The 257,018-nt window shown below is 45.9% G+C and overlaps 17 protein-coding genes, 3 long non-coding RNA genes and 1 pseudogene across 52 annotated transcripts; 10 read left to right on the forward strand and 11 right to left on the reverse strand.

Moving 5' to 3' along the window:
* Window positions 1–6,100: 6,100 nt before the first annotated feature.
* Window positions 6,101–12,510, reverse strand: LOC117234567 (cryptochrome-1-like). The gene is made up of 12 exons (XM_033495923.1): window positions 12,110–12,510; window positions 11,099–11,266; window positions 9,200–10,249; window positions 8,887–9,138; window positions 8,477–8,661; window positions 8,132–8,361; window positions 7,844–8,011; window positions 7,621–7,761; window positions 7,279–7,430; window positions 6,926–7,128; window positions 6,806–6,832; window positions 6,101–6,633 (listed from the first exon to the last, which is right to left on the reverse strand). Exons 3-12 carry the CDS (start codon window positions 9,409–9,411, stop codon window positions 6,479–6,481), a joined length of 1,725 nt encoding a protein of 574 aa, XP_033351814.1. The 5' UTR covers window positions 9,412–10,249; window positions 11,099–11,266; window positions 12,110–12,510; the 3' UTR covers window positions 6,101–6,478.
* Window positions 12,511–13,426: 916 nt separating this feature from the next.
* Window positions 13,427–18,713, reverse strand: LOC117234565. Its single transcript, XM_033495921.1, has 4 exons — window positions 18,281–18,713; window positions 17,127–17,984; window positions 16,914–17,045; window positions 13,427–16,829 (listed from the first exon to the last, which is right to left on the reverse strand). Exons 1-4 carry the CDS (start codon window positions 18,630–18,632, stop codon window positions 15,553–15,555), a joined length of 2,619 nt encoding a protein of 872 aa, XP_033351812.1. The 5' UTR covers window positions 18,633–18,713; the 3' UTR covers window positions 13,427–15,552.
* Window positions 18,714–19,416: 703 nt separating this feature from the next.
* LOC117234637 (protein argonaute-2) lies at window positions 19,417–25,229 on the forward strand. 4 transcript variants are annotated; one of them, XM_033496034.1, is made up of 17 exons: window positions 19,417–19,603; window positions 20,156–20,314; window positions 20,666–20,719; window positions 20,768–20,982; window positions 21,075–21,401; window positions 21,499–21,699; window positions 21,848–21,974; window positions 22,049–22,422; window positions 22,513–22,632; window positions 22,727–23,000; window positions 23,090–23,248; window positions 23,317–23,482; window positions 24,041–24,131; window positions 24,209–24,372; window positions 24,468–24,741; window positions 24,822–25,006; window positions 25,078–25,229. In XM_033496034.1, the coding sequence occupies exons 1-17, from the start codon at window positions 19,594–19,596 to the stop codon at window positions 25,166–25,168; spliced, it is 2,991 nt and encodes a 996-aa protein (XP_033351925.1). In that variant the 5' UTR covers window positions 19,417–19,593; the 3' UTR covers window positions 25,169–25,229. The 4 variants fall into 4 exon arrangements, with proteins under 4 accessions (XP_033351925.1, XP_033351923.1, XP_033351924.1 ...); XM_033496032.1 differs by having other exon boundaries at window positions 20,666–20,982; XM_033496033.1 differs by having other exon boundaries at window positions 20,201–20,314; window positions 20,666–20,982.
* Window positions 25,230–25,320: 91 nt separating this feature from the next.
* On the reverse strand, window positions 25,321–27,108 carry LOC117234641. Of its 3 annotated transcripts, none has more exons than XR_004493553.1 (3): window positions 26,715–27,108; window positions 26,113–26,640; window positions 25,321–25,755 (listed from the first exon to the last, which is right to left on the reverse strand). It is a non-coding gene; the product is annotated as an uncharacterized LOC117234641 (long non-coding RNA). The 3 variants fall into 3 exon arrangements; XR_004493554.1 differs by having other exon boundaries at window positions 26,113–26,441; window positions 26,566–27,108; XR_004493552.1 differs by having other exon boundaries at window positions 26,113–27,108.
* A 56-nt stretch (window positions 27,109–27,164) lies between these two features.
* Window positions 27,165–41,452, forward strand: LOC117234639 (protein FAM13B). Its single transcript, XM_033496036.1, has 13 exons — window positions 27,165–27,391; window positions 28,424–29,031; window positions 29,154–29,279; window positions 29,678–29,881; window positions 29,954–30,335; window positions 30,447–30,690; window positions 36,588–36,758; window positions 36,867–37,008; window positions 37,087–37,317; window positions 37,409–37,606; window positions 37,675–38,331; window positions 38,437–38,684; window positions 38,762–41,452. The coding sequence occupies exons 4-13, from the start codon at window positions 29,720–29,722 to the stop codon at window positions 38,973–38,975; spliced, it is 2,649 nt and encodes an 882-aa protein (XP_033351927.1). The 5' UTR covers window positions 27,165–27,391; window positions 28,424–29,031; window positions 29,154–29,279; window positions 29,678–29,719; the 3' UTR covers window positions 38,976–41,452.
* LOC117234642 lies at window positions 31,192–32,336 on the reverse strand. Its single transcript, XR_004493555.1, has 2 exons — window positions 32,147–32,336; window positions 31,192–31,461 (listed from the first exon to the last, which is right to left on the reverse strand). It is a non-coding gene; the product is annotated as an uncharacterized LOC117234642 (long non-coding RNA).
* LOC117234640 lies at window positions 34,774–46,314 on the reverse strand. 6 transcript variants are annotated; one of them, XM_033496039.1, is made up of 14 exons: window positions 46,060–46,314; window positions 45,887–45,923; window positions 45,522–45,761; window positions 45,179–45,402; window positions 44,655–45,087; window positions 44,300–44,597; window positions 43,944–44,226; window positions 43,526–43,882; window positions 43,296–43,436; window positions 43,123–43,250; window positions 42,906–43,038; window positions 42,492–42,794; window positions 35,474–35,630; window positions 34,774–35,363 (listed from the first exon to the last, which is right to left on the reverse strand). In XM_033496039.1, the coding sequence occupies exons 2-12, from the start codon at window positions 45,918–45,920 to the stop codon at window positions 42,519–42,521; spliced, it is 2,547 nt and encodes an 848-aa protein (XP_033351930.1). In that variant the 5' UTR covers window positions 45,921–45,923; window positions 46,060–46,314; the 3' UTR covers window positions 34,774–35,363; window positions 35,474–35,630; window positions 42,492–42,518. The 6 variants fall into 6 exon arrangements, with proteins under 6 accessions (XP_033351930.1, XP_033351932.1, XP_033351933.1 ...); XM_033496041.1 differs by lacking the exon at window positions 46,060–46,314 and having other exon boundaries at window positions 44,655–45,084; window positions 45,887–46,005; XM_033496042.1 differs by lacking the exon at window positions 46,060–46,314 and having other exon boundaries at window positions 43,123–43,238; window positions 45,887–46,005.
* A 332-nt stretch (window positions 46,315–46,646) lies between these two features.
* Window positions 46,647–58,969, forward strand: LOC117234544 (2-oxoglutarate dehydrogenase, mitochondrial). 8 transcript variants are annotated; one of them, XM_033495873.1, is made up of 17 exons: window positions 46,647–46,734; window positions 48,820–49,071; window positions 49,160–49,369; window positions 51,903–52,005; window positions 52,475–52,540; window positions 53,583–53,838; window positions 53,923–54,157; window positions 54,239–54,418; window positions 54,501–54,681; window positions 54,761–55,041; window positions 55,109–55,337; window positions 55,410–55,688; window positions 55,778–55,956; window positions 56,036–56,470; window positions 56,560–56,714; window positions 57,093–57,224; window positions 57,376–58,969. In XM_033495873.1, the coding sequence occupies exons 2-17, from the start codon at window positions 48,826–48,828 to the stop codon at window positions 57,473–57,475; spliced, it is 3,267 nt and encodes a 1,088-aa protein (XP_033351764.1). In that variant the 5' UTR covers window positions 46,647–46,734; window positions 48,820–48,825; the 3' UTR covers window positions 57,476–58,969. The 8 variants fall into 8 exon arrangements, with proteins under 8 accessions (XP_033351764.1, XP_033351767.1, XP_033351765.1 ...); XM_033495879.1 differs by lacking the exon at window positions 46,647–46,734 and adding an exon at window positions 50,618–50,738 and having other exon boundaries at window positions 48,828–49,071; window positions 57,376–57,475; XM_033495876.1 differs by lacking the exon at window positions 57,093–57,224.
* Window positions 58,970–59,158: 189 nt separating this feature from the next.
* On the reverse strand, window positions 59,159–71,339 carry LOC117234548 (PDZ and LIM domain protein 3). Of its 10 annotated transcripts, none has more exons than XM_033495889.1 (10): window positions 70,923–71,327; window positions 69,887–70,012; window positions 68,865–69,088; window positions 68,143–68,299; window positions 62,632–62,787; window positions 62,450–62,500; window positions 61,918–62,006; window positions 60,424–60,568; window positions 60,312–60,350; window positions 59,159–59,559 (listed from the first exon to the last, which is right to left on the reverse strand). In XM_033495889.1, the coding sequence occupies exons 2-10, from the start codon at window positions 69,998–70,000 to the stop codon at window positions 59,467–59,469; spliced, it is 1,068 nt and encodes a 355-aa protein (XP_033351780.1). In that variant the 5' UTR covers window positions 70,001–70,012; window positions 70,923–71,327; the 3' UTR covers window positions 59,159–59,466. The 10 variants fall into 10 exon arrangements, with proteins under 10 accessions (XP_033351780.1, XP_033351779.1, XP_033351782.1 ...); XM_033495888.1 differs by lacking the exon at window positions 70,923–71,327 and adding an exon at window positions 70,302–70,425; XM_033495891.1 differs by lacking the exon at window positions 69,887–70,012 and having other exon boundaries at window positions 70,923–71,326.
* LOC117234552 lies at window positions 68,980–70,091 on the forward strand. The gene is made up of 2 exons (XR_004493539.1): window positions 68,980–69,108; window positions 69,800–70,091. It is a non-coding gene; the product is annotated as an uncharacterized LOC117234552 (long non-coding RNA).
* A 159-nt stretch (window positions 71,340–71,498) lies between the features above and the next one.
* Window positions 71,499–73,584, reverse strand: LOC117234547 (isovaleryl-CoA dehydrogenase, mitochondrial). Its single transcript, XM_033495887.1, has 8 exons — window positions 73,387–73,584; window positions 73,095–73,184; window positions 72,800–73,021; window positions 72,416–72,743; window positions 72,230–72,323; window positions 72,062–72,152; window positions 71,813–71,981; window positions 71,499–71,733 (listed from the first exon to the last, which is right to left on the reverse strand). Exons 1-8 carry the CDS (start codon window positions 73,525–73,527, stop codon window positions 71,600–71,602), a joined length of 1,269 nt encoding a protein of 422 aa, XP_033351778.1. The 5' UTR covers window positions 73,528–73,584; the 3' UTR covers window positions 71,499–71,599.
* Window positions 73,585–74,191: 607 nt separating this feature from the next.
* On the forward strand, window positions 74,192–78,890 carry LOC117234543 (DNA-directed RNA polymerase III subunit RPC2). Its single transcript, XM_033495872.1, has 16 exons — window positions 74,192–74,257; window positions 74,335–74,489; window positions 74,564–74,740; window positions 74,814–75,105; window positions 75,182–75,339; window positions 75,408–75,513; window positions 75,585–75,770; window positions 75,834–75,947; window positions 76,025–76,225; window positions 76,308–76,585; window positions 76,655–76,794; window positions 76,861–77,453; window positions 77,542–77,788; window positions 77,861–78,025; window positions 78,100–78,230; window positions 78,313–78,890. The coding sequence occupies exons 1-16, from the start codon at window positions 74,192–74,194 to the stop codon at window positions 78,694–78,696; spliced, it is 3,393 nt and encodes a 1,130-aa protein (XP_033351763.1). The 3' UTR covers window positions 78,697–78,890.
* Window positions 78,891–79,167: 277 nt separating this feature from the next.
* On the reverse strand, window positions 79,168–80,916 carry LOC117234550 (pyridoxal kinase). The gene is made up of 7 exons (XM_033495899.1): window positions 80,611–80,916; window positions 80,296–80,395; window positions 80,032–80,175; window positions 79,838–79,958; window positions 79,630–79,772; window positions 79,366–79,545; window positions 79,168–79,290 (listed from the first exon to the last, which is right to left on the reverse strand). Exons 1-7 carry the CDS (start codon window positions 80,701–80,703, stop codon window positions 79,169–79,171), a joined length of 903 nt encoding a protein of 300 aa, XP_033351790.1. The 5' UTR covers window positions 80,704–80,916; the 3' UTR covers window position 79,168.
* A 431-nt stretch (window positions 80,917–81,347) lies between these two features.
* On the forward strand, window positions 81,348–86,370 carry LOC117234546 (zinc finger protein 148-like). 5 transcript variants are annotated; one of them, XM_033495883.1, is made up of 6 exons: window positions 81,348–81,518; window positions 81,733–81,973; window positions 82,481–82,701; window positions 83,263–83,545; window positions 83,778–83,964; window positions 84,037–86,370. In XM_033495883.1, the coding sequence occupies exons 1-6, from the start codon at window positions 81,512–81,514 to the stop codon at window positions 85,588–85,590; spliced, it is 2,493 nt and encodes an 830-aa protein (XP_033351774.1). In that variant the 5' UTR covers window positions 81,348–81,511; the 3' UTR covers window positions 85,591–86,370. The 5 variants fall into 5 exon arrangements, with proteins under 5 accessions (XP_033351774.1, XP_033351773.1, XP_033351777.1 ...); XM_033495882.1 differs by lacking the exon at window positions 81,348–81,518 and adding an exon at window positions 81,607–81,631; XM_033495885.1 differs by lacking the exons at window positions 81,348–81,518; window positions 81,733–81,973 and adding an exon at window positions 83,022–83,036 and having other exon boundaries at window positions 82,575–82,701; window positions 83,200–83,545.
* A 295-nt stretch (window positions 86,371–86,665) lies between these two features.
* On the reverse strand, window positions 86,666–87,751 carry LOC117234551 (ATP synthase subunit delta, mitochondrial). Its single transcript, XM_033495900.1, has 4 exons — window positions 87,637–87,751; window positions 87,287–87,415; window positions 87,007–87,204; window positions 86,666–86,901 (listed from the first exon to the last, which is right to left on the reverse strand). The coding sequence occupies exons 2-4, from the start codon at window positions 87,404–87,406 to the stop codon at window positions 86,734–86,736; spliced, it is 486 nt and encodes a 161-aa protein (XP_033351791.1). The 5' UTR covers window positions 87,407–87,415; window positions 87,637–87,751; the 3' UTR covers window positions 86,666–86,733.
* Window positions 87,752–88,969: 1,218 nt separating this feature from the next.
* Window positions 88,970–91,400, reverse strand: LOC117234631 (zinc finger protein SNAI2). The gene is made up of 5 exons (XM_033496025.1): window positions 91,329–91,400; window positions 90,501–90,674; window positions 90,154–90,403; window positions 89,371–90,040; window positions 88,970–89,204 (listed from the first exon to the last, which is right to left on the reverse strand). Exons 1-5 carry the CDS (start codon window positions 91,398–91,400, stop codon window positions 88,970–88,972), a joined length of 1,401 nt encoding a protein of 466 aa, XP_033351916.1.
* A 4,715-nt stretch (window positions 91,401–96,115) lies between these two features.
* On the reverse strand, window positions 96,116–101,354 carry LOC117234559 (radial spoke head protein 3 homolog). 2 transcript variants are annotated; one of them, XM_033495912.1, is made up of 9 exons: window positions 100,489–101,267; window positions 100,010–100,091; window positions 99,759–99,932; window positions 99,533–99,661; window positions 99,236–99,439; window positions 99,002–99,164; window positions 98,710–98,796; window positions 96,687–96,884; window positions 96,116–96,216 (listed from the first exon to the last, which is right to left on the reverse strand). In XM_033495912.1, exons 1-8 carry the CDS (start codon window positions 101,265–101,267, stop codon window positions 96,712–96,714), a joined length of 1,791 nt encoding a protein of 596 aa, XP_033351803.1. In that variant the 3' UTR covers window positions 96,116–96,216; window positions 96,687–96,711. The 2 variants fall into 2 exon arrangements, with proteins under 2 accessions (XP_033351803.1, XP_033351804.1); XM_033495913.1 differs by lacking the exons at window positions 96,116–96,216; window positions 96,687–96,884 and having other exon boundaries at window positions 98,712–98,796; window positions 98,947–99,164; window positions 100,489–101,354.
* Window positions 101,355–103,814: 2,460 nt separating this feature from the next.
* LOC117234632 lies at window positions 103,815–105,212 on the forward strand (annotated as a pseudogene).
* A 20,453-nt stretch (window positions 105,213–125,665) lies between these two features.
* On the forward strand, window positions 125,666–127,654 carry LOC117234414 (POU domain protein CF1A). Its single transcript, XM_033495577.1, has one exon. The coding sequence runs from the start codon at window positions 126,048–126,050 to the stop codon at window positions 127,425–127,427; it is 1,380 nt and encodes a 459-aa protein (XP_033351468.1). The 5' UTR covers window positions 125,666–126,047; the 3' UTR covers window positions 127,428–127,654.
* On the forward strand, window positions 127,653–128,000 carry LOC117234633 (putative uncharacterized protein DDB_G0283051; the record flags this gene model as incomplete). Its single annotated transcript, XM_033496027.1, has 1 exon — window positions 127,653–128,000. A coding segment is annotated over one exon (348 nt), but the record flags the coding sequence as incomplete, so codon positions are not given.
* Window positions 128,001–128,050: 50 nt separating this feature from the next.
* Window positions 128,051–151,392, forward strand: LOC117234415. Of its 2 annotated transcripts, none has more exons than XM_033495579.1 (3): window positions 128,051–128,928; window positions 149,156–149,349; window positions 151,209–151,392. In XM_033495579.1, exons 1-3 carry the CDS (start codon window positions 128,904–128,906, stop codon window positions 151,329–151,331), a joined length of 342 nt encoding a protein of 113 aa, XP_033351470.1. In that variant the 5' UTR covers window positions 128,051–128,903; the 3' UTR covers window positions 151,332–151,392. The 2 variants fall into 2 exon arrangements, with proteins under 2 accessions (XP_033351470.1, XP_033351469.1); XM_033495578.1 differs by lacking the exon at window positions 128,051–128,928 and adding an exon at window positions 148,089–148,736.
* Window positions 151,393–257,018: the final 105,626 nt, after the last annotated feature.

Consider the following 257,018-nt stretch of genomic DNA (forward strand, 5'->3'; position numbering starts at 1 on the left):
GTCTCTTGTTTGGAATTCTCAATCGCGAATCGATAACAACCGTCACGCCCATTCGCGATATCGCGGTGCTAATGCGCCTAACGCGCTTCCTTACGAGAAACTACTCGTTTCTCGAAACCCACGAACCTTCGCTGTCGAGCTCGTAGTCGCGGATTTCTCAACGAATCCGTCATCTTTTGTTTCAAGGGGAAATTCGTTTCTCGCGAACGTCACGCGGACGTTGCACGCGAATATTGTTTTCACCTACAAAGGGAAAATAATAAGGTGCGAATGGGTGGAAGCACGATAATATCGTTACAGAGGTAAAAGGCCTGTGCTTCGAGCTAGACCGTTCCTTTGATCTTCCACGTTTTTACGACTGTTACTGAAAATTCATTCCGACCTTTTTCACTCCCGTTTTATCGTTCCCCTCTTTCCTTCTTCTTTCGCCTTCTTTTCGTTTTGTCCGCGTCACCTCGCGAGATCGACGACGAGACGCGACAACGACCGTGGTCCCAGGAATCCGTACCCATCTGACTTAAGTTGTTCGTAAAAGAATTAAGAAATTCCCCTATCCTCGTGCGATCCTCGTAACAAATTCGTTGAAAATTTTCCTTGTCCTCTTCCAACTGTTTCTTATCGTATCCTATCGTTCGTTCGTCTTTTCCTTCGTTCCTCTCTGTCTGTCTGTCTATCTATCGTCCGTTCTAGTAAAAAGAAAAAAGGCATATCGCACGACAAGACCAAAGATCAAAACACGAGCAAAGGACAGTGAGAAAATCGCACAATGCTGACCCATGGTATCAGGATCAAGGTAAAAACACTCGTTCGATCGTCGATGAGAGACATTTATTTAGCTAATACCGCAAATTCGCTAGTTTTACAGAAATGTTTCGATCATTCGCAGCGTTGCTTCTCTTCTTTTTCTTCCTCTTCTTCTTCTTCTTCTTCTTTTTCTTCTTCTTCTTCAGCCTTCCACGCTGTTAACGCTTTAAATCAAAGAAATCGAGAATAACGCGACGTGAAAGGGCAGATGTACGCTTCGCGTAAGGGGGCTTCGCGTGTATCCGAATCGTAGAACACGAAGAAAAGGAAAAAGGAGATGGACAACAGCTGGCTATCAGCCGTCGAGAGAGAAGTTTTGGGCGAGGGCTAGTTTGAGCGGTGCTCGAGTTTCGACGAGGAGGCTAACCATGGGCACGATGATAAGATGAAAAAAGGTGAGAGAGAGAGAGAGAGAGAGGGGGGGAGGGGGGAGAGAGAGAGAGAGAGAGAGAGACTGAGAGTACTGCCACATAAAATTAGCGAGAGAAAAAGTTGAAGCAAGAGAGTGTCGAAGAAATAGGGTTGGAACGGTGAAGGGATAGAACACGTGGGTGTGTGTACGTGTGCGTGTACGTGCATACAATGTGTGCGTGACAGAGGCAGAGAGGCAAGAGGTGCAGACTACGTATTGATTTCGCAAGTCTCCCAACATAGAGCGTTTGCATAAAACAGGCCAGCAGCCTGTCGACGTCGACGTCGACGTTTACGTAGTCACAGTCGTGGTGGTTTCGTAACCGGGAACGTTTGCCCGTTTCTTCTTTTTTTCCTTTTTCTTTCTCTTTCTCTTTCTTCGATTATCGTTTCCCTTGTTATCGCGACTTATACCCACGGCCGCCTATGAAACGAAGTTTAACCGAGACGAGCCACCGGTATGAAAGTACGACGACGAATTAAACTGCCGATTTGTTCGGTAAACGTCTCGTTGCGCAACTTCCGATCCAGTCGACGTAAATTTCACGGCTGAAACAGGCACATCGGAAGCGTTTTTTCCTTTTTTTTTTGTTCCAGAACAAATCTGAACGAATTCCTTCTCGTATCGTCGAGAATCTTCCAATGATTCTTTTGGTAATTTTGTCATTCGCTGCTTCCCCCCCCCCCCCTTCCCTACCCTCTCTCTCTTTCTCGCTCGTTTGCCCACTCGACTGCTTTCTTCGCACGAAATAAGTTCGAAATGTAAGCGATTCGCAATCCACGTTCTTCGCGGATAAATCCCCCACGTCCTCCCCCTCCAGAAAAAATCCGGCCTCAGGTTTCGGTCGTTTAGCCTGGCATTTCTTTGAAAAGAACTCGATCGTTTGCGCGACCTTCGATCGACCGGAAGTCTGTCACAATTTATTGCGAAACGAACGAATTATATAAAAAATCAAGTACGTGCGTATACAAGTGTGAATGCGTGCATGCAAGAGCGAACGAAAAATATGTGTGTGTGTGAGAGAGAGAGAGAGAGAGAGAGAGAGAGGGAGAGAGAGAGAAAGTTAAAAGAGCCACTGCCTTAGCGACAGCAGGATTTGTGCTAGAAACAAGGCCTTAGAAAGTAACAAACCAGAAACATAATTAGAGTTAAGTAAGTCTGTTGTTGTTAACCAAAAAAAAAAAGAAAAAGATAACGGTACTTAGAGAAATCAGGAGGACAAAAATGTTGAACGTATTGTAAAACTAATTAGCAGTTGTATTTAAGCGCGTAACGTAAATATATACTTAACCCCTCGTGCCCGCAATTAAATAGGCGTATTAACGCATAGTTTTATGTAGGATTATTAAACGTCGCTTGTCGCATACGAAGATAGAGAATACGAAAGGGCGGGAAGCGAGATGGAAAACAGAGGAGATCGGTGATAAAAGAAAAAAAGAAAAAAAAAGAGAGGGAGAGGAAGGAGGAAAATGGAAAAGGAAGGGCGAACACGGAAAGAGAAAAGGAAAACGAGGAAACGGTGAGAAGAACGCGTCGCTTTTATTATACGAGTATCGGTACTCGCGAAATTCTTTGTCTTTCTCTTTGACTTTGTTTTCTGCTCTTGCCTTACGAAAACAACAAAATGAAACGAAACGAAATGAAATGAAATGAAATGAAATGAAACGAAGCGAAGGAAAGAGAGGAAAACAGGACGCGCGCCGATCGTGGATGCGCGTATCGGCCACGATACCAGAGGAGAGAATCGTCGAACGGACGACATGTTCGATGGAGGAAAATGAGATTTCCGATAGCGTGTCGCACTCAAAACTACCACTTTAAATCCGATGTTAGCGTAGCGTACGTATCGTAAGCTGTCGACATTTATACTATGAACTATGAGTAATTGTAGCGATCATTGTGAACATAGTTAATAGTATAGATTAGTTAACCGCACTAATTGTACCGAAAAGTGGATTACATTTAATTCCGAAAATAATTATCGAAGTCTACTTCAATAACGCGTACTTACGTTGTACGCGAATCAAGCCGAGTTAAACGAACGAAAGAGTGACTAACATACAAAAGTGAAGAAGAATGAAAATGTGAGATAAACGTGTGTGTGAGAAAGTACGTTTGAGAGCGTGTGTGTAAATGAACAAGTGGGAAAAGAAAAGAATTTGGCGAAGGGGAAAAGGAAGCAACGTGAAATTCAACGACGGATAAGAATCGAATGTATTCTCGAAGTGGAGGAAGAAATAGAAAGAATTAGACAAATTGCGGGCGCAAATGGCCGTGCATGCATGGACTTGTGCATGTATATTCGATCTGGCGTGTGTTTCTTCAAAATGCGTCGCGGAAATAAAACGAATCTACGAAATCGCGATAGTCGACATAACCTCTGAAACGACGACTCGGCGCAAACCGAGTAACAAGCATCTTTGAGTATATTTGCCTATTTTCGGTATTCGCGATCGTTGTGCGGCCACCTACGTACGATGAAAATCACGTGCAAGTACACGTACACGTACACGTACACGTATACCACGTATGCGATACGATTTAATTATCAAAAATATGGTTGTTTCGAGCCCATTCGTCAGCCTACGCGATAATTTACCCCGAGATCTCAAGATATCGGATTGCAACGTCCTTTTTCAAATATTTGCCCCACGAAACAGCGACCATTGAAATGCGATCAATTATCCGTTAACTAATTAGGTTATTGATTTGATCTAGTTTCTAGAGTCTACTACTGGTAATAGCTTCCCCGTACACGTGACCTACACACTATACATTCGTGCAGGCAAACACGTGCCACGTTGGACTGTACCATTCCAAGACGAGCACAAAAATCGAGATTCGATCAACTTTCTTCCGTCAAGTCTAATGGAATTTTTCCTAAAACTCGATCTTCTTTTCTCCGATTATTTTACGACGAAGTGTTAAAATGTATCGACGCCATTTTCCTCGCACGATAACAGCTCAAAGATCGTCGACTCATCGAATTCGGCGATACGATCAAAGCGATATCTCTAACCTCTGATTTATCGACTAACTCTCTTAAAGTTTGTTCTCTCGACGTAGAAAGAACGTTGTCGGCGAAACCTCGACGTTCGTTTACGTTTGCTAGCGCAGCGTTGCTTTATACCAGTGAGAAAATCGTGCAGATTTTTATTGCTTTCGTGAAACGAAGACAAATCTTTATCTAGGAAGGACTTTCACTTTGGTGTATAGCTCTTCCTTGGCTATAACGCACGATCTTGAGATGTACGTGCGGGTGAGTGTGCGTGCGTGTATGAGAAATAAATAGAAAGGAAGTTGCATCGAAAATACAAGTACAAAGTGCACAGGTAACGGGAAAATTAAAGCTGCCGTCTTAGTCCATGAGCGAAACGAGATCACGAAGCTTCCTTTCGTAATCTTTATCGCCTTTTCTTTCTTTCTTCGATCTCTTCGTTTACTACCTAGCAATTCTCGCAACAAATCACTGCTTGTTCGTCGGTTGCTCAAACTTCCAGAATTCGACTTTCAAACGCGAAGCTACGTTTTTAATTCTGATCGAATGTCAATAGGAAACAGAGTAAGCAGCCAAATCGCTGCTTTGTAGATCACAGGAAAGAAAAAACCGGCGTTAAGAAACGTATCTTACGATACTTACGGTATATATATATATATATATATAGTATACTATATATATACTATATATATACTATATATACACTATATATATATTATATATATATATATAGGAAAAGAACGCGTTAACCCGATAATAGCCGATCCTGGTAACGCTACGCATTTTGGAGACTTATTAACGTGGTCATAGAAATTTGCAAGTTTCTGATTCTTGTGCTGCACGGGGAATATACTACGAGACATATAAGCATTTATAAAATACACAAGAAATGCGCAACACGAAGAACTAACAGCCCTATAAGATGAATAAATCTGTAATTTAAGAGCGAACGCACGAACGAAGGAACAAAAGAAAGAAAAGAGAGGAAGATGAGGTAAATACGAATGCAAGTGAGAGAAGATCGTGCGCGTGGTATGCATATGCGTATGTATGGGCGTGCGAGCAGCAGAGAGAAAGGAACTTTGCAAAAGAGAAACATTAGAGTTCCGTCTTTGAGTGTTGAAGAATGTTCATTTGTAATTGTTTAAATCTAACGAGAAATGTACTGTAAAACTATAAGTACTATAGGCACTAAAAATATATCATTTGTTGACATGAAAAAATAAAAAAATGATCCCACTAATGTAAATTATTCCTGGCACGATGCCGTGCGAACGATCGGCGTGAGTACAAATACACATACGCGCGCATTGCATCGATGTAAACGTCTTTAGCAACGACGAAAGTTATAAGCGAAAAAGAGAACGATACGTTGTTCCGTGTTAAGGATTATTAGGTAAGAAACGCGATTCTCTACTTTCTAGACGAATCGGTCTGCGATTCGATCGAAAACAAGAAATACGTCAATTAGATACCTCGTCGAGTCTTCGTCTCATCGAGGTTCAGGCTCGGCAATACTAAACTCCTTTCTCAACACTTGTCCCTATCAAAGAACATACCTTGAGGGATAAATGTTCGAAACGAGTAAATTGTTGGTGTTCAGAGTAACGCTTGTGCATATTTTTTTAACGAATTCTCCCCATTTGATCGTATTACCGGTCGACATATCGTTTGTTTCATTTTTTACTTTCTTTTAATTTCCTTTATCACCTTTTTTCCCGCCTAGTAAGTAACGATGAAACTTTATGACGCGGTAAGTAGAGGATATCGTTCTTTTGTACGATAAATTGTGGCTAATGTATACGATGGTTTTAGTTTAATGTATAGAAAAAAAGAGTGGCAGGGATCGGTATAGCTGAATGCACAATCAGAAGCAATTATTATCAAACAAGTTTGCATGAAAAATTTTTATTTACGACGTATAATGGATGTATTATGTACAACGATTGGAATTATAAAATTCGTCTCATCGTCATTTTTCTTGCCATAACGTTCAAGTTTTACGTTTCTTGTTTCGAAACATACTTCTAAATACAAACGAACATTTGAACAGACACGATGGATGGCTTTGCTTTCGCTGCAAATAACTTTTTCAAACTATTAACGATTATACGCGTTACGATGAATTACAATTAAGATGATTCCAGCATCGACGTAATGACGGTAAATAAATAAGTGTGAATTAAGTAGAAATAGGAAATAATCAAAATTTCGTTTCTTCGGATTATCGCCTAATTGCTTCGACGACGTCAGTGTAGTCGTCGTTATTGATGTTGATGGTGCTGTTGCTGATGTTGCGTTGTCTTGGCAAGAGCTTCCATCTTGGATTGATTCTCCGGGGGAGGCGGAGATTGCTTCGTCTTCTTCTTCTCTTCCTCGTTCTCTTTTACCGATGGAGGTGGTAGTGCATTCAATAAACCTTGTCGAAAAAAAACTATTTGTTACATATTTGTTGTGTGTACATAAGGAAGGTGATATGTAGAATATACTTTCGTTTCAAGAGATATACCTTAGTTTATACCTTAAGAGTTCATACTTCTGAGTAAATTGAACGATAAAGAAGGTGAAAATGAATGGTATAAACGACTTACCAACTGTTTCTCCTTTAAGGGAGGCACCTGCAACGATAAAAAAAAAGAATAGAAGTAATATTTTCGCACTTTAAATGTCAAACGTTTAAGATTCTGCTAAAGAGCGAGTCGAGAACACACCGTTTCCACGATATTTGTTTAATTGCTGATAGACTTGCTTCATTCTCTCGATGTTGATCCTGGAGCTCTTGCTGTGATTCACCATCGGTAATGAATAGTCTTTGCCAATAATACATTTGGCTGCACGTTGCACGCTAAGTGGTGCGTTCCACGGTTCATGAATATATCTCGTAGGAAAATTTTTCAAGATCGGCAAGTATCGCCTGTATCAAAATAGAATACAAAAGAAAACAAATCACGAGACGAAGTCATCCGGTATCGTGTATAGTATAGATTACGAGATGTCGAAAGTCAAAATCACAATCGAAACTCTAATGCCGAAGAAACGTCGTTTAGAAGCGATCTAAAGTTACCTAATGTAATCGCCATTCGGATCAGCTTTTCTGCCGAATCTCACCGGGCAATAGCAGTGGAAGAATTGTTGGAAGAAAGAACTGCACGATAACCACATCCACATTCCCGCGTTCACCGACCAATCAGCATCTAGCAACAACTCGTCGAACACCTTTGACAAAAATTTCGATTAACTTTGTATCTCGCTGAACGAACTGGCAACCAATATGGCAAGAAAGATGATCGACAGAGATGAAACTAATGGGACAAACGTCAAACGAAACGCGAGACAGCAAAGTATGCTACAGTCAATCCTCTAGAATGCTAGTCGAAATGTCAATGTACAACAAGTGGCATTTTACCTTCATTCCTTCTTCCCAGGAGATCCAAAGGTCGCCTCTGGTTAAGAAACAGGCGACCGCGTGTCTAGCCAAGTGATGTATCCAACCTTCTTCTCTTAGTTGTGTCATGATCGCATCGATCCAGGGAAATCCCGTTTGGCCCTGTCCGACAAACGTCTCTTACGATTTTTTTATGAAAACTCAAGAAATAACGGACGATTTGTCTATAAACGAATTCACTCACGTTTGCCCACTTGGCAAGTGCTTCGACATTCTTGTCCCAAGGGATTTGCACGCAAATTGGATTACCCTGCATCCGATCGAAATTTGGGTTCTTCGTAGCAGCGCAGTAAAAAAATTCACGCCATAAAAGTTGCCCGTGCAACGAAAGCGGTGGTACGGCTTTCTTTATCTATAAAACATTGATACGTATAATCTTTCAATCGAATGTCGATGATTAATGTGACTAATTTATAATTTACAATCGCAGCAGTTGCGATCCACGTCGATTAAATAGATAATGTTACCTTACCTTCTTATAGAGGTCAGTGAGCTGATAATAAAATAGCCGGGTGCTCAAGCATCCGAATCGTAAATAAGGCGAAAGACCGGTTTGACTGGGCAACAATGATTGCGGGGTCATTTTCGGTCTCCCGAAACTAGCCACCCAGGCCTTCCTTTCTAGATGACGCTCCAACCGCGCCAGAGCCTCGCTTTCGCCTCCAACCCATACAGGCGGAAGAAGACCCTCCGTGTCGAAGCCTGTTAATCATTAGGATAGCTAACTCCTTACAACGAAACTCTCGATCCAGTTCCCTCTACATAGCCGAAATAATCACTCGAAATAAATACGCGATAAACGAACGCGTAAATTTACCAAGTTCTTCGAGCGTTGGAACACCGTAATGATCATCGTGGTCCTCTTTCAGAGGGGTGTAGGCCGAACCTATGCAAGCAGAAGTGACAGTCGGCACCGATGGTTCTGGAGGATCCATACTGGCAACCACATTTTGAAATTGATGATAAGTCAACGGTGGCTTCCCTCCGTTCCTCTCGATGATCCTGAAACGCGAAAGACACGATCGTCGATGCTCGCTGACATCGTCACATACACGGGGAAAGAATATTACCAGGAAATTTATAAATATTATCGGAACAGAAAAAACATTACACCACTGGAAGGACTAGTGGATAGCTCGCGACGTCTATCGACGACCAATAACCGGCTAGGGAAGAGAAGCGAATTTAAGAATGGAAGGTCGATCGAATGATAGTATTTCCACTCACTCGTCCAACTTGTAAAGAGTATGCGAGACCTTTTGGACCACCGAGATACCAAGCTCCTTGCAGAGTGCCGAGATGTTGTGGTCTCGCACGCGTCCGAATGGCTCTGGATCTTCCTCGAAGGTCAAATTCGTGGTACCCCATTCCTTGAACAATTTCGGCAGAGCGTCCGCCGGCTGACCTCTTATCACGAATAGTCTGGAGTTCAATTTTCGCAAGGAGCAGTCGAGATCTTCCAAACACTGTAGCAAGAACCTGTGGAAAAACCGAATTGTAAAGCGAACTGTATTTGTTAAACGTTAACTCGCGTACTCACCTCCACTTATTGATGCCAACGTTGGTACTTCCGGCGAACCATGGATCCAAAACGAACACGCAACGAAACGTAGTGGCTCCGGTAAGACCTTCCCTCAGCGAAGGATTATCGTGAAGCCTGAGACCTTTGCGAAACCAATGAACCGTATGCTTTCCACCCTCGCCACGCACCGTCACATCCGGATTTATTTCGCTACTACGACTACCCGTCATTTTCCCTCCTCCTGCTAGGTCGGTCGATTTTCTTCAAATTCGTCTTTTCTCCTCTCGATCTTTTCAAATTTTCGGTAATAACAGCGGTGTTCTATTAAACAAGCAGCACATTTTTAAACAACTAAACAGCTCTCCCTCTGCTCTTCGTATCTGTCCCTGCGTGTTCTTGTCACTGTTTCACAGGCACAGAGTACACACACACTCGCGCGTACATACAGATGCGGGCGCGGGCACACGCACATACATATACGCATACGAACACAGACGCAACATTCTTTAACATCTTTTTTTAATTTTCTTGCCCTCCCTTCGTTCCTTTTCCCTCCCTATGTTTTCCTTTTTCCGTCGTTCCTCTCCTACGAGAGAGATAATCCGAAGGATGCACTTCTTTGTAAATTTTTAAGTTAACCACCTCGATGGAACAGTATCTTCAGTCTTCGAGTATCATCGTCCTGACAAATCGATTCCGCCTCGTTTTTACGTCATCAAAGTCGAGAACAAGATCGATCGATTTACTATTCTCTCGATCGAGATTTTCTACCGTCTATGGAAAGGAAGAATTCCTGCCGCTCAAACGTGATCGATTTATATCGCGCGCCACTATCTATTCTCTTCGTAGTTTCTATAGGTTTGGCTTTTCCTTATCTTCTCCAATTGGTCCTTTCTTTTGTTTTTTTGCTACGTCTCTAGCGTCTTTTAATCTTATTTGTCTTTCGGCATCATTCGATCATTTAGTAGTAGCTAGAAGTAGCTATTACGTAGAAGTTCTTTAAACAGAGCGATCCCAGGAGAGAAGGTAGAGGAAGAAAGCACGGTAGGCGATATCGGGGTATATTGTCTGGAATTTTTTTTTACTTTGCATTATAATCTTATAAAACACTCTTGCAGCAGTAGGTCTCGATCATTCCGATTTAGTCCGATACGAGCTTCGCATCGGACACCCCCAAAGAACAATGAAAAAGAAAGAGAGAGCAGTGAATCAACGAACCCGTGCATCGATATATCATACATCGCCTAATTTCTACGTCTGACACATTTCCGACATTTCTACTGTGGTGCACGTTACGCGCTAACTGACGTATGACGTATCACGGTCGACTCTACTGTAGTACGCAGGGAGGGGAATCGATAGTAACAGGCGTTCGGTTTATCGTTGCCGTGTTATTATGTCACACTCGTAACATTTAGAAATGTCTGCGCGAACGTAAATACCGTCTGTTAAGTTCCGTTCACCCGTGTCAATCGTCTTCTTAAACCTTCGTACCAGAAAAGAAGAGTGACGATTAACGCGTACGCAAACACTAACGAGTTACGTGTTATTTCGATGAATGGCGACAGGTATCAAGATACAAATTGGAAATTTATCGCACTGTGGCTAGCTACCGCAACTTTTATCGATTACGATTGGAACGATCGATCAGAACCCGAACAGTCGAAATCACAGAAGTATTATATCCCTCTATTAGTTATTTCTATTTATAAACAAATCCGTAAAAACATTAGAAGTAAATATGAATAAAAATAATGAAATAAAGTCTATCAACGATACGACGTATGACAAATTATATATGTATTGTAGTATTAGGTTTTTCTTTCTGTGAATTAATTCCAGGTCGATTCACGTAACTAGCACTCCCCGTCATGCCCGAATATAGACGAGTATTATATAATTATATGATTGTAATACCTGTTTCTCGGAACGTGAAGTTTCGTGGACGGAGCTTAGCCTCTTTCGCAGCCACTGTCTATTCTCCTTGAAATTGATTTCGGTGATCGATTGATTACCGGCATCCTTCGTTCAACGTGCAAATTGTCACAGCACACATCTTCAACGATAGGTCTTCAACTTGATATACTGCGATAAGAACCAACAGCATCAGCAATATCGAATGGTATATCTACGAGGCGATCGAGCTTTCTGACTTCAAAATTACTCTCTTAAATCCAAAGTTATAATTCTTCTAAGAATAATGTTTAATTTTCTAAAGTCTTTTTATAAGATCCCTTTATAAAATCCTTGTACAATTAAAATCGTTTAAATTTAATTAATTAAGTAAAATTCATTTAGACGCTAAATAATTTCGATAATATTTTGCAATTTATATTTTTCCCTATATGCTATTGCTATAATCGCTCTCTTTCAATGGCTTGAAAAATGTGACGCAAATATTATAAATCTCTGCACATAGTCGTGAAGTCGGGGTTCTGTCGATAAAAAAGGACGCGGCATAACGATACTTGCTTCTCAATATGTACTGTTTCATTTAATGTTAAGCGATTCGATCGAAGAGAACATTTTACATTCGATAATGGCTGTATGTGTTACGTATATCCATAAAACAAAAGTGAGACAAATGCAAATAAACAAGTACAACAATTTGATAAATCGTTGCAGCAAAGATCGATTGGATAACACAAAAGCTGCATGTGCTTATCTGCGATTAATGTTTACTTGTAAATATCGATCATCCAATTATAGAATGAATATTGTATCAATCGACAAGAAATCGTTAGATGATCGATGAAAAGCAGGAAAGACACGCTATAAAACTTTAAGATGATACAAGATAAAGATAGTCGGTTAAGAATGTCACTACTAGCAACAGAAGATTGCGTTGCGATAACCGGAATTAGCAAGGGAGCGAAGGTGAAATTTGGAAGCAAAACGTCTAACGTGCATTTACGAACGAACACTTACAATCGTGTGGATGCGCGGACATTTTAATGTATCCGAATTCGCGATATCGTTGAACGTTAGTTAAACGACGCACTGGACAAACTTATCAGAACTAGAAAAAACAGCATACACATTCGGTTTAACATTCCACGCGTTTAGATGATTGAATGATCATGCAAAGATAATAGTAACTCATTGGTAAGATCGGCGGCGATTGTTGCGACCGGTGAAATTCGATACTTGTTTCGGATAATGGAATTTTTCCAGCTTTCCGGGAGAACGGACGTAAAAGTAATTTGCAACGAACGAACGAACGAACATGGATGCGAAACGCGCACAAGAAACAGTTGCTCGCATATGCCAACGTACAACGTACAACTTGTCCAGTAGACATAGAGAAGGAGAGATATGCTGTAAGAGCAAGGGGACGCGGAGCCACGCCGAATGCAACGTGACAGCGTCCCCGCGTACCTTGCAATTGGCCAACTCGATCACGTGGTTCATCGGTCACGTTGCACCCGCCGTGGTTCTATACGCCTCTTCTATGTATGTATATACCGCTTATCATTTCCTTTTTCCTTTCCTCTTACTGTTTCTTTTCTTCTTTTATTTTAGCATTCGTACATTCTGCTCATCGTTCGTTCTGTCATGCTCTGAATAGGTAGATACCGTTTTTTTTTTCATTTAATCAGTCGATATCGTTGCACTTAATTAACACTTTTCGCGGAGAAAGTGGATCGTCTTATTATTTTGTTATTTCATACAACCGATGCAAGGATTACTGGGAGATGCTGCAATTGTTCTTTTTTACTCCACTCTGTATTGACTATTATCGACTGATTTCATGCGAAAATTTCATAGACTTTAATATCAAACCTAATCAAAAATTCTTACTCTGGTCTGTAAACGCATTTACAAAATGATCTCTACTTTATAAAAACTATTGTAAAAGAATTCATCAATTTTTCTTGCTAGCCCATAGAAATCTCATGAAAGCTCATTATATAAATCTCGTAGGTTAGGATATTTACCTCTAAGATACCCTTGACCGAATTGTCACGCGCATACGCATTACCATTTTTTTCAGTACATATTACACTATAGATATACACCAGTGATGTAACGTGATGCAGCTGACTCGGCGTTGATACATCGATCACACGCTGGATTCCATAAACAAATATACTCTTTAATTCGTTTAACTGTAAATTTTAATATCGACCGGCGCGTTTAACTTAATTGTGATTTTACAGTATTGATAATTTTATTGGTTGATACAAATCTATTCAAGAAACTTAACTATTCAGACAAGTACAAGTATACGTATAAAGAAAAATGTTTCGTAGAATAATTACATCTGTTTATTTGTATTGATACATAAAAGGTATCAGGAAGAACAATAGTACAACAAGGTACTCGATGATTGATTCCTTCCCATTACTTTCGATACATTATTTCTATCTGCAAGTCGTGCAATGTATATAAAAATGACTTTTCAAAAATCCATGTTATTCACCGTTGTTACATTATTCTTGTATTCGTTTTTCTGTTTTCAAATCTGGATTATACATATCTCGCCATTCCTTATTTACTGATACATATTGTTCGACGATATCATGTAATTAATCTATATGTAAATATTTTCTTTATACATTCGTAAATCTTATAGTTTAGTTAGTTTAATCCCTTTGAATCTTCATCAATACGCACTTTTAGTACATTTGCGCGATAAGTTGTATTCGAAGCTATAATGTATTAATCTTGATTAATTTACTTCCTTCGAAATCGTACACTAGTGTATACGACATTTAATTATATCTACTAATCATATATATACATATATGATTTATGTATTGTATGAATGCATGTATGTATCTACGTGAATTGAAAGACTATCACTATTGACGGAGTAAGAAATAAATCTAACGAGATGTCTGACGCATATTACTCTATTATTGTGTAACAACATGTTACAACGCTGCTATGCAACTAGCGTTGAAGCACCTCGATATCATACTTATGCGTTCGCAAAAATTCTTTCCACTTTCTCCCTATTTTACTTCTTCCACTGCCGCCCCCACTCCGTTCACATTCCCTCAAATCCCCGTCGTTCATCGTTCATCAGAAATAACTTGTACTCTGTCGATGCTATTAATTCGTGTACAACTATAAACGCATGACGTAAATAACAATTAGTAAATCATATGTTTGAAGTCTTCTGGTCGAAACATAATTTATGTCTGCAATATTTTGTTCTGTGTACCGCGTATGAAGTTAAAAAGATACACATTTCGATCAAATTAGTCATTACTTCGTCGAAGATTTAATACTTTAGAGTACGGTAAAGATAAGAAAGAAAGAAAAAAAAACGAAAAAGGAAAAACTGTGTGGAAATGAAAAGAAAATGATCGGAAGAGAGACAGAAAACTGTTGATACGTGCAACAATTACAAATATTCCAAAATATTGCATATAACAATATGACATTAGCAATACGATTACGAAGCGTACAAAATCAAATTTCTTTCCACAGAAAGATTTCCCGGTCAAATCACTGTGTGAAAAAACAATTTGTCTAACTTACGAAGTTCGGTTAGAAACCGAAAATGCTACAAATTTCTATAAGATTAATAATAATAATATTACGCTTATATAATTTGCTACCAATCGTTAAGTGCGACGTTTTACCATTGTTAATTCAGTGAAATTCGTTAGATTAAAGGGCATTAATCAACGTTGCTGTGGTAAATGATAAGACACAAAAAAATGCTCTATAAAACAGGAGAGAAACAAGATCTTAATTTTGCTTGGCCTATAATTGCATTTAGCAGAAAACTAGAGCTCTATATTCTCTTGTTTTTATATAAAAGAAGATAATACTATTTCAGATATAAATGTGATACTAAGTTTTAATGATTACCTTCATTTTTATAAAATGAATACTTAACTGTATAATAGTACCACTACGTATTTTGTGTGTATTGTTTTTATACGTAGTAACTCTTTTTAAAGCTATAATTTTAATCTCAAGAATCCCATTTTTTATGCGTCAGTCGAATTGTGTCTCCTATTAATTATTATATAATTTGAAGACAACAAAGAATAAAAATGCTTGAGAAAAAGCTTTGCTTTTGTTTCTTTAGGATTAGTTGTTTTTCAAAATACCTTATCGCTTTGCGATTTAATACAGTACTTTTCCATTTTTAACATCAAATGTAAATAAAATATGTTACAAAACACGATCATATACGTTCATTAAACATTTTCCTGAACGCATTGTGACTTTTTGTCTCTTTTTACGGTCATAATAATATATCCAGGTACACACATCAAGCCACGCAAATAATTCGATTAAGATAGATAAATTATTGTACAATGTGTCATTCAAACCTTTCTTTTATACTTTATAGGAACATCCATGTGGAAGGTTCGCGATTTGCCGACATAATGATCCATGTTGATAGATTATTTTATACGCTTCGGAGGTCTACCACGTTTCTTAGCCTCAGTGTTTACAGTGTGGTTGATAATCGATGATTTGGCAGTATGCGAATTCATTGCTTTTTGTACATTCCTCCCGGCATCGATTTTATATAAGTCTAACTCAATCGTTTCACTCTCAATCGCCCTCCTAGATCTTCTGGTTCGAGCAGCTATTCCTTCCATCTCGTCGAACTTTGCCTGCAATCTCTGGGCCAATTCAAAATCTTCCTTTTCTTGAATAACTAATCTTTCCATTCGTTCCTGCTCTTTGATAATTTCTTCATCCGAAAGAACATTTTTCTCTACGATTATACTTGTTTCAGTAGTATTATTATTCTCTGATATACATGTTTGCATCTCGACACAAGATTCAGACAAATTACAAGTGTCCATATTGTCCATATGCTCATATGTTATATTTGTGCCACTATTTATGGAACTGTTCATGTGTCGTATCTTTCGAGTTGTTCTTTTTAAGCCAGAATTGTTATTCTGGCAATTTAATCTTATAGAAGGATCTCCTTTTTCAGAATTTTCTGTACTAGACTGTTTTTCTGGGCATGCCCTTCGCTGTTTCGATTTCGATAAAGTAGCTCTAGTAAACTTAGTTCTACTTCTGTTCTGTACTGTAACAGGAACATCATCTGTCATCTTATATTCAATCTCCTCTTTCCTACATAGTCTCTTTCTTGTGTCTCTTTTCATGATTGTTTCTAAACCTGACGAGGATACTCTATTGGAATTCTTTTTATCCGTGTTTATTTTTCTTTTCTTTATTCTTTCCGCAATATTTTCAATTGTTATTTCATTCTCGCCTCGTATTTCGGACTTCTCATTGTAAAGTGAATTTAGCTTTATAGATTCAGATGGAGAACTCAAATTTCTCATTTCGATATCACTCATATATTTCATATTTGTTGCAGCCTTAATATCTTGTTTAATCCATAAAGATTTTTGTCGTTTAGATTTACATACCATGCCGTTTCTAATATGAGATTTCCATGATTTTTGTACCTTTCTAATATCTCTATGCTCTTCTAATATTAAGTTTTTACTGATTTTAGTGCCATTAATTATATTATTCACATTCTTAGCATAATTCTTATTAGAATCAAATGATACCTCTGAAATATATTCAAGTTTATGGATACTATCGTCTGTTTGAAATTTTGTTTGTGATTGATTACAAGATGTTGATGGTTTCTGTTCAATCTCTTCTTTACACACATCCTTCTCCTTAGAGCTCTGTTTAGTTTTCCCTACGATATTTAAAAGTATGATTGTTTCTACTCGTGTGACATTATATCCTGTAAAAACTGCATTGCATTGTAAAATTAACCTACCTCGAAATGCACTCCAGGAACATCCAATAATTCGTTTCAAATGTGCCTGAGATGGTGGTTTAGGTACAACGTTAGATATTCTTTTAAGTATAGGAACAACTCTAATTAATTTTGGATCTATTTGTCTTCCATCTGTAATGCAATATTATACAAATTATTTAAAAAAGAGTTGAAATTTGAACGTAAGTGTATACAATAAAAATAAAATTCAACCTGTAGACATTTTTAATGGTGTTCTTGGCATGGCCTTGATAGGTTTAAAATGATGAATTTCTTGGTTAATGCTATCATGACTACCAGCACTTTCAGCACTTCCCGTTCTTTCGTCATCGTCTCCCGAAGACACACACACTTCCACACTTAAACTTTTCTTTTTACTGTTTACAATATCATTTGGTACATGCAACTCTTCTTTGCTCTGAGTACCATATATTTTCGAAGTAGATGTTCTAGATTCCAAGGAACATTTTGAGATACAAGGTTCAATTATTTTAGACACTGTTTGATGCTTTAAAGTTCTTGAAATAGCATTATGTACAGTTGGTTTCTGACAACAAAATTTACTTGTAGGATCGTTACATGTTCTAGGCAAGTTTGCATTGTTTTTTATACTGGACGCATATCTTTCTGCACGGATTTTAGATATTAATGCAATATTTGACCTTCTTAAACCTGGATTATCTTGAGAATCTAAAAGAGGCGGTTTTTCATACTTTGAACTTTGCGCTTCTACGTTATATGAATTTACTTCAGTCATAGTGGCAACATTCAATCTTGAAGCATGAAAACAACTATTAGATACATTAAGAGAGTCCTTATATTTAGAAACTTCTTTGTGTTTGCCCACAAGCTGTTTCTTTACTAAAGATTTAGCAAGTAACTGATCTTGAGTTAATTGAGCTAGTTGTTGTTGCTGTTCTTCTTCCTGAATTTTGCGAATTAAAGACTCGCTGGCTATCTGCTCAGCTTTCCTTTGACATCGTATTTCTTCCTCTGCCATTTGAAGTTGCACTTCATATTCCTGCCGAATTTCTCCAGCTGCACTAAGTATTTTTTTAGCACCAGTATAGTCTGTAAGAGAAAAATAGTTTATTACACATCTATTATATATAACGATCACATAATTTCAAATAACATTTAAATCGTACTTTGTTTTCAATAACAACAAATAGGAATGATAAGTAGCACAAAATAATTCCTACTATTACAAAATTGTATTTTTTTATTTTTGAGAAGATTCATTTTATACTTTCAATCATACATACGTATTTATACATGCGTATATTTCTATACATATTAATGTTATGATAATATATAACTAAAGAGGTTATGTTACATTTGTTTATCTTGTCTTATAGGAAACTTACCAGCATCCAAATCGATACTTCTGTCGTCACCGCTATATTTGCTTTCAACTTCTTTAGAAAATTTAGTTCGAATTAATTCCCAAAGACCGTTATTAACTAATGTTTCGGTCTTCGTTGCTGTACGTAGCCAAGAACCGACTCGTATTCTACAGAGAGGGCAACTCAAACTATTGTGTTCGAAAGTACCTTTCAAACATTTTAAGCAAAGATTGTGTGTGCACGGTAATGTTACTGGCTCAATCAGGATGCTGCGGCATACTGGGCATATTAAATCTCGTAGACTAATATCCACCGATGGTCGTGTCAAAGAAATATCAAATAATTTTGACGTTCGCTTCAAATATGTCGCCATCTTGCCATATTCTTTAAAGAAACATAACAACCACTATGATCATTTCGAGAACCGTGGTTCTCTTACTGAATGGAACACTCGCAAACAGCCTAATCGAAATTGCAGATCTTTTATAATTAATTGCCAGTTCAGTATACAAAATATAATTTTTTTAAATTAGAACCTATTTTGATTTTTGTGGAAATATACCTGTCTTTAATATCTTTCTCTAACAAGTTTTCTACTATATATTTTTGTCAGTATTCTAATTATTTTTGTAATTTTGCAATACATATTTTCTAAACATGCACGACAATAATAATATTTATAATTCTATTATTTAACAGTTAAACAATGATTAATATAATATACCATTTCAATAATGAAAAATTAAATACTAACTAAGAAAATAAAAAAATTGTATTCTGATTCTTTAAACTGATCTACTTTAAAATATCATATAGGTGAAAGAAGATATCAATGTATAGATTTTGAACGATATTTATATTGTTTCACGATTTATAAATCAGATTTCTTAGGGAATTTTACCACTTTATGCCAATAGATACAACAATTAATGAAAATCTCTAACATTTAACGTATTGTACATTCTCACTAATACATTACATGCATTAACATAGGAAATTGTTAAACAATTTTAAACAATTTTTTGAGGTCCTCTGTTTGACATAAATTATATACCATTGAAAAGATCTTTTTTTGTACTTTATTCCTTTTGCCTGTTTTTGTATTTAATTATAACATTTATAGGTAACAAGTTGGTAAGCCTTATAATCGATAAAAAATATGTCGTAGGTCTTCCCCAATCTCACACAGAAAGTAATAAAGGTCAGGAACGTGCTTGTTGTATGTAAGGAAGTACGTGAATTTATAATCTCACGCAAGTGAAACAAAATTTGGGTTTGAAGTAATCATTAAAAACACAAAGATCAATAAGTTGTTTTCTGGGAAAGTTGTGAAAATGACTCGGAGTAAGTTGCACGAATATTATAATATTATTGGATGCGTCCGAAAGTTACGCATGTTCAAGCGGACATGAAGTAATCTTTCATAAAAAGATAAAAATGAAATAGGATAAGATTTGGTCATTTGAAACTTAGCTTTCGAGAATATCGAATTTGAAAATCCATTTCATAATCGTAACGTATACAGTTGATGTGGCATTATAAATAAAAATCTGGTCAAGGAACATCGTGTAACAACAAGTTCTTATGTAAAAAATGTAAATAACGATTTTTTAGTTAAAGTATTCCGTAATAAATGTGGTCATGTTATATGGCTGCAGATTATTCAAGTCGCGCAGTTGTATACGAACGATATACGTCACACATTGCTCGATTTCAAATTTAATTTCCTGATATGCTGAACCTTGAATAAATATATTTGTTGTTTTATGTGTTCTCCTTACTTTGTCATGAGGAATTATCTCGTGCCCGCTTTTATGTAACTTTTACATGCATTCTATATATTACAGTAATAATATATTAAGACAGCAAGCAAATATATTTACATATGTTACACAGAAAAAACGAACAAATGTCCTAACGAACGAACACATGTCCTAACAGGTGACATTGACATGTCCAGCTCAAAGCAACAGATACATGATTCACAATACATAACACATTCTTCACGACATCGGACAAATTACTCACAACAACAAACAAATGATTTACAAAATAGTATTACATATTACATATTGCACATATTGCTACAGTAATAAGAATATGTTTCCAAGCAAAATCGCTAATTTTGAACGTCTCAGAAATTATTAAGTTTAGAAAATAATTTAATCGTAAAAATTTTAACAGTTTGTGATCTTCTACATGAGCATAATATGCTGTATTGCATTAGTTCTTTGAGTAATCAAAATCAATACTTCAACCGTAATGATCTTATAAATGAGAGCTAGTAATGGACGGTATGAAAGATTTATGATATGTATCCAAATTGGCGATTTACGCTTGAGGCTGTTCTCTTATAAGGCAAAAGATAAATGTATATATATATATATATATATATATATCGCACAGAAAAGAAGGGCAGAAAGCAAACATCCACATCTGGATCACTTGACATAGAACAAGGGCCGAGTGGTATACCACAGCAAGGGCCAAGTGGTATACCACAGCAAGGGCCAAGTGGTATACCACATCAAGGGCCAAGTGGTAGACAACAGCAAGGGTCAAATGCTAGACAACAACAAGGGCCAAGTGGTATACCACAGCAAGGGTCAAGTCAACGACAACAACAATTGGCTCATATTGGACAAAAGCAGACACCTTTCTCAACAGGGAGACAGTCACATGATGTCCAACCACAGGCATCTGGTTCAGAACAGCCACAGCAGGTATTGTTTATACTTTACTGAAGTCAAAATGAAATTGTATGTAGAAATATTAAATGGTAATTTGTATTTTACTTTTGTATATTTCTATTTAGGTAACTGCTGTAGTTCCAAAGCATAAACAGGCGTTTTCAAAAAGTTTGCAAGAAATGTACTGGAATCAGATGCCACAAAAAACTAGTGTAGGAACTATGGGCAGAAAAATTACAGTAGAAACAAACATGTTTAGACTCATCTTTCCTAGAAATTTTGAAACAAATGTTATTCATTATGATGTAGTCATTACACCAGACAAACCAAAATGTTTTTTAAGATCTGTTTTCGAAGAATTTAGAAAAATACAGTGTCCAAAGAGATATCCTGCATTTGATGGCAGAAAAAATGCATATAGTGCAAATGATCTTCCCTTTGGTGATCAAAGTGTAAGTAAATAAATAATGTGCTTTTATGATTATACATATACATAGTTTCTTAGTATCTTATATATTTTTGTTATATATATGTATATATACATTATAGAAGGAAGAATCAATAACTCTTTTTGATAATGAATTCCAAAAAGAAAGAACTTTCAAGATATATTTAAAAAAGGTTGCGTTTCTTGATTTGTCATGGATCAAAAATTTAAAGTATGATGCATTTGAGTCTGACACAAAACAGCAATGTATTCAGGCATTGGATATCATTTTGCGCCATGGACCTGCATCGCAATACGTAACGGTAATTTTCTTAAATAATTCAAATTTTATTTATGCAAATATTTGATTTATATACTATCATATTAATTGCATGTGGTAATGATATATAATATATATAGTATGTTACGATAAATTTAATATTATTAATACATTACTTAACATGTTGATAGGTCGGTAGATCACTTTTTCAAGCACCGGAACCGGGTAGAGTTGTGTCATTGACGAATGGTTTAAATTTATGGTTTGGTGTATTCCAATCTGCTATAGTTGGATCTAGAGCATATTTGAATGTAGATGGTAATATATTAACATAATAATATTATTACCTATTGCTAATTATGCATATAAACTTTAATATGTTTTATGAATAGTTGCACATAAGGGATTTCCTAAAGAACAGTCAGTTATTGATTTGATGAAAGAATTATGTCAGAATCCTAGAACTGGTACAGTGCTGGAGCATCTAACTCCAAGGGACATAAAATATAATCGAGATAAAATAACGAGATTTTTAAAGGGATTAAAAGTACAATATGAATTACAAGATCAACCTACCAGTAAAAGAGTTTATGTCATAAATGGATTAGTCGATTGTGCAAGAGAAAACAAATTTACTTTAAAAGATGGAACTACTTCTACGGTTGAACAATATTTTTTACAAACGAAAAGATATAGAATAAAATACCCTGAACTGCCTTGTATTTGGGTAGGATCTAAAAATAGCAACATTCACGTACCTGCCGAGGTAAATATAAATGAAAAAGAAATATGTTTACATGATTAAAGTTATTATACCTAAATAATAATTAACGATACCTGTATTCATATTTTACAGTTATGTACAATTATAGCTGGACAAACTATACGGAAAAAGCTGGACGATGTTCAGACTTCTAAAATGATTCGCGAAACAGCAACTAGTACCCAAATACGTAAAGAGAAAATTATGAGTGGTGTAAGAGGCTTTTAAAATAATTTTCATAATTGAAAACTGTCAAATCAATTTGTTATCATTAACAAAGTAAACTAAAATATAAATATGTTCACAGTTTGCTAAGATGGATTTGAACCATCAACCAAGTTTACTGAATGAATTTCATTTCTCTGTACATGGAGAATTTGAAAAAGTGCCAGCAAGAGTTCTTGAAGCTCCCAAGTTACAATACAATGACAGACAAGTTAATGTATTTAAGGGAACCTGGAGAGCAGACAAATTTTTAAAACCATGTGATTTGCCAGAAAATTCATGGACTATATTAAGTTTAGACGGATACGTGCGTGATTCTGATTTACATAATTTGCACGATAAACTACGACACGATGGTTAGTACGTTAAAAATAAATTTTCCAACATAATATTTAAAATATTCTTTTATAGTAACATAAAATTTTGTTGCTATATTACTTTTTAGGTTCATCTCTGAACATGACAATTAATAGGGCACTAACTCCATTCGCAAAATTAAGATTAGAAAATGATATTACGAACATTATTGCTTATTTTGAGCAAAAAAAGAAACAAAATATAAAATTAGTACTAGTAATACTTCCGAATATGGACAGTGCTTACAGTAAGTATGGTATTATTTTATACATATACGAAAGGAAAATTTTTAATAAAATGTTTTATTGACTGTAGGTGTTGTGAAACAAATTTCTGAACTTAAAATACTTGGAGGTATTGTAACTCAATGTATAAAACAGCAAACTATGAGGAAATTAAATGATTCAACGGTTGGAAATATTTTGTTAAAAATTAATTCAAAGCTTAATGGTGTTAATCACACCTTTGCTCGTTCTTATCGGTAATATTATCTCTTATGTTTTTTATAATATGCAATATCTCACGAAAGTATTTTGATACTCCTAGAAACTTTGTATGTATATTATACAAAATATTTTGAAATTTCATTAGTACTATAACGAGATACGACTACAGTGATTATATTGTTAAAATTTGATACGGATCTGAAAATGTATATAGGAGTTACAAAATATGTATTTGAAGCATACACTTCACAAAGATGACCACAGTATTTGAACATTCAATTATTCATTATATTAATAGATCACAATACATATATAATGAGACCATCTTTAGCGCTAATTGTCTACTATTTATGCTGCATATTAATTTTTCCTGTTTGCAATAAATTTCTGGTACATTTTCGTATTGGTTGCAATGCTATTATGATTACAATAATATCTCATTATAGAGTTAGTGAAATTTCAAAAAGTTCCGTAGAATGAACATTATATATTCATAAGAACTTTTTGTGATAAATGTTTCGTGAGCTACTATATGTATATTGTGCACTACTATATATTTGCGTTTTATGTACATAAAGTATTATTTTCTTTAGTCCACCTTGTTTAAGAGAACCATGCATGATCGTTGGTGCCGATGTGACTCATCCATCCCCTGATGCGACGAATATACCTTCGATTGCAGCTGTAAGAATCTTCTCTTCATTATCAAATTATCGAATCATGCAAAAAAATGTGTATATATATATAATACCGTAATTTAGGTTGCAGCAAGTCATGATCCTAATGCTTTCCAATATAACGTTGAAATAAGACTTCAGCAGCCGAGAGAGGAAATGATACGCGACATGGAAGAAATTATGATAATTCAGTTGAAGTACTTTTATGCGCAAACAGGATATAAGCCTAGAAGAATAATCTTCTATCGGTAAATGGATTAGAATATTAAGCGATATGTAAGGTTAATGGGTAAATTCAATTATATAGAATATTCTTAACAAATACTTATTTACGCGTGTATAGGGATGGTGTAAGCGATGGACAACTTTTACAAGTGATGCATTATGAATTGGAAGCAATAAAAAGAGCTATAAATCGTTTAAACAAAAGTGAAGAGCGTGACATTGCGATCACATTTTTTGTAGTTCAAAAAAGGCATCACATACGTCTTTTTCCGACTGACAAAAGAAATTCCGATGATAGAAACTTTAATGTACAAGCAGGCACTGTCGTTGATACAGAAATTACACATCCAATTTATGGAGACTTTTATCTTGTATCTCATGCTAGCATACAAGTAAGTCCTATATCTTACATTATATTATATGCCGTTAAAAGTAGTTACATTAATAATTAATAGAAAAAAAACACTTATAGGGTACTGCCAGACCTACGAAATACAGGTGCATATGTAATGAAAATCATATGCAGGAAGATGAAATTGAGCAACTTACGTATTATCTTTGTCATATGTTCGCACGATGTACACGATCTGTTAGTTATCCTGCACCTACATACTATGCTCATTTAGCTGCTTTTAGAGCAAGAGCATTAATACACAAGTAAGTTCGGTATATGCATATGTATTAATGTCTCATATATTTATTATAAAATTATTTATATGTGTTTGCAGTGTTCCCTTAAATATTGATAAGCTCGGAGAGGAGCAGAAAAGCAAAATGACTTTACAAATAAACAAAAATTCACCTATGTTTTTTGTATAAGATATATATAAAACATATGATAAAATATGATAAAAAAATGGTTAGACATTATTTTGACTTATTTCAGTTAATGCATTTTTAATTTAAGAATTTATCTTCGCATGCAACGTCTGTTCTACATGAGATGTCAGTTAATTATTTCTTTCACGGTTGCTTTGTTCGTTACTTACAATACATAAATTACGTACATAAAATTTATTACCTTATTATTAAATAATTATTCTTATAATATAAAAATATTATATATTCATCGTGTAATTAATTCTATTTGAATTTAAAGATGTAATATGCTGATATGTCTAATATGTCTATACCTGTAATATGACCTATAATGCTATCGTGCCGATATCATGGTATTGATAGTTATGTCATAAATCATAATAAAGCGTAAAAAGAAATATTGTACTTATTTATATATTTGTGTGAATCTGTTTATATCGTTTAATAGTGCAAGAAATTTTATCGATGGATTTTCTACAATTTCTGCACTCTGATAATACGTTAAGTCTTGGTAATGGAGTTTGGGTAAATTGCGATTCAACATTCGTCTCGCATTTTACAAATTTCGAAGATAACGATTATTGTCCCTGTAGAACATAGAATATGTAGTCTTTAGAAAGGTATGTTAATTTTGATTTATTTAAATATTTCACTTTAGCATATGTAATATAGTACTGTGTACATAATGCATTGGTATTTTATATATGAATGTGTATGTTTTCTTTTTCGGATAGCTTTTATATCTATCTTTTACTTTTGGTAAAAAAGTAAAGATAATAATAAATTTTTCTTTAGAAGGATTAAAATATACAAGTCGAAAGTAACACATGTATAAATTACTACACATTTATTTACTAGTAATTATAAAATAGATACAAATAAATAATCAAATATATTAAATGTTAAGTAAAGTATATTCGAAACAAAAAAAAATATATGTTTACCCTTTTCTATGATATTAATCACAATTGTTTGAAATGGAAGAACAATTAGTAGGGTGCATCGAAAATAGTTACCCTATAGTCTAGTAGTAAACAAACGCACATAGCTACAAAAGGTCATCGTACATATTTCTATTCCTGTTGATATAGTAGAAATCGATTGAAATGTTTCACTTTATCATCATCATTGTCATTATCATGAATGTATCATTATCATTAATTTTGTGGATTTAAAAATATTATGCACGTATGTTGTTTAGATGTATAAGGTAAACAATATGCTTAGGACAAAGTTTAAGTATTAGAATTGGTTCTTTCAGAACATATAAATCCTATTAAATAAATATGTATATAACAATATATATATTATATAACAGTACTTTTCATAATATCATGTAAGAAATCCAATTACTAGTCATTAACAGAGGCATAAATATGAATAATAAGAGATATTACATTTATAGGACTTGTTGACTGAATAAAGCTTTGAAAACACGTAGGGTAAATTGCAGTCGTAGTATAGGGAGAGATCTAAAATTGGAGATCGGTTATTACAGCTACAGTTTTCAAAATTATCACACATGAGACAAAAATTTATAACTTACACAAATCGATTAAAACCGGTGTAAAAATTTTATGAAATTTCATTGTTATCTTATAAAATAAATTTAACAAGCTTCCATTTCTATAAAAATTTATTAATTGAAATTTTCAAATGAGTTAATTATTTGCGAACTCCTCCGCTCTTGTTCCACTTTAATCAATCTTAGCTCTTGTTCATATCTTATTCTTCCACAGTTTCTCACCTTGTTTCTCTTTATCTCGCTTTATTCGTTTTGTTACCTTTTCTTTCGTTCACCCTTTATTCTCTATCCTTTATATTTTCTCTCTTTTCTCTCCTTTTCTCTTTCTGGTGCTTCCTCCACTATTCTCTTCCCTTTTCTGTATATAATTTTGCCTCCGTCTAAGGTAGGTCTCTGTTCTCGCGGATGCTTCACGTGACCAGAACGTCTATTGATTCTTGGAGGTGAGGTAGTGCATGCGCCCTCGTGCTCGCAATATCTGCTGCCAAGGGGGTATGTGATACGCTGAAAACGCTGCTCGAGTTCCGTTCGCCAACAGAAGAGACGTAAAGGGGCTATCGTTGTATATAGAGACGAAAGGGTGAACGAGAGAAAAGACAGAAAAGGGGAGCCACACGGTCGTAAAATCTCAGTATCGCTTCGTGGGGCGCTCGTGCACGATTCGCTGTAATCGCTATGATTACCATAGTTTTCATGAGGTATGTTTATTTCTGTCTCTCTTCACCTGAAAATCATTGATGTAGTTAGACAGCTTTTTCAGTAATTTTTTCACGGTTTGTGATTACATATAAAAATTCCTCGGAAAGTTCGATATTACTAACGGAAATATTTACTAACGGAAACCGCTGCGATAGAATATTACTTGTTGTATACGTGTCTTCAATTCTTTTATTTATTTCCTTAGTGTTATAGAGATGCTTTTCATTGCACGATGGTCGATCATGTGACGTTCTGCGCGTGTTAAAAATGTGAAAAAGCAAGTTAACGAATGGCATAAAAACCAATATTTGTCTAAATAAACGCGTGTTATCGTAATCTGAATTCTTGACCAAGATGTACGACAAGATTTCAAGATGTATTAGCCAGTTGCTATTGTTTCACTGCAGGTTCTAATGCGAAAGTAAACAATGCTTCGATGACGTGTCACATTAAACGTTCTCCTTTTACGAGTTGTATCATTTCACAGTGAATCTTTCGAACATCACAGTTATTCATATATTCCGCTAATTAAAATTTTTTCCTTTTCCCCCTCTATCTTCTTCGTACCAAGTTATTACACCATTTTCTATCCTCCTCTATATGTTTTAACGAATATTGAGTTGTTCATATTTAGAATTGAACGTATTGTAATTTTCTATTTTTTGAGCAAAGATTGTTTTCCTTGCAAGCGAGCGTCACAGAATGTTTCAAGCTCATAAATGAATTGACATTTTTTGCCCTATTCACGTAATATATCGTCGTGGAAAGTTCTGGACTAAGAAACGTTCATGTTTATACTTATCTAATAACAAGGAGAATTATTGTTCAAATCAACTAGACTCTACAAAACTTTCGGTTGAAAATAGTTTTTACGAACTTCATGATCACCGCTATCTATTTACGTGTAATGATTCATCTTCAACGGCAATGAATAGAATTGACGATTTCTGCTTCATTGTGCATCAATGAAAAACTGGCGTAACGTAAGAAAATGGACGAGATGATTGAAAGATTCTTTATTCTGATTTCAGAAGGCAACTACAATAAAAGTTTAAGGAGACACGTGGACCATGCCAGGTTAAGGGGCGAAGTGGTGACCTAAAACTCATCCTTGGTTCTGACCCTCGATGCTTACGCTACGACTGGTGTCGACTCATTTCTTGAAGCAGCCATAGGCAGTGCCCTTCGCCTTACAGAAAGGGCTCGATGCGATGTGCCGTGATAGGGACATGAACCCAAAACTAGTCAAATTAAACGATCTCTTTTTAACATCATATTGGTTGCCAACATCGATTTAAAGTTGCTCGAAGATTTCGTGCGAGTGTCGACGAAGGACTTTTCTTCGCCGGTCCCTTCTCCTTCGAAAGTTTTCATATTCACCCGTCCTTCTAATTTTCATTATTCGCTTACCCCACACATTGTTCCTTACCCTCTGTTTAACGAATCTCTTCCGTGCGGAACTGAAAATTCGTGACTTGCTGTAAACGTCAACGTCATTATCAACATCGGCACAACATCACTATCAACGTCAACGCCACCGTCAACGTTCACGCCATCGTCAACATCGAAAAATCAAGCTGTCACGGAGAATAAACATAAAATACATCGAACAAAAAGATTTCATAACGAAATAAACAAGGTGATACGCAAAGTTTATTAAAGAAAGCTTCATCGAATAAAATACTTTACTCTTCCGCTAGCTATCATTTCGCAGTCAAAAGAATAATATGCAAGATAATTTCGAAAGTACTTTCTTACCAGGTATAACATATCCACTCGGGAAATCGACTGCGAAGGAGAGCAAATAACCAAAAAGTGTAACTCGAAGTAGTATCCAGGCTGAACTCCATCTACTTCAACCTGTGGAGGGTCGCGAGGGAGTGTATTGTGAGTTTGCAGTTTTTAACAATTTCTATAGTAAATTTCGGTAAACGTGCAACGACAGACGATTCGTCATTGATACTATCCGATACACGATCTCAGATAGAGCAATCGTTGTCGTCCTGATGTACATTAAAGAAGCGCATAGCATAAAAAGTTTATCGATCAACCTACTCTTGAGAGATTGAATATCGCAAAGTCCATTGTTCGATCGGTATCGAATTCTCATCGACACAGGCATATTGTCTTCTGTCTAGATTTATCGTGAAACGCAACTTTGCAGTAGACGTTAAAGAGTTAAAAATTACACAGTTGCTAGTTCAACGCCATAAAAGTATACTTTATTCGTTTGATATTGGTAAACTAGCTTAATAGAGACAAACAAAAATTGTCAATTTAATCAGTGCGGCGGCGGTGGCGGCGGTTCGCGTTGTAGACAAAGTGGGATGAGACGTCCTCAGCAAGATCATCACCATCTCCACAGCAACCACCACCACCATCATCATCATCATCATCATCATAATCATCATTACTATCATCAGCAACACCACCACCATCATCATGGATCTTCGTCGAGTCCTACACGATCTCGACAAGTTCACGACAAGGTAATTTCCTTTAAGTACGTTTCACGTTTTTCAAATGTCAATAATTTATACTGAAATTCAACTATTTCCAAGGACGAATCCCGTTTAGCGAAAGTGAAACGCGTTCTGACAGTATCGTTATTAAGACGTAACGCAGGATCTACGAGGGTCTTTGGTACTCGACTAGATTCGATCGAGCCATACCTCGACACCGGTGTGCCTTTTGTGGTGCACCGATTGTGTAATTATATCGAAGCTCATGGATTCCAAAGCGCCGCGGTGTTCCGTTTGTCCGGTGGAAGCCCAAGACTGGCAGAAAGATTGAGGGCCGCGTTTGAGAGAAGAGGAGATGCTGACTTAGAAACAGCAGCCTGTCCCCCGACTGCGGCAACGCTTCTTCGCCAGTATCTAAAAGAATTACCACAACCTGTTGTACCATCAACCCTTGTAGCTAGGCTATTGTCCATTCATGCCCGTAAGCATCTGTTACTTTAATTATTCTAGCACGCTGCCTTTTTTCTTTTCCACTTCTTTTTATGTAACATGTTCATTTGAAAAGAAAAAATCATAAACCATTTGTTCACAGAAAATTATGCTAACGATCATGACTGTTGGATTAATTTAACGAAAGAGCTACTGTCAACTCTGCCAACCTCCCACTATCGTTTGCTTGGTTACTTGGCTCTTTATCTAAGCAAGTACGAAGCTAAACATGGACGTAGTGCCGGCGTTTGCGGAGTATTCGCCCCTGTAATTCTACCTCATGTTCCACCTGCTACCACCCTTCTTCGTGATATCTTAGCCGAAGCATCTGTGCTTTTTCCAGATTGGTAAGTTGCATATATATATACCTTTTTTCTTACCTTTTTCAAGTGCATGCATTTGCTGTAAGATGTAGTCATGTTAAATTGGTCAAATGAAAACCTGTTAAACCTGTTAAATAAATATCGCGATATCCAACTTTGTGGCTCAATGCCAGATTTGAACTATATAGGCCATTATATAGGATTATTGACCATAAATGTGCATAAACCGCATTATCGTGATTCAACAGTTATATTTTTAATTAATTCTGACCAATAAAAAGAAAAAGATAAAGACAAGATAAGTTTAAAATACACGTAATTTTAACTATAAGAGAAGCAACTATAAATCGCGTTATTATCAGTGTTATCTCATAAAGAAATCCAATCGGTAGGCTTGCAATTACATGTTAGCACGTCTTAAAACTCTTGGCTCGTGTTCGCTCACGTGTATAGCTCAACTTCCTACGGTTCTACGTACAAATAGGTATGCTATTTACATTAAGTCACTTTATGTTCTCAAAATACCATTAAGTTCCTTGTATTTTGTAAACTTATTTTTATTACATATATTCGATATCATCGTTATCGCAAATTATGCTCGCTTCCTATTAAAGCATACGTATCGATCCTTGATCTTGTTGGAATAATTCAATACCGACGAATGTTCTTGAAAACGCAGTCGATACTTCCTTCTGTCTTATACTTATTTTTCGATTAACGTTCAAGGTATACGCCACGTGCTCTTGCATATCAATATCACAGGCATGCGTTTTAGATCGATTTTAGCATTTTCAGCTGTAACTATAAAGAGAGGAAACGTCGCAAAAATTTTTTCGGCTAACATTTTTTTCTTTTCTCACATTAAATACGTAATAAAATATCGGGTGTTTTCGATCAATATGACTGCATTATTTCAGTAATGCCTCCTCGTATTAATATCTTCGTATGATAGATACGTATAATGCAACGTATCGTCTCTGTTTTCTTATGGTTTGGTCAATGATATCGTTGATATATATCGTATGACAAAGAGATAAAGTACGATTAAAATTCGAGATATATATATGTATGTATAATAAATATAATACATATATGTATATATATACATATATATATATATACATATATTGTATTATATTTAATAATGAGTAATTTATTAATGTAAGTACTTTCATCTTTTACGCAAGAAGAAAAAAAAAGAAGAAATAAAACAGTAACAAGGTTTATTTACATACATATAACGACGAGTTTGTTACATTTACGTGCAAGTCAAAAGAAATATTTTTATTTCAGACTCGAAAACTTAAAACTTTTGTCTCTTTCTCTGTCAAATTCAAACATTAATTGCAAATATATACATAAATTTTGCCTTATTTTATATGTACGAAACATCCTTAACATTGGATTTAGTGTATTCTATGTCATTTCATAGCATGGAAACTTTACCCAGATATTTTAGCTAAAATTATTTTAACTTTACCACTAAAGTGCGTAGTTCCTCAATTTAGCCTGAAGAGATCGTCCAGTCACGCGGTTCATGTTATTCAACCAACAATGTACTGTTTAGTACGACAAAAAATACGGAGAAGAACCTGTTTTTTATGCGTATCGAAATGAACGCTTAAACTCGTTAATAATCATCGACTCGTATGAAACTGCGGCAAATAACGTTTTTGCTGTTTTTTCGTAGAGTTGTAGAGCATAATTTTGCATAAGTTATCAAATCAAAGGACAGTTATCAAATAAAAAATTCTTAACTGTTATCTTCGATAATTGCTAAAAACTATAGACAGAGAAATCATCAAGTTTTCTCTTGGAAAACAGGATTACAATAAATCCTATATTAATTTTTATCAACCAAGATTCGTCCAAACCAAATCCAAGATTCGTCGGCTGCTCCCACTCGTCCCGAAGGAAGACAAATTTCATCGATAAACGAAAATTAGCTACTTTACAAAGAATTGAATTTTTACGTAGAAGAATCGAAAATATGCTTTTCGTCTAGGATACTACGGACATCTTAGTTTTGTCTAGCCTAAGTAAAAATTATTATTGACTGATTCAAAGATGCCTGAATCAATCATATGCGTTTATAAGCTCTAAAGTAATCGTGAATCACGAGTCATTGTGTTTTATAATCGATGCGTTTGCAACATATGTATATCATGCAGTCTAGTCGTTCGAGGCACTGATCCAACAATGACGTAATCCTCCTTAATAAGTTTCGTCCATCTTAAACACTATCATAACCATGCACAAATACATACATAAAATCGTTACGTAGTTACGTGTTATGTATCCGTAGTTGAAGGAAGAGCCGTTTGGCACAAGCCGGTTTCAGCAAGAAACACGCCTACCAACGAAAATAGTTCAGAAATCGAGATCCCTCTACACGAAAGTTGGCAAAGTATATATGTATTTAGCATACAAATGGAATCGTTCATACACACGCAGTTTGGCTTTACCTTCGATCTTTCGGCTATTTTCGTAAATAAGTAAACGACAAGTTTTCAAAAGAGAATGTTGACTGACAAACGTTATCGAACTAGTTTACCTAAAAATCGTTGGTATTCTATTACTAGTGATTTTACGATGTAGCTCCGTGCTAAATGTACATACATCGTCGACCAAAAATAATGTTTCGTTGACGTCAAGGTGTCAAACATGCGGTCACAGATATCCATGTTACATTTGTTATAGATCGTCATTTAATACAATTTCATACTAACGAGGAAAATGATTTTAATCTTATTTCATTTCGATAGAGACGGTTATATTATTGCACGTATGGAAGAAAGAATCGGAACTAATTCATGAATTATCTGTCATAAATTATAAATCATCGTAGGGATCGACGAAGTCATCGTTAGGGGCATCGTTGGAACCACTGGGTATCGAGCTATTATCGCTGTCGTGTAAATTACAAAGTCTCATTTATTAGATAAAAGTATTTTATATTGTCTTAAAAGAGTAGGATTCGTATCGAAACTATACTCATAAGTTAATCACGATATTGCTAGTGACAACAAGCTCCAAACCGGTTTCGGAGGGTTTGTTTCTTCCGGTGCAGCATAGGAAAGCAGACACCGTAGTGGCTTCTGTGTAGTTTAGCATGTGAAGCATTGCAACAGAGCTATGGAGTTTGGGTGAAATTCCTATGTTAATTATGGTCAATTTTACGAACGCGTAACCAGTGCCAACAAACATGAGTCAACGGGAATATGGATAGAGAAAGAGTTTCCATTCGATCGATTCTCGAGGCTGTCACGTGTATTACATGTATATTCGCTGTATATACACTCACGGTTGATAGACAGTAAGTAGTAACGCTCGGGAAGTCGCGTGCGTCACGCTCGTCACGCGCAAAGACGAACTACAAGATCGGTGTCAGTCGAAGGAACAGAATATAGAGAAGAGTCGATCGGCAACAGCCGCAGTCTAATTTCTGACTTGTTCGAAACTTTCATTTGGTCAACGCGTACCTTCAAATCGGAAGCAACGTACAACGCGCAACGCACGCGTTTGTGAACGTGAAATCGTCCGTGAATCCAACTAATTTCTTCCTCGAAAATTCTAGGTTCTGTGTTTAGACTCACGACTTCTAAACGTGTACTTTCATACGAATCAGCAGACATATATCTTGACTAATTATGCGGGAATTAAGTGTTGTCTGTTCGTTGTGAAGGACAGTAGTTCTTTGGAACTTTCGATCGAAAAGTGTTCGCATTTCTTGCGTACGAGTCGACTGAGAACGCTCTCTCGTCTAGTTCTACAAGCAGACGACTATAAATGTTCCATCGAATCACTGAGAGACTTGTGTTCGCGCCGGTGGTCCGCCATTGGAAAAGAAAGTTGGTGTTCGTGATTACATGAATAACTTCTACTGCAAAAGGGATACGCGTACAGTAAGTTTATTGCACGCATCACCAACATAACAAATGCAAATAAAGGGTCGATTCTTTTCCCGTTTTCCGTATTTATCGACGATTCCTCTTCTTATATTTATTTTCATGTTCATACTTCTTTCCAACCGAAATTCTTTTCTAAAAATACAGATAGACGAGTCGCAATTGGTCAATTCCAAGTATTGCAAAAATACAACAAGGCTAAGAAGTTGATCCATTTAATGTGACAAATTATACAACTTAATCATGCATGATATTAACGTAAGAGGTAATTCGATTTAAGAAAGTAGTCTGAAAATAGGAATATACGATGTGTTGTTATGTAATGTCAGCGCGATACGAGATCTCGCGGTTTTATTAAAATCTGCTAAAAAAGCATCCATAAAAATGCAACTTTTCTTTGCCTTCATGGTAAACATGTACTATGAAGGATATTAATTATTTCTGAGGACACGAGGATGTATTTCTTACGTACTTCGTTGCTAAATAATCCTTGCATTCCTGGAAGTTTTTTAATCGATCCCTTTTAACGGATATGCCGACAATTTGTTACTTACGATTAATCGATAAAACAGTTCACCCTGATTTAAAATACATAGCTTAAGAGGAAGCAGTTCCTTATATTAGAATTCTAGTAAAAATGTTTTCTCTTTTTAATTTAATTGTTAGCCTGTTCTCACTTTTTATCTTGTTTGTCTTTATTCGTTCGCCACTAGGATATGTGCATACAATATAAAATATCATTTGGGACGATTATAAACGTCGATGTACCTTGAATGTGCTTTTCTGTACCTGTGAAGAAAATAACGTCGTTACATTGTCAAATATGAATGTGTTTCCATGGGACAGCGAGAAAAATCTCACCAGGAAAGCACAATAAAACGCGTACTGACGTGACCTACCTCGTGGTTGGCGTTCTCAAAGGCATTTCTCTCTAACGCTGATCGATCACAGTCCACCGTACCTTTTTTCTCTTGTTGAAAGAACGACTCGACTCACTCAAGTATGTAACTTTTCAATTTCCCAACGATGCATTGGGTGCTGCCAGACAAGTCGAATCTAAACAAAGATATGAAATTTCGTAGCATGGTATTTTTTTTATTTACATCTTAATATTTTAGAATTTAAATTAAAAAAAATTATGTTTCATTTGATTTATAAAACTTTTGTATATCTATTTTTACTATAGTTTTTAATACCACTTATTTAGTATCTACATATTAATTTTTTAAACGTTATGTAAAGGTATTACGAGCTTCTCTCTTACTCTTACTCTTTCTTTCAATACACTCTTACTTTTAATTATCTTACGTTTCGATTATTTCATTCAACATGGTTAATTTTTTGTACATTCTGATCGAGGCGGTCCTCACTGGCGTGGCAATGGAATTTTCCAATCCCTCGCGTATTACGAAGGATAAAGCAGCGTGTGTAAAAATAGGAATGTTACAATGTGTATAACAAGATTGAGGACTTTGATTTCGTAAAGCACATTTTACTTCTCACTGCATTAGGTCTATTTTTGTTTCTAATATAAGTTTTGGTTTAGTAGTATCGTTCTCGTGAAAAAGAAATACATTAGCGCAAGAACCGGTGACTCACTTGCAATTTCCTCATCTTTTATTATTATTATTATTATTATTACTATTCTTACTACTACTGCTAGTAGTAGTACTACTACTACTACTACTACTACTACTACTGCTACTACTACTACTACTACTACTACTACTACTACTACTACTACTACTACTACTACTACTACTACTACTACTACTACTACTACTACTACTACTACTACTATTACTACTACTACTATTACTACTACTACTACTAAAATATCTTTAATAATATCATAACTTAAAATCTTGACTTAGTCCTTTTACTTATTGTATTTATAGAATTTTGATTTATATAGAGTATTTTTCGGATTCCTTTATCAATCATACTTCACTAGAATAGAAGGAACAGCACTTTAATAGGAGCATTTAACTCTAATGATGGGTTTGTTTTCAGCATCCGAGATAACGTGGTGAACGGCGTGATCTCTGCAAGTGATTGTAAGATTTGCAAGGATACAAAGGACGAACCAAAAGATTTTGAAGGAGCGTCGTTGCTTTGCGCGCTGAAACCGCGTAAGCGTAAAGAACGTCACGAATCCTGTTGTCAAGAACGAAAACTGATAAGGTACGATAAACAAATGGAGAAAGAAAATGCTTTAACGAAGTTATAAAGATTATATATAAGACCAGTTTGACTTCTCCTATTCTCTCTCAACGAATCGAACACTTTTAGAAGTAGTAGCGAGGAGCGTGTTCTTGAAAGTCCCGCTGAAACCACGGACACGATTAGACGTGTGAGCAGTCACGAAGATTTTAACAGTGAAAAACATTTGCATATTTTATCTCAGCTCGGACAAGACATGGGTCATGGTGTGGTGAGTTTTTTCCAATATGCAAGTAATGTTTATTACTTTTGAATTCAGCTTTACACATGTAAGGTACTTTATTTACAGAGATGCGGGAGTCTTCCCTTACATGAAAGAACAAATGTTTCACCTGTGTCCAAAAAGACTCCACCAACTTCGTCACCGTGCGAGACAGCTTTAGAAACAGAAAAATTTGAATGCGATGCCGAGAAATTGAGAAGCAGCGAACGTTTCAGTCGAAGTATTACTCCGAGAGGACGAAGGCAGGCTCGACGAAGGAGGGTGCATAAAGTTACAGACGCAGAGAATTCTAGTAAGGTAAAATTTCTATTTGTTCTTTACATGTGACATGTAACAAAACAGAATCTATAGAATTTGTATTAAATTGAAACAAAAATTCTTTCGTTAGGAAAACGAAGAAGAAACCGATAATATTTATGTCTCATCGAATCCTAATAGCTGCAATGGATCTCCAGCACAAAGTTTTTTGGAAATGTTGAGCAGTGGACCGAGCCGATCGCCATCACCGGCTCGTCCTCCAACAGTTAGTCATGAAGATCTAAATAATCCCAGCCTAACTAACTGGACTTTTCAACGACAAGAAAATGTAAACAAAACTAGGATAAGCTCAATTATATTCAATGACAATATTACATATTAATCTAATATTTGTAGGACGAAGCTGCCGATGCACGAGTAGAAGCTATGCTTTCTCCAAGAAATTCTTTATTACTACCTAGACGTTTTTATTCTGAAAATGAAATGCAACCTAATGCTCCGAATATCGCAGAACTTGGTTTAAAAAATTTAACCAAGTATATAAATGGCTTGAAAAAAAAGATAAAGAAATACGAAGACGAATTTGAAGAAAATTTTGGTTATCGTCCAAGTCATTCTGATAAGATGAGCAACAAGGACATCAAACGATTGTGTACAGAATTAAGTAAATTGCGAAAGGAGCACAAGTTATTAAAGGAAGATCCGGTGAGCGCGTTATTAGCTAATGCAAATAACAAAACAAGAACAACAACTAACGGTAGTCCGACAAACAACAATAACAGCCAAGAAAAATCTAGAACAGTTTCGATGGAAGAGATGATAAAAGAAATAGAAAAAAAACTAAGTGAAAAGAGATTGAAATATAATAGACCCGAAAATATGGAAGAACTAACTTATGAACAATTAATAGATGAAAAAACTGCTGTTCAAAAAGCTTTGCTTCATATTGAGAATACTTTTGGGAGACCAGTTTCTAAAGAAGATAGAGCTGTCGTGCGATCTTTATATGATAAATACAGAACTTTAAAAAGATTACTTATTAGAGCAGGCGTGGTAAGCGACATATTTTATAAATCTAATAATAATCTTAATTATATATATAATTGTATGTATGTACATATAAATTATCTTTAAACTTTCTTTCTGTTTTTCTTACAGAGCAAAAATAAAGATAGCATTTCAGAGTTGGCTACTATTTTGGAACATGAAGCAATGGATTTTACATCATCTAATTTACCTAACAATCCATCTGATACAGAGAGGAGAGCTAGCGAACCTGATATGTCACATAGAGGTATTTTGGATTGTATAGATTCAGTAGATCAATTACCAACTGATAGTGATAGTCAGCACAGCAGTAGCGAAGGAAGTCGTAGTAACAACGAAAGTCTTCACGCACTTCCACAGTAAGTTTTTAGTATATATAATTCACTAATATCTTATTTCCTAGAAAGGTATTAACAACTACTTAATTTGATATTAGAGAGGAATTATTGGTACAACAGAAATTAACTAGAGAAGAGAAAAAGCGTCTGCGACGTGCTTTAAAAGAATTAGAAGCACAATTCGAAGCTCGTGCCGGCCGTAGAATGCAAAGAGAAGATCGTGGCCCGCAAGTCACAACCGTTTACGAATCATATAAGCAAGCTAAAGCAAAGCTTCGACTGATCAATGCTCTAGTAGCTAAAAATGCTTGACGCAGTATTTAATGAATATCTTGAAATTTACATACATCTAACAATAAAGAAAACTTCAAACATTATAAAACATCCGAAATATATGCAGTGGTTATTATAAAATCGAAATTTCATACAACATTCATAAAAAATGCTATTGTGCAACAGGAGGCAACAAAAAACATCTATCCAAAATGAAGGATATTAAAACAAGACACTAGTATATATGTCTGATAATTTGAATTTATCCAAAAATCAAAATATTTTAAGAGAACAATGGAGAGGCTGTCTCTGGCTGTAATACTTTGACTTCGTATGTATTGATTATAATTGGCCAACGATCTATTTTAAATCAAACTATCAAACCGATATAAGAACATGTATGCAAAACTCTATTCTCAACTACTCATATACTGAAATCTCAGTTATTGAAATCAGTACATTGATAAATTAATTTACCTTTAATTCTGATAAAAATGTTTATTGCGTGTAATATGATATTTGTACGAAATATTTTCAACGACAATTTCAATTATTCTAATTAACTAGATTGTTTTGATAAGACTCTTGTTATTTTAATGACTCAGTGAAGTGCATATTATAAAACGATATCATACGATAATAAATAATAAAATTAGTACCAGGTTAGTATTCTGAACTCTAAACACTAATAGTTAGAAAGTAACAGTGGCTACCGCGTTATAAACAATCTGTCGATTTGCATTCAATTTCCTTCAAATACTCAACGTCAGATTCAATAAAGTAAGGAAATGCTTATTGCATGGTTATTGTAAACTGCCAATTTATACGAATAAGTACATCACATAAAAAAATATTAAAGAAAAACATGCCACTGACCTGCTCCATTTTACATATTTCTACTAGTGTTATTTAAAATTTTGTCACATTTTAATAGAAATTTTAAAAAATTTACTTCTTCCTATTTTATATTATTTGCATATACACGTATATTGCATCATATTTTTCCATGTTTGTGCATTTCTTTATGTTTGATTAAATGTTGAGTATGTAAAAAAACAAAGACATAAAGAAATGAATTATTGCTTGAAAAATTATTATATGTACGTATCTTGCTATATATCAATGGATGCTAACATGCAAAAGTAAACTACAAAAGAAGTATTAAGGACGAACAGTGACAAATTATGAAAATAATTTCATAATTGAAACGAATTTAACGAATACATTGTATGTTGACTTCTTTTTTTAGTAGGCATTATATATTTACATACGTCTTTGTACTCTATCGATTAATAATATTATTGCCATTTTCAAATTACTATTTTTAACAAATTTATATCTTTTTTTATATTACATGACATAGGATATCACCTTCTTTAAAAGCTAATACATCAATTGAATGAAAATAGAAAGAACAGATATTTAGATTCTAGATTATACATTATTTAAACTAAAATTGATATTTATTTCATTAGTCGAAGATTATCATATTGAATGTTGAGAGTAAAGAACGGATCTGTGGGGTTATTTGTAATGTAAGTACCTTGTAAGAAATATCACATGTTATAATTGTAGAGTACTATAAACTGTTACAGTCTTATAGCTGTATTAAACATATTCATTAAAACCTCGTTAATTTTTCCGTTTTATATTTGTGCAAGTAAAATTTTAAGGCAATTATTCTGAAATATAATGCAAGTATGACGTATATAAACAGTAGCCTTAAAATTCAACTTGATAAAGCGTCTTAAACGAAGGTGCTAAAGTTTCAGTTTTAATCTTATCAAACGAAAGAAATGCTTTGCGAATTTTAGCAACATGGAAGTGCGCCGAAGGGGTTCGCGTTTTTAATATTATGATTTTGCAGCAAACAAGAATTACAGAGCTTAACTAGTACTTATGTATTAAGAACTAAAAAATAAAACAATGTAGGAAATATTCTATAAATTATTATATATTTATACATATATGTATATGATTTTAAATCTTGACTAAAATCAACCGATGTTCAAATTTTTAAATTGATTATAAAAAATTGCTGGAATATATGCGTAGTTTCAATTGGTTCCTTGCAACATATTTTGGTTTAATCTATGTTTTTTTGTTACAAATAAACTTATGGCGGCCCCAATTCTTTAGCGCTAATCCATTTCGCACACTTGTATGAAGAATCTGATTTCTTTGAATATATTAATATTGCATTGATCCAGTCGACATTTGTTATAAAATTTACCCGCTGAATTAAAATATGCGGAATTAATGGAACAGAAAAAGATTTTTTAGACCAAAGCATTTTTTAGTCTGTGATATAATATGAGAGATATATTATTTATGTTAATATGGGAGAGTGTGTGTGAGAAGGACTTCATTTTTTTTGAGGAAACGATTTCTTGACGTGAGGAAATGTTTTCGGTCATCTCCTTCGTAGAAGGTAATCGAGATTGATGATCTGTTTAAAAGATCGTAAAATAAAAGTAGTAATTTAAGTAACGTTACATTCTTTTATACGAAAAAAAGAAAAGAATGAGAAAGAGCGACTGAAGTAGAAAAATCAAAAGTGAAAAATCCGAATAATTTAATTTAATTTAATAAAACTTACAATTTTTTGTATTTTTTAATAATCCAACAAAACTATATTTTAACGATTAATTTCCTTTCACACGATTTTCAGATTTATTATTGTATTTACGAATATATTTGCAGAAATAGGCTCATTATATTTTATTAGTCTTTTAAAAAGACTAATTTTATATTAAACATCATAGATATCATAAGATATTCAATCAATTTTGGATGTGTATTAATTTTTATGATAAAAGTAAAAAAAAGATACTGCTTCAGGAGTAAAATAACATTTTCTATTAACGTTTTCTGAAATAGATCTCGTACATAAAGTACAAGAGACATATCTGTTGATGTGTGATTTTGTATAATCGCTTACAAGATAAATATTATTGCCACTATTAGATTGAAATTTCGTTTACGAAAAATATAAATTGCTTTTTTATTTCGTAAAAATAATTCGCTCTTGATGATGTATTTAAATATTAAAGGTAAAAATAAAAAATAAATAAACAACAATTTTAATTATTCTGCAGCGTTTGAAAATATGAAATTGTGTATATACGTATAAACGGTATGTATAGATGAAAAGCAAGGGCGTATATCAATATACGAAACTAAACAAATCTATTAGTCGTTATAACAAGTAGCATGTAGAATTGAATAAAAGAAAAATATGATCTGCTAAAAATATTATTTTTGTTATACTGAATAACCTTAACAAAATCCTTGATATTTCTTTTATAGTGCATATTTTATATTTTAATATTTAGATTAATAATCTTCTAAGCATTATAGTGATAAGAAACAAATCTCTTATTGGGATCACACAATTGCTTACTTAAGAAAAAATATTACAAATTTTATTTGCATTATACTTTATATGTGTTTATCGTGTTTTATCAAATTTCAGACCACTTTTTGTGACAATACTACATAAAAAATAGTTTCAATTAATATCATGTAACAAATTTGTTAATAATTTCAGCTTACGTGATAAATATGATCCACATTGTATTGTTACCATGATGTTAGTTTCAATTGCTTCTGAAATGTTTGAATTTGCCGTAAGAGACCAGCTAGACGAAGAGAAATAGGTTCCCTTGTGACAGCACTATTTCCCCTTTTGTGAAAAAGTCTTTGCTGAAAATTTGATCCATTTGATCCATTAGATTTAGTTGATGTAAATGGCATAGCTGCATACAATTTATCTGATCCCAGTGGAATTTCAGTTGATATACAAACGTAACTGTTCTTTTTTTGTAATAATTTCATTTGATGTTTTAATGACATCACCTAGGATTAAAAACATCAAAACATTTTTTATAAATATTGGTATTGTGTATAAGCTGTAAAATATCACGATTTAGTCTAAGTATAAATAAAAAATCTGCAAAATAATCTTACCTCTTTATACAAGTTAACAACAGCATTTATCTCATCTTCTTTAATGCTTAATTCTTTTTCTAAATGTAGTATTTCTTCTTCTAAATCTTTATCACTGTATTTTTTTGCTTTTGCTTGTAATCTTTCATATTTTCTATAGTGTGTGTACATATGTTAAGAAATATTAGATTAATATAGATTATTGAGTTTTACTTTATCATTGGTTGACTTAACTTACGTGTTCATTTCCTCGAACTGATCATGAAGGTTAATGAGAACTTCCCTTATTCCTTTAGAATCTTGAGAATGATTAACTGTTGAGGTATTAGAAATGTGTTTATCACAAATATTGCCCTGTAATGTGTTCTAGATTAATATTTTTAAACAATCTATTCATCTAGATGACTTTACCTGATATATTTTGGATTGCATTTCTGGGTTTTCCATCTTTGTGTTTACATTTTGTTGGGAAGCAAATAATTTCAACATTTTATTGTCTGTTACATGTAGTATTGTATTCAGTGTATTCAATTGATTCTCTGATCTAGTATCCTGTAAATAACAAGAAATATTTTTATGTTCTGAAATGAAAGATGAACATTTTCAATGATATTACATTTAATATTGTCTACTAAGCAAACCTTTTTCTTATGAAAATTCCCATATTTATTTACACTGCCATTAATTCCTTTTTGTAAATTCTGATATTGCTCAATATTTGATTTCAAATTTACATTTAAATTACTTATTCCTTTCCTATCATATTTTAAAAACATATTTTCATTTTCTAATAAATGATCACCTTTACTCATAAACAAATTTTCTTTTTGTATATGTATATTATTCATTTGGGAATTTATATGAGACAGTTTACTCTGTTGATTGTTTATCTGTTCTACAAGAACAGATGCAGGTTTCATACCTCTGCTAATTTTACGAATAAGAAGAGGTGTCACTCCTGTTGCAGCAATTTGCCTTGTTTTCATAATGCTCAAAACCTTTTGAATAAAGAAAGATTGTAACAATAAGCATAGCTTACTTTTATATTTAATAACATACTTGCTGTATATTTAAACCTAAATTATGACTTGGGGTTACAGAAGTACCCACTACAAAGGGTATATTTTGAAAGTTAAATCTACCGAAATATGAACGATTGGCTCTCTTTAATTTAGAAGCTAAAGTTGGCATTTCATAATTATGAGTAACTATTGGGTCGCAATATGATGCTTGTATAATTGCATGTTGACACTGATGCGAATTGTACTTTTCCATGGTACATGCAGGACTGGTTGAAATTTTCAAATTATTACTTAGATCATTATTAATTGTAATCCTTCCTCTGAAAATAGAAGTTAATATTATATTTGATATTATATAATATCATTGCTATAACCACTACCATGAGTCCTTACACTGTTTTCTGATCAGTTTGATGTTGCTTTTGAGAATAATTTTTGGGACAATCTACATTAACATCACTAACATTTTGATAATTATTATCTTCATATTTTGGTTTTATGGATATGTTTTGTTGTTTATTCATAGCTGAAGATGTTAATATGTTAATATAGTTCATGTGATGTTCAAGTTTTGAATGTTTACTAGGAATAGCAGATGTGCTACCACTCTTTGCTGCTGCATTATGATAAATTTCCACTACATCATTAGATGTTTGTTGAGACTTGAATGTATGACGATTACTTACACTATCTAAAATATACATAAAAATCAATATGAAGTTTTCAAATGAACATCTTTATATGATACTTTTTTGTTTTCGTTTTTTTGTATCCTTTTTTCCTAAAAAAATTGTATCTCTTGTAGTTACAGTACTCCGTGAATTAGAACAGTGTATTTTTTTTCTTCGTCTTTTAATCTTCAATGGAACAATGTCATCTAGCTTACATAAGGAGCCTTTCTTGCTTGATAATGCTGAAGAAATAGCTTTTTCTTTTTTTTCGTTTTTTGTAGAGACTTTACTTTTATCCACGGATCCATCTTTAACATTACCAGAAATATTTAGTTTAATATCATCTTTTGCAGAAAATGATTCTTGAAGTAAATAGCTATTTTGATTATCCAGATTTAATTGTTCAAAAGATTTGGTTAAAGTTTCATTATTTCCTATTAATTCTGTAGAATATTCTGTTAGATGCTTTTGATATGGGAATTGCCAATTGTAATTGTGTTCTTCACACTGCTAATAAGATTTTTATGAATATAGTTATGAAGAACAACTTCATTTAGAATGCATATCAAATATATTCATAACTTAAACACAATATACATACTGCCATGTTATCTTTCTGAGTTGGTAGTAACGATCTTGATTCTGTGTTCTGTGAAATAGCATAACTTTGAAGTGTAATCGAAGATAATTCAGTTTCTGTTCCTTTCTGTTTATTTAAGTTCTTTTGTTTTTCTTTTTCTTCTTCTTTCTTCTGCAGATTATTTTCTGATAAAATATTGGCTAAATTTGAAGTTGTGAAAGGTTTATCTTTGTGGATCTTATCATCTGTAACATAGAGAATGCATTTGAATTTATTTTTTTATAGTTCACAATAATAAAAGAATATACAGTGAAAAAAAATATTTTATTGCATTTTATTGCATCATTTTCATTTAAAAACATACATAGCGTATCAGAATACTTTTCCAAGGAATTATTACAATTCACTTGTCTGGAAACTATAGTTTCATCATTACTAGAAGTCTTTATTTTACAATTTTGCCAATTTGGATCACACAAAGTCTTTTTAGTTTCTTGTATTTTTGGCATATCATGATATAACATTTTCATATATTTCATATGAGATTTTAACGAATCACATCTTTCTTTCGTAGAATAGAACCATTGTTTTACATTTTTCACGTCTAAATGAATAAAACTCAACATAATTAAACTAAATTATTTCTATTACTGTAGTGTAAATATAATATATAGATTGATACAAGTTATTTTGATATATTTAAATCACGTATGCAAAATATATAATTACCAGTGTAATATTTTTTCTTGTAATTAACATCCATATTCTGTTTTTAGTTAATAAATATACATAGTTTAATTACCAAACAACCATCATTAGTAAGATTAATAATAAAAGTTTTTTGATGGATAAAAGAAATTTGTAAAAGAAATCTATAAAAAATTCAAAGAATAAGAACTCACAGGTTACGTTTTTATTGTTTATCGATTACATTTTTACTTATATATCTTTTGTTTCCAACATGTTCTTCTTTCATTAAAAGAAAATCGTCTAAGGGAAATTTTTAGTTTTTAGTCAGCTTCTTACAAAAGCTCGTAAAATATTTAAACATGTATTACCCGTTCTAATATTGACTTTCATTTAACTTTTCAAACATTTTAAAAATTACATTTATTATTCCAATGTTATTATTAACTAAAGCATTTGATTTTTGTTAAATGTACCAAATTGTAAAAATATTAAATTGTTTTAAAAGTTGCCTATAGATTTCTTAATATTAAATGAAAATCAAATTTATTTCTAGACAAGTAGAATGCAAAAATGTTTGCAATAAATGTAAATAAAAATCATACTTCTTAATTATAAGACTATGTAAGTGCTACAACAATCTAAAAATACTCAGAAATAATTAAATTCAAAGATAAGTTTAAAATGAAAAAGAAAAATCTAGAATAGGGAAATCTCTGGTAAATTTTTAAATTGAATTACTGTAATACTGGTTTGTAATATTTAGCCGTTAGGTGCGCTGAAGTCTGTTTCTTGCTTATAGATATGTTGTACTTTAAGAAGACGTAGTTCGGTCTAATCCTGAGTTGTAAATGGTGGATGGCCTGTCATCGTAGTCGCGTTAACATCAGGTACGTAGATTTGTATCTCATTTATGTTTGATTTTTAATTATGACATTAACGAAAAATAATGATGATTTCTACGAAGAATTGTTGATCGCCTTATAAAGAACATCAGTTCTAATAATAAATATTATTCTTTCTTGAAATCTTGTTTCATGACACCTTTGATTACGTAAAATTATTGCACCAGACGAAAATAGTCACCTGACTTAAGAGATATAGTTATTTCTTTCGTATTTTTTTTTAGAAAAGATCCTTAATAACTTTTAACATTTATTTTACACTTTCATATTAACCCATCAATAATAAAATATTCTTAATGATTGAATTAAATAACCTACAATATGATTGTGTTCAAATGAAAAATATTATCTTTCATATATGTAGATATAAATGTAATTGTGTAGTTGCAATAGGTATTTAGAAATCTATCGTAAATTCTGCACTTTTTTTCGTAGTTTCACTTTTAATAAGATTCTTAGATTCATTTGTTCTTGCTAATCCCTATCGGTATGCCAAAAAATTGACGTTTGACCACGTTTTTCGGACAAATGTCATATGTTTCTGACATTGTCTAATTGACAAAGGATTGCGTCTTATTTGCATAACTGTTTTAAAAACTAGAAATATATTTTAATAATCCTTTGCTATTTATTTTTTATTAAAACTACTATATGAAGTAATTGTAAGTACGTATTGATATACACACCGACTACTGATGTTGTAATGATAGATAATTCGTTATCGTCTGTATAGCGTAATTAATATGAATAGTTTTTGTTAACTTCAATATGAGTTACACAATGTAATACCATAATTAGTGTTAGTGACACATTGAATTTTGATATTATAAATTATAATCTAACCTAATATTTTTGTTTTAAATGTATATCTACTTATGTTTTGTATCATGTCAATAAAGTTGAATATAAAGAGTTTATTATGAATCTCCTTAATGTGTTTTGATTTTCTTGTTAGCTTATCTGTCTTACATTAGTCATTTATTATGATAGACTATGTCATTTGTGCAGACCAGTCTGCATTATAATGCATATACATGTATGTTCTTTGTTTTACCATTAATATACTTAAATTCATATCCATATATATTAATATCTTAGTTTCAGCTTATGCAAAATTTTTGTACATTTTCTTAACAACATCTGTTACACAAAAATTATTTTAATGTTATTAAACTATAGAAATGTTAAATATCATATATATTTTATGTTTTATATGCAATGTAACATTAGCATCTTTTGGATATGTACCATTTCTCATTTTATATACCTCTAACATGCTAATGTTCAGAAGCATAAAAAGAAGTTATATTTTATACATGAAAAATATATAAGTATGTATGTACATTTCTAATCAACATAATTTGAGTAGACATGCAGATTTAGATATGCTATATCAGCAGATTACCACTTATATTATTTCAAAGAAATATTTATCAACAACAATATCTTAATTATTACTTTAAAAAATGTGTATCTTCCATAATTGTAAGTGGTATACATATACTTAGAGTTATTGATTTCATCATGTGCTAAGTTTTAAAGTTGGCACATCATACATGGTTGTGCAACTGAAATCTACAATTAAAATTAAAGAGAAATTTAAAAATATTTTTTTATAAATAGATTAAAGTCTTGCAAAAGACTTGATTACAAAATTTTTTTACAAAGCAATAGGACATATTTGTTCTTATTACACAAACATATCCTATGGTTTTGTAACAAAAGGATTGTTTAAGGAAATATGCTGTTTCCTTTAAATGCAAAATGTATTATTGGTAATTATCTATTTTTTCCAATCTTTATATGAAGTAAAGTTGATAAAATTTGATAAAAGCACTAAAGATTTACTAGTAATTTTAAATAAAAACTATCAATTTTGTGAGTAATTACAGATAAAGATCTTTGTACAATACAATCTCAAAGATAATAATGTACTTATATACTTGTAGTTTTAATCATATGAATTATATATAAATAGTTTAGTTATACCATAAAATAATGTATAAATATATGATTTATAAGTTTTGGATACCTAGTGAACAGATATATTGGTACTAATATTTGTTGCAGGTAAAAATGTATAAGGCAAGGACCCTATTTAGTACATTGGCCCCTTTAGCGCCACGAATGTGCAGGCCTGAAAGGTTTGCATCATGGTTGGTTCGAAGCCATCCTCTGACAAGGACCACACAGGTGATAGTTATCGAACCAATTAGAAAGTATAGCAAGGTAGCCACAGAACCTTTTCTCAATGGCAGTTCCAGCACTTATGTAGAAGAAATGTATAATGCATGGCTACAAGATCCTCATAGTGTACATGTGGTTAGTAGTAAATTCATGGAATATATCCTTGTTATTGAAGTAAACATTAACTGTAATTTTTTATGAATTTTATTACTTTTATTTTTAGTCTTGGGACTCATTTTTTCGCAGTAGTACTGCTGGAGCTGCACCAGGTCTTGCATATCAGGCGCCTCCTTCTCTTGCTCCAAGTCATAACCAAGTTCCATTAGGAGCATTATTACCACTTGGTGGTGGTACACAATTGAGCCAAATACCTGTTAATGAAAAGATTATTGATGACCATCTGGCTGTTCAAGCTATTATTCGTTCTTATCAGGTATGTTAATTTTATATTGGGTATTTAAAAAAACTGGGATAACAACAACTATGTTTCAACAAAATATTATGTTTCCAAGCACCAAATTTTTTATACGTGTGTATTATTATTAAATACATTACAAAAATTTAATTATATTTTTTATTTTACATAAGATATTCAATTTAAGTGAAATTATATAATGTTTTATGGCTTCATGTTAAAGCTTTTAGATGTTCTATCTTATCTTTTTGATTATTAGAAAAAGTGTCTTAATATTTTGACTATAATTCAGTCATTATTTGATCTTGAAACATTATAGCATGTGTTCTAGAAACATTGTATGTATGTTTTATGTTGAAGGGAAATTTCTACTATCATGTTGCATGTGATATCAAATAAGAGTTTTGTTTCAATTTCCACATGTCCTTTTGTCTACAATCTTTATTTCTTTTCTTAATACCATATTTATGTTCACTAATCTAGTTGATATGTTAGTTCTGCAATTGATAAGAAGAAAAAAAAAAGCAAACTTATGAAACATATAGGACATAAGAAATTGATACTGAAACTATTTCATTAAGGGCTATCATGTATTTCATGAAATAATCCATCATTGCGTCCTATCATTGAAAAAATATTTCGAGCACTGATTAAGAATGTCAGATTATATTCAAGTATTGCATAATAGCCTTATTTTATTAGATGCTTATTGCATCTATCACCTCTAGCATGTTTTACAATTAAATATTTCCCACAAATTATGTGTTAGATTTGTGATGTAAATTATAGCTCTAAATTATAACTTATTAATACATATCTAAAAAAGAGGGAAACCAATAGAGAATTAGTAAAAGCATAAAATGATATTAAAAGGCAATTGATCTTCAGAAAGTAAATTAAAGTTATATTTTTATATTATTTTATATTTTGTAAAATTATAATTATACAAATATATCAAATGAAGTTAAAATTTTACCCAAAGGTTACGGTAGCTTTAATTTTAAGAAATATTACAGATTTCGTTTAAAAAATTATGATGCATATTTTTATATGAGTTTAGAATTAAAGGTTAATTTAAAGGGGTTAATTTAAAGGTCTAAATTGAAAGTTTTAATGTGCTATAGCAATAATTAGTGAATAGTTAAGGGGTGATTACACTTTTAATAGCAATATTGTATTTCTATAATGTAGTAATGTATGGTAGTTAAAAAAATGGAAAAACTGATATACATTGGGGTCCTTTTGGAATTATTTATTGGCATATAGGCTCGAGGTCACTTAGTTGCTGATCTGGACCCACTGGGTATTATGCAAACAGACCTGATACATAACCATTATGCAGCCCGCAAGGGATCTCCTGAACAAGTTCTGCGACAATATATGCTTGGTAAGGCTTTTACCCAAACCAATTCCTTAAAGTATTACTTTAGTTTTTATATGTATAAAGTAAAGGTGTGTTTATAAATGCTATATTACAATGCTGGTTTTAGATTATATCTGTTTAGTTAATTTTGTCAAAATTTATGTGATTATTGTGACTTTTAAAGTACCAGAGCTTTTTAAAACACCTTCACCAAATATATGTCACATTTCACATCATAAAAACAAACATCATGGTTTCTATCATATGCATTAACTCCTTCTTAACCATTATCATACCTTCCTTCTTCATAAATAATTGGAGTAATTTATGTGTATGTATTTTAATAAAGAAGATTTTATGAAATACATGAAATTTATAAAATATTAGTAAAATACAAGAAAGAAGTTATTGGATCGAATATATTGAGAAGGTGTTATGTGAATGTAGATTCATGATAAGTTTTACTGATACTGAAAATGTTCTCGTCCCTCTTAAGGAAGAGTGGGATGTTTATCGGTTTATATTTTGCAATTTGTATCGATAGTATGTTACATGTGTATGAATAATGTTCTTAAGTTGCTTTTTATAATAAGTGTATTAGTATTTATGACGTATTTTCAAATATCATGCACAAATAAACTGTCTAAGGTAAGAAAATGTATTGGAAATCATTGCTATGCATGCTTGCAGATGATGTTAGCAGCTTTGCTTTTATATGTTTGCAATTATAATTTGGAATGTTTGTTTCTGGAACAAGTTATTATTTAACTATCTATATCGTATTACAACCATTAGTTTCTGTTTTGTGGAAGGATATTTGAGTTATGTTTGCTTAATTTAATCCTTAAAAAATAATAAAATAACAAATAATAAAATATTCTTGTTCTAAATACATAAACTAGGTTTAGTTATAGAAAGCATGTATATAACATGCTTTAACTGTTAACATATCAATATTAACGAATATTTATTTTATCAATAGGTATGTTTGCTTTTAATTACTGTGATGTGATGTTTTTAAAAGATAATTTTTCTCTTTTTATTCCTTGAAAACATATGAGTCAATATTTTAAGACACATTTAAGTGAACATTAGTCACAGTGATTTATTTTAATGTTTGTAATGAGTTAAGAAGTTTGAAGGACTAAAAACTACTTGGTTCGTATGAATGTGGCGTTAAATTGACAGATTCGTGGCCATCATATCGCTAAATTGGATCCACTTGGCATCAACAGCGCTGATCTTGATGATAGACACCCACAAGAATTGCTCTATAATCATTACTCATTCGGTAAGCCTAAATAAATGTGTTTCTGCATAAATCAAAGGAATGAAGGTCCAGAGTGTACTTTATGTGAGGTATTACTATGTATTAAAAAGACTATCAAAAATTTAACTGCTTGAAGTAAGCAATATTTTGCTTCATTATTTCTTTAACATTGTCCTAACTTGAAGATGTTTGTGTAATAATTTACTTATTTCACCACAATATGATACTTGTTATTATTGGAAATATCATTTTTATTATTATGATTCATATTTCATCTCATTTTCTTCCTGGACACAAAGTACAGCATAATAAACAGAAAAGATACCTTAAATCTAAACAATATTGCAAAGTTAGTTACAGTAAAAATTAATAAAATGATATTAATATTGTTTTTAGATAAATATATTTAGTGGCGAAACCTTATTGTAATACATATAAAAAGAGTTTTGCTCAATAATTTAATTATTCAGTTTAAGCATAATGTCCACAGGGAACAGAGCACATACTACTACTTACTCACAGGAACTACAGTACAGAATAGCTACACTTATGAAAAGTATGTAAGAATAATAATTAAAATGAGAGTTCAATTTAAAGCTTTTGTAAAATATTAGTATTTTTGGGATGTGATGGTTCGCTATGGGATTACATAAAAATTGGCATTAAAGGTAAATTGTAAAGGTGCTTGGGTCCTTTATATGAACATTGATTGCTATATTTTGCTGTAAAGGTATTTGTGCCAGGAATAATTTTTGAATATTTTTTTTTTTGGGAAAAATTGGAGGAAGTATAGGATAATAAATAATATTATTACCACACCTAACAGTTTATGTACGATGTAATAAAAGATGTTTGTATAAGTATTTTTATAGAGCATACTTTTCGCAAATATTTCCTCCTCAAGTTCCTATTTATTTATTAAATGATTTTTGTATAATCTATATGTTTTAATATCATTTTTCAAATTTCTACACTTTTCTGTATCTTATTTTATTTTATAAATTGTGTGGCCAATGTGTAAAAATTTTGTCATATTACTGTACTGTTATCATTTTAGTATTTTTGGTGATTGCTTTTATTAATAATGCTTCATTGAGTTTTACAGCTTTGTATTTGAATACTTTTTTCAGTTTTCCATTTATTTCTCTTCTTACAAATATTGTGGAGAGGGTTTGTTATAATCTTAACTATTTGTTTTTTTTTAAAGAAATGATGCATGTATATATCATGTGCCAAACATTTTGTATACATATATTCACATATGATATTAAAAGAACTATTTGCATATATTTATAATGCAAATATAGAAAACACTGTATTTGAGTTTCATGCCATATAAAATTCTCTTTTTTTGCTTCATAGTTTACATTTTCAGTATCAGTTACAAAAATATATACACTATATTTTAATGAAAAGAAGTGCGTACTATATATAATAAGTAGTTATAACAAAAGAGATGTCTTTTTAGATATATTTGGAATTAATTATCCTATATTGATTCTATTATAAATACATACGTGACGTGGCATTGCGTTTGCCTTTTATTATATTCATGTTTTTTTAAAATAAGCAAATATTTCATTGTTCGATTTCTACAGAGGAATCCGATATGGATCGTATTTTCAAGTTGCCATCCACCACTTTTATTGGTGGCAAAGAAAAATCATTGCCCCTTCGTGAAATCTTAAAAAGACTAGAAGCTGCTTACTGCGGCCACATCGGTGTGGAATTCATGTTTATCAATTCTTTGGAACAATGCAATTGGATTCGACAAAAAATGGAGACTCCTGGTATTATGGAAATGACGAATGATGAAAGAAGACTTATTTTGGCTAGATTAACTCGTGCAACTGGGTATATAAAATATCGAAATTAAACATTTTTACATTTACACCAACAATAAAATGTTTATTGTTATATTTTGTATTCTCACTGTAGATTTGAAGCATTCCTTGCACGCAAGTGGTCATCTGAGAAGAGATTTGGATTGGAAGGATGTGAAATTCTGATTCCTGCTATGAAGCAGGTAATTGATAAATCAACTGAGTTAGGAGTTGAATCCATTGTCATGGGTATGCCTCATCGTGGCCGTTTAAATGTCCTTGCTAACGTTTGTCGTAAACCCTTGAGTCAAATATTCACTCAATTTGCGGCTCTAGAAGCAGCTGATGATGTAAGTGTATATGATATTTACAATACGAAATTTGATCTTGTCATTTATATGGATATGTTTTACTAATTCTTAATAATCTAGGGTTCTGGTGATGTTAAATATCATTTGGGAACATACATTGAGCGTTTGAATCGAGTAACAAACAAAAACATTCGTTTAGCTGTTGTGGCAAATCCATCTCATTTAGAAGCTGTCGATCCAGTAGTACAAGGAAAGACTCGTGCAGAACAATTTTATCGCGGTGATGGCGAAGGCAAGAAGGTACACTATACGGAGTGATTTACATTGATAACAAAATTTTATTACTTCTCTGGAAGCTTCATGATTAAACTGATATTAACAGGTCATGTCTATTCTTCTGCACGGCGATGCTGCATTCTGTGGGCAGGGTATTGTTTTTGAAACAATGCACTTGTCAGACTTACCAGATTATACAACTCATGGTACTATTCATATTGTGGTGAATAATCAAATTGGATTTACTACAGATCCAAGACATTCACGATCCTCTCCATATTGTACTGGTAAGTATCTCATCATACACATAAAAGATAATCTTTTTGTGTTCTAAGGTTACTCTAATCATTAATGATTTTATGAAAGATGTTGCAAGAGTAGTGAATGCACCCATTTTCCATGTAAATTCGGATGATCCTGAGGCAGTAATGCATGTTTGTAAAGTTGCTGCAGAATGGAGAGCAACTTTCCATAAAGATGTTGTTATTGATATTGTATCATATAGACGAAATGGTCACAATGAGATTGATGAACCTATGTTTACACAGCCTTTGATGTATCGAAAAATTAGAAATACTCCACCAGTTTTAGACATATATGCCAAAAGTCTTATTGATGATAGTGTTGTTTCTGCTGAAGAAGTTAAGGTACTGAAATAAGAAATATTTTACTTATTTGAGTATATGTGACTAAGTTTTTGTAATGATATTACAGGATGTTAAAGATAAATATGAGAAAATTTGTGAAGAAGCATATGTCAATGCTAGACAAGAAACACATATTAAGTACAAAGATTGGTTGGATTCTCCATGGTCTGGTTTCTTTGAAGGAAAAGACCCTTTAAAAGTATCTCCTACCGGTATTAAAGAAGACACACTCATTCATATTGGAAAAAAATTCTCTTCACCACCACCCAACGCAGCTGAATTTGTGGTTCATAAAGGTAAATGTCTCTCTAATTATGGATGAATTAATTAATTAGATATATATTAATTTGAAACATATAAACATACAGGTATCGAGCGTATTTTAAAATCTCGTATGGAAATGATAGAAGCGCGAACAGTTGATTGGGCTCTTGGAGAAGCTATGGCCTTTGGTTCTTTACTTAAAGAGGGTATTCATGTTAGATTATCAGGTCAAGATGTAGAAAGAGGAACTTTTTCACACAGACATCATGTTCTCCATCATCAAACTGTGGATAAAGCTACTTACAGACCACTGTGTTATCTTTACCCAGATCAAGCTCCATATACTGTATGCAATAGTTCTTTATCAGAGTTTGGTGTACTTGGTAATGTTATGATATTACTTAAATTGGCTTTATATATATGTTTTAATGATATTACGAATAAAAATATTTTTTTTTTGTTAAACTTTTAGGATTTGAATTAGGTTATTCTATGACTAATCCTAATGCACTAGTGTGCTGGGAAGCACAATTTGGTGATTTCAATAACACGGCACAGTGCATAATTGATCAATTTATCAGCAGTGGTCAAGCTAAATGGGTACGTCAATCTGGTCTTGTAATGTTACAACCTCATGGGCTTGAGGGAATGGTAAGTTCTTAAATATGTGTTTAAAAAATTTGTTATATGACAGTATATAATTATCTACATGATTGTCCGTCTGTTCTAGGGACCTGAACACTCCAGTGCCCGCTTGGAACGTTTCCTACAAATGTCTGCTGATGATCCAGATTATTTCCCTCCTGAAAGCGAAGAATTCGCTGTGCGTCAGTTACACGATAGCAATTGGATTGTAGCCAATTGCAGTACCCCAGCAAATTATTTCCATATTCTAAGAAGACAGATTGCATTGCCATTTAGGAAACCTTTGATTTTAATGACACCAAAATCATTGCTTCGTCATCCAGAAGCAAAGTCTAGTTTCGATTTGATGCTGGAAAATACAGAATTTCTTAGAGTGATACCAGAAGAAGGTGTAGCTTCTCAAAATCCCAGTAATGTTAAAAGGATAATTTTCTGTTCTGGTAAAGTTTATTACGATTTAAAGAAAGCACGCGCGGAGAAGGAATTGGACGATAAAGTCGCCATTGTGAGAGTCGAACAGGTAAATATTAGTTGCTATCAAATTCGAAAACCTTTTTGTTTATTTTCATTCTATTAATTAAATTTACTCGTATTCTTTTGTTTTTATAGATTTCACCTTTCCCATACGATTTAGTTAAGAAAGAAGCCGATAAATATGCTAATGCAGAATTAATATGGGCTCAAGAAGAACACAAAAATCAGGGTGCATGGACATACATTCAACCTAGATTTCATACAGCTTTGAATGGAGCTCGTTCTGTATCGTGAGTATCGAAATTCAAACAAATATTAAGATCTGTCTTTTGCAATATGTATGTATAATTTTAGCTTACAAAAATACGTATAAATTGCTCGTGTTTTCATTATAATGAATTTGTGTTGCAAAATCACCTAATTGATACTTGTAACACAAATTATAAAATTACGATATTTTGGTTGTGCAATACGTTTGTCATATGTTTAGCTGTTCACGTGGCCCAAATTTTTTACTTTGTCACAGTTTCGTTTTCGATGTAATTTATAAAATTTTGATGTGTGTAAATATATCACTAATAAGCAATGTACTTAAGCACAAAATTTATCAATAATTTGTCTTGTACGCGTGCTTGCTAAGCAAAGCAAAAAATTGGGCCATGTTACAGCAGCGGAAGTACGTCATACGACAGTAGGGGTAGCGGAGGGTGGTTTAGTGGTTGGTTCTCATCAACTAAACCAACGAATGTGTCCGAGTCGCTGTCAATAGAATCTAATAAACCCAAACAGAGAACATTAAGGTAATGTTGGTTATAGTATTTGAATAGGATATTTATTATAGCTTTTATTATCATACTTTAATGTAAATATATGATAAGGTATAGCTGTAGAAGGATATAAATGTATAGTTTATGATTAACTTTGATCCGTAAATCTAAATTTTTGTTTCAGGTACGTTGGTCGCCCGACAGGTGCTTCACCCGCAACAGGAAGCAAAATGCAGCACCTCAAAGAACTAAAACAATTACTTGATGACTCCTTCGACGTTTAATTATCCTTCGTAGCACTATGTAGAACACATTTTATTTATTTTCTCTTATTATATTTGTTATGTTCCCTTTGCCCTGCTCTATATACATCCTTAAGAGGAGATTAACATAATTTGAAATAGTTTCTTCATTACTGATTTATTTAGATGAATTAACGTACACGCACGAATACTTTCTTGATCGTGATAAACCTAGTTAAAAACCTTTATCTAGATTCAAGACATCGACTTTCTTTTTATTTGATTCCTATTTTACAATGCTGTGGTCCAATCGTAAAAATTTTGAAACATTTCTTTGGTTTCATTAAAAGAATAATTGATTAAAATATGAACTTCACGAGAAATTTAATCTAATACAAACATATACGCAATGAGTAAGCCATGTAAATATATGCATTTCATTCTTATTTAATGCTTGAATGCGATCCTGTATATTTTTTCTTTTTAATAGGTGACATATATTTATGCTAGTATGTGAGTTGAGTGTTGAACCCGGTGTATGATTGAGTTAGCAGAAACATTTTATTTTATTATGTAAATATATCACAAGAACAAAAATTACATTAGCAAGAAACCTAACATGACTTACTCATTGTCTAAATCTGTCGTTACAATAATCGAAAATATTCGTGCGTTGACGTTTGTATTTTATTCGTTTGTTAATACATAACTTTATGAAACGGATAAGATTAAGAAAAAAGTATTATTTTTAATTTATACAACAGTTTACGCAGAGTGTAAATAATCGATTGTTACGACTGTGGAGACTTAAATGAAACTTTTCGGAGTTTGATAATGTTTATTTACGGCAATTTTTTTATTCATTTATTTATGCCGTAGCGAAAGACAGCCAATTGATTTAATTCTTTATCGTTGCTTTATTTTTATAAAGAATTAAATAATTGGTAGGTTGGTAGAAATATATAAAGGGATATGTCGTAGCATTAGACTCGATTACGTAATGTATTGCGAAAATGTAGATTATGTGAACTTAATAGGAAAGAAAAAATGTTTACGAGATCGAGTCGTAATGTTACTCTTCAAAAAGTTCCAAAGACTTCTCTAAAAAGGTGGGAATAGAAGACAATTCGCTAATGCTAGTTGGAATATTTAAAAAAAATTATTTTATTATTATTTTATCTTAGCCAATGATATACCTTGGTTGCTCCATAGTCTGCGAAGGCACAGTATTTATATTCTACATGTGAATCATTTGAAGAATGAGTTTTATGAATGGAATATCTGTTGTACCATGTCACTGATTGGAAAGTATTGTATCAAATTTAAGTTATACGTAACAATAGTACACGATATTTTGTAATCCGCTAGAATACGATAGATGCAATGTGGTCCTAAATAAATTGCGGTACTGTTATTCCACTCATCATTTCTTGTTATTACATGCATAATAACGACGATATATACATGTATGCTCTGATATTAAAGTTTAATAGGTCAAAGTTACGAATGAGAATAAACTGAAGTTTACTTACGTTAGTACACATATGTCGGTATATCGTGGTAAATATTGTAGCATCTTATGAAATTAAATTATATTAGCCATTATCAGGTATTTTTAAATAACCTTTCTCCTTTTAATAAAATCTAGTACTTTTTTTCCCTCAATTGTAATACTAACTATTATTTAACGTCATTAAAGACTGAAAGGACATAATAAAATCGTCATTTCGTCATACATAATTCACACTGAATGTTTATTTAATTGCATAATTTTTTATCAGAATGTGGATTAAGGAAAGATTTGACATGTTTTGCAGCATATAAAATTTGCACCAACTTGTAGAATTTGTAGAAGAACTACAAGTTTTATGTTTTAAATATAATTAAATATAATATCATGTTATTTTAACAATTTTTTATCGCGATTAATTCTTGATCAGTTTTAATTTAACATTTGTTGCAATGAACAATAAATAAAATATATATTTATATTTTATATTATATAAAGTACATTTATAACGTCAGTTCGCAAATTAATAATCAGTTTGTCCCAAAACACTATACATGATCCTCTTGAAGCTGTTACTCTGGTGGATTTTTTCACCGTCGTCATCAAGAATATTTACCTAGAAAAAAATTATAAATTACCATTGTAGTTGAATAAAGTGATATCGTTAACAAATTTTATAAACGCTTGGCATTCATAGTAATACAATACATATGTTTGAATCATTTGAATGAATTATAATTTTTGAATTGGTTTTAAATATTTAAGGAGAAGATTTTTCTGTCACCATAAAATATCTTATTCAGTATTTATAAACAAATGTATACGTAAAAATATGCAAGTGACATATACGAATCGACATCAGATTTATATAAATAATCGTTTGTGATTATAATGTGTTTATAAAAGGGAAAAGAATTTCTATATTCATTCAATTTATATAATTACAAAGACTGCCGTGAGTCTATTAAAATTAAAATGTTACAGTTAAATGGTGACATCGAGTGATCTAGCCGCACTCAGCCAGTAAGCATTCCTGTGGCTAGAGTTACCAGGAAATTCTTTGCACCGGCCGTCTAACTGCCCTATTTGAAGAAAAAAAGTAATTCTGTGTTGACATCGTACAGTCCCGAACAAGACTCAAGCTCTAAAGTCTCTCCTATATTATTTCAACTTTCAACCTAAGTATGTCTGTGATGTATGGCTTCAACATGTAGACTTTAACGTCGACCGATTGTACAACCTCACTATATCGTTTCTACCGACTTTACTTATGTGTCCACGTACGTATATTCTATACATGTATGTACATATAACGCGGTCAAATGACGCTGATGTAAAATCCGAATATGTATTTAAAGTTTTACTTACGTATGGTCCAGCTGGACTTTTTGGTCGAGCGTGGTATATCTGAAAATATTTATTGATCAGACAAGAGTAACGTTTAGATAGTAAGTAGAATTTAACTATTCTATATGCATACCCTATTTTGGTTAACCTTTTGCGGAGAGAAAACACCGGTGCGCGCCGGTTGTCTTACTTCCTGCACTACGTCACCAAGAGCCTCCTCTTGCAGAGCCTTGTAAGCCTCGCTCTTGCTCGGGTCGTACTTCACCGGTTTCTTCGAGCTGTACCATTGTATCGCATGTGTACACACGGACTATTTTTAATTCATTTGCCTCGATTTTGTCAGATCGGTTAGCAGCAGCCAGGGTTATATCGCCAATTGTTTGTTCGAGAGCGACTTTCGGACCGCTTCCATGCCCTTTTCATTAATCGAGTCACAAATATGTCTCAACTAAATCTTTGATGCTTTTCTCGAGAATTACATGAGGTGTCGATTCTTACATTTAAGATACTATATTTCACTAATAGGATACAAATAGCTGTTTTTAGTGATACTGATTTGTAATTTTCGAGAATTGCTTCTTGATTGTATGAGTATCAAAATTAGTAAGGCTACTAATTTGCATGAACATTTACTCTGATTAATTATTGATTACTTTCAATGGTACAGCATGCAGAAAAATATATAGTATGGTTATTCTAAGAATTTCCTTTGAAACTTGTTTTTTTCTAGCTTTTCCGTCGATTTTATCGATTTACTTGAAGTCACAACAACAAATTGCAATATGTATCTATGTAGTTATATGCATCACGACCCTATAATTACGATTTATAGATATTAAACTGTAAAGCAAAAGAGTTTGAATCAATAAATACTTTATCGAACGATTATCAAGAGCTTAATCACGGATCAGTGGCCACGCTCATTTGCCTTATTAAAAAAGAAAGAAAGAAGGAAGGACGATAAACAATTTTAAGAGAAAGAAACAATTGCGAGACAAGGAATGTGACCAATGATTCTCGTGAAAACAATAGAATTTGAAACTATGGATATACTACGACGTGCGAGAAGCATCGAAAAACGTCTCGAACTGGATATTAATTTGGTCTATTGAATTGCGGCCACACATTCTTCGAGGCGGCGGCTATGGCCTGTTCTTTCAAGATTCTCGCTTGCTCCTGTATTTCCTGTTTCTGTTTCACGAAGGAAAAGTCTATGAAAATGCTGGAAAACAAACAAACTGCACGTGAGTGTTATCCATTGTGAAAAGGAAACAACAGTGTAAGGACTGACAGCTGCGTTTTCTGTTCTACGTCCATACTCCCGTTCTGATCACGTGCCCGACAGTCTATAACCAATGAATTGATAAATCCTCGATTTGCAACTTCCGATTAATGTCCCTCGCACGTAAACTATGGGTCATTTTTTCGATGCATTATTATTCAAGTTATAATTTTAAAATATCCGTTAGTTAATGGCGCCAAGATCATAACTGCTCAGAGTTAATAGTTTGATAAGTATCAGCATCCAGCAAAAATTTAATAGTATTAATGCTAGTAACTTTATTACGCTACTGCAAGCTGTACGGCGTATTAATATTTGTTTTATGTATATCTATTTATTACTTACGGTATAGCGGTTGTTTGGCTCTTTATAGTGTCGGCAATATTTTGTTCGGAATAGAGTCCAATTGGTGAGTTAAATTGCTTGTGGACAACCTAAGAATAAAATTGTACGAGATAAAAAATAATAACTGCAGTAACTGCAAATTTATTACAATGGTATTGTTCGTTTAAATCTTTTCTTAAGTCATAAATTTACCACTAAACAAATTGAAAATATGTATTAGTTGGAATTTCATAATTTATCATAATAACGCGTCTATCAGTTATTTAATAACGTTTTAACACGTATTCAATTAGTTATTTGAAGCTTAATAATAACTTCAGTTACATTATAAAATAGACTTAAAGTTTAGTTAGAAGAGTACCTTGTAGAGATGATATATAAATTTAAATTTAAAAAATCGCTTGATAGGAACAATATACAATTTGAAACAAAAATGTAGATTACATGCCACATAATGACTGTTTTTACTAAAAGCAAAAGCATATTGTATCGCACGGAAGCAAAAGCGATTTGAGTATAAAGTAATCCAAACCTTTGGAACTTCATTCGGTCCCAAGACACGTTGAAGTACCGTTTCTGCCACCTAATCAGATGTTGTACAAAATATATATACAAATTAATATAAAAGATTGTCCTTTGTTTCAAGCAAATCGAAACATAGGACAGTTTTTCACAAATGAAGCATTTTTCAGCGCAGGATTGAATAAAGCGTACCTTTTGTTTCATAGCAACTTCAGGATGAGCTTGTTCGTAATGATGCGGTGCCGCTCTGATCATCGGATTGGGATGATGGCGCAAGTAGCATTCTCCAAGCGGAGCATCCTTTTTTATCTTTGCACCTGGCAAGACCAGAGGAGTTGTGCGGTATGGCTAAAAATCGACGCTATCAATAGTATTCAGATCATGTAATATACTCCTTTATGTTTATCGATTATGAGTGTAACTATTTCAACTGTACCTTGAAATAATGGTACAAATAATGATACGAATGGTAAAAATAAGGTACGAGTAAAGTTGTAATTAATCGATAAAAATAATTAACGAATTATGTGTAACGAAAAAAGTGTTTAATAAGCTAAGTAGGCGTGAAATATTCTGCCAGAACGGTGTCAATTACCAACCAACGAAAGCTAAAATAAGCCATTATTAAGAGGCCATGATGACCGATGACACCTCGTTAATTTTCGACACTGTTGCAATAACAACGTATGGCTTTTATCTTCAAACGTGATTAAAAATATATTTACCGATTATTTCCTCGATATTGATGTGTTATTTTTCCGTAGGTTCTCTATTTACGTTTAATTGCTTTTTACGATGACAATTCGTTAAACGACCAAATATCATTACAACGAAGATGATATTTTTGGCCAACTATAGCAACCGGAAATGAACACGCACTGTGAAATATAATGCTCGACCACCATTAGTTTCAAACGAAAGGTATAAAAAGTATCTAAAATTTTTGGTACTTGGCTCGTATCTGTACAATGAGAAAATTGCATAAAGCCGTGGCGTTACAAACAAAGCGTTTGCCAAGTATTTCCTGCGATTACGTTATTTATCGTTCTACACGGAGTTTTACGCAGAATTACGAAATTATTAAAAATACAATTGTTACATTTCCACGAAAACTCGAGAAAAGTCGAGAAGATTGAAGAACAGAAACCGTGGGCTATAAAGATGTAAGATGATTATGCTTGCTTGATGTTGTTTGATCGGCTGTCGTCATTGCTAAAAAATGACGAAAATGAGAATGTCAAGTGGAACGATGTAGAAAGAGAGTGAACAGCAGGATAAAGTTACGCGTCGTATTTATAAGACGCGCTTGCAAGAATAGAAGATCGAATTTGAATACAGTCACTATCGACTTTGTTTCGAACGAACGACGATTGAACGACCGATGCAACGATCGATGCAACGATCGATGCAATCCTGGCTTTCACGAGATCATTAATTATATCAAATAACGATTATTTCATTATAAATGGGTCAGAAACATTATCTTAGAGGGTGAGTAACGGTCTCTCTCTTTCTCTCTCTTTCTTTCTCTCTCTCTCTCTCTCTCTCTCTCTCTCGAAATAGATGAAGGACCCTAGCCGGCAAAAATAACGTGTACCCCGTCTGCTGCGAAATTTTTCTCCGCCACGATCAATGCTTGTCAACTCTTGATTAATTTTTATTATCATTGATCTTTTTAATTAAAAAGTTGAAAGCACGATTAAAGTACTTCCATCGAGTATCTACTTATGTCATATACTTATATCATTATTAACTATCCGTCGAAAATATGTCATTTCGGAGAAGGAAGTTGTTTTCACGTCGTTTTATAGAATGTCCCCGAACTAAATTCGGACGCACCGAAACAGTTGTTTCGAAAATTGTTTATCGTTTGGCTCGGTAGCGATGCACTGAAACTCGAACTACGACAATGAAAAAACTTTCTAGATTCTGCTGGCAAGGTACACAGAAAAGACAACAAGTGTTTCGATATTTTGTAAATTGAGTCACAGTATCTGATAGACCAAAGGTCTGGTAAATTAAAATGTTTCTACATAATCAACAACGATCCTTTTCCTATGTATTTCTTTCGTGTTTATTCCCTTAGCCTGCGATAACGTTTTTCAACGTTGCCGAAATAATTTTTTAACGAAGCAAGTTCTTTGGAAAGTCAAGAGGACAAGCTGTAAGAGTGTCGTTGTATGACCCTCTTGTGTTTGAGTAACCCAGATCTCATTTACGAAAATAGATTAAGATTCCAATGAATAGTCGGTAACATGCTTATATTCGTTTTATTGCATCGCGTTATTAGTCAGTCATACCCCCTGTAATCTTTTTTCAATTGAATCGCTCTTCCTTCCGTTGCATTCGTTCTTACAGTGTGCACCGTTTCGTGATAAGCCGTACGCAAGTTCGTTTGCTTGTCTTTTTCAGTGTCATTAGGGTAGAATCAAGACCTAGCCCTACTTTTACGGAGGGTGTCAAGGTTGGCACTCGGCGACGTAATTCAAAATTTAGATCATCTTATGTTACGTGTTCGTTTCTAACGAGTAATAGTCGATTTCGATCGCTAATCCATATCTTTAAATTCTTTATAGAAAAAACGATTGCTGTTAAAATATCCGTTCTGAATCAGTGTCGACAGATACGAGAAAAAAAATAATATAAAACGGATGAGAAGGAAAACGTTGCGTTAGGAACAACACGGTCTTCTTTCTCGATGCTGTGTTGTTTTATTTTCAACAATGATAAGATATTTTATCTTGTTAACTGATGCAAAATGTCAACGAGACGATAAAAATTCTTTTTTTGAATTAAGACTATTCCTGTCCGTCAAGGATCGATAATTCAACAAAAGATGAAAAGAAATTGCACCGCCGTAACAAAGTACGTACAATGTAACAAGTAACAAAGATTGGATAGATCAGCATAAAGTTCTGATTAATTAAATACTTGAATGATATCGTAACGATGATGAATTATCGATATTCGACGAAACATGGAATAGGTTTCCTTTACTTTTAATGACTGATAACTGTTTCGTACCCAAAACACGGCAGCCTCCTCCTCTTTCGGCTGGTGTTCGATGTTGTGACGATAAATGGTCGTGTAAGCCGGCATCGTTTTCTTAATCGAACCGAAGTTCGTATTCCTGCAACTGCGGTAGCACTCTTAATCGAGAATCGCTTTCTTTTTTCCCCTCTTTCCTCCCGCTTTCACCGAGAAGTTACTTCACTTTTTTCCTGTGGGTCTCTCCCTTACGAATATTCGCTAACGCACTGCCTCGTTGCGCGGGCGGCACTAACTCTGGTCTTTTCCACGCGACTCCTCTCGCGCTCTTTCTTCTCCTCTCCACGTATTACCGACGTATCTCGATCGTTCCTACGTTTTATCCTCTTGATCGGCGATATCATTTTCTTGTCGATCTCTATCAGCTACCACAATCCTCTTTGTTGCTAGCAGCATTTCCTCTCCAATATAAAAAATGCTTACCGAAACGATCCTTTCGATAGAATAATTACAACCCATTAAACGATTAATTTCTATTTCGATTGCCATTTGTATGTATTTTTGATCGATTGTGTCACATCTGGATTCGAACCAAATCCCGAGAAAACTAGAAAATAGGTATTCTTAATCATTTCAAATGTGAATTGTTCTTCGAATCAATCATTCTCGCATTCGTTTTTTCTTTTTTTTTTTCTTCTTTTTTTATTTGTACATTCCGCTTGTTACATACGTTCGTTAACCAGGCGATGTTTTCTTCGATATAATGATTGGTATATCTCGCGACCTTGGACGAATATCCGAAACATCGTGGAAAATGTTTTCCTTGGCTCAGCGTGCCTTTTCATCGCCGGTTTAGTTACTTATCATAAGCAAATACAAACGTTTTGTACCGAGTTTCGCTATTGTATTTCCCTTAAAGTAGCCATAGGACTACTTCGGAGGAAATCTAATACTCGATGAATCGTTTATTGCACGAACAGACTATAACGGTTAACACGTACCGTTCTCTTGGAATTTCTCTAAGTTGACATTTTGTTGTTGCAATCGGCAGAACAATAAGAATGTGTATTTTCAAGCGGAGACTAGGATCGAAATAGTGTTCCGAAATCGTTCTGGATCGCGTAGTATTGGATCGGAGAGGTGGTTTCGATGCAAAAGCGATATTTATAGCGTGGCAACTGCCTCTACGTGGACTTTCCGGCATCGTGGCGGGCCAACAAAAATATATTTACGCTTCGGACGTCTCGCGAATAAAGGCGTCTTCGTATCACGAAACTGTACGTACATATATAGCTATTGATTTCTCAAATCTTCCGAGACCGTGATTCCATCTGACAAAGTCAGCGGTAATCGTGTCCTCGTCGAAATCGTAAGCTTAACGAAGAGTGTAAGAGAATAATCCGCTACTTAGCTAAGAAGACAGAGCGATACGCGGGGAGTGGTAGCCGTATAAATGGATGGATTAACAACCGGACTAAAAGCTCGACTAAAAGCCAAAGACGAACGAGTAAATACTCTCGCCGTTTCGACGAAGGGATTCAAATCGATCTATGTTTAACGATCATGTACGGATAGCTTGCCCTAAATTCGTTATTAAACGACCGTAAGATCATTTTTCCACTTGAACCGAAATCGAATACATCGTACAGCTTGTTGACATCTTGAGATAGAATGCGGAAATAGCAAATTATATTCGACGGATATTCTGTCATCCCACAACTACTCGGTGATCCAACTATGAGTTATTGAGTTTCAAAGCGTTCGAACGACATATTTCGAAACGGTGTGTAACTTGCCAAATGCAATATACCGTGTACTTTGAAATACAATAATTTATATTCTAGTCGCATGATATACATATAAATTCATTACGAAGAACGATATTATGCGGAGCATGCAGAAGACGATGTCACTTTTCAACAATTATCCAAGTTTAATCCAGTTGCTCTATTTATTTCTTATTTCTTTATCTATATTTCTCTCGAGTCTTTGACGGCACGGAAGCCATAGAAAAAAATATCTAATTTCATAGATAACGATCTCTGCTCTACTTAGCGAATGATTTTGTCGTTTAGCCGGATGGGTTTGTTATTTGCTTGTCAATCTTTTTATAGAGTCTTTTAAACGATCGACTTTCCGATTTTATTTATCTGTGAATCTAGAGCAACTTATCGGACATTATGATATTCAGAATGTACAGCGGCGACGAAACGTCGTCGAAAAGAGTTACAGGGTGTTGGAAAAGAATTATAAATACATCCAACAATCGTGAAGACGTATCATTCGCTTCATCTTCATAGTATTGCATTTACGGATCAATGAACTACTCTGGTAGTATGAACTAATCAGGCGACGTTTACATTCTCAAATTTAGGAAGCGCTATAGAAAACAATTTTCTTTCTTTTTTTTTTTTTCAAGAATCGATGTTGCAATGAAATGCTCCGAGTGAATGACAATCCGTTCTTACTATTGTCTCCGAGGCCATACCGTGTGTTACGTGGATTCTATTGTTTGTTTAAAATACACTTGCTAAAATTAATTGTCGATGAGATAGAAGCGAGCAAATACTTACATTCGCTTGATCGTTGTTCAAATTCTCGGGCAGAACGTTGAACATAATATATATTGAACGAGTTTATTACAACAGGACGAATAGCGATGTAGATTGCTTGCTCCTGCGTGTGAATTCGTGTTTCAAAATCTGCTCAAAGTACCTGCGACAAATTGGCTCTCTCTTCGCGAACCTCATCGAGATGTTCGTGCGGTAAGTTAAGGTGTTCCGGTGAAGATGCAGGCGGCCTGTATTCGTCGATTAAAGGCGGCGGTACGGGGCTCTTCGGTAATTCCGACGGTATTTTCCGTTGTTTAGCTCTATAGCGGAATGGGAAAGTATCTTACTAACGAATCAATATGAAACAAATTCCTCTCACGAGAGCTTCGATGATACTTTCGACGATCACTTTCAAACATCTGAATTTACTATACAGAAAATAGATTTTATTTTAATATCGTGTACAGACGTAGCGTAACGATAATGCTTCAACGCTAGAAATTTCAAAGCGGACCAAAACTTGCTTTATCGATCCCTGAAGTTATCAGTGGTTTTCCCTGGCCCTTCTAAATATAATACGTCGATCAAAGGATACAAAGACGTGCATTTTTCGCTTTTACTTTAATTTTCGAAGATTTTCTACGAAACGAAGGATTCGAAAAATTCTATTGTAATTGCAAGAAAGAAAGTGATCGTCGAACTAACGATGATGTTTCTTGATGCGATGAGCTGTCAATCAGGCGCTGCGATTAAAGTATGTATAAAATAAGGTAGGGAGAAGTTTAATACGAAGCGTTAATAGTCGTGTTACGTAGCAGTAGTAGCGTGCCGATAGTAATGCGATAAATCGAACGCATAATAATAAAGGTGGAATTGCTTTCTGACAGACTAGTGACCGCAGCCCTGTCGCCAGTGTTCAACTGGATAATCGGAGATGACGTGGTAATGTTGATACGAGATGCATTCGACGGCTCAGACCTTTCGACCACGAGCCTTATTGATTCAGAGTTTTGAAGAAGATTCTGCGCGTCTACATGCCTCACATCTCGCGTGTCGTAATCGTCGATTTTCTTGATCACATCACCCCTCTGAAGCGTCTCGTTCTCCGACTGCAAATACAAATTCTATCGTAAGATAACCACTCATCGTTGATTTTCAAAGGCTTGCTATTTCTTAACTAACGTAAGAGAATTCTACGTTCGAGGCATCGTTTTTTAATAATTGAAATAACGTTAGTTTGACTCTCTCTCCGACTATAACAATTAAGATAACAGGCATGACATCGGACGTTGTAAAGCTGTATTAGTTACATTATCAACAAAATGTTGCTATCAAGCGAATATCAGAAACATAAATACCGCGAATATCGGTGTTTTTATATTCTAGATTATCGCGCGAAAGATGCGAAGACTTGCCGTTTAATTAGAATACGTAAAGTAATATGCAATGACGATTAAATGATAGAAGGATTTGGATAGCGTTCAAATGTGTTTACGATTTCTCTGTGCTTCATTTAATAGTCATATTGGATAAAATGCAGTCGAGGCGATCAAAAAGACGCACAAGATTAGGTCACAAGTGTCAGCTAGACGTGATTATGATTTAACGTATACGGTATAATCTACAGGCATCTTGTACTTGTTTAAAAGCGTGACGATATTAGGCGGTAGTTAATTGCTTTGCGAATAAGATAAAAATCCGTTTGTAATAAATATTCGTGTATTTTAAATTGGATAGATATCGTTGTATGGTAAGCAGCAACAGCAGCAGCTTATGTACATTAGAATATGATCTCCATTGCTTGCTGTTCTCTGTTATAGATAGATAAATAGATTTACTGCAGATCCAATAATAACCATAAGCTGTATGCATCTAACAGTAACAGTAGACATGAAAGAAGAACTCACGCGGGTGACGACGATCGGTGTACCCAAATCAGCGCCTCCAGCGATACGTATTCCCCAAGGTTTGCCGGTGCTGGATCTCTTAAGCTTCACGATCACCGTTTGTTTCCTCGTCATGCTCTACTCTGTCTATCAGAACAACGCAATCGCGTGTTTATAACGAACGGAAATCGCAGAGACCGATCGCTAATTTGAGTATTAAGAGCAAGACGATAACGAAAGAGCACGAAAAAAGGTCAAAGAAACGAAAAGCTTTTCCAATCAAATGAGAAAATCGATAAACTGCGAGATCGTTGAGAAATGTACGACGACTCGAGGCAATATCGAACCCGTGCTTACGCTCCTTACTGGCTAACGAGGACTACTGGCTGCACCGCCACTTTATTTTGACAGGCTTTACTTTTGTGAGCTTAGTTACCCAACTACCGGCTCGCCGCTTCTGCTATTCTGGCCCCATTTCGAATTGGCATACCGTGTGTATTGTTCTGGTCCGACCTGCACTCATTTCTCTGGCATTTGCGGCCTCCCTACCCTTGCTATGCCTACCGATAGGATCAATGATAGTGCATGAAATTAAATATCACAATATTATAAATTCTTAGTAATTTTAACCCGCAAACATTATTCTTCCAAAATGATCTTCTCTTTACAAAGTATGCTTTAAACGATGAATGAAAGTAAATATATACTTGTAAAAATACTTGTAAACAAATATGCTTGTGTAAAAATACTTTAATTATACGATTAATTATATGACACGTCTATAAGGAATCAGAAAAATGTCGCCGGATATTGAATGAATGTACAGAATTAAACACTGCACGTAAATCATTTATTAAACACATTCATAAATTACAATGGGTGCTTTCCTTCAAAGTTACAAAGGAAAGATATGCCTGTGGATTGCACAATATAATCTTTAAAAAAAAAAGCGATGCAGGATGAAACATAGTCCATCAGATTACATCATCGTAAATTACAGAGGAGAGAAAATGAAGAAAAATGTAGGATTTGATCAGGCTGCTACATATGTACTCACATAGGTTTCGTAAAAGTTGCCTACGGAAAATTTAAGAGACATCTTCGCCTCAAGCTCTTGAAACTCTCAACCGCACTTTCTTCTCTTTTTCACTAATTGTAAGTGATATCTACGAATACTTGAAAGGGTCTCTTCCTTATGTTGTTTCGATCTAATTGACTGCACCGTGATTAATGAGACTACATCAAGAAAGGAAGAGAAATAGTAAAAGAGAGTACATCAAATAAACCGAGAGGAAGAGATTGTACGTAAGTTTGACTTAAATTAGCAACCTATAGCGCGAAAGGTTAGTCAATCACACTTTTAAGAGTGTACCGTTCTAGTGACTCATTTATCTCGATTTACACGATACTAAGAAAGTATATACATAACAGCCGCATTCATCCGAATGATATCGCATCTAAATTAGTAATATTAATTGCCTGTTATTTGTTAATACCCCGGTAATATTGCTAACTGTTAAAAATGAACGCCGATAGGAATGGAGCTAATTGTACAAAGGAGGAAACCTTAAAAATGTTAAATGACTCTACTGTTGACGTAGATAGATTGATGATATACAAATAGATGTTAATGTTACAAACTGATATATAAATTTAATATAGAATATACGTTATTTTATACAAATTATTTAGTACAGTTCTTTCGAGAGATTCAAAGGAGTGTCATATTTTTGTCTATGAATATTCTTCACTAATCGCTCTACTAATTACCATTCGACGAATTTCACTGGTGCCAGCGCCAATTTCATATAATTTGGCGTCTCTTAAAAATCTTCCAGTCGGATAATCATTTATGTAGCCATTTCCACCTAAAAGAAGTCTATGCATTTCAAGAAACATTTTAAATTAATACATTTTTATCGGAAATTAACATTATGAATAATTTACCAAGTATCTGAATTGCATTCAACGCAGCATTAGTAGCACACTCGGCTATGTAAAGTATCACCGCGGCACAATCTTTTCGGTTTATATATCCTGCATCGCAAGATCTAGCTACAGAATACAAATAATTTCTGCAAACGCTTAAACTTGTATACATATTTGCTATTTTTTCCTGAAATATTAATGTCAATTTGAACTTTTAGAAATTTCGAGTATAGAACTTGTGAACAAGAAGAAAAACTAATTTTATACTTGGATCATTTGAAATTCTGCTATTCGTTTTCCAAATTGTGTCCTCGTATGTGCGTAATCAAATGCCACATCGCAACAAGCCTGAATAATTCTAACATGTAACATATCAAAATATAATAACTTTATAAAACTTAATACATTATCTTAATCTAAAATAAAAGATCTTACCCTAAAGGCCCCGCCGATAACGTTAGTCGTTCCAAATCTAGACCACTAAATAGTACGTAAACGCCTTTGTTTACTTCCCCGAGTATATTTGTAACTGTAATTATTCATTTATGAACAGAATATAACAAAATCATATAAGTTATTATTATATATAATTATTATATTATTTTATTATATGTAAATTACCAGGAACTTTACAATCTTCGAATACAAGTTCACCAGTGTTGGAACCTCGCATACCTAATTTATCTAACTTTTGAGCAGTACTAAAACCTTCGAAACCTCGTTCTATGATAAATGCCGTAACACCGTGTTGCGGTTTAGCCGCATTTGGATCCGTTTTCGCATAAACGACAAAAGTATCAGCATCGGGACCATTTGTGATCCAAAATTTATGACCGTTTAAAATGTAGTAGTCACCCTTTTTTTCGGCTTGCAATTTCATAGAAATTACGTCAGATCCAGATGTCGATTCTGACATGGCAAGTGCCCCGATATGCTCTCCACTACATAACTATAAAAGGTATATACGTAACAAGATTACACATTAGATATAAATTCGGACATTACCTTTGGTAAATATTTGTACTTCTGCTCTTCCGTCCCATTTCTGTGAATTTGATTAATGCACAAGTTTGAATGAGCGCCATAACTAAGACCTATAGCACCCGATGCCCTGCTCAATTCCTCTATAACGATAATATTATCTAAATACGTACCACCTGTACCACCGTATTCGGATTTTGCTGTTATTCCTAATAAACCTAATTTGCCAAGATTCTTCCAAAATTCCTGGAAATAATTTCTAAATAATTAATATAGCTGAAACAATATTTCATGCTTCCTTTAATGTTCGCTTACTTACACGGAGGTCGTCGAAATTATTTTTTTTATCGATCTCAGCCGCTTTTGGAGCAAGCTCCTTTTGTGCAAAATTAAATATTAATTGTCGAAGCTACAAAAAAACAAGCATGCTTTACTTTATTAATACTCGTATCTGTGTTAATTGAATTCAATAAATGATGTAAATGGAAAAGATCAGACTTCGGTTATAAGAGTAACGTAGATTATTAAAAAATGATTTGTTCCAAACATTTTAACAATGTTAGTATGCACGTATAATCACTCAATTCGAATTCTATTCTAATTTTACTAACCTCTTTCTGTTCTTTGTTTAATCCAAAGATATCATCATCTACTGTATAATATTTTGAAGAATATCTCACATTAAATTTATTATTTGACTTTAAAAACTTCCATAAGAGGGGTCTCATAAATTTACTGGTATAAAACTCCATGTTTTTAAAAATCTACTATGGATTTCAGAATTGTGTATATATAAAACTGAAAGGCAGCTTTAGCGGTATATATACGTATGTATGATAATTTTCTTATCTACTACTTTACATTTAATCAGTACTACTACTACTAGCAATACTACTAAATATTTACTAGTTAATATATTGAAATACATATCAGATATTTTCTTCCCAAAATTATATATATTTGTATGTATTTACATAAATAAAATTGTTATCATATTTCCGTTTTAATATTTCATGAAATATTAATATAGATTTTGTGACGATGTATCTAAAAACTAACATAAATTTGACATGTAAACTAATATGTACATACTTAGAATCTAACATGGCTTGCACACAGCGCTTACAAATAGCGCATATTATATTACGTTAAATTTGAGTGTGCTTTAAACGTGGTTCATATCTGACGTCCACATCATATCAAAATATTACAGTTTACAAATCCATTTTTTTCCTATTTTATTTTACCACATATAATTAATAATTTTTATAGATTTCTATTACGTTACAATATCGGAACAATCAGATGAATATGATTCGATGAAATATAGGTTAAGAAAGTGTAGCGGTGAAATTATTTCTCCATCAAGTTGTTTTAATTCTTACGCTATAATATATACTTTTCATAAACAGAAAGATGGGAGAAATGAAAATTAATATTAAGTCGGAAACAAAATATAATAAAGTAGTAAAACATATTCAGGTATGATGGAGGTTGGACTGTGGTTTATTTAACAAAATTTATTACAAGCAATTAATTATAAAACTACTTTTTTATAGGATAAATGGAAACTTGTGCCTGCCTTCCTCAAGGGCAAAGGTTTAGTTAAGCAACATATTGATTCTTTTAACTACTTCATAAATGTGGAGATAAAAAAAATTATAAAAGCAAATGAGAAAGTACTTAGTGATGCGGATCCTTTATTTTATGTAAAGTAAGCAATATTATCTTGCATATTAATTACACACTATTATATTGCACCACTTACTACATTATTTTCTTTTGTAGATATTTGAACGTTCATGTAGGTCTACCAGATGTTGAGGAAGGTTTTAATGTAACACGTTCTACTACTCCACATGAATGTCGTTTAAGGGATTTAAATTATTCGGCTCCAATTACAGTTGATATTGAATATATAAGAGGTCACCAACCAATAATCAAAAATAATTTACTGATTGGCAGGTATAAACTAATAAATATCTTTGAACTATTAATAATTAAACAATATGAACTGAATTACCTGTTACTTTCCTAGAATGCCTATTATGTTAAGAAGTTCAAATTGTGTATTAACTGGTAAATCGCATTTTGAATTGTCAAAGATGAATGAATGTCCACATGATCCTGGTGGTTATTTTATAGTGAATGGTCAAGAAAAAGTAATTTTGATACAAGAACAAATGCTTAGAAATAGAATTATTTTGGAGGAAGATAGTAAGGGATGTATTGTAGCATCTTGTAATAGTTCCACTCATGAAAGAAAAACCAAGACTAACATAGTAGGAAAAGCTGGAAGATATTACATGAGACATAACATTTTTCAAGATGTACGTACATTGCAGTTATGTGGTAAAACTTGTGTGAATAACGTTTAATGGAATATAAATATATTGTTGTATATAGGATATACCTGTGACAATAATATTTAAAGCAATGGGGATTGTGAGTGATCAAGAAATTATGCAACTTATTGGTACAGAAGAAGAATTTATGAAAAAGTTTGCACCCACTTTAGAAGAATGTCACGTTTTAAATGTATTTGCTCAAAATCAAGCATTAAGGTATTTCATTAAAAAGTATAAGAAATATTAATGTATATTATGAACATTGATTACAAGCATTGTTTCAGGTTTCTTAGCAATAAAAGAAAGCAAAAAAGGTATTCAGTCATAAAAGCTAGTGTTACGGATGAAATGAAGGATATATTGGCAACCAATATTTTGTCGCATGTTCCTGTTAGTAATTTAGTAATTATAATCATAATATAATATCTAAAACGGTATTACTATGATATTTGGTGTTACAGGTTATAGATTTTAATTTTAAAATGAAAGCAACCTACATTGCTTTAATGATTCGTAAAGTTATGAAAGCACAATCTGATGGAAAACTTATAGATGATAGGGATTATTATGGAAATAAACGATTAGAACTGGCTGGTTCTTTGTTGTCTTTGATGTTTGAAGATTTATTTAAAAGATTTAATTGGGAGGTATTATATATGATAATATTAAATAAGGATCATAGTTCAAATTATGATATTTAATGTTTGCAGTTAAAACAAATAGCTGATAAAAATATACCAAAAATTAAGGCTGCACAATTTGATATTGTAAAACATATGAGACAAGACCAAATTACCAATGGATTGGCTTTTGCCATATCATCTGTAAGTAAATAACTAAATTCAATATATAGATAAAAGTATGTTAATATCAAATTACACACAAAAAATATATTAAACAGGGTAATTGGACGATTAAACGATTTAAAATGGAACGACATGGAGTTACGCAAGTGTTGTCTAGACTTTCTTATATTTCTGCACTTGGTATGATGACACGTGTTAATTCTCAATTTGAAAAAACCAGGAAAGTATCTGGTCCCCGATCTTTGCAACCATCTCAATGGGGAATGCTCTGTCCTAGTGATACTCCCGAAGGGGAAGTGAGTGTTACTTCCATACATATACTTCAATCGAGATTATTAATTATGATACATAAAATTATTTATACAATACTTTTTATAGGGTTGTGGTTTAGTTAAAAACCTAGCTCTTATGACACATATCACAACAGAAATTGATGAAGAACCAATTGTTAGATTGGCCTTTAACTTAGGAGTTGAAAACGTTAATATACTTGGTGGAGAAGAAATCAATAATAAAAAAGTTTACATGGTATTTTTAAATGGCAATATCCTGGGTATAGTAAAGAATTATCAGAGACTAGTAAATGTTTTTAGATTATTACGAAGGAAAGGTCTAATTAATGGTTTCGTTTCTATACATACACAGCACCAGCATAGGTAATGTTTATCTAAAATTTATATAATATATGACATTACAATTTTGTATAATTGTTACAATGTTCATAGATGCATTCAAATTAGTTCTGATGGAGGACGATTATGTAGACCATACATTATTGTACAGAATGGCAATCCACTAATACAAGAAAAACATATAAAACTACTTGAACAAGGAATACGAAGTTTCGAAGATTTTTTACAAGAAGGTTGGTAAAAAATATAAGAAACAAAATTCTGTCATGTTTTTAATAATATTATGACATTATTATTAGGTTTAATTGAATATTTGGATGTGAACGAAGAAAATGATAGTTCTATTGCATTCAATGAATCACACATTAATGAGAAGACAACACATTTAGAAATTGAGCCATTTACATTACTTGGTGTTTGTGCTGGTCTAGTACCATATCCACATCACAATCAAAGTCCAAGAAATACTTATCAATGTGCTATGGGAAAGCAAGCAATGGGAACTATTGGTTATAATCAACGTAATCGTATCGATACATTGATGTATAATTTAGTTTATCCTCAAACACCTATGGTTAAATCCCGAACAATAGAACTAATAAACTTTGATAAACTACCTGCTGGTCAAAATGCAACAGTAGCTGTTATGTCTTATAGTGGCTACGATATTGAAGATGCTCTTATTTTAAACAAGGCTTCAATTGATAGAGGATTTGGTAGATGTTTAATATATCGAAATGCAAAATGTACATTAAAAAGATACGCAAATCAGACATACGATCGAATAATGGGTCCATTGATTGATTCCAATACAAAGAAACCTGTTTGGAAACATGACATAATCGATAGTGATGGAATTGCTGCACCTGGAGAAATGGTGGAAAATAGAAAGGTATAGTTTTAAACATTGGTAGTAACAAATAAGTTGAATTGCATATATTTACATAATTAGCAAGTTCATATATTTTTTCTTTTTGTAGGTAATGGTAAATAAATCATCGCCGGCCGCAAATATAGGTCCAGTGAATGCTGGTAATGTTCAAACGCAAACAGAATACAAAGATGTCCCAGTTGTTTTTAAAGGACCTGTTCCTGCTTATGTTGAGAAGGTTATGATTTCCAGTAATGCAGAAGATGCATTTTTAATTAAATTATTATTGCGACAAACTCGACGACCTGAGATAGGTGACAAATTTAGTAGTCGACATGGACAGAAGGGTGTAACTGGTATGTATTTACACATACTTTATCATTTAATTTTGCAAGTACATTAATATTACTATCGACCTTTATACACAGGATTAATTGTGGAACAGGAGGATATGCCATTTAATGATTATGGTATATGTCCTGATATGATAATGAATCCACATGGTTTTCCTTCACGTATGACAGTTGGGAAATTGATAGAATTACTTGCTGGTAAAGCTGGTGTTATAAAAGGAGAATTTCATTATGGCACAGGTACAATAATAAGAAATTATTGTTTTGATAATTTTTTAAACTACTAATTTATAACAATTTTCATTTTTATTTAGCATTTGGAGGTTCAAAAGTTAAAGATGTTTGTAACGAATTGGTAAAGCATGGTTATAATTACTTGGGCAAAGATATCTTCTACTCTGGTATTACAGGAGAACCATTACAAGCGTATATTTATTCTGGACCAGTAAGTCGATGATATCTTAATTTTTAATTTCAATTTAATATTGATCATGTACATTATTATAAGGATATAACTTAAAACATAGGTATATTATCAAAAATTGAAACATATGGTACAAGATAAAATGCATGCTCGAGCACGAGGACCAAGAGCTGTGTTAACGCGTCAACCAACGGAAGGTCGGGCCAAAGAAGGTGGTTTAAGATTAGGTGAAATGGAACGGGATTGTTTAATCGGATATGGTGCTAGTATGATGTTAATAGAAAGACTCATGATATCCAGTGATGCATTTGATGTTGATGTATGTAACAAATGTGGCTTGATGGCATATAGTGGTTGGTGTCACAGTTGTCGTTCTAGTTCATGTGTTTCTACGATTTCTATGCCCTATGCTTGCAAGTTACTTTTCCAAGAACTTCAATCTATGAACATTGTACCTCGTTTAACATTAAAAAATTATTGTGAGTAGTTTGAATCAAGGTTACTGATATTCATATGTAAATACAAGGTAACCCAGTTAAATGCGATCACCTAAATATCTGCCTAAATAATTAAATATTACGTCACTTTACATTATGTTCTATTGTGGAAATGTGATCCTTGAAATAGCTTAAGATATTCAGGTGATTCCATTTAACTGGGACATTCTATATATTCACAGTATCTGTGTGTGTAATTTAATTTTGCTGAAATATTGATAAAAGTATTTTTTATTCGTTAAGTTACTTATAAAAATATATAAGGTAATTATTTTTTACTGGAAGACATTAAAACATAGATTTCTTTGAATCAATTAAATCATATCATTTGTAGTGTACTATATATGTAACTTATATACACATATATATAACAAATTTAATCAACAAGTTATTTTATAATTTTAACTACTGGAAAGCTTATTACATATGTGTATAATATATTAGCAAATGGGTTTTGACCATTTAATTTGTTGATACAATTACTTCAGCAAACAAACAGATTTCTGGAGTTTCAATATAATTCTTGCTTTGTATTAATTTTAATTCAATTTTTCTTGCAAGTTGGGATTCTTTATCTTGACATGCTAGTAAAAATTTTGAAAAAAGTTATTACCATTTATTTTATATCTTTATATAAGGAAATGATGAAGAACAAATACCTTTAGAATATTCATAAGTTTTTAGTAGGACACTGTATAAAGAATTTACAGTTTTTTCAATGGCAGTTTTCATATCATTTTGCAAATATGTGTGAGCTAAAAATAGAGCAGCAAAAAGATCTCCAGAACCTGTAAAACTAGCTGGTATTTTTGGAATATTGATTTTTACTAATTTATTCTCTGAAATTAAAATAAATTTTATATGAATTTGGTATTTTCAAAAATTTTATTTAGTCTAAGTGTCAATCTTAATTACTTCATTACCTTTATTTGTACTAATTATTGCTGTTAGTTTATCATTAATTTCTGTTGATGAGACAGCTACTGTTTGGGGGCCAATTTTATGTAATACAGTTACAGCATCTTGTAATTCAGACATTGTATTGATTTTTATGTTACTTAATAATCTATAATAATTAAAATGATATTATACATTTAATTTATATTAGATTTATCAATGTTTATAACTTACTCCAATTCAAATTGATTTGGTACTACAATATCAGCCAATGGTACTATTTCTTCTCTATAAATTTCTTTCAATGCTTCAGGAACATACATTTTTCCATTATCTCCCATAACAGGATCACATACTTTTATTAAGAAGTGTATGATTAATAAAATAATATTTTTAACAAATATTACTTATTTATGTAAATTGTTTACCATATATAAGATTTGGATTTTTATGTTTTAATACACGAACTACTTCTGCTATTTTTTTTAAAAATGAAGCAGAACCAACATATCCAGTAAGTAAATGAGTATAATTATCTAAATTATTTTGTACTAAACCATTTATTAACTCCTCTGTAAAGTAATTATAGTATAAATTTAGTAAAGTATACTGTAAAGTAATTAAAGTATAAATTTAAGAAATATTTAAACTATTTTTTATTGATTACATTCTTTAAACAAATTTTATCTTACCTAAATCTTTGTCATTTAGTACTTGGCCTTTGAAGACCTTGTAGCCAGTATGATTGGAAAGCTGAACAGAATTAATTGCATCCACTTCAAAGCCCAGCAGCTAAATAGAACAGATTATGATTTTATATTTTTTATTTTGTGCCCAAGCGATTGCAACTTTATTGTTAAAAATATTATTCATGTAATTATTAAATAAACATGCAATGAAGCATGAAAATCATTTTTAAAGTACGAAAGAATGAACTTACTGATAAAACATTGGTGATAAGACGGTGATAAAAATATGGTTTCTATAATAAAGAACATATTGTTTACCTGTAAAGGAAATACTGCACTTTTATTACCAACGTAACCAGATACTACATGACTTTGTATCGAAAGAATTCGTGGTGTTTTTTTAAAACACATGCTTGATCAGCTGATATTTAAATACAATTTACAGAACGTGATGAAACTACCTATTCAATACTTTTTCTTTGGTATAATTTGTTTACACCTCACACCCTTTTAGTCCAGAGAGATGATATAAAGATACGCGAAAGAATACGCAAGTCATGTGTTACCGTGCAAGTGAATGCGATATGAGAACAGAAAGAGAACGCTACAGAGGCGTCTTCTATTCTTGTCTAATTAGGCATGACACTAACGTCGCACAGTTGATCAGTGTATTATACTTATAGATTTACTATACGAGTGTGCGTGTGTTATTAGACAAGGACGCAAGAAGTCTCTATGCAGTGTTCTTCTTCTATTCCTGTATCGCTTTTTCAACTCTTTCTCTACCTCTATCTTTATATCACTATGATTTAGTGCCACTAAATACTTTATTATACATATGTATATTTATATAATGCTTCAGAGGTACATAATATTTTTTGCTATCTTTCAGTATTTCATTATTATTGGTGCATTGAATCTTTCGTCGAGGCTGTTTTCATGTGACAAATCTTTTTTTAGATGTAATATGTAGCAAATACACGTAATATCTCGTAATTTTAGCATACGTAAAATATATAAAATATATAAGATTTAGCATCCAATGTATTTCTCTGTTACACATTCTAAAAGTTTTAGAGCCCGCCGCGCTGATGGCATTCTGACTATTTTTGTGTCAATTTCAACGTTACCGATTCGATTCCATCAGAGAGGAAATATTTGATACAAAATCAGATTATAATATGTATCGCCATAGTAATTATATTTAAAATCAAATGTAATGCAAGTTACAGTATTTTATACATCTTAGTGTATTTTTATATAACATATAAATATTACATTTTAATAATTATTGAAAGAGTAAATTTTTCTAGAGTAAATATATATTATATGGCTGATGGTAAAGAAAATATTTAATATAACGATCGAGTAACTTAAAAAAATTGTAGTATTTTTAATAACGCATCTATTTTAATGTTATTTCATGATTTGTTTGTACAGCTAAGAAAAGTATGGCGGCGTGGGAAGGCGAAAAATTTCAAGAAATCGGGAATGCCGATGATATCGAAGAGAACTTTAATAACATTCTCGTGACACATGATCTTCAAGATTGTCTGGATGATAGTTTAGATTTAACCAGTTTTGGGAAAGTGTATGAAGAAAGTGGTGTATTTGATTACGAGAAGTATTCCGATGACGATGCTCCTATAGACGAAAAACTATCAAATAATAATGTTACCGAGTAAGATCACATAAACTTTTAATATTTATTATTTTGTTTATAATACAAACTTCCTTTATATGAGCTAGATACAAATATTAGAAAATCAGTGAGTAAGATATAAATTATTAACCTCTTAATTTGTAACAGCAAACAGTGTTTTGTATGACGTCCTTATAAGGATATAAGATATATAACGTATTTTGAAATTAGATTTTTGCTTTTCAGTGTAAAATTTTGTATTTATACAGTGAACGAAAGTCCTTTATACATTATTGGAGTTTTTAATGAATATATTTAATTATACAAAATTTAATTAATTTCATTTTCTTTCAATTATAGTTCAGAATATATTTTTTCAGTTAAGTGCATTTTATATTTAATAACTTGTGTTACTATTTTAATAATTTCGTATACTTTTGTATTACTGTGTGGCAATTAATATTTTATCATTCAAAGTATTTTTATTAATAATGTAAATACAATTGTTGGCATGACATATATGTATATAAATATATATTAATATAGGTCAATACATTCAATCAATCCTCATGAAATTTATATGCGTATCCATTCTGGCCGAGATGATATTTCAACAAGTAAATCTTCACATACAACTACTGCAATTCAAAGCATAGTTCCAGATGCAAATCAGAAGCATATTGGTCGATATACCTGTGAATATGAAGGTTGTAATAGGACATATAGTACAGTTGGTAATCTACGTACCCATATGAAAACACATAAAGGTAAAAATTTTATGTATGCGTATATCTTAATTTATGAATAAAACATAGATTTTTCATAAAAGGTTAATTTTTACTAAGTTTGTATAAACAAGGAATAAAAAGATCTTTTATATTATTAATATCTAATGTGCTTTATATGTAGCAGCATGTCATGATAATTTTATTTTATACTTCCCAATTATTTAAAATATCAATGGTAATGCTTTAAAATTGTTCTTATCTTATTTGTGTAATAAAATAAAATTATTATATGCTTTGCATGTTATGCTTGTAGTATAATGTTTATATTAATTTGTCTTTCCTTCTTTTTGCCTGCTAAGTCTGAGGAAAATAAGGTAAGCTTATGAAATGTTATCAATTGGTGTGGTACTTGTTATTAATGAATAAAAAGGTATAAAGTCTGCTCATGTTTTACAAACTTTTCATGTATACTTTCTATTGGTTATAAAGTCATCAATGCTGGTATAAAGGGAACGCTTCGACCTGCATGGCTTTCAGATACTGCAAGCAATAGGTAGCCCAGCAAACTTTTTATGTGGAAGGAATTCTCAAAACTTTCAGGCGAGTATCGATTTAAATGTGCAGAACCAAGTTGTGGCAAGGCATTTCTTACGTCGTACAGCCTTAAGATTCATATTAGAGTACACACAAAAGTGAAACCATTTGAATGCAACCACAAAGGCTGTGAAAAAGCATTCAATACCCTTTACAGACTGAGAGCTCACCAAAGACTTCACAGTGGCAACACATTTAATTGCGAAGAGACTGGATGTGTTAAATTTTTCACTACTCTAAGTGATCTCAAGAAACATATACGTACTCATACTCAAGAAAGACCTTACAAGTATGTTTTTTGATACTTTTCAACTGATTTTCATCTTCAGCTATGTGCTGAATATAAACACACATTACTGAAATTTTAATATACAATTGCAACTGAAACACTAAAACTATGGATTTGGTTTTGCACTATTCAATTTGTATAATCTCTTCTATCTTATATCAAATGTGAATTACATAAAGCAGACTACATATGCATATAATATGTATAATGGATAAAAACATTATTTTTTTAGATGTAGGGAAAAAGGATGTGGTAAGGCTTTTACAGCATCACATCATTTGAAAACGCACAGAAGAACACATACGGGAGAACGACCTTATGTATGTACTGTAGGCAATTGCAAACGATCCTTCACCACACCTCATAGTTTAAAGAGTCACTTGAAGACTCATAAGAGAACGACTGATATCGACGAAACGGTACATAACAAATTTTGCAGGGTTACTATGCAGTTTTCAATGTTTCTATCGTATTGTGTTACTTTATTACAGAAACATGAAGTCAATAAAGATGATTACAGAAACCAAAGAAACAGTGAGATATTGAAAACCGAAATCGATGTTGATGAAATAACGTCGAGAAATACAAATGTGCCATGTTATGCCATTATACCGTTATCTTCTAGCAATACACAAAATAAGGAAAGTATTACTTATTTATCTATTGAAAATCCAAATGATCAGTCATCTTCTACAAATGATATGATAGATATCTTAAATCAAAACAGACTAACCAAAGAACTTGATTATAACATCACTAACAAAGATGCTGAAAATTTAAATAAATCAACAAATGTCACTGTTCTTGCGTCGGAAAATATTGTCATAGATAATTTTACCGGGCATACAATTGATAATTTTAATAATAATGAAAGTTATAACAAATTTAAAATATTCAATGACGTAAATAATTCGAATTTACAACGGGAGCAAAATCAACAATATAGTTCTAATCCTTCAACGAAAGTGCAAGATAGCAAGGCAAATAATACAAATAAGTCCAATTCACTAAATTTGGAGCAAAAAATTATACAAGACGGCCTACAAAATACTATTGTTCACATCTCAGAAGGAACGAATTTTACAAGTGATGTGCAACAATATGTAAATGACAATACTATTGCTAAGAAAGTTTATGATAATAAAACAAATGTAAGTGCGGTTGCTGAAAACAATAATGCGACTTTGTACAACACAAATTCTGTTACTAGTCATGTATCAAATATAATTAGTTCCTCTAGTGAGACTCAACTCTTTGATAGTGAGATAGGAAATTTACCATTTATTAATGATAGTTTACGAACTGGATCTCTTAATGAAGTTGAACATGTATTGAATTGTAATGTTATTACAACTACGCAGTCGGAAGCTATTGAACTAGCCATAGCATCCGAGGAGGAAATACCTTCTCCCTGGATAGATGTCATGGCATTGGCAACCCCATCTGCTTTAAGGCGGCAGTCCTGGTCGGAATTGAACGCTTTTCCAACAGCGGTTCACTCATTAGTCGACTTAGTTGAACCGGAACCGTATCCTTTACAGATAGAAAATGACTTGCAACCACTACAAGTAAATAATGTAAATTTAGTAGACGTGGAAAACATTAATACCGAATGTACCGAAGTCACATGTTGTAAGGAGAACGATAAAGATAAAGAAAGCGAAAATAGAATAAAAATAAAAAAAAGTAGAAATATCCTACAGGAGATTACAGCCGAAGCAGATATATGCAAATGTATTGATTGTAAATGTGATCATCTACAAAATTGTCAAAATTGCTCAAACAATACAATTCCTGAAATGGCTAAAAAGCACGTTTCATCGAAAATAGTAGATGATTTAGTGTCCTGTATACAAAGCGAATGTGTTTGCGACAATGAGCCCGGTGGTTGTGGGTCTTGTTGTGTTGTGATTTGTTTAAAAACATTGCAGCAATTGCAAAAAGTATTCAGTCGTAATTGCTGTAAAAGTACTAACAGTATAACGTGTTGTAGAGAAAAATTGTTATCCCCATTAATGAAGTGCCAGTTAACAAAAAACCAATGAGGCAAATACTTTAGTGTGTAACTAGTCATGTCGAAAGAAATATTTTTACATAAATATTGAATAAGAATCTGTTATTTATCGTAATATATAAGCTAATTTTTCTTATAAATGTCAATGTTTAAAAATTTTGTCTAGAACAATCGAGAGTATGGGACTGTGTGTATATATTTGTATTATGTTTCAAGATTTTGTTATATAGATGCAATATGTAAATGTTATATATTTTTAAAGTATGTCAATTTATTTGTAGATTTTTTACTTAAAAGTTTTTAAATGTACATCGCTGTTAAATAGTTTTGAATAGTTTATAGAAAAGGAAAAATTGCATTGTGTGCTGTAAAAAATAGAAAAATGTCATTGTAAGAAACGAAAATGCCAAATTTGATATTTGTATATTAAGACGAGGGTATAACATATTTTAATGTGCAATTACCATGTACATACAATTCTTATACATAATGATTGTTGTAAGATACTTAAATTCATGTAATATTGGGAATCAACAATATTTATGGATTTATGTAGTATTTAGAAAAAATAAATTATCTGTGACCATGCGAGTGTGTGATGTACTAAACATATTAATAGTTGAAAAAATAAAATATTTATTGTTTATCAACTGTTTTCTAATGTACAACGCTCAGAAGGGAAGTGATTCATCAACTTAAGGAGATTAATTATAAAAAAAAGTGTGACGAAGTATGAAAATAATGTTAATGTTGTTAAATATATGAATTTTTGAATTGCTTACAAAGTAAATCACAGAAATTTTTTAGTCTTTGTTGTATTAAAAGTACTTGTTAAATGTAACAAAAAATCAAAACTTATTTTAAAGTATGTCTTATGGAAAAAAGATTGTTTGATTAAATAAAATTTTACTAACGTGTAATAAATTATTACATAAAAGTACGTATTGTTATTTTCTTTCTGTAATAAGTTTGATTACATGTATGCATACATATATATATATATATATACACGCACAGGCGTGCTCGCGCTCGCGTATATATAATATAGCTGTATAGCTTTGATATTACTGTATTTTCATGTAGGAGTATGACAGAAACATGGAAAATATGTTGCCTAAGGATTTAATGTTATACAGTTTGATATTTTAATATATATACAATAGTTGCACAATGTTTACTGCACAGCTTGTACTAAAGCTTCTGCAACTTCAACCGCAATTGCTGCTTCAGCCTTATCTTGTTCCGACGATGCAGATGAAAGCTGTTGCTGAGCTTTACTAAGAAGTTCTCTAGCTGCAGTTCCATCAAGATTTTCCACGGGATGAGCTTCTTCCGCCAAAATCTATCAATATTTTTTAATTTGCAATATTTTAGGGTAGAATAACATTAAAAACTATTTAACAGTTTGCTGCTCTTATTTAAATAATATAATATATCAAATATATACCTGTACGCTGTTGTTTTCATTTATAGTGACCGTCCCTGAAGAAACAAAAACTTTTTTGACTGTCCCATCTTCCTCGTATACTGTGACTACGCCTGGTTTTAATACAGCCAAGGTAGGAACATGTTTTGGTAAAATACCAAAAGAACCAGAAAATGATGGTACATCTACTTGTTTAATCACACTTTCATTATAAAATACCTGTAACACAATTTCATTAGAAATTCATAAAATTGAAATTTAAAAGAATATGTACATGAAAAAACCATGTGTTCACTTATACCTGATTAGCCCCAGCCAATGTAAACTTCATTTCATTGCTAACGGGTGCATCGGCGTAAGTTCTTTTTTGATTACGAATATATTTTAAATAAGGGCGTAAATTGCGTGCGATAGTAGCCATTTTAATATACTGTAACAAAAAATTATTCGTGAAGTTTTATGTAAAGTTGTATAAAATGATAACTGAAACTGGTTACATCACAATTCGATCTACATGTATTGTTCATCTCTTACATTTAAACGAGTTAAAGAGACAAGATACATATATGGAAGGCAATTAAATTTGACTGCAAGTTCAATACATTCATCTTCTAGATTTATTTAAATATCCTCCATACTGTAAATACTTACGTTATGGCAGTTATCGAAGATGTAAGTAGAAATTGGTATCAGCCACTGCAAGGAGGCAGACGAAATCCAAACCAATTAATACATATACATAGTACCAAGTAGTACAGATGACAAGGTTTTTATTATGCTCAAACGATGGCGTTACTATCGAAATGTTTCAGTAACGTCCTCTTTATTGCCTACAGTTGCTAGATTTAAATAAAGCTGCGCGAATTCAAGTTCTCTTAACGAAAATAATTAATTTGATTGAAATAAAAGTGTTCAAGAAATTCAATCTGTGTCTCTGACATGCAAAATTAACAAAACTTTTGCATTTAGAAAAAAACTTCACACGTGAGTTACTTGTAATTATTTATTTAACCACACAGTGTTCATATATATATATATATATATATATATATATATATATGTATGTATGTATGTATGTATGTATGTATATATGTACATGGCTGTGCCGTTATTAATTCTTCATGTGTGTTAGCAGGTGCTGGTGTCATGTATGTAATACATTCAATTTGTATAATACATCTTATATCTAGATCGATTTTTACATATTTTACATACGGTTCTAATTTCTTGTTAGCTATTTAAAAACAACATCAAAGAAATTACCTTAAAGGCTTATACTTTAATCAGAGCTTTATGTATCACAACGAATAATTATCAGCATCAATGAAGCCTCGACGTTACTTTGTTGTTTCGTTCGTTCTTACCATGCATAATGCATGATATTTTCTGAAAAGTGTTGTCCTTGGTAATACAGCTGCTAGCTATAGATTTCTGCTGGGGTAACTCCGGTTTTTCTCCTAATTTAGATGCGTGGAAGAAAAATCGGAGTCCGATCGTCGGGACTTGAGAATCCGAGTCCCGAACGTTCGTAAGTTAAGGCGTTAATTTAAGTTAACCACTGCGTTGTCGTCGTCGTCTGGTACTACTTAGTATCGAGTACTTAGTATCTGGTACTACTTAGTATTTGCTCGTCGAGTGTCGTTACATATCCTATGATGCGTACTTAAATATCTTTTTTTATATCGAACATCCTGCATCCATTAAAATTTTTTGTTATAATTAAATATTTACATAATAAAATATTTACAACTACTTCGAATATTAAAAAAATAATTAATTTTTGACTATGAAATTTGTTATAAGGAAACCAGCTCTCCTATTAGTGCATCAGCTTCGACGATAACTTATAAAATAAATGACGTTCATGGGGAATTCCGTTTATAACTACATATGAGTAAATTGTTGTTTATAACTACATATGACGTCAAAGATGATTAGAGTTCTATAAGCCTATTGCGGCGTGTAATATCTCCTCTTTTTCTACTTAAACGTCAGCACCATCAGACGAAGTATCCGTACTATCGATTATGTTTTCTTGGTGTCTCGATTTTAAATGCCTCTCAAGATCTCTCCTTCTGACCAAAACTTTTCCACATAAGTCACACCTGTATGGTGTTTCGCCCTCCGAGTGTAGCCGTACGTGTTTATTCAAATTGCTAGGATCTCCGAATGGTCGCAGGCAATATTTGCATTTTAAGGGTTTGTAACCGGTATGGGTTCTGTGAATAGAAAGAATGCAAAATTTTCCACGAATATTTTTCGTGATGAACTTTTCGATAAGAAATTCGTCGAAAATAGAGAATGATTCCTTTGAGAAGAAAGTCGAAAACTTGGAGCGCGTAAGTTAGATACTAGATGAAACGAAACTCTGAACGGTATACTGACCTGATGTGGATTTTTAAACCATATTTTCTCGAGTAAACCTTTCCACAATAAATGCAGAAGTGTCCTTGCTTCGATTTACCGAGATTGCTGACTATGGTTTCCACTTGTGCTGCATGGACGTCGGTACTGATCGGTGCGACAGTCGTTTGCATATTGTAGGGCGTTAAAACAGTCTCGTTCCTTGTTAGTGGATGGATCTTCTTAAGGATGCTGCCTTGATTTGAGTATGGCTGGAAAGCAGACTGTCGATGAAGTGTATCTTTCGTTATAGACGGCTCTCTTGTCGATGGTGCTGGTTTGCTTGGTGAAATTTGCGTGGTGGATGAAGAATTAGAAGATAGCGCATTTGAAGAGGATGGAGAGGGTTGATCGGAACACTGCGATGGATTGATATTTGCAAGCTGAACGGTATTATCTATGGTTTTTATTGTGATCGGTGATACCCTGACAGGCGGAGCTTGCGGCAATTTGGTCAGTTCGAATTTGAAAGTCGGATTGGGGAACAGGTTGAGAGACAAGCTTGGTTTCGGCGACAAGTTGAATTCTTTGCTTAGCAACGTCCAGAGATGACTACTGTCCAGTCGATTGCACTTTAGGGCTAAGTGTATCTTCAAAGGATTTGGGAACTCGAACAAGTTGTTGCATATGTGACAAATATAGCGAGTCTGATCTAAAATCAATATACACGTCTTTGGGACAATTTTACAAAATGCTTATTCGCTGTTTGCGCAATTCCATTGCTTCTTACTTTTATTCTGTCCTATTTGCTGATATATGCTTTACCTTGTATGTTACATGGTGACAAGAATGGTATATTCAACATAGCGAGAATATATTCGGTAAACCACATCAGCAGTGGTTCACCGGGAGTTATGTCCCTTATCGTTTTCAGTATTACACCTTCGGCTGTAGTCATTAAGAGCACGTTACAGGCTTGACAGTCATTTGCAAATTCGATGATTTTTAACCAGCAAGGAGTGGTCACCAGCTTATTTACGCAAATCAGGCGACCTTCCGCATCGATAATTTCAACCTGCAATTCATCCATGCAGTTGAAATAATTTACACGAATTCACTTTTCTATTTCGGCAGTCTATTTCGATATCACAAACTGTATTTTTAATACATACATACTGAATTCCCGTTGCACTATTCTGAGACAGTTTTTTCACATCAATGATCTCCGTCGAAGAATCTTTTCCAATGGGCCCCGCAGCTCTGACGATAGGTTTGTTTAAATATTTTTGGAATAAAACGATCTTTTTGTACTCTTCAGCGTTCATCATCAAATTCTCCTCACTGCACTAGATACTTTATCTCGTGCAAAAACGATATGGCGAACACTGATCTTGGTTGGTATTAAAGTTTCTCGATGATGGTAACACGACGTCGATCTGTCAACTAAGTTCGAACTGCATTCCGCACGTGGCTTAAATATTCGGTGGGCTCGTACCCCGAATTGAGTATCAGGGGGTTAGACACTCGCTCCCCTCCACTGTTACACCCCATACCATTGTTAGTATACGTGTAATTGTATTTAAAGAACTAAAGGTTAAACGGCCCACGTGCTTACGACTTGCGAATCCTGATGCTTTATCAACTAGGGGAGGGGGTGTAAACGTAGATATAGGTGTGGTTAACGTTAACGAACGACGTGGGCCTTTTCAGAGATTTCGAGGAAACGTAAAGTATACCTAGCAAGATTCGCGTAATTCATTATTTCAGATAACTGTTAACTGACGATACGTTGAAAAGGGGCCTATCGGAAGAAGAACTTAAGAAGAATAACTCCACTAATTGACTACCCTTATTTTCACTAATTCCGAGACGTTTAACACGTCTAATGAATTTGTTACTACAGGTATAAGGAGAATATTATGTCCTTAACCGAGCAAAGTAAGGGTTAAGCGATGATTACAACATTCTTATTTTGTTTGTTCTAAGCTAATTGCAAATACCATAAGCGCCGTATTGTTTGACCCACAAAATCGGCTATTGTCTATGGGTGATCCATCCGTAATCTCTGACATGTATAAGGATTTTTTTGAAGATTTCGTTGAAAAATGTACATGCAGGCATTGTATCTACAACCGCGTAGATAAGAACGATTTCCATAACATTTCACTTATCGCCGTATCGTTTAATTTTCTCATGGTTTCAAAGGATTCATGCGTGTTCGATAGTTCAGCACCACGGTTACCACTATAAACTTATAGTTGGTCAAAATATCGATATTCAACGCTAGATCTCCTACATCTACTCTTCTGAACTATATACCTTTTTTCTGGATCATCGTCGATCTTGGTTCGCGTTTGGTTGTGATCACGGAGCACGTGATACGTACAGGTCATGCAGCCGTCACCAGGAGCCGGCTCTGACTGAGTGTTTCATGGGGCTATAAAAGCCTCATGTGAAAGGACATTGTTTGGCTCAGCTGCAAACCAACATAGCTCCCATGTGGAGGATGGGGGATGCTGCCGAAAGGTGCATCTGAATCAACTGTTGATTAGGAAATTAAGTGGCTCATTCTTCTCGCACGCGTGCGTACATCGTGATCGAACGATATCGCTTGGATTTACCTAATCGTTCTTCGATCTTTACGTTCTCCTCGCGAGCTAACCTATTGCAATTTGGATTTTGACTTATCTCCGATGACCGATTCTCTTCTTTTCGCAAACGTACTCTTTTTGCTTATAACGTATATGTATACAGACTTATACTATCAACGAAACGCAAAAAAGATTTTCACCTTTTAAGTTCGATGCATTTCGCAATAAGGAATCGTTCTTCCTTCGAAAAAGGCGGGATACAACCTTACAACGACAGATACAACGAAAGACAACCTGTCGTGCGTCGACCCTCTGCATTGATCTGATTTGTAAAACAATCTACGATAATTAATAAATTACGAAAAATAAGTTCGAGAAAAAGTAGTAGACGGGTCGACCTGATAAGTTACGTACACGTACGTATACGTGTCTATACGTGTACGTGACTTAACGAAAACTGTTCTCGGTGGACAGTAATTCTTCTTGATGAGTTGTTGTCTTTTCGAATTTGAACTTGGGACAGCTAAAGAAGTTGGAAAACGGTTTGGAAGCCTAATGAGCTCCTCCATCTTCGATATGACTCGTTTCCAGTTACGTAGTTACAGGTAAGTCTAGTAGAAATACCTAGTACCGACCGAGGTTACTGATACTTATCTAAATTTGCTAGAGAGACATTTCAAAAATTATTACAGCAATTTAGTTTCCGATAAGGACTCGACTGTCATTCGTGATACATTTCCGGTATTAATTACTGCTTAAACATTCTCCGATTGGTGTATTTAGGATGGGTATATTAACATTTCGAACAAACGTATCTACAGGAAAGCTGATTAAAAAAACATTTAATTTGAATTTTCGTTTCGATTTTAAGGTACAAATTGGCGCTGTCAAAATAACGTATTCGTTAAACCGAAGGAAAGCTAATCAAAGGAGGGGCATGGTATTTCCTCGATGGATTTTCTCCATTGGTAAAGTGATTCATCCCGGATGAACGGTGCCGGACCAGGGAATGACACGAGTGTTCACAAGCTGCACCATCCCTTGTACCAACCCTTGTCCTGGTCCCTCGAAACTCAAGCACAAGTGGTCTTTTGCCATCAACCACATAATATTGCGTACCGAGCTAAGTTGCGGCAAGCGTTCTTCGAATCTTTTATACTTTCTGTTTCGAGCCGGCGTTTCTTCGTAATTGATTAATTATCGTCGATTGTTTTACAAATCAGAGGGTCGACACACGACAGGTTGTCTTCCGTTACGCGCATAAGATGGTCATCGTGGAGTTTTAGTCGGTAGGAGTCCGACACTACTCTGCTGTTACGCGATTATTGCAGCAGCGGAGTGTCCATGAGGATTTCTCCACGTACAAAAAAAAAAAAAAAAAAAAGGTTATCTTCCGTTGTACCTGTCGTTGTAAGGTTGTGTCCTTTTTTAAAGGAAGAACGATTCCTTATCGCGAAATGCGTGGTACTTAAAATGTAAAAATCTCTTTTGCGTTTCGTTGATAGCATTTCCATGATGGCTTAGTCCGTCTCTTAGATAGTTTTTGACATCGTCCGAACTTGGAGTTCCACCCTCTCGTTGTCTCTTTCTAAAATCAGGGTGCATTGAAAGAACCGCAAGCCAGTCAGCGAACAAGTGTTCCTCCGTGACCAATGGACCCTTGCACGCATGTGCGCGCTTCCCAATGCGATATTAATATCGCGATTATCATCTACGTATTATTGTCAGCCCCTCGTGCGACGCTCAGAACAAGTCTGTAAGAAACACCCTGTTCAGTTTGCGCGTCCATGCTCTGTTACTTGCAACGCGTACTGTGACAGTAGTATCACCGTACGTTTACAAAGGCACTTGCAACGTCACGTGCTCTGCGATAGATCTTCAACAACGACTTTTCCGTACATTCCTTTTTCAACGCATCGTCCGTACGCTCTGTTTTATTTTACTTAGAGGCCTCTTTATATCGTTCGATCGTTAGACGACCAGTATGAATTTCAATACTCGATAGGGAAACTTAAGTGCGAATCTTTGGCTTCGAGCCTTAGGTGGCATCGAAAATCCAAGCGCGATCCCTTCGATACACAGAGACGTAACAAATCTTATTGTTCAGCGCCCTATCACGAGATTCTATAGATATAATTCAAGTTGTATGTTACAGGGTAAAGGCTGAATTATGGTTGGCTTTACGGGGAGGTGACTATAAATATGATTCGTTTTGGTTCTGCAAGTGTCGAAAATATGCTCCTGATAGCTCTTCCAACGAGACACTGGTTCGCGTGTTGTTAATATTTGCCAAGAATCTTTGCAAATACTAGTTGTTTGCTGGTCGTGGTAAAGATAAAAAATAATCTAAAGATAAAGATGACAACGAGTACATGTAAAGGCACGTTGAGATTTGTTGCAGTTAAAACTTCGTTGCTTCGGTCACGTGTCGTTGACATATTGCTCGTGTCTCTCGACGTCGAGTGTTCTGTAACGTGACACGTGCCGATCGAATACCCTATAACACCATTACTGAGAATGCTTCACCCCGCGTTCAGGTTCCTATTTAACCATTATATACCATTAGGTATTGTTTACTTGATTTTAAGGGAGTCACCTCATTCGATGATTTAACGCAGACAAATACGCGAAGTCTAATCAAGTTGCCATTTCACTCGCAGCATCGAACTTTTCGATTATCGGCTAACTGTTGTTCGAAAAATATTTCCCTCTGGTATGCTTATTCGTAGACGTTAACGATATTTCGTTTTAGTATTTAGTTTTTACTTTAAAAACGTTCCTTAAGCCGACCATCGAGTGGCAGTTGCGCAAGTGGTAGAAAAAGAGATCATTTTGAGAGGAATGTTCGCAACGAAGGTTTCCCGCGTATTGATGGATAAAAGAAACGCGCTGAAATACAGGTGGCATGGATCACATGGTGGAACAGCGTAGGAACCCCCTATGACCGATTAGACTCTATCACGGTACTCCCTTCTTGAATCTCCCTAAAAACACGATTCACTTGGCACACGAGTTTTGTGCATATAATGCAAGGTATCGGGACAATTCCTCCCTCTCCTTACTCCGCTTAATTTAATCCAATACGATATGGCTCCCCTCACCTTGTCGTGTTCATCGCCGGAAGGGGTGCGTGGTTTAAGAGGGTGGGTGGCTTTTTAAAACTGTGCCGATCTCAATTCACCGTGAAACCTCATCCTATTATCGTCTATTTAATCCTGATTGAGCCTGACAGGTTTTTTTTACTTTCGCGGTGTACCGACGAATCTTATCTCATTTCGAGAGAACGTCGTTGAATCTTCTCTTTTTAATTCTCGCATTCTGTTTCTTTCCTCTCCTTTTCGAATATGAATACGAATAAATTTCAGCGGGGAAAGCAGAGGCATATAATGGCACACGACGTAACGTAAAAAAAGAAAATTTGCAAGTGTACGTGTATATTGGTAGATACACAGGGTGGTTGGTAACTGATGGTACAAGCGGATTCTACGCGAAAAAATAAGTCGAAAATATAGAATACAAATTTTTCGTTCGAGGCTTTGTTTTCGAGAAAATCGACTTTGAATTTTCGCTCGGTACGCGTGCACTTTGTCGCGTCTCGTTATAACGGATCTCACTGTAGACCGTCGTCTCGATGGATATTATCGCAGTTTAAGTATGTTTTTGCCGTAACTGGAAAGTAGGCGCCAGGTATGCGCCTGTTTAGTATATTTTACTGCTGTCACAACTTTCATTTTTCGAAGCTATGAACCTTATTTTTTTCTTAAATTCCCAAGAATTGGTCTTTTTTATTTTTACCTATCTCTGTTAGAAACAATGTATAATTATACGAGAGAAAAATAGGATCGCACGTTGTATTCGAGTTTCTTCCGAAGTGCGCATAGTTTACCTTCGTAATCTGAAATAACAGACGAGCTGACAAGTGAAATTACGTCGGACGGTTTTAGCGACGTTCGTATTTTCGACTTAACGATCGCCTGCACAGCTGCATTTCCGTGTACAATAAGAGATAAAAAGATAAATTGACGACAAATATATGGAGCTCGATTTTTCCTAAATTATACGAAGGGAAAGTTTATCGGACAGAAGTTACACTGAAAGAATAGAGGAAAATAAAAGGAACATAAGTAATATACGATACAAGTAATATATAATATAAGTAACATAAGTAATAAACATTTCGTTTATTTGCATCGATCGAAGTATCTTTCGTGAAACTAATTATCATTGCGAATCTTTCGTTCTCCTATGAATCTCAGTCGATCGACTCGTCGTTGTTCTTCCTCGATTCGAAACGAACCTGGAAACAGTAATTAATGAATTGTCATTGTTCCACGTGTGAGAATTAATAGAAGAAGATAGAATTGTTTTTAAAAGTCCAGCACGGACGGATATATTAGAGAACGGATAATTAATTTCTGATGGATTTTCGTGGAATACGGCTGTGGTAGTTGGTGTTTGCTATGGGGATCGAAAACGCGGCGGTGACCTGTCACGGAGCGCAACCGGACGAGATGGATTTGTCTCGCAGCTGTGTACACTGCTTAATGTAGAAGCCAGTGAGATGGGGATTGCTCCGGTGCTGGTGGAGGTGTCCCTAAATCCGAAAGCTAACTATGATATGCTCGTTTTTCAGTCGCAAGATCAACGAGTATCAAAGCTTTGGCAAAGGACGATCCGAATAGTAAAAAATTCACCGACTTCGTCGATCGCTCGATGACAGTTCGTTACGTATTAGTATAGGAGGCTTATTTCGTTAACTTTACGTACGAGAATGTTTGATCGACTCGGTTGACTAAACGGCGTCTGAATTTTCGATAACGGGTGGTTCGTAATTTACGAAATTTGGGTCGTCTCCACCATCCTCGATATGATCCATCGACGGTTTCCTTCTCCTGGAGACGTCGTACTCTTCGCCAAGCTTTTTGTATGCTTCTGCACGATTTTCTAGAATTTCTCTGACGATCTCTGAAAGATTACAAGAGGACAGAAAAATTTGTTACGAATGTAGGTTAAATGGTTGCAGATTTATCATTTATGGTCTGTTTAAAGCGACGATAGATAGCGACAGTAGCGACTTTTGCGTATACGTTTCATGTGTCGATTTATAAACATACGGCGATAAGGGGCCAATGGACTTGAGCTTAGCTGATCGAGAACAGACTAGAACAGATTTTCGTGGGTATAAGATCGTAATATAGCGAACACAGTGACTTCTAAAGGTAAAAAATCACGAATGAAACGCGTATCCATTTTCGACATCTCGTGTTGTATGAATTTCGGAAAGGAAGTTCTGTAACGATTGCCACGAAAAACATATCTGCTGTTTACGGAGAAAATGCGCTTTTATCTCGCACCTGTAGGAAGTGGTTCCAACGTTTTAGATCTGGGAATTTCCGTTTAGAAGACGAGGAACGCTCCGGGCGTCCTCCTCGGACGGACGAAGATAAAATTCGGGATCTTGTTGAAAGATCACGAAGTTTGACAGTTCAAGAGATGTCGAATGTTCTGAAAATACCTAAGACAGCGATTCATAGGTGTTTAAAAAAAATAACATATGTGGCGGATCGGTATCAACAGGACGCCGACAGGTCGAGACATCAACGCGGCGCAATACCTCCCGGGCGATCCGCGGGTACCAACCGCCAACACCAGAGGGCTACGACGACAACGAGTCTGTCTATCTCGCTAGTGGTCGAATATACGGGCGCATGATACAAATACCGCACCTAGCGAGACTCCCTCTACGTCTAAGGCAGGGACTACCGGGCATAGGCTTACTGACGAGTCCACCGGTAGTCCCAGGACGAAACGCAAAACAACTCTCTTTTCATCCGCCACACATATATAACCGCTTGAAAAACGGCACGATCTTATGGAATGATCCAATAGTTTCGACTTAAATTCTTTGTTCTTCCTAAAAAATTATGAAGGACGAAATGGATGGAATGGATCTTCCACGCAATCGTGCGCTGCCTTCGTGGTTAAAAGCGTCATTAGGAGTACACAAAGAAAAGGGTAGGACGTTTATGTCGGTGTTGTCAACATCTCTGTAAATCTTGAACAAACTTCCGGCGAGGTAAAAATCGTATTTTACGAAGGGTATGCTTTCTACCGTCTTCGAGAACCGTTCGTCTTGCGAGAATGTATAATTTAAATTGAAAGCGAAATTATCTAGAACCACGGGTGTTACGCCATGCGGCTTGCCATAGGTCATATTCTTAACTGTCGATCGCGGCACTATAATGTCGCAGACGGATCGTCGCGGCTGCCCGGCAAACAAACATTGTAGTGGCAAGCGCATGGTTCATTAAGCAGGGCGACCTCCAAAAACGTCGACTCGTGGCCGTGTTATGTTACCTCGCGTAAAAGAATGTGGCGTGATCCGAAGGTAGTGGGGGTCGCCTTCCAGAAAAAACGAAAAAAATCGAAAGGCGTTCAGAACTTTTCGAGAAGTCGAACCGTCAACACATCTCATATATCGCGCATTACTTATCAACCAAAACGCAGTTACATTTTTTTTTTGTTCCATTTATGTGTTTCTAGTTAATAAGTTGTTGAAATAAACATTAATTTATTTGTGTTAATTCTGTGGAATTTCATTGAACTACCCTTATTATCATAATCGAAATAAGGGAATCGATCAGTTCGTGGCGTCGATTATTTAATCGTAACGGGAACTTACAACTCTCGTTGACGTGCTATCTCGCGATCGCGTCTCTCCGCGAACGGTCGAAACAACGGGAGTTCTCAGTATGTCGGGCCAAGTTAGTAATAAGTCAACGATATTTACCCATGAGTAATTCCCTGCTCTCGATCATGTAGCCCATTTCTTTTTTAACCTCCTTCATCAACCACGGCATGAAACCCTCTTCGACATCTGTGAAAACGAATATCGCAGCTTTTTATTAGAACGAATTGATTTGTTGCTAATCTAGTTGAAAAAAAAGGAAGTGGGAGAAATGGGCGAACGCTTCTTTCGTTATCGAATTATCGGATAAAGATTATAAATAAAGAAAAATTAATAAACCTTTCTGAACGAACTAATTCACAAAAAGTAGCAGTGTTCTTGAGTGTTCACGAACCAGCCTTGATTTCGTCCAACAGGAACCCGGACATCTTCAAACCTTCCAGAACCGCTGGTAGAAGTTCGGCTATATATCCTGTTAAAAGAGTAGCCGCTGCGATTCGTTCTTCCGTTTCCTTTCGAGCTATCATCGCGTCCTCGTGTTGCCTTAATCGTTGATCCTGTCGAACGAATTCGAACGGCGATGCTTAAGAACGAAACTTTTCGAACAATTAATCGACGATGTACAAACCTTCTCTTCTCTCAGCCTCCTTTCTTGTTCCTCCAGTCTTCGCGCTTCGGCTCTTTCCGCAGCGCGTAGTTCCAAGAACTTCCTCTGTTGCTCCCTCAAAGCGGCAATCTCCTCCTCTTCCAGAACTTCTATCAATGCCTGTTCTATCGTTTTACCAACAAGCATCTCGAGAATCGGTTGCACCTCGAAGTCGAAGTCGAACAGCTGAAAGTAAGGTCGTTTGCTCGAACGATCGATAGCCGATCAAATGTGTAACATTTCCAAGAAGAAGAATCGTCTGGATTTTCTCCAACTTACGTCACCAGGCTCGATTTGAGTACTAGCATCTTGGCCAACTTTATCCGGGCAATATTTCGGTGTCGGCGGTCTATCCAAGAAGTAGTCCGTCTGTGTCGCGACATCGGTTTCGTCTGGTTTGTCGAATAGCTGCCAAATATAACGTACACTGTCCGATTACGAGCTGTTGCAAGACACTCGAGAGGGGAGTTCGACGAATCGTCGAGGATAGGGCGACGTTGCTCACCTCTTCGAGGTAAACTTCCGTTTGCACCGGCTCGTGCTTGCGACCAGGAACCGGCGGTGGCGAACCTGCCCTAGCGACCAGAGCTTTAGTAGCTTGTGCTTGAGCTCGTTTCCTCGCCAAATTCCTCCTTCTGGCTTCCGCTTGCCTCGCCGCTATCGATTGTTCTCCATCGATCTAAGCCAAATGCGTAATTACGTATTCTTCCATATACGTGCACGAGTTGCGGATAGTTCGTTCGGTTCGTTACTTACAAGGATAGGAGGAGTGGCGAACGTGCTTCCCCGGACGACGCGACGGTCAAACATAATATTCCCAAAAGGAATCGGTTGATCGCTGTAAAGGGAGGAAACGAAGGTACCTTACATATTCCGCGAGCTAAGTTGGAAATCTTGGGCAAGCGTCGATGAATTACATATCAGGGTGTATTTTAAGTTGTACACACGTGTACGTTACAATACTATCAGTATGTATATATGTATACAAACGTATCTACGATCCAAGTGCACGCAACCACACTCGATGATCTTCAGCGTCTCCTGCTTACACGCAACGAAATTATTTACGACCTTCTCGTTTCTACCGTTCCCGACACGCTTTGTTAAACGCTTTACAAGCAAACTTTAACTACCCTTTCGTGTTACTCTCTCTCTCTCTCTCTCTCTCTCTCTTTTTCTCTAGTACGTAAGATAAAACGCAGCGAATAAGTTTCCCAAAATGTTGGCAAACTTACGTCGCGTCGTTTCTCTTCGCGGTCTTCGCTCGGTCGTCCAAGGTCGAGGCAGCCATGGTCGTCGCGTTCGTCATTCCGAGAGTAAAGTCGACGGTGGCCTTGAGAGCAACCGGACACCTGGCAATATGGCTGCTATGACGTACTTCCGGCTTTTTGGTTAACGACGCGAGTGATTTGAACTTGGAACGCAGCGGACAACTATCGAAGTCCTCGGTGTCGTTAGAGTTCGATGCGATGCCGAGAAGAGACGCAACTTCCGGCGGTGGCATCAGAAATTCGCCTGTCTTGACGGTCGTGATGAATGGTTTTCTACGGAAAATTTGATTCTTCTTTGCGCTTTTACGCTGCTCTTCCTTCTCTTGCTCCTGTTCCTGAAGTTTTTTCAGCTTCGCGTTTAGAACTTCGTTGAAGTCTTCCGTAGACAAGGTCATACTAGGCTTTATCGCTGGTATTTTATCCACCGATCGTGAGCTCTCCTGGCTTCTGCTTCGCGCTTCTCTCCTCAATGGATTCGCTTGGTTCGATTGCAAATTCGCTTGCACCAAATGATCGTTCGATCTGCTGATACGTTTTCGATCAAACAGGTTGTTTTTCACGTTTTCCAAACAATCATCGACTACCGATCGATCCATCTCACCGCAATCGTTCACACGAAGAAGAGGCAGATTGGCGTCCAAGCCATCTTTCCGAAGAATGGTAAATGCCGGAGAATTCTTTCGTTCGAGATCAAAGGGATCTCCGTTGGCTGTGGGCGCCAACGCGGAAATTCCAGCTGGCATGTTGTCGGCGTTTTCAGGAAGTTTTACGGTAACTTATACCGCGCATTTTCGAACCACACGGTACATTGATCGGGTTGCCGTTGGTTTTCTTCAGGTCTCTACGTACGTACGTTTCATCTGTCTTGCTTTTTCTGTTTTTAAACAGGCGGTGAATCGAGATCAGTGGTTTGGATCGAGGACGATAGATCGAGAAGAACGAGACGACTCGAGCGCTTGCACGATGACCACTAATAGATCCGCAATCGTGCGAGCGTGTTCACGGACTGGACAATGTCCTTAGAATCGACCGATATGTACCGCAGACATGCTACACGTATATTTTTACCCAGCGCCCACTCAATAACGCTGACCATCGCGAACTTTGCGCATGCCTAAGTCATGCTAAAGGGGCTCGAAATCGGTGGTAACTATGACCACGTATGTCCGTTGGTGTTTTGCAAAGCACCGCGACCAGAATTTCCCCTCAACTATCCGACCTCCTCCGTCAACCTCTTCTGGATGAAACGTTCGCGTTACGTTTCTACTTACTTTGTCGCTGTATTTATACTCCAACAAAGATCAACGACATCGTTTAAACTGCCTGATCGCGTGTAATCGTCAATTTAGTCTTTTGCCTACGCTCCTTCCCTTTTAATAACGTTGCTGTGTATATCGATCATAGACGTTATTGCGTTATGATCCGCTTATGATATCGCAAAAATATTCGAACGTTTGACGTACGATCAGCGGGAAATCGTCACACCTCTCTCTTGGATAAGTATATTATGGTTATTGTTGAAGAAAAACCTAGCCATCGTGTTCAACGTTGTTTACGCGTTTCTTCCTCTCTATCGCGATAAAAATTTGCAACATTTTTCTATTACAAATTAACCTTTCGTTTCTCTCGTATTATATGTATAAATCGCAGTGTCACGTTCGTCCTAAGTAAGAAACCGTGCGTGGCGATGTTTGAAATTGATTAGCGAAACGTAAGAACAGCCAGCTATAATAACGACGAACATAGGCGATCGTAGTAGCAGTTTTCCATGTCAGAAAACTGTGTAAAGATTTCATGAGTTGATATATGTACGTGGAATACGATGAAAGTTCCAGGCGATTGAGAAAGTTTTCATGAGAATATAAGAAGAAGTTTGAAAATTGGCAAATATGATGGAAAAAGATGATAAAATAGATGGAAAAATAGAAACAATTTATTTCGTTGATGCTTGCCCATATCTCTTGAAAGACTTCCTAACCAAATGCCGCGATTTTTCTATAATCTTTCGAAACGTTTCGAAAACTTACGTGGGTGGATTTCTATATTTCTTCTGAACATGCAAAATTGCCCTTGGACTCTTGACAAAAGTATAAGTTTCTTTTCTATCTGCTTCCCTGGCCGGTATATTGTAAGAGTGAATCCCACGATTACACGTTCGGCACATATCCGTTCTGGTAGCCATCTCTTTTCCTTAATATAGTTATAAATGTAAATATTAATAGATAGTTTTACTTCAGCCAATCGTTATTACGTATTAATCGCTCGTTTTGCAAAAAATTCTATGAAATGCCTGCTGTAAGGTTGACCACAAATTCGTAATGGTTTCAAAGACCATCTACTTGTGTATTTCAGTTGTCAAGGAAACGCAAAGAGGAAGAGTTTTCCTTATGTGTGTATTGATATAACTTTTACGATAGTCGACCAAGATTTTATATTAATTAACTAAATATTGTTTATTTTTCTGTAAAAGAAGGGAAAGTTTAAATATTTTTAAAAAATTGGTTGAGATTGATAACAATTATGATGATAGTTTTAATATTTTGTTTTAGAGCGTATAAAAATATACATTTATGGTTAGTACAACTGAGAACTATTTCATCGATACTATTTTTTTAGACCGAAACTACAGTCGGTATAGATGGTACTTATCAATATTTACCGTACGATATAACGAAGACATATCGATCGAAACTTCGACTGTACCGCTGTTTGACTCTTTCTGAGCGCCGCTTATAGTCGGCATCCACGAGATGGCCTGTGGATACGAGCGATACCTATAGTCGGTATCCACGAAATTGCCTGTGGAGCGCCCAGATTCGTGGTTAACGAATGGCTTTTAACAGTATGCAGATGTTCACACTGCATCTCAGTGCTGTTTCACAATAGAATTGCGTGCAATGGTCCTTGTAACTCATATTGCCGGGCATCGAATCTATAATTTCGACTTGTCGAAATGGGATTAAGAAATGAATAAAATATTTAATTATTAATAAGAACTCATACGAGAATGTATATTAAAACCTTATATTCCGTAATAAGCGATGTAAAACTGGTACAACTATTACAAATCTTATATGATAATATAATACATGATAACGCTAACAACAGGTAACGCAATGGAAACAATAACGCACGAGAGATTTCATATCGAAAAGGTAAAGGTGCGAACTCGGCTGATACAGATCTTTTATACCCTTCGTCGTAGGAGATAAGCTGGTCTAACCTACGTGGAGACGGCAACTTTCCCATTGATGTTTGCTGTTATCAGATGCAAGCCTCGGATGTCAAATATGCAGCAGCCTTTCGTAGATAAAGCAGTTCTTAGCAATCATATCGGTAAAACGGCAAACCATCGGTAGGCACAAATGTCATTACTGAAACATTGAATGGTCGCTGCACAGCCGACTGCCGGTTTTCATCGCTGCCATGGCTATGATAAACACTATGAGAGGTTTACTACAAACAGTCGAGTAAGCAATATAATTTTTTGATTTACATTGCGTGAAAAATATAAATGTACATGAACAATCTCTATTAATTGTCCATTATATGCTTTTTTTAGACGCGGCGATACTTGGTGGGGTAATTACATATATTGCAGGTTTATTGTTAATTATAAATAAATAATTTTCAAACGTTAATGTTTCAATACTAATTAACTGGAATATATAGTGGATGTCTTTAGTACTATTTAATATATGACAGAATATTTTTAACAAGCATATGTTAATTTACAAATATTTTAACGGTTAAATTAATTTAATTTCAGACCTTATTGGATTAAATCTTACCAGGAGACTTTTAGTACCTTTAAACATATGGGGCTTTGGGAATATTGTTTTGAACAGTTTAGATATCCATATTATCAGTTTGACAAAGAATTTGATAGATGTCGTCACATTTTCTCAGAAGAATATTATCTGATTATAGTATGGTTATTGCCAAGGTGGCTAATGATCGTGCAAACATTTTTTACACTTTCTCTCCTACTCTAGTTTTTAGCACAAGCTGTGATTGCATTAACATTAGTCTGTTAGCCTTTAAAATTTGTATTGAATTACGAGTAGTCGTTTTCAGCCACTGCTTTTGTGCGTTGTGTCATAGCAGGTAAATAAAAGTTTTCAATATCGTATCATGACGATATAGCAAAAAATGTTTATGACATTCAAATAACCTTCGAATTTTAGGTACCTTATTGTTTTTAGCAGCACCAATATTTGGAGGGCAATATTGGCGTAGAGACTAGTTAATGTCTCCAAACTTTAACCATTTATCGTGGTTATATGATTTGGCAGTTATTTCATTCGCGTTACATTGGTTAACTACATGTTTGTTGTATCTGGGTGCGAAAACTGGTTATAGACTGCGCAGGGAATTTCGAAATTTAGAGATGCATATGCAGCCCAATCTACACATTCATCAAGGATTATCAAGGGAAGGATATATATAATTTTTTGTTATATATAGATAATATCAAGGCAATATTTGGTTATAAAACGAGCTTCAATTCTGTTTGACAACATTAATTACAAACGAAAACTTATAGATCTGCTTTCAAAGTTTTCCTTGTTATGTGACATAGTTCTGTAATTCAGTTTTCAGTGTTCTCAGCGATAGTATTTAATTCCGTGCATTTTTTATAAAAACCTGTATCTCTGGATTAAGAGAACTATTTTTACATTTCTATATAGTCGTTTTATTTATCGTTAATATTTTAAATATATATCTAATTCTAAAACGTTTTAGATATTACGAATGTCTTGTAATTACAACAGAAATAATTGAAATTAAAAAATCACAAGAAATAATCATAAGAATTTGTAATCATTTTTTACTCCACACTTTTACGTAATAAACGTTGGTATCATAAGGTATACTTTAAAAGTAAGCTGAATATCTTACGAGAGTAAGGTACTAATAAAAAAAAAAAATATCAAAATGAAACAAGAACCTACAGAAGCATCTACGCGGACCATCCTCGAATTAGAAATAATCAATGGTTTTTCTTGTTATCAAATCAAATTTGTGATCGAAAAACATGATTTTGAGATACGTTTTAGATGAAATTTCAGACGGAATACGCGAAACTGGTTTGAAAGTGAAAGCGGGTATCGACTTATTGGTCACATCGGTACGATAGATACCAATTTTGTTAGTGATAGTTACATTGGAAACGCATCTTACCGATTCATGCCAAAGCTGCTTGAAAATGCAGTCAGAACCGTCTGATTTAACCTATTGCAATTAAATCGAGTGCAGAGGTTAGAACGTTGGAAAACACAGTTTTACGGAAAATATAAGTTTCGTAACTTTGAAACATGACACATGGTTGCATCGTACAGATCTTCGATACCAGAGAAGATAGAAATTGTCGAATTATACCAAGATAAATTTAATTTTTTCTTTGTATTTCTTGTTGTTACCCTGAGGTATTTTATGTTCCTTACGCTATGTAAACACTGGTGGGAATTTATCCTCGTGAATTAACAATAATAACGATGAAAACGCTGTTACAGGTAATTCTTAGTATTTTTTTAGAATGTCCGTGGACTTCGTCGAACCATTATGACGAAATATTTTAAATGCTTGGAAATCCCAAAATCGACATTAACGTTTGGGTGGCTTCGAGGACATCGGTTCCTGCATTAATACCATGGTATACACACACGCACGCACACATATAATATATATATATATAGATACATAGGGGAAAGGGCGTTTTCGGTTAGTTAGACGATTGAGAGGTGGGCCGAGAACGCTTGTTCTTCCTGATTCGTTCGAAAAGAGGAAGAAGAACGTATCGAGATCGATTCGAATGAAAACGAAAAGAAGAAAAAAAGAAATAGAGAAGCAAGAGGAGAAAGAGAAGGAGGGTAAGAACGGTGAGGGATGCGAAAAGGAGGATAGACAGAGGATAGAGACAGAAACGCGAGAGCAGAGGCGTAGGAGGAGATGCAACGCGAAGAAGGAGGGACGAGGAAGAGGGCAAAGATTTTGGCACCCTGCTGAGTCCCCTAATTGCCTCGCCATCCTTCCCTCGAAACGTCCAGCACGCCCTTGAACCCTCTCCTCGGTCCAGCTAACGCGGTCCTAAAAGCTTACCGAGACCCGAATCTCTTCGTTCTTCTTCCATCTCTTCGGACCACGCGATCTTTCTCTTTTTCCTCGTCTACCACACCTTTCTCCTCATCCAGAACGCTGAATAAGCAACATCATCTATCACACTGCGCGAAACGATATATTTGTTTTCGCCGGACCTGTTTAATTATTTACATCCAGCCCCCAAGTGGAACCGTCTAGTTTGCTTTGCCCCACCTGCGAGCTTTGTCCCATGTCTTCGCGGCTCGCGCTGGTACTCCTTCGCTTTTCGCTTGCCCGATCCTTTGAAAAAGATTACTCCAGTCTCATCCCTGTCGTCCGTCAGCGAGGTCAGTTCGCGGATCTTGGCGTTTTCGCACTCCCCTAGAAATCGTTGCGATTACCGCTTCGCATCGCGTGCTATCGCGTCGATTATCGATCGAGTCGCGAATCTTTCACCGGATAAATGTATTCGACGGGAAAAACGTAAAAATGGAAGAGCCGTTCGAAGGAAAGATCGTGCCGCAACCGGCGCGGACGGATGGTCGTAGGGAAGACCAATTATCGCAGTGGAATGTCCGTTCTGGAATCCGTGATGAAATTTGATCTCGCTATTGGAACAACCAGATAATGACTAGGAAGTCTAGGGGCGTGGTAATGAGGGCTGGGTCCGAGCAACTCGCTCGATTCTCTCGGCGTCTCTTCGCTATTTCGCGTTCCACGACCGGGCCCCCATGCCTGGCCCCATCCCGCCAACTTTCCTAGTCCATCTTCTCTGCTCGGTCTGTGCTCGGTGATAAATTACGCTCGAGATATCGGCACCTCCTCTTGTTCATTTGCCAAGGGTATGTATGTTCGCGTTGCTCCTCTAAAGACACCCTTTGCGGTTAATCCCGAGGCTCCGTCCAGTCTCGAAGGTCGCTACTTTGTCTTCATCGTCAGTTTCGTACGAATCTCCTAGACATAGCGCGTCGATCTCGACGATAATTGGGAAACATACCGGCCAGGAACTGTTATTCGACGAGAACCTCGTATCATCCTGCCAACTACTCGAAATAACTTGACTTTTAGGATTAACGCGGAGCAAATATCAGCTCCTACGAAATTTCTCGATAATTAGTCGTTGGAGATGTTTGACGACGCTTGAAGATATTTTATGCAGGATCGCTCGTTTCGGTGAAAAGGAACCCTTGTTTGTTTTACGCGACCCGTCGATCGTTCGGTCGACCAAACAACAAGGATAAAGGGAGGCTAAACAGGAAAGTATCTCGTAACTGGCAAGCGTTGCGTCGCCCTGGACGCGTCCGCCACCCGAGAGGCTCGTTTACACCAGTCGAGGCAGCAGCTTCTCGCCTGCTCGCCACCTTTGTCTCCATTTCCATTCTCTTTCCTTCTCCTCTCTATTCTCCTTCTGTTCTCTTCTGTTCTTCTTCCGCTTACCGAGAAGACAGTGCGTATGTGTGTGTGTGTGTGTGCGTGCGTGTGTGTGCGCGCAGGATCGAAACGTTGCATTCTTCGCAGATAGAGGAGGTCGCGCGACCGCAACTCGAATTTGGAACAAGGCCGATCTAATGTACGGACAATGTTAACTGATGAGCAGAGCTGGACCCGTTGCAAGAACAATGCAGTCCGAGGAAAACAGAGAAAAAACAATGGGTTCCTATTAGCATCTACCTGAACTTGTTGGGTCTCCCGCTCTGACAGCGGTGGCTCCCTTTTTCTCTTTTCTCTCTCGGTCCCCGAGCCCTCCTACCTTCTACCCTGTATCTTCCTTTCCACTCAGCAACTTTATTTCCGTGGAATCGCTCCACCCGCTCGTTTCACGGTTCCACCGCGCCCTAAATCGATCGTGCGTTCGACCTTTCGACGGTACGCCGCTATCGATAGAACCATGTTTCGACGTTTAGTTGGTTTACCTGCGGTGCGGTCGTCCCACTCTTCCAGTACTTTGTCCAATATTTCGTTCGAACCGCTCGGGATTCGACCGTTTCGTAAAATACCATTAGACGATAGATGGAACGTCTTTCGAACGGCTGATACGTTCTTCGAACAGTTTTATTTCATCGAAATCACGCGATCGATGGACTTTGCAGCGGCAGGATAAATTCCTGGAGAATTTTCCGCGAGAATGGAACTCGGCTTCCCCTCGAACCGGTCTATTCCTTGGAAAATCCACTTGCGATGAAAATACTTGGAAAGTTTGAAAATTTCGTCTAGACGTCTTCTCGATCGTAATGAAAGGAACGCCGGAGACGCGCGCGGAGAACGTTGCGAGACTTTCGCGCCGCGCGTCGCAATTTTTCCGCTCCGAAACGCGACGAACGACGACGTCGCGTTTCTATCTACAACGGCGAACCTAGCGTTTGGCAAACGAATGGCGAACGCTCGATCGAAGGAACTGGACGCAACGGGACGGGGGGAAAGCGATAACGGGGGTGCGTTAAAAAACCGCAAGAGCCTCGGCGGAGCGTTCCGGATCGATTAACGCGACCGTACAGCTTGTAGAACAACGGGTCTCGTAGTAAACATTTATTCGTGGCGTTACGTTGCGCAGTTGATGGAAGCGTGGAAGAAAGGCCGCAAGATCTCGGAAAGGATCGAAAGGGCGTTCGTTCGTTTTTCGGGGCGAGTAAGTATCCTCGATCGCCGCGAGATAACGAGAGCAGCGCGTAGATCATGTAGCAGGTTCGCGATCGTGCGCAGATAGGTCGCGTCGCATTTTGTTCTTTCGGCGATGAGAGCAAGGATCAGATAATCTTCCGGAGGAAAAAAAAAAAAAAAACACCCTGAATAGTCGTTCCGCACCAGTTCCTGGTACCGGAAAGCAACGGCGCAACCTGCCACCGGTCAACCTGTTGTTGCCGCTGCTGCTGCTTCTGCTGCTGTTGCTGTTACCGGTCGTAAGATTTGCCTGGTCGGTTTTCAGTTCGAGATCAGGTAAAACAAAGAGCGACCCTCGGTCTGCACGTAGCCCGTGAAAAATGGAGTTTCGCTTGGAGAGGAAAGGTGAAAAAACGTGCGTGGTCACGAACGCGAAACAGTTAGAGATCTGCTTGCGTTTTCCTCTTCCCTGTTCTCGCCTTCATCGATAATTCTTATCTGTCCGAGACTGGTTCGTCGCTGGTAGAAGGACCGAGTCTCGGACGATTCGTTGACGCTGTTTCGAACGTAGCTAGACACGTGTTCTCTCGTTTCTTCGTCTCTCACGACCGCTACCAAATCGATAAACGGACGACGCTAAGACGAACGAGAAACGCGAGAGAAACTATGATCTGTTATAAGTGGAATGGAACGATCCGTCGATCGGCCGTATCGCGATCGACGCAACGATCGATCTCGTGAAAGATCTCGGGGAATCGTGGTGACCGAACGACCGAATACGCGATGTAAATCGATGGACGGAGAAATATTTGAACGACCGGACGGGCGTGTTCGTCCGTGAATATATCGAAGAGAGCGAGTTTGAGACGGGGCGGAGGGGAGACAAGGAAACGAGCACGACACTGCGGACGATGGACGGACGTCGCGTCGCATCGTGTCGTCGGCAGGGACGGCCGCGATTTTTCGATCGAGCATCGGTAACGGTCGCGACGACCAACACGGAGACCGAAAAATGAAAAGCAAAGAAGGACCGATATCGTTTCGATCGCCGGAGATACATAAATGCATTAACGAAGACGTTGGCTGTGATTTTACTTCTGAACGTCTCACGCCCTTTGCTTTTCCTGTCGGTCTGGCGAGACCTCTCGTTATCTGAATCACGTCGCTCCAGGGATATCGACTCGCTGTTCGATATCCCGCGTCGATGGCTACCGCCGCTACATAGATAACGCCGAAATACATCCATTATTCAGCCATTTGATCGCGTATTAGTAGGTATCGAAATGCGTGCCACGGGCTTATCGGTTATGCCGCTCCGTATCGCCGCTGTTACTTTTACGTAAGGATACGACTTAACGCATGCGTCCGAAGGACGTCGAAAGCCGTCACCGCCGAGTCGTGTTTTCGTTTCTTGCTTTCCGCTCTCGTCACCTTCCGAGATACGCGTCTCTTTTCCGTATCGCCAATTGTTATTTCGCAAGTTCACGGTACGGGCGGATCAGATTTCCGTCGATTCGATCCGCTAGACGATCCAGAGGCGATCTATCGACGCGTTCGTCGACGAAATCCGGCGGATACCCGTTCGAGCGAATACTCGGAGTCGAATACGAGTCGAATACGAGTCGAATACGAGTCGAACAGATTCGATCCGTCGTCAGTCACGGAGAGAAGAAACTCGACGATCCAGTGTGCGGCACGACGAACGCGTATCGCGTGTACGTACGCTTTACGAATTCTTGTTATCGGATTTACAAGAAGGCGTTAGGTTGTCGCGCGGTAGAACAGCGGGATCGAGTCTCCCCGCGCGGGAATCTTAGAAAGTGTGTCGAAACGATAAAAGAGAACGAGTATCCCTGGAGATGAAAAGAACGCGTCAAATTTCGATGGGGGAGCGGACACGAATGGAAAGGGGGTAGTTGGACGAGCGATCGGTTGGAAAATAGGAAATAGAAAGCCGTGAGAGAGTGGTTCATCTGCGTGAATGGGACGATGCTGTTGCGTACCACCCTCGCGTCCATCGCGTCTCTCGTCTTTTCGCGGCATCGTCTTCGTGGCCGAGACAGCAGCCGAGGCCCATAAATTCTCCGCTTTAGCTATTTAAGCGATAGATCATGTTTTAAACAAAAGTCGCTGTGATCCGCGTCGGATCGAGAGAAAGAAAAAGCGACGAGACGGAGGCAGTGCGAAGGGACGAGACGACAGGGAACGCCCTGAGTTTTCCGCCAACCATACGCGCCATATACCGGACCAACCCCATAAATCCTTCATCCGCCTCGACTCTGCCATCCTCGCCGCTGTTTTCTAATATTTTGATTTATGCCGCTTTCACTCGGCTAATTTGCCGGCCTTTATCCTTTATTTGCGTGTTTAGGGGTGAAATTTGTCCCTCGAGCTCCGGGGTCTCTCGGCTACAATACAACTCCGAGGATCGCTTTCCGTCGATCATTGTCGACCAGGTTCTTCGTGTGGCGTTTTTGTTCAACCGATACCGAACGAGTCGCGCCACGCTCGAGAACGGCGATCGCTTGCCAAACGCCGATCCTCCGTAGGGATAGGGAAAATATTTTCCAAATACGTGGCTCGACTGTTTCTCGCAGGCGAGACAGGGCCCGGTCCGTCGTTAGATTACGCGAAACGATCGTACGCGTGTCGCGCGTTTTCTTTCGCACGGATCCGTAGCCTGTTCCGACTTTCGTCGATGCAGGATGAAATTGCACTTGGCGCGATTCGGTGTACGCTCGCGGAGAAAGGAACGGCGAACGGCGGCCGCCGTTTTTCGAGGGCGGATGCACGAACCATCGAGATGGAACGACGAATCGTAAATTACGCCGCGCGATTTCTCTTTCGTTCCGGGCCCGCTATCCTCGAGTTCTGTGTTTGCGTGTGCGCGCATTACGACCGTTCGAAGGAAGAGAAGAAAGAAGGGCGGGTGGAAACCGGGGGTCGATCCTCCACGCTAAACTTCCTGTGGATCCACGTGGCTCTTCTATTGTGTCGCAACGGTTCTAATGATTCGTTCTGATCCGGCCTAGCCCATTCAGGCCGAGGGGGTTAGGTTGTTTTCATGGCGCGGAATTCCGCGACCCATCGTGCTCTGGCATCGACCGTGCCACGTAACGACCGTCTAAGTGTATACTTTGGTTGCGCCGCGTGTATCGCGAAAAAAATACGACGCGACGCGATCGATCCTCGTTCGATCGCCTCTTCTTCGTAAGACGCAAATGGTCGTCGATCTTTCTGGAATCGCGTATCACGCGAAAAAAACTCGGTTGCGCAAGAAACACGAAACGAAGGGTCACTGCGAACCCCTGTATGGATCTCCCATATGGGGTATTTCCATCGATGATTGGGGTGAGTATTCCGGGGTATGGAGTCGTCCGTAGACGAGTAATGACTCGGTAATACGACGGGGATGTAACACGCGTCAACCGGAAACGATTCAATCCGGAGTCGTCTCTGCTCGTCGTTTCACCCTAACTGTTAATTCATCCGTTCGTTAAGCGACACAGCTTTTGCGCGACGGTTACCGGGATCGTTCGCCAACGATCGTTGTTTCCACGGCGGTGTCTTCGCGTCCAAGGACCATCATCCTCTCTCTCTCTCTCTCTCTCTCTCTCTCTCTCTAAAAAGATTTAAAATCTTGAAAGAAAGATTTAAATAGACTTTAGAAGTACGGGGGAGACATCTGTTCGCGGATACCTTTGTACCGATCGTACCATTCTCTTGCGACGTGTCGCTCGGAGCGTTTCTTCGAAGCTGGTTAACCGCTTCGACGTGGCAATAATAGAGCCGCGGTGACATTTTTAAGAGCATCTGGCCGATAAGCGTAAGGCAGGATGAGCGCCGGAACAGATCGAAGAATAGAGGAAGAACGAAATATTGTTTGCGTCGTACGACGCGATTCGATTAAACGTTCTCGCGGTTCTCTTGGAAGAAAGGAGCGCATGCCCCGGCACTGTGGCACGTTCGACGTGGACCGTTGGCTGAGCATTAATTTTACGGTCGATGATTTTTTTTTTTTTTTTCTCCGTTGAACGATCGCGACGCCCAAGAAGAAACTCCTATTTGGATTCGTCAGCATTCCGGGCCCGTCACGAGGAATGGGCCGTCGTTTATCAGCTGGGCGTGGGTGTGCAGCCGGCCGATAATAAATTATTTAATTAGTACGCTATTTAATCAACGTTCTGGCGGGATGTCGGGACAAGGCGCGTCGCGAGATTTCACAGCGATCGATTTCAGCCGTTCGCGGAGAGCAGACGAGGTTCTCGCATCGGTCGCACGATGATATCAGAGATATTCGGTTAGGAGAAGAGGTGGAAACGGAAAGACAGAAACGAGGGGGAGGATAGGAGTGGCGCGAGTCCCGAATCCGACGCTGAACCAGGAATATCGGGATAATGCATTGGGGTCCGGACAGGCCTTGTTTATAATGGGTTGAACAAGGGTGCTAGAAGCCAGTGGGGGCTCCGGCCCCCCTAAGGCGCGGGTCTTATGGGGCCCCATAGGGACCGGCGGTGTTAACCGGCGGGCAGTCTCACTGCGGTCGGTGTTTGCTCATGAGCCGCGCGTGGTATTTAGGGATAACAAGAGGGCCACTTCATCATCCGCAGGAACGACGACCCCACGATTCCGTTCTTTTTCTCTTCTCGGTGCCCTATCTTCTTTCTCCTCCGCTTCTCCGTCGTTTCCTTCGATTCTCGTCTCTTCTCGCCTCTCTTCCTGGCTCCGCTCGCCTCTGCTCCCGTCTTCCCGTTTCGCGAGTCTCCTCGTTGATCTTCGATTCGATCCCCAGGATCCCCCGATACCGTCTTCTCCTTCGGGATGCTTCGCAGTCGTGTTCGGACGTCGAACCATCGTGAAACACGTTACACGGTGGTTCGTCGATTTCCAAAGATTCGAAGAATGCGCGTCGATCGAAACGATTCGTACGTTGCCCACGGTATTTAGAGAGCGAGGCCGCGATAAAAAATCATGGACGCCAGAAGAGAAGCGCGAAGAGCGGTGCTTGGCTGCGAGCTGGCCCTGTTGTGTATCGATCGAGAGATCGACGAATGAAAATTCATTGGAAGGGAAGCTTCGAAACGCGGATCGATCGGTCGACGGCTGTCCGAGAAATAGATTGCCGGCACTCGGTCGACGGTTGACCATGCCAGCGTACCGGTTCGTCCCGAAAAATCGGCGTTCTCGCCTGGGATATGGATCCCCTTTATGGTAATGCCGTGTTTATGCGTTGACAGTCGCCGGCGCTTCCGAACCAGGGAAAGTATGCAAATCTGTCGTAGTCAAAGATTGAATTTCATTTCGTGTCTCTAGGAAAGGGGCGACCTCGATGTCCGACACAGCCGTGTCCGCGTCCGCGACGGAGATAACCTTTCGACACTCGAACGACCAACGACTCGACGACCTTTTGACGAGAGCCTTCCTGCTTCCATATGCATCAACCCCGTCGACACCGGCAGACGGCCCTTTTGATTTCCACCCATCGGCCACGGCTCCGTGCCTCCGCGACCGTACCCGAGGTTTTCACCCCTTTCCTCCCTATCCCTCTCGTTCCCTCTCTTTTCCTCTCCCGTCACTTATTTCGCCCTCTCGAGCGCGCCGAAATTACGCTTCGTTGTTTTTCGCTCTCCCGCTCGCATGCCAGCGAGACGCTATCGCCGTCGTCGCTGCTGTTCGCCTTTTATTTTTCGCGTTCTCTCGATCGATCGCCGCGAATCTCGCGAATCACGCGAGAAACGATATCGCGTCGGATGGCGAATTCTCCGATGACGGGGTCTCTTCGGACGGGGATAGAACGAGACAAGCAGGCGTTGGTACAAAAGATCGGAATCTCTCTGGATGTTCATGAATTTCAAGGGACGAGCTTCGAACGGGTATAATTTTTCCATTTAGAGCCGGCTGCCTGAACGAATCTGCCCAAGACTCGCTCGATCTATCGTACGATCGAGACGATACGCGTAAACAAATGCGCGCTAATGCTAACTATAATGTCGTCGGTTCGAAACTAACGACCCGTTTCTGTGTCGCGTCGCTTTCACCGATCCTTGCGCGGCCTGTCTCGTCAAAGGTAAAATATCGCTGGACAGGACGAGACGAGAGAGGTTCGGAGACGGTTCGAGATTTCCGTTTCTTTCGCATTCTTCGTGAATATCGTACGGTCTATCGGTCTGTTCGACTTCCTATCGCCTGCGTTTTTATACACCGAGATTCCTCGATCGGTCGATTTTTTCCAACGTCGATACACGCTCCGTGTCTCTCGCGAGCTGTTCGATTCGCTTCGGTGCTGGAAATCGCGCGACTATTCTCGGACGGAAAGTAGGAAAAAGAAAAAAAAAAAAAAAAAGAGAGAGGACAGCGGGCGTTCGTCGCGTTAGAGGAAGAACGTTAAACGACGAAGCGGCTCGTTCCCGGAGAAACGTTCTTCCCGGCCTTGACCAGCAGGAAATCAGAGTCAGCACGAGTTGAAATTTGTACAAGCTGAAACATCGTCGTCTCGTCGGCTCCACGATAAACTACGCGTTTGATCGGCTTGTAAACGTCGGATCTCTGGGATTCGAGCAGGCTGCTCGAGGGAACCATCGACACGGTCGCATCGACGCATATTTAACTAAGCGATGGCAGCAGGCGCAGCAACCACGAGCGGAATGTCTCGGGGCTGTGGCGCGTATCGCGGTGAACGAATCGCGGGAGGAAATATCGATAACGGAAAAACCGATTCCAGATATTGCGCGAGCTATTTTTCAGCGTTTTTATTAATACCCTAGCCCGGCTCGCATGCCCGGCCTATGCCCCGGCAAATTAGGGTGAAGCACCGCTTACTCGTGAATCTTTTCGACCCTTCGTGAAAGGAGATGACTATCGTTTTGTCCTCGAACGACTACCGTTGCTACCGACGAAAACTCATGAATTCGACGCTAATTTATCGTCGAGGACCGCTCTTCCCTTCGTCCCCTGCATCCGGGATGACGCCTTCTACCTCCTCCGGAGTAGCTTCGAAATTCTCGCTGAGTTCGAGAGATTAATCGCGCACTGCCTTGGAAACGGTCTCGCGTAGCGAATCAGCCCGCTTTGATTTTTATCCTCGTGACGCGAGACGACGCCGCGTTTCCACCAACGGGAGGTAGAGAAAGGAAAATAGGAAGCAAAGTCGTTCGTCGATCGATAGAACACGCATCGAAAAGCGAGAAAGAAAAGTTAGAAAAGAAATTCAAACGCCAAGAAGAAGAAGAAGAAGGGGGATAAGAAGAAGGAGCAGAAAAAGGAGAAGAAGAAGAAGAAGAAGAGAAAGAGATCCGTGGTGGCGAGCTCGTGATTCCCTTTAGGCTCGAGCTACGTGGATCCGCGATCCGGCACAGCATCGCATACACACACAGCCGCGTGCGCCAGGGGGATAATAACCAATTATTTTGGAGTATATAATTAGAAAATTACGGAGTCAGCTCCGACACAACGCAGGGACCCGCTCGGTCTTTCTGTCCCTCTCTTCTTCTGCCTACCGAGCGATTTCTTCTTCTTCTTCTTCTTCTTCTTCTTCTTCTTCTTCTTCCTCCTCCTCCTCTTCTCCTTTAGCCTTTCGTCCGTCCCTTTTCCTCTCGCGGTCACCTCTTCGTGTGGCGTCAGAATTGAGATACAGATACCACGTAGACCCAAAGTATAGAGCGTGTGTAAGTTGCAGAGTCGCATGTGCTCGATCTCTCGGCTTCCCTCTTCCTCTCTTTTCCGCGTGGTTGTCCGTGTTCCTTCTTCCCTTGTTCTTCTGCCATCGCTTCTTGTCCGTTTTTCGCCCTTTCCTTCTTCGGCTTCGTCTCGGTCCTTCTCTCTCTCTCTCTCTCTCTCTTCTACCGCTGCTCGTCGTCGTCTTCTCCTCCTGTTCGTTTTCCATTGCCGTTGAATGCGTGTAGGTGAGGGTGTAGAGGTGGGCCGACCTTATGGCCCTGGGCTACCGGGCTTCGTACCTAAGTTGCTCCTCCTATACGGGGTGTCTCGCGTCGAAAAATCTCGTTAACGCGTTCCCTTCGTCGAATTCTCTCGCAAGAGTATTCCGATGGCGAAGCGCACGAGAAATAACTATACCGTTTCGTTTACCGTTTTCCAGTCTTTCACAGCAGTTCGTAACGCCTATTTCGCCTTCTTTCTCGTCGGATCGTCGGACAGAGACGATCGACTGGAAAGCGAAAAAGACTCGATCGAAGTTGTCCCGTCGGTACCTGTTGCGCGATTCTTTCGAAAGATTTCACGCTGTTCCATCGGACGAGAAACGTCCGATTAACAGATCGTTTCTGGAGTCGACGACACGACGCGACGGTGGTTCGCGCGAACGAGTTCGGACGCCGCACCGTGTATAGAGAAGAGCGAACCGCTCGGCATGCAGCTCGCGACGTGCTAAATTATTAATCCTAAATTCTTTCGCCGCCATAATTCTCGTCAGGTGATTCGTCTCGAATTAGTTCCTATTAGGTGGTAGTCGGCCGGGTTAATTCTCGGTCTCTACCTGGCCAGCGCACTCGCAATTTAAAATCGAGTTGTCGTCGTTGGCGGTTTCAGTGGCACGATCGGCCGTCGTGAGCACCAAGGCAGGTTATTAAGAGGATTTCGCAACAGGGAATCGTCGCACGATTACGATTAGAGGAGAAGCGGCTCGTTACTCGAAGGTAATCGACCGAAACTCGTTGGCTGGCTTTCTTTCGTTTTTTCACGAATGAAACGAGCTTCGATCTGGTCGTCGCGTCGTTAACCTCGGCTATCTAACGGAAACTGGTAATCGACGATTCGTTCGATTCGGAGACGCGAACCAGCGTCCACTCGAGACTCGGCTAAAACGGTTCTCCGACTCGTTTCGTCGTCGTAGTCGGAGTACCCGCCGGTTCCTGCCGGCAAGCGCGACAAAGTTTCACGGTTGCGAGGTTATCGGAGTGGCGAGGAACGCGTCGCGACACCCAGGTAAACTCGATACGCAGCCAGATAGGAAATCACGGGTTTCGTCGACGATAGATTACACACCCGGTACAGAAGCTTCGCCACCCACTCGAAGGCAGGTACAGCCTCGACGGATCGTGATACCCCGCGGACAAATGCCGATAATTGCATTTTGTAGTTCGTGAATTCCTTCTTTCCGCCCTCGTCTCTCGGCCATTCGCCGCTTCTTCTCTCCGACTCTTTCTCTTCGCTTCTTTCTCATCCGTCAGCCACCGACCCTCTACGCTTTGCCAGAAATCTCGTTTTCTCCTCTCGTCGCTCGTTGCTCCCCTCCGCCGCTCGGACTAGTCACGAAATCGGCGATATTCGATCAGGCGTACGGTCGACCCGATTAAGCTCGAACCGTTTAATCGTGTGTGCTTGGCCGCGATTTCGTATTCTCATCGTAGGATTGCGTTCTCATGGTGTGTCGTGTACGCTCGCTTTGTCCCCTGTCCACCTACGCGATGCACGCACGATCCTACGAGAGTCACGGCTCGTGTAGCCACGTCGTTGCTGCCTTCTTTCGCGCGGTAACCGCCTGCCGATAGCGTCGATCGCGTCCTAGGAGTTCTTCCAGCTAGCTGGTTTTCGCGGCTACGGGATGCGAACGCGGCTGGAAGTTGGTACGACGCGACGATCGAAGGTAACGCGAGCGTACGGCAAGGGAGGAGACGACGGTGCGTCGTTTATCCAACAAGATGGTATCTGAATCATCGGGTCCGTGGTCTCGCGGACCGTACTTGGAAAAACTAACTTGACGGGCGATCGTTGGAACACGCATAGCGAGATACAGCCAGTCGGCTAGACGGATTAGAATCTAATCGTTTTTGCCATCCATTCGTATCTCGCGGGCGCAGCTTAACGCGTAACGCGGTACGTAAAACGACCGGTCGACTCGCGGAAGTCCACCGGACGATCAACGTTATTAACGTGTAATGCACGCGTACTGGTTCGGTTCGATCTACGATTGGCCTCCGTATACCTCTCTGTGTGGTGTGTGGCTCGCAGCCAACTCGTACCCGCGGCCATGCCGTCGTAAATACGTGGTTGACGGCGAGAGCGAAGGCGAAGGCGAAGGCGCACCGGTGCTCCGACTTTGTTCGCTCTTTGCGTTTTTCTGTCCGTTCGGGATCGCCTTCTCTCGCGTGTTCGGCGTGGAAAAAAAATTGCAACGAGAACATCGGCGGATTAATTTAAAAGCACGACGTAACTCACGATCGATTAATGCCTCGAGATTACTCGATCGAAACGTCGATCGTTGGAAACGCTCGCAGCGTTTCTTCCACTTCTCGGCGTCCGTATCCCTTCGCGTGGAATAGTCGATCGAACGTGTTGCGTCGTGTACGATTCGACGCCAGAATACACGCGTACGCGTTCACGCTGGAACGCCGATGCCTAGGGGATGCGTAACGCCAACTCCTTCGTTCTTCGCGTTCGTCCTTCGTATTTTCCGTCGCGCCACGACGACGAGCCCGACGACCGCAAGAAAATCTCGTAGAAGCAGAGCGGCTAATCGGACGGCGATAAACTTTGGCCAAAGGATCGAACGATAACGACGACTCGCGATCGTTCAATTTATCGTTGCAACGGCTACGATTTTAGTCGCCGCGATCGCGATCGTCCTTCTTTTTCCACGCGATCAAGGACGTTCCGTGGATCGAGCGTGCTCATAGGTACGCGGCCAAGGGGTGGGAAAAGACGAGGTTCGCCGCCTCGTCTCGATAAATCGTTCAATTAGCCGAGCGTAATATACCGGGGCGAGTGTATGCTAGCGCGCGCGCGCGCGCGCGTTATCACCGACGACAGGTTCAACGATATCGCGACTAAGGATAACCGATGGGCAGAACTGGTCGCCGTATCCAGGAGGGATGAACGCGCGCGACCACGGATGCCCGATGGCCGTCGGCCAGCGGGTTTCGAATCGAACGCGAGGCCGTTTGCCGTTTCACCCCCGACAGGGACGTACGACGAACGAGCGTTGCGAGGAACGAGGTAGGAGGATATCCTCCTTCGTGTACGTGCGTGACGTCAATATGTCCAGGGTAATAAGATGGCCGGCGATAAAGTGGTGGGTGTAGATACAAGATAACAATCAGCTGCAGTAGCTCCTGGCAATCTCGTGATTACAGGCTTAGCCTGCAGTCTCTCGGTCTCTGTTTCGCTTTACAGCGCGCGCGCGCCTCTTCTCTCCCTTCTTCCTCGGTGCTCCTTGGTTTCTCCCCTTTCCGCGGGCATCCGTCTTTCCTCGCTGCATCCCCTTTTTTCTCCTTTCGACTTTCTTCCAAGGTTTACGATACGTTCGACGAGGGATACGCGGATAGAAGACGAGACTCTAGCGACTGTCTCGCTCTTCCGCCCGCACCCGACTGGGACGACGTCGCGCGATGTCCGATACCGCCGTATTTACCTTTTATCGCGTTGCCTGTCCGGTTTTTTCGATTTTCGCGCGTCGAATATTACGAGCCGACGGTGCAAAAGGAGAAGGAGCCGCCGCGCCAGTTCGGTACGACGGCGACGGTGGTAGGGCGTTCCATCTCCCCGACCTCTCGCCGGCCCCTTCGCCAGAGGTACCTCTTAATAATAATTTTGATCGGCAAATTGGCGTGGTGCATATTTCAGGCTTCGATCGTTATCTCGCGAAACTTTCGGCCCTTCCTGCGGTTCCGCCGTGCGACGGTAGAGCGACGAGGAGGCTGAAACCGGGCAACCAGCCCGCGGGCTCGCCTCGCACGAAACAACGCTTCGCGTTTTCGTCCCGACTCCCTTGGCCGAGATCCTTTCTCGTCCACGTCGAATCGCGCGTCGTCCTTTCGCTTGTCTTTCCGACGATTTCCCATCGCGTCGTTGCACTCGCGTTTCTCACAGGACGCGCTCCGGTGTCGCAGCGAAATCTCGTAACGTGGCCGACAGTCGCGTCGCGTCAGCCGGTCCTCGGAGTTATCGCGATTGGCGTGCAAGCTCGAACGCGTCCGTCAGTGGAATCGACGTAGGACGAAAAATCGCGGTTTCCGTGCCGGGTGTCAACCGCGCCTCGGTCGACGATCGCCGACGGTAGTTGGCTCGATGGAAGTCAGATCGGCGCGATCTCATCTTAATTCGGTTGCGCCGCGAGAACCGACGAGGGACAGCGTTTTCGTACCAGCGTTCCCCACATCGAAGGACGCGAACGGTCTGCCGAATTCCTCGAGAACGAATCGTCGCTCGAATCATCGGAATTCGGCTCACGAATCTCTGGTTGTAAGTAAAACCATTGTCTTTCTCTCCCCTCTATCGTTGACACATTTCCTCGCGTTGGTCGCATCGTTCCACGCGCGTGCCATCGATTTCCACCTCGTCCGACGTTTAAACGAGCAGCCTACGTGAATTTTTTCCATCTTCTTTTCCTCCGTACCGTCACGGACGCGGACGTCGTTACGATCGGAAAGAAGGTTCTGACGGATCTTCGAATCGCGCGTGCGATTATCTCCGACGAAAACGTTCGCCGCGTTCGTCGCGCGTTGCGTTACCGTCGGTTCGTCGCCGCGGCAAAAGTACTTTCTCGCGCTACCACGCGATGGCAGCACGGTTACCGCCTGGTGTTCGTGGATTCTTCGGGAAACGTGCTCGCAAAGGGGTTGCCCTGGCTCGTTTTTCTACCCTCTTCGAACGAAAAGCCCGTGCACTGCTGCCACCTATCGAACGATTTTTCTCACCCACCATCCCCTACCCTCTCTCTTCGAAGAAACACATCCTCCCTTTCCAGCGACGTTTGCGTTTCATCGCCGCTAAAAATTCCTGCTTTTCTCCTCGTTCGCTCATCGTCCTACGTTTTCCCTCTCTTTGATTCCTTTCCCTTCGCGGACCACGCAGTTGACGGTCGCCGGAGGTACAGCTCGACGATGACGTTGGACTCGCGAGGAGACGCTGCGATGCACCGTAGAATCCGTCGACGTATTTCGTATTAAAATATTAAAATATTAAAATATTCGTTCGAGGCATAGAGCCGTCCAAATTACGCCGGTTACACACGGTCGTCCGTTCACGCGCAGGGCTGGTCGAGTATCCGTTCAGTTTTCGCGATTCCTACGACCTACCGCACGTTCGTAGACGCTTCGCTCGCAGAACGTCACAGCGCGGCGCGTCGATCTTTCCACGGCGAAACACCGAACCGTGCGTGCGCGCGTGGACGATTTTTTGTTCGCGTCATCGGCCATCCGGCTCTTCTTCTCCGACGTAAGAAACGAACCTTTGCTCTTTTCCCCTTCCATCGTGCGGCGAGCCGGTGAAATTTCATCGCGCTCGATCGCGAGCGTACGATCGACGGACCGATTTTGTCGACAGGATCGGCTTTGCCACAGGATCGGCGCGAAACACGCGGACCGTTTCGTGTCCTGGTGTTTTTCACGAATGTTTTCGCACCCCACGGAGACGGAGACGGTGCGGGACAAGGTGCAGTCGGGGCACGCTCCCTAGGGTCGTTGGGTCGGAAAAGAGCGGCTAAATTATGCGAGCGAACGTTCGGGTAGCGTGGAGTTTTCGCGTAGTCGTGGTCGGGCCGTTCCCCTGCCGCGTCTCTGTTTCTCCGCGGAAGGGCATCGACTGTTTCGCGGAGTGTTCGCCTCGCTTCGCCCTTCGCGTCACGCAGCCACGTAGCTCGCGCTAGCTGGCTACCCGTTCCGTCGGGTCCTAAGCAAATATTTCGGGGCCGCGTTCGATCCAATTTGCCGGAACGGTGGTACGCGAGATCGAATTAACAGCGGCCGACGGTCGGTTCGAAAAGGGTGGACGCGAGGGGCGGAAGGTGGCGACGGAACGCCAGGACGAAGGAGGAATCGCGAGAAGGTGGACAAAATCGGGAACGATCGCGCGTGTAATAAAGTTGGCAAAGAAGCGATAATGGCGGGCCTGCGTTAAAACGCTCGTAATTCCAGCGAAAGAGGCCTCGGCGGCGTATAATAACGGGCCGCGTAAATGACAGAGCCGAGGATAATTGGCATCGGTGGTGCGCTCGAAATTCCTAGGTTCGGTAGGAGCTCGGCTATACTTAGCGAGGGAATCACGACAGGCATCCCCGCGTGTCGGTGGTTGCCGCTCGCGCTCTTCCGCGATGTCAGTCGATATTACGACGCGCCGTTAGCCCGAGGACGTGTGCGTGCTTACGGTGGACGCGAGTTACAGCCTGTGCGCGGCGATCCGCGCGTTCGTTCCGCGTGCCAACTATCGGCGAGGTGAAACGAAAAGGGCGAAAGCCGGAGAAAGGTCCGTTCGGTGCCCTCGTACGACCAGGGCCACAGGTGCGAAGGCGCGAAGCCAGCTGGGTAGTCGAAACGGTACGACACAGGCGGATCTCGGGCACACGATCATCTAACTCACCCCTCCCGAGGGGTGGCTGGCACGTACCGCATAATGCTGCTACCTGTGGCTCTCATTTAAATGTACTAAACCACCTTCCCCCTCTCTTTCTCTCTTTCGCCCTGTAGCACGGTCGCTCGACGTACGCCGTCGATTCGCAGCCGGCGAAACAGCCTTTTTTTATCCCAACGTTTCTATCGATACGTCGCAGCCCCTTTGGGGCCCTAATTAATTACGCCCCTCTGCCGCCGTCCGCCGGGGACCTGTTGCGTACGACGTTGCGTTTTCGTCGGACGCGATTTCGTTAGACGTGCGGCTTCTCGTCGCGTCTAGGAGGACACCGCGTCCAGAAGGAGAGGTGCCGTCGTGAGAGCGATCGCTGCCGACGTTCGTCCACTGCACCTGTTGCACCGTGTGTTTCGCGAACGCGAGAAACGAGCTCGTGCGTGCGGTTCCACCGTCGCCCCAAGACTCCGACGACGAGTGGAAACGGTGTTCGCCGTGCTATCGATATCGAAATTAGAACCTGTTGCGTTTCGTTGCGTTTCGTTCTTGGACTTTGGCGAATCGTGTTCGCAGAGACGGCAAGCGGAGAAAAAAGAAAGTAGAAAGAAAGAAAGAAAGAAAGAAAGAAAGAAAGAAAGAAAGAAAGAAAGAAAGAAAAGAGGAAAGGAGAAAGCGAACGAGAGAAGAAGAGTTCGCCGTGGAGAATGCGAGCAGAGACGGTTTTAAATCGCTTGGAAAAGGAAAAGTCTGGCGGTTCGGTGCTCGTAGGTCGGTAGATGTTGAACGGTTGTGTAGCGGCAGCGGCGTCGGCGGTGTCGTCGGCGGTGGCGTCGGCGGTTGCTGCGTGAACGTCAGCTAGCGAAGGTAGTCGAGCGGTGGCTCTTGAAACTCGGCGGCGGCGGCGGTGGCGGCAGCGGCGGCGGCGGCAGCGGCGGCGGCAACGGCGGCGCTGGTCGTAGGAAGGCTGATAGTATGGATGGAGGGGCGAGGGGTGAGCCGGGGTGAGAGCAGTGGCGCCTGGGGTGCGTAGGCTGCCTCGGAGGCGCGGTCGGTTCAGGTTCCGCCCGACGGTGACGTTCGTCGACGGCCACCTTGCGACCAGGGCCAATGGTAGAGCGAGCGACAGGCTTCGGTGGGGATGTGCAGGACGGTGGCGCGCATGACTCGGTTCCACCGAGCGCTCCGGGAGCCTCGGGAACCTCGAGCGAGCTGCGAGGCGAGGCAGTCAGTCGCTCTCAGCTACGACATGCATAACGCATGAGAGAGCCCGAGCGAGATCTTTCCGAGCCGTTGTCGTCTCTCCTCTGGCGCGCGCGCGCTCGCACACACACACACACACACACACACACCGACGCAGATAGAGAGACATCGCGCGAGGAAAACACACGCGCGCGCAACCCAAGACACCGCGCCGTGCATCGACTTTAATTCTCCTACCGTGATCGTGCTCCGTTCGCGACATACACCACTCGTCCTCCCGTCTTCGCGAATCAACGGGCCACCGCGAGTTCACGGAGCGAGTATATCGCCCCATCGACTTCTGTCGCGAGTGTCGTCGGTCCGTGCCGTTTAGTCGCCGTCGTTCGACCGATCGCGATGATAACGCGTCACGGCGTTCCCAAGTGATCGCAAGCACAACGCGAGTGATATTTCTGCGTGTCGCCTCGAGTCGCCTGTCGGAGTACCGCTACGTACTCGACGAAAGGACGCGACGCTGAACGACACGACGCGACACGACGGTGTGCCTTTCTTCGGTTTTGTGCAGTTGCGAACGAAGAGTCGCCGAGCGGAGCTGTGCAGAGAGCCTTCGCACACGGTGGTGAAAGCAACAACGTCTCCGTTGCGCGGGGTTCCTCCCCGGACGGATCGACATTGTCCGCGCGAACATCGGATCTCGATCGTTTCGAGCGCGTATCCATATCGCGGAAAACTATGGACGAATCGTTCGTGAGTTCGACGATGCCTGTTATTCGGGATTTGGTGCGTAGTCGCGAACCATGGACTGTGCGCTAGCTGCGTGTGATAGGTGATCGTCGATCGAATCGGACGAGAGGAAACGATCTTGCCTCGAGGCAGGAATTCGCGATCTGTGTGCCGCGTTCTGTTCCAGCATCTACGTCCAACGAGCATTTGTGCGAGATTTTGCGCGAGACTTTGCGCGATCGTACCGCACGTCAACGGCGAACGGAGGATATCGCGGCGTGGCGAATCTTACGGCGACAGATACCCGTGGAGCTGGTGAGCTAAGAACGGCGGGGACAGCAGCAGGAACGACGGAACGCGAGTTGCATGGGTGAAAACGGAAGAAAGAGGAGAAACAGAGGGAAGAAAGAACGACGAGGTACGTCGACGGAAGCGAGAGAAAAGGAAGGAGGAAAGGGTGCCCTGTAAGGGCAGCCCGAAGGCTGACAGCGAGCGAAGGCGGGCGACAGGATAACAGGAAGGACGGGAAAGACAGGAAGGAAGAACGGCGACGGAAAAATCGGGAAGACAGAAAGGAAAGAAGGAAGAAGATAGGAGAGGCGAAACCTCTACACGAGGGGAAGTAGATGGCCGCTACCACGTACATGCCTATTAGTAGCGCAGTGTCGTCCGAGCTGGATGGTGGTTCGGGTACCGCGATCGGGATGAACATCGCCGTAGGTGGCTACTCCTCGGGCTCGCCTCGTAGCGCCGCCGATGCCGGGGAGATGAAGTACATGCCGGCGCCGCAGCATCATCACCACCATCATCACCATCATCAGGTGACATCGTCGCCGTCGCCGAACGGATTGTCGCATCCGACGGCCAGTCTCTCGTCGGCGAATCCCTGGGTGAGCCTGCAACCGAGCAGCGATCACTGGGCGGCCTCGATGGGCATGCACCACACCAGTCATCATCCGCACCATCATCCGCACCAGGCGAACGCCGCTGGACTCGACGTGAAGCCGCTCGCGGCAGCGGCCGCTACCGCGGCAGCGGCCGCCGCGGCCGCCAACGACCAGTCGATGCATCCGCATCGCGGCGGTCCTCACCAGTCGCCCGGAATGGCCTCGCCGCATTCCTGGCACGCGCCCGTCGTCCCGTCGGCCCATTACAATCCGAGCGGTGGCGCGGCCTCGCCCACTACCCTTCAACAGTACCACGCAGCGATGAACGGCATGCTGCATCCGCATCCGCATCAACACCATCCGCAGCTTCACAATCACCAGACCGCCGGTTTACATCCGAACTTGAGGGATCCCGGGTCGCCGGTCGGCCACGCGATGCATCCCGGCCATCCGCACGACAGGGATCAGAGCGCCGGAGAAGAGGACACGCCGACTTCGGACGACCTCGAGGCGTTCGCCAGACAGTTCAAACAGCGGCGCATCAAGCTGGGCTTCACCCAGGCGGACGTCGGTCTCGCGCTCGGTACTCTCTACGGCAACGTCTTCTCGCAGACGACGATATGCAGGTTCGAGGCTCTTCAGCTGAGCTTCAAGAACATGTGCAAGTTGAAGCCGCTGCTGCAGAAGTGGCTCGAGGAGGCGGACTCGACGACCGGCTCGCCGACGAGCATCGACAAAATCGCCGCCCAGGGCAGGAAACGAAAGAAGCGAACGTCGATCGAGGTGTCGGTGAAGGGCGCGCTCGAGCAACATTTCCACAAACAGCCGAAACCGTCCGCGCAGGAGATCACCTCGCTCGCGGACAGCCTTCAACTGGAGAAAGAAGTGGTCAGGGTGTGGTTCTGTAACCGACGGCAAAAGGAGAAGAGGATGACACCGCCGAACACGCTCGGCGACGGAATCATAGAGGGCGTGCCGCCCGGACACCAGAGTCAGCCTAGTCTTCACCAGGCATATCATCCGCAGGATCATCTTCACGGATCGCCGATGGGCCACAGCCACAGTCCGCCGATGCTCAGCCCTCAGGGTCTGACGGCGCACTCGTTGGCGGCTCACTAGCGTTCGCCCGGGCCTCCCCCGTTGGGCCTTTCGATAACTTCTCAAAACTCGGCGAACAATCCGGCTTCCTCGCCGCCGGAGACGCTCCCTCCGTTCTATCATCATTACCTGCAGGCGCGCACCGGCAGCTACTCCACCACCTCGTAGTAGCTGTGGCCAGTCGACCATCTTCTTCGCGTGCCACGGCCGCGATACGTTTTCGCTCCTAGTCGAGCTCGCTAGTAGCGTCGCCGTCGTAATCGCGCCACCCCTGCCAGGCTCTCCTCCGTCTCATCGACGAGGTTCAACGGGGTACAACGAGGCCGAGTCAGAAGCCAGCCAACGGGGAGGCTTTCTTTTTGGCGCGATTCGAATCGCGCCCACCGAAACGCTCTCGATAATCGCCGATCGGCTAAGAATCTCAGGGATAACGCCAATGTCGTCTTCGCCGTCGCCGTAGCCGCACCATCAACAGCAACATCAACCGACAACTACAACCAGAACAACAACAACAACAACAACAACAACAATAACAACTACAACAACAACGACAACAACAACACCATCAACAACAACAACAACACCATCAACAACAACAACAACAACAGCAGCAGCAGCAGCAGCAGCAGCAGCAGTAGCAGCAGCAGTAGCGACCATCGTCGTCACGAGCCTTCGCTACAGGAAAATTCATCGATCGAATTGACTCTCTCTACTCTGTTCGTTTCGATCTGGAAGGAACGAAGGTCTCGCGGCCGCGATCGTCCTCTTGTTTTTCTCGGCGTTATTTAACCGCGCGATATCCCGGTGTCGAAAGTGCGCAGTATTTCTCGTCTACGGTTGGTTCGATCCGTCCGTCTGTTTGCTCGTTCGTTCGTTCCAAGGATAAAGGACGTTTGTTGTCCTCATCGTGACCGTTGTTGTTATTCTCGTTGCGATTGTTTGCGACGTTTCCGAGACGTGAAAACAGATAATAGAAAGTGCGAGAAACGCTTTTGTGCATCGACGAACGACGAACGCGCGCTATTCCTCGCGACTTGTCCCGAATGGGGACCGACGGACGGATGACCATACCGAGGAAAACGAAAGAAACGCAGCCAGAGGCGAAGAGCGGTGTATTCGCGCGGGATTTGTTCCAAGCAAACCCGCCGGATGATGTAACATAAGTAAATATGGACTGTAAATAATGTACTAGATAAAGCTAGTAAGTTAAGTAAGATCGCACATCGCCGTCTTCTTCGTTGCCGTCGTCATCGTCCTCCTCTTCGAAATCCCCGTTGCCGTTAACGCTGGACGAGAAGCAGGTTTCGATAGTGGAAACGAAAGAGCATGGAAGAAACAAAGTCTCGGAGGGAACGATACGGCGCGACAAAGTAAACGAAACAAAAAAAAAAAAAAAACGAGCAGATTGTTAAGAGGGACAAGACACGCGTGAAACGGGGAAAATACGCGTGTCGGAAAACGTGTGCCGAATCCTAGCGACAGCAGAACTCCCTCGCAATGAAATACCCCTTCTGTATAAAGAGTAAGTATATATACACACGTATAAATAAATAAATAAATAAATAGATAAATATATATATGTATGTGTGTACACACGCAACACACACATACACACACACACACATATATATATATATATATATATAGAAGCTCTAAAAGTCGATGTATATAAGAGAGAAACATATGGCAATGTGGAGAGGTTGTAGTTACATTATGTTATTGAGACTTTTATCGTGAAAAAATCGTTTCGCGGGAAAAGAACTATTGTAAAGGACAATAGACCTGTCATTATAATTTATCATTAATAGGATGATTTTATTATTATCGTTATTATATTATTCGTCGTCTTTATTGTCATTTATTATTATTCTTTATTATTACGATTATTATTATTATCATTAACATCGCTATTATTAATGTTATCATTAGCATTCTGTTGCCCGGAGGCTAATCGCACAGAGCGAGTATTTTGCGTTTTTCGTCGCCGCCGGGCATCGGTCGCTCTTCTTTCCTCTCTCTTCTCTTTTGCTTCTCGCGTTATTCCGTTTTTCGCACTTTCTCGTTTCTCTTCCTCTCTTCTTTCTGTCATTCTCCCGTCTCTCTCTGATCCTTGCCTGCTCGTCTTCAACGGTGCCCCGTTGCTTCCGATCGTACCTCGCAACGAACGCCTCCGTAATCGAAAAAGTCGCCTAGTTCGCGGTCCTTCTTAATTCGAACGATCAAAGTTCGAGGTGAATCCGACGCGCGTCCCGTCGAACCGATATTCGTTTCACTGCGGGCTCAGTCACGCGCAAATCGGTGTTTTCGCCGTACGATCGGCCAAGAGACTCGTTCATCGGCATTAGAAGCTGCTGCGACGAAGACGTTTCGCGTGGTTTTCACACGGTTCGACGGGTCTCGACGTCGCGGTCGCGAACTCGTTACATTTCGAGGTTGAGACGTCGTTGTCGCGATACGCGGAAGAAACTAGACGTACGTCCGATGACATCGGCTTTCGCAAACCGTTCGGAAAATTCGCCAGAGTATTTACAAAACGTAATCGCCGTCTGTTCGATCCTCGTTTTTCGTTTTCGCTCGGTCGTACATACGTCTCTCTCTCTCTCTCTCTCTCTCTCTCTCTCTTGGTTTCCCGGTTTTTGCCGAGTATCGAACGAAAGCTGCGTGTCTTTTCGCCGGCTTGTTCGAACGTGTTCCCATCGTCGTAACGCGTTCGTTACGATCCAACACTCGATAAAATTTTTTATACGTTGAATTTTCTCGCCGCGTAATTGACGCACCTACGTCTCCGAATGCTCGTGTAAAAGGACAAAATATAACGGCCGGTCGAACGGCCAGCGTAACAACGTAGGATTTGTGCCAGGAATGTCTGACTTGTCGCGATCAAGGGTCGGACCACCCCCTCGATATTTCTCAACGGCTCGAATTCGTCCGGTGGACAACCGGTGCGTCCTCGTTCCACCTTGTTTCCCGATCTACCCTTCGAATCGACGTTTCTACTAATACCGGAACATCGACCAACGACGTTTAAAAAATCATAAAGCCGACCGTTAAACCGTCCCGGTACCTATTACGAATCGTTCGGCGGATCCGACTACGAACAACCTGGAATAGGTAACGCGCTCGTCCAGACGACTCTATTTAGGGGCGGCGGGTTTCGAAAGCAGAGTGGCCGGAGTATGTATAGGAGACAGATTCAAATCGCGGCGATGATCACGGCGCGAGCTGCTCGTTAGAAGGCGTTTAACGTTTGGGACGCGGCTAGTTTCCCTGATCCGTCGTCCCGTTTCCGCTAATGATACGTTCGTACAGGCGGGCGAATCTTTCGGGCTCGTTAAGACGTTGCTTTTTCTCCGGGCGGCGGTTTCTCTCACGAAAATCGTCGATCGGAGAGAGAAAGAGAGAGAGAGAGAGAGAGAGTAAGAGAGAGAGTAAGAGAGAGAGAGAGTAAGAGAGAGTGAGAGAGAGAGAGAGAGAGAGAGAGAGAGAAAGGAAGAAGACTGTCTCGAGCCGGGAGTCGTTTCTTCGATTTCTCCGCGCGATTAATACGACTTCATTAGGCGACAATTCACGGAGTCGACGTTTCGTGTCGGGATTACTCGCGTTATCGGTGACACGGTTTCTGTGATTATTTGCTCAACTGGCTCGAGTGTCGGCGCTTTATCCGAGTCCGGCCTCGGCTATCATCGCGAGGCCGCGATTTCGATACGAAGCGGCCTGACGCGAGGACGAACGGAAGCGAAAGAAAACGCACCCCGACCAACGATTTCGCGTTTCAAAGTCCAGCGAAATCGTTTGTACGGTTGTTCTGTTGATCGTTGTCTGTATAGCGGCGCGTATCCTTTCGCGTTCGGTCGCGTTTGCCTCTTGTTGTTCGATCGTTTGTTTCACCGAAGACGGCAAAGGATAGAGATCACGGATCGTTGTATCGTACGGACACCGTGTCTAAACGTACGCGATTTTATTGGTGCAACGAATCGGCGTTGTTTTCCGGCTCGACACGCCGCGCTACGACAAACTGCGACAGGATACGCGAGGCGTTGCGTTCAATCGCCGTTTTGTAAATAGAGAGAAACGATGTGTGCGAAGAAACGATAGAACAAAGTGTCTTGCTAACACGACGCTAAAGGGAAACGGACGGAATCGAAGAGCGTGACACGCGACGAAGATTATTCTTCGGAGAAAATCGCAGACTAACCCGCGTCTCGTCCGCTTCCGCCAGCCATCGCAACGATTCCGAATTTCGGCGACTGTCGCTCGTTAGCGTGATCGAGCTCTTCGATTTCCGGCTGGTTTTCAGCGATATGCGTGAAATTTTATGCCAAGGACACAAGGATGCGCGCGTGAAAAGTGCAACAGAGAGCGTGAAAGAGCGAGTGTGTGTGCGTGTGTGTGTGTGTGTGCGCGCGCGGATGCGTGTCCGAGAGAAAGGAGAGAAAGAGAACGAGTGGCAGAAGCACGAGAGAAGAGGAAAGAAAGGTAGAGAGGCCGACGACGAAAAGCATGTAAAGATCGTACGCAAATCACGCGTAATACGCATAGGATGAATCGAATCGAAACGAAACGTAAAAACGATCACGAATGCGCGCAAACTGTAAACAGCTCCTCCTTCTCCCTGTATATTATTATAATTAAACATTAATTATTATTAACGTAAAATAAAGATCTGGCGAATGGTGGTGACGTTTTGTTAGAATGGCAGAAACTAAATTACTACTGAATTTTAATTAATAAACAACATGAAAGTAATACAACAACGTACTTCACGTCTTATGCTTCTTTTGTCAAGAATCATTTTACCCGAAGAAAGCGTACGACCCACGATGGCGGACGATCAACGCTAGGGCGTCGTTCACTGAGCCATCGGTGATCGAGTAATCGGTAAAGATCATCCGTGGTTACTCGATGGTTCGCAAAGTCGCGCGACTCGCGCGTTAGAACGTGGACGAATCGATCAGAAACTTTCGAAAAAGGTTGCTAGCTGATTTCGAAGCGCGACTAAGCGCCTCGCGAGCATCCTTCTCGTAACGATTATTAACCGGGATAATGAAACGAGCACGCGTAACCGTTAATCATGCCGATAGGCGAAGCGACAAGCGGATAATTAATATTCAGAAAAAAAAAAGGAAGAAAAGCACGTTCGATCGACGCGGAATGAACAGGGAAACGGCGATTCTATTCGATCGGCGATTTCGTTTCTTCCATCGACGTAACACGCGGACGAAGAGAAACGCGAAGAAATTGATTTTCAGCGTGCGATCGCTCGGTTCTCGTTCGTCGTTTCCCAAAGAATCCTCTCCTCGTACGACGATTCTTGGACGCGCGTGTGGACGATCGTCGATGTCTCCACGTTGATCGTTTTTTCCTGGCGAAAAATACCCGGCTGTAGATCGATTCGGTTTCTTTCTCTCGAGTGTCGCGCGTCGGATTAGATTCTACTTTTTATATCGGCGAAATTTTGATTGCCGCGCGACGAAACGAGATTGCACGGTCGCACGCACGGCTCGTCCCTAACGACGGAGTAGTTAGCGCGTTTCCAATCGCGTAGTCATGATTCCAATCGGCCGCGAAATAATTGGAGGTAGATTCTGGCTGGTCCAATTTTTGCTCGCGGAAGCGAGACGCTCGATTGGAATCGGCGGTGGAAAGACGAGGCAGCTCGCTGCGTTGCGCAACGTCTTTTGGCAAAGCAAACGTCACGCTAGATTCGCGTCGATCGACTACGAAACTTTGTACAGCTGGGATTTCGGGATACGCTGGAAACTTCGTGGAACGCCGAGAGGCCGTCGATAAGAAAAGATATGGACGAGTGAAACGCAAAGAGCCACGTCGTACGCTGGTTTAGGGAAACGCGCGTGACTCGCGGCGTCGTTGACGCGGGCGTTCGGATCATCATGATTCGGAAGCCGATCAAGCGTCTCGTAAATCTCCGTGCGGTTATCGTTTCGCAGTTCGGTCGAATCCGTTTGATTTCGCGTTTCGCAACCGAGCGACGGAGTCTCCTCTTTATTCGCGAGTTTATACCGCGTGTCATGGAATAAATCTCGCGCCGTGTCCGAGAGGCGTTGCTAGAAGGTGTCGCGTTACGATCTTCCAGCTACTCGAGCGGCGTTCGCGCGGTCGGACGGTGATATTAATAATCGGACAGACGATGGTCGATAGCGCCGACAAGTAGTAATCCAGCGTTCTCGCGTAGACAAACCAGTCGGTCGTTCGGCAGATTTACCGACGCTCTCTGCTCGAGAGCTATAACGATCCTCCTAACGCTTCGGAGCGAACGCGCGCGCGAGCTAGAAACGACAGATCGATCTCGGGCGAAACCGATAGTCGATACGAGCGACGAGTCACGAGTGACGGGCAACAGGTTCGTTGGGAAATCCGCGGATGAAGACGCGTAAGACGGTCCGATGGGAAAGAGAAAAGAGGTTGGACGATGAGAGTCGGTTGGACGTTCCGTCGGACACGCGCTTCCGGTTTCTGCGTGAAAGACGAGGCGAGACGTTCGGCTCGTGCTGCTTCGGAGCGCATCCACGCGAGTCCGATTATTACGTGGAAGCGCGAATTGCCTTTAATTATGCATGGCAAGGAGCGTACGATTAACCGGCGAGATACCGCGCAGGGGTGATTATTCCTTTCCTCGGGTGAGGAATTCTTTGTTCGGTTCGTGTTTCGAGGGAAATCGACGAGCCAGCCTGGAACGGACAACCGTTAAATCAATTTTAAGAACAGGTTTCGATCCGGCGAGCGCGCTTCTCTATCGATTCTAGGATCTCTCGAGACGCTGTGGCGTAAAACGAGGCGACAGAATTTTTGCGCCGCGGAGTGACATAACCAACAGAGTCGACCAACCGGTCCCCCGTTGCCGTCATTGTCGTCGTCGTCGTCGTCGTCGTCGTCGTCGTCGTCGTCGTCGTCGAGGATCTTTGAATTCGTCCTCCTAACGAGATCGCAGCGCGATTAGTCGGTCTTTCTTTAACCCGCGAATCCATCGGCTTGCGTAATATCCGTGTGTATCGGACGACGGCGAGCGGAGAAGGAGAAAAAGGGATGGGAACGCGCGCGGCGGTGGAAAAGGCGCGAAACCAGGTGTCGAGTAGGAAATCGTCGTCGGATGGTTTCACCTCGTCGGTGCGTGACACGCGCGAATAATGAGTGCCACTTGGAAAGGGGGTGAAACCATCGGCGTCGGTGAGGTGGGAGCCGATTCGCAACGACACGGTACAGACACGGTGAGCAGCGGTGCGGCGTGGCACGGCGGAGGGGAACGGAGAGAGAGAGGCGATGGAGGCAGAAAGACGATAAACAGAGCCGAAGAAGGAACGACGAGAGATCGCGATGAACGAGGAGACAGAGAGAGAGAGAGACAGAGAGAGAGAGAGAGAGAAAAAGCAGCTGGAAGGGAAATAGAAAGCAAGGCGGAGGACGGTGATGGAAGAGGAACGCGACTTCGGGAGGCGGAAAGTGTGGCGTACTGAAACCAGAATGGAAGATGGGAGCTGCTGGGAGCGGGAAAGAAGAAAGACTCGAAAGAGCGAGAGCGAGACGAGGGCAGGGAAATTGAAGAGTGGCGGAGCGAAGCGCAGGCGCCGGCTTCTACCCCCTTCGAAGCCGACAAGACATGCGCTCTCGGAAGCGTTCTTGTTTCCTCCTCGTTCCTCCTTCGGTCGGCACGTCGGCGGCTCGCAACCCTTCGCTCGCCACGGTCGTTTCGTTCACACCTACCGAAATTATCGTTATAGGCGTACCGTGACGTCTGCGTATAACACCGCAGATTCGCGGTTACCGTTCGTCCCCCGACGCTCTCGTCGTTAAAAGGGCTCGTCGATACGTCGGAAATATCGTCTCGCGAATTACGCGTTCGATCGGGACTGCCGTTAGACGTTGAATCGTCGTCATCGCACGATCCAGCTTTCCGATCCGCGTTCGAACAGCTTCGGCGTCCTTCCTGACAGGTTTTTTCGCCTGGATGACTTACGGCGCCAGACCAATCGGCCGGTTGACATTCCACGACTCGCGCGCATTGGCAAAGCGCGCACGGCGTTGCGTCGGTTTAAACAGTCGGTCGAGATAAAAGTATAGAGAGGCAACCTGGTAGCCTTTCGAGGCGTGCGGCGCGTAACGCGCGACCTTAACCGGAACACCGTAATTACAGAAACACCTTTCACGAGGTCCTCGAATCTTTCTCGTCCGTAGTCGGGCGTCGTCGTCGCGGCCGTCGCTGCGTTCGTTCGTTCGCGACGACGGTGGCGGAAAACAGCCGGCCATCCGTCCCGTGTCGTTCTTAACGTATCCGCGAAACTGGAAGCGCGTTTAATTCACGACGCGTCGTCGCGTAATCGGCGAGTGACTCTCCGGGATCTCGAGAGTTTCCGCGAGCGCAACGCTCGACTCGTTGACATTCCACGAACGCATTAGCGAGGCGTGAACAGATCGTGACAGCGGCGCATTGATTTAATAGCCGATGCCCACACTAGGAACGTACGGCGGTCGTCGTTGTTGGCCGTCGATGCGCCTTCGGTGGCGACGCGGTCGCCGTCGGTCGGTCGTCGTTGGTCGTCGTTGGTCGGTCGGCGTGGTCGCGTACCGATCGTCGCGATCGCTGTCGCCGATTCTGCCGTTTCTGTTCTGTCGTTCACGAACGGACGTAGGTATACGTACTTACGTCCATCCGTGGTCGAACGTGCACGGCCGAGAAGGAACGAGCGACGTCGACGACACGCGGCACTCGCGGCACGCGTGTGCGGAGGAAACAATTGAACCTCGTCCTTCTCTCTCTTTCTCTCGCGCTGTTGGCCGTGCTAGTTCGCTTCGCCTCTTCCTTTTCGTCTCTCTTTCTCTTTCTCCGCTCGTACCCGCGGCTCGTCTCTTCCTCTCCGGCCTGGCAGCGAAGCTTAATAAGCACAGCTACCTACATTCCATTTCCGGTGCGCTGACGTCACTTGACAATCCGGCTACGGACAGCTCGTCGAGCCACGTACGAGCCTCGTCCATCCTTTAGGTATACCCACACCTCTCGCGACCGACGTTTCACCGGCTACGATTTCCTCTCGTGGCCTCCGATCGACGCCCAACGCGTTTCACTCCTCTTCGTCTCTTCTCCCCTCCGCGATCCACCGTCTTCCTCGTCCAGCGAGGACGCGGCTCGACTCGTCGTCGGTTCGATCGCGTCTCGCGCGTTTTTCCGACCCGTTTCGAATCCGTTTGGACCTCGCGTTTCGATTTTCAACGCGAACATCGATTTCGCGCGGTTCCCGCGTCCATCTCCGCCATCCGACAATCGCCACAACCGAGTTTCGACACTCGGGGACAGTCTCTCGTTTCGCCTCTCCGGCTTTCCGACGGTTTTTCTCACGACGCGTGTCACGATATTGCGTAGCGGCTAGAACAGCAGGGACGGAGGGAAAGAGAGAAAGAGAGAGGCAGAGAAGCGATCGCGCGTCGAAGCAAAGCAAGCAGGTAGGCCTTGAACAACTCCGGACCCACGCGCATAGCTCGCTAGGAGTGTTGGCTCGTATATAGAGGCATTCTCGGTTGGCGCTGCCGGGCAAAAGACAGATAAATAACTCAGGTATGGCATTGGCTAAGTAAACGAGCCTACGCGCGCATTCGCGAAACGTACACCTGTACGACTCGCGCGTACAGCTTCGTTCTCCGTGCGCACGAGTACACGTTTAGCCACACGTAAACGCGCTTCTCTTCGCCTCGCCTTACCTCGTTTCCCCCTTGTCTTTCGCCTTTCTTCGTCGCACCTCCGCTGCGCTCGCTTTCTCTCCCTTGTATTCGTTGCTCGCGAGCGGCAAACACGCGCGTAGGCGTGACTCGCGAGAGTGCCTCGCTGATTCTACGGACGACGCCGTTTTTATACGCGTCGAAACAGCGGCCCCGTCGTCCGTGTGCGCCAGCGTACACGCGTGCGGCCGGCTACGCGAGAGCCGATCGAGGCCGTAGGACAACGCCGATCGAAAACCGCTCGTACGTCGCTCGTTTAGGTAGCGGATGATCGTGACGGGATCTGCCAACGCTCGCCGCGGTCTCGGCGTCGAACGACCTGCCCGGTTCTCCAGGAAAATTTCCGTTCGTTTCGTCGCCGATCCGCGACAGAGCGAAGCTTCGCGACGACGGATCTCGTTGCTACGATATTCCGTTCGTTTTCCAGTCGTTCGGCATGGTGAGATCGCGTCGAATTCACGCGAGTACGCGTAAAATACGGGCGAACCGGCGTGGCGGTCGGTCGGCTGGCCGCACGCCTTCTTACTCACTTATGAAGTTAATTGAGGGCAAACGTCCACCACCGATCTACTGACTAAGCCAAAAACATATGCAACCGCGAAGCCGCGCGACGCGCGACGCCCGCGTAATTGCTCGCTCGATCCGCTCGCGCGACCGGTCGATCGCGTGGAAACTTTTTCACGGGAAACCCGACGATCGGTGCCCTCTGACACTCTGGCACCGTTAGTACGTTACGTTACGGCCGCCTATGACGCGTGGGGTGCTATGTTGCGCTTTCAAGGCCAGTTTCTTCGTTTTTCTCTCCTTCGTTCTTCTTCCTTCTCGTTCGATAGGTGCTGTTTTTGCTCGCGTGCACTCGCAAAGATTTATCGCTCAGCCGATCTTTGACGCTTGAATTCTCGCCGTCGACCAATCAGTTTCCGGAGGACTGTGTTTTCTGCGCAGCTCTCGTTGCTTCGACGAGTATTTTTGCATCAGCCGTAGAAAATATCGAATCGGGTCTCCCTCCCTTGGCGCTTCCACTTTGTCTAGCGGCTCTACGGACAGCCGAATAAACCGTACCCTACCGGTTGGATGAATTTTGCTAATGACGTGACAAGTTACAAGTATTGAGTTTAATTATGATAATGCGTCACCGGTGATCTATTTGCATTGCTAAATAACGAAAACACAGGTGTCGCGGAAATATCCCATCCCAGGATAGGATACTCGTGCCAATGGGAAAGAAATTCGACCGATCTTCGTTCCTCTTCTTCGCTCTTCGCCTCGATTCGCGCGAATCGACGTCTGGGTTTAGGTTTGCCCGACGAACGATCGAACAACCGCCACGACTCTTTGCCTAACCGGATGGACGTTTAAAAAGGAGGCGAAACGCTTCGCTGGAAATTCCCGTATTCGTCGATTCGTTCGTAATAACACGCCTTCGTTCGTCCTTTTCGCGAATCGGCGATCGTTTCGCTCGCTGGATTTTTCGGGTGTCGTTCGACCGTCGATTCGACGTGTTTCTCGAGCTTTTACAGTTTTTTACGTTTCTCGTCGACCGTGTCGTTTCCTCGCAGGGTCTGGCTGTCGGCGACAAGAACGCGAACGCTTAATTCCATTATACGTCACACGGATCGGCGTTGACTGGAATTCGTGCCGTCACGCTTTCAGTTGGTACGCGCGGCTCGATCGGTGACTTTTTTCCACGGGTCCACGGCCCTTTTCCGCTTACGTGACGCAACGTGCTCGTGCTACGTGCATTTCCACTCTGTCGTCGAGGCGATCGTTTCGTGCGTGTGCCGCTTTGTGCCCGGCAAACAGAGCCAAGCCGACCCTCGAGACCGATATTAACCATCGGATTACGGCGTTTCGTGCGAAAGCTTCCTGCCCGACCCAGCACCCTCCCCTAGCGTTTTATCGCGCGTCACGCTCTTTTTCTTTCTTCGCTTCTTTTTTTCTTTTTTGACGCAATCGGCTTTGAAGGTCTAGCCGTGCACGATCCGACGGCGAGGTTTCGAGGTGTTTTCCGAACAGACGGACAGAGTGCTCGTCGACGGTAATTGGATCGACGAGTATATTTATCGGTGGCGTTGCCGCGCGCGAGCAACATTTGCAGACAATCGAATCCACGGTGCAGTCGCCGACGAGTAATTCGATCGAGCTTTCGGGCAGAAGAGAAATTTGCAGCTGTACCGGGTCGACTCTCGATCGGAAACGAGCGGATCCCGGATGGATTTATAATGGCGCGACGCGTCGAAGATCGGGGAAGGACGCCGGTATGCGAAAAGTTTAAAAGGACGAAAGGCTGCTGGTCTAGTCCGGAGGGTTGGAGGGAGGGAGCAGTCGGGCGAGCGCGTGTCTGGTCCGCATGGAACGCGTGTCTCGTGCCGTTGGCACATTCCGCATGACCGCGGGAGGCCGATAAAACGTATGCAGATTAAAACATTTTATTTGAATGATAATATAACACTTGTTGATGCAAGCGCGTTGGCCTAGGTTAGCATAATAAACATTATGTAGATCTGTACGGACGCGGCGAGCTATCCGTTCCGGCTACGTCCCGCCGTTATACAAACGCCTGTTAACTCTCCTCTATGGCAGAGGCGTGCGCGCCGCGTTCCAGTGTTGTTTCTCCGCGTACCAACGTCCCCCCTCCCCCTTCCAGTGGCTCGTTCTTCTCCGTCCGCACCCCTCCCCACTGCTGCCTGCCCCTTACCGCATCCACGAGACGTTCATTCATTAAAACCGGGAGACCGCGTGCATTCTCAATTTTATCGATGCCCCGATCGAGCCGACGCGCGCTCTTTTCGTACTTTCGCCTCGCCGCATCCTCCGTTTCTTCCTTCTTCGCTGCCCATTGATCGACCGCCGTCGAACGCGGTTCCTCGCGCCGCTATCAACCCCACGACCATATCTACCTCGTTGCTCGCCGTCACTTCGTTCGACTCTGTGGCTCGTCCTCGCGTCCGTCGCTCGGCGACCGGATTCCGCGAACCAACCTCGCCTGTCCGTAGGTGTCGGGGGAAAATGTCAAGGAGAAGGTGTCGACTCGGCGATAGGAAGCGATACGAATCGATACGAGGCGATAGAAATCGCGAGTTTGTTCCTCGGTCGAATCCGCGTCTCGTATGCCGTGCGTGTCGTTTTGCCAGCTTCTCGACGTTCGGACGCATTCGTCGCACGTAAGATCCAGTTACTCGATGTACGTACGCGTCGATCGCGGTTAAATCTGGTCCGGAAATCTGGCAGGTGAAATCAGTCAGCGGTCGCCCACTTCCACGTTCTTCGTGGCCGCGTGGAAACGTAATATACGCGTCCTTCGATACGGGCCCATCGTCGACGAACTCGTTGGAGCAGACGCGGAAGGAAATTCTATCGCGCGAGCAAAGGTCGAGAAGGAACGAGGGTGCTCGAGGGTTCTCGCTAACGAGAAATCGGAAACCGCGAACGGTCGCAGCGCGAGTTAATCGGAATTCGATTCGATCGAAGGGACTGCTAGCCGGTTCGTTTAAAGAGTCCTGCCGTTGTCGCGCGATTCCGGCCGATCGACCGACTCTACGAGCCGAGAGACAAGAACGCGGCCGACGCGATTTTCGTCGCGAAGCTCGTTCCAGGCTTATCCGGTGGAAGACGAAATGGGTCGAACGGTTGCGGCGCGAACTTTAGCTGGCAGACTCGTACAGTCGGTCCGTCCGGCACCGAGTGACCGCGATAATAGGACCTATGACACGCACGTACGCGCACACACGCGGTCGCCCAAGTTAAGTGGCCGGCACTCGCTGAAAATAATGTTCAATTCCGACGTAACAGCACCTATGACCCTGACTCTTCTCGGTTTACCTTGAGCGCTCATTCGGAAATCCAGAGGAATGCTCGATCGTCGAGTAGGCGGTGAGTCGACGGTACCACTCGACGTTTCGTCGAATTCTACCGCTTCCGTGTCGGTCGTCTAATCGTCGTGTCTCCGCGATTCGCGATCATCGTGCCGTCTCTTCGCGAACGCGATCCACCGAGCTAGCCAGTTAGCCGAAATGGCAACGGTCGATTCATAGACGCGACCGTGGCGTCCCTGACCCTCGAAGGGCAGAAATGGGAGAGAGAGAGAGAGAGAGTAGAATCTCTCGGGCCACTTTCAGCCCGCGTTGCGCCGCAATCGGATGTAAATGCGATGCAAATTTCGGGGAGCGAGGGACGAAGAGTCGGAAGCGCGGAGCGGCGCTATCGAGCTAGCGAATGTATCGGGTGGCGCGATAAACTAGAGCGCCGTGAAGCGGAGCGAAGCCGGTTCGATACCGGCCCGAAGGGATTGCGGAGCACGAATTCCGGCCACGGGCCCGCTGACAAATTTAACGACCGTTCTCCCCGTCAGTCGAACCACGCCACGCCGACGAAATATTTACCTGCGGGAAACTCCAGCTCGATAGCCTGCATTTAGTGTACCGACACGCTCGATGCGACGATACGCTCTCTCTTCCCGCCGCCGCGTTACGTATTCAGAGGACGTCGGTTCTGGCCCCGTCGGGATCCTATCCATGTCGCGCGTCCCCTCTTTAATTGCTCGATCGAGCAACGGTTTCCCGAACGTTTCACCGATTACCGCCTTTCCCGATATTCCAACCGATGCTCCACGCCTTCCCAACGAGACCTCCTCGCGCTTTCTTCGTCGCAGCAGCGATCGATCCGCTCGGCAATCGCCCTGGCTACCGGGTTCGTCACCGAGAACTCGAGCCGATGGCGTTCGGACCAACGACAAACCCGAATTAGATCGTTATCGTTCCGCGGCCGTGGAATTCGCGGGGAAAAAGCGCGTACGAGCGACCGTCCTCCGGTACCGGTGATCGTGGAAACCGCTGTCGAGAAACCGGTACGACCGTTTCTACCCTATCGTCCATCGAACGTAATTCGACGGTTGGATCCGCCGGAGACCGTTTCGTGGCGGTCTCGTCACCGATGGAAAGTTGTCCGAAAATCGAGTTACGTTCGCTGGAATCGGCGTTCGATGGCGGAGAACGTGCCGTGCGATTCGCGCGTCTCAGGTGTAGCGTCGGTACGATTTAGGCTCGTCGATTCGAGACACGGATCAGCCTTCCATTCGGATCAGCCGCGTGGGATTTTCATCCAGGCGGTGTACGATCGAAGACGAATCTCGTTTTTTCCACTTCCTTTCTCGAGCCGTAGCTCTCGTCGTATTTGGTAAACGCGACACACGGAAGCGTGCCAAGCAGATGGGACGGAGGTGGCAAAAAGTCCTTCCTGAAATCCAATTCCAGGCTCGGCCACTGGGACGGTTGGTCGAGATCTTGTGTCGAAGGGTGAGCGCCTCGAAGAACGGGAAAAAGATGGGGCGGGGATGAGAGGAGAAGGGAAGCTAGGCGCGTAGAGACAGAAGCGAGGAGGCGAGGGCAGGGTGTGACTCGGTAAGAGCAACACGGACTGGGGGCGAAAAAAAGAAACGCGTGGAATTAGCGGTCGGACGCGTGCAATGCGGACGGGTCCGCATTGTTGTCCGGTCGTATTAGCGGCGGCTACGGTAGGCGAGAAAAGAGACGCGGTGTTTGCAGGAAGGCGGAACAGGGAGAGAAACGAGAGCAAGAGATTCCAGAGCGCAGCGTCTCCGCTGCTGGTTTTTCGCTTTTGTTCGCAGCTCGTGTTACAGCTCTCGAAAAAGAGACGCTGTGTTCGCGGGATTTTCGCGTTTTCCGTTCGCTTTCCTGTCCGTCGAGTCATCGCGTCGTCGTTATTATGGCCATGTTTGTCGCATAAACGTTCGGCCGGGTTCGCAATCCCGCTTTTTTCACTCTTCTTTTTTCGCATCGAGCTTTATTGCGTCACACGTTTTTTTCCGCTGAACGTCTTTGTTCGAGTTATTGGAAGTTTGCCTTGAACTTTACCATCGGTACGCGGCGAGAACATGCATCGTTACACGCTAACCGCGACTAGGTATTGTAGAGTTAACCGTTTCAAACACACACACACACACACACACACAGTTAATCACGCGTTTAAATTGCCGTGTTCGTCGCGATTATAAAATTTGTCACGTCGATGGTTTCTCGATTTTTGATACGCACCGGGCTGCGACTGTTCTCGGTGCATGGTAGATCGCCAGCGTCGAGTAAAAGTTTCGCCCGGACAATGCGATATCTTGAAAACTTTGCGCAGAGACACGAGCACCGGCGGAACGATGTTAAAAGCGACGACAATTTATTCCACGGCTCGCATCGGTGATAAATACGAGGCGACATTGTTGCGTCGAATCGGAAGACCGGTGGCGCGACATGTGTCCAGTGACGCATTCCTTTCTCCGTTTTATGGACCGAGCATAAATTCCGCGGGAGCGGCGCATCCGTGGGCACGATTTCAATCTCGGGCCCTTTCATAAAAGAACTCGCGCGCGCCCGTAAGCGAGCAATAATTCTCCCTATTCTACACGGTGTTCATTAATTACGGATGGTACGCGCGTTGGGAAAAGAGAAAGAGGAATTATGGATCCGCGTTTATCCGTGCATCGGCCAGCCATGCTCCAAAGCGAAAGATACGCCAGTTGGCAGTATTTTTTTCGCGGTGTCGCGCGATAAGCCTTAGCAGCCGCGCGATTATTTATTATTCTCGAAATTGCTTCGGCTACCTGGCGAGCGAAACGCGAAGCGGTGCGGAGCTGCGACGCGTAGGAGGCTGCGACGGCCGCGGATGACGTTGCAAACGCGAATCCCGGCGTTTCCGAACGGAAGGACGCGTGAACGTTCACGTTCGTCGACGCGATCGTTTCCAGCGAGCGACAGTCGAGGGTTTCGTGCGCGATCTGCGAAACGGGAGCGAGGCCACGCGCAGCGGGAGACCGGACTCGCGACAGCCAAGCCGACAGGAGCTGGATGGAAAACTCGCAACAAAAACGTTAATGCCCGGCAGGAAACAGTTTATAATCCGTAGAAGTTAAGATGAAACGACAATGGGCCGCGCGAAGCGTAATAAGGGGCGCTTACAGGATTACACGCAGCCAACGGCCAGGTAAACGCGTTTCCCGCGCGTCGCCTCGTTCAGGCGGCATCTTTCACGGGACGACGACGAAGCGGAGTGTCGCTGCAGCCGACGTACGCGTTTTCGATCAACGAGCAAAAACGAAAGTACGGAGAAAAGCTCGAACGACGACGTACGACGAGATTTGAGCTGGAAGCGGGTGCAAAGAGAGAGAGAGAGAGAGAGAGAGAGAGAGAGAGAGACGAAGGATTCGTACAAAGCGGGATATCAATTCCAATCGATCAATGGGGCTTCTCCGGACGATTAGCAGGCGAACGGCGTTTAGCCGTTAAATACGACGTTTCAGACCGTAATAGCGGCAATTATCGTGTTAGTAGCTATATTCCGAAGGCATCTGTCGCTTCGTACCTTTCGCCGTGTAATTACGTCTCGTTAAGATCTCGGGAATGTAATCCGGCTGGCGGACGAAACTGGAAAACCGGCGAACACGCTAGCCAACCCAACTATCCGATCCCGATACGCGTCCTTCTTTTTCTCTGCTGTTTGCTCTCTCTCTCTCTCTCTCTCTCTCTCTCTTTCTCTCTTTCTCCCCTCTCCTCCCTTCGTTCCCCTCGTTGGCTTTTTCTCCGTTTCTCCGGCCCTCTTCCGCCATCGATCAACGATCGAGTGCCGTTTCTATCCGAAACGGGAAATCTGCTTTTCGCGCCTTGGTCGACCTTGGTCGTCGAACGCGCAAAATCGAGGACCGAGGCTCGAGAACCCTTCGTAGCGAAGATCGAACAGGAAAGGTTGATAGGGCGCGGTCGAGACGCGGGACGAGAGAAGGAACGAGGCTTCGTGGCGCGTTTAGAAACGGCACGTGAACTTTCACGCACGAGTCTCGGCTGTCTGTGCCGGTGACGAAGCCCACGGACGAGAGTAGGAAGAAGTCGGGTCCAGAATGCCGAAGGTGAGCTCCGAGGGATACGTAATCCTTCGAGCATGTTCGTTGGGCACGATCCTTTTCGGATCTCGGTCGTATCGAAGCGCGGTACGTGCCGCCGAACGATCCCGCCGTTTATCCTGTTCTCGGGCTCTTCCTCGACGACGACGAACCGTCGACGATCGTCGCGACGATCGCAGAGCACCAGGATGCCGTTTTCGCACGGCGAACTGGATACGTGCCAGTTATCGATTCGCGGGCCGTGATCAACGCCGTAAAGTCGGCGAAGTTATTAAGACACCGTGATAAACGTCGACGCGAACGAGAGGCGAATGGAATGGTTGGCCGGGTCGGGATCCGCGTGCGCTGTACGCGTTTCTCCGCTAACGGGAAGCGATAACGCGCGATCGCTTGTCGCGAAACGGAGCGTCGCTGTAAAGCGATACGCGTAACGACCGTTCTCGAGACCGGGCATCGGCAAAGTTTTACAGCGACGTCGCGCTCGCGATTATCGTAAAACCGAGCGTATACGATTTCCGCTGCGTTTACGCTGGAAAGAACGATGCTCGGTGTAGGATTTCCGAGAGAGAGAGAGAGAGAGAGAGAGAGAGCCGCGGGATGCGAGAAACCAACAATGGGAGATGACAACGGGAGCGAACGATCGCACCGAAACCAGGGGCTCCACGTGCGCGCCACGCTACGCACCTTTCCGTGATAGAATTTAATGGTGACGGATCGACGAGGTGGATCGATGTTGGAAGGGTCGTGGGTCAACGCGAAACCCGGTGGCCGCGTAGTCTTTGTCGCCGCGTCGACAGCCACCGGTTCGTACCGGTCTCTCGAGTAAGACGAATCAAGAGCGAGAAAAAGTGAGAGAGAAAGAGAGAGAGAGAGAGAGACAGGGCAGGTGTCCTTAGGTGGTTCGCGCGGTGACTCGTCATAGGCGTGACCCAACAACGCTGGCTGCTACGACGACGACGAACGACAACAACGACAACGACAACGACGACGACGACGACGACGTTCCATCCTGATCGCGTCATCGTCGTCCACGACGCTCGACTTTTTCTCCTCGCGTAGATAATATCTCGCGACGTCGTTACCGCATGCCGTTCGATACAGGACGGCGGAGCGTAGAGAGACCTTCGATTCGAAGCGGAGTCCGCTCGCGGCCGCGCGCGGCTGACTCGCTTCTGGCCTCTCTCGATCGATTCTCCGCGACGAAATCTCTGGTTCGGTGTGTGGATCGCGCGCCCGTACAAGAATCGAGCCGTGTATTTACGCAGTTTCGCGGCCGAGAATTTTTCGAGAAGAGATCGGACACAGAGAGAAGGAAGGTTCTCCTAGAGAGTAGAGACGTGTTCTCTCGCGAGAGCGACAGAGAAGCTAGAGACCAGGTAGTAGAGTGGATAGTAGGCAGCCTGGACTGACCAGCGGGTGCCCCGGATCCGACTGGACCGGTTTTGCTTGAATTCCCTAGGAGTTCTAGCCTTCGGGACTCGCGAGAGTGCTCGGAGGATTCTCACTGGCCACTGGTCCGCGCTGCTTGTTGTTGCTGCCGTTGCTGCTGGTCACCGGTCGCTACTGCGACGCACAAGACCGGACGAGGACCACTCTTTGGCCAGTTCTGCTCTCTCGCTCGGCTTTTTTCTCCCGCGCGATCGCTCTTTCCTCCGTCTTCGTTTCTTTGGCCGTTTCCCCGGCTGGCTGTTACCCCAGCGGGGAGGAAGTTTCGCGCCGTATCGGCGGACTCGTTCCTCGGTGCTACCTACTACGTTTCAGCGTATCATTTATCATCGGACGAGAACGCGCCTCGTCGCGATCGTTCTCCGCCTCTTTTCGCTGCTCGCTCTCCACCGGCCGGCTGCCTCGCCGATCACTCGATACCAGGCCCGTGAACCAGCTTCGCGACACCGATACGACCGTCGCGTACCCACTATCCGCCGATCCGTTCTCGGAAAAAGCCAAACGGTCGAAAGACAGGCCGAGTGGACGAGTGGATGCACCGTTCGTTGCTCGTCCAGCGATCGCGACAACGAGACGCGACGCGACACGACGCGACCACGGACGCGGATACACGGCTCTCGGATTCTGCGCGATCCAAGATATCGCCGGTCCGTTGCCTACCGCCGCTGGATACCGCATCTACTGCAACTTTAATTATAGCAGTAGCCGCGTAATTTGTCTTGTTATCGATTCGAGATTTCGCGACCAGACGGCCCCCTGCTTGCACGTCTGCACGCCAAGCTCGGCTGCGCTGCTTTATCGCGTTTACTTTCCGTCGCGGAATCCCTCGCCGCGCCTCTTCTTCCTTTTCTCGTACCTCGTTTCGCTGGCTCTGCTGCGCTCGCACGACCGTCACCGTTCTAGTTTCTAGCTGGCTATTATGTTTCCCTCCGGAAGGGAATCGCGCCGGTTTTTAGCTCGGCCTCGGCCTCTTTCAGGCCGCATTGGAATCCAGTTTTCGAATCGAGTTCATCCTCCTTGAACGGTCCAGGATGACCGTTGCCCGCAGAGGAGAAGTCGCTGGACACGCTACCGGCCATCCTAACCGTCGCTTTGCATCGCGTCGCCACGGTTTTGTCTCTAACGGCAGCTCGCACGTACGCACGCACGCACGCACGCACTCGTTCACGCACGCGAACGAGGATTACGTTCGCTCGGAGGGTTGACGAATTCGCTCGTCGATTAACGTCGTCCAACCGGCGACACTCGTCGTCGACTCGAACGAGTCGAGCCGCCTGCTTCGATCGCTCTGGGCTGTGGGAGAGTAGATTTTTCATCCTCCGGTGGTAGAGGCGCTGCTGATTCTTTTATTTACGACGGGTTCTTCGTCGCGGCCATTTAAATTAATAACGTCGCGTTTCCCTCGACCGCGAAGATTAATACGGGCTCCCGTGGCCCGTAACGGAAATACGAGCGAATTGCGGAGTGCCGATTTCCCGAGTCGGCAAGGACCGGAGAACGAGTCCTTGTTTACGCTGCGGGCAGCTAACGCGCGAAAATTCCGAACGACACCGTGAAATGCGGTTTCGGCTCGCTTTTATCTCGCGTCTTCCGTTCGTTCGTTCGTCGCTTGCGCTCGCGTTCCGTTCGTTTGTCCGTTTGCATAACGTCCTCGAGATTGTTCGAACGCGATCGAAAGTTCCGGAATATTATTATGAAAATGAGCTGGCAGTTACGCTCTCGAACGTCTTTCTCGCGCAGCACGGATGCAGATTAATGCAGGCGAGCGTTCATTATCGGGTCGGCCACTTAGCGTCGCTAATGTCCTAATAATTCCGATCGCGGCTATTATCCAACCACGGGAAACCTAACGTGTAATCGATCGGATTACGTTAATTGCACGTCGGTTGTGTCGCGACGGTGGGAGGGCCGTGACCGTGTGGTTGCAGCGGCTGCTTCGGGGAAAACTGGTAATCGAGTCAAGACGGATCAGAGCAGCTGACTCTTTCCGTAATTTCGCGGGGGAGGGGCGCACGGCGCTACTCGTTACCGTTCGATAGTGATACGATAGAAATCATCAGTCACGGCAAGAAACGTCGTTAGCGCGGCATTAAACGCGGCCTCGTATCGAACCACGTATCTCCAGAGAAATACAATCGCGTACGACCCTGAGATCCCCTCGGATGCGAATAAATTGAAGGAAAAAATGCGCGCAACTGATTCGTTAATCCGTATCGCGTCATCGAGGAGACGCGGCGCGAGTTGGTCCGTGGTTGGTTGGAAATTTTTGTGGCCGAGGTTCTCCGGATCCGGGAATTTCATCGAGGCCCAACTATGTAACGAGTGAACACGCATAATGATATTAATCAAGGCGGCGCGTTCGGCTTCCTTAAAATTGCCGGCAGGCTCAATTTCTCACTTAAAATCTAATTAGAGCTCGGCGGAGTTCTCGGGCTGCCGTGGGCCAGCCCAGAGAGAAGAAGAGAGGGAGAGAGAGAGAGAGAGAGATCGTCGGCAGGATGGGCATGCCGAAGGGTGACCGGTCGGGAAAGGGGTGGGCTGCATTCGAGCGGGAAGAGGGGGGGCGGGGGGAGGGAGCACGGGCCGAAAGTGGCCCCGCGACTTCAACCTCGACAAGCCACAACACCGACAGCCCACGGAGCCCAAGCTAAGGCACCACTTTACCAAATTGCAGTTTCCTGCCTCGTGGATCGTCGTCGATCGTCGATCGTCCCGTGGATCCCTCCTGTGGACCGAGTATCATCGCGGTCGTCCTCCGGGATTCGATTTTCGACGGCCCTCGCGGCGCTTGGAACGTGCGGAACGAGCGGTCCGCCGATTGCCCGCGATCCAGACCCTCGGACCGCCCTCATTCTCTTCGGATTCGAGGTAAGACAGCTGTTTCTCTTATTCTATGCGCGGTTCGGTCGGCCATCGGCTTTTCGAGAATGACCGTATCGCGGAAAAAGGAAGCGGGATCGTGGACGCGAAGAATGTCGTACACGGGGGATGCGGATGAAAGCGAGCGTTCGCGGAGCCGCGCCGCGGGGGAATTTACGATTGGAAGGCGAAGGGTAATCGGCAGTCGCGGGATCGTGGATCAACCCGTTGCGATTCGTTAATTATTACCATCGAGTCGACTAGAACGAGTCCGTGTATAGCGGATCCGGCACAGGGATGGGGGTGGGTGTACGCGGAGAGGACAGGTCGGCCGCGAGGGGGGCCGCGATGCAGAGGAGCAAAAAAGACGGTCGATCGTTAGCAAGGTACAAATTTCGCCATTTGCCGCAATAAACCTTCGAACCCGCTTGTAACTTCTTCTTATGGGAGGCATGAGTAATCGCCTTGTTAGCCCTTATGGCCTATAGCGCTCATACGCTCGCTCCCTTGTCCATGGGAGGGGACAACAGCAACGGCAACAACAACAACGACGACGACGACAACAACATCAGCATCAACATCAACAACAACGATGGCAAACGGCAACAACGGTCGACATGCACGCACAACGATTGTAAAAAAACGAACAGACGGGAGGGTGGGGGGGGGGGGGGGGAGAAGAAACTGCGACGTACCGCCGAGAGAGAAAGCGAGACGAGAGGAAACGATAGGGGTATGAAACGCGAAACACACGCGATATATATACCCCATCGACACCGGAGACTGTGTAACGAGCGACGCAAAGGATCCGCCGATCCTCAGGTAGTAGAGAAATCGAGAAGGAGCGAACCGGAGAATCAGGGGAGACCGGAGGAAGCAAGTCCAAGGCATTTGCGTTGTAACCGAGAAACGAGCAAAAAACGAACGCGCGCCAACCATGCGGACAGGAACCGGGAAAGAGAGAAAGAGAGAAAGAGAGAGAGAGAGAGAAAGACAGAATAGAGAAACAGAGCTGGCAGGGGTGGTAGCGAACCGAGGAATCCTTTCGTATTTTCGCGTTTCTTTCCTCCTCTCGCTCGTTCTGCGCCAAATTTAATTACCTCGCGCGCCACTCCACTCTCTACCACTTAATTAGCGACCTATAAATTAAAATATTCTCTCGACGTCGGAGAAATTCTCGCGATCTACGACAAGCAACGACGCGGTAAGAATCGATCGCGTCGCATCGTAGCAAAGATCCTTTTACCGAGCGCCGATCGCGTTTTATCCACGCGAACCGTTTGTCTTCTCGTCGGATGTCTCGTCGTCGAGGTACGTCGGTATCTCGCGAAATTTCGATCGGACGGAGGAAAACGCGCCACACCGATGCCCAAAAGTGGCCGACGTTCTTCTTCCTCGAACGTCTGCCACACCCGGGACCTCCGACACGAAGATACGCGGCGGAGGCGCGGATACGTGGACACGCGTGTGCGTATCCTTGCCTCCAAGTCGCGTGGCCCCATATCTTCAGAAGTAGCCAGGGGGGGTCCGGCGAAGGACAGCGAATGGGGACTAACACTGTTTTATCGTGTAGCCAATTAATAACGTTTCCCTGGCCTGCTCCTCCGTCCCTTTCCTCCTCGCCTGCTTTCGCTGGGAAGAAGAGATCTCTGCTTAAAGATACCCGGGGACCGTTCGGGACCCCCGGAAGGCGATCTCAGACTCGTAGCTGGCCAACTCCGTGCCCTGCACGCGCTTGTTCTTTACCTACTATTCGTGTATCGTCTACCTGGAAGCCCCGTATCCTTGGACGCGAGCGACGACGGCCAAATTTCGGAAAAATGTTTGCGGATGATGACATTAAGAGGATTTTGCTTGTGATGTTGCAGCTTACAGATTTGTCTCGTAGCGTGCTGCTGCAAGCGATCGTTCCAGAGTCCTGTCGCAGCCAGGCGCATCGTGTCAGTGTGGAAATGCATAATTATATAGAATTACGGTATAAGTTGTGTTAAATCAATGTTAATCGCTGTAGCGAAGTGGGGTATTACAATAAATACATTATTTTATGTAAAATGTCTTTTGTTCGTTTAACCATCCAGGATGCGAGTGCGCGAACGTACGGTTAGTCTACGCGTTCTCGGCCAGCTGCCGGTCTTGCAATTAATCGTCTTGAGTCTTTAAAGTATGCACGAGACGGACAGTGATCGATTATCGTAAAAAATTGCTAAAAAACCAGTATTACTTGAAAGTTTGTTTTATCGATAAATAATAGAATATTCTCTTATTCCTTGTAGTAGGGTCCGTCATTTTTGTCAAGTAATCATTTAACGTCACCGTAGATCACGATGCCTATTTTCAATGAAAAATCTCACGTCAATATATTATGAAACAGTTCTTTCGTATTTCCATTCCTTTTCGTCTTATTTTCTCGAAATCTTTCAATATCCTCGTGCCTTGCTTCGTCGATCAGTTCGATAGGAAATAAGAACGATCTTACAATTTTTCCCATCGTCGATTACAATACTTTACGTACAGTTTGAGATCACGAAATACCACGCATAACGTTCTACGTGTAATTCGGCCGTATCGTAAGTACATTTTTCAAATTCTTCCGCATTTACTCTGTGGACACTCGATACATCGCTCTTCGAAAAATAGCAGAACTGTGATTTAAATTTTTCTCGACGAGCATGTTTACGACTATCTAATCCACAGAACTGAGCAACTCGACCACCATACCAACAAAGTACTACGTATGCAACGGAAAAAGGCTCGTCGCATAATTTGCACCTGCCATCTAAATAATTCATCCATCGTTGATGCAACGCTTAAGGCCAGATTTTCTGTTCTTTAAACGATTCGACTTGGAAATTAATTCACGAATTATAAGATTCATTTTAATTAATTCTCCTGTCCGTTCTTGTCCCATTTGTTACGAATATCGGTCACTGGGCGACGAGACGCAAACGCGTTACGATTACGAGGCGACGTGGCAGTCGTAATCGACGGAAAGAGAGCCACTTTCGGAGCTTACGACGCGGACTTACGCTCCGCACGAAGAAGCTCGATCATTTCGTATTTTTTCTAGGGTCGTTCGGCGCGTACCGAGGGAAAGAATAGCTCGTAAAGAGCGGCTGCAAAGGTCGGCATCTGCGATGCGCAATTAACGAAAGGGTTTTCGCCTGGCGTCCGCCTCGTTCCTCCGGCGCGCGCGAGATACCTTCTCCGGCACAGCCGCCGCGCTCGTTGACAAGCCGTTTGATTTACAACGAGCTTTTATTTTTTAATCTCGGCCCAACTGTCACCCTTCCCTCGCTTTTGTTCGTTTCGCGCTTCTTCCACCGCTGTCGCAGCTTTCCGCCCATGGCGGATTATCGAGTTCGATTCCCCGCTCGAAAGCGAACCCGCTCGGATGACAGAAAAGTCGCGAAGAAACCGCACGACGAACGATCGCGTCGCGAAGCTCGAAACACGCCGGGTTCTCGCTTAACTCGGGATTTGGGACTCGAGGGTACTTAACCCTCGGGATGGGTTACGAAATGACTTTATGGCAGATCAGAGGCACGGCTCGGATTGCATAAGGGGGTGCGCGTTGCGGTTGCTCCGCGTCCAAGGATCGTTTCGACCGTCTGACAACGAGCAGACGGACCCTCGAGAATTTCGCAAATGGAATCCTGATTGCGCGTACGCGCGACGTCGGTTATCCTTTCGTTCGGTCGGTCGATCGTCGTTTTAACAAACGCGGCCGCGTACCCTCCTTCTCGCGTGTCCAATTCACGGACACGAGGGAAAACGGTTAGCGGGCGAGAGGGAGAGGGCGAAAGTGCGAGCTCGGTGGATTCCAAAGACGACGGTTAAAGGAGCATCCGGGTAGGCGACGAAACTCGTTCGGCCGTTCGACGAGGCAATTTCGCGTGACGATCGGCTCGCGCGAGAAACCCCGAGTTTGAGCACCTCTTTGTAATTTTACGTTGCCGTGGGGTGGCTAAAGCTGACGCAGTGGGGTAGGTGGTCGAGGTATGCCCAGTAGCCAATTCCCGACTCTGGCCTCGACTCGCCGGGTCCATTCATCGCCGAGCACTACGTGACCGGTTTACCAATCCAGCTCTTCCTACACCAACACCGACGCCCCTGTCCCGTCTCTACCTTTCGCCTGCCACCGCGTCGTCGTCGGCCCGCGCTACCTTCGCACACGTCTACGTGTATCTGCCAGACAACCCTCCGAGTCGTATCGACCGACCAGCTCGCCGTGCTTCGAATTCCCCTCGCGCGCGATACCGAACTCGTCTCGTCCACCGTATCCCGTAGCTTTCCTTCGACTTTTCGATTCTTCGGCCGAGCTTGGTTCGCGAACACGCGGTTACGAGGTTCCTCGCGAAACCTCGAAACGCGTTCGAAGATCGACGCCTACGCGAACCTTCGTTAGAAGTTGGATGAGCGCGCGTGTGCTCGCAGGGGGCGTCGCTCGTCGCGCGTACACGATCACGACCACGGTACCAGAAGGAAAAGGAATAGAAGAAGAAGGTGGAGAAGCAGGAGGGCAGGCCCGATCGTCTCGGTTTCCACGCGATGATGACATGTTAATGTATGGATACGTAGTACGTAAGAGCGTGTCTGGATGGACGGAGGGCAGGCGAGGCGAGGAGGAGCGGAGGCGAGAAGGGCACGGTGGTGGCAAGCACGAGCCAAAGGAGGACCCCCTTTCCTGCCGGATGAGTTTCTTTCGGTTCAAAACGAACGGGTCCTCGGCCCCGACATCCCGAGTCATTGTCGCCCTGCCTTCTTCATCTGCATACAATGCCGGAGACATCCGCGGCTCGAACCATCCCCCCTGCCGGCCCCCGCGCCCCGGACCGCCCTCCGTCTCCCCCGACGTCTCGACGACCCAACGTATCATCGGAATATCGTTAATATGCCCGCCCATCGAAATTACCGAACGCGCGACCGAACCGAGAGCCAAGGAGAGGCGTCGAAGCCTCGTAGCACGCGCCGAGACCTACGACCGGTTGTTTGCTTACGAATACTTTCGGCCAAAGTTTTTGCCCGCGCCGGGCCTTTCCACCGACAACTCCAACGATCGCGTTCCTTCGTCACGAACGCGGAATGAGGAGCGGCGCGCGCCAACTGTTTGGGAAATTGGAAAATCCGGACGTCGAACAGAGGGGAAAGAAGAATCCTCGATTAAGAGCAGAAGGTCGAGCTCGTAACAGTTAGTCGTGTGCCCCCTTTCGAACCGAATAGCGGTAACAGTTGCGGTTTATGAAATTACATCCACCCTGATGCTCGAGACACCGCGTCGCTACGTCACGCGTTTCTCCGTCGCGAGCTTCCAGCGAGTTCTCGCGCGACGAGACTGCTCTTTCTCGTGCAACGCGTGAATCGTGGTCGCGCTGGCCGATATTCGCGCGGCAACGAGGTAAAGCGGCGCTGGAAATTAAGTAGAACGACAGTTTTTGCAAACGTGAGATTTCGGAAGGGTGTCCCTCGTCGTATTTGTCGCGAGCACCGCGCGGCACAGGGACGATTTATATTTGGGGTGGAGCGTGGAACGCGTTTCTCGGCCACGCTCTATAATATCCAGCACGAGCATAGCCATCTTTATCTCTGCTATTAACCCCCGGCAAGTAATTAAATTAAATGATCCACGGTCCCTCGATCATCCGGCTCCTAAGTGCCTATTTATTCCGACACCCTTCGAACGTTGCGCGATCTTCCATCGCCGCGAACGTTGCGTGAATTCCGAATCGCGTCCCTTCGAATTTCTCCAGCTCGCCCCTGTCGATGACGATCGACGCCGAAACGCGTAATTGCCGTTCGTACGTACTTGCCCCGAAGAGGTTCGGTGGCCGAAGACGAGCGAAGAGGAAAACGCGTTCCGTGAAAGCCGGCGTCTCGGTGCAGCTGGTTCGAGATTGTCGAAGGATGTTGTATGCGAATAGCGAGGCGAAGGGGGGCCCCATCCGGGGCCGATCGAGCTTTCTCGAGTACCGACGCGCAGAAAGAAATCGGAGGGAGGGAGGGGTTGGCAACGAGGGGCCTGCCGCGCTACGAACCTCGCACGCGTTATAGCGTAGAGCGTAGAGGGTCGAACGGCGTTGCCGGCTAGCTCCCGAGGGAGCTGCGTTCCATTTTGCATAAATCGCGAGACACCCCGCCGTAGCGAAACCTCGGGGAGTTGGCGGAATAGCTCGAATCCGCCGGCACAGCGATCACGAAGGGATGAAAGTGCCTGAGCCAACCGACTCGTCCGATATTTCGCTCCCTTTTTCTCCGCAGTCGCAGAGACGCGAAGCTACTACTCGACCTCGGTGAGATTTCCTCGACGATTCACCGAATGCCAAAATAGTGGACGCCGAGGTTCGACCGAGCGGACACGACAGGGACGCGTCGAGTGGCTCGCGTCCCTCGGAAATCTAACCCTCTGTCGCGGGTCAGCTTAATTCAACGTTAACGGCAATATGCCTCCTCTGGCGGCCACGGAGCAGCATCGTTTTATAGTCGGCGCGCGGTAACTCAGAGACAGCAGGATGGCACAGGGGATGCGGGATCCCTCGTATTCGCGATATGCGACGAATCTCGTTCGATGGCTCGAGACGAAACGAAACGAAACGAAACGAAAGGATGGTTGTGGATGCGGTTAACGATTCGAGTTTCGCGGTTCGTCACACGGAGACGTTCGACCTTCGAATCGCAGATTCGCGACAGCATGGAATACACGGCAACTGGTAAGCGTGGAAAAAAGTGAAACGCATTTGGCTGCGTCGCGTTCCTACTGTCTGGCGTTCGTTAGTCGCAAATCCCCGAGCCGGGAGGTAGGTTTTTTTCGAAAGGATCCGCACAGTCATTAGCGGGAACAGTCGTTCGGCGACGCGATCCAACGATCGATCGATCGAAGGCGATCACGATTGATCGCCCGATAAGGCTCGTCCCGTGGAACCGGTAACGCGCGGTATCCTTAGACGTACTTTGGGTAAAACGGTAATCGAGCAGCTGCGACCGGTTGCATCACTTTCGCATCGGGTTTAAGTCGAGTCTTAAACCTTGGCTTAGCGTCTCGATACGTCGCCTCGTTCGACGGGAAAGTTTGGCCGGGTTTGAATATCGGGAACGCTTCCCCCGACCGGCGCGTTTTCGCCTGCTTATGCCGCTTTTGTCGCGTGATTGTCTAAGCGCGAGTCGCGACATCGTCGTCGTCGTCGTCGTCGTCGTCGAGCGTACGCGAGCAAAAAGGTCGAAGCGATCGGTCGAATCGAAGACTCGAGAGAAACAGAAAGGTCGAAGAGAAGCGGTCGGATGGCAGAACAAGACAGGCTTACGCAAGTCCCATACCTGTAAGTTAAGATTAACCTTGCTTAGCGGCATGGAGCGTGGAGAGAAGTACGGGGACTGTCGGGACCCGGGCCGGTTAACGAACGAGGACGTTTGACGGGATTAATTTATGTCCAGTTTGGTAACCGAACGAACAGATACGAGCGCCCATATCAGGAGAGAAGACGCAGGAGAAAGGGGAGGGACTGTTTTCAAGTCGCGCGTACGATTATCGTCGTTCGATCGGAGACTTTGGTTTTAGGAAATAACGTTGGTCTCTTGCCACACATCTTTTCCTCCGATCTTGCGCGTTTCTTTAACCCGTAAACCTATCTCGAGGGTTATACGATGTGTAGACGACGAACGCCTTGCCAAACCGACCACACGTCCATTTACTTTCAACTTTCGCTCGAGGTGACGAGAAAATTCGCATCTCGTCGTTGGACGGTCTATCGTCGACGTAAGATTCGCCTCGTGCCAGTCGACTGAGATACCACCGCGAGTTCCAGTGTCTCGCGACTAATCCGCCACAGCTTCGGCCCTCGTCGGCGAAGAGGAGAGTCCTAGGGGAGACCGGCGACGCTTCGAACGCTCGTTCGGCGGTTACGCAGAGTCGGCGGAATTCGGCTGGAGCAGCTATCCCTCGCGTAAAGCTGCCAACCCTGTTCTCGAGCGTTACGACTGTTCTCGAGCGACACACGCCCAGCGAAGGAACGGCAACGATTCGAAGGAAAGTTGACGCACCGTTTAGTCGGAATCGCGCGTACAACGTAGGTCGATGCAATGTCCGAGAATAGAACGGTTTTTTCAGCGGGATGTCAAACGATCGAACGATTTAATCGAGAGGGGGCAAGACACGCGCATTTGTCCAGCGTATGGTTCGCCTAACGGTAACCGTGCTATTGGCAAGGGTTTGCTCCTGTCGCGCGGCGCTTATACTTAGATGGTTTATAAATCGCGTGGCGATAGTATCGGCGCGACGATAATAAAGGCCCGGTCTCGGGCCATTGCGCACCGGTTGCCCGCTACAACGATCTCTCGTGCTACGTAGCACGCTGACAGCGGCTCGCTCCCGAATCGAGCAGCCGCGTCCTCGATCGCTCGTCTCGCCTCGCCTCGCCTCGCCTCGCCTCGCCTCGCCGCCGAACGAGAATCGCGGCGAGTCGGCCCGATGAAAAATTTCTTTTAAATCGTCCGTCTAATTGCGATTTGACGAGCTCGGTCTGGTTAGCCGGAGGCTTCCGTGTCAGCGATATGGTCGCGCGTTGTTTCAAGGCCCATCAGCGGCATGATCGATGATCCACGAGCAGCGAGCAACTTGCCAAATTTCACGGTGAAGCTTAACGAGAGTTCGCGGAGCGGCCGAACCAGTCCCGAGCTGGGCGTACAGGCAACGCCGAGCGAGCAAACAAAATTTCGACGGTTATCGAGCAAGTCGTGATCCTTTTTATTTGCGCGCGTTTGATCCTCCACTACCATTCTCCTTGAATCGAGCTTGTCCCCCGGAAGAAAAGAGAAAGGAAGAGAGACGGCTCGTTAAAGTCGCTAGTCCGATTTATTTATCGCGAGAGGAAAGGTGGCTTAGCGGGGATCGGTTCGAAGGTTGGTTCATTGAGCGGCGGCCGGTGTCTGGATCGGCGAGTGATTGATAGTGATTTGGCAGATAGCGATCGGAGAACGCAGAGAGGTGTGCACCTGACGGTGCGTGCGAGACGAAAAGAGAGAAGGAAGATCGGGTCGGATCGACTGGATCGGCCGGATCGGTACGGCGTGGCTCGGCCCGGCTCGGTTCGACTCGCCTCGGTTCGAACGCGGCTCGAGAGACTAACTAAAAAAGAGAGAGACAGAGAGGGAGGGAGAGAGAGAGAGAAAGAGAGAGCGAGGGGGGGGGGAGGGAGGAGGCAGGAGCTAAGACGATCCAACAGACGAAGGTGGCTTCTGCGTGCTTCGAAAACCCATGGAACCTATTATCCGAGGTAGGCAGCGGCTATCGGCGAGGAGCATCTTTCCGTGTGGGTGTCCGAATACCCTTAAGACCCCATAAGTCGAGTGCCACCCTGCCGAGAAAACCGCCCCCGCGAACTGTTCGCTAGACACCTCCTTAGACACCCTTTCAATTTCCTATATGCCCGATAATCATCTATTCGTCCGGATCTCACCGCGGGTGGAACCTCCTCTATCTCTTCCTGCCTTTCTTTCTTTCTTTCTTTTTACGTTTCTCCCCGTCCTCCTCCTCCTCCTCCTCTTTTCTTTCGTTCTTCTTTCGTTCGTTCTTCCTTTTCGATCGCTCGACGTCTTTCGCTCTCGAGGTTCGCCTATCCTGGCTTTTCTCCAGGGTATCGAGGACATCTTCGCCGGACATAATTGGAAGTATCGAGATTAAGGCGGTCGATAGCCGAAACGAGAATATTAGAGGCACTCCGAGCTCGATAAATTACAAAGGTGACGTCGGAGAAGCGGTCCGGCCGGAAATCGACGGTGAAATCACGCCACCCCGGAAATCGTCTCGAAAATTTCTCGCAACGCTCCTCCCGGTGGTCACCCCTGCTGCTGGCGTCGAAGGAAGCCAGCTCGACGTCCGTGACAAAGCATTGTTTCCCTCGCGCGGTTCGTAATCTATAGCCTTTAAATTTTCTAAAGTACTCAATCACCCGGCGTATTTTTATGCAAACGCCGTCTCACGAGGATCCCCGGACCTTAGCGAGGCGTCACAATAAAGCCATGACGTATGAATCTACCGGCGACATAAACTCGACGCGCATATTATTAACCGCTATTTCACGAGACTCGTGTCAGGACCGCTTACCTGAGACCCGTCAACCTACCGTCCCGACGCGTTTGCCACCACCACACGGAACGAACACCGCCGTTGCCCTCTTCTGCTCGGGCCCAGTCGTTCCTAGCTGTTTTTCGCGCAATCAAGTTCACCGCGATTTTTCTCGAAAATTAGACGACCGATTGGCATTCATCGCCGGAACGAGGCTAGATACGCGCCGCGTGTCCCTGAAACGGTGGTGTTCGTCGATATACGAATATTGGCGAGGGAAGAGAGACGCGAGCTCGTATAATTGGAAGTGCGCCGGGGGCCACGAAAACGCACGGCGTGTAAACTGTCGAATAAGTAAGGGACCGAACACGAGGGCCGCCCGTACCCGTTCGCTTCTTGTAGTTTGCGCCGTGTGCTGCTGCCTGCGCTTCATAACGTACGGCATACGTATCGAGGAGGGAGGGCCGAGGGCCTAGGGATGCCACCGCCGCTATAAAGAATATCCGAGAGACCGAGAATAAAAGCGGCTTGACTTATTTGAACCACCACGACGGAAGGAGAAAGAAACGGAGACGGGGCCCTGGACGTCGAGGGGCAGAGAGACGCAATTGGGTAAAGACAGAGGAGAGGGTCAGGGACCGAGATGGAAGACGGGAAGGAAGAATCGAGGGGGAGTGAGGCCCCGGTCTAACCGGCCGCGAGACCTCGTGCAGCAACGAGGACCAACAGCCGCAGAAGCGGTTGCCGAATGCCGCTATATCGTTCGACCTTTGCGATCCGAGCACGCGTGCCCACACACGTCGGTGTTCGCCTATCGACCGACCGATTCGCGAATCTCCGTCCGCGACGTCTCCATATCAGATCGAGTAAGTAAGTCGAAAGCGTAAGTCGGTTGGCGATAAGACTCGTCGTATCTAGCGTTTCGACTTTTATACGCCGGTATGTCGCTGCCGGTATCCAGCGAGCGGAACAAAAGGTCGGGCGCGTTAATTGCAGAGAGCGGATAGAGTAGCTACGATAGAGGCGTATGTTGGCCGACGTTGGAGAACGCGATGCAGGGAACCGGATAGGCGGCAACGCGCGTGGACGTACGGTGAGACGCGATGAAAGGAGCAGGGCCACTAAGTGACGGTAATTATCGTAAAAACAGTGATTTTTCGCAGCACAGCGGTCGACTATTTATAGAGGCCGACTCACGTCGATCGTCGCCTATGCGACGTTCGTATTCGCAACCTCGTAGCTCGTACACGCATTCGCGCACACCGCCGAGTCGAAAGATCGCCGAACAGGAATTCCTTCTATCGGCGAAAAAGTAATCCTCGTCGTTGGCTGTTTGGACGTTTTCTTTCGGTCGACGATCGTTCGACGTCTATTTCGACCGGCTTTCTCCGACCTCGTCGCGTTCGCGATCTTTCATTACCGACGCAATGTCACCGCGTCGCGCTACGTACTTACACACTTTGGTCTTTAACGAGTTGCGCAACGTCTGTTTGGAAGGTGTCAAGACGCTCGTATCGTTCGCCGCAGCGCTAAATCTTCTCGCGGATACGGAAAGTCGGAAAGTACGGCGCGATAAGGATACGGTCGCGTTGCTTAGATCCGATAATTTTCTGTTCGCAGGACATCTGGAGTCCCGGCGATGGACCGCAGGGAGAGGGACGAAGGAAAAGAGAGAGAGAGAGATAGAGAGAGAGAGAGAGAGAGAGATAGAGAGAGAGATAGAGAGAGTTAGCGGAGGCTGAAGAGCGACCTTAGGCGACGTTACGAGACACAGCGAATCCTTTCAGAAGCGGCTATGTTTATCGACGTAATATTTGCTCGTACGTCCGCGTGGAATGAAGCGTACACGCAGCGGTGAAATTTGTTTAATTTGTCGAGTGATAATTTAATATAATTTTTTGCGCAAACGTCGCGCAACCGCGCCGCCTGTTCAGAACACGGTCCAAACGACCACGACGAATCGCGATACGAGATTTCGCGGCGATCGGCTGATCGATGCGACGCGTCCTTTTCACCCTTTCGACCCTTCACTCTCGCGCGTCATTTTATTTTCGCCACGTTTATCGTAACGACGATTGTATGGAAAACAACGTGTACTGTAAGGTGTCTGTGTAAAATTGTTTCTTTCAAATATATACTTGTAACAACGTTGCTTCGTGTTTGTTTTATCTTTCAATTACAACGACCAACCGACCCGTCATTTTTCGAACAAACGATGGATCGACCAAAGATCGATTCACCGTCGACTTTGCCTCTCGAACAGATTAACCTCGGATCGTAAATACTGGTTGTCAGAGTCCGGAGTCCTGGCGGAATGCTCGATGTTCCAGCCTCGTTATCCGCGCAACGTTTCACGGCCCGTCAAACCGTGGAAAGACGTCGACGACGCCTTGGTACGTCACCGTGTAAAAATCGGCAGCTCGTTTTCGAGATCGAGTTCGATGTACGACGAGGTCGCTGAATCGCTCGCTCGTTCGTCGTCGAATCGAAGCGTTTGCGGAGTGAACGCGTTTCGATTAATTTCGTCTATCAAGGGACGATCGGAGCGAACGATTATAGCTCGGTGGTGGGAAACGGGAAGAACGGAAACGCGTAGCGTTCCAATAATTTCATTAGACCTGGCAAAGGCCCGCTGGCTAGTTGTGGCTGGATTTTTTTCTCCAACGACGTCGCCACCTCCCGGAACAAACAAATTCAATTTCCCACGTACAAAGAATCGCTCGTTAAAATCGGAATCGCGGATAGCCCCGATCGTAATTGTTTTCATTTAATAAACCGGCCGGACTTTCGTTCCGATATCGGGAAGTAATAAAGAGATTTCGTTAAAATTCATGACGGGCCGATCGAGCCGCGCCACGGCTTACCACGGAGGTAAGTAGAGAGCGAAATGCATCAACAACGACTCGATCGATTCGGTTTTTAATAACGGGGAGCCCCCTTCCTTTCGTAATGCGACGCGAGACCGAGTTCGGTCGAGTCACGGGGTGTGCCGTGTCGATTAAAATTTCCGCCGAATATCTGCTTGCCGGCGAACGACGCGACTTTTCCAGCAGCGTAAACTCCGTTAGTTGGAAAGGAGTGTCGCGCCTTCTGACCCATACGCGTCAGAATTCCATCCAGCTGACCTAACTTCGCAGTTGCAGTCGCACCCACATGGTCGCCTTACCCGAACGAACGCGCGCGTTGACAAGTTTTCTGCTTTTAGCGTACATAACGGCTCGCCGTTGTCGTACGTCGAGGAGGAATTTTTCGACGAACCGCGCGTCAACCGTGCAACGTCCGATAGACGCGCAACGGACAGCGGACAGCGGACAGCGTGCGATAAGTGGCGGAAACCAGTAAAACGAAGAAGAAATCTGACGGGACAGAGCGAGGAAGGGGGGATCCGCGGTAATGGCAAGTGGAATCGCGAAAATGACGTATAGCCGAACGGTGAACGCGCGCGAAACAATTTTCGCTGGAGGACGCATAAATCGCGTCGCTAGCAGGAAATTTATTAAGCGCGCCTAACGACAAACACGCGCATACGTTACATCGTTCGATGGCGATGTGGCGTGGCGTGGCGTGGCGTGGCTTGGGTTTTGCCGCCGCGGCGTATCGCGAGCTCAGTAAGACGTCAACTCGCATTCTTCTATGAAACCGCGCGTCTCGTTTTGTCACGGTTAATGAAGTTACCAGGCTCTGTGCGAGCAGCAGCGTGTAACGGGCTTTCGTATTCATCGGTCAATTCGCATTAGCATTATACGTCCGCCGATCTGGTAGTCGCGGTTATAGTCGCCATTAATCCTTCACCTTCCACGAGGTACCATTAATCACCCGCTTTATCATTTTCCTATCGTTTTAATAGAATACACCAACACGTGGCGGACGTGTGCCCGTGTTCGGCAACGCGTTTGACCTACATATATCGGCGAACGACTTTGAACGACGCGACGCGACATAACGCAACGGTCTCGATCGCAACGCAATTGCGCAACGATTCGGCCGCTAATTAGAAAGCGTTTCTTCGGTAAAAGCGGACGCACGCGATCCAACGAAATCGCGATATGCAACTTGCGGTTACGCTATAGCAGGTGGTCAGTGGGGATTGCGGCAACCGGCGCAATATCCACGGTTGTCGCTAGACAGATCGATGGACGGCGAATTTTCCGCGGTGGTGCGCGCTACTTTTCGTCGAATCGCCACGGCCTTGGACTCGAACGGATAGATGGAAAAGCGTCCGCGGCTTCTTGGCACGAGAGCGCGTTGCACGTGTGCGAAGGTGCGAAAAAGAGGGAGGCGTGGAAGGTGGCGGCAGCGGCGGCGGCGGCGGCGGCGGCGGCGTGGCGGCGAGAAAAAAAGAAACGCGAGTCGGAGAGCGAGAAGGGAAGGAAGGACGAACGGTGCATACGCGGCATACATTAGCATAGGTTTGCTCGGCACGGGCTGTTTCATAGGTGGTTAGTTGGCACGCGACCGTCAGAGGTTCGACGTAGCCAGTCGATGGAGAGAAGGGATTTCGAGCAACACGCAACGCTTTTTGCCGGCTTCGAAACAAAAGCCTCGACCCGGCGCGGTCGCCGATTAGCCGAGGAAACCGAGACGCGTGTCGCGTACACGCGCGCTACCTTCGAGGAAACCTCGAAGAAACGGTCTGGTACCGCGATGAGATGGAAAGATGAAAAGAGAGAAGACGCGCGCTCGCGCGCGCGAGCGCGCACTCAGCCACGCAGGACCGACTCTGCTCGACGGCCTTAGAGGTTTTAATGTTATGCGGGATTCCCTTACCCCGTGAATGAGACGAGAGAAAGAGAGGACTGAACGGCAGAGGGTGGGGGGAGCGGGGAGAAGGTCTGGGGCCCGAGTCTCTCCTGCTCGTAGGAAGCCGTTAACCCACTTGTTCGTCGTATACTAATGAGGATGAAAATGAGATGACTGCGTTTATTTTAATTTCATCAGGTGCAAAGGACGTCGGCCGTGCGCCTCGACTGCACCTGCCTGGCTCGTGCCGACCTGGCCGTTCGTGCTCGATGGACCGCGTAGCGCCGCGAATTATCATTCTCGATGACTCTCCTTCTGTTTTTTCTCCGTTTCGACGTTTCCGTCAACGGGTGCGAGACAAACGCCTCGAACGAATCGAACGGCCGAGGCGGTTGAAGGGCGGTGGGGGTTGGGGGAAAGTGGAGACGGCTTCGATCGGATCTGGGTTAGGAAAAGATATCGTTGTCGTTCCTTCGGCGGTTACTTCTTCCACCAACAATAGGAAGCTTTCATCTTCTGCTGCTTCTTCTTTCTTCGTCTCTCGTTTTCTCTCTGTCGTCCCCTCTGTCCGTTACGTTTTCGCGCCGATTGATCCCGATTCGAGGAGGCAGCAGCAGCAGCAGCAGCAGCGGCAGCAGCAGCATCGACGCGAGAATACACCGTGCGTTCGAGACGAAAGCTATTTACGTATGCACGATTGTCTCGTCGAGAAGGAGAGGAAAAAGAGAGAGCGTCGAATGGCAGAAGGGTTTGCGAAGGGGTGCGGGCGAGAGAAAGGAAGGAAGGAAGGAAGGAAGGAAAGAAGGAAAGACGGAAGGAAAGGATTTCGGTTCGCACACGGTTCGACGACGATGCCACGGAGACGATCGTCTATCTCAGGGGTGTGATCTTCCCAACCCCTCGCTCACCCCCTTCTCCCCGGTTGAGCAGGAACGAACGCGGGGGTCACAATGGTTTGCATACACTTTCCCATAGGGATGACACCGTTCGAACGTATACCTGGACCTTTAAACGTCGGTCGAAGAGAGAAAAGGGATACGTAACGTATGGAGATCTATGCAAAATCGCGCGTACCTGAGCGGAGGATATATCCGTCCGATAGCACGGGGTCACCCTTTCCACGGTGTTTATTGTTCCAGATCGGTAGGAGAAGGGTTGCGCGCTGGCCCGTACCCTCTCCACCCGTACACCCCTTTTCTACGGCCGTCCGCGTTGCCTTCTTCCACGCACAGTTTCTCTTTCCCGGCAGAGCAGCAACCCTTGAATTTTAAATTATGCAACGACCGGGCCACTGCCACTGGCAACGAGAAGCCGAGAGACAGAGGGGTAGAGGAAGAGGCTGAACCAGGTATATTCAAATGGGCATATTACCTGGGCTCTTCCTATTCAAACAGCCAAGCTACCTCGTAAACCCCCTTCCTCCTCCTACCGATCATCGGAGATTTATAATAAAAGCAACACGGTCTGCCACCAGCGAAGACTCTCGCAAAGATTCTCACGGTGTCTCCTCTCGACTTCCGCTCCTCTTGTTCCCGACCATCGCTACTTTGCCTATCGAACCGATGTCGGCGGGAGAGGGGGAATCATCGACGGCGAGGACACCACGGCACCGATGCGTTTGCATCTTCCGAACGATCCGCAGTCGTTTACAAGGGGTTCGATCGGTCGACCACTCTCACGAGAAACCGTTAACGTCGCGTTATTCCGAGCGACCGTTTCACGCTTTCCAACGGACTTTCTCCGATCCGTCGACTGTTCGATGCGTTCGTTTTCGACTCGGCGTCGCGTTACGTTACGTTCCGTTACGTTACGTCTTGTTTCCAGTTGCCACGGTCGATCGTGCCACGGTATCGCGAAAAAAAAATCGTTTGCCGGAAGCGCGAGGAACGATCGAGGCAGCGCGTGGCGATGTTTCCGCGGCACGGCGATCAGACGCGTCTGGTCCTACGGTGGGTTAAGGTCATCCCCCTTGTCGCGGAATCGGAAATTAATGCAACGCATCGCCGGGACTGGCTACCTAACGCCAGGCGTAATATGCAAATGTCGAGGCCGGCTCGCGCCTCGTCGAAACGAGGAAGAGAATGGAAGATCCCCACTTTCTTCCTTTCGCTCTCTCTCCCTCTCTCTCTCTCTCTCTCTCTCTCTCTCTCTTTTCGGCTCGCACTATCTCGCCTGGCTCGCGTCGCCTTCCGTTTCGTTCTGTCTCGTATCTCGCGAGCCGGACCAGCATCCGTAGCAGCCCGTGGAAGAAGCGAAGAACAGCGACCGTGGAGAAACGAGACGAAGAAGGAAGAATCGATGAGCCGCTATAACGCTACCCCGTACGTGTTCCTTCTCCTTTTCGACTTTTTCTCTCTCCCCGTATCTCCGTCGTACACACCGACTCTTCCGACAGATAAATAATTCATCGAGGCTGCATGCTTTATGACGATTATGCTAATCCACGTGAACCTGTTACCACCGCTTACCCGTGCGCATGCAGCCTGAATGGACGATGCAGGGAATCGTAGGCGATACTTCGCACGCGTCCATCGAAACGTCCAACCTACGACACGAGCCCGAGAGGATGCAACTCCTTCTCTCCTCTCTTCCTTTCTTCCCGCTCCAATTCGCCCGATTCATCGTACATCGAATAATATCCTTGGAACGCTCGTCTCGTGCCGTCGGTAGTATACGTGAACGAGAAAAGAGGCGGACAGGTGGCCTAGGGAAGCTTCGACAAAATGTGGGAAACCGATGACCGACTCTCCTTGTCCCTCGTTCACGCTCTTTTCCCCTCTCACTCTCTCGCTCTCTCTCTCTCTCTCTCTCTCTCTCTCTCCCTGACCGTCCATCTACGCGCACGAGCTCGCCGGCCCTTTTCTCCGTCCTTGGCACAATGACCCCACGAGATTCCTTTTTCGTTCCATTAAAGTTGCATCACTCTGCCGTACCTCCTCGTAGTCGATATTTATCGCGCGCGATGGAAAAAGCCTGTCAGCTTATCGTCAAACGACGCGAACGACAACGACAGCCACCGCGTAAAGAACGCTCGACCGACGGTTCGTTTGATTTACGCGCGAAACCGGCCGGGGATTTCGAGGAGGAAAAGATTTTCGGACGCACGACCGGTCGCACGCGTGCAAGCTAAGTAGAACGCGTTCCACTTGATCGGTCGTTTTCGTGGCTGCCGTCGTCAGTCGATGCGTATCGTAAAGAGATCCGCGCTCGAACGAAACACCGCGATTTACGGGTCGCCGAGGAGGCGTTGCTCAACGCTTTTCGAGCGACAACGTGCGGAACGTAACGTCGTGCGTACCACGCTCGATGGACGCGTAAATCCAACCACTTTTACCACCGCCTCGTCCACCGAGCGCTCCTTTCTCTCTTCTTTCCTCTTTCTCGTTCTTTTCGCCTGCACTCCGACGCGCTTTTCTCACGCGAACGAACGCCTTTCCCGTTTTTCCACGGTAACTCGTTCGCGAGCGTCGCCGCCACCGGTTAATTACGTCGAACGACGCGGAAAATGTCGCGTTGCCGGACCGATCTATCGATCGATCGATCGATCATTCGCCGTCAGTTTCAACGGTCGCTTCGTCGACGTAGTCGGCGGCGAGGAACGATGTTTGCCAATTACTGGAGCAGAACTACGCAATCAGCGGTGGTTTCTTTCGCGCGCGGCTGAACCAGTTGCAAGGAATCGGAGAGCGTATCTTTCTCTTTCGGCCAGCAAAGACGAAACGCCGCGCGGTCGAGAGCGTGGGAGGATAGTCGTCCGCGCGGCGCTCTAAAGTCGAGTAGACCCGGAAACCGAGTCGAAGCCTGGACTCTCTTATCGCGTTTCAGCTTCCCCAAGCCGGCCTTTTATTAGCGTTGCTAGTTATCCGGGACTATCTAATAAATTGTTCGCGATGGGGCGCGAGTGCGTGTGTGCGTTTACGATTAGATTCGTCGTCGCGGTTTCCAGCTGCCAGGCGTTCGCGTGGCTTCTGTGGACTTTGCAGTTTCTCGCGGCGCAACGGTGCGCGTTCGTCTACTAGAAATTCAGTTAGGAACGTCGACTGGAAATTCCGACGGTCTATGGCAAAGTACACGGTTCGCAGAGGCAGCACCTCGTTCGTCGCGTTCGAGTCGCGAGCGAACGCGACGCGACTGCTTTTTCGGTGGAAAGCGGGCCTCTCGCGACACGCGAGACCGTGCACCGGAGGGACAGAAAAAAGGACGATTCAGGTTGCACCGAGCGTATACGTTCACCTGAAAAACCACGACTTCCTCCAGGTGCGCGCGACCTGTTCCAAAGGCGTCTCTCTCCCTTTTGCCATTACAGGCCTGTCAATGGGAGATAGGCTCGATTCCCCGTAAGCGGCAGACATCCGATCGTTCCATTTCTCCTCGATCAAAATCGTGGAGCGCCTACGATGCCTACTAGCGTTTTTCTAACGACTTGCCACGGAATCGATTCGATGCCGGCGTCGCGTTCCAACGACCCGTTCGTGCCGATCGTGGCAACGAAATCGGCCGAATCGATTTCTCGTGAGCGGTACGCGAAAATGCAAATTTCCTTTCGATCGAAGGGCCGGAAAGGGGTCGGTTGGAAATTCGAATCGAACCCAGAGCTGGTCGCACCCCGTGCCACGTCAATGGGGAGCAGGTAGCAGAAGGAGCATTACGATCGACAGGCAAACACCGTGCGCCGCTCTTCTCTCGATCGGCAAGTGGTGGTGGCTGGGACGACGAGCGACACCGCGACTCGACCGAAGAGGTAAGCGTATCCGGCGATGGCTGCGGGCCGAGTTAACGCGTTTCTTTTATTATGACACGCAACTGGAGCCAAGCCGACCCTGCGCAACCGTTTAGGGAAATTTCCTTCCACTGTTATTCAAACGAGGGTCCAACCGAAAACGCGACCCGTTCGCGCTGCCCCGTCAACCTATGCATATCGATCATTCTTCGATCCGATGAATGCGCCAACCAACCGAACCAACCCTTCTGCCTCTGTCGAAAAGGCATCAACGGTTTTTTCTCGTTCGCGTCCTTGGTCCTCGTTGCGAAACGGCGACGATTCGTTCCGCAAGCATTCGCCGAACATCGCCGATGGTACTCGGTCAGCGACGCATCCTTTTGCCGCCGCGAGTTGGTCCGAGTGTTTCGTCGGTGTAAACTCGTTTCGCCGCGACCTTCGGTGGCGTTAAACGAACGCTATTCATCGAACTCCGTGCGCGTTCGTTCGGACGCGTGTAAACACACGGAACGACGGCGAAAGGGAAGCAAACGGCAGACAAGGTGGAATCGGGGGAGAAGGCTCCGCGGACCGCGTTCGCGAATTTTCCAAACGGGACGCGTGTGCGCCGCGTAGAATCCAGAGACGAGGTTCGCTGCTGTTTGTGTTTGAGAAGTAAATTACAATAATCGAATAGACGCGGGCTAATTGCCCCTTTGGTTTCCCGTCTCCAGCTTAACCCCCGTGTTAACCTCGTGTTATTCGCGCGAACAGCCTCGCGCGCGATCGGCGCAGCCAAAACCAGGTTTTCGTGGAGGAAACGGTTCGGCGAGAAACGCGGGAAATAAGCGTATCGCGTCCAACGAGATTTTTTTCTTCGCTAAACGAGCAAAGTGGAACGAGCGAACGGCGGAGTCCACCGGTGTTTCGAAATACCAGCTAGGATTTCCGAAGGATTTATTTCAAGAAGCCGTGTTCGCGACACTCGGTGACCGGTGCTTATAACCGGACGCACTGGCGTGGCATTAGATATACGAGTTAACGACTTAGAAAAAAACGCAGGCAGGAATGTCACCTGTTTGTGCAAGTATCGACATTATCCCATTGCGACGCGATAAAATCGAGCTTAAAAGCAAAACAGGATATTACTTAAGCGCGAAAACATTTTGTCTTGAGAAACACAGCCGTCGTCCGATTGATTTATTATGTCGACCGGTGTTCCTCGCCGAGATACGCACGGGAATACCGCTGAATCGTCGGCGATGCGAAGCGCGAGAAAGAAATTCTGCCGATGCGTTGTCCCGCTGTTTTTCGAATTCCTGCACCGTAGAGACGGCCAATGGTGCACTTGGTCGACAGCTATTATCGTTTTACGAGCTCGTAAAGGAATTAATAGGCATCGACGTCGTAACGCTTAAAATACGTCTCTTTGATTGGACAAGCGCGATCATGGTGACCGATAGCACGGCTATCTCGATAGTAATCGTGGTAGTAGTCGCGGTAGTAATCGCGGTAGTAATCGCGGTAATAATCGCGATGCGATCGATCGGAAACGGTTTGACGCGACGGAAAATTTGCGATCGAAACGGCCAGAAAATAAAGCGACGTGGAAGAAAACAAAGAAGACCGTTGCGTACCGTCGTCGACCTCTGGTTCCTGCGTAGTTCTGAGCTGTTCTCTCGCGCGCATTGTACACACTGCGCGATCAGTGAGCAAAGGTAAGCGCGAACGCTCGCCGCCACGGCGAACCGAGAGACGTATTTGTAGAGGCAGCAAAACTAAAAGAAGAGAAGCACAGAGAGAGAGAGAGAGAGAGAGAGAGAGAGAGAGAGAGGCAGAAACAGACAGAGAGAAGAAGAGATACGTTGGCCGAGGAGGATAAAGTTGAGTCGACGCTCGCCATTACCTGCGAGATTCGTTCTAGCTTCCAAGTATTCCGTAGTTCGTTTGCTCCTCTCGGCGGACACCAAGAACCGCTCGACTATTTCGCCGGTGCGACGACGCGCCGGTCCCATCTTCGCACCGGAGGGGACTCGTCTCGCTCCGAATACCGAGAATTTCGGCATAGAGAAGCCCGCGTTCGTGCGCGTCGCGAAGGAGCGTCGCGACCCTCTCGAATCAAGGTCAGACTGTCGGTACCACCGACGCGACCGTTCCGTGCCGTTTCGTCGACTCGATAGTGGGGGTTAGATTGGGGGCAGAAAAGCGGAGTGAAGAATGGAAGAAATGGTTCGCTGGTGGAGCACGGTCGTGGTGAAAAGTTGGTCGAAAGAAGGTCGAGAATCGAGTTTAGCAGGATTTTGGCGGCGAGGTGTGTAGGGCGACGGAGCCGAAATAGCAGCGGGGAATGCTCGCGGCTAGAGGCGAGAGAGGCCAGCCTTTCGGGACCCGGTCCCCGGTCCCCGGAGTACTGGCGACTGGCGATTATAAAGAACAGTAAAAAAGAAACGAGACGGGAGACACCGACGGCGAAAGAGAGACGGGACGTGAGCGAAGAGAGGAGCGGCACGGCGCGTATAGGCATCGTTGTTGGCTGCGTTTAAAAAACCAGTTGTGCGAGCCGAGCCGACAGCGACGGCACTCGCCGGGCCATCGAGAAAACCGGCGAGAAGGTGCGCGTGGGCCGCACGACTCCTATAAGGACCACGCTTTCGAGCCCTTTGCCGCATTCAGACGCTTCCACGGTTTGTTTTCTGCCGGATAGGTGACTCGACTCTCGGCTCAGCTCGGCCCCAACCCTTCGACCGACTTTCGCTCGGTTCGATCGTTTCGCTACCTCGGTACTCTACTACCTTCCTCTTTCCTTTTCCCGTTTTCTTGGATGGCGCGCGATTATCCACGCGCCGTGCGTATTCCGTAACGACGACTCGTTCGCCGAGTTCTCGAATCGCGGCATCGACGACGACGTCGCTGTTTCTCGAAAGATTACTCGAGAGAGCGCCGGCATGCAACGAAAATTATGCAAATACGATGCAAATCCCGGAGCCGCGTGACGCTAATCCGCGTCACAATATTGAAGGTAATTGGTCGATCTGGGATTGCTTGGCCCGCCTTTCTCTCGCGGTCTTTCTCCGTTCCGCTTTCACCCTCGCTGCCCGATAGCGCCGCAAAGTACTCGGTAGCCCGGAAGTCTTCGTCGCGGAATAGATTTTACGACGTCGAGATCGTACGGGTAACAACGGCGCGAACCGAATCCGAGGCTCGACGCTTTCGTAAAACCGGGATAAGTCGGTGCCAGATCTCTCTCGGTCTCGTTTACGACTAGCTCGTGAAACCTTTCGTAGACGCGAGACGCGCGATGTGTTCGATCGGATCGGCCGAATCCGGAGGCAACGCGCGAGAGAGCCCGCGCTCGATTATGCCTGAAAAGATCGTCCTTCGGTGTTCGCCTCTTATCGATCCTCGTACGGATCTCGTGTTACGGTAGACGAGGGGGAGGCAAAGGGGCGGACTCGAGGTTCATTCATGCCGGCCGGTGGAAGAAGAATTATCTCGGTCGGGCCCGTTATCTGCGCGACGTACGTGCGTGTAAGTACGTAGCCAGCTCGAAGGTAGTCACGAACCCGAAAGAGATACCGCGCGATTCCGAGCGGAAAGCACCGGAGAGTGGCGCTCGGCGGAGAAAGAGGCGCGTCTAGCCCGAGGCAAACGAAGAGAGAGAGAGAGAGAGAGAGAGAGAGAGAGAGCGACGGTCCGTTCTCGTGGGGGTTGATGAATGACGGGCGGTTAGCCACGACCACGCTAAAGTTATCTCGGTAATCTGAGGAGGCGAGGTCCCACTGTCTTACGAGGAGTTTTATTATGGTGTTTCTACTTGGCAAGGGCGAGGTCAGCGCGGGCGTGCGCTACGCCGAGGCCTGAAAACGAGACTGGGTCAGTCCCGGTTGCATCAGAGACGCATGGAAACGGCGAAGAGCTTCCCGTCGTCGTCCCTCTCGAAACTCGAATCGTTTCGCAGCTACGAGCTGGCAGTTTCCATCGTTCGACCTTTCTCGAGGCCTTGACCCACTCTCTATTATAGACTCCTTGCTGGCCAACACGATCGTCGCTCGGTATCACCTGTCGTCGCGTTGCTTCGCCCGAACTAATCCGATGCCCGACTTACGGCCGCGATTCGCTGGCCGATTTTCATCGGAGAAACGGGTCCTCGCTCGTTTCCGCGAAACTCGCGTCATAGCGACATCTACGAGCGCAGGAATCGGAGCAAAAGTCGACGGCTGCCCTTCGACATCGGTAACCTTGAGTCGGATAGAGAAGGGTCTGAGAGAAAACGGCAGCATCCCCGTTCGCCTGGCCGCTCCATCTGTTGCCTCTCGTCGGTAAGGGATTTCGTCGCGGAAACAGTCCCAAAAAGACGAGGAGAAAGGGTGGGCCCCCTTTCGAGTCCACCGTCCCTGCCGAGGTGCCTTACCGGTCGTGATTCTTATCCCTCGTTCGTTTGCAGCGATCGCGTTGCAGCTGGAAAGGGTTGGAAACTTCGGCGTCGCAAGATGCCGCCGGGTCGGCCTCGAAAGTAGGCCATCGGCGCGCAGTTTTCGTTAGGTCGTCCGCCGAACGATCCTACGTCGATCCGGGCGTCGTCGTAATTTCTTGGTCCGCAGATAATTCCAATTATCGTTTAGACGAGCGCCGGTAACGTTCCTAATAACCATAATCAGGGTGGCGATCTACGTCGTGCGGTTATTTTCGTTCCGGTGTTTTTCTCCGTCGTCGGTCGCCGTGACCGGCGCGTAGATCCTCGAGCCATCCGGCTTCGACGTTTGCGGCGAATCGACGAAGCGTTACCGGGAACCGACAACAAACTCCGATAGGCTACAATTATCTGCGGCGAAACATCGTCGTTTCTCGGAGTAACGCCTCCAGTCTTTTCGAGAATCCACGGTTTCCTTCGCGGCGATTCTGTTTCTATCGTCGCGTGATCGGGCACGCGCCACACCGTGTCTATCAACTTCCTATCTCGTTGCAACGAGTTTTCGGTAGGGAGTTTTCGGAACGAGACCTTCTAACGAGCCGATCGAGCCTGCGGCTCCGACCTTCCGAGATTCGGGGATCGTGGGGTCCGTCTGTAGCGACCTTTTCAACCAACTCGTCCCCGAATACTCGGAGGCAGCACGCAACGAAACGGATCGCGATGCATCGGGTCACGCGCGTCCCTCGAACCGCCACGAAGGAACACCGACGTCGGCGGAGACCGGCGGTGCGCGAGCTCGGTTTTTGCTCGCAAAACTGCCTCCTTCGCCGTGACACGTCGGCGAAGCCGATGACCCAGCATCCCGTGGATTTGTTCGCGATCGTTGGCTGCGAACGAGACAGAGCGAGAAAGCAACGCTTCGCAGCGGGTGGATACGTTAGCGCGGAGATACGCGCGTTCGCTGGTAGCGAAGGCCGATGGAAAACCACGGCGAGAAGGAAAATCCGTGCGTACACGCGTTCGTCGCGTTGTTTTCTCTCGAGTCTGAACGGTCCGCAGAGGCGAGAAAAGCGCCTCGAACGCGAGGAGAAGACGGATCGACGAACGATCGTCGTGGAAAGCTGAAAGATATCGAAGAAACCACGGGAAGGCGTTCTCTCTCTCTCTCTCTCTCTCTCTTTCTCTCTGGAGCGCAAACGCAAACGCAACCGTGTATACCACGATGCGTTTACTACACGCTTACCGACGCGCCATTCACTGGACCCCTATGAATGAACACGGACGAACGCGCGATGGCAACTTTATACGCTGTAACGCGACCAGGCAGAGTGGTTGCCGGACCAAAAGAAGGAGAAAGAGGGGCCCGTGCACCGTTGGATAGAGCGAACGGCTCGTCAGATGAGAGAGGGAGAAAGAGAAAGATTTCTGGAGGAGGGAGAGAATGGACGGAGAAGGGAAGCTTGCGTGGACGCGAAACGTATGCACGCACACGCCGATCGATCGAGAGGTTGCGCATTGTATTATTATTCAATAGCGATAGAGTAATTGATCTCGCAGTGTCTTTCTCTCCCTGCCGCGAGGCTGTACGCATTCGTGTAACGTTGCGCGCGTGCGTGCGTGGACAGCTCGGTGGAAGAATCGCGTGCAAAGGAGCCGCGAATAGACGGGAGCGAGGAAGAAGGCGAATCCGGTCGTTTAATGAGTTTGATATGGAAGGGCCGTCTCTGCTCGCGATCTTCGTTATTCACGGGACGTCTCGGCTCGGCGGCTCGTCACGGTCCGATCGATCGCCGCGCGTCGTTAAATCGCCCCTCGATATCGATCTAGAGGACGACGTCGATGATAAACCGCGTCTCGTTCGCGATTCGTTTCGCCCCCGTGGATCGCCCCCCCCCCTCCTCCTCGATTTAACTTTCAGAACGATTCGCGTCCGAATTCACCTGCTTTCGCTGCGCGACCGATCGACGCTGCATCGGTTCCTAGCTCGATCCGCTCGAGGAACGTTTCTGCCAAATTAACGCGCGTGGAGAAATTCACCAAACGAGGTGTTAACTTGTTCGTGGCCGGTCATGGGGATCGAAGAAACGTCGCGTCGCTCGGTTTTTATCGCGTCTCGAGCGGCACGATCGGCATTTCGAGTTTCAAAAGTTCTCTTCCCGATGATTTACCGCTAGATTTCTGACCTTTAAATACAACCGGCGGCCCGTGTTCCGTTCTCGACCTCTCCGAGACTACTTATCACGTAATCGGGAGTAGTTATACGGCATCCACTTTCGTCGATGCGAAATTGTCCATTGGAAGCGAAAGGTACGAGGCGAGATACGGGTCGAGCATGTATATTATTGTGTATTTGTCAGGCTGCGGCAACGGGCCCTCCCATACCGAGTTCTCGCTCCTCCGTCGCCTTCTCCTCCACCTTTTCCATCTCCTTTCCACCCCTGTCTCCGTGTGTCGTACGTACAACCTGCATTCCCGTAAGTATAATTCCCGCCGCGTTGTTTGTATGCACATGTAAATGCACGGGTATTGTGTTTGCCGATGCCACACCACTACCGCTACCGCACCGACGACGTTCCACCGTGTCCCTACACGAAAGCGTTAAACGCCGAGCGCTGTCTCGAATTCGAAACTAAACGCTCCACGTCTTCGTCCTAACGCGATCTCTCGATCGCCCCTCTCTCTCTCTCTCTCTCTCTCTCGTCGACGATTCACCGGTTTTTCATCGTATCGTCGCGATCGGCGATCGGCGATCGCGTCATCGCGAGATGACGGAAAGTTCGATCGGCGCGCGCGACCAGCGATCGCGCGCCGTGAAAGCAACGCGAAAGATTCGCGAATGGCTCGTCCGCGCGAGCTGCGCCGCGTCCAACGCGTTTCTACGCCGTGGGACGCGATCGTACTCCGTTAGCCGTGTGTAAACCGATGCGAATATCGCGTTGCATCGAATTCCCCGTAACGATAACGCTCGGTCGCCACGAGGCACCGCGCGGCTCTCTTGTGAAGCAGACTTTAACACCAGCCACGTTGCCAGCTGAACCATCCCGGGGCAGCCCGACAACAGGAATGCCGTGTGTTAAAATGCCTTCTGCGGTTGTGTGTTGGAATCGTGTGCGTCCCGTGCGTCGCGTTACTGTGTGCGTGCCTGAGTAGGATGCGTAAAACGTGCGTCTGCGTTCTCCCCGTGCCCAGCCTCGGGCCCAGCATCACCTGTCTTCCCTCTCCCGACCCTCCCCTCCTCGCCCTTCTACAACCACCTAACTCTCTTCTCTTTCCTGCCTTTCCTTTCCCTTCCTTCCCTTCCCCTTTTCTCTTGCCTCTCCGAACCCTACGCGCATCCCGCTCCTCTCCTTCTATCTTCGTCTTCGCTGCTTTCTCCTGCGATCTCCGCCTCTACCGCAGAAACAGCAGATCCCCAAAGAGAGCCTGCAACTAGTTCGATCTCGCATCTTCGATTTCACTTTCGCGTGGCCGTTCGATTTACGAATTACGCCGTTCGCAAGTTACAGCTGCAAGAGCGCGAAACGCGAAGCGAAGCCAACGAGCGAAAGGCAATTTTTCCGAGATGGCAATTTCGAACGTCGCGGGTCTCGGGTCGATCAGCGGCTAACCATCGGCGATCGAAAATTGGAAATGGTCGTTCGCTCGGAAGGGATTACGAACGAGCCGAGATTTCCACGTGGCCCCGACAGGCGCGTGCTTGCGTTTACGGTGGTTGCGGTTTTGCGGTTTGTACGACAGGCATCGTCGTTCCTCGGCATCGTTGTTGCCTACCGTGCGCGCGCTTCCGAATCGTCTTCAACGCGTATCCGCGTAACGTTGCCGCGAACGTGGCTACCGAACCGGAGACCGTTGGCAGCGGTTACAGTTGACGGCTGGAAGGAAGTTTCTCCTGGAGGATCGTGCACGAATCGTCGCGAAGCGAGCACGAGCGAGCGTGCGAAATCCTGTAATTTCGAGTAAATTCGAAGGCGAGCGTTTCACGTTATCCCGTGGCGTCGGTGCCGTGTTCAGCTATTCTCGGCAATGTTAAAAGCCGACTCGTTTAATTTCCTTTTTTTCGTCTGCGCACGGCACATCCCACCCTTTTGTGCGCTGCACCTTCAGAGGTCTGCACCTACTCCTTCGGGCCCGTTTGAGCGTGCTACGAGCTAAACGTGCCCCGCGGGGGCCCACGGTCCGGCAGACCCTCGCTTTTACCCTTGACCGATCTCCCTTCGGACGCGTCTTCTTCGACAGTGCTGCATCTACTTGGTTTCTCGCCCTGCACACCGTGTCGTCGTCGGTTCTTCTACGGGCACCGCGTCAGACACGTTTGCCCGGCTCGTGCACGCGTACGCGCAGCGGATAATCGAGCCTCGAAGTAGCCAACGATTAAGTCGAGTTGTTGTCATCGCGGTAGCGTAACTCCAATCTATTAAGGTTATTATTCTAACGGCGTGTACAGGTAATCGGAGGATTATGATTTCGCGCACAGCAGTGGAACTACCGTGCCTTTCACTTACCACCAGGAGACACGGATAATAGCTCCGATCGGCGGTGTAGTCGGTGACGCGTGCATACGTAACTCGTAAGTTGGTGCTTCGGAGGGATCTGTACGGTGCGTTTCTACGCTTACGTCGCCACGAGGCGGCACGGAGAGGGAGAGAGGGAGAGAGTAATGGAGAGAGAAAGAGAGAGAGAGGCCCTCGACCTCGGAACAGTGTTACGTGTCAGGTACCATAGCCATACGCGTGAATAAGTTATGGTCGGTCTGCCATATCCACGAGGCAGCACGCGTGCATCAGCTCCGGTCCACGCTTCTCTCGGTCTCTTGCCGACAAGACCGAGAGAACGTCGTCGCGTTTCCTAGTATCGAAGACGTTAACCTTGTACAACCGGTGACCGACGGCAGCAGCATCATCGAACCGACATATCGGTGTGTACATCGTTGTTCCGATGGCGTCGCGTCGTATCGCCGATTACGAAATCCTCGTGAAACGCACCCAACGATACGTCCAAGCGTCGCGACCGCGCTACACGCCCGAACATTACGGAAAAAGGGGAAAAAAAAAAAGAAGAAAAAGAAAGACGGTGTCCGGTCGGAGAGCAGGATGGGCGGAGCGGAGAGACGTCGTCGACGGATCGCGTAGAAATCACGAGGACGAGACGAGAAAGGGTGGGCGGAGGGTGGAGGCCCAAGGACTCCCCATCGCGAACGGTGGCGCGAGTTATTTTCTGCGGAACGTAATTCACGTCGGAGGGTTGGTGTGGGTTCTGGTGGCCCCCTCGGGCTCCCGTCGCTCGCTGGCATTGTCCTCCTCCCGAGTCGCATCTTTGAGCTGCCGCATTCTGCGTAGCGTCACTTTATAATATTTACAGCCCTCCGCCAAATTCCTTCCGCACCGTTTTATCCTGGTGACCGGCGCGGTGGCTGGAACAGAGGGAGGAAGCAGGGCTGGCCCCGCCGGTGTGCCGCTTCCTCCGGTCCCCGATTCGAGCAGAGGGTCCTATCGAGAGACCAGCGGCGGCTTTTGCTCGATTTTCTCCTCTTCTATCCAGCTCTCGGCCCTCTCGGAACAAGCGGAGAAACGAATTTCGGGAACGGTCCAGCAACTTGGTCCAGCTAGTAGGAAGGAAAGGGGAACAGGCGGAGGTTATATCGGTGCCTCGGGGACGGAAGAGAGACGACGGAGAGAGAAGAAACGAGGGAAGCGATCGTGCATGCGTCTTCTATTTGTTAGGAGTTAGGAGGCAGAGGCTTCGTCGGCTCGTAACCGCGGCCTCTTATAAGCCCCCGATGGGGGCCCCCAATCGGACACATGAAAGCCAAAAAGCCGAAACTTGTCGTTGATCTAGTGCTCCAGCGGCCGCTTAACTAGGGCCCGATACCTTCGGATAAGGGCCCCCGTACCCGAAACCATCGACGTTTCGACTGCGAGGACCCGCCGTCATCTATTATATCCGCCAACCACCCTTTATCGGGATTCTCCCGCCGACTATCGGCTACCATGATTCTTTTCGATCCGTTTCGCCACGACCCAACACGGGGGTGGATGCACGCTCGCGTCCCTTTGTTGCGAAATCGGCCAGACGAACGAACCTCTGCTCGGTCGCGTTCGTTTTTCCTGGCCTGGAGCGCGGCACGGCGTTTCCACGTTTCTCGATACCGGCGATCCGCGTTACGCTCTATCGGGCCGGCGCTACTCTCTCGATTGGCAATTAACGGAATCGAGATAACGATCGGCGATCTCGTCTCGTAACTTCCAATCAACCCGGTGTCGTCGATCGACGATACTTCGCGCAAACTTCCAAGCGGAGATCGTTTTTCAAGTATCTGAAAAAAGTGCGGAAGCGTAGTCGAGCCCGTTGCTTCTTAGTAGCAGCGGGACGGACGCGTAAATTCTCTTTCGAACTCGCGACACGACGGTTACGGACGAAGAAAGAATCGTAGCGGCACTCGACGACAAAACTTTCCAACTGTTTCGAGTAACATCGCCGAAGCGTAAGTGACGACAGACCTAACGCGTCATCGATATATTCCTACGGTCCTTCCGCCGAATACTTGAAAGGACGAACGCGCGCGTAGCGGTGATATCGAGGGGCGACGAAGGAAACGAATCGGACCGGGAAAACGATTGAGTCGTAATCGAGTTAGTGAGAATCGAGAGTCGTACGAAAAGAGTCGATAGCGAGAATCGTCGATAAATACGCCGTTAAACATCGCGGGAGTATTTCATTGCCATGCTGCGGGTCCTACGCCAAAATCACCTGAGAATTTTTCCAGGGTACGTCGGATTTTGCGAACGGGCAGAGAACGGGCGTCTGTAAGTCGGCAGTCAGCCGAGATTCAAAGGATCGTCGTGTTGCAACGACTCGCCGTTCGTCAAGGCTCTTGGCGCGGCTGTACAGGCGTCCCGTAGGCGTCGAGCGTTAAACGCATTCCAACTTAGAGGTTACGCGTTGCGAAATCGCAGCGCGTGAGCGTTGCGTCTCGTTAGCCGCGATTCGCGCGACCTTGCCTCAAGTTCAGCCGAGTCACGGTGCATCGCGACCGATAAGGAAAAGGCTTCGTGACTTCCTCGGCGAGACGCGGCCGGTTCGCTTCGAAATCTTAATGCGCGACCGGAGAAATCGATCGCCAGCCTTAACGCCGACCGTGTGTCGTTCGTTGACGAAAGCCGACGTGTTTTTTTCCCCAACTTGGCTCTATGCAAATGTCGCGGGTCCGATAAAAAGTGATCGGTCGAGCGAGGTGACAGAAGCGGTTGTTTTCGAGTGGCGCAATTTCCGTCACTAGCGTCGCTCCTCGTGTCCAAGTACGAACACGGGTTTCCCCTCGTTCGACAGAAAAAATCCGACATTGAAGCATGGATAGCGTGGACCGTGCTTATCTACGGCTCTAGCCGAACTATAATTTTAGTCACGATTCATTATTTCGGCGTGCTAGCTTTTCGAAGACGCTCGGAGAATTTATATTCACGATTTGCGGCTGTCTCGCGCGCCACCTTCTACGAGAGAAGGAACGCGAGAACGAAAGAACGGTATAAGCGGAATTTCAACGTGTTGCCATCAAGGTTGGCCTAGTCGGTCGAAATGTCACCCGGCGTGCTAAAAACAAAAGACATCGATAGCCTGTAAGTGCCTCGGGATACGTGTACGCGCCTTAACGCCTCTGCTCGTCCTGCGGAAGACGAGGCGCGTCGCGTCGCGTCGCTTCGAACACCGGGCCGTCTCGAACGAGGTCGACTGTGCGCGCCAGCTCCGGGGGAAAGTTCGATTTATGACTACTCGGTTTGGGAAGAACGACGCTCGTGTGTGCCTCGAAATCCCACCGATAATGTTTGTTAACGAAAGGTCGCCTCCGGAGACGGGGAATATCGTGGCCGGGCCTACTTGTAGCGAATAGCCAATTTTAGGCGGCAACTCGTCGCCGCGATTTCTATCTCGATTCTTCCATCTACCGACGTCCGACGTATCTATCTAACGTATCCCGTAATCCGAACGTTACGAATCGTTTCGTGGACGTTGGACGGCGCTTACGATCGAACGCCGACTTCGTCGCTGACTTTGGACTCTTTCGCGACTTCCGTCTAACTGGAATGATCTAGCGATTCTCACGATCGACTCGGGAAGCACCGGCGTATTAATCGCGGTCGTACGAATCGCGAAACGACTCGCGATATCGATGTTGTGCGCAGCACCGAGTCGTTTCTGTCTTCGCGAGGTTGTCCAGCTCCGTGGAAACGGCCAACCAGCAGTCGAAGCCAACCAAACGACTTCTACTTATTGCGTAATTCCGCGGTGACGAAGGCGAGCGGGATCGCGACTCTAGACCATTTATAAACGTTTGTACATTATATATGTATATATATATATATATATATATATATATATATATATATATCTATATATGTATAATATATATAGTATGCATATACATATAGACACGTATACATGCGCTATACGCAGCTACGTATACTCGTAAAAACGATGCGCGCGCACTCTCGTAGCTCGGTACGACCGATGTTCGGTCGCGTGGCAGTACATAGGAGAGGACAGGTACACGTACATGTGCAAACAACCGAGGCTTTTTTTCCTAGTAGCCGCTCGTTTTCCTTTTGCCGTTCGAACGAGACCGCTCGATCCACGATCGCTGTTCTTTTTCGCAAATTCCACGAGACCGCGACGAAGCGATTCGCGGCGTTGGAAATTTCCTACGAGGTCGGTTGCAGCGTCGTATGCAACGAGCTTCGAGATATCGAAGGAAAATCATCCGGCGAAGGCGATCGCAGGTACGCGCTTCGGGGTGAAGACGGCACGGCGTCGCGCTAATTCAAGGACCGTGTCGCGGAACGAGCGTGAAGCGAAACGAAGCGACACGTGGAGGCATCGAGGCATTTTCTCGCGCGAACGGCACCGTATCACTGGGACGGGCACCGTGCTGAGCGTAAATTATCGTCGACTGACACGACCTCGAGGCTCGAGTATGGACGAGAGTAGGCAGTAGCTGGACGATCGAGTGCCACACGATCGAGATAACGGGGCTTAAACGTACCTAAGGCGTTTCGTCCACCGCGAGAGACGGCAAAGTGGGGCTCTCGTGGTTCGCTCTCTCCTTGCACAGGGCTTTTACCACTTTAACCTCGGATTCTCGATACTTGGCCGCGATAGAATTTCTTTGGAAAATAGGCAAGCGCGATCGCCGATTTTTCGCGATAAACGCGCGCTATTGATCGCAACTCGGACAAAATCGGCCGAGATCGTACGTCAGCCGTGGCAGATTCTTGGTTTCGCAAGAGGAAGAAATCTCGTGGAATCGGTGCCGCTGCCACCGCCGCCGCCCTGCCGCCGCCGCCGCCGCCGCCGCGTGGTCTGTCGCAATAACGTCCCTTTTACCGCGAAGAAGGTGAACTACATATTATTCCAGCGTGGACGCAGAAACCGGGAAAAATAGAGGAGACAAAAAAGAGGCGAGAGTCACGGATTCGAAGGTATCTCGGAGTGTCTAAAACCGGTACGGGCAGCGGTACGGTATCGCGTATCGGGGCGGAGGGGGCAAAAACGAAGGAGAAAAATGAAACCTGAATTTTCGATCGGCGATCGTCGTAGATCGAGATAAAGAGCGGAGGTAAACGGAAGCCAGGCGACACTGGTTCGTGGTCAGGCTTTCGGCCGGGGAGCTGTTAAAGAGTTGGGAGCGGCTCCGTGACAGAACTGGTCTTAGAGAACGCTCGGACCTCCGAGACCTTCCTCGAGGTGTATACGAGGGAACGTTTAACGTTGCGTTTCGTCGCGGACGATGCTGTCGCTGATGCGGCCGGTACGATTCGCCTTGCGCGAAATTAGTCCCCGGTGCCACCACCCACTCTCTCTTTCTCTCTTTCTCTCCTTCTCTCCTTCTATCCTTCTATCCTTCTATCCTTCTATCCTTCTATCCTGCCTCCGACCACGACGATAATAAACGTTTCTTTCGGCCGACGTTGGTGCAAATTATGCAAGAGTTAACGCGTCGCGGCGAGTTCTAGGTTGACCGCTTCGTTACAAAACTTCGTTATAAGCGCGTTAAAGGCTCGCGCTCGTATCGGCCGAGAGGAAAATCGAGGGAACGCGTACGAATTAATTAATTAGGTGCGCGTGCGAACTCGATCGGACGTCGTTTCGTTCGTTATTATTTAGCCGCGGAAGAAACATAAAAACAAAGAGTAGGAAATTACGTAAAGCGTTAACCGGTTAATTTATCCGATTCCCACGTTGGACGTTGAGCGTGGTTGCGCGTTTTTATCGAAATACGTTTATCTAAGCTCGAACGAGTTTCGAACGGTTGACGGGAGGATTCGCGCGGAAGCCGAGCGATTGCTCGTAATCGATGGTCGGAACGGAACGGAACCGATACCGCCCGGATTCCTCGAATCAATTTTCGCCGATGATATCCCGATCGATCTATCTATGGATCGATCGATCGGTCGGTCGGTCGGTCGGTCGGTCGGTTGGTCGGTTTAAATGAACTCGTCCGGAGGAAAGGGTGACGGAGGTATTTATGCGCGGCGGTGTGCGCCGCACGAAAGCCACAAGGTCGAGCCGCATTAATAAAACAAACACAATGTACGACGCAATTCTGCATTCAAGTAGGCTGTCCGTCCCCGAGGCGACGGTTTCCACGTACGATCGACAGCTACTATCTCGAGAGTGCCGGACACCGTTCGTGCCTCGCCGTTGTCTCTCTATCCCTTGCCCCGTCATTTCACTCTCTACCTTACACTACCTCGTATCGTGTAGTTTCTCCTTTCCGGATGCCACGATCTTTCCCTCTTTCGAATTGGGTTTCGCACGAACCTCGTAAAATCTAGGTAACGGTAAACCGCTGAAACGACGTCCGCGTTTCGCCTACTAAATTATCATTAACCTCCGGGGAATCGAATCGCAAATTAACATTTCGCGTAACGCGCGCGTCTCGTCGCGTCGGGTTACCGGTTCTAATTAGCGCGGCGATTTTTGTCTGCGAGCAAAGTAGCGAGCGTCGTTGTAGCCGCGGTCGTCGTCGTCACCGCCGCGGCACATCCGGTACCACGAGTCGTTTCGAGATCCTTTTATAGGAGATGCCACACCGCGTTATTATCCAATGCATTCGTAATTAGCTCCTTCGCTCCTCTTCTCTCGTCGACCAACCTCTCGGCGATCTCCCTTCTCCCTTTCTCTTCGCCCTTTTTTCCCCCGTTTTTTACGAAAAGAGGAAACGATCGCGGCCGATCGTTACCGCAAAAGTTCCGATTTATCCGGTAAAACGGCGAACGGCGAAGTTTAGTCACGGCTGATTTTCTCTGGTATCTACGACGATCTGGTTCTGTCGATGATGTAACGACGACTCGAAATGTCGTCGGCCTTCCAGGCATTCGTTCCCTCTAGACTCCGGCGGAATCCGAAGATCGAGTCTTTCCCTTCGCTCTTTCGTCCCTGGCACGTTTCCTCATCAACGTTTCGTAAGCTCGAATTCCGAGGTACCCTCTTTTTTTTCTCTCTTACTTCTGCTTCTTCTTCTTCTTCTTTTTCTTCTTCTTCTTCTCATTTCGTCTTCATTCTCCTCGTCGTGTTTCGCGTGATTTCACGTCGTTTTCGGCGACCGATTGCGAATCGATGAATAACCCGACTCGTAATCTCTTGGGAGATCCATGGGCAACCAGTGCCACGAAAATCGTGGCGGCAATTGGGTCGCGATCGCCGATCGAACGCGATAAAAGTCGCGGTATCCGGCTGGAGTTTTCGTCTCGCTTCGCCGTCGCATCTTTCCGTTCGATCGTACTATGCCCATTTACGCAATCGAGCGCGTTAAGTACGAGTTTTGCCGGCCGTTCGAGCGAACCTGAACGAGCGCTCGTTAAGGTGTCTCTCGTGGACACAGATGACGTCGTCGAATGAACATTGCGACACGTAGCGACAACTTGCACCGTGCTGGACATCCTTGACTACTCGCGCATACCGTAGGGAAAAAACCTTCGTCCGAGAATACGTTGCGACGTTTCGTCTCGCAAAATCGTGCAACTTCGATTCTACGACCAAAGCGAAAAACAATCGAAGAATCGGAGTTACGTGGTTCGATTGGAAACGCGGCCGCGTCTGTATTCAGAAATTATTCAGGTTGACGATAAAAGCAACGACGCTAGCCGCCGATTTTTATCTCGGACGTTCTAGACGAGAGACGAGCGCGCAACGTAGTTTTTTAAAGTACAAGGTGTGCACATCGATGATGTAGTCGGATGGAAGTTGCGACACGAGCTGCGTAGCTCGCATGGATGGCGGCCATCCTTGACAGCTCTTGGCTCGTTCCAACCACGGTAAGACTCTCCGTATGAGACCGCACACGCCCGACCGACCGACCGACCGACCGACTGACTAACTCGTCTGGATCGCCGTGTGGGTCGTCCGGCTGCCAACAACCGCCTGATCCAGCCGTTCGTTCCGAACGTCCGCGGAAAAACCATAATCGTCATCTAGCAGTCGCGGCCGTTCCGCCACGCTGATTCTTCGCGTTCGTTCGTATCGTCGATTTCGTCCGAGATACCGTTCGAAAGGTTTCCAACTAGGCGACCGCTCCCAACGATTCCAGACGGCACGTGATCGTTCGCCAACCAGGCCAACCTCCGTTTTCGATCTTTCCACGCTCGACACTCGGCTAAAAGTTCGTCCGTCTTTCCGCCGGGAAATTCTCCCCTCTGTTCTCGATTCGATGGCCGTTTAAACCCGGCCACGGGTTCGAAACTTCGACGATTTTAGCCGAACAGCGGCTAGTCTCGATTTCGAACTTGATCCGACGGCGGACGCTCGATCGAGCTACGTTTTCGACCAACGACGGCGTAACGTTAGTGGAATCTTACCACAGGCAGTAAATCTGGCAAGAAAGCCGATCTCGCTGACCCTGATTGGACCATCGGACGCGGACGAACAAGCTCGATATCGAGGTTCGCTTAATTTCCTCTCAACGGAACACGACGACAGGAATTATTGGCTACGCGCGGCAGTTAACTATCAAAAATCTGAAGCGATAGCCTGCCGCGACCGTCGTTTCTCCGGGGAACGACGTTGACCTTTTAGTTGGTCGCGCTCGGTTCGTCCAAGCTGTTTCACGCTGCCCGACGAAAATTAACCTGCGATGTCGCGCCAGGTGCCGCTCGACCAGCGAAGAGGGGAGCGAGTAGCCGTGTAAAAAAACGCCTCTGTAACCGTTGTAACGTGCCGAGGAATATGCGTGTCCGATACATATTTCGGGGTGAGGGCTAATTAGTCGACACGGTGTAGGAAAAACTGGCCACGTAGAGGAAGATCGGATGGTAGATAGAAAATATTCGAGCAGGTGAAGTTGACGCGTCGACCTTGCGTTTCGTTAACGCGTCTGCGTAAGTTACAGTTTCATTGGAAAGGATTCGGCCGACGTAACGTACGAAAGTTTCGCAGCGGCGACGGTAACGGTACGGCACGTCGAATCGAAGATCACGCGGAACCAAGGTTGTTTTTCCAGATATGTGAAAGACGTCGCGGCGTTTGCACGCGCTTTGCGTATCGCCAACCGGTTACAGTTTTTCCTCTCTGCTGATTTCATCGTTTTTTTTTTCTTTTTTTTTCTTTTTTTTTTTCTTTTTTTTTCTTTTGGATACCGACGCGCGAGCGGTACGCCGAGAGAAACGAAATTCGAGGCGTCGGTACTGGAGCGGCGAGAACGGGCCAACGATCGGATCGTCGCAAGAAGAAAGAACGGGATGGAAATTACGGCGATGCCGGTGTGGACAAGCCGTTCTCGGTTCTATACGCGGATGACCTTTGACCAGAGCGTGCAAAATAACGCATAAATTTAAACGGGGGCCTTTTATCGCGTCTAAACGAGTTCAGCTCGAAGGAGGCCTCGGTGACATAGCGAGCGTTGGGCGTGCTCTGTGTGTACACGCGTGCGTACGAGCCTCGTGACACCTGTGTTCTCCGTTAACTCGCCTATCGCGGACACGAACACGCACGTCGAATATCGCGCGACACCGTTCACTTTGCCGCTGAACGTGCAGCAACCCGAAGCCACCGTAAACCAGTATTCGTCAAATCGGGAGGTGTGTCTGACGTAGAAGTGGGAGGTACGAGAAAGTTTGAAAGAGGCGCGAAATCGTCGAATCTTGGTCGAATTCGACGGCAGTGTCGAACGACGAAAATCCGGAAAGACGAGAGAGCGGTCGAACGGGACGCGCGTTACGTTCCAGCGCGGAATCCAGCCGTTTCTTCTGGTAGCGCGCAAGCGATCTAACCTTGACATACGTGACCAGGATCGATCGGTATCGTTGCACGGAGGCGCGTACCTGCCGTAATTTCGAATCGCAGACATCAACGGGTTACGCATTATAGCATTGCTAATGTCTACCTTTGACTTTCAACAGCCGTATCTTTGTACGTGTAATTGGTAGCGCTAGATGTAACGTTAGCAGCTACATAATTGCAACGTTCGAGCTTCGAGTATCGCCAACTCGTAACTAACTATTACAGCATCGTTCGGAATATCATTAACGCCCCGTTAAATAGCCACGACTTTATCTGCTCGCCGTTGAAATGGTTGCGTCTCTGTCGAACGAGGGGCGTCGCTCGTCGCTCGCGAAAGCGCCGTTGTATATCTCTTGGAAGGCGAGAGATATTTCAGAAGTCGGCGAGAGATCGTTCGACGAGGCAGGAGAGAACGCGCGAAACCGTGATCGCGTTACATATTTAAATACGACCCGTCGAGTTCTCGCACAATTTTACGTGGCGATCGGCGAGCGCCGCGCGGGACTATTTACAGCTACGGGAAGTGGTCGACGGGAGGAGAAGAGGAGGATATGCAGATCGTATGGTAATCGTGCCGCAAGACAAGCGCAACCTGTGTCTCGAAAAAAAAAAGAAGAGGAGAAAAAAAGGAAAAGAAAGAGAAGAATGGACAAGGAGGAAAAATGCGGGAAAAGAGAAGAAAACGCGGAGGGATCGTGACGCGCGATCTAAAGTCAACGACGGAAATTTTCGAGATCGACGACTCGTACGCGTCGACGCGCCGACGAATGGGAAAACGATGCGCCGTAAAAACCGCATTTGCACACCGGCATCGACCGTTTTCGATCGTCGTCGCGTCGTTGATTCGCCAGCCGACTACCACGGATCGTAATCTTGTTATCCGGCAACGAAACACGATTTCCGACTTCTCTTCTCGCGCTCGGTGTTTATCACGCTCGCGCTGTTTTTTTCGATCGCGTCTCTCCGTTCGTCGTCCGTTTGTCCGGTGAAACGCAAATCGCGGAATAGGCGCGCGCGACGCTATCGCGCATTCGAGACGCGTGTAAGACGGCACAAGGTAAACCGCGATCGGACGGCTCCACGGCCTTTCGAATTCAGATCGAAGAAACGATCGGCGATACGATTTTTGCGCGATTCTTTCGTCGCCGTCACCGTCGCGGCGGTACGTTACGCGGACAAACTGGTTTGCTTACGTTGGCGTTTCTCGCGGTTGAAAGGACGAGCAGAACGAAAAAAAGGTACTTTACGAAACGGGAAGGGCAGGTCGTGTCACATACCGGATTTTCCGGTATATCTAGACGTAACTAAGCGTGGCGGAGCGAACCGGCATGGGGGAACAGGTACGACGCAGGAAGCCGGTATAGCTACGTACGTACGTACGTACCTACGTACATACGTGCTCGTGACTTTTCGCGATACGCGTTTTGAATTAAGCGGCTCTTGTCCTCGCGCGATTTTGCACGCGGTAGCGGCCCCCGGGGCAAGTGTCAACGGGCACTGTACAGCGTCGACCCCGCGCAAGACCGGCTCTTTTCCGCGCGAAATCGCTGCCAACGAGTCGTTGGCCGCTCTTAATAGCTGAGAGAAGCCGAGAGAGAGAGAGAGAGAGAGAGAGAGAGAGAAAGAGGTACACGTTGCATCGTGACTCTGAAACTTCACCGATGGCGAACGACGCGGTCGATTAATCTCCGACGAAATCGTCGATAGGCGATAAGCGATGACCGCGGCGATGGCCGTGCAACTGTTGGCATGGGATCAATTGAAAATACGGTAGCTGGTACACGCAACGATTCGGTTGCAATCGGTTTGATTAACGAACGGCCATAGCAGACCATAAATAAAGTTCTCCTCGCGCGCCGCTCCGCGTTACGTGACCGCGTCACGTGCAAATTGCGCATCGAGATACAAGCGCGGTTTAATAATGAATTTCTCGGAAGCGACAAAAAAAGACCGAGCAACGTTTATTAATCGATCTCTAGTTCTCGGCTCGTGTACGCGATAATCTCGTTGGTCGGCTGTTGGCCGGTATCGCCGCAGCGTTACGGGTCAGCCGCGCTTTCGTTCTTAGCCGAGCGAGCGCGGCTCGTGCTTTCTCGCTTTATGGGTCGACCACGCGAACCGAAATCGCCATCTCGTTCGTTACCGGTCCCTTCGTCCATCTCGGCGATCTCCGAATCTCGCGAACGAGAATAACGTAACAGGCCCGGGTGGTGAACAAACGCGTGCTCGTTCTACTCGCGTAGAGTAGTTCGATTCGCGGTTACTTGCGAGTACTCGCGCGAACGATGGGCTCGCGACGACTGCACGGTCCTCCGTTGTTTTCGCCTCCTTAGTGACCGGCGCGCACGGCCACTGGCTAGAGCTTGATCCGTGGATTAATTATTTATGAGGCGTGTTTCATTCATTCGTTAAAGCTCGGTCTCGAGATCATTATGACGTGATAATGTCTTAATTAACGATGGTTAACGAAGCCCTATCGCTAGAATCATTTTGCTTTATAATGCAAGCGACCGACGGCCTCTAAACGGCGAATTAACCCACCACTGATAAACGAACCGAAGAAGCACGTGCTCGCAGGATCGCTCGCTACATAGGTTACGACCAAGGCCCGCATATTTCCCGAACGAGCTCTTCGTGGTTAACGCGTTTAGCTCCGGGTACCAATCGCGCAATCTCTCGCAACCTGTCTGCCTCCCCTGCTACTCTTCTCTTATTTTCTGACCTGCCGTTTCGTTCCCGCTTCTCTCGGCCCGCACGATTCTTCGTGTCCACGGTTCCAGCTCTTCCACGACCGACGTTTCCTTTCCTTTCCCCCTTCCCCCCTTTCCCCCTTTACCGCTTCTTCGCTTCAGGTTTCCGTTTCCAGTTTGTAGTGCGCGTCAAATACCTGGAGATTTGGCGAAACGTCGATCGATTATCGTCGAAACGCAGGGGGACAACGACGACGACGACGAGTTGACGATCGACGTAATAACAGACGGAGGATGACTCTGTGATTCTGGTTGTTTAAACGGCAGCGTACCGCGATCTCCGTGGTACGTACGCGCGATCGAAAGAAGCAGTCGTTCGTACGCGCTCGTCTAAAATGGTATCGCGAATCGCTTCATTAATTATTTCAGCTTCTTTGCCAGCCAGCGATGGTATTAGTTATTTCGACGTGCTAGATCCGTGTTTGTACGAAGCTTGAGGCCTACTCGAGCGATAATTAATAGCGCCAGACGCGAATGAAATCATCGTAACGTGCCGTGACTGATTGCGTTAGGGTTACCGGGTATCGAGCGTACTCGCTACTCGAACCCGCGCTACGGGAATATAAGATTAATATTAGTTGCTCACGATTCACGAGACCGCGTCAGCAACGACGTTCGTTACCCTCGGCCTCGCGTACCTGCTAATTACCACGTCGAACGATCATCGAACGATCAACGGCGAACGATTATCCAGGCGGGATCGTTTCGACGGACGTTTCGCGGAAAGCAGAAATCGGATGGACGTGGCGCGGAAACCACGAAAGCGATACGACGCGCTCCTATCGAAATTCGCCGTACGATTTCTTAATTGGCAACGAATTCGAGTTACAAGTTGGTGGATCGTAAACGAGCGGAGCCGCGAAATCAATAACAACTTTATCGAGCAAGTGGAAGGTAATCGGTGGATTGCGTAAGCCGTTCGCGCGTTCGAAACGGACGAAAAAAGAAACGGGGCAAACCGTGTAATCCGCTGATGGAGGTGTCTATAAATAGAGAGGGATTCGCGGATTCGATTTTCACTCTCGTAACGGAATCTCGCCCGGGCTCTCGGCCACGCTCTTTCTCGCCTCCGTTCCCCTTCGTCGATAATTCTATTATGTACGGTTTAATGTACAATTAACCGATCACTTAGGGCCTGACGTTACGCCGAGTCACGATGTCTTATTAAGTCTCTACCACCGTGAGCAGTCTCGACCACGCACGGTGGCAACCGGCGCGGCACGCCTCGATCCGGAGCGAGCCTCCGTTCGACTCGTCCCCCCTCCTCCCCCACCCCTCCATCATCACGCTTAACGATCCTCGTCTCTCGTTCGACTCGCGATTTTCGCGGATAAACTCGCGCTCGCCGTTTATACGATTCGTCGCGTCGTACGATCGACTCGTCGCCGTTCCACGATGACGCGCGACTGTCGATCTCGTTCGGCCTTCTATCGGGATAAATTCCGGATCGACGCAGTGTCTTTTATCGTCACGTTGGAAATTAATTCGAAACTCGCGAGAAAACACGTCGTTAGATGGAGAGATAGATAGATAGATAGAGAGGGAGAGAGAATGAGAGAGAGAGAGAGAGAGAGAGAGTGAGAGAGAGAAAGAGGGAGGGGGAGGCGATCCGAGTCGATCGTCGCAGTGCTCGCCCGCAGGATGCAAGTTCCCGCGTAACGAGTAGCTTGACGGGGAGTTGGCGCGAATCGGCGAGCGGGGATCGGCTAATTTAGGAGTCCATAAAATTGGCCGGTCCTTTGGTCCCTTGTCTCGAGCTCCGATCCCTCTTTCTCCTTGGAAGCCCCACCTGAGACACACCGTGTACCGTCCCTAACGGACCCACACCGATGATATTTCAGTGTTAATTGCGCCCAGTATCTACCGTTCGAACCCGGGGCTGACTTCTAATCTCGGGTTCATTAGGGGCCCCGACGAGCACCGAACTATTTTCAGATCGGGACACACGAATGGTAAGCTCGGAGTCCGCGGCTGCTCGGCCGGCCGAGACGGAACAGGAGGACGAGCAAGAGGAGAACGAACGAGTCGATAGGGTCTCTGACGACGATGCCCGCAACGAAAAGCGCAGGAGGGAGCAGCGGCCTGTGCAAGGATGAGACGCTACGAGCGAAAACAACCGACTGTTTCGTACGTGTGGGATTCGAGGTGGTCGAGGGGCGAAAACGAAGACGGGACAGCAAGAGCAACGAAGAGCGGATGCCATCGCCGATTTCCATTTTAATTGAACTCAACGCAACATCATACTTAATGCCAGGAACGCGTCAGAAGCTCAAATTAAACGGCCACGCTGTCCCGCTTTATCTCTCCGTACATTCGTCTCGATTGGCCGTCCGATCGTCCGCGGATGCCCATCGATTATCCGTTCTGGAATTCACGCGGGAAACCCGTTCGTACGTCAGCCAAACCGCGCAACGCGCTTATTCATCTTTCCTCGACAGGGATCGTTGTCGGTTTGCTCGAACGCGCGCCTATAATATAAATCGCAAGTAGAAATTCCTCGTCTTTCCGGCGAACGATCGAACTTTCGCCCGCTAACGATTCCGCGGAACTCCGACGCGCGCTCCGACCGTCGAAACCCACTTTCCACGAGCAACGATTCGCTCGGTTAAGAGGAGAAACATCGGGACCGTCGTTGGTGGTTACGCTTTTTCCGTCAGGGGGTCGTCGCTTCTTGCGATCGCCACGATCCGTCTCGATCGCTCGATAACCCGGCGAAAGCAAACTCTGCTCGAGATTCAGTCGGTTGGCGCGAGGAAGGGTAACCGTGGAGTTGCACGCGTCGAGATTACGCGTTCCACGGTGGAGTTTCTGTTTTTCTGGTTGTTACCGAGCAGCGACGTAGGAACCAGACGTGCAACGACGTACGCCAGTCGTTCGAGACGAGGAAGAAGAGAGTGGCGAGCGGTAGGAACGTCGAGATTGCCTGGCGCACCGCTGCAGGCTTGATTTATTGACAGGAAAATCTAGTCGTCGTGTTCGTCGGCGTCGTCGACTCGGTTTCGCTTACCTCGGGCCGACTTCTGCTCGTCTCTCGACGAACGACGACAGAAATTTTGCCGAATCAAAAATGACGATGACGAATCGATAGCGAACGGGCAAATAGCGTCGCTCAGGCAAGAATCTCCACAAGTTCGATCGCTTGTTTATTTATTTATTTATTTCATTTATTTATTTATTTATTTATCGAGCGAAAATACTTCGACGTACCGAGAAAAAGGTACGGAATGATAGCGAACCGTTGTAACCCGATAAAAATGAGTGATACGTTCGGTCTGGAAATAGCGTGCGAACGGATCGAGTTGAGAAATATGCAGAATTTATCGACGTTAATCGATACCCGATCGAGGCAGCTAAACTGGCCATAAAGGGTACTTTATTTAGAGCGTCCGATGTAACAGGTATCAGCGCGTTAACGTCGACAACGATGCGATCAGTTCGAAGAAAGATACCGTTTCGGGACGAGTAACAGCACCGTGGAAGAACCGTCGTGGGCGAACGATAGGTCAAACGTAAGACGACGACGCTCGAGAGACGCTAAACTCAAGACGAGAGAGTACCGCTGTATATAGCCCATAGCGGAGGTCGTAAATAGACGAACGCGTAGGACAGCTCGTATTACGAACACGGTCCGAGACCGAAGAAAGCGTTGCACCAGCGAATTAACGTTTGCAGGCGTTTCGGAATCCGATGAAACGATACAGCGGGTTACACGGTATCGGTTTTTACGGCGAGGGAGAGCACCGCGGCTGGGCTTTGCATCGTTCGTCCCTCAACGACGGACGAGCGTGTCCGACTGGATCGAAAACAAGTACGATCGCCGCCGCTGCCACCCCCTCCCCTAATTTGATTCCTTATAATCCGATTAAACTGGCTATTAGCGGAATCGACGCGTCGACTCTGCCGCGATCGTAGCTCGTTCGGCACGAGCGGATACGCCGCTAATGGATTTTTCAGATTGAGATATCGTAGCTGGTACGCGACCGTCCGATAGCGGTCGTGGATCGTGAAAGGCCGCGAACGGTTACGGTAGCTACGCGCGCGGTTTCTCCCCTTGTTGTCCCTCGGTCGAGGCAACGAGAGACAGGCGTGCGTGGATTTCGCTTCTCCGACAAAGTCGCTGGATCGAAATGGAGCGGACCGAAATCGCAAGAAAGTCGAAGGGAGAGGAGAAGGGAGGAGAAGAAAGGAGGATCTTTGCGGTTGATCGCACCAGGACGAGGGAGCAGGTCGGCGCGAGAGGAGGATGCCGCTGGTGGAGGATGCATCGGGCCGGATCAGAGAAGAACGCCGCCGTAGGCTACCGGTGTTGGGCAGCTGCAGGGCCGGGCGCAGGACGTGGCCAGCTTTTTCTTTCGGACGTCGATTCTTCGAGGCGAGAGACGCGGTAAACTGCGCACCGATCGCCGAGCGCGGAACGACGCTTCGCGGTGGAAGGCGCGACGAGCGGAGGCGAGGACCGAAAAATCGGTTACGTTCGGCCCTCGTCTCTCGCGTTCGGCTAGGGGCGAAAGCATTGAGATGCAGAGAGCGTTGGTGCTACCGTGCGATGGTCCCGATACCGCCTAATGGACCGACCCCGCCCTCTTTTCCCTTCGCCCTCGTCCTCGATCTTTCTTCTCCGCCTTCCAGCACCTTCCACCTTATCTCCCTCCCGCCGGCCCTCCATCCCTTTTCCTCTTTACCTACAACTGCATTCTAACGCCACTTTTAACTTCCACCTCCGTCGCGCTTCTCCTCCTGCCGCTGCCCCTCGACCACCTCCGCTCCCGCCCTCGCTCGCTCGCTCTTTCGCCTCTACCCTCGTCTCGTCTCGTCTCGTCTCGTCTCGTCTCGTTCGCCCTTTTCCATCGAGTTTCTTCCTCGAAGCGCGGCAAAGAACCGATCGGCCGCACTTCGCTGGCTGCCCGAGGTCTCTCCTTCTCTCCGTGCCTTTATTCCCCGCTTTCGAGTGATAACGACCCGTCTTCCGACCTGACCTCGTGACTTCCATCACGGTGAGTCGCCCACGAGTTGCCGTTCACGTGCACGACTCGTCCATTACCCTTCGCGGTCGGACAACGATCGCGAAGTTTTCAAGCGGCGATCCGTGGCGGTGGCAGAGAGAATCGAAGAGGCGCGGGAAAGGCGGGAAAAGGTGGAAAGAGGAGAAAAGAAGACGGGAAAGACGGAAAGCGAGAGATCAGCTCGTCCACGCACCGTGCGTTTTATGCGCGTACGCGTATCCGCGCGGAGGGCCGCACACGGTAGCACGGCTATAACCGCGTCGCGGCATCATTTATATTTACGAGACACCGCGAAGCCGAGCCCAAGCCGCATTGTTACCGCCCAAGGGCCTTATAGCCGCTGTCTGGCCCTTATAGGGCCGCCACGATCTCCGGCTTCTTTCTTTCTTCGGCTACCTTCGTGAGTTCGGACAAGAAGGAGGACGGTTCCTTCGCGGTGTACCGGTCGTATCGCGTTGTCTCTCGCGATCCTTCGATCGACGCCGCTTCGATTTATACCCCTCGTCGTTCGTATACCTCGTGGTTCCCTGGCAATTTACTCCGCGCGGTGGAGACCACGCGATTCGAACGCGATTTTCTAACGCCGAAACGTTTAAAACGGTTTGGCGAGAGCAAAGATACGCGAGACATCGACCCGTGCCGAGACGACGAAGCAGGGTCGGCCGAGAAGAAGAGATTTACCGCGATGCAACGACTCGCGCCAATCAGCCACGACACGGCGCGTCGCCGGTGTAGATATTTCACGGTTATTGCCAGATAAACCACAACCTTAGCGCCGGATGTAGCACCGCCGTTTGGGGAATAGACCGCATCAATGATGCAACGTTCGACCTCGCAGCATCGGCCGCGCGTTTGTCTTCCTTTGGGAAGTTTATAGTCGTGCCTATCAGGCGGGACTTTGCTTCCGTGATGCGCATCATTCTTCTCGCCGCGCTCGCCGCGATCGAGATCCCTTCCACCGATATTTTACCATCCTTCCGAACGACCGTGTAATTGCTTTTAATCGAAAGACGAATGGCCAGGACGCAGCGAATCGTCGGAACGAGCAAAAGTGGCGCGAGGAGAAAGTTTACCTTGAAAGAGCTTAGCGTTGCGAAGATACCTCGAATCGATCGCTTTGACCGAGGAACAGACGCCGGAGGTAATCGAACGATATAATTCACCGCCAGCGACTCGTTCCGTTCGTTGGAAAAATTCCCAAACCGGAAGCCCGTACTTTTTTGCTTCTTGTTTCCTATATATTTTTGTCGTTTGTTCGCCTTGACCCTGCGAGACGATAATCGTCCTTCCGCATCGTCGAGCCGCGACGAGATACGTCGAGAACGACGGCGATACGTAGCAGTGCGAGAAGGCGAATTCTAGTTTCCGCTGTCATCGTTCTCTCCCTTCCTTCCTTCCTTTCCCGTTCGCGGAACAAGAGGGGTAGTCATCGACTGTAAAGACATCGACTCGTACTCGAGGGTAGCTCTCGTGAGTGCAAGTGAAGGCAAGGGCTGTGCGCGTTTCTGCTGATCAGCTTGCTGAATCCCGAGTTCCTGATGGGGTCGTCGCCGATCGGGAAGAGACAGGGAAGGGAGAAACGACGAGTTTTAAACCGCAACTCTATATCTACACGTTCCTGGATCCTAACCAACCCCGCGTTTCCCTCGGGGATTTCGGTGGAAACGACATGTCGCGACAGGGGTAGCGCACGAAACGCGCGCGGATACACAAAAATTTGCAAAATCAAAGTCGCTCCCGTACGAGAAATTGCACCGATTAAAACCTTTGTCGTTGGAACCTACTTTGCTCCGAGAGAGAGAGAGAGAGAGAGAGAGAGAGAGAGAGAGAAAGAGAGAGAACGAGGGCGGAGGAAAGAGAAACGGAGAAACGTAATAAAGCGATCGACTTATTTTTATAAAAGAGACGAATCTTCGGGGAATAGCGTTGTTCGACGATAAGTTCAAAATCGTGTCGCGATGCTCGTCGTCATAAATCGCGCGAGCGGAAAGTCACTCTCCGGTAAAGCAAGTGCCGAGGAAAACCGAAAACGTGACGGTCCGTGGAAACGGGGATAAGAAATCACGCTGGAAAGATATAAAATTCCATCAATTCGCGGCAGCACGAAACAGTTGCCGATACATTTTTCTCGTGGGTTGCGCCGGAGAGCGCGCGACGAGCCGGCACCGTGGCCAAGAGCGACAGAGACGAGATGCTCCGCCTTATGTATTTGGGGTTTCAGGCCTTATTAATGATTGATCGAGGGATATCGACGTCTCCCCTCTGACGCGACTGATATATAGACGCGGAGGGGCTGCTTGGCATGGCTTCGCACGTGACACAATAAAACGACGTTGCCGCCGTATCGATAGCTTATTGCCAGACTTTTTATCGATCCTGATAACTTTCCGTCGCTCTTATTCCGGCCTGACGCGTCCGATCGATCGGTCCAACTTTTATATAAATCGCACGTGTTTCTTCCATCGGGGTCCCGACGTTGTTTTGCCAACAGATTAGCCGAAAGCAAACCCCGCGGGGCTACGCTCGTGTAAATCGTGCGCGCATCGATCTACGGATGGTCCATGTTGCTATCGATTTATCGTTATTTTCCCAAGATCGATCGATCGTCCGGCATCGACGATACCATACGCTCGTACGGAAACGTCGATTGCGGAGAAACGCGTCGCGGCTTACGTCCCCTCCCCCGCCTCCACCCGTCGCCCCTGTCGAGTCCAAGAGCCGAAGAGAGGAAACGGTAAGAACCGAGGGCAATTTAATTCGCAGGAAGAAGGACTAATCTTCGTAAGAGGCGTGCGCGCGAGTCTTAAAGCTACGAGGCATAAAACTGCGAAGACGAGACGCGCGGGTACGAGAGCGAACGCGGCGAAGGTGGAAAAGCCACGTGAATCCCCGAGGGTGGCATTAATCCCAGTCTCGTCCTCCCCGATGCTTACCCATCTAGACAACGGAGACGAAGCAATCATATTTTCTGCCCCAGAGGCACGATACGTGTCAATGCGAATCAAGCTAACCGATCTAACGCGAATTCCGATAGCGTCTGATTTACTTCCGACGTCTCTTCGCGCGCCAATCCTGCCCTTTCCCATCCTCGCCAAGATTACGTCGTTCGTCCGAGATTCCAGCGAATCTTTTTTTCCGCTACGTTTCGCGTCGTTTCGCTCGCCGGGACAGCGTGATTAAACAACGACGGCGGCCGAAGGAATTGGCACGCGAGTTCGCTAGTCCGAACGCGATCCCGCCGTCGCGGTGCCCGCGGAAATTCGCTGGCGACCATTTTCCCTCCGGTTCTGCGCTCTTCTACCGTCGCTCCTCCTCTCTCCAGTCGTTTCCACTCTCGTCACGTATGTAGCGAGAAAAATTGCAGCCGAGCGCTTTACTCGGTTCGCGTTCTTCACGCTCCACTCCCTCGTCGCCTCCGCTACTCTCCTTAACTCTCTTCCCGAATACGTTCAGCGGCTACGGAGGGAAGAAACCCCGCGTTAGTTCCCCGCTGCTTCGTCGCTCGATAAGAGGGCTTAACAAATGAGAACTGGTTCGCAGCGTACATAGAGTCTTCCCCGCGTGGCAGATTTTCCTTCGACCGGGAAAGGACTCGACCTTGCGATCGTACCGGGCGTCCATTCAAATTTCGGGCAACGCGCGACTCGATCCCCTAGGAAATCGAGCGTAACCGGTTACGACGTTTCGATGGGATCGGAACACAACACCCTCTACCGCTCGGTTCTCCCGCCGGGCTACTTGCGTGCTCCGCGTTATTAGACGCTCTGCCGGGAGTACGAAAAGCTTCGAAGTTCAATCGTACTCGATGACCCGCGACGTCTTCGGTCGTCAAAGGGCGGATTTCGCGCGCGTCAGCGCTTTCGAAACGCTCGCCACCAATCGCGCGACCTATAGAACGAATTCCACCCTTCTCTCTCGCCGCGTTTCAAATCCTTTTATACTTTTCAGCGTCGTTGTCGACTTAACCGTTTCCCGTCAGACTCCCGTCCACCCCCCTCAAGTGGAACGAACAGCGAATTGCGGGTACAAGCTCGCTGGCGAAACGATCGCTTTACGATCGCGCGCGTACAATTTGCACGTATCCAGTGCGATTTGTAACGTGCGACGGATACCGCGGAGTGGCAGCGGCGTCGCGAAATGCTGTTATTTCCTCGGCGATACAATTACGTCGTAACGCGGTTCGAGCAACGTGCACGACCCGAGGTCGCGTCGTCGATCTTTCGTCTTTGCTCCGTGCGCTGCTCTTAATTAACTTCTACTTGCCGAGACACTTGACCCGCTAACGCGCTAATTCGAACGCGACGCGACCGCAAGGCCGACACACTGCCTCGCGACTAGCGCCACTGCGACGATTTCTCTGGCGCGCGCGTTCTCGAACTCGTTGGCAAAATTTGTTGGCGATAGGCGCGTGACACCGGCGAGTAACGCGCGATCCGCTCGTTCTCACGCACTCTATTCGTACGTTCGACGAGATGTTTTCTTAATCGTGTCGGAGGAAGCGGCGGTTCCGCTATCGGTCGATCTCGGAACAAATCCAGGGTATCTCATTGCCAGGTACATGGCGTAAGCGACAGACCGGTCGCACGAAGCTTTATGTAACCGACGGTACGTGTTTTTTCCTTGGGCGATTTCCATCGGGATGGACAAGAGCTGGCAAGGGAAGACACGCGCATCCTGGGTAATCCGTGACGACGCGCGCCTCTGCCCGGCTTCCTCCCTACCCTCTCTACCATAAACCGTCTTCTTCTTCGCCGCTTCGTGTTGTTCGCTTTCGCCCATGCTCGTCGTGCCGCGAGCATCGCTGTTCCTCGTAAATTCATACGAATTCGCTATAAGCTTCTATTACCGTCGATTAACGGGTCTGTAATTACCACGGTATACGACCGAGTCCCGTCATTTCGGTTCTCGTGAGAAACGTCGGATACGGTAAAGTGATTATTTTTGTGCGCGCGTCGAGACATCCGAGGGGAGAGTTTAAGCGCGACGCGATCCGTGTTAAGCTACGTAGAACGTTGGAAAATCCAGCTACGACGAATCGACCGCCAGACTGCCGGTAAGGATCGGACGCGATCGATAAATTCGCGAAACGAAACGATCCTGTCGTTTCGAAATGCCGCCGAGAGAACGACTCGATGCTCGGCGAACGCGTCGATCGGGTCAAGAGTCGGAAGACGATGTGACGCGCGTTGGCGAGGATCGTCGGACGCGTCGCGTGTTTATGTCACAGCGGTGGAAAGGCAAAGAGGAGAAATCGACGGGTACGACGAATGGGTACGAGGATACGGGAAGACATCCGGAGCGCGCTATAATCGCGCGATATACGCCGTCGTACCTGTCGATGGAAGCTCGCGCGCGTGCATCGTCGAGTATGCAAATGACGACTCGCCTGTCCGTCACCTTAAGACCGACCGGTGTTGGCAACCGAGACGATTGCGAGGCGTAAAACGCGCCTTTGTCACGGCTTCGGTTACTCGCTTCACTCGCGACCATCGCTCGGTTAATATCGTGGTCGGACGAACCAACGATTATCCGGAACGGCGAAACGAACGTAAAAAAACAGTGAAACGGCAAAGTCGTCGACGCCGTCAGGGCCGCTGTCGAAAGGATGGAAGGCTGGGCGAACGGTTCCGCTATGGCAAAGAAATCGGTCGCTTTTAGTCTATCCGACTGCTTTGAAAAACGTTTCGCGTTTAACGCGCGGCGCGTAGCGAAAGTTTGGGTAACCGTGAAAGGTCGGATAGCGCGAGAACAACCCGGAAACGTTCCACTTTCGCGAGGAATCCTCACGCTTTCGTCTCACGTGGCATCCTCGTGGTGATTTTCAACGGCAACGTGGAAACGGCGCGTGCTCGGGATGCGCACCTTCGCGTCCTGATTAGCAACCCAGACCGAGCGAAGGCCAATGGCACCCTGGCTGTGCCTGGTGGATGGCTGGCTGGCTGGCTGGCTGGTTGCCTTCTGCTTTCCTGCCTGGTCCTCCGTACTGCCACGCCGGCATAAGGGGTGGTAGCACGAGTCGAGTGCGAAACGCTAGCGAAGAACAGAGAAAGAGAAAAGGAAGCGAAACGAAGCGAGAGTGAGAGTGTTCGAACGAGCGAGTATGAGAGAGAGAGAGAGAGAGAGAGAGAGAGAGAGAAAGAGAGAGAGAGGAAAAGGGGGTTGGTTGGTAGTACGGTGGAGGCGCCGTCGGTGGTGGTGCCGGTGGTGGTGGTACGCGGTGCACGACATAAATATGTATGTATCATCCGCTGCGACCTGCCCCACTACCCGACTAGGTCAGACTCATGCTTCATCACAATGAGCACCTTGCCTTGCCTCGTCCTGTTCCTTTCCTCTTCCCTCTATTCAAGTGGATGGTACGAAACTATCCGATCGAAAACCGAGACCAGCTGATCGATTTCTCGTCCGACCGGACGAGTTCCAGAGGGAAAACGGAAGAAGGTGTGCGAGCGATCGGCGGTACCGACGTCGCTCAACGAGTTCGTTGCTATGCGTGGCCATCGATTCGCGGGAAAATCGGTGGAACGGCGACGGCGAATACGCGCGAGCCAACGATCGAACGAAAGAAGCGAGCAAAGTTCGAGCGTCTGCGGCTTGGTCACTGGCACACGGTCCTTTCAGCTGTGTTCGATCACTGACGTTGCACGCAGCCAGTGACGTGGGCTCTCTGACGTCACCCACGCTTCTCTCACGGGGGTTGCGCAAGGTCTGGGGAAGACGAGGGACGCGGCGAGAGGGCGGAGGGGCGAGCAAGCGAAACAGGAAGAGGAGGCGGAGGGACGGGGTACCGAAGGGGGCTAACGGCTCGAAGGGGGGTAGCTCTTACATATTTATGCCGCGTTCTACGCGCAACACCCATCCCGGGGGCGGTTGGAACCAACCCCCTCTGCGTTTCCTATGCCGGTGGCTAGGTATGTCGACCTTGTGCGCGCTTTCACGAGGTGCCTGCCTGCCTGCCTGCTTGCCAACCAGCCTGCCTGCCTGCCTGCCTACCTGCCTGCCTGACTGCTTGCCCGCCCGCCTGCCTGCTTGCCTGCCGATGCTAATCAGCTTGCTTGATAGTGCGTTGTTACCGAGACTACATGGATGCGCCTCTATTTGGGATTCTACGTAATTCTTGGGATAATGCGGTAGTTGGCTGGTAACCTCGTTGAGAACGACGTCGGTGCTTTGCCAAGGAAAGCATTAACGCTTTTGTATCCGGTGGATTTCGCCGCCTCGGTATCGTTCCGACTTCTCGCCGGAATCGAATATCCGCTTTAAACGCTCGCCAACGTTTATCCGTTCGTCATACTTTTTTTCCTCTATCGTTAATAGAGGCGCCCGCGGCGGTGTTTGGCCTGCGTCGTTTCGTCGTCCACGGCGAATCTCTCGGACGGAGGAGATTCCTTCGGGTCCTGGACGAAACAACGACGCGACGGTTACGGCGGCGGAACAGAGGCGTGGTTGGTCCCCCGAGGGTTATCAATCAACGGCACCGAGTTTTACGTTACTCGGAAGGTTCGCGAGAAACTGTCGTCCTATTAATCGTGGCCGCTAATGACGACCGGATCGCGGGAACGGCGCTCCGCTACCGGAGCAACAGCCAGCAGCATCGAAGGCACCTTTCGCGTCGTCGACGCTACCATGCGAACAGTCACGCGATCCAGATCGCGTTTCAACTGGCCGACGTGCAATTATAACGAGAATGCGCCGAGAGCACGCACTTTCAGCTCCGGGAAGAGCGCGTGTCCCGTGCCGGAGGACGATTTTATTCTGTGGACGGGAGCCGCCTGATCGCCTCGCGGAGAAATCGATCTCGCCTACGGACTTTTGCACGACATCGAAAACGGGAGATTCGAACGCGCCTGACGTTTCGCGTTGCCCGAGGATGCGCCTCCTGAAACACCGTTGCAATCCTGTTGCGATAATGACGACAGGAGGCCGCGATCTCCACCACGTACATACGTATTCCAACTGCCGTGCGTCGGGGATGGATTAAATGCAAATTAAAACGTATCCAGACCGAAACACACCGACCAGATTCCCCGATAAAATTGCACTTTACTCTTCTCCTCGGGTCCGTAGCCGTTCGTCTTCGGACAGGGTCGAGCAGACTCGTCGTCCATCGTTAACGTCCCTTTCTTCCTTTTGAATACGAATCCGCCAAGGATTGGCGCGCGATCCCAGAAAATCGTCGACTCGAGCGAACAGCTCGGTTCGATCGATCGAAAGGTACGACACTACGCGAAGAAAGGTGTTGTTAGCGGTGGCGAAACGAACCGCCGTTTCCGAGAGGCTCGATGATCGACGATGGGTGGATCCATAGGACGGATACGACCGGATAAGAAAAGACAGCGCGTGTAGGCTACGATTTATCGATCGATAATATCTTTGCGTAAAACGTTTACGTCGCGAACAAACCCGCCGATAAAACTGTGTAACGCGTAGCGAGTCTTTTGGTCGCGTCAGCTTCGTTCGCGATAACAGCCTGCAACAGCCGTGCTCTCTCTCGGTTGTTTCTATTCTTTTGGCGTCACCCTTAACCGGTCTCTTATCCGGTGCTTCGCGACGATCCCGCTAACAGAGATTTTTACGACTCGGCAGGCGAATCGTGGAACGCGGCGGCTACGCTCGACAAAATTACTCGAAAGATCTCTTAATTCTCCGAGGATCGATGCATCGATGCGTCGATGCACGATGCATGCAATGGAAACGAGGTTGATCGAGGAGAGACGGTTTACAAACAAACTCGTAGACGCCCACGCTTGTACACGAGCGCACTTGGCGCAGAGGTGCACGCGATCGTTGGACAACAAGGTGGACGTCCCGTAATCCGTGGGTTAGCGCGTCGGGTATCGGGACATCATTTCCCAGGAAGTTATTGGCAATCGCAGCTCTTCCACTCTGCACCGCACTCAGCTATTCCCGTTCGACATCGACATCGACATCGACACCGAACCACTTTCTCGACGCGTAATTTCGTTCGTTAAATCCCAACGATCGATTTCTACGCACGCGAGGTAGCGTTAAACCGATATACGCGTACACGTGGTATGCGTGTGTGTATTACTTGTATATATGATATCGAGTCGTAGGTTATTACGAAAAAGTTAATAAGCGGGAACGAAGGACACGGGTCCGTTCGAAAGCGGAGTGACAAACCTCGGACAAAAAAGTGAGAAAAGTGGGACAAGTAGGTCCCGGGCGCGAGTTAAAACAGGGCAAATGAGCGGTTGCCGGTTCGAGCGATCGGCGTCGATAACTGCGATTAACGCGATTACGTTGTTCGATCCTTAATCAAGAAGGATTTCGACGGCCAGCGATTCGAGCCGGGGAACGACGTTTTTTCGCGAGTAATGGCGCGTAATGAACGCGCGGTGGTTCGTACGCTTCTCGCCACGGTCTCTCGTCTTTCCTTCGTTTTGCCTACGTTCCTCCGTTGACTTTTCCGTCTCGTTTCAACCTTACGGTTCGATTACGTGGACGAGGACACATCTCGCCACTTTGCGACCGGACTGCAAACCGAGCAGGACTCGACTAGATGTCCTTGTGCTTTAAATAAATGCGAAAACAGTGCCTGAACGACGTCGATACCGCGTAGCGCTCCTCTTACGTTTACTTCGAGAGAGGCGAGTCTCCTACGCCTACGCGCGTTCTCTAACGTGTCGTCGTCGTTGCCCGCTCTCCCGTTGCACTAGTCTAACTATCCGCGTTCGTTTAACCGCATCCCGTTTCCTCTAACTCTCCTTTTCCCTTTCCCGCCTATCGGCTCCGTTGTCGTGTCATTCGCTTCGTTACGCGGAGAATCGATGTTTCTGGCATTTCTTTAGAGTAGCGCTCATGCAAAACGCGTGTAACAGGATGCGGTTATCTCTCCTATCCACCCTTCCGTCGTGTAGCGCTCGATTCGCCGATAACTAGAAAGGGAACTTCCGTTGCCAATCAAATGAATCATGCCAGAGATCCGATCGCCGATCGGCCGTTGTTGCGCGGCTACCGCCGCGAACGCCAGCCAACGACAGCGAATTCCTCGCTCGACGAGCGAACGTACAAACTTGTACAGGAATCGCGTATACAAGGTATAAACGGTGCAACGACGATTAAGATAAACGGGGAGGAGGGCACGAACGACAACGTTAGAGGGCCGATAAACGAGCGAATCGAAGGACCAACTACCACGGCGACTGTCGCGCTTCCACCAATTGTACGCGTGTAACTTCGAAAGAGAAGCGAGAAACGAGAAGCGAGGAGGCTACTACGGCGGAAGACGATGGAAAAAGGAGAAAAAGCGAGCGAGCGAGCGGGCGAGTCGAGTAGGAACGAGGCTCGGGGCAAACCGATCGCTTCTCTCCCACCGCACCCCAATTTTAATCAGGACCCGAAATATGCAAGCAGGATGAATGCCTGCGAGCTCTCCCGCCGGTACTACCGGGCGTTACGATGCATGTAATTTATTTTTATTGCCACCAATTTTTTTTCTACCCCTCGATCAGCTCCTACTAATTTCGAGGAGGTGGTGCCTCCGCGAGAGCCGGAGAAAATACTGCCAGCCGAGAGGAGACCGTGCAACGCGTCAACGCCGTTTCCCGATCGTCTCCGTTTGCGAAAGTTCGTCCGTTCGATTGGTCGACGTCGATTACGTCGCGAAGAATATTCAGCGATACGAATCGATCGTCGAACGATCTCCGAACGACGATACTCCGTTCCGTAGAGCCTAACGAGCCGCGATTAAATTCGAGAACCGATCTTTGCTTGGTTCTGCCCTGCACCGAATTACAGAGGGTACGTGGCAAAATTATAACATTAGACCGGACTCGAAGGTAGTACTAGTTGGTAGATCAGGTTAGATAGCGCATAGACGAGGTAGCACCCGGTAAACTCGTTATCAGATCGATGTAGCGAGATACATATCGTATGTACGGAGATAAACGACGAGACGATGGTTATGAAATTCAACGACGTAGGGCTGGCAACCGCGAATCGCTCCAGCTAACTCATTCGTTCGACTTTTTACGTGTACGCGTATAAACGCGACGATATACAGGAACGCGGTTATTCTCGGCGATCGCCGTTTACCTTCAATTTCCTCGAAGCCACCGGTGTTACTTTCCATCTTGATATTTCCCATCTCCCTCGACTCGATACGAAGCGCAAACATCGCCGCGACAATTACGTTCAACGATATCGCGCGCACGACGATAATTAGTCGGCGACGAGGCGACGACGACTCGGAAATATCGACGGTTTCTTTTTAACCGCGAGAAGTTTTCGTCGAAATCCTTCGAATCAGCGTTTCGGTCTCGGGTTAGGTTTGGTAAACGGCACGGTTGATCCGCTATCGGGAAACCGACGACGAGCGCTCACGGTAGTTTTTCCGATTGGAGGATGATGCCGCGTGTCCCGGTTGCTCGCTTTAAAGGTGGCTAAGATTTATAGGAAGCCGGGGACGCGTCGGGGGTGGAGCAGCCGGGGAAAGGAAAGTGGGAGGAGACATAGAGGGTAAAAGAGATACACAGAGTGGAACGGTGGGTTTTGAGTTTGAGCCGCGGGGGTTATTGCAGTAAGCCTTCTCTTGGGGGTTCAAGAATATTACTATCCGCGCCAAGCCTACCCTACGCCTTCGTCTAAACTACCCATCCTCCCCCGACCCTCTCGAGAACCCGACTCGGATCCTATACGAACGCTGTTCCGTGGCGCTTACAGTCACCCCGCTTTCGCTCCGTCTCGCTAACGCGAGAAGGAAAAGCACGCCGAGCGAATCGAGAGCAACGGAGAAAAAGGGAAAGCCTTCCCTCAAAACCCGACCGCTCATACATGCTTTGCCGATCTTTTTAAACGCGGCTCGCTTAAAAGAACACGGTTTACGTTTATAGCCGTTCATTCGGCGAGAGATCGCAAGGGAGAAAAAGAGAAGGAAACGGGACGCGACTGTACGCAATTCGGCACGAAGCAAGGGCGGAAATGCCGAAGCCTGGGGTGTGCTCTGATAAGCAATAATGGTTCGAGAGGAAAACGAACCGGTCCGATACCGTTTTCTCCATTCGTTCGTAATTTTCAATTTATCGATAGCCCTGGAAATTAACTAATTTTCTGCTACGCCAGAGGAAAGCGTCTCTCGCTTTCGAATCGCGATCGTTACGAAAACGAACGTTGCCAGGGAGCGAGAGAGAGAGAGAGAGAGAGAGGGGGTTGGGAGAAGGAAGAAAGCACGCGAGAAACGCGAGGAATCCGATTTGCATGAAAAGATATCAAGCGACCGATTGTTCCTGGTGTTCGCGAGACTTACCAGACGACTCGATGCGGTTTGCTTCGTTTTCGTCGAATGGCCGCCGACCGATTCTCTCGGCAGAAACGAGCGCCGTTTCTTCTTCTCCGATTCGTCGACCCGCGACACGGTCGAATTAGTTAGAAAATGAATTAAAAGTGTAATCCACGGCCTGATTGAGAGGGTCCACGTGCCATCGAAGCAAGAGGAGACTTTGCCGAGATGGAGAGCAGCTCGGTCTCGCCTCGTGATTTCTTTCGCTCTCCTGGGGACCACCTCGGAAAAGAAGCCGCCTAATTAAACGCGGGGTCGATTCGCTACGAATGAGCTACCTCCTTCCGGAAAGAGTATTCTTTTTCTTCGGGAAAAGGCTCATTTTCTTCTGAATCACGATCTCCCCTGAACGACGCGCCATTAACTTCTCTTGTTCCCTTCGTTCGCGAGAACTTGTATTATCGAGAGAAATATTACGGCTTCGAGTCGGACCATCCTACACGTACACGTAGGTCAGGTACGTAGTGGATCTACGCGGCAAATCGACCCGGTTGATGCAACGAAAGAGAGAGGAGAGGAGGAGATATCTGGCCGATATAATTTTCAAAGTGGCTAGTATCTTCCGATTTACCTACAATTTACTAGGCAGTTTCCCCGTTTCCAGAGCTCACGGAAATCTTGCGTTTTCGACGAAATCCCTCCGAACGGAAAAGGGATTCGACGAGGGTCTCGCCCTTGCTACGGTTCGTCCTAAAGAACGTTTACGTCACTAAACCACGGCCCGATCTTACGGCCGGCTTAGTCCCGTTTTATTTAACGCGTGTTTAAAACTAATAAAACCGGAGTCTCGAAGTTGGAGAGTCGCGTCGCGTCGCTAGATCCGCAATCACAGCCGAGATCCTACAGCGGACAAAACGCGCTAGTCGGTTTTCTCGTTTAACGTGGCTTCGCTCGCCGACGAACCGCCGCCACCACCACCACCACCACGAGGAGAAAAAGCAGGGAAACGAAGATGACGAAGGCTAATATCTGGTTACTCCGGGAGTTCTGATGAAACTTTAACCGTGCAAGCTAAACAATTATCGCTTAAGCCTGCGGCAGCTTACGGCGCAGTTTCTCGTCATCCTCGCCCACGCGGTTTACTCCGCCGAGGTAAACACGGATCGTTAACGCGATTAACCTGCTCCGAAGTTTCCACAGAAACGTTCCACCGATCTGGCATCGGGCGAATATCGGTTTTCGCTTACGAATCGGTTCCGCGTTTCCGATCGTACCGATTCGATCGCGCGAACGTGAACGCGATCGAAAGAGCCGCGAAAGCAAGCCGTACGGCGCGTTAAACGGCGGCCGGAGAAAAGCATTTTTGTTGAAAAGCGCAAGGTGCGTGATAGAAGAAAGCACGGCGGCGCAAAAAATCGATAAGCGCGCGTTAATTTATGCGTTCGTTCCTTTTTTAGGTTATGCCATGAATCAAATGTACCGACAACTATGTACACGCAACATTCGCGCTATAAAAATGCGTGGATATTTCCATAATGTGAAAAAGGCCGATTAAAATCGTGTATAGTATGCATTCTTTTTTCTTTTTTTTTTTTTTAGCGCACGATTAGCCTATTTTTTTATTCATAGAGGAAAATACACCGATCGAGAGAAACGCAACCGCCTAGGAAAAAATCAATGGTACGAAGGTGATTTTGCCATGGAACGCACCATCGTCTGGCAGATTCTTGCGAAAGCGGAGTCCGTCGTGCGCACAATACATCGGTGCGCCGAGAACAAACTTACCGATGCCAATAAAACGATTTAAGACGGACGCTAGCGTTGGCCCGTGCGCTTTCCCACGACTCGTTCCGGTGCGTTTAACGCCGGTCAAGGGAAGGTCCTGTGTCGCTAATGCGAAACACATGTTGAGGATTCGTCTCGCACCTGAGATTCGCCCGTTACAGAGAAGTAAACGAGAGTGGACGCTTGCTGGGGGTTGTTCAGGTGGTTGTGAAAATAAAAACATTTTCGGGGATGGACACCTGAGTCGAGCCCACGTGTCGACCAGATGCGACCATTCGCCGGTTCTTTCTACCTAACCTGACAGCGACAGGTACTTGCAAAAACCCTGCTGTTTACGTTACCCTGAATTTCTACATTTTGTTTGCCGTGTCCTCGGTTTTCCTTTTCCTCGAACTTTATGGCCGTGATTCATCGACACGACCATCGATGGAAAGCAACGCGGAACGAAACGGCAAATGGATTTGTGATGTGGCGGCGACGTTTTTGCCCCGGCTACTCGCTGCAAAGTCCATCCGTAGGTTGTAAAGATTTTATTCGCAACCAGCGTTTAAACGCGACGTTAATAGGAGGATCCCGCCATTTCGCGGTAGCCTACTTGTACGAATTTAAACTCGTCATTCTCCGTTGGCTCGGTCGCGCGGAAAGAAGGAGAAGAAGAAGAAGAAGAAGGAGAAGAAGAAGAAGAAGTAGGAGAAGAAAGAGAAGGAGGAGGAGGAGGAGAAGAAGAAGAAGAAGAAGAAGAGTCGTATAAATATCTTATCGCGTGGCTCGCGTTCGGTCGTCGTTTAGCACGATCGTTAGTTACGTTTCTCCTGTCGCGTCGGTTTCGACTCGGAGTGACTTTGGGGGTTGAAAGATGGTCGGCATCGTTTCGGCGCGGCTAATTTCCTCGTCGGCGCACCATTCAAAATCCGGATCGCAGCTGTCCACGCCTCGAAATCATTAAAAGCAAGTTAAACGCCCCCGAAGGACGGCTTTACGAGTTGGCCGCATTCACGGGCCTAAATTATTACGTTATAACGCAGCAGTCGGAGATCCGAGATTGGGTTTGGCCGTGAACGAGCCGTGTCCCTGGGCGCCCAGAAAAACGGGCACGTACCTGACACGGCCCGTTTTCCAGTGACTTACGTCGAAATCTATGACAGTGTATGGCCGCATGGACGAGACTCTACGGCCACCGACCCGACAACGTCCAACCGTTGCGTCCCACAGATTTCGGGAATTTAAGACGAGATCCCTTTTTCTGGATTCTATTGGGCGGGCCTGCTCGATACCACAGGCTACGAGGATCCCGTTAATAGACACGGATCTTGTTTATCAATCTATTACGCGCACTCATATAGGTATAAATTAGCGTTTCGATCAGATAGCCGTGCGATATTATTGCACACGTATGCGCGCGTATCTGCCGATCTGACGGCTTACTTTACGCGCTCTCGTGCAAATATTTCACGCGGTAATTAGCGCAAATCGTAATTTAACCGGGCAGACGGCACAATACAAAAGTGGATAAGTCGGGAGATTAACGAGCCCGGTGCCGTAAGAAAAATGAAATATTCAAATGTTCTGGAAAAAATATTTTTTTCTTATCTCCGCCGCGGTAATATCTTCTGGTACGCCGTACCGCCCTGGTCGTGAAAAACGCGCGTAAAACCGAATAAAAAGCCGAGTCTTCTAAGCTCTTCCCAATTATAAATGAAACGCCTTCAGCACGTAACCGCGCTCATAGAACATTAACATTAACGATAACGTACGGTGTCGACTCGGCTTAGACTAATCCCGTTCGTGACTGCTTCCTAAAAAAATACATATGTATGTTACGAAGAAAAGTCGACCGAAACAAACGAGACCGTTACGAAAGGATGGTTTAGTTGCGTCTAATTGTACGATACTATTCGTCGTACAACGCCGTTTTTCATCCGTCGTTTTTCTCGATGATCTCGAGCGACTCGAGCGACGCTCGTTTGGCCGAATCACGGAATCACGCGTTCCACGGTTCCGTAATACGGCGATAGCCTGAAAAAGAGAAGAGAGGAGGGACAGAAGGAACGGAATCGACCGACCAAGAGGTATCAGGGTACCAAGAGGTGTTCTTCCTTAAAAGCAATCGGTTGTACTACTATTTTGAACATTTCGTCGGGGTTGAGCTCTGAGATATAACCAGCCGAGATGAAATTATAGTCGCTCCGTTTTAACCGAACCTCTAACTTATGCGCCGTACACGCCGCTAAATTATGTAACGCCCCACGTAGATACTCGACGGTCCCGCTGCTACAGGATGTTTCTGTGTACCGATGTTGTGCCGCGATTCCGCCTTTATCCTTCCTTCTCTTCTCTCTTTAGTTTCTTGTTTCGCATCGCTCTTCCACCGTCCACCGAGCAATTTGTTCGCTAACCGCCTCGTCCCTTCGCCAACGTTTTGTCATTTTGCGCTTGGGAAATTTTGTCAGAAACACGTGGCTATTAAAAATAGCCGGGCGGGGGGAAAAAAGAAAAAAGGAAAAAACGTGTGCACGTACATCGAACGACGGTTAAAGGATCGATTGGTCGTCGATATTCAAAGCGCGAGCCGGATCGCGCTTTGTCGAAGCGAAGCGCTCGATTCCTTCCTCAGATAGTAGGAAAAAGCATTTTTTTTTTTTCGAGTACAATTGCTTTTTAAAGAGATAACCGCGAAACGAGATCGAGGACACGCGGGCTCCATAGGACCTGCTTGTCTCTGTCTTCCGAGGCTGCTCTTCTCCGTTCCCCTCTCTTTTCCCGGTTCTTGTCGTTCCGGACGGCGGAAGATGGAAAGAAAGAATGAAAAGAGTCGAGGGAGTACGGTATGAAAGAAAGGATCGAGTAGTCGGTGCTCGCAGTCTGGATGTAACCAACAAAGAGAGTGTCGAGAAAGGCAACGATTCCCTCACAATACCGCTCTGATAAACGAGGCGACATTGTCCGTCCGTCTTTCCTCGCGCTCTCGCGCCGCCGCTTCTCGTTTCCTTTTGCCCTTACGACCGGCAAGCGGCACAGCTCCTGTCACTTCCATCGCCACGTGAAAAGACGTCTCTTCTCTTCTTTTCGACGAATCGAACACGCGACCCACAAGTAGGTCGCGACACGTTCGCCGCCATATCCGTGCGATTTCTCGCCTTCGTGCCAGCACAGGACGGCGCAGGGATTTCTCCGTGTTTCGCGAAAATCGTCGGTGTTCTCCGTACGACGAAGAGGCGAGAGCAGAAGCAGCAAACGTTCTCTTTTCTTCCTCCTGTCGAACTTATCGCCGAGATAAGAGCGAAGATCGAGAGGCGTGACGATCGATCCGGTTGATCTTCCGAGACGTGGCCGCGCGGCATCGTTTCGCCGCGTTGGAATTGCGGGTCGACCGTCCGGTTGGCGCGGATTTAAGGCGAGAGAGCGAGGCAACACGCGCGGAACGCACGGGACACACGCCAACGGAGACACGGTTCGAAGCTGCAATTTATGTTTAACTGCCCTGGCAGTTCGTTAACGAGGACCCGCTACGGTCTTTATAAGCGCGACGTGTATCTACGATCGCCTGGCTCGAATTGGGTGCAGTGGACAACACGTTGCCGCGGCTTTCCTCTCCTTCGTCTCTTCTTTTTCTTCGCCTTCGTATTTTCGCTCGTTTAATATACCCACAGGCGCATAAATAAACGCCTAATTGGGCCACAGCCGATTTGTTTCTCCGCTACGTTGCACGGCATTCCGTCTCGCGCGTTCTTTCCACTCTTCTCTCTCGCTTTCCTTCGTCTTCGTCCGCTTTCGCGTCCGGCCTTTCCCTCGTCGGTGAAAACCATCCGCAGATTCTTGGGATTTAGCTCGGCCGCCTAGCCGATATGCTAATAGCTGGAATCGCGGGCATAAACGGCGCACGTTGAATCGATCGGTTCTAGACGCGCGTTAGACGTTTAACGTTTATTTTATTCGCGATAAGCGTTCGAAGCGTCGAACGTAACTTAATTTCGTCGGCTATCGGCGGAACGCGCAGAGATACGCGGACGTTTGCTCGCCGTGAATAGCTGGAAGACGAAAAGTTATACCTCGTCGAGGGACTTATCGAATACGTCAGTCTGATTAATGGCACGTATTTTGGACGATCCAGGCGAAACCCGAAAATTATTAATTTCGCGGGGGACGTTGACCTCGCGCGCTTGGCCATACTCGATGATTTTTATTTCTCGATACGGTGAGGTCAATGCATTATTCATGCCCGATTCGTTTCGTCATTCTTTCACGATCACGTACACGTAGTTTTGTCGTAAAATTTCAGCAACGATGATCCGCAGGAGGGGAGGCAAGAAACGTGATATACAGTGCGCTGGCCAATTTCTTCCACGATTCCGATCGCGCAGAGTTTCTATTTCGCGGCGTATTCGACCGACAGTGGAACGCGAACGAGTGAAACGTTTCGCTGCCGAAGAACGCGCCGTAAAATGTGCAAAATCCGAACGCACGAGGAATAGGTAACGCGTTTCATTAGCAGGTATCTTTATTAACTAGCGGCGTATCTTTATAGAGAGCGGCTAAAATTTGTTATCGCGTTCGCGTACGTTTGACGCGCGTCTTAATGACACGGCGGTTAACCAAAGAAATTTTGCAGAAGGCAAGAGAGAGAGAGAGAGAGAGAGAGAGTCTGGTGGAACGGCTGGAACGGCCGCGCGCTCGTAATCTCCATGGCTCGCAAGCCAAACGATAGACAGGGTGTTACCGCTTGTTTTTGCTACCGAGCATTGTCGTCGGAATTCTCGTAAAATAATTAAGAGAGGCTGGTAGCTGCCGCGACGATGGTATTTTAAAGGGTCGTAAAAGGGACGTTAAAACCTCGCCGTCTCGGTCCTTTCTACCAAAGACATTCGCCATCCGGATGATCGCAGGTTTCTCGACGGGTACTCGCGCCCAACCGCAACGGATACGCGGGGAAAACTACGCTCGTGAAAAGCAACCGTGACGCGTCGCGGCGAAATCGGCTCGAATAACCGAACGACGAAGGCAGGCGCGCTGGTCTCTGCCGAGGAACCGATTGATACGTGTGCATACGTGCTACGAAAGCGTGGTGAACGACGAGTCTCGGCAGCCGCGAAATATATCGAAAAAGGATCCTTTTGACATAACTCGTCGAGTTAAGTGCGCCAGGTCCGATCGAAAACGAGAATCCTTAAAATGCCACGCACAGGCGACGGACGAAGAAGAAGTCGGCGAGGGCAAAGGGGGTCTCTCTCCTTGTATCGGACACGGCGAACCAACGGTCGAGGAAGTGAGAATATATGTAAATATAGTACGAGGAAGGAGAAAGACGGCGAATACGGCAATTAATTATGTATACGCCTATAAAACGAAGGCTCGCGCTTTCGAGTCCATAAAGGATGCCAGTAAAGTGGGAGAGGAAGGGAGAGAGAGAGAGAAAGAGAGAGAGAGAGAGTGAGAGAGGGACAGGGTGTTACGTTTATGCATCGTGTATTATTTGACGGACCAATTATCTCGAGAATTCGCATCGTATATTCTCGCGTTAAAATCGGGAAAAATCGAGGGTGATACAGCTACTACCGTATAGATAACGCCGATTCTCGCTTACGTAATCCTAACCAGGTGTGGGTAAACAACGCGCGTCGGCACGGCCGTCGTTACCGTAGATAATTTTCGGCAAGTAGTTCTCGCGCGCGGAAGAAAGTCGTGCGTGGGATTCACAGCGAAGCGTGAAAAACTCGCGAACCGAAATATACTTTCGTGCGAGCGGTATAAGAAATCGTAGCGGCACGGGCGTAAGGTAAACGCACGGCTACGGAAAACGATTTTCTCGTTACGCGTTACGTTTATCGCCTCGATTTTCTCGGCGTTAAAAATTCCACGAGCTTTCGCCGACCGGCGTAATTTATTTCCAGCGTTCGACGATTAGAGGTTAAATAAAAAGAGCGTGCGATGAAATATAGGTGATAAGTTGGCTATTTTTCTATCGTCGTGCAACGCACACGGCACAGGGCCGCCGCGGTCCGGCGTGTCTCGTTGTTATGCAAAGCGTTTCTCGGTTCCGTCAGGTTGGTTTCGACTATGCTGTCGAATATAACAGATATCGCTATCGACGTGGACAGAGAACGCCGCGCGACAGACGGCTGCTTTCGGTGAAATTTACCGAGGGCCCGGCGATCCGTCGAACGCGCGCCGACCGCGTCGTTGCGTAATCGGAAATAAAATTCGAATTCTACGCTCGGCTATTATATAAGAACGCCTCTCTTAAACCGTCCTAGAAATCTCGGATCGTTGGTTCGTATTAGGATAGCTCGGTGGTCGGCACGACGAGTCGAGTCGTAAAGTGGGCTGGGCTCCTGCCGCGTGGACGGAGGAACGAGTTTGGTGACATCGAAGAGGCCTTGTCAGGCCCACCTCGCCACTTTTCGGCTCTCTTCTCTTTCTAGCGGATTTTCGGCAGCCACGGCATAGGGAAAGTGCGCGCGATCGCCTTTCTACTCAACGAACCCGTTGTTGTTGTTGTTGTTGTTCGCTCGTGTCTCTCTTCCATGTCCAGCATCGTCTACTTTGTTTTCGCCTCCTCTTCGCCGATTCACAGCCTTCGCGTTATTAATCGCGTCAAACGTCGGCCACGGTCGCCACTAACGACGACGACGATATTGGAGAAGCGTTTCTTCCTCGGTAACGACGTTTGCCCGAGTCTCGTTAGAAGTTGCATCGTCGTCGTCGTCGTCGTCGTCGTCGTCGTCGTCGTCGTCGTCGTCGTATCCTTGAACAACCTTCCTCGTGCCATGCGATCTGGTACCTTTTACGTATTTGGTCGAGGCTATCTTGGTACATTATATCGGAGAAATAAGCGCGTTCTCGAGGCGTAGGCAGACACGCCGGTATCCCGAGAAGTAGATCTTCGATCTGGTCTTACGGCTCTCTGCCGCTCTTTGTAGCTCGCTACCTACGTGTTGGTGTGTGAGTGAAACACGTATCTCTCCTTTGGGACTATTCCAGTTCTCTCCAACGAAACGCAGACATTTATCCCGCTTCAAAAATTACATCTTCGATCCTCGCGGAGATACTCTTTGCTTCGCTCTTCTCAACAGGCGGCGAGAGAAACACCGCGAAGGAGGGAAATTTTCAGCGACGCCGTGGATATCGAGCGCGATTCGAGGGACGCGTTCCGCGGTCTCGAGGAACGAGGTAACGCGGCCGGAACCATCTCTTTCCGTCAGCCGCGTTCTCTATCCGCCGATATCTCGAGACGCGTTATACCCGGAGAAACAAGCGTATACGCGAGGCGAAGACGACGCGCCGTATCCCGAGCGCTACATCTTCGATCTGCTCTGTGTCGTTCGAGTCCTCGCGTACGTACGAAAGTACGTAACTCGAGGTACGTATCTTTGGACGGAGTGCAGCAGCTCGGCTGCTGCCGAGTCCCTTGAGGTTTCGCTTTATCTCGCATCGGGCATTGTCGCTCGCGCCGGTTGACAGTGGCCAAGGGCTACCGAGCGACCGGAGAGAAGAGACGAGAGACGAAGAGGAAGAGGGCAGGGCGGACTGTCGGTCGGTGTGCGAGAGAAACGTACACCACCGTCGTGGTCGAAGATCCGCTTCGAGATCGAAGATCCGACGAGAACTGCGAGGAGGAGGAGAAGGAAGAGAAGAACGACGACGACGACGACGACGACGACGACGACGACGAGTAAGAGGACGAGTAAGAGGACGCCGTCGTCCACGCCAGATCGAACCATCTACTCTACCGGGACGAGGATCACGAGAAAAGGCTGCTGCTACCATCCTCCGCGATCGAGCAACGATCGGAACCCTCGAACGACGCCCGTCACTTGTCCCACCGAAGGACAAGTTGCGTCCACCAGATTCTACAATTACTCCGAGCCTTTCTGCGAACTTACTTCGCGCCCATCGTTTCTCTCCGTCCTTCTTGTCGTCCCGTTCGCCGCTTTCTTCGGCGTTCGAAAGAATTAATTGCCGGGTTTTTGCAACGGCTCGTCTTCCTCCGTTCGATCGATTCGTTTCGATCGCCCCTCGCATCGTGGACGGGAAACGAACGAATGCCGAAAGACCGGCATCTTCGCTGCAAACGCGAGATAACGTAACGAGCGTACGCGAGGAAGCGAGGCAAACGTCTACAAGGCAGAGATCGAAAGGCAGATGGAAACGAGGATGGAGGAGCAGGTCTTAGAAGAGGCGGAGATGCGTTCGCGATCGAGCCACGATCTCGCGATCGTCCGTCGGCCGTCACGCGTCCTACCGTCGACAAGTTGCGTTCGACGGATTCTACGATTACTCCGGCCAACTTGCCGGCCAAGCTGTTCGCTGACACGGCCCGCTCAAACTTTCCGTTTCGAAGGCGAGTGTGTCGCGTGATTCTCGCGTCATCCGCTGCGCTTACCTTTTCTCCGTTTCCGTCGGTGTTTTCACGTTTCGGACGTTCGCACGAAAATCGGTAAGGCCGACCGAGAACCAGCCACGTAACATCGTATATCGGCGATTTCGACGAGGTTCCTCGGATTGTAAATAACGCGAGGTACGGCCTTCGAGGTCTCGATGCGTGGCTGCGCGAATAGGTTAACCTTCGCGAGAACGTTGAAAAGAGTTGCGGTGTATGGAGTAGGAGCGCGCGCGCGCGCGCGGTGTATATCGAGGGTCTCGAGTCTCTGAGGACATCCAATCCATGATTTCCGGTTTGCCCGTTGTCGCATAAATTCGCCGAGTGAATGGGAATCGGTTGGTTCGGATGCCATACGGTCGTTCGCGATACGACCGTTCGCCTTCCTTCCCCAAACAGATCGGCACGTCGGAATGGGCGAAAGGTGCTGCGCGAAACGCCGAATAACACACTAACCGGGTGTCCCACAGTGCTAACCTGTCGTAGGTGTTCCGTTAGCGATACTCCTATACTCGAAAGACGAATCGCGACGGGTAAATCGGCCGGCTACGTGGCTACGCTTTTTGCCAAATCGTCGAGCCGTACGACGCGTTTCGTGAGGAAAGAGACTGGTCCGGTCGCGAAATTGTCCGCGGCACTCGAGTAAATTATCGAAGAATCGAGTGGCGCGCTGTCGTACGACGCTTTAATCGGAGCGCGGCTGTCGGTGCGAGTCGTGCAGCCATCGTCCTTTTAGCCTGGCGAATCCCGTCTCGACGAATCTCGGCACGCACTCGAGCCAACAGCCGCTCCACCGAGAGAGAAAAACGGCGCGGTCCCGTAAAAAATTATGAAACGACACCGATGAAAAAGGAATTTTGACAAGCGCGGCAATATCGACGGCATCTCGCGCGCCTTTAAAACGAGTAACGTAGCGATACCTCGATGTCTGAGGTTCGATCGTATCGTTACGAGAGGGCACCTCCCTGCGACGTCATGAAAGCTGGTTCGTTTTGGTTTCCCGGGATCGTATATTGCGAATTTAGTGGGGAGCCAGGACCCTCGGAACGATCGGTTGGCTCGTAGCTGGATCGCTGCCCGATGCTCGGTCGTCGTTTCGTTCTCCGCCCGCTCGTGTCCCTCGCTCTCGCTTCCCTATCTCTTCGATCCTTCCTCTTCGCCTTTTTTCCATTCTATACCCAACGTGTACGTATTCCGTGCTGCTTGTTTTTATCGACACGAATGGCACTTTATGACGTCCCGTCAGCCGGCCACGCTACGAGACACACGGTCTTCCTCTTCTTTTTCCCTTTTCGCGTCGCTCCACGCGAACCTCGCCTTTCCACGCCAGCCCCCTTTTCCGCCCGCTCCTTCACCATCCATTTCTTCTCCAACTTCTGCTCGCGCTCCCGACACCTCGAAAACGCGTGTCCTGCCGCCTGTTTCCAGTTTGTAGCTTCCCACCCACGCGTCCACCGAACTCGCTGCTCGCGGCCAGAGATAAGATTCGATTCGGCGGATAACGGATCGTTCGCGCTCGATCCGATATCGAGATCGCGCGCTCGCTTCGCTTCTGGCTTTTACCCCCGCGCTTTTATCTCCTCGAGTCTTGGGAACGACTGGCGACCGAGTAATCGGCGTCGCGGTGAAATTCACGTTTCTTCGGGCATCGTGGCGGCGTAAAAATCGCGAAGCGCGAAACCGCGGCTCGATCGATGACCACGCGCGCTCTACGACATATTTGCTTTCGAACGTGATTTGCATAGGGCCCCGAACGAACGGACGATCGTAGGAATCGCAGCGGTACACAACCGGGATGAATCGTCGGGTTTTACAGATCGGAGATATCGACGGAGAAAAGCGCGCAATTACGATTTCACTTTCGTTTCGATTTTCTAGGTACGCGTCGATGGCGGATCGTTTTCGCTGGTCTCTTCCTATTTTTCTTTTTTTTTTTTTTTTTTTCGTCCTACGGTTTCCATCGTGATTCTCGTAACTCGGATTCTCTCGTAACTCGACTCCTGCCGTGTTCCTTCGCGATGGGATTGCCTCCTCGAATGTGAAAATTTTTCAAAGCTGAAATTTCATTTCGGTACAGGGTGTATCGCGATAAAGTATCGTCGAGGGGAAATCCTTGAAACGATATAGATTGCTTTGCGAACGATCCGGCATGGACGGAGTCGATCGAATCCCGCGAAATATTCCCCGGAATCGGAGAGTCGAGGAGAAACGGTTCGTACGCGTTTTCGTTGGCGAATCAGCTGCGATTAATTAGCACGGGCGGTCTGATCGTTCGCGCACGGTATCGAGCGAAAAACGGACGGCTCTTCGATCTCGGCGGATGCGTTAACGATCGAACGTTGCATCAACTAGACGCTACGTAGACACTCGACGCGGATAAACGTCTGTCGCAATTACAGGTGTTACGAGTTCAGTCACAGCCCGCCTCTGTAATTACGTTATCTCTGTTATTTTCTTAGCAGGAGGTGTTATGATTATCGCGTGGTTACCTTGGAAATTCTCGCGCAGCGTTAGTCCATAAATAATCGTTTTCGCGGCAGGAAACGTTTTATTATTCCGTCTTCTCGCGGAAGACGATTTACGGGGTCAGCGGGTCTCGCGCGACGTTTGCACGCGCGTCTCGACTCCGCGTAGCGAACCCGCGGCGACGCTGTAAATAGCCGGCGGACGATTGGAAATTACGATCGATCGGGAGAATTCGATCGGTTGGATCGAAACAGGGACGGATGCGACGAAGGTGGGTAGGACGCGACACGTTGGAATTTCCCCCGCAAGAATTCGAGAATGTCAGAAAGTCGGAAAGACAGGGGCACGGCGAACGGTGTGGCGTTTATGGACGAGCGAGAGGAGTCGCGAGAAGCGGGACAGCGGAAAGCGAGAGAGTGTACACGACGACGGTGGCGATGGTTTGCGCCGGCGAACGAATTTTCGAGTCCGGTCACGCGAGATCGTGCGCGCGGGCTTTTCTTTTTTACGCGACGCGGCCGGTAACGAAGGACGGCTGGGAATTTTCCGCGGTTGCACCTTCGAGGAAACGAGAAATCGACGCACGGCGTATACACACGGACAGAGGCGGATTATTTTTCCCGTGGTAAACGTAGGTAGCCGACATCCTCGGAGATAAGGTCCGCTAGCGCAATAATAAAATGCCTGGAGGGTGATCTATCGATCGAACGCGAGGCCGTCGACGCGATCTACGACGGGCGGGCGGGCAGGTACGCGGGCCGAGGCAAGGTGGAATTATCGCGATGTCCCTTGATCGATGCGATTGTCGTTAGACGTTGCTAGAGAGAGAACCGGTATTCGCTGGCGAGTAGCGACGGGTGCGAGCCCGCTCGCTCGAATTTGCTCGAACAACGGGACGGTGCGCGTCTCGCGGTGCGCGTCCGCGTTACCCTTATCTGGCCTTCTGATCGGGGACCGTTTCCTTTTTACTCGTTAACGAACGCGGTTCTACTCGAGAGAAGTTATTTCGAGCGAGCGCGCCCGACACTCCGAAAGGAGGATTTAGAAATTACGCCAGATACGAGCCGGATATTGCGCTCCGTTTCCTCCGAGCAATACCGTAACACGTCCAGTCCACGCCAATTACTTTAGTCGAATGCCAAACCATCCGAGATCCGAAGGCGAATCGCGGATGATGCTCGCAACGAAATGCCGCGCATTTCTCAAAGCGAAACGAGGATCGGCTGCGGCTCCCTATCGATCTTTTCCGTACGTTCGATCGCCACGCTACGATTCGCGAGAGCCGAGAGTTTTCCGAGAGCGCGCGCGATCGACCACGGACTTTGAACGATCGTACCGTCGCTCGTGTCCTTCGCTCTTCATAATACCGGTCGACTCGATTGCGTAAGCGATCGATTGGCTAGCAAACGGGTACAGTGGGCAATATCGTTGGCAGACTCGGTTGCTGCTCGCCGCTTATACTCGATCAAAACGATTATAAACGATCCTTATTACGCCCCGGGCGAATTCCTGAGGGATCAGCGCCTCTCGCAGAGACAAAAGAAAAAGGAACGTTCGAACGCGACGAAACCACGGTGCCACGAGAACCGTTTCGAATTCGCGACGAAGGACAGGCAGAGCGCGGATCAATCGTGCAACGCGTCGATTTTCGCAGCTCGAGCACGCGGTTTTCGAACCGCGCGAATGAAAATTTCACGATAGGCAGCGGCTCTCGTTTCCACGTATCGGTCTAGTCGATGCACGCGGCGCAAGCAAATTATCTATTATTGACGCGATCGGTCGAGTCGAGATCCTTTAACGGCAGCGATCGTCGACTGAATGGAAAGACGACGACGACGACGACGACGACGACGACGACGACGACGACGACTAGGCGATTCACGATCGTTTCGATCTTATCGTTCGATTCGTCGATCGATCGTCGGATCGGTTGGTAATCGACGTCGACATCGACATCGACATCGACATCGACGCGCTAGTAGCCATGGCGACGAATCTGCCGCAGAAAGCACGCGATTGGTTTTCGCGGCACGATCTGACCTAAAACCGAGCTCGGCTCTGTTAGACTCTCCTTCTCCTCTCCGTTTCTACCAACCTGCCTTCCTTACCTCCTTGATCCACCTCATCCTCCTTCTGTTCCACCTCCGCCTCCTTCTCTTGCACCAGCTTCGTCTTCAGACGCTGGTACTGCTGGAGCAGCTCTTCTCGTTTGGCTCCGTCGGTTCTTCCCTGTTGTCTCGGTTCTGTGTGCCGGCGATCTTAGCGCACCAGTGCCGGTTTCTTTGGGCGCTTAGAAAAACGTTGATTTCACTCGGTTGGAATGGTGACACGATGTGCACGTCGCGTTTACACGAGCTCCTCCTCCGTTCCTCTCTTCGCTACCGCGACTCGGCGTCGAACGCATTGTACAGCGCATACCTAAACCGAGTACTACATTATGCGAGCGTCGCGCCGTTCCAGACAGGACGAGACACGCTCCATCTCCTGTTGTTTCAACAAGAAGAAGCCGGATAACGTGCCTTGCGAAACGTCTTACGAGTCCCTCCGTCCTCCTCCTCCCTATCCACCACCCAACGACGCGATGCGTTTCGATCGAGCGAACTCGGCTTTCTTCTTCTTCTCTTCTCTTCTCTTCCCTTCTCTTCCCTTTTCTTCTGTTCTTTTCTTTTCTTTTCCCTTCGATTCGATTCGATTCGATTCGATTGGAATGGGAAAGCGCGATCGATTCTCAGCCGCTTTCGTGACGGCTACGAATCGCGTCAATTTGTAAGTACGCGCGAATTAATGAAACACGCTCCCGTTACACGCTGTCTTATCCGAAATGCATCTAGCGCGTAGGCACACGCTGCTTTTCGTATCGGCGAGTAGTTTCAGCACGGAAAACGTTCGACATCGCGATCCAGCCTTTACCAGCGACGCTTATCGCCGGATCTCCTCGAACCTCGTATACACTTGCAGCCTGACTCCGTGCCACGTTTGTGCTTCAAGTTCAACCAGATCTTGTCTCGTCTGGTAGTACGCAATGCTCTCGCATAATGTACCCGCTTCGGGCAGGGGACGACCGATGCACCGGACACGACGGCCAACAAAGTACCAACACACCGCCTGGCCGGAGGAAATTCACCCATGGCGCGGCGTTGCGCAATCGAACGGAACGCCTCTCGGAAATTAACGTCACCTGCGAGCATCGTTGTTGCCTCGGTATACGAAAACTTGGCGTTCTCTGCGCGAGCGAACGAACGCCCACGCGTTCGCGTTAACTCGCGTCTCCGATGTCGCGGTGTCGCCGTGTAACGCGATATCGCCTTTTTCGTCGCGCGTAAGGTTCGCGACTAAACGCGCGTGTCGCGCGTGGTACGACGATATCGCTGCGAACCGTGTCTCCCGTCTCGAAAGGTGTTTCAACGCGGAGAGCAAAAGCTCGCGAGCGTCGAGTAAGAGATAAAGAAATATCGGTGAAGATACAGAGGAGAAGGGCCGAGTAGCCGCGCTCGGTTAGGCAGCGGTTAGGATTCGAACCCGTGTAAGCGTAAAGGGTTGGTCTTGTCTCGGTATCGGAAGGCCCTTACGGGCCGCAGAGGGGAATGCGGTTATGATAATGCACCGGCCACCGTGCTACGCGAACACACTCCGCAGGTAAACTCGCTCCTCCCTTTCTTTCTTCGGTTATTTCGTCTTCGTCCGGCTCCGAGCGAACCCATCGTCGTCGTGGTCGTCGCCGTATCTTTCCACCTTACGTACTCCGCAACGCGACCGTACAGCCACTTATCCGCGTCGATAACCGATTTTGGCAAAACCGTAGAGCCACTCCGTATCCTCGCCGTGTCCCTTCGCTGCGCCGCGTTCGTGCGAACTTGCTCGATTCGTCCATTGTTCCGGCCGCGACGCCACGGTCTCTCGCATCGAATCCAACCGCAACTCGTTTCCCGCGACCGACTCGTTCCCGCCGGCCGATTTTATTGCCGCGTTTTTTGCTAGCTTCTCGTGAATTTACCGAGCAATTGTTCTCCCAACTTTATAGCACGTGTAGCGCTAAAGAGCTATTTTATCCGCGGCTCGTTTCCACCATCCACGTCGCATTTCTCGTTTAAAGGCGCAACCTGGATCCGCAGATTTCCGCCGGTGTCCGTGCTATCTACGTGTACGATTTCGTCGACCGACTGTGAAAAATCGCTCTCGACCAACCGTTATTGGAATCTCCGAGCGTACCGTACGCTCGCGTTAAGAGCCTTCTCCCTTGACGCTGCGAACAATGGGCGACCCCCTGGATTTTCACCAGCGCCGAACGACTCCAAGACCGACTCGGGAACGTGACTACTTTCTAACGCCGCGCCGGCCACTTGGCTCCGACGCATCGCCAAACGGCCTTTTCCCGACCGACGACCAACGCTAGCGAGGTTCGTTTTCCTGGTGGCGGCGAATCGACAGCGAGATTGCCTGCCGCCCGATCTAAACGGATAAATTGTTTCCAGTCCATTAAGCGTTAACCGCCTGGCGATTCCGATTCGAAGATTTTCTCTCGAGTTTTTTTTTTCCGCATACCGCGACGACGAGGTAGTCGAAGACGCGGCGAATCGTCGATACTCGCGTTAAGATACGAGAGCAGCGCGATAACGGCTACGAGAGCATCGCTAGACAAAGCGAAGGAAAAGAAAACCACTCGACGGAAAGCGGTCTCGATTCTCCCGTGGCCACCGCCTTTCTTCCTACCTGGCCGATGGTAGGGCTGCTTTTTAAATAATTCCGCTATTTCCATGCATATTGCAGGAAACAATTACAACTGTAATTGCTAATAGAAGATTCCAGGCGAGGCCAGCTTTATCTCGAGGTTCAAACCCGCTTCTTACCCACTCGTCTTGCCCTATTCTATGGTCGCTTGTCTTTTCACTCGCCGCTCTCTCGCCGCTCGTCGTCGCGTCGTCGTGATTCTTCGTGTTTCCAATCTCACTGGAACAACGTCCGATACGACCGGTCGTTCCGTCGTACTCGCGGATCCTGTTACGATCGAATTATCGACGATACTTTCTCCTCCCTTTCGTTTGCCTCGGCGCTGTATCCAGGTTCGTCTCTGTTCCGATTCGCTTCTCCCAACTTCTGGCTTCTCGAATTCGTCGAATACGAAATACCATCCGTTACTCGGTATCGAGTCAGCAGCGAAACGTTCTCGCAATCGATGACACAGGTTGTCGAGGGAAGGAAGGAAGGAAGAAAGGAAGGAAGGAAGGCAGGCAGGCAGGCGGACAGGCAGTACGGTGACGGTTACTTTCTTCCAGTCTCGGTAGCATCGCTCGTCTCGATATCGTAGGTAAAGACAGGCGAACGAGGGAACGACCGGGCAGCAGGAAGTCGGGTCTCGAACGAACGTGAAAAGAGATGGAAAAAGAAAGATAGTCGGCCGAACCCGTAGGACGGAAGGGACGAAGGGAGATCTGGAAGGGAAAAAATCAAGCAAATTGGTATGCAGCACACAACAACCGGCGGGTGGAACGAAGGGGGAGTGAAGTTAGGCCAGCTAGGGGTTGCCGCTCCTAGAGGGTGGGATCAATACTCTCTCTTTCTCTCGTCTGCTCTTCCACGCTCTCGCGTCCACGATCTACACGGAATCCACTACACAGGGCAATGGGAACACGACCGAGAACCTTTGCGTTTTTCTCTTCTATTTCTTTCCTCTTGTTTTCCTTTCTTTTTCGATGGTTCGTTACGTGCACGCCTTCCAGCGAATCTCTGTACCGTTCGAGACGAGAAACGAACGAACGAACGAACGAAAAGACGTTCGAGGTCCGAAGAGCGAGAGTCGGAAAATTCGGAATAAAGGCGCGAAAACGAGGATGATATCGCGGAAGCAAAGCAAAGGACGAAAGTAAACGCACGAAGAAACAGAAAGACGAGGACAAAAGAGGGCGAGGGATGTTCTCTGTCTTCGCTACGAGCGTCGATCAATCGTTCCACTTGAGGTTCCCTTGTACGCAAAGTTACCGAGCTACGGAATCGGGATAATTAGATTCGATTGAAACGACGCCGGAAACGATAACCCGGTATTGCGTTATTTCGGGGCGTATATCGAGCGGATTTAATGGACGTCGAAGCGCGACGCGCAATAAAACTTTATTCCAAGGAAGCGCGCGTACCGTTGCGTTTATTATTTTTCGAAATTAACGCGAACGTAGTTACAAAAGAGAAAGAAAAAAAAAGAAAAAAGAGAAAAGAAGAGAAAAAGAAAAAAGAGACGGAAGAAGGGAAAAATAACGTTTTCATTTAGGGACAGCGAGGCGAGATAAAATTAACGCGAACGGAGACGCGTAACTGGGGATGATCGCGGCCAGGAGCACCCTTTCGCGCGGAATTTCGCGAGAAATTTTGCGCCGGTACCGCGCTAATACAATTACGATATTCAGCCGGCGCGAATATACCGAGGGATTAGCATGCCGTATCCTCGCGGAGTACCGCAACAGGAAGAACTCGCCCTAATTCGAGACTCGACTCCTCTTCTCTGTTTTCGCTTACCGACAAGCCTAGGAGAAATTCATGGTACACGAGACTTACCTAAGTCATCCCGCTAACGAGATCATTCCCGTTCGTTCGTCTCTTTCGGTCTCGCCACCTGTCTCCCTCCGAGCGTCTCCTGTAATTAAGCCAGCGTGGCTAAGGGGATCGTAACCAGGGCCGTGCCATCTCGGCAACGTGGCACGCCGACCGATGTCATAGAAAAGAAACGACGTCTCCGTCGAGATAAACAAGTAGCATGCGCGTAGTCACGCGTGTCGTCGCGCGATCGTCGAGTACGAAGTAACCCTATGGGTCGTGGAAGGTGGCAACCTTGGCACGAAAGAAACAGCATCGGAAATTGTAACCCCTAACCCAGCAGCAACCGATAGCCGTGAACTGTCGGCCGCGCCACAAGCACCGCGAAAACGTTTCGCATTGTTCGATCGCGTGTAATATTTCCGTCATCGCCTTTTCCGTGAATCGACTTCCGTCGATGGGGTCACACGGCAGGAAATAGCCGTCCGAATATTTCCCAGTGATTGTTCCTTATGTTAATCACCGACCAAGTGGAATTTTGCATAAAATAAGTATCGGAAAAGAAACGACATCCGACCAACGATTTCGCGCGAAAGCAAACAAACAAAGAAAACAAGACGTACCGCGTTGCATCGGGAGATACGAGGTACGCGACGTTCGAACCACGTTGTCCGCGATTCGGATCGAAAATTTGTCACGACGACGACGACGACTAAACCGTGGAAACGTTTCGTTAAACGCCGCGCAAGTATCTCGAACAACGATCGCTTTTTTCGGCAAATACTTTTGCGCGTAGTGTCGAACGCGTGGCGGAACATCGACCGGCAATTATAGCGAAAAGTTATCTGGACTTGTTCCGCGCTGGATATATTAATTCGACACACGGTTTCAAACTTAACCGCCAGTTCCTTTTCATTCTTCCTTCCACCCGGCGGTTTAATAAACCCAGTGACTTTCCTCCATGCAGCATTAACCCAGGACGTGACTGTCCGACCATTTGTTCCCGGTTTTCGTCCGTCTTTCTTCCCTATTCTGTCTGCGATTTGCTTCCTTCGTTCCGTGAAAGTTTTCTTTCTCGGGGAAATTCCAGTCCTTTGTTTCTGAACACGAACCGCGGCCCTTCGACTGCAAAACGTTCGTAGAAGACGAGAATCTTCCTTAATGCCTGCTTAAGATCGAAGAGCCGACGATTCCGTTCGAATTCCAGCCTTCAGGGATACTTCGACGACGAATCCCGTTTTCCGATTGCTCGAACGCTCCGAGCTTCGCGGCGACGAATTTATCTCGCGACCGGCAATCACCGACGATAGAATCACGCCTACCTCGTATTACGTGATACAAGGTGGAGCACAAAGTCGGGACAGCAGGCGCGAAGAAAGATACTTAGCGGGAAAACGAGGAAAGCAAGGGACGAAGTAGCACGGTAATACGACGGGGACTACGAAATGCTTTCCCATCCTTCTCCATCTCTTTTCTTCGCCTTCTTTTTTCTTTGTTTCGCCCTTTATTGAAACAGGATTCCGAAGCAGCGACTTCTTCCTTTAGCGGGACTTTTTCCCTCTTTGCGGCACTTTGATATTGCATAACGCAATGTGCATAACAACGGCGTGATATTACAGGTAAAAACGATAGTATACACGACAGTGCATGTAGAAGAGAGCATTCCGGGGAATGCAGTCGGTCGAACGATTAACGAGAACACACGAACAAGAGCTTGAACGATTACGTGACTGACACGGTGTCACGTTATGCACCAAGAGATTATTAATTCTCACGCGCTTACTTACCGACTCACTGCTTCCGTTAATGCCGTTTCCAATGTTTTGCCTTGCATATCGCGGATCTTTAGCGGAGAATTAATTGAACGAGGCAACGATTAACGGGGACAATTACGATAAAGGATCCGTGTATCGTTCGCTGTATCGAGCCCGTGAACGTCGACCGCCTTATTCGACCGACGCTTACCGGAAGAACGTTTAAACGCTCGGCGTGTAGTCGTTGGTACAGTTTGTAGCGCGTCGTGATTTATCGCCGGGTCGATTTTATCGGTCGTAACAGGCAAAAGTTCGGTGACAGGTACTGCGACAGTTGGTATCCGCCCGTAGGGAATGCCAGCCGTCAGGGATGCGAGAGAAAAGGAGGAGAAAAGTCGGTGGTTACGGGCTGAAACGTGTAATAAATAATAATAATTGCCGGTACGTGTTTGCACAATGCGGACGGCCGCTTAGGCTGCCACATCGGCACAGAAGGATGGTTCGTGTTCGTAGAGAGCGTAGAGCGTACAGGGCCATGGGGCTACCGTGCGCTTCGTTACGACTACGGCAACGACGACGGCAACGACGACGGCAACGACGACGCGACGAGTCGTTAAAAAGGAACCACCAACTTCTCTATGGGCGCGATTAAAAGAGGCGCGCGTTGTACGTCGCTCTGCTTCGGATTCTACCGCGTTGGGATTAAAAACCTTTCGTAGCCTGACGATCACCTATATTCTGCCGCTTTTCAGCGCTAAACAGGTCGACCGGCGGAGCGAAGCAAAGATATTACGTATCGAGCTACGCACAATTTTCTACGATATAAGATCGTGCCCCGTGCTTTGTAATATTTTATGTCATCGGTCGAGTAAGAATTCATATGAGCGGCCCCTTTGCGGTCAGCGTTCCATTTTCCCCTGTGACCCCGCGATCCACGGACCGTGGAAAATCTTCCGAGTATTCGACAGCGACGAAATACTTGATTCTATACTCGCGCGAGTAGAGAGTCTTTTTTTTTCTTTTGCGCTGCGCGTCCTACGGAAACGATATCTCGTGAGTAGTGGACCGCTGCTCGGCCCAGCGATTCGACGATACTTGGAAGATACGAGAGAAAACGGACGATTGGCCGCAAAATATTTTGCTCCCTTCGCTGGCCCCATAAAGGATGTATGAAAAAATATATGCGGTCTAAAATTCCCTTGTGAACGACGACCAAACGAGGGAATTAAGGATGTCGAAGGGTGTTCGCGACTTCCATTCTTCCTGATATCCTTTTTCCCTCTCATTTTGAGAATAGGGACGACCGGCCGTAAAGATAAAAATAGTTTACTGCGGGCATGCGGAGCGGCTAAAAATTCGAACCGGCTCGTAAAAATGTACCATAATTTATTTTCATATCGTGTATTGTTTTGCATGCTGTATCGCGGCACCCTGGTTCTTCCCTACGTGCGTATTCGCGTCCTCGTTTAGCTGTTGCGACAAACTTTTTAATTTCGCTCGGATCGGGTCACGATGGAAGCAGAGGCCTGAAAATCGCTCGTCTCGCCGACACTCTCGCCAGCCTTCTCCCAGGTACTCCGTTTTAATGTTTTCCATTTATCATGTTGCGCTCGATTGTCTTCTCGATGACAAAGGATCGTGGCTCGCTCGGCAACCGCATTTTTCTCCGCCGTTGCTCTCCTCCGCTACCCGCCTTTCCTCTTCGGGGGCTCTTTTTATTTTGCGGAACCACGTGCGTGCCGGCGCATAACTTTCAGGTGTCGTGTGGGCTTTATCGCGCAGACACCTGTCCTACTTACGGCTCGTTATTATCGCGCCTCCTTATCTCGCGCTTCCGCGAACCTTTTCGAGATGAGACACGAAGTACATCGCGTCCTTCGAAGACAATAGACCGTGGCATCGCTCTATTCGTCGGATGGCGGACGAAAATATCGGAACGTCGTCGCCTCGCCGTTTGAAAGTGGCTCGTTCAGTGAAACCCGGTCCAAATTGAACGATCGTTCGTTTTCGCGTAAAAATCGCACGTCCCAGCACGCAACGAATCTATCGCGTTTCGTAACGATATAATTGCAAAATTAGAAATCAGTTAGTGGGACGTAGGAGAGAGGCTACCGGGGATCCGCGCGCAGAGGGAAAAAGTAGGCTGACTTTTGCGAATCGTTCGGAGGGCGCGTCGCGCGTACCAACTATGAAATAGCATTTAGTTAGGCTCGGTTATGAGATTTCGGTAGATTAGGGGTTATTAGGTGTCGGTGTCCCTGTGTTTCCAGCACGGCCCCTCGCACGATACTGTTTAACTTCGGTGTGCGCGCTGTTTTCGTTTCGACGTTTTTGGACCCCGCGGTCCCTGGCAGCCGTGTAACGTGTTATTACGTGTCTGGCGGTCGAGCAGCCGTAGAAAGAGAGAGGGGACAGAAAAAAAATGGAGAGGACCCGGGAAGACGAAGCGAGAAGGACGAAGAACTGGCCCCACCTTGACCACAGCAACCCCCGGAGCCAACTAAAACCGGGGCCCGTCCTGGCCCGCGGCCACGCTGCCACCAGTGTCTCTCAATAAAAATTGCTCAAATTCCTGCGAGATTCTTCGCTCTCCGAGATCTCTCTGCGATCGGACGAATCCTGCCGCCGACGGGCCGATACGCGCCGACCACTGCCTCTCTCGATCTCGCAGCGTGCGTTTCGATCATCCTAAGGGTAGGTTTCTTCGAGAACAACGTACAGCAACGTCGACTCGATATATCGGTATTTGTATATACGCGTATCGAGGAACGACGATATCCATGCAAAGTGATAATAAAACGGCAGAAGCAGATCGCCGGAGCAGGCGTGTTCGCCGTTTCGTGGCCGCCGTAATGAACTTCGTCATCCGGCTGAAAACGAGTTAAAAGGCAGCGCGAGATGCTCCGGGCGAATCTTTATTATGCGAGGATGGGGTTGCAGGTCGTTATCTTATTCAATAGCTGGCCCCCGAAGAGGAACGCTCTTCCGAGAAGCCGATGTAGTTTCAGATAATGGACCGGCGAATTGGGATATAACGTGTCTTAAATTGTCTAATGAGTGACCGAAGGGTACCAAGGGCTCAAGGTCACTCTATTTTTTCACGGAAGGAATCATTATTCCGATAATGCGCGCAGAGGAATATTTCGCGACCAAAGCAACGGCAAGAAGTGGAAAGAGCGCGAGAGACGAGCCGCAAGACGAAGCGGCGAGAGAGAAAAAAGCGGACGGACGACAACTGGCTTCCGATCGTCGCTTCGAGATACATCGATGGCGGTAGACGACGTTGTCTCCTTTTCTCGAGTTTCCTTCTGCCGGTTTCTCGTCGCGCGGCATCTTCTGGCAGATTTTTCGGCAGAGGGTTGATAGGGAGCGTGTTTCGGTGGAAGATTGCCGGGCCAGGAGACGGGGTGACCGGGGGTGGAACGATCGATTTTTAAAGCAACCGCAATATTTGACAGCTACAGCCCAGGGCTGTGGTTTTGGCGCCACCTGTTTCCCGACCCTTCGGCCTCCACCCACTCTTCCTCGCGCACTACCACGCAGCCATGCGTGCACACGCACACGCGCGAGCGCGAGCAAGAGGGAAACGAGATCTACTCGGGCGTCTGCGGTCCATGGGTAACTGCACCATGCCGGCAGACACGCCGCCAATAAGTGAACATCGGTTGCGTTCAACACCCTCGCTTTGTTCCACCCTCGTCTCTCGTCCTCGTGAAACCTCCCGAAATCCATCGCTACACGCCGCGCGCCGACCGCCACGAATCCCTTCGGCTTTCTGCCCAGATTTTTCGTTTTATTCTCTCTTCTACCGTCTCATCCTATCCTATCCTATCCCATCCTATCCCATCCTATCCCATCCTATCCTATCTTATCCTATCCTATCCTATCCTATCCTATCCTATCCTATCCTATCCTATCCTATCCTATCCCATCCTATCCTATCGTATCGTATCGTATCGCATCGGCGAATCGTACGTCTAGCGAAATCGATGCGCAGCGTTTCTTCGCGTTGCACGGGCAAGGCATTCGCGGCGCGTATCCGTCCGCAACGCGGTTAACCGATACGCTCTAATACCCTGAGAGCGGAGTAAGAAGTGGAAGGAACAAAAGCCACGAGGGTTAGGTGCCTGGCAGAAGGAGACTCGAGTTGACAGTGGCGTGATGTATGTCGGAATGACCTGCGAGTCCGTGGGCGCGCGCGACCCTCCAGCGAATATATCGAGGCCTTTGGACGACATTACGGTGCTATATGCGCGGTGCGCCGTGCAGAGACATTGATTTATACGAGGCAAGAGTGAACGCGGCTCGCGGACCATCTCGTCCTCTTTCCAGCACCCTTCGGATCCGCTCGAAAATCATCTCTTTTAGCGAAATTATAGCTCGCAGAACGAACAGAACACCGCTTACAACCTGCAACCTACCATCTTCCCATAGATTTCGTCACGCGCCCCTATTTAAAAAGCGTTGCTTTCTAGACCGGAACTGGACGGTACGCACGAGCCCGCTGAAGATTTCGCTCGTTCAACGGCCAGTGGGTCGCGAGGGTATCGGTCGATTATCCTCGATGACAGGCTCGTGGAGAGAGCCTTTCGAACGTTTAGGACGACCGTCTGGTCTCTCGGAACGTAAGGTTAAACGAATTGAGCAATCTCGAGCGGAACGCTTCCGGGAACACGTGGAACGAAATAAACGTTGAATCAAATAACACGAAAGAAGGGTGGCTGATCTCGCAAGGAATTCGAGCATCGAGTCGATTTTGACGGAGCGTGGACATTATTTATTTTAAGCCGGGAAAAGGGGATGGGACTACGGTACATTCTTACGAGCAGTCACGTAGTTCCGAGGTAGCCGGAGGGTGTCGATGGAAGCCGATATATTGGCATACCTAGGGCAAAAAGAATTTCCAAGCCGTCCGTATTCTCCGGTTCCGCGGTCATCCCCCTTTCTTTCTTTGTCTCGTGCACGCACGCTCTCGGGTCCTTCCATTTGTTCGCCGGTCGGGCTACTCGCCGCCGGTGCAACGGTCAATTACGAGTGTCAACGGTGTGATAGATGTCCTTCCGGCGTTCGAACGTGACACGCTGTCGAAGGAATGGCAAATGACAGCGGAGCGTCCGTCGTTCGAACCACTCGACATCCGAAATCGTCGATTCAAGAAATTCGTTCGTATCGCACAGCCGCCTTTCTAATTCGCCGACGGATCGTCGAGCTGTTCGTAACGAAGCGCCGCCACTCTCTCGGCTTCACCGTCGTATCGGTGTGCCAGCGAATCGACGAAAATAAAAATAAGCGAGTCGTAGAACGGCTCGCGAACCAACGACCGGCGGAGAAGCGTAGATCGCGAGGCACGTAGGGCGGCACATAAAGTGGCGTTCATCACACACAATAGACAGTCGTGAAGCAAAATGCCCAGCCGCAGCCGTAAACTGGAAATATGTCAAAGATAATAAAACAATTAGCCATAAAACATAACGACCCCCGTGTGTGCCGTATATCCGAAGCGGAGTCGTGGTCAACGAACGGCAACGGGTAAGAGGAGAAAAACGGGGAAGAGGTCAGTCTGCAACGACGGCCAGGCGGAAAAAAGTCGTGGAAAACAATGGAACGGACAGGGATTCGACATCCAGCTCACGCGGTAACTGCCGCCCGCGCCGCGAACAAACTTGCGATCGTTTTTCTTCGCAACTTTTTTAATGTCTTTTTCTTGTTTCGTAGCCCGTACACGGTTTCGATGGGAACCGAGTCGCCGATCGTCGTATCCGCGTCTTGGCCGCGCGAATATCCTCTCCACGCTTCGTTTACGTATTTTTCGCTGGTCGGTTTTTGCGTGTCGCGCAGTTTGCTCGTTTAAATTCCGACTTTTCGCAAACGACCGATACGATTTCGCAACGTTCTCGCGTCACGCGGCTGCCCGTTTAGAATCGATACGTTGCACGTACGCGTTTCGCGGATCGTCCACGCGACACGCATCCGCGCTGCTAACGATTCCACCCAGCCCCGGAAGCTGCAAAAACTCGTGAACAGAGTTCAAGGTCAGGGCAATTTCAACTCCAGCCAGAAGAAAGGTTCTCCCGAGAGGGAAAAGGAAGGGGCCGAGGGTAACGAAAGAACGCGCGAAAGGCAGCAAAAGGGAGCGCGTAGGGGGACTTGGCCGTAGCGCAACTAGCACGACCGCGATGATAAATCACCGACGACGTGCGAGCATTTAAACGAAACGTCCGTCCGTCTTTCTTCGAGCTTTCGAGCAAAGCGAAATCTTCTCTAGCCAAGTATCTCGAACGAGCGCGTTAACGGTTCGCGACGATCGCTAACGCGCCACTCCACTAAATCATCTATCGAAATATTTTCTGCTCGTTGGCTCGTTGGCTCGTTGTCTGGTTGTGGAGCGCGGCGAGTTACAAAACGGGAATTAAGCAGCTGGAAATAGAACGGCCGAGCAGGAATTGTTCGCGTCGGTTAATTTTCCGGCCGATTCCCCGAAGAAAAGAAACGAGTTCAAAAGACATTTGTCTCAACCGACTGTCAGTCCGGGCGCTCAAAGTGAATTCCTGGAGAAAAGAAAGCGCGGTACAGGGGACGGGGGAATGAAGATCGAACGAAGCAAGGGATTCGTTTCGAGCGTCTCTCCTTTTCCGCTGGGGTATATGCGTGAAAGGTGCAGGGAGCCGCTGCATCAGCTAGGCTGTAATGAATTCGGAGATAAATGGCCGGAGATACCAGCCAATATGTAGAACTGTCGTTCCTTCGTTCCGTCGCTCTGACGCTTTATCGTCGAAGGAGGAGAAAAGAAAGACGGAAAGGGGCCGGTAAAGGTCTAGGAAGCGGTCCCGGTGCCGCGTTACGACCGACATCCGCGTCTTGTTTCGTGCGGATCGATGGAAACCGAGAACCGAGGATCACGACGGAACTCCAGTCGGCTACGACGGGACGAGCAAAGTCGAACAAGCCGGAGAAATTGGCTGGTTGATCGTCGCGAGCGAGCAAAACGGCGAGCCCCGACGAACGGAAAGTCGGTTAGCGGCGACCGCGCGGTCGTTCAGCCGTCGCGTACGTGATGCAAATGTTTTTTGTATGGTAGAGCGCATCGGTGTCGGTGCATTAACGCCGCGAAGCGCACAATGCACGACGCGTAATAACGGTGGAAAGAAAGAGAGAGGAAGTTGAGGGGAGGAGAGGGGGGAGGGCAGTGGCGAGGGGAAGCGAAACGTCGGGTTTCGCAACTCGATTCGTTTCCGGGGTCGCGCCTCGAAATAGAAGTTGCAAACCACGGCGCATCATTTCTCGTTTTAGCGCAATTTTATGGCCTGCCTACGAGCTATCGCGTCGGTTCGTTCGACGGCCATGAATCTCCGTGTCGCCGTCAATGTGGCTTTTTGACCACGAGCTGTCAAGAACGCGCGCATCGCGGCCATTTGTCCGCTTCGACGGGACGCGCGAAAATCGGGAAACGAATCTCGAGTTTCGCGGTGTCGAAATCTACACCGCGGGGTATCGAGACACGAGAATAAAAGGCGCTTGAAAAGTTTGCGGAACGTTGGTGGAACGTGGCCGATACGTACCTGGATTGACACGCGTGACAAACGTCTAGCGAGCTTCGCGCGTCGTACAGTCGAATCGTCGCGAAACGTTCGATCGCGTTCGATCGTTCTCGTCCGAGGATTCCGTGACGGTCGGGAGTCGATCGTAGCGAGCGGGAGCTGCGAGTTTTCGTTGGAAAATTACCTGCCGTTCGAGTCGGTCGGAGGGAACACGGAACAAAGTAACGAGCTCCGGAAGTTACGGCAGCGACGTCGGTGGCATCGACTCGGCGTCGCGCTTGTTCTTATCAGAACTCGGAGGAAGACACGGGGGGCGATGGCACGGTCGGGCCGGATAGACCAGCTTGTGACAAATTTTAGCCGGACTGCTTAAGCGCATAAAACTCTGTCTTATCCCGAAAGGCAGTGGTAGTTGTTCTTCGAGGATAAGAGGTTAGGGAGCTATATTTTCCATTTCGCTCCAGCGACCCTGCTCCCTTCGCCCTCGCGACTTTCCTCGTGACCCCGACTTTAGAGTCATAATACCATGGCAGCGGGGTCCCCGCGAGGAGAAAAAAAGGGAGGTAAAGAGAGAGAGAGAGAGAGAGAGAAAGAGAGAAAGAGAGACGGAAGAAACGAACGAGCAGTTTGGTAAAATGATTCTATTAATTTTTCCATCGGGAGCGGCACTCGTGCATGCCGCCCTACTTTCCGAGGCGTCGTCTCCTAGCCTCCTCTCTTCGTGTCCTCCTTCCGTATCCGGCATCATCCTGCCGCTTCCACGTTGAAACGTCGCTATGGGGAATTATAAAGACGTTGCGGAATTTCGGCGAGGAGAAGAGCGTTCTCGGTCGTTGGTGTTCCCCGATCGTTCGAAGGGCTCGATTCTCCGACGACGAATTAGTCGATTAAGTTTAACGGGCGGAAGCGCCCGACGAACGTAAACGATGCCACCGCTCGGTTCCGATCCGGCCAGTCCGACGATTAAAATAATAACGAGCAGGCTGACTCGACCGATCGTTTACACCGTATTACGAGCGACGGTTACTAGGATAGCACTCGAGACCGAAGGCGAGAGCAAGTCAGGGTCTGGAGATTATTTGCGTTTCCCTTCGAAACGCAGCGCAAAGCAAAGACTGGCCCCCGCTCGACTCGACTCGACTCGACTCGACTCGACTCGGGCGAAGAAGCAAAGTATACGAGACGGGATGAACGTAAACTAAACAGCCAGAGCCACGGGGGGAGCGCGAGGCGCCACTTCGACCTCCTCCGACCCCGAACCATCCGTCACTCTACCGGAATCAATGTGCCAAGGAAGGAAAAGGGCCGGGTCACGAGTCCGATCTTGACTTCAGCGAACAACGAGTTGTCCCTTCTTCTTCGTTTCCCCGTGACTCTTTTGTTCGAACAACGACTCGGTTGTCGCTCGTCCGCCGACACCGTTACCCTCGCTCCATTCTCGCCTACGATTACCACGCGCGTTTTCGTTCGAGTCGCTCGGCTACCGCCTCTAGCCGTCGATAATGGCAACACATCCGTACGTGTCTGGCATCGTTTGATACAGCGGATTTTTCCGCTCGTTCTTACACCAGCCGAGAACGCGTTGGCGATTCCCCCGTTAGCGCGTTCGATCCTGCCGGATCGGACGGTTCTCGGTTGGTAACGCGTGGCAATCTGTCGGCCGATTCTGCAACGGGTATTCGCTCTACCTGCTTGTATCGATGCGCGTCGACGTTATTAGAGTTCCTCCCTGACCCCTTTCCCTGCTCGTTTCATTGTTTAACGACAAAGCCAGGGGAGTCGCGGGGGGGAACAAAGAGGGCCTCGCAGCTTTTTCTGCGCGTGGGCGCGCGAACAGTCGACGCGTCCACGCGAGGTTAGGCAAGCCCAAAGTCATCGCCCTGCGAGTTCTCTCGTCTCGTCCTTCGAGCGTATCGAGGTCGACGTTGCTTTTCCAACGACTTGGCTTTTTTTTCACAGCAACGTTGTACGCCGTAATTTCAAGGATCGCCGTTTGCTAACGATGCCACCCACGCTTCTCCATCGATCGTTCGTTCCGGCTTCGATCTGCCACGAAACGACGCTGGAACACGCGTGGTTCGCAGCGCGGCGACGATCGTCGTAGTCGTTCCCCTTTCTCGCCGCCATCTTCTTCGCCAGCAATCGCAATCTCGATTGCACGGTGTCATCGTGTCGAGACCGATGCGTACGAGGGAAAGGCCAACATGAATGGAAAGAGTGAATGGACGTGTTCTCGGGGTGAACGTATTCGAATTACGAGGCGGCGAGTTCCTCCGTTGCCCGTGCCGTGCTTCCGCGGGGCAGGGAGAGACGAGGCCACGGAGTTCAGAGTCGGGTCAACGATGGTATTGTACCGGTACACCCACGATCGCATGTTTACAAATTGTCTAATCTCGTCGACGAATCGGTACCGGGCCCACTTTTCATGCCCTCGAGCCGCCTCGTGCCGCCGCCTCCCCGCTACGTGTCGGCAGAGTCGAAACATCGACACCCACTTTCGACCAGCCGAATCACGCTGACAGCGTCGACGCGGAAACGACTCGGAAAAGCTTCGTACGCGTCGGTCGCGCCGATTCGAAGCATCGGACACGAGGCGCAGCATCGGCGGCGACTCGGGCCACAGCGTAACAGAGACGATAATCTCTGCTCGGGGTTTGCAGGTAGGAACGGACGAACGCGACGAAACCGCAAATTAAATTAGCGAGTCACCGAACGACTGGAGGCGAGCAAGAAAGCGTTGGCTGGCCGCTGTTTAACCCGGCTTAATTACCAATTAGCCGATAAAAAGCCACTGTACCCGGTTACGCATTATGGCCGCCCTTAAGAACCCGCGGCGCGCATCGTACGCAGAGTATCCACACGATCGTCCTACGAAAAACCAGCTTGTATAATTATAACTGGCAAAACAGCAGACACGCTGTTAAGAGAGCCTTTCTTAACCGGCAGAGAAGCCTTCTCACTTAGCCACCGATACCAGAAGCAGATCCAGACGAGTTCGCTCGACGTGCCCGTCGCAAAACCATCGACGAGTCGAGCGCTCCGGTCTCTGCCTCTTCGCGTCTATTTGAAAATAGGCAGGCCGCGTCGGTTCATCGCAGCCGCAGACGGTAATCTCTCGTTTCGCTTCTCCTCTTCGCCGTCCACCGTTTGCCCAATGTCTCCGATCGAGCGTTTTATTAGCTGCGCGCCCATAAACCGAAACGCTCGTAAATCTAATAATTATTTTTTTCGCTGGCCCGTATACGGTGGCTATCGTTTCCACCGTGCAATTATCGGCGATACTTTGCCATTACCTCGCGCTACGGATCAAACTCTCCGAGTAGTAGCGCGCAGCCATCGATGCAACCGTGTCGACCCGGCCAACAGGCCGCGATTTTCGTTCGCCGACACCGATGACCACGACGACACCGATGACCACGACGACACCGACGACCACGACGACGACGACGACGACGACGACGACAACGACGGCTCGAAGCTAGAGACGTCGTCGGCAGACACCCACGTCGCGGTAATCGGTACGCAGCATCCGGCGCGCGATATAAAAAAGAATTCCACGCGGAGGAGGAAGAGGTGGAGACAAAACGACATCGGAGAACGTCTTTTCGCTCCTCGGGGGTCCTGATAATTGCCGTGCTCTCCAACTGTTATTATTAAGCCGATATTTTACCGAGGGGACACACGTTCGCGCATATAATTTGCCAAAGCCTCTAATTATGGGTTAGTAGTAGTGGGTACACGCGGCCAGACGACCGAGGCAAGTTCGAGCAGGAAGAATGGCGTTAGACGAGACCGTGGAAAGGGCGAGGCTCCGCGGGCCCTCCACTCTCGATTCGCCTACGCGTCGCACCAGCCGAGACTTTCCTTTTGCGCCTTATTATTAGCAGCGTCGCGCATCTTCCTCGGCCGTTGCGCGTCCCGCGTTCGACAACGCGTCCGTCCATCGCTGGAAAACGTTGCGACGATAAGCGATAACCAGATCGAAGATCGACGTGGCTTCGTCCCCTCCGTTCTCTCCCCCAGCCCGGCAGAGAACCGGGTATCGAGATCGATATGAAAAAGAAGACGAGATAAATCCCGGACGGTGGATGCGACGGTGCCGATCTTCCCGCGCGATCCCAGAACAAACGTCTACGTGGGTTATTGTGCGTTGGTACCTACGTCGCGGGACATCGAGAGCACGGCCGCGCTTATCTGGCACTTTTATCGATCGCGGTTTTTGTTCAGAGACACGTTGCACGAATTATCGTGGCCGGTTATAAATGATCGTTCGAAGGGACCGGGCTGGCGACGAGCCGGGCTCGCCGGGACGAGACAAGACGCGGAAAAAGAGTGGAAGAGTCGGCGGAGAGGACGTGGGAGAGGCAGGGGCGGATGCACGAGGTGGCGGTGGTGGCGGTTACCTTGCGGCTCGTGTTTCTCATAACTTCGGACCACGGCAGGGCAGAAGAGGAGGGGAGGCATTTGAGTGACGTGAGTATAATGACGCGCCTCTGCACCGTGGTATATACACGACGGCAGGACTCGCAGGGCGCGAGGGCAGGCTGGGCGTCTTGGTGTTAGCCTCGGGGCCCTTCCCGCCCAGGGAGCGAGGTAGAAACCGTAAGGCGAGATAAGAAATCTGCGATTTAATCGCTCCTTACCGATCCCACCATTAGGCATCGAGCAAGGCCTAAGCGTCGCCGATCGAGCCACGGTGGATCGACGCGGTCAACCGGCGGACGAGAGAACGTCCGAGGTTCACGTGCCGCGATTAGGTTTCTCGCGAGCCGCTTCGCAGACTTTATCGGCCCGCGTTGTCGATTCGCTCCGCGAGAGACTTCTGCGATGCGAGAATCGCGATACCGTCCACCGCCGCCGCCGCCGCCGCCGTCGCCACGATCAACGTCATCGTCGAGAGATGGTTGCCGATGCTCGGCTGTTTATTTTGTTGTGGGCGGGTCGAGGGCTCGAGCGGGGTGGCTCGTGGGCAACAAGAACCGAGTTGCAAGTCACGAGTCAACAATAGTACAAATAATAACAAGCCCGTGCGGAGGTCTTCTCCGGAGAAGTATTTTCGAGCATCTAGCGGCTACCGCTCTACCGCGTAAAGCTTCGTTCACAGCAGCGTTTGCGTTCGCGCGATCGATCGCCGACGACGTTTTCTTCGCGCCGAAAGATTTCGTCCGCCGTTTCGTCGACCGACGCGTACTCGCGTGCACGGACTCGAAAGAGAAAATCGAACCGAGCTCGGCGACCGATCGAAATAACGCGCGGCCGGTTGCGGTGTGCGCGTATCTTTATTCGCCGTATTGCATTCCCATAAAGTCGAACGGAGCCCGGCAGCCATAGGACCGTGAAAGCAACCGATGCTGCTCCTGCTACTTTTGCTGCCGTTGCCGCGGCTATCGTTCTTCTCTCCGTTGAGAGGTGCCCACCCACAACGCACGATCTCGGTCCGGTCTCGCTACCGGTATTGAATCCGGCGCATTGTTTTTCTCCGGTCATGAGAGCAAGAGGATTATTTGCATCGGACTCGAAGCCACCGGGTTGAAGGCAGCTCCGGCCCCGTTCATATTCACCGATGTTCGCGTGTTGGAGGGGCTACTACCTCGAGCACGCCTCGCTTCGCGTTTCTCGAGAGATACGGTATTCGCCCGCTCGGCGAAACGGATCGTCCAGCGGCGCGAATTAAAAGAAGCATCGGTTTTCCAGCGTCGTGCATCGGACACGACTTCTCTACGATACCGAGCATCGAGATTCGCGATTACGTATACAGGCGAACGGAGCTGGAGGCACGGGGGAACGACCACATCCCTGTGGCGAAGCCGGATTCGGAATCGTCGGGTAAAGATTTCGAAACAGGAAGAGGAAAGCATCGACGCGTAATGGCAGCTAATACGGGCACGTAGGTAGCTGGAGGTACAGGTAGAGAGAGAGAGAGAGAGAGAGAGAGAGAGAGTCGCGCAAGAAGAAGGTATAGTTTATAGTGATTACATGGGGTCAGGTCCTGGCAATAAACCATCCGATGGTGGCCATAGCTATAAGTCCGGGGCTACGGTTGTGACCGTTCTCTCTCTTTGTCTCTCGGGCTCGCGGTTTCTCTTGCCTACGGAACGGTGGGACGCCGAGAGTCGCGCCTACGCGCGGGCGGAGCAAGAGCAAAGCGAGTTCAAAAAGCAAAAGGATCGGGACGCAGGAGCGACCGGTATCTATACGAGAGCAAAAAGCGCGTGGCTGTGCGGCCATACGAGCAGGATGAATCGAGAGCGAGAGTGAAAAGGAGTCGGTGGCGGTGGCGGTGGCGGTGGCGATGGTGGCGGACAGTGGCGGTGGCAGTGGCAGTTGCAGCGGCGGCGGCGGTGGTGGTGGCGGTGGCGGTGGCTGCGGTGATCGCAGGAACGGCAACGGTAGAAGAGGGAAGAGAATAATAAGGAAAGGAGAAACGAGAGACGAGGAAAGAGAAAGAGACGCAGCGAAGGTGAAGAGGAGAGCCGCAACACCGGGAGCTATCCTACTGGAATTTAAATAATAATTATAGTGTTTAATATCATACGCACGAGGCTCAGCCTCGAGTAGACTCGTTGCTTTCTCTCTCGCTCCAACAGGATCTTCGCTCGTCCGATCTCCTCCGATCTCGTCTGGTTTCGTCTCGTCTCGTCTCGTCTCGTCTCGTCTCGTATCATCCTGTCTCTTCTTCTTCTCGCAACTCGACCACCGGATACTCACCGGCTGCCGTTGCTCGGTGGAGATGTACCCGGTATGGTTCTTCGTTTCGTCCGCGTAGACACGTGCATCCGTACGTCGTACAAACTCGCCAGCCCAGCCTGTAATAAGGTGTCCGCCAGATTGGAAACCGATCACCGTTGCCTCTCGAGATCGTCGGCTACGCGGCTAGCCGAACATCGGACCGAATTTGATATTTAAACGGTATCTCGTTGGATCGAGATTAGCGAGATGCCTCCTCGTTATCCGCTAACGGTTACAATTGCTTCGCCTTCTGGTATCTTCGCGGCGCTCTAATTTCGCCGGACGATACGCCTCGCGAATAGATAAATCCAACAGATAAATCTAAATCACATAGATTTTCTGAATCGCTGTATTCGATTACGATCGTTCGACGAAAGAGAAGGAGGCGAAGAGAGAGAGAGAGAGAGGTTGGGGCAGGCACGGTAGCTCGTACGGTTCGTTATAGTATCGTTCATTGCGCGGATAACGCGCGAGAAGAAGTTTAATTCGCGTGGCCCGGTGAATCGACGGTGGTCGAAGAGGAAGCAGATTTCCTTGTGGCGAGAAGCGAAGTACCAATATGTGTTTGGCAATCACGGTACTGTCGCTTTAAGACTGCAAATGCATTAGTCGTGTTCCACGTTCCTGCTCGGCACCAGGATCCCGGAAGGCGGAGTGGTTTTCTGGTCGCCGCAAAACGCTGCCATTATCGCTACCTGCGGAGTTTACGGCGAGCAACACTCGATGGACGCGAGCGAGCGAGCGAGCGAGCGAGCGAAAAGTCGCGCCGACCGAGTCCGCTCTCGCGCACAATGCCGGCTGTCGTTATTGCCCTGCCACGAATGTATTAATAAAATTTATTGGTCGGTCCGAGTGCACTGTGAACGTTAATGGATTTCGAGGTACCGGTGGCCTCGCCGTAGGCAGCAAGCGACAGCAAATGAGCCACTCGAGACGGCTCTCGATGGCAACTCCTTCCACGCTTTAATAACGCGTTAAAACTTGACTGGAATGATATTACGGAACGATACACGGCTGCCGTAGACCACCTTGTAAGCGGCGAGAACCGACGTGGCGCGTCTAGCGAGTCCGGAAGCGATCTGCTCCGTGAAATTCGCGTTCCAGTCGTCGTCGCCTATAGTTCGATCCCTGTCGGCAGAAACCGCGACAAGTACGCGCGTAACGCGACTCGAATTTCGGTCAGTTTGCCTCGTCGACGTCGCGCGTTCGCTCGACGGGACGATCTTCTCGGCCGGAGAGAAAACGCGACGCGCGACTTCGGATTATCCGGCTGGTATCTCTCGCTTCTTGAAAGTTATTGATTTATCGATTGGCTCGACGAGCGATTAGGAGGGTCCGTTGATTAATAGTCGACGTATGCCAGAAGATAAACCGACGTACCGGCCGTCGTTTCCTTCTCCTTCTTCTTGCGGCTCTTCTTCTCGCCTCGCTCTCGTTCCACTGCTCGCCTCCCTTTCCGCTCGTCTCGAATAGCTCGCGTCATGTAAGTTATTTGTACGTACGGAGGATCCTCTAACGGCCGTGTCTCGCGAGACGACCGATGTTTTTGCCCTTATCGCCGGCGTGAAAATACGCTTCTCTCGAACGATATCGGATCGAATTCTTTCGACGTGGCGATCACGCGCGCGGTATCGCGTTAAGCCGCCGAGCGAGTATCGCGAGCTCTAACGAGCGAATCGGAACAACGAGCGATCAAGGGAGCGAGAATTATCTGGAATCGAAGGACGACGACGCGTCTTTACGACTTTATATCGCCAAGGAACGGAAAGCCGATCGATCAGCGCGATACGGTCGCAAAGACAGGTCGAGTAGTTGGTCGAGATGAATCGGCCGTAACGGACGGCGTCCACCTGTCCCCGGCAACGATAAAGACGTGGAAAGACGGACGCGCGCACCGACTCGTTATCCTTATTGGCGGGTGAAACATGGGAGGGTGACGGAAGAGACACAAGCGGACAGATAATCCGGCTATTAGAGGCGTCCCCGAGAGATTCCAGGGGTCACGGGAGAGCCGATAGATCGGCTCGGGATCGCCGATGAACCCGCGAACTAAGGTCGCTCGAGGATAGCCGGGGGTTCGACTGCCTCGAGTTTGTCACGATGGCAGGCCCCAATTTGTCGTAACAGGCTAGCCGCGCGCGCCTTTTTCCAACTCCTTATCCCAAGACCTCGACCTAGCTATCCGCCCCGAGTATCGTACGGGTCGGGTCGACTTCCCTAACCGGACAAACTGAATCGCATTGATTGACCGTTCGTCGTCGGCGGACGAAAAAAAAGAAAAAAAAGAGAGGAAGAAAAGGAGGGAGCCCGCTACAACGTCGGTTTCGCCTGATTCGACCGACCCGTCGTGCAGAATTTCAGAACGAATTCCTTTCTCTACGTTCTCTGCCACGTTTCGTCGGCGATATCTCGTGAAGTTGATACCGGCGTACTTTTCTCTCCCTGTAGGAAGAGATTTCTTTGGCCGTTGACTCGAAGCTTGATCCGTACACTGCGTAGTTGCGATCGACGTCGTAGAAGAGCGTCGCGACGAAACGATCCGAGGAGAGAGGGGTAGCGTGTGACGCTGTCAGCGTCGACAAAGATTCGCGAGCCGATCGTCGCGGTCTCGTCTCGTCTATCGTCTAAAATTAATTATCCGACGGGATAATCGAGTTAGCCGGTCGCGCGCAATCTCGTAACTCGGTGCTTTATCGAGCGCTACCCCGCTGGATCGATCGGATGGAGGTTCGATCGTTGAACGAAAGGTTCGGTCGAGAGTTCTCCGCTTCTGTACGCGAACCGATCGGACGCGAGGAATTTTCGCGAAGAAAGATGAAGAGTGAAAAAGCGGAAAAGGAGAGCGAAGGAAAGCGAGATGCGGCAGGTACGGCGCGGGGGAGACGGAGATGGTGAGAGAGAGAGAAAGAGAGAGAGAGGAGAAAGAAGGAAGGAGGGAGAAACGGCAGCACGTACACCCCGGTGAGTTCGATTCCACGAGTTTAGTTGCGGGACGGGACAGGGCTGCCGCACGGTCACCGGTGATTAATGATCAGGCCAATCAGATATAGTTGGCCGACCTGGTGGAAGAGAGACGAGACGGAGAATCGAACAGGAACGAAAAGGCAGGAAGGCGAACGGAGTACGAATATCGAGGCTGGCGAGCGATGGTAGAGGAAGGGAGGAACGAAGCGAGAACGAAGAAGGAGTGAGAGAGAGAGAGAGAGAGAGAGAAGAGGGAACGAGAACCGCGGTTGATATGTTGCGCTGTCACTGCGTTGTACCTGCGCCGGTGGGACGTTGCCGTTGCCTGGATTGTAATATTGTATTGTACTGTTTGTTGGCCCGGTGTTCCACGACCGTCTGCGCGCTCGACAGCCTGTCCAAATACCGCCACCACTGTTCGACGTACGTATCGGAGGACGGAGCTCTCCGCGCACCGGTCGAACCGCCTCTGGTCGGTCGCATTCCATGTTTACCGGTGTTACACCCGCGCGATAAGGACCACCCTCTCGTACGGAACCGCGGAATACATTACCGCGTCGAGCAAGACGGAGGAGCGTGCTTCCTGCGAGTCGATAAGTCCTGCCTCCCCTGTCCCTCCGTCGTCCTCCCCGGAAACCGGCCAGTCGAATCGACTGGAACCGCGTGTGCCCGCTTCTCGCTTTCTAATCCGACCGATACGTTTTACCCACTCGCCACTGTTGTCTCGTTAATCGTTGTTTCGCGACGCATCGATCTCGTTGCAACCGCTCGGTCGCGAATCTCACCGGGTACATCGACGACCGCAACAGCATCTTTCAGCTGCAGCTTTGGCTCTTGCCTCGGCTTTAGCAGCGTATAATCTTGCTGGTTATTAATGGCGATGGTTTGGGAAACTGCTACCGGGCAGCCTTCCTCCGTAGCCCCTTGTCTCTCGATCGTTTTCTCTCTCCCCCCTCCCCCTCGATCCTTTAAATCTCTTCCTCCTCTTTTTCTTCCTCTTTCTTCTTCGCTCTTCACCTTGTTCTCTTTTGCCATTGCCGTCGCTCCTCCTCCGTCTTCCTCTCCTTCTTCTCCTCCTCCTTCTTCCTCTTCTTCTTCTTCTTCTTCTTCTTCTTCTTCGTCTTCTTCCTCTTCATCCTCCGCCGTTCCACTGCCGTTTCTCTGCCCCGCACTTAACTCATCCTTCCACCTATCCCCCATCCTCCCCGTTCTCCTCCCTCTGTAAAACTGCATTCCGAGCGTCGTTAAGGTTCGCCCCGTGCCTACCGAAACTTTGCGAGCCGCGATCCTAAGCGCGCGTCGCTTTAATTGCCTGTCTATGGCTGACGCCGTGTGTTCGCCGCTGACCGGACGTCCTCGTTCTCGCTCGTTTCTTTAGGAAACGGATCCGGCCCTCCGTTAATTATGGACTGGCGGAGCAGTGCCGCGCGCCTCTCTCCGATACGTTTCGGCGGACGCGAGCCGAGCCAGCGATCCGAGGCAAATCGAGGCGAAGATAGGGTCGCAGCCGCGACGGACGATCGTTGGATCGATGGACGAGTCGTGCCGAGCCGGAGTTTAATTGGGAAAGTCCGCAACAACGGGCGACAGGCAGCGAGAACGAGAAGGCCGGTGATCGTTTCCTCGTGGGCGACGAAATCTAACGTAATCTCGGCTTGCTCGTAAATCGACGTACGTCGCTAGGAGGAGAGGGGCACGCGGAAAGACGGAGATGCGAACGGAACTCGATGAAAACGAGCGAGCAGCCGGTCGATATAAAAGAGCGCGGGAAGTTCGTTTAACAGACCATAAAAAGAAGCGAGAGAAGAACCGAGAGTGGAAGAGGCGCTCTCGAGGTGGATGTTTGCCAGCGGCATCAGCCGGTTTTGCGGCCCCGAGCGGTAAGGGTGCCGGAGGATTTGGAATTGGGTGCTAGTGTCGGAAGAGTGGTAGGTTAGAGCGACGGGCTATCGGTGATCAAGCTCCGGGGTCGAATCCAAAGGCTTATCTGGCGGAGTAAGGCTTACCGGGTTGATCGCCGACGGGTCTGCTGGCCGGTAGGAGAGAGCATCCTCTCGCAGGATCGTGCGATCTTAATCCGACCTCGTGTTTCGTGCTAACGCGCGTTAAAAGTCGGCCTAAAACGACCACGTTTACGGCCGTGCGCACGGTCCGGCTGGTTTTCTCCGACAAAAAGAACAAACGGAAGATGGCGTGCGGCGCGAAAGAATTAATTTTCCAACAGGGTCGATCGTGGTGGACGTGTCGCCAGCGAGAAACAGGTTCATATGGTTAATAAACTGGATATAAAGGTAAAATCAGGACGGGGGGATTAGTCATTCTCGGCAAGTTGCCTTTACCGACTCGGTCGACCACGCTAACTGGCATTTTTCCCAACGCGTGTGAACGATGGAGTCGTAATGCGTATCGAGGACTTGCGGTAAACGCTTTTCTCCGGTTGGAAAAAAAAGAAACGCGCTTCGAACGACGAATGGCCTTCCGCCGGCCATTGTCGGTGGTCATGCGTGGCTCGTAAACGCGCCATGCCGCCGCGCCGTCCAGGTTTCTAATGCCACTAGTTCCTCCGCGAATACGCTGGCTCCGGCGAAACGCGCGCGCGCGCGCGCGCGCCTCTCGCAAACCTATCCGAACGATCCAGGGAACGCCGGCGAACCGAGAGAATCTTTCGCCGACGTTTCCGAGTTTTTCTGTCGTGCAGCTTTCTTTCCGCGGGTCGGTGGAACAGAAATAAAGGGAAACGAGCGGCCCGAGAGTCCTCGACCCGGTTCGGGACGAAAAAAAGCGTGGAAAGGCGAGGAAAGCGGAGGGCGAGGGCGCGCGAGCGCGCGCTTCTGGCGAAGCTAATGGGCTACTTTGTTAGGCCTCGAGCATACCCGAGGGATCATCGGGGATCGATACTACTTCCGCGTTGGAACGCGTTTCGCGCTCGAAAGTCGTAAAGATGAGTGCGCGTCGACGAATCCGCCTCACCTTCGAAAGTGGCGTTCCATTCGTTACGCTCGCGGGCCACGAGGCATTCGCGCGTCGTTTCTGCACGGCCGGTTGCATACAGAATCGAGCCGAACCGAACTACGTACGTACCATCCTTCGTTTCGACCGATCATTTTCTGGTTCGTACGCCCGCTGATCGACCGACGTCGATTTTCCGGACTGGCTGCCACGGGACGCGCAACCCCTGATTGACCAACGGCAGAGGAGAGAAGCCCGCGATTCGCGCCATTTCCAGCGCACATTCTTTTCCGCTATCCTTGGCCGGTCCATCCAGCGCACATTTTCGACCGCCTTTTACGATCGGACTGTACGCTGCCTTGGGAGCCTCGAAAGCTTCGCAGTCTCATGACGGCACCGGGTCGGCAAGCAGTCGGAAGAGACGGACGGGGTAATCGTCCGTGAAAGAAAAATCCGGCTGAATTTCAGATACTCGGGCCGGCGAGCTTCCCTCGGATCTTGAGAACGCGCGTGGTCGGTTCGCGGGACTTTGCCAGACCGACGCGAGGACCGCGGAGGAACGTGTCGAAGCCCGGAAATCGAGTCGTTTTTTCAAACGTCCGCGCGAACGTCAAAGATCTGGAAAAAAAGGACGGGCCGATATCGGCGTCGAAAATGTCGGCGGAACGTTCGACGCGGTATTTTTTTCTACCTTTTTTTCCGCCGTCGAAAAACAACATCATGGAGATGCAGGTGCGACGGTGTTTGCGTTAGCAAACCGTTTCCCGGGCGGACAGGCTTCGTTGTGGCCGGGCGACACTGATTGCCAATCAATATGCCCATCTCGCTGGAGTCTAATTCGGCAACAATGTTGATCAATCAGTACGCACACGGCCTGGCCGGGAAGCCCCCGTTCCATTTTGCGTTTCGCCGTGTTCCGCTCGCAATCGCGCATCCACAACGAACGAACAACGGACCGTTCTGCACCGGACCATGCAGCATGGGGAGGGTACGCTCTGCCTGCCACTCGCCCCCACCCCTTCGTCTCGTCCTCTCGCTCGCTCTCTCTCTCTCTCTCTCTCTCTGTTTCTCTCTCTCTCTCTCTCTCTCTCTCGTCCGATCATTTCCGCTTCCGGTCGTACATCGTTCGACCGACCACCTACCACTTCAATTTCTTGCAGCGTTCGATATCAGCGACGCGCGCGGTTCCAGACCCGGCGAAATAACAGAGCCGTCGCGAACCGATTGGAATTTGCGTTCGCGTCCGTCCGAAAGTAAAGCAAGGAATCGTCGAGTGGCGATCGCGTTGCGATCCTTTCGGCCGACGTTCCTACGCTCGTCGATCCGCTCGGAATACGACGAAACGTACGATATATACGCGCGACCACGTTCGCGCTTGGTACGGGCCGATAGCCGCGTTCCTGATTGCATCTCTGTTTGTACGTTCGCACGTTTCCAGAGAACACCACGCTCGACGATGCTCGATTCGTGCTCCACGGACGCGCACCGTTCTGCAAATCAAATTGGCTTCGCGGTTCATTACAAGCTTATCCAAAGTTGCCGTACGTTACCGGGCAAATCGCGGAAAGAAAATAGCCGGAAAACGCGGTCGAATGACGCGCGTGGTAACGCGGTCGTCGCGTACCGGTCATCGGCTGAAACGATATAGGCAAAGCGCGTTCGCGGAGTGGTCCGTGGAAGATGTATACCGACCGGAAGGCATCGTACCCGGAAACCATTATTGCCCCTCTAATTTCTTTACGATCTCGATGCCATTGGTCACGCTCCCGCTGTGCCGTGGTTTACGGCCGAGCCTCGCGGTCGAACCGGGGACCTTTGGCAACTTTTTTCCCCGCAAATCGCGGTTTTTCTCCGAAATACCTTAGCCCCGTCGATCGGTCGGTCGGTGGGTCGGTCAGTTAGTAAAAGCGAACGCTGCCGGCCGCTTTCCGTTAGCTTTGCCGGCGATAAAACTGGAGCTCGTAAATAAGCATATCGCGGAACAGCCTGCTGAATCTGATCGATAAAAACGTCCCGCGCGCGTAGTTTCGCCATGTCGAAACGAGAACGCGCGCGGGGGGTAAACGCACGCGCGAACTACCCGCCAAGAGCAAACGAGGCTAGTTCTCGCGTGGTCTTAGCGATACGCGCGAAGAGAGGACGAGGAAGAAAACGCGCAAAGTCGACGGTAGCAAGGCGAGAAGAAAACGCGGGCGAGAAAAGGGTTCGGCGACGACGAGATAGAGCACCGCGCCGGAAAGGCGAAAGGGGAAGAAAGAGAGGAGACGGAAGGAGAAAGAGAGGGCCGAGGTAGCGAGTACGATTCGTCGGTGGTAGTGGCAGATAGCAGCGAGTGGCTCGAGGCACAATGAGCCTATCAGATTATATTTCTATTTTCGACACGCGGCCTATCGCGCAATCCCATCTCTCTGGCGCGGCTACCGCGACGTTCTGCCAACACACAACGCAACGCGATATACACGGAGCCGCGCGTAGCCTCGCTCGGCTACACGTACGAACGCGTGCGGGAGCGAGACAGTCGTGCAACACGAACACGAACACCGTGTTGCGAACATCGTGCACGGGTCGGCTCGGCACGGAACGGAACGGCGCGGTACAGCCACGCCACGCCATGCCACGCCACGCCACGCTACGCCACGCCACGCTACGGCAAGAGACGGTTCGTAGGCCCCGTCTCGCGCCGCCTCGGGCCTCTCGGGCTCTCTCACTCTCTCTCTCTCTCTCTCTCTCTTTCTGTCTCTCTTTCTCTCTGTCTGTCTCTCCGTCTCTCTCGGTTCTCTCGACGCTGATGCCGACTCTAACGCTGATGTTGCCGCTGCTGTTACCACCGATCGTCCCTGCTCCGTTGCACCTTTATCGAGCATGCCGCGAGTACACCAGCGGGTTTGCTCTCGCGCGTTTACTCGCCGCCGCGCCGCCAAGCTGCCACCGTTTTCGCCAGACGCACCGTGCGCGCTCGCACCGTCCCGTTGCTCCCTTCCAAACAATAGAGGCGATCGCGAGCGCGAATAAGCGGCGAAGGAACGCGCGTGCCTAACGTCGTTACCTCGGCCGATGAATTGCCACGCAGACACCGCAGGAATACCGCGCCGCGCTGCCAAGCCACGACGCTGCACGCGAGATACGGCCGATCGAAATACTGGAAACAGCGCCAACGGGACGCGCGCCCGGTAAGACCGGAAAGACCCCTTTCGTGCCCTCGATCTCGCGAAAGTCGCAAAATCCAGATCGAGGAATATTGCGGCGATGCGCCAACCGGTGGTCGAGGGGCTGTTTGGCTCGTAATCGGCGCCAACGATCGAGCCAACGATCGAACGAGCCATCGTCGAAAGGGAAAGGACAGAGTCGACGACCGAGATTCCACGCGTTCGGTATTTCGACGAAGAGAGACAGAGAGAGAGAGAGAGAGAGAGAGAGAGAGAGGGTTGGAGCGGGCCGCGGAACAGCGTCCGATGGTGGTAGCTCGCGGCTACTTCGGTCCGCTCGCAGATCCCTCCGAGAACTCTGGAGGCGAGTAGCCCGGCTTCGTTTCCTACGTTCCATGCGAGACGTCCGGATCGCGATGATGACGGCCACGCACGCGTATGCGTGTGCGCGTATGCGTGAACGCGTATGTACGACAGGGACAAAGGGAAGCGAGCCGAAGGTACGATCGAGCGAGACGAGCGCAACTCGAACCGCTTTCCTTCCTTCGGGCGGTGCAGCTTCTCCTGCGACGGGTACCACTGCGCTTCTCTCTTCTCTGCCGCGATCTCCGCTTCTCTTCTTCGCGTCCCTCTTCGTCGTTTCGAAACCTCGTCCGTTTTCTCCTCTCGCTTCGACCCATCGCGTCCCGTCGCCGTCTCTTCTTCTTCCTCGCCGCGGTTCGACGAGCCCCTCGTCCACCTTCCCGTCACTCGAACGATCCATCGACTCTCGCCGCGGCGCGACGCGCTCGTAGTTATCCGACCGTCGCGGATTAAATCGCAAAGTTTCGAAAGATCTCGCATCGCGTCGAGGCAACGTGTCGGGACGCGATAGAGAGCGGAGAGCGGAGAGCACAGAGAGACGAAAAGACGCGCACAGACGTCCGAGTCACGGCTCTCGCATGGTGTGCGAGTGGCGACGAGTACGGCGGCGGCGGATACCTCGCGGAAGGCGCGAGACTCTTTCGAGGAAACGTCAAGCGAGACGTTGAAACGGCTCGGGGTGTTCCTGGTCGACGCGATGGAAGGGACTCGCGCGCTACTTGGCAGATGGTTTCCGAGCGCCGGATAGCTGTCGCGCTTCGTTGAGTGACGTCGAAAAAGGAACCAACCACCGACTGCCGCCAGTCGCCGAGAAGAAGGAAAAGCACGGCAGTTATCACGACGTTTCGTCGCGACGTGTCCGTTGCTCTCGGCGGGAACGCGTGTGTGCACGCACGACACTGTAAAATTACCGCGTCAAAAACAATTACCTTACAGGCCAACAGTTCGCGGCAACCCGTCCCCCAGACAATGAAAATAACCAAAGCCGCCGAAATGTTTCGCGGCTCGTCTCGTCTCCTCCAGTCGTTTCACCTCCTCTCCTTTTCGCCCTCGTCGACGAGTCTTTTCGAGTTGGTCCGAAGCCGCGCGTTTCGTCGCAACTCGACCCCCGTACAGTCTCTGCGACAGTCTCTCTTGCGGAACGTAATCGTCGCGCGAGCGGCGTTTCTCGCCGACGAGCGAGAGACGATGAGGCGCGTGAAACGAATGTCAAACGGCCAAGCGAGGAATCGCCGGACAAAATGCTGGAAAAAAGCTTCCCTTTACGGTGTATCGTGTAATTATCGGGGTGTATCGAGTGTCGGGGTGACGCGACGCGTCGCGTCGAATATTCGCGAGCGACGCTGCGAAGCAGCCTGCTCGATAATATCAACGATGTTGGTTCGCTCGTGGGGCGGAATCAAGCGGGCCGTGGCAGCCGAACGGAACGGGGACAGGGGATACCGGTGGTGCACCGTTGTCGAGTGGAAAGGGGTCCAATCAATCAGCCGCAAATCAGTATGCACGGCACGTTCGCCTAATGCCGCCACTCTTTCATCATATTCATTTGATCGCAACCCCCTCGGCTTGTGCACGCAATCGTTAATGGCGCTGTTTAAAGATCGCTACCGATCGATGACGAAACCCGCCCCACGATTCTCGTCGTCCGCCAGCCAAAGAACGGACGTCGTCGGTTCGGCCATCGTACGCGCACGCCTTCCTTCTCCGTCTCGGATCTGTTTTCGACGAGAAGAAGGCCTGTGCCTGTGGTCGCGAAGCGTTAAACAGATTACGGACAACAGACGTGGCTCGTTGCCAGAAGGCAAACACGTCTTTGGCTGCGACTGGCGCGAGATCGAGATGGCAGCGGCCGGAGAACCGGGCAAATACGTAATCCGGATTACGGTGGATCCGCTTAGCTTACCGGACACTTGCGCCGTGGAACGATACGGCGCCGATACCGGTGCCCCGTTTTACCTCGCGCGTTATCCTTCCACGACTCCGACAACTTTTTAAGAGGATTTCTCTCCTAAGCCTCGATATTTTTAACGAGCGATTCTTCCGATCGACGCCCCATCGTCTGGACGAGCGGAGTCGTCGCGACCCGAAAATTTACCACCACGATAATCCGTCACGCACGAAACCGTTCGCGATCGAGCGTCCGCTCAACGCCGAAGTTGCGAACCGCTGATCGCGCGACGACGTAGATTTCCTGGAAAAGATAGTCGACGACCGTCCGAGCCGGTGGTCGCACTTTGCCGACCGAGACTCGATTTCGTCTGGATCGCGACGAATCGCCGTAACGAAGCACCGGACAAGCGCGCGTCGAGGCCCCGCGCGTCCACCGGAATCATCGAGGCGTAAGTCGCAGGAAGCGAATAGAAAACGAACGAAGCCGGGGCGGAGGCCGGCGGAGCGAGGGGTAGGTCCAATTTAAGCCGAGCCCACGCCGCAAAAATGCTTCGGAAGGCTCTGGCTCGGTTCATTAAATGGAACCCAATAGCGGTTGTTTGCGTTGCCAGACAGCGAATCCGTCGCAAATTGAATGCCATATTGCATACGTTCCGCCTGCGCTTCGTATACAGAGCCGCGCTCTGGCGTAGCTTCGGGGATTCTCCACCAACCACTCACCGCTCGGCTATTACGCTTCCAATTTATAGAAAATTAACGGATTTAATATCCCGTCGAAATAAAATAGACGACCAGACGACGCACCTATCGATGCGTACGGGCGATCGTCGTCGTTCGTCGTTCGTCGATCGACCCGTTTGTCCGTGTCGTTGTACGACTCTCCGGTTTCCAGGAACCGACGAAACAAAGGTGGACGAAGTGTCGGCAAATATTTCGCGATATTCCGTGGAAGAACGGTGGACGGGGATATCGCGGCGATACGGCGCACAGTTAAAACACAATTACCGACACACCCCCGTGCATCGACCCCCGACAGACCGCGGCCGTACCGCGCTGTCAAAATAGATAACGCTCGGGGTAAGTCACCCCGAAGTTAAAACCCGTCCCTACAGCGCGCGCTATAGGTCCATTCACTTTGGGTTAACGTCGACAAAGGGTGAGCACGAGCGGTAACGAGGGGGGAGGGTGATTACCGGAGGACCATGATACGCCCCGTGTGCACGTTTTGCTACTCGTGAACCGAGTCAGGGGTTGATATTGCCGCTGTCGGGGGTGCCGGTGACGTCACGGCTGATTAACATAAACCATTCGAACGATCTCCGCCGCGATTACTTTTCCTCGCCTTTGTCATTTCCACGCCACGGACAAGTTGCGCTATTTCGCGACAAACGAAGAAACGATTGTTTCCGACTCGAGCGATATCGCTGGCGAATTTTCCGCGGGCGCGGCTCTTACGATATCGGGCAGGCGCTGCGTCAACCCTTTTATTACGAGACCGGATGCCTATAACTATTTCGACGAGAGGAACATCAGCGAGGCCGCGGTTGCGTTTCACCGCCGTTATTAATATATATATATATATATATATATATAACCACGAACAGCCAGCGCCAACACGGCTACGAGTTACGAGTTACGAGACACGAGTTGCTCCCTTATCGCGCTCGACTTTTGCCAGCGTCGTTCGATCGAGCGACGCCGCGAGCAACGGCGAGAAATTTCTTGCCACGTCGGACACGAGGGCCGCGCGGCTATTCTTTCCTACCTCGTCTTTCGCTAAGACCGCTCAATCCCGATTTACAGCGTCCAAGATCGTCGTTTGCGATGCGTGTCGCGAATGCTTACGCTGTATCGAGCACGCCAATTCCGGTTGTTTCGCACACGCGTTCCGTAAATCAGTTCCCACGTACCATAAAAGCCGAATGCCGCCATTAAACGATTCGATGCGCGATAGAGATAGACCGCGATAAGACGAGACCCTGTAACTCGTCCTTTGTGTCGCGGACCGACCGTGCCATACGTTTCGACGGATTCGCCGATCGCTCGATCGGAAGCCGGAGCCGAGACGAGGGAGGAAAGACGAATTTCGCGAGGCGAGAGATTTCCCGGGCTCGGTGACCTCGGCATGGAAACGCGCGCGAGGTATTTCGGTATTTTCGAGGATCGACGGTTTCCTCGGGAGGAATTCGAATCGCTGGAGGTGTCGGAGCAGGCGGTCGGACGCCAAAGCCCTTCCGAGATACTGGCGCGATCGGGAATCGTGTTACGAGGTACACGCGTACCGGGACTGTCGTATCGAGGCATCGCGGGGATCCCATGCATTCCGCGATCTTGCATTACAATTGCTAATAAACGCCCTCCCTTCGGGTCCGTTGCTCGTTCCACCGGTTCGCTCCTTCGACTTTGCCGCTTCCACCAGATCTCAGGGGGCTACGTGGCTCTGTTTCTTGCTCGTACCTCGCCTCCCCCGGCCGCTTTCCGTCTCTGTCGCTATCTCCGTCTGGTCGCGTAACCGTGAACGCGAAATCGAACAGAGGCTGCTCTTCGATTCGTACGCGATTCGCCGAGAGAAAACGAGAAATATGGACGATCGGCCGGAGTGGAAAAGGGAGAGCGAGACAGCCGGACGAGCTGGTCCCGTGTCGGAGAGAAGGAAGGGAGAAGGAAGTGCGGTACAGCAGGACGAAACTTTGTCTCATTCATACTTTTGCGTTTGAAAGCGGTAATTTATGCACGCGTCGAAGTGAAACGGAATGCAACGGAGCAACGGCGAGAGCGAGCGAGAGGAGAAGGCGAGAGGGGGCCGGAGGAGTCGGGGAAACGAAGGACGAGAAAGAGGAACAAACGTCGCTATTGTAATAGATACGTTAGCATGCAAACGCTGTCTTTTATACGTTTACCAGTCTACGGTAGTGGTGGCGATGTTTCAGGTGTGTGCGCCTGTGTTCGAGGAACCCGAGTTACCGTCGTCTCCGATCGCCGTGGATCGGACAGACGAAAATTCGTCCTATCGGATCGGGGAGCGTCGA

This window comes from Bombus vosnesenskii, unplaced genomic scaffold (assembly GCF_011952255.1).
Source record: "Bombus vosnesenskii isolate JDL3184/JDL3185 unplaced genomic scaffold, Bvos_JDL3184-5_v1.1 scf7180000013305, whole genome shotgun sequence".
Classification (NCBI taxonomy): Eukaryota; Metazoa; Arthropoda; class Insecta; order Hymenoptera; family Apidae; genus Bombus; species Bombus vosnesenskii.

Excerpts from the sequence above, each read along its gene's own strand:
- LOC117234565 (XM_033495921.1), bottom strand. The coding sequence starts at position 18,632 with ATGGCGACATATTTGAAGCGAACGTCAAAATTATTTGATATTTCTTTG. Across the intron at positions 17,985-18,280 it reads AAGTATCGATTTGGATGCTG|ACTATACTGGTGCTAAAAAA; the intron begins GTAAGTTTCCTA and ends TTTCTCTTACAG. Across the intron at positions 16,830-16,913 it reads TTCCTGGAGTGCATTTCGAG|GGAAAACTAAACAGAGCTCT; the intron begins GTAGGTTAATTT and ends TAAATATCGTAG.
- LOC117234567 (XM_033495923.1), bottom strand. The coding sequence starts at position 9,411 with ATGACGGGTAGTCGTAGTAGCGAAATAAATCCGGATGTGACGGTGCGT. Across the intron at positions 8,012-8,131 it reads TCACTGACCTCTATAAGAAG|ATAAAGAAAGCCGTACCACC; the intron begins GTAAGGTAACAT and ends AATGTTTTATAG. Across the intron at positions 6,634-6,805 it reads CCTTAAAGGAGAAACAGTTG|GTTTATTGAATGCACTACCA; the intron begins GTAAGTCGTTTA and ends TTTTTCGACAAG.
- LOC117234631 (XM_033496025.1), bottom strand. The coding sequence starts at position 91,400 with ATGTCAGAGATTACGGATGGATCACCCATAGACAATAGCCGATTTTGT. Across the intron at positions 90,041-90,153 it reads GTCACCATGTAACATACAAG|ATCAGACTCGCTATATTTGT; the intron begins GTAAAGCATATA and ends TATTGATTTTAG. Across the intron at positions 89,205-89,370 it reads GGTTTAAAAATCCACATCAG|AACCCATACCGGTTACAAAC; the intron begins GTCAGTATACCG and ends TTCTATTCACAG.
- LOC117234415 (XM_033495578.1), top strand. The coding sequence starts at position 148,667 with ATGCGCGCAACTGATTCGTTAATCCGTATCGCGTCATCGAGGAGACGC. Across the intron at positions 148,737-149,155 it reads CGCGAGTTGGTCCGTGGTTG|TTTCCTGCCTCGTGGATCGT; the intron begins GTTGGAAATTTT and ends ACCAAATTGCAG. Across the intron at positions 149,350-151,208 it reads TCATTCTCTTCGGATTCGAG|CTTACAGATTTGTCTCGTAG; the intron begins GTAAGACAGCTG and ends GTGATGTTGCAG.
- LOC117234544 (XM_033495873.1), top strand. The coding sequence starts at position 48,826 with ATGTATAAGGCAAGGACCCTATTTAGTACATTGGCCCCTTTAGCGCCA. Across the intron at positions 55,042-55,108 it reads TTTCTGCTGAAGAAGTTAAG|GATGTTAAAGATAAATATGA; the intron begins GTACTGAAATAA and ends ATGATATTACAG. Across the intron at positions 57,225-57,375 it reads CCCAAACAGAGAACATTAAG|GTACGTTGGTCGCCCGACAG; the intron begins GTAATGTTGGTT and ends TTTTTGTTTCAG.
- LOC117234559 (XM_033495912.1), bottom strand. The coding sequence starts at position 101,267 with ATGCCAGCTGGAATTTCCGCGTTGGCGCCCACAGCCAACGGAGATCCC. Across the intron at positions 99,165-99,235 it reads GGAGGCTGAGAGAAGAGAAG|GATCAACGATTAAGGCAACA; the intron begins GTTTGTACATCG and ends TTCGTTCGACAG. Across the intron at positions 96,885-98,709 it reads GAGCAGGGAATTACTCATGG|AGATCGTCAGAGAAATTCTA; the intron begins GTAAATATCGTT and ends GTAATCTTTCAG.
- LOC117234639 (XM_033496036.1), top strand. The coding sequence starts at position 29,720 with ATGAGACGTCCTCAGCAAGATCATCACCATCTCCACAGCAACCACCAC. Across the intron at positions 30,691-36,587 it reads TCTGTGCTTTTTCCAGATTG|CATCCGAGATAACGTGGTGA; the intron begins GTAAGTTGCATA and ends GTTTGTTTTCAG. Across the intron at positions 38,332-38,436 it reads TACTTATTAGAGCAGGCGTG|AGCAAAAATAAAGATAGCAT; the intron begins GTAAGCGACATA and ends TTTTTCTTACAG.
- LOC117234546 (XM_033495882.1), top strand. Across the intron at positions 82,702-83,262 it reads CCATATGAAAACACATAAAG|GCGAGTATCGATTTAAATGT; the intron begins GTAAAAATTTTA and ends CAAAACTTTCAG. Across the intron at positions 83,546-83,777 it reads ACTCAAGAAAGACCTTACAA|ATGTAGGGAAAAAGGATGTG; the intron begins GTATGTTTTTTG and ends TTATTTTTTTAG.
- LOC117234547 (XM_033495887.1), bottom strand. The coding sequence starts at position 73,527 with ATGGAGTTTTATACCAGTAAATTTATGAGACCCCTCTTATGGAAGTTT. Across the intron at positions 73,185-73,386 it reads TAAACAAAGAACAGAAAGAG|CTTCGACAATTAATATTTAA; the intron begins GTTAGTAAAATT and ends GTTTTTTTGTAG. Across the intron at positions 72,744-72,799 it reads AGTACAAATATTTACCAAAG|TTATGTAGTGGAGAGCATAT; the intron begins GTAATGTCCGAA and ends TACCTTTTATAG.
- LOC117234550 (XM_033495899.1), bottom strand. The coding sequence starts at position 80,703 with ATGTGTTTTAAAAAAACACCACGAATTCTTTCGATACAAAGTCATGTA. Across the intron at positions 79,773-79,837 it reads CCAAATCAATTTGAATTGGA|ATTATTAAGTAACATAAAAA; the intron begins GTAAGTTATAAA and ends TAATTATTATAG. Across the intron at positions 79,291-79,365 it reads AACTTATGAATATTCTAAAG|CATGTCAAGATAAAGAATCC; the intron begins GTATTTGTTCTT and ends AATTTTTACTAG.
- LOC117234551 (XM_033495900.1), bottom strand. The coding sequence starts at position 87,406 with ATGGCTACTATCGCACGCAATTTACGCCCTTATTTAAAATATATTCGT. Across the intron at positions 87,205-87,286 it reads CATTGGCTGGGGCTAATCAG|GTATTTTATAATGAAAGTGT; the intron begins GTATAAGTGAAC and ends ATTGTGTTACAG. Across the intron at positions 86,902-87,006 it reads ATGAAAACAACAGCGTACAG|ATTTTGGCGGAAGAAGCTCA; the intron begins GTATATATTTGA and ends AAATATTGATAG.
- LOC117234637 (XM_033496032.1), top strand. Across the intron at positions 24,373-24,467 it reads AGAAGAATAATCTTCTATCG|GGATGGTGTAAGCGATGGAC; the intron begins GTAAATGGATTA and ends ACGCGTGTATAG. Across the intron at positions 25,007-25,077 it reads GCAAGAGCATTAATACACAA|TGTTCCCTTAAATATTGATA; the intron begins GTAAGTTCGGTA and ends ATGTGTTTGCAG.
- LOC117234548 (XM_033495889.1), bottom strand. The coding sequence starts at position 70,000 with ATGACGAGGAAACAAACGGTGATCGTGAAGCTTAAGAGATCCAGCACC. Across the intron at positions 62,007-62,449 it reads GACCGAATGAAGTTCCAAAG|GTTGTCCACAAGCAATTTAA; the intron begins GTTTGGATTACT and ends TTTTATTCTTAG. Across the intron at positions 60,569-61,917 it reads AGCCAAACAACCGCTATACC|CTCGAAGAAACCGGTGAAGT; the intron begins GTAAGTAATAAA and ends ACAATGGTACAG.
- LOC117234640 (XM_033496039.1), bottom strand. The coding sequence starts at position 45,920 with ATGGATGTTAATTACAAGAAAAAATATTACACTG. Across the intron at positions 45,088-45,178 it reads CTCAGAAAGATAACATGGCA|CAGTGTGAAGAACACAATTA; the intron begins GTATGTATATTG and ends AAATCTTATTAG. Across the intron at positions 42,795-42,905 it reads TTGTTAACTTGTATAAAGAG|GTGATGTCATTAAAACATCA; the intron begins GTAAGATTATTT and ends TTTTAATCCTAG.
- LOC117234414 (XM_033495577.1), top strand. The coding sequence starts at position 126,048 with ATGGCCGCTACCACGTACATGCCTATTAGTAGCGCAGTGTCGTCCGAG.
- LOC117234543 (XM_033495872.1), top strand. The coding sequence starts at position 74,192 with ATGGGAGAAATGAAAATTAATATTAAGTCGGAAACAAAATATAATAAA. Across the intron at positions 74,490-74,563 it reads GATCCTTTATTTTATGTAAA|ATATTTGAACGTTCATGTAG; the intron begins GTAAGCAATATT and ends TTTCTTTTGTAG. Across the intron at positions 76,586-76,654 it reads CATACACAGCACCAGCATAG|ATGCATTCAAATTAGTTCTG; the intron begins GTAATGTTTATC and ends CAATGTTCATAG.